This window comes from Xiphias gladius, chromosome 22, assembly GCF_016859285.1.
Source record: "Xiphias gladius isolate SHS-SW01 ecotype Sanya breed wild chromosome 22, ASM1685928v1, whole genome shotgun sequence".
NCBI lineage: Eukaryota > Metazoa > Chordata > Actinopteri > Istiophoriformes > Xiphiidae > Xiphias > Xiphias gladius.
The window spans coordinates 27140185-27428542 of NC_053421.1; the positions used below are offsets into that span (position 1 = coordinate 27140185).

General features: G+C 43.3%; 7 protein-coding genes and 1 long non-coding RNA gene across 11 annotated transcripts; 5 read left to right on the forward strand and 3 right to left on the reverse strand.

The window, feature by feature from the left end:
* Positions 1 to 21274: 21274 nt before the first annotated feature.
* On the forward strand, positions 21275 to 29318 carry onecutl (one cut domain, family member, like). The gene is made up of 2 exons (XM_040118622.1): positions 21275 to 22316; positions 29008 to 29318. Exons 1-2 carry the CDS (start codon positions 21275 to 21277, stop codon positions 29316 to 29318), a joined length of 1353 nt encoding a protein of 450 aa, XP_039974556.1.
* Positions 29319 to 35495: 6177 nt separating this feature from the next.
* ctss2.1 (cathepsin S, ortholog2, tandem duplicate 1) lies at positions 35496 to 48429 on the reverse strand. 2 transcript variants are annotated; one of them, XM_040118535.1, is made up of 8 exons: positions 48396 to 48429; positions 46267 to 46391; positions 45952 to 46074; positions 42820 to 42972; positions 40935 to 41159; positions 38723 to 38888; positions 38395 to 38497; positions 35496 to 36107 (listed from the first exon to the last, which is right to left on the reverse strand). In XM_040118535.1, exons 1-8 carry the CDS (start codon positions 48412 to 48414, stop codon positions 36008 to 36010), a joined length of 1014 nt encoding a protein of 337 aa, XP_039974469.1. In that variant the 5' UTR covers positions 48415 to 48429; the 3' UTR covers positions 35496 to 36007. The 2 variants fall into 2 exon arrangements, with proteins under 2 accessions (XP_039974469.1, XP_039974468.1); XM_040118534.1 differs by lacking the exon at positions 48396 to 48429 and adding an exon at positions 48089 to 48376.
* A 2139-nt stretch (positions 48430 to 50568) lies between these two features.
* ctsk (cathepsin K) lies at positions 50569 to 66109 on the reverse strand. The gene is made up of 8 exons (XM_040118533.1): positions 65984 to 66109; positions 64376 to 64499; positions 60666 to 60788; positions 58250 to 58402; positions 53970 to 54188; positions 52107 to 52272; positions 51630 to 51738; positions 50569 to 51449 (listed from the first exon to the last, which is right to left on the reverse strand). The coding sequence occupies exons 1-8, from the start codon at positions 65998 to 66000 to the stop codon at positions 51350 to 51352; spliced, it is 1011 nt and encodes a 336-aa protein (XP_039974467.1). The 5' UTR covers positions 66001 to 66109; the 3' UTR covers positions 50569 to 51349.
* Positions 66110 to 88859: 22750 nt separating this feature from the next.
* Positions 88860 to 107550, forward strand: lingo4b (leucine rich repeat and Ig domain containing 4b). Of its 2 annotated transcripts, none has more exons than XM_040117764.1 (3): positions 88860 to 89199; positions 104453 to 104568; positions 104760 to 107550. In XM_040117764.1, the coding sequence occupies exon 3, from the start codon at positions 104772 to 104774 to the stop codon at positions 106584 to 106586; it is 1815 nt and encodes a 604-aa protein (XP_039973698.1). In that variant the 5' UTR covers positions 88860 to 89199; positions 104453 to 104568; positions 104760 to 104771; the 3' UTR covers positions 106587 to 107550. The 2 variants fall into 2 exon arrangements, with proteins under 2 accessions (XP_039973698.1, XP_039973697.1); XM_040117763.1 differs by lacking the exon at positions 88860 to 89199 and adding an exon at positions 102497 to 102597.
* Positions 107551 to 113814: 6264 nt separating this feature from the next.
* Positions 113815 to 148135, forward strand: si:ch211-113g11.6 (uncharacterized protein LOC559008 homolog). The gene is made up of 14 exons (XM_040117765.1): positions 113815 to 113899; positions 120444 to 120583; positions 123348 to 123410; positions 126770 to 126865; positions 127202 to 127307; positions 130366 to 130473; positions 130878 to 131017; positions 132807 to 132985; positions 134124 to 134232; positions 134486 to 134693; positions 144222 to 144337; positions 145289 to 145461; positions 145969 to 146024; positions 147789 to 148135. Exons 1-14 carry the CDS (start codon positions 113821 to 113823, stop codon positions 148133 to 148135), a joined length of 1920 nt encoding a protein of 639 aa, XP_039973699.1. The 5' UTR covers positions 113815 to 113820.
* Positions 148136 to 156239: 8104 nt separating this feature from the next.
* tlr18 (toll-like receptor 18) lies at positions 156240 to 174855 on the forward strand. Of its 2 annotated transcripts, XM_040117762.1 has the most exons (5): positions 156240 to 156341; positions 168185 to 169180; positions 170160 to 170924; positions 171192 to 171342; positions 172309 to 174855. In XM_040117762.1, exons 2-5 carry the CDS (start codon positions 168195 to 168197, stop codon positions 172774 to 172776), a joined length of 2370 nt encoding a protein of 789 aa, XP_039973696.1. In that variant the 5' UTR covers positions 156240 to 156341; positions 168185 to 168194; the 3' UTR covers positions 172777 to 174855. The 2 variants fall into 2 exon arrangements, with proteins under 2 accessions (XP_039973696.1, XP_039973695.1); XM_040117761.1 differs by having other exon boundaries at positions 170160 to 171342.
* A 2802-nt stretch (positions 174856 to 177657) lies between these two features.
* LOC120784201 (protein S100-A1-like) lies at positions 177658 to 179010 on the forward strand. The gene is made up of 3 exons (XM_040117766.1): positions 177658 to 177703; positions 177909 to 178064; positions 178694 to 179010. The coding sequence occupies exons 2-3, from the start codon at positions 177924 to 177926 to the stop codon at positions 178871 to 178873; spliced, it is 321 nt and encodes a 106-aa protein (XP_039973700.1). The 5' UTR covers positions 177658 to 177703; positions 177909 to 177923; the 3' UTR covers positions 178874 to 179010.
* Positions 179011 to 220388: 41378 nt separating this feature from the next.
* Positions 220389 to 226135, reverse strand: LOC120783594. The gene is made up of 3 exons (XR_005706358.1): positions 226005 to 226135; positions 222013 to 222113; positions 220389 to 220484 (listed from the first exon to the last, which is right to left on the reverse strand). It is a non-coding gene; the product is annotated as an uncharacterized LOC120783594 (long non-coding RNA).
* Between the last annotated feature and the right edge of the window lie 62223 nt (positions 226136 to 288358).

The following is a 288358-nucleotide window of genomic DNA, read 5'->3' on the forward strand; positions in this document are numbered from 1 at the left end:
AAGGGGTGTGACAAATAATCAATAATGCGATATGTCATGATGCGCTCTCCTGTGATATGGTATCGATATTCTGGCATGGGCAGGGCTAAATGTTCTCTTGTGATACTAAAGCGGAAGTCTTTCCTTCTTGTTTTAAACTATTGAACCTAAAACTTTTCCGCTTTAGGAACTTTGTGGTTGAGACTGAAAATACCTAAAAAAATTGACTTTAAATCTTAAGCACTTCCATGTAACATTAATAATGTATTTGTGACTAATTAAGCAACAAAAGATGAGTTAGAAAACAACTTTTAAATTGATAATAGTTTAACGCTCAAAAATCTGCTTCAGTAGCACTGTGTAATGTAGTTTGATCAGATTTGACCCCTGTTTGGCGACATAAGCAAACAACCAAATAAATATCCGACCAGCCTGACTCTGACTTTAGTATTGCTAAAATCCGATTGGTGTGTGTAAATACCTAACCTCACCTTTTCCTAACATAGCCCCCCATTCACTTCAAACCAGTGAGAAAAACACAGAGAAAACACAGACATCTCCTACGTGAAATAACCAGTATGGGTCTTACTTTGAAAGGTTATGTTGTGTTCATAAAGAACTCCAGCTTTTATAGTAGGGAGCAGATTTAGAAAATACATTTTATGGGCCTTGAATTAAGCCCCCGTCTTATATACACTTTATTAAAAAAATCTCAGTCTTCTATTACAACTGTGAAATTGAAAGCTTTTTATCAGATGGTAATAAATATGATATATGATAGATTAATGTGTTTTTTAGGGGTAAACTGTCTTCTTCCACTATACAGAGACTTGATGTGATGTTGATAGTCTTGCGATATATTATATTTCATGTGGCAGACGGAAAAAAAAAATTATTATAATGGGCAAAATCCTGTGTGAGTAAATGTGATTTCCAGCTCTATTAATTACAGCACATTTACACCCACTTAAAATACATTACACGGCAATTCATAATAAACTTAACCAAAATTAAATAAAAGAAGTACTACATATTGCAATACCTTAGGGAAATAAATAAAGTTCAAAATAAATTGCTGAAAAACAACAAAGCATCTGTCAGGCTCGACATATAGTGAACCACTTAACACAAAACCAGGTCACTGCTGTCTCTCAGCCTATCGCAAGTTGCCCAGAAGTTTGCAACAGCGCTGAATGTACATTTCATATACAGTAACTCAAAGTTTCCACACCAGGTCTGCAGTTTGACCACATACACAATCTGCCGCAGGGGAGAAGAAAAAGTTTGGTAGATCTTCCTCTCTCTTTCTGATGGCCTCAGGAGTTTGACTTCTGCCCTGCCAGTGTTTTTCTTCCTCTCCAGGCTTTGAGGGCTTTTCATCTCGCCTAGGTGCAAGGGCAGCCACTTCTCTCCTCTCCCAGCCCCTTCCTCCCATCCAGCATGCGGATTTCCATTTCAGCTATAGCGTGAGATTAGCTGCTCCACCACCCTAAGGCTGGCTTAAGACAGGAGGGCAAACATCCAGCAGTGTTGGTGGGATGCATGCGGGGGAGAGGATCCCCCAAGACTTGTTTGAGGCCGCTGCAGATTCTTGGATGAATCCTCAAAACATGCGGTTGTTTAGGATGAGCTGTGTTGTGAAGTGTCAATTTGCTGTCAGCTTGATGGCCTCACATATAGCTAGCCCTGCACAGCACGAGAAAAAGACCAAATTAAGTGTCCACTGTATTTACAGATTCAGTCATTTAATCTGAGGGATTTTCTTTGTTTTCTTCCCTACATGAAGTAATACAGTTGTGTACACGATTTAATTGTCAGAACGGTCAGATCAGTAAAATGTATTTGGCGCTGTGACATCTTTCTGCTTGGATTTTCTGGTTGTTGAGGTTCAGCCCTTTGAATCACATGCTGTCTTTTGCTGTTTTTTTGTTTTTTTTCGAAGCTCGTGGCATAGTACCCACTATACTGTACATTGTTATTTTAAGGAAAGATAAGATGGCTCATAAATGCCATTATTCAGCCTCTGACAAGTGCTATAGGCGTTAAAATTTTTTGACAAACTATGACTCCAGAGGGGTCGCACACATCAATTCATCCACATTAGTAAATCAAACCTTCATAAAACGAAACATAAGAGATTGGATGAACTGTCTTGGTGGTATCTAGTTTTGAATTTATTTGCCCAGGTTTTAAGTTATCAATTTCTGCCTACACTCTGATACGGATGAGGTGAACCTAATTTGATTTTCGGTGCTCAAAGCACCTAAAAAACTACATTTAAAAAATTCATCAGCAGCTTTCCAGTCCCCGTTTCACTGGAGAACCAACAGAACATGCTGTCAACAGTTTTAATATGGACTATTATGTCACCAGATGGTAATTTCAAGGAAAACCAGTACATTGTTTTCAGAAAGACACACTGTATTTTAGGTTTTTTAAATCTAAATTTTCAATGTTATGAATAAAACAAACAACATTTTTTCAATTCTGCACAGCTTCCTTGGGATAATTTGGGTGAAGTGACCCTTTTACAGCAGAGCACAAAAACAGGCATATATTTATTTGAAAATTTTAAGATGTTCTACTATAATGTGCAACTATATATTTATTCTGAAAAGCTGTTCACAGAGCTCCAAGAGCTTACGTGCAAGCCTACATTAGTCAAACCACAATAATAGGACCACAAACCTCCACCAAGCCCATTGGACAGAACAGGCATCCAGTTGCAATAGTGCCCGTTACAACTGACCCGTAACATGTGGCCCGACTACAACTAAATTGTGGCTGAATTATTGATACAGTGGCGTTAGCCGCTTTGCAAGTGGGGGCATGAAAGGGAGCCAACATGGGAATGGTCTGCTAATTTTATATGGGAGCCTCAGGGCACATTCCTCCTAGTGAAGACCAAACATATTGACATATGTGTGTAGGGGGAGAGACTCTATATAATATCAGCCTGGTGCTGGAGCAGGAAAATGGACAATGTGACTCTCCATATAGACTCGACCTCAATCCGCACATGTGGTGTCTCCCATATTTCTGTAAATATGGCTATAAAATCTGAGAATTTGAGCGCTTAGATGATGCATGTATTTAGAACTTGGCAGGTTTGAGTAAAAATGTATGCAATATCCTTTTCTCCTTCGCTCTCCTGCTTTTAAGATTGCTCCCCTAGAATCATTACAGCTAAACGGTTTGTTTCACATTCATTTGTCAGTGTAATATCAATATTATACAGAGAAATAGCAAGATGAATTGTCATGTATGGGATCAAGTCGTTTAGAAGAGGGTAGACCAGGGGGGTAGGGGGCTGTTTGTAGCTAAGCCAAGGTTGTTGACCATCAGTGAGCTGGCTGGCTAATTTCTCCAGAAGTGTCCAAAAGCCTTTGTGTCCTCAGTGCACTTTTATTTCCACTTCTCTTGGAATTGTGATGACCGTGCCTCGGGGCGACAGAGACACCTTGAGGAGCGCCCACCTTTAAATCTGCTGCTCCATGACTTCAACCATGACCCCTCGCTGGAGGGATCCCTCAGGCGAGATTTAAACGAGCTCCCCCAGGTCTGCAGCGGCTCCTCTATTCACCGTCACATTTTTAAAGACATGAATTGGCCCTCTCCGATAGCTGATTGTAAACTTAATTTGAATAAAAAAGAGAAGATTTGGATAAAATTGCTATAAAAACTTACATATGTGGATAAATGGGCCGTGACATGTATGTGTAAACAGTGTGCCAGAGAGAAAAAAGGGCTGATTTTGGAGTGACTGTGACAGACAGACAGAAGGAATGCTGAGGGCCCCTGCAACCCCTTTTTCTCTTTTCTTTCCTTCTTTCTTTCTCTCTCTCCATTGTTATCCATGAAGTAGAAGGGAATCCCTACAGTGCTCGAAAGACAAAAACACCTTTACTGTATTAACGTGTCATCGGGCTCCAGTCCTTTTCCTTTTATTTTATCATTTCACTTTTTTCAAATCTTCTTTTTTCACATGCAATACTGTCACTTACATTTTTACAGTTCTTTTCTCCCTCTCTCTTTTTTGCTATTATGGAGGACGAATGGCGAGAAAAGCATACAATATACAGGCTATTGATCCACGCCCATCACTGCAGAAAAAAAGTCGGTTCAGGGGGTGGGGGAAAGGAGGGGGACTGGACACGGCGATCGATAACCTACTCTATCAGCCGTTTCCATGGCAACCGGCCGAGCAAGGACAGAGGGCTGCCATGCATTTTGCACCTGTCTATTTCATATACCTATTGTGATAATGAAAGTGTCAGGGAAACGAATGCAAAGGTGACTTGGTGCTCCAGCCCAGCGTCAACTTCCACATTTAAAGAAATTACATAAAGGTTAATAGCTTGTTGGAAAAGAGAGGTGAAAAATGGTATCAGGAGTGGGGTTCTGGAGGGATTTTGGTGACCTCCGCCTCTCCCTGATGCGGGTTGAAGGACGCTCGAAGGCAAAGTAGGTTGCAGCAAGTCGGGCGCAAATCCGGGTGCCCTGTTTCTGTGTTATGTTCAGAAAAACATGCACAGATGACAGTTTTAAATCGGCAGTTGTTTCCTGACATTGGAGAAGGGGGCCTCTTTTTAGGTTGACCCCAATTTGGAGGTCGAGCAAGCATGATCAGTGTGCTAGCCATTAGCTCCCCATGAGCAACTGTAGGCACAAGAGCAGAGAAATATAGCAGGGTAGATACAGAAAAGCAGTGAGGAACGAAGGCAGGCAGGAGGGAGGGAGCGGCGCTGTTGGTCGAGGTTAGCAAAAGCTTTCTTCAGATCACAACCCAGCAGGCTGAGCCAGACAGACTGTCAGGAGAACTTGACACCCAGACGATCACGGAACCTCTGTCTGTCTGACCGTGGTGGGCATTGAACTTCCAACCCCCTTTGAACTGGAGGCTCATTGGCTCCAGAGCTGTGGTGCTGAGCTGGGTCGGCCCTAAGTGAAGTGGATGGATATCATGATCTGGGGCCTGTGTTGATCATGTGCCATATTGATCTCCAATCGAAACTACTGCTGAAAACGCAGGATTGAGAGGGAGAGAGTGAGAGAGTGGGAGGAAGGCAATCAGCAGGGGTTTCTGGCCACGGTCAGTGGCCCTGAATCAGGCTGCTGGTGTTGCCGACGTCACTGCAGAGGATGAAATGGCGGTTTGGAAGAGTATTGCATACCATAAGTGCAACGCATACATTACGTGCATGTCCTTTAGGGTTCCCCCTCTGTACTGGTGTATTCTGGCGTTTTTTCATTGATGCAGCAGCCACGAATGGCAAATCACAGACCACAGTGGATTTTTTTGAGTGCCAGCAAAGTGAAATTCGAGCATGAACGCAGCATGTCGGCGGGTGGGAAGCTGCACCACTGTGGAAGACAGTGTTCGTCCTCTAGCACCAGAGGCACTCTGTGTTTTGTGAGCTGTGACAGCGAGCTATTGACAGGCACGTGGCACTCCAATGTTGTTCAGGGGCCACTGGCTGCTGCACTGACCTTTGACACCCCATCCATGCCACTGCTTCATTGTAGGGGAAGAGGAGCAGAAGGAAGGGGAGAGGAGGGGGGATAGATGACCCTTGAGATCCTTGCGTTTGTAATCCCCCTCCCCCATAGCCTCACCCCTTCCCATCCCCACACCTACATCCATCCCTCCCCCCTTCTCTTACCCCCTCTCCCTCCACACACACTCCACCTTATGCCGATCAATGACAGTTTCATGTGGCTTCTCTGGGCCTGCAGTGACGTGTGTCCTATTGATTTATCGACATTACTCCAGGCAAGCGAACCCAGAAGCCCCCTCTCTCAGTAGGCAGCCAGGCTCCAGCCCAGCAGAGGTTTACCTCCCCCTGCGCCGAGTGGGCCCATGCCAAGTCATCCAACTGTACTGGGCTCTCCAGAAACAGTGGCACATTATCTGCACACAACCAGACAGTATTTTTGTGTGGATGTATGTGTGTGTCTGTCACTGAGAATGCTTTTAAGCATTACCCCCTCCCTCTGCCCATCTAGTTTCAGCCTGTCCCCCCTCTTCTGTCCTGCACTCCATGGGACCTGTAATGGGGACAATGAGTGAGACACCCTGGCACTCACAAACACATTTACTGTCGCCTCTGATTTCCAGAGGCGACTACTCCACTTTTGTGGTTAAAAGGTTCTTTTCTTTCGTCTGTGTCAATGTCATGCCTCTGTGGCCATGGCTCATCCTTGTGGCTATAGCTCTCATCTGCCCCTCTTCCTCTCTTTTACACTCTGCCCCCACCCCCTCAGGCTCTCCTGTGTCCAGTGAAAGGCCAGTGGATTCAGGGAGGGAGGAGAAGAGGGCAGCTGGACACTCCCCATGGCCTGGCTAGCCACAGATTTGGGGGTTGTGCAGGGGGGCGATCCAGCACCATTAGGATAGGGCTGCTGCAATGGCAGCTGGCCCTCAAAAAAGGAGAAGTGGGGGGGGTCAGGCGAGGCTCAGAGATCAGTGACCTGGCCACAGTGTCCAGCTGGGGCGTCATTTCACGGCCCACCTCCGGCCACGTGCTGGATGACCATCTGGGGATCTGGCAAACCCCACAAGAGCGTCGTCTTCTTAGTTGTAGGCATGGACAACAACAAAAGTCAAGAAATCTGTCGGCCTAATCTGGAGAGAGGTGGGAGGGGGCACTGCAGCTGCCTGTTGTTGTTTGGCATCAAGTGTGGTGCGCATCTGCTGTTTAATGCAATGCAGTCCAGTGTTTGCACCTCAAAAGTGCACTGATCTTTTTGATTAATTTCTGATATACGCAATCTCTCCCTTACTGTGTATTTATCATAGGCTGTTGCTGATCATTATTTTTAATATCATTTTTCAATTAATGTAGTCTAAAAAATGTAAGAAAATAGTGAAAAAATGCTGAGCATAGTTTCCTGGAGCCCAGTGTGACATCTTCAAATTGCTGTATTTGTCCAACCAATAATCCATCACTCAAAGATATTCATTTTGCAAAGAAGCAGCAAAACCTCACTTTTGAGAATATACAACCAGAGTATGTTAGGCATTGCTGCTTGATTCATGACTTTACTGATTCATTGATTATGAAAATTGTTGTTTTTCTCTCAATCTCGCATATATCTGATTGATTTCTTAATTGATTAATTGTTTCTGTACTACATCTGATGCTACAGACTGTACATACTCTACATGCTTAAAATAAGTAAATAAGATGAGTATAGTTATAAATATCTGTCAGACTGTACTGGTGAAGTGGTATCCATGAAAGGTTAAAGGTGATTTTAAATAGAATTTCTCCTCTACAGAAGAGCACAGGGGGGTCACGCAGCAGCCCAGATGGACCACCAGATTCTCTTTTAGCTGAGCCGTTCAGTTTGATGGCTCTGATCGGAGAACAGATTAGCACTGGTTTGTTGTCAATTCTAACCTCACCCCTCCTCCTCCCCTTCTTTCTTCCTCCTCCACCCTCTGTCCTCCCCCATCCTTTCATCATCCTCTCCTTCTCCCCAAGCCTTCTGTCTTAAACTGTTTAAGGTGATCGAATTTTGCCCATCCTCCCAATGTGGTCGGAGGGGATCAAAGGTTGCTGACCCTAGCCTGATTGTAAAGGTTGTGGAGGGGAGCCTCTATAATAAATAGAGGTCCTGCTAAACAGATCTGACCTTTTAGATGTTTCTATGAGCTTATAAAAATCTCTGTCTTTATTTTTGGGAATCCTGTAATCCCCTTAACATTTATCATTGTTCTGCTAATGAAAGTGATCTTTGTGTTCATGTCTGATAGGTTTCTAATTAGATTCACATAGACCCATGTGGAAATGATCCAAAGGATGAGCCAAGGGAGGAATGGAGTGGTGGAGTTATTGCTCTTAGAATCACTGGAGTGCTCCAATGTGCTGAAAGAAATTCATAAATGTGGTGGAAGGGTGGGGTGGGCAGCAATTGTGCACGAGTGTAATCTTTGGTCAGCACTTCTTCATGGCCGATACTGTGATAGGAAAGAAATCCTCTTCTGAAATTTGATTAATCGCGGTCTCTCCGCCTCTCAATCCAAACATTGGTGGAAATGGAGGCCAGTTGACAGGACAGATACATCAGCCCCGAGGGCTGCAAGCCCCTGGCAAGCAGAGGCATTTCTTATCCTGTAACAGGATATCCACATAGAGCGAGGTGTGGAAAAGTGAGAACTGCATCGTCTTCATTTGGCCATAACAAGGGAGAGGGGGAGGAGGAGTGTAAAGAGGGGAGGGACGGGGACGGGAGGGGGAAGTCAGCCAGCCAGCCAGCCAGGCAGGCAGCTCGCTAGGTTGGGCCGAGGCGTATCGATTGATTTCCCAATAGCCTCTGGTCCATGAGCGGCGAACCCTGGCCCTGGTTGCTAGGTGACCACACCATCCACGATGGAGAGCAGGGTGATGAAGGGTGACAGCAGCTCTGAGGGTCAGTGGGGCCACTGGTCATTCTGTGGCCCCTCTGGGACGCTCCGGACATGCAGATAATGCAATGAAGCTGGACCTCGGCTCGCAGGGAGAAACGAGCAAAGCAGGACTATAGAAAGACTATCAGAGAGCATTGTCCACAATCCTTGTACTACTTGGCTGTGACCAGTGCAAGTCTGTGAATTGCGCTGTAGCTGTATGTATGTTTATGACACACATTATGGATACATAAAATTGGAGAGCAGCTGGTAGACCAGTTTTATGGCGATCATGTGAGGTTTCAGGTTTCATGTTGTAGACTTTTCTGCCAAAAATAGATGCCCCGAAAAATATTTATGACACCCGTGTGATTTCAAAGGAGCCGTTGACCATATATGAAAATATTGATTGGACAAACAACGGGCTATTCAAATAGTCATTGTCCCAAACATATTGCCTAAATTTGAAGATGAAGGATATTGTCCTTTCACAATCATAGTAAAAACACACTGTGGTTCTCATTACAGGACCAGAGCAATTTACTGAAATGTGCAATTTACTAAATAGCAGAAGACGTCGAGAAATTTATCGTCATAGTTCTGTCGAAATAAATATGCAGCCCTCAGTCGTTAGGGTCCATAGCAGGGAATGAAATTGTTCATTTATGCGTTCACACTGTAAAATTAAATGCAGTGTATGAAATAAAGTGTTTTATTCCTATTAATGAGATATCTACACAGTTATAAAATGACACCCTGGGTTCCAAACTGATTACAGGCATGCAAGTAGGATATTTTACAACGTTTTATTGAAGTATGACTCATGACAAGACCTCTCCTCATAAAAAAAATTTATTTTTACTTATACAGTCTTCTTTTCTAAGTGATCATTTGGTGAAACCCTTCAATCTTAAATCAGAATAAATGCTCAGTGAATTCAGGCTTCTCACCATCCTTCCACGATCTGAACGGTACAAAAGAAAAATACTGTAAACATGAACTGGCCATAATCTATATCACATATTCCACAATGATACATGATACCGCAGCGCTTTTCTACATATCGATTGTTCCACTGTGCGAGTGAAAAATGATACGGAGGGCAAAAGAGAAGAAGAAACAGCAGGAGGAGGAGGAGGAGGTAAAGAAGAAGAAGAGGGGGGGGGGTGGATATAAACTGGGAGACAAATGTAAAAGGATCTACATCACACTGTAAGCTCTGCACTGAGAGAGAAGTTACCAGAAGGCAAAAAAGCAGCACAGAAGGGGTTGTGAGGTTTTTCTGTGTGTTGGTGTGTGTGTGTGTGTGTGTGTGTGTGTGTGTGTGCGCGTGTGTGTGTGTGTGTCGGGTGGAGGGTCATGGGGAGAAACCCATCCAGTCGGCCCTGAAAGGCCACCTTGCATTCTGGCTGTTGCTTGTGTTCTTCCTGTATGAAGGATTTCCCTTCATCCTGTGCCATGCCTCTCATGTCCTCCTCAGAAGGAGCCTGAGTGTTTTAATGTCTGTTGGAGTTCCATATCCTGAGGAGGGAGGACTTATGTGTCTCAGTGTGCGCTTGTGTATTTTCCTCCCTCCTATCTATTAATAATATTGGGGAGAGAGAGAGATAGGGAGATAGAAGTGGATGTTTGCTTTGGTACAAGGCGAGATGTTTCTCTGTTTGCAGCCCTAAGCTGTGCGAGTATTCAGCTCTTAAATATTCCCTTCCCTTGTGACTGCAAACTATCTCTTGCCCTAAAGGGCCGCATGGACCTCCCTGGCCAAATATCCACATACCTTTAACAGCAACTGGCAACCGAGATTTTCAGATGGGAGGCTTTAGGGCCTGGATGGCTGGAGAAAGAGTGAAAAAAGGGGGAAAAGGGAAAGGGAAAAGAGTAAAAGGATAAACCCAATCATGTCCCGGACATTTGGGAAATGGTCATTTATTACAAGAGATTGTTATCCTTAATGGTCAAGACTTAACCATCACAATAACTAAAAACTTGAGTATGTTTGAATCTTTTGCCAAAAATCTTGGTGTCATTTTTGATTCTGATCTCAGCTTTGAGAAGCAAATCATTTTGACAGTTTCCAGGCTGTGGACAATTTCCAAAATCAAGTCTCTCCTCTCGCCCCATGATCTGGAGAAAGTTATCCACGTTTTCATGTCTCGTCACATAGACCTTTTCCATTCCTTCCTTTTCCATTCCTGACTATTGGTATTAGTCAGTCGTCCTTGCCCCAGCTGCCACGAAAAAGACTGATTCACTCTGTGCTGGCCTGTCTTCATTGACTTCCAGCAAGGTGAAGAACTGATTTTAAAATCTTACTCTTTGTTTATAAGGCTAAATGGCCTCCTCTTCCATCTCTGACCTTTCAAACCGTCAAATCGTCTCTAGGTCTCTGAAGTCTTTAGTGACCTAAAGCTGTTTGCTGCTTCACATTCTAGGCGGAAAACCAACGAGTCTTCCGATGAAAATGACAACTACAGTTGTTTGTCACACATAGTGGCAAGACAAAATTAATTGTCATGCTCAGACTGTGGTCATGGTTTAAAGAACTGACTGTTGGTAATAAATGGAATGTGAACGGCCGTCTTCATTGTCAAAATTTTTCAACCCATCCATCCATCCATCCATCCCGATTTCCTCGATACAAGGTTTTTGCGGCAATATAACAACATCATGCTACTTCCACATTTGCTTCTGGGAGAAAATAGCCATATTTTGGCATGGCCACAAGAGGTCCTTGTCTAGTCAACGAGGCCTTTGGTTGCGTTTGAACAACCAATGCTGGTGTTTTGTTTTTGGTTTTTTTTTAAGGTCAGTCTCACTGCAAAGGGAACCGAGCCTTTGTTGTCGTGGCACCTAGACAGCGGAACGGCCTCCCTCTTAATGGTAGAAGGTATCCCCACAGTTGAAAATTAAAAGTCCTTCCTCAAAGGCAATTTTTATTCCTTGGCATTTGGACCTGCATCACAGTCTGCTCCAACGTCTATACTACCTGCGTCGCTTGTTCTTAAACGGCAGATTTTTATCCTTGCCTTGAAATTGTCGAAAACAGCGTTACGCTCTGGTCAACTTGCTGTTTTTAAATGAGCTTTCTAAATAAAGTGACTCGACTAAATTACAGCTAAGGGCCCCTGCACCCAAGACAGTCCTCCAGCTGTGTATTTATATGTGTGTGTGTCACTGTGTGTGTGTGTGTGTGTGTGTGTGTGTGTGTGTTTGTGTGTGTGTGTGTGTGTGTGTTTGTGTGTGCGTTTAGCAGTGGAGAGCGAGGGGGAGGTGGATGGAGATGGTATCAATCGCCAAGCCAGGCCATTGAATGTATTGATTAGTTACCTTTCTTATTAACATGCTGATTAAAGAGAGAAGGGAGAGAGAGAGGGGGAGAGGGAGTGAAAGAGAGGCGGACGAGGCTGCACACACGCACACACTCCTCACCTTGCCTCGGACAGACGGAGAGGAAGCAGCAGCCGCGACCGAGAAAGAGAAAAGGATGCAGAGTGGATTTAACAGCCGAGTGGGGAAGGAAAATCAGGGAATAATTGGGAAGAGGAGGAGAGAGGGAAGCGAGGAGCGGATGCAAGAGAAGAGGAGGAGGAGGATGAGGAAGAGGAGGAGGATGAGGAGGAGGAGGAGGGGGTGGGGGGTGGATGCAAAAGGGGGGCCGACCTGACTGGAAAACCAAGGAAGGAAAAAGAGAGAAACCCTGCTGCCTCTGATCCCCCACCGAGTTACACTGGCTAACTGGCTGGAGAGACATGACACACACTTTTGAGCTGTGAGACACACACATTTACACCCACACAAGCTCTCACACACACCTGCACCCACACATAAGGCTGGCAGGCCGAGGCAAAAGCATGCATTATCGTAGCAGAAAATAGCTCCGCGTGTATGCGTTTGTGATTGTGCGATCAATATGTAGATGCTTTTTAAATGGTATTTTTATCAGTGGCCGACCACGTTAAGCAGCGTACGGCGAGGGATTACTTAAGATGCATGCCAAGGATTTCCGAGAAAGGCGTTTTTTTTTCTTTTCTTATTTTTATTCCGAAGGGGGAGCGGAAGGAGTGGAGGGCAAGATGGAGGGAGGGGTGAGGCAGGCAGAGGATGCAGGAAGACGCAGACTTGATTATTTGTATGTTTGTGCATGTATGAAGTGTTTGAGTGGGTGTGTCTGCGTGTTTTTTTTTTCCCCGGATGTGTGCATGGAACGGCGTGGGGGTGCTGGAGTATTTCGCCAGGCGGCGGGATCAGAATAGAAACTGACATATGTACGGCGTCTAATTGGAGAAAACTAGTTACACACGGCTTGTACAGTTTCCTGTGTAATGTGGCAGCAGCTACAGCGACTCCCGCTGTGTTGACTGTGGTTGTGAAGGAGTGTGCAGCCAGCAGGGATGACACTACCGTCCCTGGCATGTACGTAGGGCTTGTCTTGTATACGTTTCTATTCCTTTTCTTTCTTTCTTTTTTTTAATCATGCCTGATGTGTGTGTTTCATGTGAACTCTCTTTCTTTATAATTGGCTAGGAGATGTCTCGCTCTGCTGATAGTTTTACAGTATTAAATTAGAAAAACATGAAGAAAACCAAAAAAAACACAAACACATTTCTATTTGAGACTGCAAGTCCTTGATTTATATATACAGGAATCTGCTTTCTTTCTTACCTTCCTATTTATTTGCTTGCTCACTTTTGCTTTCTTTTTTTTAATGATGAATCAAAAGGAGAAAGTGTTAATGAAGCAAGTTGTACTCATGGACCTCATGTGGCACCTTGTTGGTCTTCACCTTACACCCAACTCCCAGAAAAATGATATAGATTGATTGTAATAAATCGTTCTACTCTCAGTCACTGGGGTTAATAAATCGACGGCAGTGTTAAAAAAAATAACGTTCAAGATTAGAAAAACAAATGCAAAATAAAACTAAACTTAAACAAAACAATGTAAATATGAGCTGAGGAAAATAAAAGGATAATTCCTGCTGGTTCAACAGACTGTAAACCTGCAGAAAATGTTGCACTGAGGAGGTGACAGCTGGATTTTCACATTTAAATCCGCTTTAAAAAAAACCAAACAAAAAAATAAATAAATGAAAAAAACAGAAAAACTTCACCTGCAGCAAAGCCTGTAGGTTCAGGACCTCCGCTCCCCCCTGCTGCTCTGTGACTAATGATGGAGACCACTAATTGTTAAACTTTTAAAAACTTCTAATGAGCACTAACTCGGAGCTGGAAACAACAACAGCAAAAAAAAAAGAAAAAGAAGAGAAAGACAGAGAAAAGAAAAGAAATAAAGTCAGACAAGTTGCTGCTTATCGACCTTTGCGCCCCCTTGAGCTCCATTTTGCATAAATTAAACACTTTTCCTTCCTCCCCGCGCGGCTCGGGCCACCAGATAATTTCATTTGCATAAAGAATGCGGAGCCAATTACAGAGGGAGATATTTACATTTTATATGAAAAATAGTTGTAGGGCAAGTATGGGGGCTGTTTAAGATGCATGGATCGATACTGACGCGCGCGCGCGCACACACACACACACACACACACACACACACACACACACACACACACACACAGACACCCACACACACTACCCCTTCAATTCTAACTGAAAAAAGACTTTTATTTTTATGAAAAGAAAATATCCCTGCAGCAATATTTTAGACAATTTGATTGAATTTATTCCAAAGAAAACTTTTATACCAAAGTAATGAAGCAAAAAATCTCTAAAACAGTCATCAGCTGAACCTTTAAAAATGTTTCCCCCCACATGTTTGCAGGTGAAACTGTTTTTTTTTGGGGGGGGGGTGTATTTTTTTTTCCCCATCACAACTCGCCGCTGTAGCGCGTTATTGGCTCATCTGCACAGGAGGCGAATCCGGTGAATTAAACGAGGGAGTTTGCATTAAACCAGATATGATCGATAATAACATTATTCACGCTGCGAAGTCAAGATCCGCATCGGGGCGTGCGCGATCATTACTGCGCCCAAACCTGCAAATAATGGAGGAAAATAATGTGATTATCATTCATCCACTTGCGCAAAGTTTCCAGCAGCAGCAGCAGCAGCAGCAGCAGCTGCAGTGTTTCACATTTACGACCTGATGGAGGCAGATGGACTCTCTTGAGTGTGAAACAGGTAGATTCTGAGTTGCCTTTTATTTTATTCCTTCTATTTCTTTGACTTTTTTTTTTTCCATGAGGAAAGGATATTTGAACTGTAGTCTAATGTGACCACTCACGAATACGTACAGTGAAATACAGAATCCACTGCCAGCGATTTGTGGAATTCTCCAGATATTATAATATAAAATGAGGCTTTTCTTTATTTATTCTGCTATAATATAAAATGTGGAGTAACATATATATATATATATATATGTATGTATATACACACACACACATACATGATACCCCCAAGCAGCTGTGATTAATCAGCCGTGTGCTCACACTCAGGTAGAAACGCGTGTGTGTGTGTGTGTGTTTGTGCAGCAGGCCACATGCTGCTAATGCAGATAAAGTGTAGGCCTGCGTCGACACACGTTTGCCTGCGGGTTCTGTGTGTTTATATCCAAACAAAAAAAAAGAGGGGGGGTGGTTCATGAAAAAGAGCCAAGGAAAGATCAGTGGGAATAATGGTAATCATTCTAATTTTTATGTTGCCTAACAGATCAGATGAGACTGATGAGAGCCCCTTTTCTAACCTCCTGATAATCAATATTCACGCCGCACGGTCCTGCAGGTTGATATCTGATACGAAATGTTTTTTTTTTTCATCGGGGCTAATTTCGGCCATTATTATTGTCTGTTCTCTCTCTCTCTCCTTTTTTTCTTCTGCAGATCTAACGCGATCAAATTAATTCAGCCATCGATTATTCACATTCTGATCTGTGCAACGCCAGGTCTCGTTGTAATAATCGATCTTATCGATTTGCTTAGGGATGGGAGAGAAATAATAATAATAAAAAAAAATAAAAAAAAGAAAGAAAAAAAGGGGGAGTTGACAACAGGAAAAGGGAAGAGAAAAACAGAGCCGTGTCGCGGTAACGGGGTCAGTTTGTGATAGTGGGAAAGTTTTCATTTCAATGGTAACAAGCCGCTTCAGACTCAAACTAAAACACGCGTTTAAGTTTCTTTTATGTTTAAAAAACAAATCGAAATATGTATTTTTTGAATCTGACATTTTTCTATTTATCGCCTTTTTAGTGTCTCTGGCCATTACAGACATACACTTAACGTGTCTTGAGAAATATCATTTGTAAATACGTGCTGCTGTAAACAGCGTTGCCGGAAATAACCGATGGGTTTATTTAAATGTTCGGAGCTGGATCTCAGCGCCGAGCCCCTTTAAACGCTTTGTTTTTCCAGTGAAGTCATAAAGAGGGAAAATTGTGATGCGATGTCGAGTGTCCTGTTGTTGTTTGTTTAAAGTTCAGCTTATACTTGCTGAGTTGAACTTCCCGGTGTTTTAAACTCCACCTGCGAGATGCACAGACTCGGTACTTAGCCCCCCCCAGCAGTAAAAGCCTCACTCTAACAAACGAACTTCCGCAGACGCGCTGCTCCAGCTGCCAGGTCAACTTTATTAAATGCATGTACAAAAAAAAAAAAAGGAAAGGAAAGGAGGAACCTTTCTGGAGACGCTGCGAGCAACAGGATTCCGTCCTGGCCTGCACCGGTGAATGAGGCCGAGGGTGGTGGTGGTGATGATGGTGATGATGATGATGGTGATGATGATGATAGGACAGTCAGTGGCACGTTGGGGGGGAATAACTATCTCAGCTCCAGTATGTCGGAATCAGCACACGTGAGAACCGATGGCTTCAGGAAATTGAAGGAGGAAGTTCGTCACACTTCACCATTTATTTTATTTATTTTTTATTTTTTCTGAAAATGAATTTGCCCTGGATGAAATTCCAAAACCAAAAACAAAAAAACCCCAACAAACGGCAGCGGCTCTGCGACCTCCCGCGTACGGCCACATGCCCGTGCCCTTCCAACGCAGCGCGCCGGGGCTACAGGCTGCGGCAGCGTCGGTCCAGGGTGGCGGCATTAATAAGAAGTTCAACTGCAGTAGCAGCGGGTATTGATTATTATGATGAAGAAAACAACCAGCAGCACTGATGAAAACTATTCATTGATCTTTTCCTTTATAACCTCAGTTTGGAGCCATAATGGAGGATCCGCAGCCAATATTTCTTTTCAATAATCCATTTTTAATATTTCTAAGCCACATCCCTGCTGGACTCTGTTCTCGGCGTGTGTTGTGTTTTAACTCAATTTTTGTCATTAAAAATGTTGAAAAAGATGAAATTTTTATAATATGATCTTTTCCACAGCGTCAACTTTCGTTTGCTTTTCAAAATAAGACATGAGAACACCGACTGCCCAAAGTGTGCTGAGAACGTGCTCTTCATCTACCCATGTATTACACAGACTGTCTGACAATAAATAACTTGGGAAATTAACTCGTGTTTTGTATGTGTTATGTACTGTGCTCTGCTGTGTGCGTGTGTGTGTGTGTGTGTGTGTGTGTGTGTGGTTAAATAATGCATGGGATATCCAGATTAGATGAAAACAAAGCGACCAGTTTAGACTCAGAATCAAAAGCATCATCATCATCATCATCATTTTCATCTTCATCATCATCATCAGTCTCTTTTATCAAAACAGGAGGATTATTATCACATTGCGGACAGTAAAAAAAGAATAAATGTCGTGATGTCTGGAAGAGTCTTCAGACCTGGAATTTTCCTCTCTAGGCGAAAACTCATTAATCAAGTCATCAGAAATAGAGGGAAGCTGCTTTTTCTCCGTTAATCCTTCAGTTTAGATTCTTCTTCCGCTGATGGACGCTGCATTAAAACCGTCATTTAGACCCCCACCCACCTCCACCCACCCCCCCACCGCTGCTGCAAACATGGAGTCAATATCCCATTCAGAACTGCAGCCCCGCGCTTGGGCTCCATCCATTATAATTTATCAACAAGTGATCACGTTTACTCGGTGATTAAACTGCAGATTTGGGGGGCGAGTGTAAATGCGGGATGAATAATGCTCCGCTGTATTTCGCTCCTCGGTGCCTTCGCTGCAGCTGCAGCGGCAGCAGCAGCGGGGGGAGGCTTGCGGGCCTTCGGGCCAGCGAGCGCGGCGCGTCCGAGGCTGCGGAAAACACCGCGCTTCTGCTTATTTGATTTGTTTTTTCCTTATTTTCTTCGGATGAAATACGAATTTAGGAATCTCGACAAGCCACTCTTCCTCCATTTCATTCCAGCACCAGAAGATACACCTTCTCCCGCCCCTGCTTTGCCCGATTGCGTTCATTTCCCAGCACATGCGTGGTCATTTTAAGGTCACTGCGACGTCCCCTGACCTTTGACCTCCTCGCTGTTGGCTCCGTGTAATATCGGCGCTGCGGGGTCTGATGCCGCAGTACATGTCCCGCAGGACGGAGGCACCAGCCCAATGCTTAAAAATCCAAACAGGCTCAACACTGGCTTTAGGTCTGAAGCGCATTCTACACCCACCGACTCTAAAGCTGCAGCTAAATGGCTCAGATGTGAGTTTTGCTCAGTGCATTTACCGCCTGTGTTGGCGACGGAGGGTTCGGGGCTTGTGCTGCAAGTCCCTCCGAGAGCGTCGGATAAATGGCTGAAACGTAAATGTTTTGGCTGCGAGGCTGCGGATCCGGCTGCTGCTCTCACTCGCTCAGGGTGAGAGAGCACCAGCTGAATCCTTCAAATGGAAGCGGCCTGGCCACTGGTCATCTAAGATCCGAAGCTGGAAGTCGTCAGTTCAGCTGATGGAGTGTGGGGATATTTCTCGTCGCGACTGCCCATTACGCAGGGCTGGACGTTTATTACGATTTTGGGTTACATGTGGCTGAATGCAAAGCCCCGGGTGGACCAGCCCTCACCCTGAACGCTCCGGGCCCGCAGTGCCAGAAAGTCGGGGGGCCTCGGAGCTCGGGTGTCAGCCTGCCTTCTCGGGTTTTCCAGCCACAGAAGGTGAACTTTCACCCCGGCCTCCGAAAGGGGCCTTTTATTTTCGCCCCGTAGCCGTTGACCATTTTTACCTCCAGCTACTCGCCATCCATACACGCATCCCCTGCGTGCTGGCTGCGCGCAGGGCGGATCGATAGGGCAGCATCTGCTCCGGGAAGCCGGCGGTCCCACACCGCGCACCGCTCCGCTGTTTCCAAACGCCAGAACTGCTCATCTCTGAAAATTAAACTGACAGACAGATACGATTAGTATGCACTCTGCCTCCCTGCCTCTGTCTGTCTCCGTGTTTTCTCTCGGAGGCCGGCGCGCGCACGAGACACGCACGCACGGGCCTGATCGTGCAGACTAGATGTACATGTGGGCTTCTTATGTACACGTGCAGGCGCCGGCGCGCGATAACTGGCCGACCGTCTCGCGCACGCACTCGAGCGGCAGTACACACAAGCACGGGCCTGCATGTACGCACACTCGCGCGCTCTCTCACACGATTATAATCATGATGAAATCACACAAACGCAAAACACTCACGAGTTAGACACACATTCAAGCCTACGTGCTACGTGCCACGTTAATTTCACGTCGAAAAGGTAAGCTCAGTTGTCACTGTTGCACAAGAGCACGCACGCACAAGCACACACGTAGGCGCGCGCTCCCAGCAGGCCGGGCCTGCGGTGTGTCTGTTCGGTGCTGCGGCAGCAGTTCGAGGGTCTTCTGGAGAGAAAAAAAAAAAAAAAGGGGGTCGCATTGATCCTGTTGAGGGACTTTTCCAGACTGAAGTGTTGGCGGTGTGAGTGAATGGAGCCGCGCGCTGAGTGCTGATTAAGAGCCGGGCTGAACACGAGCATCACTTGACAGCGTTTATTCCTGAAAAGTGGCTTTTAAAATGGGTCTTAAACCAACGGGAGGAGTCAGAGAATAGAAACAAAAGGAGAAACGCAAACTCCCTCTGGATTATTTGGTCCCGAACAGGAAAAATACAGGATGTGGCCTGGTGTGAAGATGGCGCACAGCAGAGTGTAAATGGATAGATTTTTTTTTTTTTTTTCCTGTGGTCAATAAGTCAGTGAGGCGATTCACATAATAGCATATTCACCCTTTAATTCAGTTTTTTAATCATCTCGGGGCCTCCTCAACTACTCCTGCACCGATAGCGTGAATTAGTAATAATGGTAAAAGTCATTATAAAATCATGTCAATGATAAAAAACACGACAACAGAAGAAGAAAAAAAAATAATGCAATGCGTGTGTATTACCGGGCTCCAGCCCGTTACATCTCCACGTTACGGACGATTTTTCCCAGTGACAATAGCAGCAGAGGCGTCACTTGTTACATAAAAAAAAAAAAGAACAAAGCGACGTCGGCTGCAGCCTGTGAAAACCCATTGATCAGCTACGATAAACAACCGAGCGCAGCAGGATGACCAGGATGTGTGCACATAATTCATAAATTGTGCATGCAATCAGCTGAAGAAGGCTTAACCTGTGGGGTTATGAGAAAGGGAGCATCTCCACCTCCACACCTCCCCCGCCCCGTCAACAACACCCCCCCCCCCCAAACGCCCACCACCCCCGGAGAGAAAGGGTTAATTGGAGTAGGAATTTCATCGCACATCTGTCAGATTTTTAAGGCCGTGACGCACTGAAAGCAGGGAGTCAATGTGAGCAAGGGGGGAGGAGGAGGAGGAGGAGGAAGAGAAGGAGAAAGAGTTGGTGGTGAGATCGATGAAGTGGCAGGCAGAGGGAAGAGGAGGAGGAGGAGGAAAATCTCACGAGATAATGAAAGAAGAAGAGGAGAGCTGCTAGTGTAGAGCAGAAAAAAAAAAAGAAAAAAAAACGAGGCTAGACCCGGAGATTTTTTAAGAGTGTAAAACAAAGACTGAAAAAAAGGGGAACGGAGGGAGCGAGAGAGGTTCGTTGGTACCCGCAGATGGTTTTTGCTCTCTGGTTTCGGTGAATGTAGCACCCCGGGGCGCAGCGGACCAATTGTGTGAATCTGCAGGGCTGCTCGGCGACACAATCGGAGAGATGCACAGGACGGACAACAGCCGCGGACGCGCTCTGAGAAGTGGACATTGAAACAAGGTAGGGGTTTTTTTCGGAGCTCTGCGAGCCCCCACGCACGGCGGCGATTTGGCCCCGAGAGTCCGCGTCGTGTTTGGTGTTTGGTGTTTGGTCGGGGCACCGTTCAGGTCCATTTCATGTGGTGTAAATATGCAAACGCGCCGGTAATGTGCAGCGCTTCGCATGCGCACTACTTCTGTATTTAACCTGTAACTTTGCATTAGAGCGGAGAAAGGAAAAAAAAAAAAAAAATCCCCCGTTCCAAGGTGAGATTTGGTCGAAGTGATTAAGACCCCGACATCGTTGTTTTCTCGCGTGTTCCGCGGGATGTGTGAGGTAAAATTACTCAGATGCCTCCATTACCACCATTATTTTGGATGCACGGGTGCAAACGAGTGTTTTCTGACCGACGCGACCGACGCTGTTCGTCTGTTTTCCTGCTCTGTGTCGGTGAAAGTTTAAATGCGGCGGAGTAACGGCGCCTGTCTTGTCTCACGCAGGCACAAAAGCGAGGCTTCCGCCGAGGAACACGGCCGAGCGACCGAAGAGACGCGAGAGCAGAGGGTGAGACTAAAATCTCCGTCAAGGCTCCCGATGCTGTGGCAAACTCGTTTTCTGGGACTTTGAGGGAGTTTGAAGACAGTACTTAACGTTATCAGATAATTAATTAGACATCCCCATAAGCCCGGAAATCAATTAATTCACAAATCAATAAATCCATAGTCTGGTGTAACAAGAGACCTTCCAGACTGTTAGCCCGGCTGTTGAACAACAGTAACAGGAGGAGAGCAACAACACACGGGGGCAAGAAATACCAAATTTATTTGCTGAAATTGAAGATGGATGGGAGTCTAGGGGAGATGTCCCTCCACAGTCACTCGGATCTGGCTCACAGCCAGGACGGCAGGGCCATGCTGCACTCGCGGGACCTTTCAGCTGCTTTCCCCAGGCCTTCCCTCGGGGGCCACTCCATGTCGCTGGAGCCCGAGCCCCGTCCGCCGGGCTTCGACCACTCCATGTCGGCGCTGGGGTACAGCGGCGACTCCCCGTCCAGCTCGGGCAGCACGTACACCACCCTGACCCCCCTGCAGCCTTTTGACGACAAGTTCCACCACCACCATCACCACCCCTGCCTGCCCGTCAGCAACGTCATCGGCAGCTTCACCCTCATGCGTGAGGATCGAGGCCTGGGCACCAACTTCTACAACCCCTATGGCAAGGACCTCGCCATGTCCCAAAGCCTGTCGCCCCCCTCCACTGGTTCGGGCCTGGGCTCCTCCATGCACGGCTATAGCAGTCTGGGTAACAGCCCCAATGGCAATGGTGGCCAGATGCTCCACGGCGGCTACGACGTCCATGGGGGGAGCCTCTTCTGCAGGACGTCGGATTTCGGCCGCGAGATGTCACCGCCGGGCCTGGGAGGAGGCGATGTGTCAGTGGGGCATCAGTTGAATAAAATGGAGTCCCACCAGCATGCCCCGGGCCACCACCCTCACATCTACAGCCAGCACTACCTGCCCCACCATCACCCGAGCCAGCAGGCCTCCAAGATGGGCGAGCACCTGCACTCCTCGTCGTCCGCCTCGTCCTCGCCCGGCGAGGGCATGCTGCCGGGCTTGCAGGGCAGCGGAGGCGGCACCGGGGAGGAGATCAATACCAGGGATGTGGCCCAGAGGATCATCACTGAGCTGAAGAGGTACAGCATCCCCCAGGCCATCTTTGCCGAGAGGGTTCTGTGTAGGTCACAGGGCACGCTGTCTGACCTCCTGAGGAACCCCAAGCCCTGGGGCAAGCTCAAGTCCGGCCGCGAGACCTTTAAGAGGATGTCCCGCTGGCTCCAGGAGCCCGAGTTTCAAAGAATGGCCTCGCTCCGGCTGGAGGGTAAGATCTGGCTTTGCTCTCTATCTGCCTCACACACACACACACACACACGTATGTACACACACGCTCACACAGAAACCACAACCTTCGCTCCCCTTGTTTTCCCCAAACAGTCTCCTTCTCCATGTCTTCCAAAAAAAAATTCTTCTCTCCAGCAATCAGTATGCAGCTCAGGTTGAGACCCGAGGAAAAGCAAAAGCATCACGCTGATGTTTCCCTTCTTCACACCACTGCGATCGTACCACTGGTTTCTCTATTGTCTCAACAGCCTGGATAATAAGAACTTATCAGCACATTGAGGACAGCTTGAGCAAGGAAGGGCCATACGTGCCATTCCTTTGTTTACTTTGCTAACAAACAGCTCCTATTGATTTGTACAGTAGCTACAATAAAAAAGCCACAGACATTTGCCCTCCTCTTAAATGAACCATGAAGATCAGCTTGAGCAGCGGCTGGCGATTTAATCGCTTTTGAGCCCACAAAATAATTTGTGCAGACGTGCCATTCCGGAGCGATTGATTAATTTCGAGCGGTGATTTATATCTGCCCAGCGCATGGCTGAAGTTGAGTTGGCAAGGTGGCTGATGCAAATGAGACTTGAGCGTATGCCAGACGTCTTTTATCAATGTCGTCACTGAGGCAATTACTGCGAGGCTAAATACAAATGTTGTTCTGCTTGGAGGCAGATTCTTCATATCTGGTAAAGAACAGGGTCTTTGCTAAATCCATTAGTTGACCGACAGAAAATGAACCGACAACAATTTCGGATAATCAATTAATAAAATTCACGTATCGAGCAAAAATGGCAGACATTAGCAGGTCCAAGCCTCTCAGAGTGTGACAATTTGTTTTACGTCGCTGTAAATTCAGTGTATTTCTGGGATTTGTGCTGTCGGCTCAGAGAGCTTCTGATTTTTTTTTCGATTTTCTGACAATTTTCCTATTTTCTAAACCTAACTTGTACGATAGTTTGGGAAAATAATGAAGAAATTAATCGATGGTCAGAACATCATTAGTTGCAGGCCCGGTAGTACGTACACAGATTTCCTGGGGTAAAGATTTTTTTGAAAGGCACATTGTAATCTGCTGCTTGACATTTAATATTCTTTGGGGATGCGGGTGGAAGACGCGACAGCCCGCTGTACAGTGCCCCGTTACAGTGTTGTACCTCCATAGGGACCGAGGGCCCATCTGATACACGGCGCACAGAAAGAGATCCAAGTGAACACAGTAATATGAGATGAGCATAGACGAGTGTGTGTGTGTGTGTGTATCTGCAAGTGGTCTGCTCACTGCGGGGGTCTGTGAGCAGAACGTGTGTGTGAGCCTGCCCAGTTCATCACTGCTTTTTGCTCTCTGTCAGCAGCTCGACTGATTAAGCCCAACAACACAATAGGGTTCATAGGTAATGATTGTGCACTCTTGCAATCCCTTCACAATTATTGATCTTTGATTGTTTGGCTCTGAGAGCACATGTGTACATCCTCCATTTAGCAAAACGTTACACCAATCACACGCAAACCTCTTATCTGAAGATGGGTTATCTCTGGGTTTGTTCTGTAATTCCACAGATATGTCGTTTGATGAATCTAATCCCGCGATTTTGAGACTCTGTATGCAAAACGCCTCTTCCTGTCCCACGAAAACCTAATTTTCCTCATGACAAAACGGGCCTTTGTTCCTGTAAGCAGATTTCTAACCATCAATCATTCTCTCCTTATATGCAGCATCCTAGTTTCTTCATCTTTACAAATACAAACGTTATTTTTAACAAGTCAGTGCTCCAAGTCCGAGCAGCCGATCAATCAGACTCATAAAAAATTAAAGTCCCTACACAGAGAAGTGTGCTAATGTTTGACAGTGCTCCTCTCTCTCTGCTCCCGCACGCTCTGAAATTGCATATTTACTTCTTGGCAAAGCCACAATTTGGACAGCTCGGCACTTTTCTACATAACCTACTTTCCAAAGGGGGTTGTTGTTTTTTTTTTTTTTTTTTTCCCCCCCGGCCAACCCCTTTTGTTTAATTACAAGCCTCTATTGATTTCCATGGGAAAGAGCAGCACGCCTTGCCCACACACACCTCGGCCGCATCGGCGAATCGAGACTGGAATTAGAATGCGCGGTGCCCTGTGCTCCCCAGTCTGAAGATAGCTCAAGTGCTCTCTGCTTCATGCCTCAAGTTTTAAGATGATCCTCCTTACTGCAACACTCGCTTAAATGCATAGGAGGCCCTTCAGTGTCAACCAGCAGCACTGTGTTATTTCCATAACTATGTCTCTTATGTATGGAGGGCTGCAGAGCTCTCCGCCGGGCTGGACACACAGTAATTACGGAATGTAGTTGCTGCCATTTTGTCTTTTCAAATAATTGTCTCTCTGCAGAGACGTTTTGCAAAACATGGAGGGGGCGATCTCTTGGATTTATCCGCAGTATCTTGTGTTTTTGGTGTGTGTGTGTGTGTGCGTGCGCGCGCGCGCTCTATGGATTACTGCGCTGTATATGAGATGCATCTCCAGCCCAACCTCAGGCAGTGGAGGAGGCAATCAGGATTTAGTTGGAGAAGAGGGCAGGATAAAGACCATACAGCCATGCTCCGACACTTAAAGTCGAGGAGAGGGGGATCAGAGACTATAACTTTATAGATGATGGCCGAAGCCCTTGACTAAAGGTCTAAATGAATAAGAAAGGTCAATGCGGTTTACGCGTCGGCTCCAGTGCCTGCACCACCCCCACAGTAATGAAAGCCACAAAGCCTTGTCCACCTCTCGCTGCATACAGTTCACATTCTGTTAGCGAGGCTCAAAGGTCAAAGCCGATTCCATTTACATATCAGGAATTGTAAACAGGCCGACGTGGCCTTAGCCGCGCAACACCGAACAAACAGGGTTGTTGTTTTTGTTTTGTTTTTTTTCGTTTTTTGTTGTTGTTTTTTTTGTTTGTTTTTTTTATCTGGCTCTTGCAGCTCCCCCCACTCCGGCGCTGAAGGGGTTAACCAGCCTCTGTGGGTCGAGGAGTCTGAGCTGCACAGATTTAATCAATAATTTCTATCAGCCCCTGGCCCAAGAAATCAGCAGGGGGTGGGCTGGGGCTGGAGGGGGGTTGTGTGTGTGGGGGGGTGTAGGTTGGGGAGGGGGGGGTCTGGCTGGGGGGGTGTAGGTTGAGACGCCGGGGGGTAGGGAAAGGGCTTTCGATCACGTTTCAGCAACACGAGACAGGGGCATACATCATGATTAGGGGCTGTTCCCACGATCATAAGAAGCCTATAGGGGAATATTTATGTCTCCAGGAGTAGCCCCAGCACCGGGGATTTATAGCATGGTAATTGTGAGCCTTTTACACATGATTACAGCATAAGGAAGCATTTACTTAATGGTCGGCGTTATGATTGTCAGTAAGGGAGAGAGCCGAGGATGGGATGGCGGGACAGGAGGAGGAGGAGGAGGAGGAGGAGATCTGCAGGACACCCAGACTCCTCCAACGAGCCATAAATCCACGCTACAAGCAAGCTAGCCAGCACTATCATGTCATACCCTTCATTACTACATGAGCCGAGAGTGCACCACTGTATACACCTTCTATAGCTGCAGCCAACTTCCCAACCCCCAACCCAGAAATATTGATGGTTGGGATGGTGTAAAGCCGGTGAAAAATGTAGCATTTGGGGGGAAAAAAATTATTTCACTTGTAGTGATATTGACATGGCGCTGACATCTCGGCCTGTTCAGATTTTAATGAGACGTGGTTCAATAACTCTCAGAAATGCAAACGAGCTCTGGATGCCTAAAAGCTAACAGGCCCCTGTAATCTCAAGTTGACAAGAATGCATCCCCGAGTCAAAACATTTCCTTCAGATAATGATTTCAGAGGAGAACATATGCGGGGAATTCACGGCCAGATTTATTCATGTCCAGTTGATGCTTAAGTTTCAGAAACTCAGCTGGACGTCAGAGCAATCACAGCCCGGCGGAGCCTCGTACCCGCGTTGCTCCGGACCCGGCTCTGATGCTGCTGTTGTGATCGCACTCGCGAGGGAAAGACGGCAGTAAGGTCACAATTCTTTCTCAAGCGCTCCGCTAATGAGAGAAAATTTGCCACTGCGAGTTGGAGGAGTGAGGAGCTGGTCATACAGTAAACATCAGCAGCATACCTCGCTGTGTGAGATGTTTCTCAATAGGAAGATGTAAGCCAATCAATTGAACGTGTCGGGGCTGTTTCGAGAGCAAACGGCAACATCTGTGGTTAGTATAATGAATGTCTGTGGCATGTGTGAGTTGGATTGTGTGTCTGTGTGGGTTTGAAATATGGGGTTTCGAGGCTATTGCCAGCCGATATTTCCATCCGATCAAGCCATTTTCTTCAATAACAGAGTTCAATAAACCTTGTTTTCTTAAAACAAGTGAAGAAGTCTGGCAGTGCAGCAACATCATATCAGCCAGTTTGCACTAGAAAGCAGTTTGTTCCAAGAATGTTTCATAATAGATTTTTCTGGATTCTAGCACCGTGATCTGCATTGTCCAGATGTGTTTCCCAGTAGTTGGTACTTCTTTTTTATAAAATCCTTGGATTAAGTTGTTATGAAATAGAAGCAGTTACTGTTTCGGCAGATTTCTGAATTTACTGTGAGAAAATAAGACGTAAAAAGGGCTTGTTCAGATGATCTTTTTACAGTGAAGGCTGTTGCGGCTGCTTTTTTATGCTAAAAGTGTCCAATGATTCAGTGTTACCCCCACATTTTTGTTCTTCTGAAGGTGGAGGAGCTTCTGAAGCAGCATGATAAATACCATGGACATTACAAGTCTGAATTTAGCGCCGTACTTAGTAAAATAATTATTACACATTCAAATGAACACACCGAAAAAAGAAAAAGAAAAACTACTTTTGATGTCCGGTTCGCAGGCCAATGTTTAATCAAAGTCCACTTTCCGCACCAGACCATTGGTCCTTCCCTACAGTGTGTGTGTATTTATTTGTGAGTTAGCGTGCGTGTGCTTGCTCAGTGCTTAGACTTTGAAACGCATTTGATACCATCAGCAAAACAGTCGCTCAACCGCACAGTGCTGATTGAAACCTCTTAAAAGTGTGCATTTAGGTAATTGCATGACTCTCCCAAATATGTTTTAGTCCACTTAAGGCTTCTAAACACCCTCAGCAATGCCGACTCTGCTCGTTTCACTCACCCCTGACGTAACCCGCCTTTAATAGAAAATAAATTAGTTCCCCCTAAAGTGATTATTACTCACTCAGTGCCGCCACATGTAAATGACTTTTATGAGGAACTAATGATGTTGAAGTGTCCACTAAGGGAAAGGGAAGAGAGGAAGTGGAAAGAGATGGACAGAGAAGGGGGGGGGGGGGGGGGGAGTTGGCTCGGTACACAAAGGCAGAGGTTGGTGTTGTGTTTCCTGTAAATACAGAATTACAGCGTGTTCGAGGTGAAAGGTTCAGCGATGGAGATGCAGAGGAACATGCAGCCTGAATTCAAAACGCTTGTCTGATTCTCAAAATGGATCTGAGCTCAACCCACACACATCAGGCTATTTTTCTACCTCACTGAGCAAAACTGACTTTTTTATTATTTTATTTATTTTGCAGGGCAATTTTTTTTTTTAATTTCAGACTTTTCGTGAAAAAATATTGATTATATAATTAGGCCGGCTGCCACAGTCATAGCGGTGTTTAACCCAGACCCTGAATTTTTATTTTGTGGTTGCTGTAAGCAAGATTGACATTAGAATACAAATCACCAGAAGACTTCATTACCTCTACGAGCACTTCAGAAAGTTTGAGTAGGACCAACTTTTGACACAGAGCAAATACAGCATTAAATAATGACACATGAAATAAATAATGTTTTTAAACTCGGTGGACCACGATATAAAAAACAAATGCAGAAATATATTAAGGCAGACAGACAACAGACTGTGGCGATCATTTTATTTTAAATGCATTTCCAGGGTGTTCAAAAAAAATCTAATTTCTACTTTTGATTAGTTATTATGTCTCACGAATCACTAAGTTAATATTGCAGCTTAAAACGTTAAACATTTACGGAGGAGTAAAAACCAGTATCCATAAGTGCTGTGATAGTCTTAACTGTCACCTCTTATGACTAACGAATTGCAGTAATTACATTGCAGCAGAAAAAAAAAAAAGAGGGTACAAGATTTGGGCTGAAAATGATTACTGTTTGGTTCATTGGTCCTTTCATTGGCAAAATGAAAAGTTTACTGCACATCTGTTTGTGTCTTTGAATGCAGTTGTTTTTTTGAAGACATAGCCATTGTCAGTGGATGACAACGCCAGATTTTGCACTTTGTCTTTAAGCCAGATCCATGTAAGACTTTAGGCTGTTTTTCAAAAGGCGAATAAAGAGCATAATGAAAACCATGAAGGAAAACTTCAGAGCTTTGGCATGGATGTAGTTCTCTGTTTAATCCGAGGAGCCTTACAGCAGCTCACTGGCAATAAGATGTGATAGGTTGAACATCTTGATTCCTTTACTGCACAATGAAGCAAGTTGCTGATTCATCTCTTTTAACTAATCAAAGTTGCTTAGCTAATCTGTTTTCTTTCAACAAATCCACTTTCCCTCAGCTTAATCCATTTGTCCTAGTTAGCCAGTCGGTCTGTTAGCTAACCTGTTTCCCCTTCCCTTTTTTTTTAAATTTATCTTTCATCCATCTGCCTGCAGCCTGCAAGCGGAAGGAGCAGGAGCAGAGCAAGCTGGAGCGCAATCAGGGCCCAAAGCGCACCAGGCTGGTGTTCACGGATCTGCAGCGGCGCACACTCATGGCCATCTTCAGGGAGAACCATCGCCCCACCAAAGAGCTGCAGGTCACCATCTCCCAGCAGTTGGGCCTGGAGCTCTCCACTGTCAGCAACTTCTTCATGAATGCCCGCCGACGCAACCTCAACAAATGGGCGGATGAGGGCCGTCCCTCCTCCACGGGTTCCTCGGGCTCCAGCGTTTCCTCCTCCGCAGTGTCCTGCAGCACGGCATGATGACGGACCGCCGAGGAGGTGCGGTGGGGAGGGCGCTGAGGGAGCAAGGGGGCACATAGACTGGTCTAAGCAGAGATCAGCCGTAATAAATGTCCTCCTCGTTATCAGAAGGAGCGACGGAGCCAGCTATTATAGATGATATTATGAAGATGAAGCATTTTCCCAAACCAAAGTTGATCGCTCCCTTGAAATGGAAGGGGGCGATACCCAGAGTGATATGATCGCAGGATGCGAGGTCCTGCTTGTATAGTCAAGGGTGCCAAGATGATTTGACTCGTAGAAGAGTCACACCCTTACATAGACACCATCTCATTGCATTATTTTGATTATGTAGATTAGAGATAATGAGGGTATTACAAATCAGGAGGAAGCATATTTTGGCGTACCTTCAATTCTATAGTCATCTCTCCAAACGTGAAGAATCAAGAGGTGCCGTTGGCTCACATCTGGAGTGCTCCATTGTGTAACTTCTTAATCAAAACTGTTCACCGTCATCAAGACATTAATCCTATCCCAGTGTTCTTATGGTCCTGTTTTTCCTCAAAAATCAAGGTGAAAGAGGAAGAAACGGCATATTTTTAACTTAACCATTATTTTCTGAAGAAACCTAATTTCCCTCTCTTAGCATGTGTTTCCATGGTGATGGTTCCCAGGTCTGTGTGGCGTTGTTCCAAGTTTGGAGCCTGGAGTTATCAGGAGGGTTCTGTAGCGTCCGTGACTCCCAGCTGTCAATCATTTACCGTCAACAGGAGCCTTTCCTGTCCTTTCTGGAGTTGGTCCCGCCTTGAATGAATCAGAGTTTTCAAGGGGGAACCGCAGTGCATCTCGCCGTACACCAGGACAGAATCAATAAACACAAGTAGGGCGCAGAAACAGACTTGTTGGTGAAAACGTCTAGCTTTAAGACTCTCACTGAGCTTCCAAATGAAAGCTCCACAGCCATTTTTTGACTCAAAATCAAACCAAAAAGAAAAAAAAAAATGAAAAAAAAAAATGAAAAACAGCCTTTGAACACAAAGGCTCCATGGGGAAGAGGTACACCTGACACAATGTATAGTGACATTGTAGTATTTTTTCCACTCATTTCCAAACAAATGTACACACCTCTGCTCCATTATGAAATCTTTTTTTTACAGATGTCTAGAAAATGGAGGAATGTGATTCTTTCAGCCCTTTTTGTACAGATTTCAAGCACATCGCTCTATTTGTAGAAACACGTTGGAAGTGCGGGGCAGTTTGTTTCAGCCCTGCTGACGTACAAGGTCATTTTTTGGTCCACAAAGGAAAGGCTTTAACATGCCTCCTTATAGCCAATAGTTAAATCAAACCAAGAACGTTTCAAATGCAATTGCTGATCTGATCAACCTATTTATTACTGCATTTGTGTATTTACTGTTTACCCTTTTTCTTTCCTCTTTCTATTTATTTGGTTATTTATTTATGCTATCTATATACTGTAAGTATTTATTTAACAATGCTCTGTATGTCTGTGTGAAACTCAAGACTTTTTCTGATGGGCACTTTTAGCTGTAGAATCCCATCGTAATACCAAAGATTAACATTGCCTCCCTGAATGTACGGCCTGAATCCCTAAACCCTGTACCTGATCCCATCCCCGATCAAGCCCGACCCACCCAGTGATGTTACGTATCTCTCTCTATCTTTAAGGCCTGGCCTTTGTTTTTGTTTTTTTTGTAGAATAATGGGGATTTCTTTACTCTTGCAAATGTCTCTGCGGTCAGCTCTTAACGCCAAGGCCAAAGCTTGTTTGAATGTTGTGATAATATTTATAATTAATAACACTATGAATAATAACAACAATAATAATAACAATGATGATGTGGCATCCCATAGGTTCACAGGTTGCTTGTAAAGTTGTGTTCAGACCAATGCCATCTGGCGGACTGTGTAACGTGTCTGGGGAGCCACTTAAAGTGCCATCAGAAGGCCCCATTGAGTGCGAGTCCTTCAGGGTCACATGCAAACATGCGTACTGTGTGTCTGCCTGGGGAAATGCATGGTTGTGACCCCCTCCCATCTCCCTCACCTGGCCCCCTCCCCAGTGCAGTGCAGACGGTCTTGTCTATGTCCAGCTCAGTGTGATCTCACCGTCCTCCACCTACCAAGCCCTTCTGCCAGTTGTCTCAGTTCCAAGAGGGTTCATTCCTGGATTTTGGGTGGTTTTGGGGGGTTCCCAAGGTATGTTCCTTGTCTTACTTGGATTTTGGGTTTTATTTCTGTTCCTGGGGTTCTAAAAGGTGTTAGGATTTATTCCTGGATTTCTTGATGTATGCTCCTCAACATCTGGGGATCTTGGGTTAATGTTGCTGGGGTTCTGAATGTCTGAAGGGTTTCCAGGCTTCTGAAGTTCTTCTGGTTTGTTCATCATCTTCTGGAAAACTGTAATTTAGTAGGGTTGTAGGGTTTGTCCCTAGACTTGTAAGGGTCTTAGGGTTTGTTCCTCATCTTGCAGGAATCCCTGATTTTGTTGCAAGACTTTTGAGGTTCATAGGGTTTGTCCATGGCCGTCTTGGGTTCATTCCTGATCATATGGGGTTCTTTGAGTTTGTTCCAGGTCCTCTGAGGTTCTTAGGGTCCCCCCCCTGCAACTTGCATAGGCATAAGGGATTTTCCAGCATTTTGCCTGGTGAATGCCTACGTAAGGAGAAATCACCCAAAACCTGATTCTCTGACCCCTGTGTAAATGCTGCCAAAGAGTGGCGAGGCTAGCTTGGTCGTTTTCCAAACCCCTCTCTCTCTCTCTCTCTCTCTCTCTGTCTCTCCCCCTCTCTCTTTCTCTGTCTGTCTTTAACGTTGGAAGGGGTGGATTGCCAGGGCCCCCTTCACAGCGTGCACTTGAAAGACGGGCGGTCATGAAAGAGGCCATCGACTTTTTTGCGGACTTCAAAGGGAAGGCTTTTTTCATCCCGTCTCCTCTCTGGGTATCTGGTCTGGGGTCCGCTCTTGGCCAGACCTGTGGGCTTTAGGGGGCATTCAAAGGGGGCGGGGGGAGATCAGAGAGGAGGCTGAATCATCCAGAATGAGGATAGTGGTAGTAGTGTGTGCGGAGAGGTGGTGGTGGGGGGGCGTTGTTTGAGGAACAGGAGGTGTTGGAGTAGTGGGGCATGGAGCGGAATTAAACTTTAATGAGCAACAATTGTAAGCATGCTGAGAGCGAAGGGGGGCAGTGGTGGGGGTGTGCAGTTGAGTCTGTACAGAGGCGAAAAATGAAAAATAGAAGAGCTTGGAGGCTCCTCTGCCGACCCCTGCTCACTACTGTCATTGTATCAAAGCTGAGGTGACACCTTTCAGGTTTCTCTTTGTCTCTCTTACTGGGAGCTTAAAATGGGGCGAGAGCTTTTTCTATTGAGCCACCTTCTACTCTGTGTCACGCAGGGAAGCTCTCCCCTCTCTGTACAGAGGGGATGCGGGAGGGAGGGAGGGAGGAGTGAATCAATTTGGCTGCTGCAGGTGATCCGCGTTGCCATTTTAGCCTGTGGCACCCCCTAGTGGCTGTTTCTAGAAACTTGAACCTGAAACAAGGCTGGCAGGCGAAGCTGTTGCAGAGCAATTCTGAGGGGAGCGTAAATATTGAACTAGCAGAACTGAAAGCTAATATATACTTTCAGAATAAAAAAAAAACATTTTAAAAATCAAATTTTTTGATAATGATTAAACCAAAAAAAACAACAACCAAAGATTGATGGGTAACTGCTGAATCATTATGTATCATGGGTAGTTTTAGCAGTTCCCTATCAGAGCTACTGTAGCACTCAGAGGATTCAAAAAAGCCCCAGTGGGGTTCCGCGTGCTGATTATTTATGTTGCATAAAAACAGTATTATGTCGAGCTGGAACTGAGAAACTGACATGAGGCAGCGTCTTCAGATGGAAGTCTTTTGACTCTGTAAACCCCAGTGTCCCGTCTGTCCTTGCCCTCTCCCCTGTGTGTACATGAAGACTTTACCCATCTACCTCAACTGTGTGAGATGTTGTGTGGCAAAGATATTCCTTAACCAAAGAATCCATCCTGTCAGGGTGTCTGTCTGTCTATCTATCTTGTCTGTCCATCCGTCTCTTCTTCATGCCTTTTACTCCAAACCAAATGTGCTGGAATCAATCCGTAACAGGAGCCGCACGAGGCCCTAGTCCAGCCAAAGCTTAAGTCCAGTATGCTAGACTGTCCCATTGATCCATGCTCTGTATATAAATAAAAATCATTCTCAAGACCAAAAAAGAAGGAGGTGACAATCCAAGCAAGGAGGATCTTGCTGTAATCAACGTTGCCTATTCCTTGTTTTCCGAAAACTAGAATCATGTGACTTGCTGTAACTGAAAAAGCCCAAGAATCAAGCGCTCATCCCAAGATAAAAAAAAAGGTCAAAGGAGACAGAAGCTATTTTTCCACATTTGTAAGCCACCCCTCCCACCCGTTTTTTTCCAAAATGTTTAGTGTAGTTGAAATACTGTCCGATCCCACTGTTGTAAGTAGGAATTAATGAAATCCATACAAAAAGCTTTAAACGGGGAAGAGCTGAGGGAAATATTATATTTGAGTCTAAGTTTCCTCAGCTCGGACTCGACCCACCATGCTTTATCGTGCCATTCTTGTCCATGTGTTAGACTTACTAATGAATGTGGCTAACCAACCAAAGGCTTTAAAAAAAAGATACACAACACTTTAAACGTCAATCATGGTGGGACATTTTGTATCAACAACTAAAGAAAATCCCTTTGAATACCTCATGTGAAAATTGTTTGTTGTGATGTTGCACTAAAAAAAATAAAAATGACTCATTTGTAACCCAACACCGCACTCTGCTGACTTTATTCTGGCCTTGTTGGAGATGTTAGCGAGGAAAGCTCTCTGGGTTTTTAAAGGCCAGTATTTTTGGAAAATGCAGTAATCCAGTACTTTGCAGTCTTAAACTGCTCTTAAATTGGATTTAAAATTCATCCAAGAAAAGTACAAGAAATCACCCTTATGAACCCTGGTGTTCCCCTTAAAGTTGGCCTTAAGTAGCTTACTTACTTTTTTTGCATGTCAAATATGCAGTATATATATATATATATATATATATATATATATATTTATATTCAGTATCTGCTTCTTTCAGCAATATGACTCTGGTTTTATTTTCTAAACATCAAACACAAGCATTGTAGATGTGTTTGTAATTTTACACTAATTTCCCCCAAACTCACCCTCAAACATTTGGTGTCTTTGGAAGGTTTTGCATGTCCACTACAATATATATTTAAGTTTTGTGGGTTTAATCAGTACTTGTCCACACAACATGGGTTTCTGAAGACGAACCAGTGGTAGAAGTGGCAGCTTTAAAGAGATTAAAATAGTAGTTTCACCACTTTTATTCTTTCCACACTAAAGAGGCCTTTAAAATTTTAGACGGTAAATCTTTGGATCAAAACCCATATCACTGACTTTCTTTGGTTAGCGGGTTTTACAGCAGTAGTTCAACATTTTGGAAAACATGCTAGTTCACTTTCTTGCCGAGGAAGTCTGTATGCTAAATATGAAGATACAGCCAGCAGCCGGTTAGCTTAGCTTAGCATGACGACTCGAAACAACTAACCTGGCTCTGTGCGAAAGGTAAAAAAAAAAAAAAAAAGTTCATTCCGCCTGGCTGAGAAATAGTCCGGTCCATAATCAGTTTGAAAACCACCGCTTGTCATTTTCATATTTCAGTTTTTGTGTTGGTTAAAGAAATGAGATATGACACGTCAACGGAGGAGTAGGTGGATTTTGTTACCTTCGGACAGAGCATTCAGTTTGCCACTGTCTTTATGCTAAGCTAACTAGCTGCTAGCTGTAGTAATAATAATATTTAATGAACAGATGTGAGAGTGTTATCTATCTCCTTCTCTCTCTGCAAAAAAGTGAATACGCACATTTTCCATAATGTTTGACAGTCCCTTTAAAGGACCCTATCGACTTTTTGGTAAAGTAGGTCAGTGTTTTGACGGGCTGGTGAGCAGAAAAAAAAAAAAAAAACATACCAAAAGGCTCCTCTTCTTATGCAGATAGTGTTACTTGCCTGTAGGCAGCTAGTATATGCTATGCTATCACATCAACATGTGCACAGCACAAGACGAGACATTTACCAGAGACACAGGTATTGATTTTGGCGTTCCCTCTGTTGTAACATGTAAAAGCTAAAATTGGCCAACAAACCAATTTCCCAAAGAGGCAATGGAGTCCTCTCAGGCACTTTTCGTGGCAGGTGTAACATACAAACCTGAAGCTGGTGGTGTAAAATTCAGGTCTTCATGGTATCCTGTAGATCTGATATTTGCTGAAAGGCCGACTTTGGCCTGATCGGTATGCTATCGATCCAAACCTGGCACGTGTCACTGGGACCGAGCCTCAGTAAGGGGTAATTCTGTTTATTTATTACATATTCAAACGCACACACACACACACACACACGTACAGTAGGACACAAACAACAAAATGGTCTTACAAGACAAAGAAGTTCAGTGGTAGAGAAAAACTTAATGCCTCCTCAGTTTACAAAAAAAACACCAAAAAGTGCTGGTGTTAAACATTAGTATTAAAGACTTGACATTTGTGGTCCTCATCATAAAATATTAATATGTAATTATTCTGTAAAAATAAAAGAAAGAACTGCGTTTAATTTTGCTGCAGACTCAGTTCAATTCTCCGTGCAGCTAGATGGTGGGGTAGCAGCCGAACAGAGCGATGCCACACTGGTTGTTCTTGTTGCGGGTCATCCGGATGTAGCCGTTTTCCCCGAAAGCGGTTCCCCAGCTGGACACAGACAGCAGAAAAGAACGGCGCGATTAAAAAAAAAAAAAAAAAAAAAAAAAGGCACGTAACAAGGTTCCCCGGGGAATTCAATGATCAGTAAATGTCCCTGTTGTGTGATGAAAATATAGACAGAAAAAGTCATCCACACGCTTGGTGCTGATGTAGGATTGGCATACGCTGTTTGCAGTGACAATAAACAACTTGAAGGTGATTAAACTGGAGTAACTACATTAATTAAAATGACAGACAATTCATAAAATAACGGGAACTAGCAGAGACGCTTTGCCTTTCCCTGTTTCCATTTGAAGGGACGGGTGTGGGCGATGGAAGCCTGTGCAGCGAAAAATCACTGTGCGGTGGATGAGTGTGTGCTTGACCAAAAACTAAACCTGGTCTCCATTAGCTCGTCTTCATTTTTCGTCGTTATTGAATGTATAGATAAACACTGGCACAAATTTGGCCCACTTCTTACTCTAGTCAGTTGCCGTCACACGTGTTAATACGGACAGGGCTGAATACTGTTAGAAAAATGAGAGATCTGAGTTCGTCTCGAATATTATGCATTTTTTTAATTAAGAATTGGTCTCAAAAGAAGGGAAAGAAAAAAAAAAAATGGTAGACTAGCAAACTAATCCAAAACGCTTTGGACATTTTTGGATTAGCTCAGTGGGACTAAAAAGGCCCAGATGTCAAGGCCTCAGGTCTTCTCCACCTGCCTGTATTTATATGGCTGACCACACCCACCACCTCACAGCTGCGTGTCGTCGGTCGTTAGGCGGATTAAAGGGGCTGAGGAAGATTCCCTCACGGTAATTTAGAAAGGGACCTTGATAAATAGTGGCACCTGGCAAATATTAAAAGAGAAACTTTTTTTTTTTTTTAATGTGTGTGAACTTAAACCTCTAACCCAGTGCTGTTTAAAAAAAAAAAAAGAAGATGGGCCTTACATATGAAGCACGGAGCAACAGCGTCAGTGATATACGGGGAAGACGTGGAGGATTCAGGCATGTTCTGCTGCCGTCTATTCAACTTGCAAGTCAAAGGACCCGTCCTCCATCTTAACCAGTGGTGGAGGAAGAACTCGAATCTTTTTACTCAAGTAAAAGCACCGATACGACAATGTAAAAATTCTCCCAAGTCACACATTTAAAATCCCACCTGAATAAAAGTGTAAAGGTTCTATCAACAGAATGTGCTGAAAGTTTCCAAAGTAAAGTGCTTGTCTGCAGAAAAACGGCCCCGTGACTGACACTCCTATCCCCGTTTATTATTTTATCATGTGACATCATTAACTTGCTAACGCCGATGTGTGCGAGCAGCATTTTAATGTTGACGCCGGTCGCGGTGGAGCTCGTTTGAACCACTTTCTACACCTGGGTGTCGGGTTGTGAGATGGCTAATGGGGGGAGGAAAGATGGAGAAACTAAGTTCTACTACACAAATCTGTTTTTTCAAATCCTTGATTTTTTTTTTTTTTTTTTAAGTGAACTAATGCATCATTTTTCCTGCTCAGACAGTTATTTAAATGAAACCATATGAGAAGTTTAGAGGGAAAAAGACTCTCAGACACCTGAAATATGACAAGGGACCCCAACCAGACACTTGTTGGGTTTTTTTGTTGTTTTTTAAATGGTCAGCCAAAAAAAGGTTCAATTCTTTAACAGTATGTTGTATCTTATAAAGTTATCAAAGGTGTTTTGGGGCACAGTCTTAATCTGAAAGGTAACCACTAACCACAGCGGCAAAATAAATGTCGTGGAGTAAAGAGTAAGTACTTAAAATCCTGTACGTGAGTTGACGTCATTAGTTACTGTCCACCACTGGCATCAGCACATCTGCACCAAACACCAAGGAGAAAACGGACCAACCGATGGATGGACGAGTGAAACAAGCTAAAACGGCCCCGATCAGTTCACCAGTAGAAGGTTGGGAAATTGTGTTTCCTGCAATAAATGAGAAATGAAACTACCTCTTCTCTGCTACACACACGCACCCACAATTTTGCGACAACGCTCGAGGTCTGAGTTGATCTTTGCTGGGAGGCAGGCGTTTTGTGAAATTTCACTTTAACCTCTGTAGTCATGTCAGCGGAATAACCCCGGAATGTACCACGTGGACGCCGCTTTCCTGCAGAGCCCCGACTTCCCCGTTTCACTTCCCGTCCGTCCTCCGGTGCAGAGCCAACAGAGCGGGAACAAGACGGGGGAGGAACACGTGGCAGCTGTAGATGTATGGACCGCATGGGGATTTTAGGGGGAGACCGGGGGGGGCAGTGAAAAGGTCTCACCTGTTCTTTACCAGCCAGTAGTCTTGCCCGTTCAGTGTGCCGTAGCCCACAGCGAGCACCGCGTGGTTCACATTCTGGGTGCAGGTCGGGTCATCGTACACTCCTGGAAAGACGGGGGCAAATTTTAGACGCATTTAAACGAGGTATTTTGTGCGTATTTTTAACAATTTTATACAAACTCGTTCGCCTGATTTCTGCTTTTGATTCACGCTTTGAAACAGGTCACGCATGTAGCTGTATGATTATATTTATTGGGCTGTAGATTCAGCCAGGAAATCGCTCGGAAATCGCTTGTTCCAAGCCGACGAGCGGACGATGCGTCACTCACCGCTCCTGTAGAAGGTAAACCTGGGCCGCGTGGCGTCAATCGCCACCGCGATGGGTCCGACGTCGGCCAGCGCCTGTTTCAGGGCCCCCTCGTCGCCTTCAGGCAGGAAGGTGTACCGGGAGCAGTTGGCGGCACGGTACGCGGGGTTGTAGCGGCACTGCTGCTCCTGTGGCCGGAGGACAGAGGTGGGGTTAACGCTGATGGTTTAAACACAGGATCCGAGTCACCAATGTTACCCGGTGCCGTTGCAGAAAGCAGCTGGTGAGAATGCCTATTCAGGAAGCTCTGCAGTTTTTCCCGCGCTGTGTTGTGTGTGTGTGAGAGTTAACACCGCTCCCAGAGGGGAGGACGCAGCAGGTGTGAGAATATGACTGAGGGAGTGCATTTTAAAATGAAACAGCATCTTTTATTCCAAAACTCCTCTCTAGACCTCTGGTTACGGCGACTCCATGCATGAAAAAAACGTATTCTTTTGGTCTTTTTTTTTTCTCAGAATCCGATTTTGAGATTTTTTCCGGTCCTTTGGCAGGTGAGCGAGGGAGTGAATTTCCGGACGCGGGCCGCGGTCGCCGTGCTCATTAAGTGAATGCCTCACATCACAGAGAGAGATTTTCCATTTACTTTCCGGTTGAATTGGAGCCACGGCACCTCCGCGAGGCTGGTGGAGCGCTCCGTCGGATCCGCTCAGAGCTGCCCTCCACCTCCGCACGAACACGAACCACCGCGAACCAGATGAAGCCTGGAGGACAAACACGTCGTCCGCTCCGATTAATTTGCCGCTGCTCCAAAGAGACATTAACGGCCGAGCACAGACGAGTGAGAAGAGCGTTGTTGTCTACAGCCTGAAGGGGTCGGCCCTAACGTCTTGTTGCTGCTCGCACACCCACATTGTTGCCTCATACAGGAATTTGTTGACTGTAAACCTGAGTTTCTGCACTGGATTCCTACATGTTCACACTTAAAGAGAACATCACGTCTTCATTTCTTGTAAACTGGGATAAGGGCTCTGCAAAAGCGCCAAAAAAAATCAGTACTCTGTGTTCGATTAACGCCTCGTCTGTAGGGAAAGCACTGACTCATCCATTACAATCACGGAACATACAACTTATGGGTCATGAACCCTATTTGCCGGCGTATAAGTCGATACCAGTCTCTGATAAGCTAAACTCGGCCACATGGTCGGACTAGAGTCCAAATACAGACGATATGCAGACCTGAAAACACCGGAGAACCAAACAAAAAAACAAACAAAAGAAAAACTGATTTAATCTAAAATGGAACGTGCAAACAGAAATAAAAATAAAACAAACTCTTAATAGCTCGCTCAGAGGGAAAAAAAATGGAATTTGACCCAACGAATGCTGGACTGTAACAACTGCGCAAACTCCACCTGCCGATGAAGATATTTTGATACGATCCAAAAGCTCCAGAACGGCCACTGAATAACCCCAGTGTGCTTCCACAGACGGCCGTGGCTCTAACACATTACAAGCTTAAACTCAAGTTGTGAACATTCCACGCACGCCTTCAAAGACAGTGTGTACAGTGGAACACTCAACACTTCAGTCGCCACCTAAATAAAAAGCTTTTACAGCCGTTTTTAAAAAGTAGATTCTGAGTATCTGACCTCGTCCGGTCAGTTGGGGTTTTCCCTTTGTTTCATACGACCAAACATTTTGATCTAATTTTGGCTCTTCCTGGCATCGCGGCCACGCCGCTCCGTCAGTGCGCTCAAACACCTGGGAACACCCGCAGGTCACTGCAGGTCAGCGGCACACCTGGGGATGATGGCTCGCTGTCATCCCCAGTCCGCTTAAATGTTGTTGTTTTTTTTCTTTTTTGTCAAAGAAACGACCTGAACTGTTGCGATGACTGCGCGTTTGTAATTTCTGGCTTGGCGGGACGACGTTGGGATTTGAAAGCCAAACCGCCGGAGGGGTCGTAAACATCGTGGCTGAGAGAAACGTCCGGTGACACGACACGAAATACGTGGGTTTGCACTTTGCAGAAGCACGAATATACGTGTCTTAGGACTGACCTGCTGTTATTTGTTTTTGATTACGTCCACATTTTTTGCCCAGCTACAGGCACTAAGTGATCAAATCGGTTCCCCAAACGGTCTCCCACTTGTCCTGCACAGACCCTTTAGAGCCCAGGCTTAATGGGTTTCTCCAGTTGCTCTGATGCACCTCCAACTGAACCCTGCACTCACGTGTCCCGTGTAGGGGTAGGAAGCATCAGAGTCGATGCCCTGGTTGTCGATGACGTACTGGAAGGCTTTGTGTATGTAGCCTCCGTTGCAGCCCATGTTGCCGTACTTGCTGGAACAGTCCACCAGGTTCTGGGGGCTGAGGTCCACCAGCTTCCCCGTCGTCTTGGCGAGCTGGCCCTCCAGGGCCCCTGCGGCGCTGAAGGCCCAGCAGGAGCCGCAGGCACCCTGGAATCAAACGAGTGGTGTTAAAAGTCAAATGCGCAACACATTCCCAGTTTTCCCCTCTAAATGTCCACTTTACTAGCTTTACAGTTAGATTATGCACCTTTCTACACTATTAGACAACAAATTTCATGTAACAATACAACACAACAGTTTAGCGCGCTGATTGTTCATGGGAGCTACGTTAAACCAACAGCGTTCCTGCAGCTGCAGCGTTAGATCACCAGGAAATGTCTGAATGTTTATGTGCACCCTTTCACACACATTTCCTCGTTTGGCAGCACAATATGAGCTTGTAAATATGGAGCCGTCGGGTGGCCCGGCAGAGTTTGAGGGGCCGGAGAACCCCACAGACTCTATGGGAAATTATATTTAACGCGTTGCACGGAGCAGAAGGAATGCCAGAAAAATACTATTATTACTATTATACTCATCTGCCCAACACGAGCTGGTAACAGCTTAGGTCTTAAAACCAGACTCTCATTACTTCGCTTTGTAAATCAACTTGTTTGAATATTTTGAAACAAGAAAATGTTTTAAAGTACGACACTTTTCTTATTTTTGACTTTTCGCGACGAGATAATAAAGTGATAAACTTGTTTTGCTCAACTTTTTGAAGACATTTTACAGAACACACGAGGTCCTGTTGGTCAGTTTCAACTACTAACTCAAGAAAACGGTCGTCTATTAATGATCTTATCTTCAGCTCATTCCCATCTCTTCGACTTTAGGAGTGAAGTTTTGTAAAAAAAAGTAATTAAGGTAAAAAAAGACAGTTTTATGCTGCAATTTTATATATATAATATATATTTGTAGAAGTTTTGTTACAAAAAACAGTTTGTTAAAGGATAAAACAATATAAAACAAATACTGTTAAAATTCAATATAATTTCTTCAGGACCAGGCCGTGAAAACTGACTAAATCAATCAATCAATCAATCAAACAATCAATCAAACATCTAAAAGTGGGTGCATCAAAGCCTGAGTGCATCACAAGTGTTAAGCTAAAGGACATACGATATGTGCAGCAGGGTAAAAAGATAAAAATGGACATTTAATGTACCTATTAAAAATACATAACAACGTGTGCATGTGTAGTAATAAGAAATGATAATAACTATGTTGTATAAATGTATTTATAGGTTTTAAGACTAATACATCTCAGTGGGGATTTGGGGCCAAAAATTGCACAAAAACTAAACGTGCACATTCGCAACTCCCGTTTCCATGAGTGACTTTTCAAATCCAGGAACGATATATAGATGTTTTTGATGAAGTGGGCGTGGAAAAAGTGATGAGCTCATCTTCAAAGCTCTGGTATCCAATTGATAGCGACTGAAACTAGCAGCTGTTTGGCGACGGGCTGAACTTTCTGGCGTTAAAATGTGTGTCGGGCCCCGAAAATGAAGTGGATGTGTTGGAAGAACAGGCGGAGAACTGGTGGCTGCGGTGACGGCCTCCTGTGTGAACGGCAAGCAATGCGACGAATAAGGAACAGGAAGGATGTGGCAAGTTCGACCGGCGTGCTGTTGGCAGTTTGGTTTACGTCACAGTGAAATGGCTCCGCTTGCGCCATCAGAGGCCACGGATTCCTGCTGCAGCCGTGCTGAGTGAAACGAGTCATCGCGACGGCTAAAGAACCTCACAGTGCGGTTTTTTTTACCTGCATTTTGACGCTGGTGACGCAGCCCTTGTCCCTCCAGTCCACGGTGTCCGGTACGGGAGCGCCTGCTGCCCCCGCCAAGGGGGACGACGCCCTCTGGATGTCAGTGGGAGGACTGAGTGTGGCGAAGGACCGCCGGATCTCCTCCGCCGTCTATGGGGACGTAGACAACAAACAATGAAATAGGTGGCACTGGTTCACCTAGCAGGGTGAACGTCCTAGCAGGACGGAAGTCTTGTAAACACTGAAGACTGAAATCCATCATCCAGTGTCATGGATGTGTGAGGAGCATTTTGCTGCTTGTGTCTTGACATGTCTCTTTTGTTGCTCCTGTGTTAAATGCTTTTATTGTGAAGAACTTGTGTTCTGAAAAGCACTAAAGTAGACTAATAAATCTTTACTCGCTCCCTTTACTGTTTCTTTTTTCTTTCAGTAATTCAACAGCCTTAAAGTTCGATCTTTTGCCTTCAACAAACGCTAACCGACTGTATCTATCGCCTGCTTTGAATTGCATGCGCTCATCCTACACGTGGCGGTGTCACATTTTTCCGGGTAAGTCTGCACTACTTAATATTTCTGCGTCAATGACGGGTCGGCGGACCGCGTGGAATGCGAAAGGCGCTGCTCGCAGTGAGGGACCGACAGGGAATCGTCACCCAACTCAACCAAGAGCCCTATGAGGTGCCTCCAAGTGGCCAAAAACAACAACAACAACAACAACAACGTCACATAATGCAGCTTGTATGAAAAACCCCACTGACGCGGGACAACAGGAACTTTTTTAATGTAGAAGGAACAACTGGCAAAAAATGTTCATTGAAATCTGAGGAGAAAGAGCAACTGAAAAACAGAGAACGGTGACGGCCGCTTCCTTATTGTTGCTGTTGCATGGGATCATGTGTGAATTAATAACTGCAATATCGAACTTTTATGAGGACACATTTTATGCCCCAGATAAAATCCCTCTCCGTGCACAGAGCGAAGCCAACGAGGTCGACCTGGTAAACATGTTGGACTTCTGTGCCTCGCTTCACATTATCGGCTCTCCTCCCCCCGCGCCGGGTCCGCCGGGGTGTGAGAGCTCGGTTCACTCCCCCTCTGGTGTTCAGGAATCAAAACTCTGACCGCGCGTGTGGAGAAGGCATCCCGGCGAGCTTCATCTGTGGTCGAGCTGGGAGCAGAAATCATCTCGTCACCCCGGCGAAGTCTCAAAAGGCCGGAGCCGAGAAAAACAGTTTCTCAGGCCGAGCGAAGTTGAGCCAGCAGAGGAGTCAGAGGGTAGAAAGATAACGCCCAGCGCTCAGCGGCACATTTGACTCATTTACATTCTGCGTGAGCTCGAAGCCAACTCACTGTAATTTATCGTGTCATTATATCTCAAGCGTTGTATGTGACTAGGGCTGACACAATGTGGCACATAGTTATCTAGTTAACTACGTGCCCAACATTTCAGATTCCCAGCTTCTCAAATGGAATCAATTACTGCATTTTGGAACTGGATATCAAATGGATATCACACACTGAGCCCCTCCTCTCTCTCCTTCCACTTCTCTCTCTCTCTCTCTCTCTCTCTCTCCTCATGCATTTATATCACACTACTGCATGTCATTAACCTTGTGTCTTCTCTCTCCAGCAGTTTGTGACCCCGGAGCTGCAGGATCCCGATCTGCCACTACTACTCAACCCTCATCATCGTCATTATTATTTTTATTATTGTTATTACTATTATAACAACCCGTCAGGAACAGTATATACAGCTGTTCCTGGTCTCTCTCGCTTCTCTCAACCCAACCGGTCTGGGCAGACGGGCACCCACCCCGAGTCCGGCTCTGGTGGAGGTTTTGCCCTGTTAAAAGGGAGTTTTTCCTCTCCGCTGTCTCCAAGTACTTGCCCATGGTGGCAACTGTTGGGTTTCTCTCTATAATATTGTGAGGTCTCGACCTCACTCTGTAAAGTGCCTCGAGATAATGTATATTATGAGCTGGTGTTATATAAATAAAATGGAATTGAATTGTAAATAAGTGAATAAATGAATGTGTTTTTGTTTTTGTTTTTTGCTATTGAAAAATTATTTTTTTATTTACACTATACTAGCAGAAGGAAGTTGAGATTGCAACATTGTCATTTCGTCTCCCTTTCAGTTGATATTGAAAACTTGCGGTTGCAAAGAGTTGCTTCTTTACACATCTAGCAGTTACAAAGCAACATAAATCACTGGGAGTCGTGTCTCTGGCCACCTGCTGAAGTTCCATATTTTCTCCCTTTTAGCTCCGTTTTTGGTCTCCACCAGCTCCTGAGGGAAATATCTGGCTCTTTAGCCGCTAAATGCTCCGCTATGTTCACAAGCTATTTTTATATATATATATTTTTTAGGGGCTTTTTTTCTCTGAGAGATGAACAGCTTGAACAGATGCATGCTGCACCACGAGAGCGGCGAGAGCGGAGATAAAAAAGAGAAGCTGCAGGCTGGACAGCTGACCAATGAGGTCAAACTCAGTAGAGGGCCCTGAAAAGCTGACAGGAGCTACAGATTCAGGGGGTAATCCTCTGTGGGTTCGTCACTACAAGCGAGGCCTCTCACATTACACACTGTCATTCGATACATTGTGATTGTAAAAATATCGAATTAGAGTGGTTTAAACCTAATTTTGTCGATAAAAAAGGCTCAGTAATTTCCTAAAACAGCTGGGAACTAGCCAGGGACTATTTTAAGATGCGGATTAAAACACATTTGGTGCTCTAATTAATACTTACATGGTCCTGTGCTTTAAGGGCCACATCCTTTAAGCTGATTTTGTACTGTGACGTAACATATCATCAGACAAGTTTGCATCTTACTTGGTTATCACGAGCCTACCGAGGTTGTCGCCTAGCTAACACGGAGCCTTTTCGAGGGCGGGGGGGGGTCCAGCTGCCTGCACGTTTGTCAGAAATCCAGCAAATGTAAAAATATACCTAAAAAGATTAGCCGTTGAGCTTCAAAGCTCAGACTAATCATACTGTATCTAGTCTGTACCCTGCTGACCTTCAGGGCAGTCATTAATGAATAATGGTGATCATCATAAAGGAATAAAAATCACAAAGCTTAATTATTTATTATGTACAAAACAGCAGAGCGAGCGAGTGCCTCACCAGGTCTCCCATGTAGTTCATGCTCAGTTCGTAGGTGTGAAGCCCAATCGAGGCCTCCAGGTTGTGAATGGTAATGAGCATCAGGTTCTTCTCCCACAATTCCCTGCGGCGCACGTCCTCCACCTCAATGCGGAAAGAGCGGATGGGGTCAAACAGTGTGCGAGCCGATGCTAAATCGTGGATTTTGCGCCTGCAAACACACTGATCTGCACACCGATTCATTTAGTTTTTTTGTTACCTGTCACCTGTTTCAACAGGGAGAAGTCTCTCGTGGCGCACTTTGAGCGACAAACAAATAAAAACCGAAAGAGATACCTCATTTTGGTAATTCTTCCCGTGTGTCTTCTTCCACAGCTCCCAGTGGACGTCCAGCCTGCTGTCAAACATGGCTGCCGCCCCGACACACAGGGAGGCGAGCAGCAGGCTCCCCAACATCACGCCTGCGAACACAAAGGGAGACGTGAACCACATGAGAAGACAGGACGTCCTGCTCAAATTCTTGAGCTACGGCTTCGTGCAACAAACTGAATGTGGGATTTTATTCATTTGATATTCTTTGAAGGGGGGAAAATGTGACACATTTCTGCAGATACAGCTTAATGGCTTACTCTGGCACATGTGCAGCAATGTTAAATTAACAATCACTTTTATTTTGTACATTTTGTGCTTTGTCTTCAAACCTTCCCCTTTTTTCGAATAAAGGGGGAACTTTTTTTAAAATCAGAAAACATTTAAACAGGTTACGGACAGCAGAAAATATCGGCGTCACGCCGTCAGCGGGCGAAAAAACTAAAACACAAAACTCAATAGCAGAGGGGGGACGGATTTTTGTCCGGAAAGGGGAACGTTTCCTGCCCCCTAACTTTTTCTGGGCCAAGGTGAGAGCAGACGTTGCAGGTAAAACGTACGAGGTCATGTCCGAGAGGTAAAGGTATCACGAGCAGGTTACTGAAAAGTGACAGGTCGGGATGATGAAAACAAACAAAAAAAGACCCATTCACTGCAACCCTGACTACTAAAAAAAAAAAAAAGCTTTCTAAGCAACTGCAGAAGTAAATTTTTTGGCCTCGATAAACAACAGGAAGTTACATTTAACACGTTTGTAAAATCTTTACTGCCGACAACACCTGCACCCTTGCAACTACAGCACTATTACAGCTTCTGTGGTTTGTGTTTGGGCAACTCAAAGCAATCGGTTACACATACAGAAAGACTGAGATTAGAGCCTGGTTAGAAAAAAAAAAAAAACATGCTTAAAACTCATGGCCCCAAATTCCTCGAGCCGGCCAAGGCCCGACGACGTCTGTCAAAACCACTCAAACGCAAGACCAAGAAAAACCAGAACATCCTCATATTTTGGAGCCTTTAACCGTCAAAATCCCGGCTTTCATCCGGCTTGAAAAACGACTTCAATGATGAACTGATCATCAAAACGGTCGCAGACTAGTTTTCTGTGGTCGGGTCAGACTCCACTTCGCTCGCACGTTGTGAACTTTCCAGTCGTCAGCCGCCGCGATCGGTCGCCTGCGCGCGTCTGAGGCGAGCTGAGCCGAGCGTCACGAGACCGGAACCGAAACTGACGAGCGCGCGCCGGCAACAGCGGCGGGTTCGGTGCTTCGTCGACTCGCCGCGTGGGACGCGGTCACAGCAGCCCCAGGTTCAGGGGCCAGGCCGGGGGGCGACCCGAGCCGGCGTGAACGGGGCAGGCCTGCGGGATCTCAACGCAGCCGTAGCGAGCGCCCGGGGGGGGGTCGGATACGCGCGCGGATGCAGGTCCGCCAGTTTCGACTGGCCCAACCACGTCGGGAGAAAAGCACAGGTAGTTCACAGTGGTGTCCCCCCAAGTACCCAAACCTAGACCTGCATTTACTACACACACACATATATATATATGTATATATATACACACATATATTTGGCTTTTCACCAGAATCTGAAAATCGAAACTGAAAACTTTTTCGGTGGTTCACTAAAAACTAATCTGAGTATTTAACCCAAGAAAACGGGTCACTTGACCGGTAACTTTCTTGTTACTCAAACCGAAAACAAACAAACCAAAACTAAGAGGGAAAAAGAAACCCGGCAGGCCCCAACAGAGGAGGTTTCCAACGGCAGGCTCGAATCCCCAGAGCGTTACCCGAGGGGGGGCACAGACATGCCCCAAAAGTTCTCGTCCTGAAGCCGAAGTCGGATCCAGCACACGAGCGCTCCGCCTCAGCGCGACGAGGTTACAGCCGCACTACGGTGATCTGACACCTGCCGCGTCAAAAATCACAAGACGCCCGTTGAAAAACTTCAAACCGAAAGTAAGAGCCGCTTCACACGGACGCGTTTCTATCGCCGGTTTTCCCATTTATCCCATGCCACGGCCCCGCGTTCAAAGACACGGCAGAGGACGTGGATGAAAGCGCCTCGTTTTGTCAAAGAAGAGGGTTTTCACTTGCCTCGTCTGGTCGGACTCATCGCTGCGTCTCCGCTGAAGCCACTGAGACTGCGTTTTCCTGGTTGACGCTCAGGGAGGGGGCGTCACATGGTCCGCGGAAACCGCAGCCTGCATCACGATCACCTGAAAGCCGAGCGTCCCCGGAGAACCTGGAGAGAGATAAAAAAAAAGAACAGAAGAAGAAATAAGTGAGGAAAAGTTCTTCATCCCTTTACCTATGAAACCTGGGAGACTCAGAGCTGAGACCCAGAGGATGAACTCGTTGTTGGAGAATCTGGGAGACAGGGCTTGATATTATATTCACTCAAGTAAACCCATTAAAACAGATCACACTTGTCATCAAAAAAAAAAAAGAAAAGAAACCTAAAAACTAAAGCCTCAACAGCGGTCCCTAGAGGCCGTGACGGGTACGACACCTCACGCACATTTCACATTGGAGAAGAAATGAAATCGACTGACATCAAAACGCCCCACGTTTTGGGAGCCGAGGAGGTCCAGTGCGTGTCGGGAGATGCTCAGACTTCCTGCGTGGGAGCGCCGCGGCGCCAGGGAGAGCGAGCGCGTTCGGTGGATTAGATTAGATTTTGGGCGGGAGTTTTCGCTGCGACGGTGCCGCGGCGGGAAAAGGTCGGGGGAAAAACGCTGGGATTCGTTCGTCCGTCCGTCCCCGAGTGTCTTGGGAGTCGGGTCCAGCAGGTGACCGGGATGTGTGTGAGACTCGGGACCAAAAGCGCGGCTGAAGATGGAGCTCTGACCTGTCGGGAGGCCGGACGAAAGGTCAGGAGGTCATCACACTTTGTGGCGGCGGGCCAGCTGCCGTGGGGGGTCTCTGCTCGGTCGTATCGATATACGCCGTGTCTGATCACTCCCTGTTATGTGGTCACGGCCCCCGACGTACTGACTGTGCGCGCGGTTGCATTTACGCCACACGCTTCATACCGCTTGCTCACGCCAGACGTCGTTTGGTACGACCGCACGGCACCCTGTTGCCGGGGCATCTGGATGGTACCAAGGTATGAACCGTAGGAAGCATAAGCCCGTACGTCGGCTTAGCTTCTGCAGTCGTTTGAGGCAAAATACAGAGAACTGTTCATGTACGAAGCTTTGAAACCGGAGGTAACGTCATTTATTATCCTTGATCCCACTCGACCTCGTGAACTGGCAATTATTTTGTTCAGCCGATGTGTTGTTCCACCGTTGACTGCCATTAACTTTTCATGATGTTAGCGCCAAAACGCACCTTCCTGAATGTAACAAAGGGGCCGAGGTCTTGACAGGGGCTGCGGAAACCCATTCCTCTGTGTCATCAGTACGCTCTCGGCATTTGTTTAACCGTTGAAGTATCTCAGGGCGGATGCCGTCATTTTTTTGCTAGTAAGTCAGGACTGACACGATTACACCAGTTTCTATCGTAAAGGATAAAAAATGCGCTCATCGATGTGAACATGTGCGTCGCACCGTGAGACTAGGGATGGGACTCATTTAGACTTTCATTTCAGCTGCCTGTCTTTGTGTGGGAGCAGTTTCAGGTGTGACCGGGTCATTTACTCGGATTTCACACAAACCTTTTATTTACCCTGGAATCTACGGTAAGTTTGTGGTGAAAAAAAACAAAAACAAGCAACAGTTTTAATGTAAATGTGACCGTGTTGCCCGCCACCCGCAGTAAAGCATCTGTCCACAGAGAGACACTGATGCTTCTAAATGAAAATCTGTCCTTGTCGGAGACAATCAGACGCCTCCGCCACCACTGGACTCCGCGGTGAGCTTCTCAAGATGAATAAACTGAGAGAAATCCCTACGCGCCTCAAAGCTGTGTTTGGGGCGGATGTTGTCGTCCAGGCATCGCATTTTCACTGAAGCTAATGCGGCTCACGGGCAAAGTCACGTGCTACGGCGTCACTCGCGCCTCGTGCCACCTGTCGGCCGGGGTGGCGCAAAAGGTCCCTGACTGCGTCATCACGTGTAATCGAATGATTCGGGTGTGAAACATCGGTCTGACAGACTTGCTACTGTTTATGCACTGAAGTTTACGTACAGATCAATTTTCTGGTGCTGGCTACTTGCTGACCTTCACGGCAGTGGCTTTCGATTTGTTTTTTTTCTCCCCCCACGTTTCCTTCCTTTGGCATCAAAAACTCCAAATCATGCTTGCAAGTTCAAAATGAAACCTTTATTCAATTTCATAGAAAACATCAGTTTACAGTTTAATCATCAGAAAAGTGCTTATAGCAGAACAGTAACAGCAACGGAAGCTGACACGATCACCAGAGAAGCTGGCTGGGATTTTTAGAGGAACTGACTGTGCAGCAACAGGAAAGGAGGAACTCCCATTGCCCAGCAATGTTTCCTGTCACACTGAAGTTAAATTTGGTTAGTTTTCACAAACACACACACACACACACACACACACACACACACACACACACACACACACACACACAGACACACACAGACACTGTAAATTGAAACAAGAGACCAAAAGTATCGTCGACTACCATCCAAACACTGTAAAATGTTGGTTGTGCCTGGTAGGTCTGTAGTTGGTTAGTGTTACTAACACCATGGCCCTGGAGGTACTGACATTGGATGTGTTTCTTTACGGCGCCAACCACAGTGAGGGGGCTGCTGCTTTGGAGAGGGGGGGGGGTTCAAAGTGCTTCAAATAACTCCAGATATCCAAACGCCATCAGATGGTTTTAAGGAGGCTTGAATCCAAGAGCCCGTGACATTTAACCCCTTCTTTCATACCAGGAGAGAATCATTCCAAAAGACAGTGAGTCCGATTTGAATTTAAAAAATATGTCTGCTGCTTGTCAAAATAAACAAAGTAGAATCTTTCTTTGTCTTTGCGTTGGTTACTGAGATCTGGGAGGAGCTCTTTTCATGCGTGGCAGTCAGAGCGAAGCCCCTCTGTCCCCCTCCCGTCCTCCTCCGAGCTCCGCGCGCATCCCCTCACATGACGGGGTAGCTGGCGAGGTTGGCGATGCCGCAGAGGTTGCCGCGGTTGCGAGCCATCAGGATGTAGCCCTTGTTGCCCCACCCCTCGCCCCAGCTGTCGGGGAAAGACAGAAAAGACGGAGATGGAAAGGAAGAGAGGTGAGAGGCGTCGAGCATCGATCAGCATTTCATGTCATCAGTTTGTCACCAACACGGCCGACAGAAGCCGTCACATTCAACGCCGCACCGGAAAACAACACCCTGCCCTATCATTTTGGCGAGTGACGCGTCCCACCTGTTCTTGACGATCCAGTACTTCTTCCCCTTGGTGTTCACTCCGTAGCCCACCGCCAGCACAGCGTGATTGATGTCGTCCTTGTTGCAGTTGGGGTCGTAGTAAACACCTGCGCACATGACGGAGGGGGAGGGGGTGAGGTGAGGGAGGCGAGACACGGAGCTCAAAGTGCGTCACCGAGCGCCGAGATTGTTTGATTTTGGAAATGTACGTGACACTTTAAGAGGTCACGAGCACGCTTTAAGATCAGTGGTGATCAGGAAAAGGGGCCGGGACTGAAATCCTAAGGATCAGGTGCAACTTTTTTGTATTTTGCATCTGAAAATACTGAAGTCAGCATTTGAAATACAAAAATTTTTGTTTTTTAAAAAAATGCTTGAGTCTACTTTAACCAATATTTGCATGAAATGAAACGAATCGTAATAGGATAAGTCATTGTCTGTTAACGGAGAACAGACGTCTGAGCGGTTCACTGACCCTTCTGGTAGAACTGGAAGCGGGGCTGCGCGGCGTCGATGCCCACAGACACCGGACCCACTTTAAACAGCGCAACGGCCAGTGCGTGCTCGTCGCCCTCCGGGACCTCCTTGTACCCTTTGCAGTGGGCTGCCACGCCTGATGAATTGAAGCGGCACGGCTGGTCCTGGAGACGAGACGAAGGGGGACAGAGGACAGGCAGAAATGGAAACAAGTTGACGGTGGAAAAGGCCATTTCACATGCATGTTTTGCAACCAAACAGCAGTGGTACCCGGACCTCAACACCCAGAAATCCTCTAATATTACATCAGCAGAGTCGAGGTTACAAACCGGAAAGTTTTATGACGATACATAGGAAAGGAAAGTAAGAATTTCTAAATGACAAAAAAATAAAAAATGAAAATACAGTGAGGTAGCGCTGCAACAGGTAGTCGACAGAAACTTAATCATTCAGATTATTTGGATCCGGGGTCTCAAATGTGATTTTTCTTCCCTTACATTATAATAAAGTGAATCTTATTGGGTTATGGAGTATTGTTCAGACAATACAAGTCTTTTGCTAACGTCACCTTGTACTAATCTGAATTTTCCTCTGCAATCTGATGTTTTATAAACCAAATAAATAATTGATCAGCAAAAAAACATCTGTGGATAAATCGATGATGAAAACAATGGTTAGTCGCAGCCCTGTGCATCGAAACGTGCGGTTTTACTGTCACAGGCAGATTTCGCAGGTCACGCGTTTGGTCACGGTCTCAGCATATTTCTGGTTCTTAACAAGCCTTTGATTCTGAAGGAGCAGTTCTACTTCCCTTCTCGCACCAGCAGGTCGTCAGAAAACAACCTCATCGTTTCTGCTGAAAATGCTTTCTGCTGCTTCACAGTCGAAACGGAACAACGGGCGTGACGTTTTCTTCTTCGTGCAGGGAAACGTTTGGCCCACGCGTGACATCCTGACACAGCCAAGTGAGGAACCGCCGATCACCACTGGTTTCAGTCTGTGTCTACAGCTCTGTTTCGGTAAACAGGCGATTTCTGGAAGTTGTGTGTGTGAGACTGCGGGTATCATTTAAAACCACCATGTTAAAGGAATTTTGAGAGTTAGATGAGAAGATAGATACCACTCCAACAATGCAGTGAGCAGGCGATTAGCTCAGCTTAGCACAAAGACTGGAAACAGGGGGAACAGCTAGCCTGGCTCTGTCTAAAGCGAACAAAAACTGCCTATTTGTCCTTTTTTACACTTCGGTTTTTGTATGGATTTAAACAAACGAGGTCCAGCAGGATTATTAGTAATCTTTAAAGGTGTTGGTAGGCTGATTTCATGACCTTTGGGCGGGCTGGGGTTCTTGGGATTGTGACTCTTGGGGGTAAGGGGTCAGGATACCTCGGCGTCTGCTGCTTCGGTTTAAATAACCCTATAAATATGTTTTCACCTGGCTCGTTCCAAAAGCATTATTATTTGTATAAACTGGTAAAAAAAAAACAACACTAATTCGTCTTGCCCCCTTTTTTGCACCGTCTTGCACTCTGCTTACGTTGAGCACCCAGGTGACCTTACGAGCCTGTAAGGGCTTCGGTTGGGCACTGAGTCTGATTCTACTTCTGATTTATGGCCTGTAGTACAACAGGATGTCACACCAGCACCAGAGAGGGAACAAGTGTTAACACGTGACAGGAAAGAAAAACTAAATGTTCAAAAATGTGCTGAACCTTAGTTCCTGTGGAGGTTTCACCACATCACAAGACACCTGGTCGTTTATTGAGATAACTGAAAGTTTGTTTGGGACAAGAAGTTTAACCACTGACGGGAAAGTTATTTCTTAGTTGATTCAAAACGAGTCGCGTTGTGACTTTCTTACCTCTCCGACGTAAGGGTAGGCCTCCTCGGAATCGATGCCTCCGTTTTCCTGGACGTACTTGAAGGCGATGGTCATGTATCCGCCTCCGCAGCCGTCGTTCTCCGTGACGCAGTCCACCAGGTTCTGAGGACTGAGGTTCATCAGCTGGCCGGTCTTCTTGGCCAGCTGGCCCTCGAGGGCCCCGGCTGAGCTGAAGGCCCAGCAGGAGCCGCAGGAGCCCTGTCGGGAGCCGAGCACAAGGGGGAAGAGTTACGGGCTTAGTGTAGTTTGGCTTAGTTTGATGATACAAAGGAAACAGTGGGAGATAAAAGAAATTAACAGAAACGCATAAAACTACAAACATGTATCTTCAGGCTCTGACTGTTCCGGACTAATTCTGATGGGAGTTGGACGGTGCATAACAAATGCAGATACATGCAGTGAGTATGTTGGCATCCATTCGGGTATTCGTCCAAATCACCGAACGGCAGAAACCAAGAAGAAAATCAAGTCAGCAGAGGAGGAGCTGGGTCGCATATCAAATACTAAATGATTAACAGATCTCTAAAAAAAAAAAAAAAAAGCAAAAGGGAAAACTGCACGACAGCAATCCAACCCCCTGAGAAACGCCTCATCAGCCTGAAGGAAAACAAAGAGACTCATGGGAAACGAAAAGCAGAAAGAAGCTGTGTGTGTGTGTCTTCTCCTCTCCGTCCACTGGGAGACAGACTTTGACAACTCTGCTGCTGTGCTGGACCGGAGGCGCGTGTCGCACGGGCTCGTCCACGTCTCGCGGTCCATAACAGTGCGGGGGGGACCCTGACGTTGCGTTTTCAGTGACCCTAGTGATTTACAACTCCTGCCATGGTCGTCTAATAAAAAACCACCACATGTTGGATGGATTCCAGCCTGTTAGCAGTCATGTTGTAAAGGCTGATAATAATACTGTTAGCTGGGAGACGGTTAGTGTCTTTAAATTACTCGTCCATTAGCAGCTCTCCACGTCACGGTTTTCTACCACAAATATACATTGTGTACTTTCATGTACTTTTCATCTGGGCCTGTTTTTCCTGGTAGGGGCTTCGCTTCGCTTTTCCCCAGACTTTCCTATTATCTTTGCCCTTTTTTTCTCGTGAAATGTTGGATAATTTTAGCTCCCTCGGGCTTCTGTAACTAAGATAAAGAAATAGAAACCACGCTTTGGTTGGACTGGTCACATTCAATAGACGCATGCGACCGGCAACAAGGGGTAACGAGGGGACAGTCCTTCGTTTAAAGGGGTCGCGGACAGAAAAGGTTGGGAACCACTGTTTTTTTTGTGTTCGACCCTTCCCTGTTTCAACGGGACCATAGCCCCCACATCCACAGCCAGGGCCCAGTTTGGTCGTGGAAGAACCCCTTCGGCATGAACTGGAATGCCGACCGCGAGCCTTCGGATGCCTGCGGCCGGGTTCCAACATCTGGTGGAAAGCCTTTCCGGAAGAGCGGAGGCCTTTTACGGGAGCCCTTGACCGCCCGTGCCGGAGTACAGGGCTGGCGTGTTCGTGCTCTCTCAGTCTGAGGCAGAAAAACTCCATCGGAGTCACTGTTTGACCATAATCTCGCGCCCGGCTTCGAGTCAAAACACTTCTGCTGCCCCTCCTCAAGGGGGAAGCTTCTGCCCGGCCACTGCTCGGACTTTCTCCAATTAAAAAACTCTGTAAGCGTGTACTCGCTCCAGGTCACCGGCGGCGTTTCTGCCTGCTGCTCTGGGCTCTGGTGGAACGGATATTTGCCTCAGAACGGCAAAACATCGAGAAACAATTCCGCCATCATAAAGGGAGCTGCGGAGGAGGCAGCAGAGCTGTTGGTATGCGCGGAGTGCAGTCAGTCTGCTGAATAATTCATGAACCGCAGGGAGCTGAGAGACAGCTCAGTAAATCCTGTTTATAGCTGCAGGTCGGTTTGCAACCATCAGAGGGAGACAACGTCCTCCACATGAACTCTAAAATCACATTTACAGGACAAACCATCTACTACTGCTATTGTTATCATTGTTCTTATTACTGTTATTAGTAGTAGTAGTACATACTGTTAACAGTAGTACTATTGTATTTATTTACACCACAATAATGAAACAAAGTGCTTAAGAAGTATAATATAACGGAAATAAAAATCACGGTTAAAAATAATCTTTTCTGCCAAATATTTTAATATTTGCATCACATGAAACAAAATATGTTTTAGTTCGTTTAAAACAAAAAAACACTACACATCAAAGTCACCCTGCTATTATAATTATAATTATTTTTGTTGTTCCTCTTGCTATTATTAACTATTTACACTCAAATACTACAACAAACAATTTAAAAGAATAATTTAAATGAAATAAAACTTTAAAGAATCCTGCATAACTTTGTCCTGCCCACTTTTCTATTTTTCTAAAAAGTTGGGGTTTTCATCTTTTAGGTTTTTTTGTGCAGGGTTAAAAAATAATCATAAGTTTTGGGCTGATTTGGCCTAATTTTGGACTAAAAATGTACAATATCTTGTATGTTTTCGCATCATTAGAAAACTCAAACTCATAAAAATGAAAATGACGTTGAAAAGTAAAACTTAGACTAAACAAAAAATGACACACTGTATTAAAAACCATGATCTTAACCCCGGCTGGCCCTGAGGGCTTCAGTAGCAGCTCCGGTGTTTATTAGATAACGTAACACGGCTCTGCCGCTAATCTGCCTGTGAGCGGAAAGCACAGATGTACGCCATATTCTAATCTATGCGCTTCCTTTCCTGCTCGATCCCTGTTTACATAAACATGGCCCAGCTGTCCGATCCGCTCATAATGACCAATTACATCTGATTATCGAAGCCCCTTCCTCTGTCTTCAACGTGCACTGGGAGCGGGAACAGGCTGTTTCCTCCGGCAGGTTACGCCGTCGCGGGGCGGGAAAAAGAAAATGGAGGACGTTTCCACGTATCTCTCTGAAGGCTTTCATCCTTTCTGTCAAGGCCACAAAAGAAATGTATTCACCGCATACTGAGATGCTCATTCAGCCATTGTTTTTCTTTTTTTTTTGAGGTCACACGCTGCTGCGAGGCCGCCGCCTCGCTCACGCACGTCGGAGGATGTTTCTGAATACTTTCAGCGAAGGGTATCAATGAATGCGAAGGCTTTTTTCACCGCTGGGCGAAAACCTTGTATCTCCAGGACTTATACCTGAACTCAGCCACTGACATTTATGAGGTTTTCATGAGACCAATAGGATAAAAACAAAAACTGAAGTAAAAGGCTGAAAAAGGAGGAGTTACAAGGAATCTATGGGTAAATATCAACGTATTAATAAAGCCTTCACCATTTTGCATAATTATATTCATAAATAGTACATATAAAAATACAAATCTCTTATTTAATCATAGCAAAGTGTGATATTTCCACAGCTTTTACTGAATGTGTTACTTTTAAAATACTCGCCAGTCGTTATCATAATTTTTTCCTCTGCCTGCCGCAGCCACATTTCCCCACAGAAATCAGCGAGGTGTTTGCGTTTTCCTTTTTAACATTTTGCCTGGAAGCAGCCTCAGGGACTTTTTCCTCAGTCTCCCCCCAAAGCCTCAGACTAGCAATACCACGCCAACAGGAACTGCTATCTGTAAGTTACTGTCTTGCATTTCAGTTTGCAGGAATACGACAGCCGCAAAAATGCAGCACCTTCCGCCAACGTGAGACAACGGCTGTTCCTCATGTTTGTTCCTACCAGCTGTGATGCAGTGGTTTCAGTCCGCCCCTCTCGTGTTCCCCGTCTGTTTTGGTTGCTGAGCTCACCGAGGTGTGAAAAGGTTCTATGAAACGATCTGGATTCTTGATCACCTTGAAAGTTTCTGAAGAACTGTTTTGTTCATCGTCAGGTTTTCTCTAAATGCTGTGGTATTTGTTTTCCCGGCTACACTGCCGGTGCCGGGGGTGTGAAGGTGCAGTGGGTTTTTAGAGCCTTTTTTTTTTTTTTTAACTGAAAAAAGCTTCCTGCTGCGGCCCGAAAACGAAGCTGCGAGAGCGTTGAGAGTAAAGTTGTGACCGGACAGACGAACGCTGAGCTGAGACTCACTGTAAAGCTCCACAAAGCCGAGGGGAGCCGCAGACTCAGCTGATCATTCTCTGTGGAGTCGGCACCACGAGCTTCCCATTTCACATTGTCACATTTTTTCCACATTGTCAGTTTATACATCGTTGTTATGAAACTGTTAATTGATTAGACATTTAACACTACATCAAGTTTTCAAACAGTGGATACACAATAAGATTGTCATGGTTGTCTGACCTGGTTCTTGACGGGAGTCACCAAGCCCTTCTTGCGGTAGTCGACAGATTTGGGAATCTTGGTGACCTTGTCGTCCAGATCCATGGTGAAGCTGCGCTCTCGGTTCAGCGGGACCTGCAGGCCGGTCATCCTCTCGGCCACTTCCTCTGACGTCTGCGTGAACAGACACAGTTAATGTTACCGTGTTTTCGTCATGTTTCACGTCTTAGGGATGCTGCTGAGGCTCCCGTTCAGATACTTCAAAAAAAAAAAAGAAAAAAAGTGCAACGCCAGGTTGAGTGTCTAGATTAAAAACATTACGAGCGACCGAGAGTGCGGAGGCCAAGGGTTAAAAGTTCGTATTGTGCCGACAATAGATGGTAGGAAACTCTCCTTGGTTCCTGGTATAATCTTGTAATGTAGATAAAACGTTTCGGGGCAAGAACGTGAGAGGGAAGGCAGAGAGGATTTATTTTTAGACTTGAGACAGGGACAAGTAGAAGGAGATATGGGAGAGGGAGGATGTGATTCAGCAGGGGGATGGAGGATGAATAGTATTTCATGAGGGGATGGGTTTAACACAGTTTGCTCCAAGGGGCAGGGTCATCGTTCTTTACCGTACCAAGGTTGAGAAATGACCCCGGAAAAAGGAGCAATAGTGCAAACAAACAGCCACGAGATTCACAAAACAGGGACCTAAAATGAGATGAAAGAGGGGGATGGAGAGCAAGGGAGGGACAACGATGTTTCTCACAGTGACACCACAGTGAAACTGCTGGTTAGAAACTGATATTTAGAAATTACCTTAAAAAAAAAATCCTGCCATTCGGTATTATCAGAATCCCCCAGCGCTTTCATTATAGCTCAGTCTGTAAGCGGAGAGATGATTCATGGAAGAAAAATACACACCATCTGTTAATTTCTTTCATTTCACCTAAGTGCTTCCAGTCAAAACGAAAAACGGAGACATATCTTTCATTTTCCCGCCACCTGTCCCTACATAAACATGAAATTGGCCGTTAATCCAGGATTTCAGATGTGTATATATTTTCCTGTCACCACTGAATAACCCAAAGCCGGCGTCCTCATGAAAAAATCTGCACTGATCTACAGCACATATCACTGACTGCAGCCGACTGAGGAAGACCAAACCCGTTTTGTTTTACCGGGCCGCAACATTCGTGAGCGACGCAAAAAAATAAAGCGGGGCCGAGCTGCGGAGGCGAAAGGGACCGCTCGGCGCCTAGGGGCTGACTTTCCGTGATTTTTACTGCACACTTCTCTGACTTCCCTGAAGATGAAACACGTTTGGCTTCACGTATGTGACGTGAGACACGGTGGCGGGAAAACGAAGATGAAGATTTTTGCTAATGAATCCTGTTAGCATACAGGTCAACTATCAGATCGAGACCTTGCTCAGACTGCAGCTGAGAGGGGCCCGATACTGATACAGGTTTTTAACGCCTGCAGCAATTAGTCTATTCATCGACAGGTCGATCGACAGAAAATTCATCGGCAGCTGTTTTCAACTATTTGCTCCAGCTGCTCAGAAGTGAGGATGTGAAGCCTTTCCGTGTCGTCCATGGCAGTAAACTGAATCTCTCTGGCTGTTGGAGACAAAACAAGACTTTCGAGGACGTCACCTTGGGTTAGGGAGATATGATAGCGGGCATTCGTCACTACTTTCTGATGGTGAATCGAGAAAGTCATAATGTTGATCAGTGATTAAAACAACTAGTTCGTTGCAGCGCTGTTGGTTTCCCATTTCTTTTTTTTGGTTTCTGTATTTGGAGAACTTGAACGTGTGGTCCACCATCAGATGCTGAGGCATGTGAATGGCACGCAAGCTATACGTTTACTTGTCGTGGCAGTTGGTAATTTTTTACTTCATTAACCTGACTGTCTGAGCGCTGGCACCACAGGCAGCTGGGCTGAGCCGGTGATAAATTGGATGAAAATCGGGAGGAATGGAAACAGTGACTTGATGAGATGCCTCCGTTCGGTCAAAGCTGTGCTCCTCTACAGCATATTGTAACTGGAAGATGTTAAAAACAAGGGGGGAAAGTGCAAAAACTCCTCACAGTCAGTGTTATTCTGCATCTTTTCTGTCAGTTGATACTGGTGGTGCCGCTGATAATGGCTTTAAAGTAAAACCAAAAGCTTGAAAAACGCCGGTGTGCTATATGGGTAATGCCAGGATCAGACCACATGACATTTGCGTTCTCCAAGATGGTCACCATGTCGGACTAGATGATTATGACCAATCAGCGCATCCGGTATTTCACACGTTGTAAGGGACGCATAGGTGATTGGGCAGGAGAGGCCGGTAACAGACGCCTGTCAACGACGTTGGTATCAAGGCATCACAGAGCATGCAGGATGTCAAAGCGAGCCTTCGGCCACGATGCCCACCTTCCCCCTCTGTGTCTACACTTACCATGTCCCCCAGGTGGTTCATCCCCAGCTCGTAGGAGTGGATGCCCAGCGCTGCCTCCTGGTTGTGGGCTTCGATCATAAGCATGTTCTTCTCCCAGATGGCCCTGCGGATCCCCTCCTCATCCTGACACACAGGAAAAAAAAAGGCAGGCGTCACTTTGTGTCAAATCAAAAACAAAAACCGGATGTGGTCTTTACACCTTGAGAGATAATGTTCATTCTTTTGGAGGCTTTGAAATTGTCCTTTTAGATTTACTCTTTTTTACGACGTGCTCAGGCCGCTGACAGGAACAAACACTGGAGTTTATGCCTGGTCACCATGAACATCTGAAAGAAAGTTACAAGTTAACAGGATCACCCGAGGGTATCATTAAAAAAATTTAAGGGGGCTTTGATGTGGATTATGGGATCATGAGGACTGGTTGTGTCTTCCATTTTCAGACAACTGAAGTTTGCGTTTCTTGTCAACATTCGGAGGAGAAAACCTAAAACATTTACGGCGTATTCGGTCTAGAAATGGGACCTTTACAGACCGAGGATCCAGCCCCGAGTTGCATGTGGGTCCTTTCCACCTGACACTGACGGGCCTCATAAGGAAGTCATAACATACGCAAACATTCTTTCAGCACCTATGTCTCAATGTTAAGCTTTGCTTCCCTCCCCCCTCCCGCAGCTAACACCTGACAGCTGACAGAAAATGAATCTGGGCAAATAGGGCAAATTTACATTTTAATTAGCAAATTAGAAAGAAAAGCTGTGTTACAGCCCCGGTTCATTAATTAGGCCAGTTAAACCAGTGAACACTCACACAACATTCCTCCGCAGCTTGTGTACGGCAACATAACCGTCCAGCGCCGTTCAAATTCACGTTAAAATGCCGCTTTATATTATGTCAGTGCTGCTTATAGACACAATATGGGAGTAAGATACACTCAAATGCTCGGTTGGTTGCCTAAAAAACCTCCTCGCTCTGCTTAGTATTCATGGTCTTAACAACCATTAGCATAACTATGATCATTAGTTATCTTGATATCCTTTCCATTAATGAAAAATGCAAATTATGCGAGCAGACTGATTCTATTACTGTGATGTCGGTTCAAGGAAGGTCAAATTAGAGGAACTGTTGGAGGAATACTGATTAAAAACACCAGGAGAGAGAGAGAGAGACAGAGAGAGAGAGAGAGAGAGATGTACTCTCTTTTCTGCTGACTACACATGGATATAAACATACACCACATGATGATCATATGAATGCACACACACATCCAAATAAATAAATGCATATCCGCACTGGAGCAGATAAAAACAACATTAAACACGTACTGTGTGTTCCCATGATCCCAGGCACATGCCGCACTCTACACACACACACACACACACACACACACACACACACACACACAGTACAAAGCTGTGGAGCGGTGACCTCTGGCTGGAGGTAAAGAGTGAGGGGATAACAGCGCTCAGGAGGAGACAGCTATGTGTTTGCCAGGTTTAGCTCTAATAGGACCTCCTGAATCAAAGTAAATAAATACAGAAAGTCACTTTGGCAAAAGTGGGTCTGTAGCCCTCTGGAAACGAACTTTTCTGAGTTACTGGCCAAGGATGAGAAAGACGAAGCACTGTAAATTCTCATTGTGCATGTCCTGCTTTACTTTCGCCTCTCTGTTCTGTAACTCCATCTGTCTTTTTCCGCTCCGGGCCAAAACGCGGAAGTAGAGCAACCAGTGCCGGTCTCGCTTTTCCAGGTGGAAATTGTCAACAGCGAATGATGGGTCGGGTGAATGTTAGAGGGTGAGGCTGGAAAAATCGTTTCTTCCTCCCCCAAACTCTTAAAAGAGAGGCACAGCCATCATTGCCAGAAAGAGTAATATTTTCTGAATAGAGAGCTGCTTTGTGATCGGACAGGATTTGATCGGTTTATTAATTTTCTGACACTATACGTGATAGGTACTTTAACACCTTAAAAGACCTCAACCAGGAAGATCATATACGAAATAGGGAACCGGACTATCGGCACATTTACAGAAGCAGAACTAATTATATTTAACACCTGCTATATTAATAATCTGTAATGAATTAGTTTACCCCTCGTGTATTAAGTGTTGTCACACAGACTACTCTCTGTCCAGCAGTTACACCTATAGTAAAAGAAAAGGTTAAAAACCGTGTTGCCATATCTGACCTGCAGCTGTTTGCGACTACCCTTCAAATAAACCCTGTTTCCTACACATTACGTTTATATACTACAAATTTGCCACCGCAAATACATTTTTGATGCCGCCCACAAAATGTTGATAGCGAACACATAAATGTTCACTGGAAACATTTTGGATTCGTTTTCCTAACGATTATTAAACTTTTTATGGTTTTGTTTTAGGCACCCACAGAACCTTGATAAGGTTTGAGAAAGACCATGGCCTTTTTCTTATACTGAAAAAGTCTAAAGGGAAGTCTAAGGGTGGGTCAGATGCGACACGCTTTTATGGACTCAGGATGCAGATCCCGGGTCTCTGGGGTCAACGTCCTGCACTTTGTTTGTCGCTCAATGTCTCCATCTGCATCCTCCCAGATAAACCGTCCACCAGACTGCTGACAGCAGGGACAGTCCAGCTGAGAGGGAGGGGAGGCTAACACTGAGCCGACTGGTCGCCAAATTGAGGCAGATGTAGGCAGACAGTGAGTCAGACACAAAGATGTCCACATTGAGCAACTCAACGAATGGAGACTGGAGCTGTGATGAAACTTTGCGGTCCTTTCTCGTCAGTGTCACTCTGATCCTTCCTCCTCTGTTCCTCTCCCTGTCTTTTACCTGACCGTTGAGTAAACCTGGCGTAATTCTCTGGGAATCTGTGTAATATGCACAATAAGTCAGAATTATGTCACAACTTCCTTAGCGGTTTTTTAAGGAGCATTTCTTCTGTACAAACCCCATCTTGGACTCAGAGCTGGATGATGGTAATGAAATATGAGGCCTCACCACAGAAGTACGCAGATTCACTGAGGTATGCAGCTTATAAATGAGTAAAGCATGTAGTTCTGCCACCGTGTTTTTTCCAGCGGAGGAAAAAAAAATTCAAAACAAAGTCATACGAGACTGTCTTCAGCAAAAACCAAACAAAACAGAACTGTCGATACAGGAAGGCAGGTTTTTCGGAGGCGGAAGCTTTGTGGTTTCAGATACTAACTTCATGATGAGCCCCACGTGGATTTTCCTTCAAATATTGTTTTAAATATTAAGAAAATACCACTGGGGAAAACCACAATTTCCCAGAATCAATAGTGCAAAAAGTATTATTTGATTGGTTAAGTTCAAGATGAACTCATTTTGATACGATGACATGATGTCTTCTCCAATAGCTCGAGCTTGTGCTCAACACCTGGGCACAAGTCCTCCAACAAAGCCCATCCCGCTAGTCATGACAGGTGGTGTTAGATGTTGCTTTAAGATATGCTATTCTCTACCGGGCCTTTGTTGCTCGTGGAAGTCTCTACCTCTCACGTCAGGCCTGAGAAATCTATTTTTGAATCTAAACAATGTCTTGAGGCCGACGACTACACTCTCCCCAATGACATTTTCTTTTGTGCCTTTTCTACCTTTGCCTCCCTATTTCTCTCTGTCTTTCGATCTTTGCCGTATTCTCGTTTTGCATTTCAAAGCCCTCCGCCACTCTCTGTGGAAAGGCGGCCTGGGACAAAGTGGACACTGACCAGGCCATTGTATTCTCTCCTGTGTGTCATCTTCCATTGGTCCCACTGGGCGTCCAGAGAGACTTCATCCAGGTGGCCCAGAGCTGAGGCTGCCAGCAGCACCACGCACACACACGACAGCATCCTGGAAGAACAACGACAACACACAAAACCTCAGGTTTAATGTACACCAAACCAGTCCTTAGGCACGTGCTGGACCTGCATTAACCTTATACTAAGGGTTGGCTGCTGGCTGCATTTCTTCATCAATGATTCGTACGAGTCAAACCTACTTCACCAAATAAAACAGATGAATTAAACCTCACCCGTAACGCTTTACTTTAAGGGTTTCTGTCCTGTGCCAGCGAGGACCACGCGTGTGCTTCCACGGAAGCCCCCAAACAGCTGATTTCGGTGGGAAAACCTGCGTAGCAGCCCAGGGGTTAACGGCTCAAGAACAAACAACTGCTGGTCTGAGAGCTGCTTCCTCACAGCCAGGAGTAAAAGGCCGGGTAAAACACTGAGCCCACCGCAGTGGATTTTTTTGCTTTCTTTTGCCATGAGCACGGTCAGATTTGGAGAAAATGAATATTGTCTTTCAGCAGCTTCACAGCGAACATATGAGCACCGGCCCCAACGTGCAGAATTAAACTAGATCATTTTTTGTCGTCGCGTTGAAAAAGTTGCCTCGCCTGACACGCTCTCTGTGCATTTTTAACTCCAGACTTTTTCGCCACCTTTGCCTCTCTCTGCTTTCCTGCCATCTGTCGTTCGTCAGATTCTCCCTGTTGTTTTACTGCATCCTGCTTCTAATCTGCATTTGCACCCGTTGTTTCCCGTAAAGGCCATGGACCTGTTACGTTCGACTAAACTAAAAGCAGAAAACAAAATGTTTCCTTTCACTTTGAGGCTGTGTAAAGTGAGCTGCTTTACATTGTCTGCTTCCTACACACAATGATTAAATCTACCACGGCTTCACCCTTGGGTGATTTGAACTAAATGCCTTGATTTCAACAGCAGAGTCTCGATATCTGTATGCAAATAATTACAGTTTATCGACACGGTATGTGCACAGTGCTGTGTTGTGGTGTGAGTCATAAGAATTCTCTACTGGTGGTGAAATGAATTTTACATTAAGCATCAATATCTGCGATCATATTTTTTCAATTGTCTCTTGTAATTTTCCATGTCTATATCACGTTAACTCTGCAGAGCAAGAAACAGCTCTGCAGCTCTGACTTCCAAAAAACCTTCTATTAAGGTTAGACTGCGTCAAAACCATTCTCTAATCCTGGTCCCTTTAAAACTAATTACTTTTTTAGCTGGAAAAAATACTTAAGAATTTATCAGAGTCTGAATTCAAAGGGAAGAAATCTTAAGAGCCAAACTAAAAAGTCCTTACTTGGAAACAAGTGGCTATGATGAAGTCGGTTCTGTGTCATTGTAGTTTAGTTCAGTCCCGTGACACATGAGTTGTTTCACCTTATGTGCAAAACATCAGTAATAGTCCTTTCTTATCCTATAAAACTGATTCTTTACTAACTCCAGAACTAATCCTGTCGGAGAGAAGGAATTCACGAAACCGAATGCAACTCTTTGCCAGGGAGCAAGCAAACAATAAGACTTTACCTTAAGTCCGAAGTCATAGAGTTTGTTGAAGTCCTCTTGAGTTTGACGCCTTCTTCCTCTGCTGCTGAAGTAGGTCAGTGTGCGAGTTTATATGGGTTGGAATTTGAGGAAGCAGAATTTTTTTTTTTTTTTGTGTGTGCAGAGGAATCACATCTGGTTTCACTCAAATGGCAAAGATCCCCCAACCCACATGATGTCAGGTGTCGGATTACTCGTCTGAAAACAGAGGCTGGTTGTGAACGCTGCGCTCTGCAGCAGTCTGGGTCGCCGTTTACAATAAAAATGACTTTTTTTTCCCACCCAATTCTATCCTCAAACATCCCTTGTATTATTTAGTAGACCATTGTAAAACATCAATATGTGCTTTGTTCTTGGCCATCATCTAAGCTTTAACTTACACTATAGTTTGGCTTCCCAGTTTCCAGGGTCTTTGTGTTGTGCACTGGCACGGCTCACTGCCGCACTGGAGGGAATGAAGGCAGCGTCACGGGTCAAACCGTCTGCCAAGCCAGAAGTAATCTTCACACTGAATTTCTATGGTACATTTTCAAAGGAATTTCTGTTATTTCTGTATCACTTCTTTACTGTTATGGATAATAAAATAAGCTCTGGAGCAAGACTCATGTTACTGACAATTTTTGAGTTAAAAAAAGATTTATTTATTTTTATTCCACATTCAAATCACATGCACAATAAGTAGAAAACTAAAATCGAACACCTTCAAAATGGATGAGATATGAATGGCTGTATTTTTCATACTACAGTGTGAGACACGATGTGAAACACAGATGTCTTTATATACTGCGGAACCACGTGAGCGAAAACAAAGGAGGAAATTTTGTGGTACAGGGAATAGAAAGCATCACAAACCCCAGGTTATTGTGTATTATGATACTTCACCACACACTCAGTTGACAGTTGGAGTGGAAAGGATGATGTACATCCAAAAAGGAAGAATGTAGCACGTCATTCCATTACAGACATTGTTGTTAAAAATTTGTAAAATTTGAAAAAAAAAAAAAGAAGTGTATACTCACTTCTTCAGGCATAGAGGACACGCAGAACAACAGTTAACTGATTAGATGAACATTCAGTGATTTTTGAGAATTGGTAAGATTACGAAGCCTTTATTTAAGTAGTCTGGGCTGACACCTGCACATTTATTCCAATTGTAGACTTGGCCTTAAACCATATTGTAAAAACACTGTGAATAATTGATGGTTGACGGTCAAACACGTTGCTTATGTCATATGGAGACCTGAGAAGCACTTTTAGCATTAAAAGTACATGAGCATATCGAACTTCATCACAGGCATCAAATTATTCAACTAAATTTCCCTGGCCAGAGCCAAAAATATCTTCTCATTATTAGTTTTTTTTGACATATCGTCTGGTTTTTGGTGGATACGTACTTCCTCGTGCACTTAGTCAACAGCCCAACGTGTCAGGCCTGTGTGTATATATATATGTACATGTCGTGTGACACCCACAGCAGTCTAGCATATGCAGTCACCCGTCTAAATATAAGTGCGTCCCGTGTACCTCATATGTCCAGTGATACATGGCTGCGTTGCAGCAGGTTACTCATTTGTGTGCTGAGATCTGAACGGAACTGCTGTAGCCCACTACAACTCCGCTCATAAGACAATGGTAATCAATGTTTTCTCCGTGTAGAAAAAACGGTAACAATTCAACACAGAAGACCACTTATCTGGTTATTATTCTTAGAGATGCTGAAAAATAAAATTTCATGTCATTATTACCGCTACCGTTCCTCTTGATTGAAGAACATGCACATCGGTGATGTTTGTTTTTTGCTATGCACATAGATTTGATGTCATTTCCATGATTGCCATTACTGTTTTATGTGTTAGATGATATCAATAGTGTTTTCTGTTTTCTTGTATCATAGTTTCGAGACGTGGACAAAGACAAAACCTTCGACAGCCGAAGCCTAGGGATGACAATGTCCGTTAGTCAGTTTCGCTTCGGAGCACATAAAGTGACTGGCCAGACGTCCATATCGTTTGGTATCATTTCATGGTCGGCCCGGGACAACTCCAACAGTATTTGTGACACTTCTTTCTTTTAGCATCAGGTTGGAATTAGTCTTTGAGCAATGCAGTATCTCAAAGACTCTTGGCAAGATTTCCATAAAACTTGGTGAGGATATTCGTGATCCTTGGAGGATAAATCCTGATGACTTTTCCTGTAGCACCAACATCAGGCTAAGTCCTCCATTTTTACACAACAAGTGTCCAAATCTAATGGGAAGACTGGCAATGAAATTTTACAGAACACAGTCATACTCCCCCACAAAGGACCTTAACATTTCATTAGGGGAAACTCAAACATGAGTTTTTTTCTAGTGCCACCCTCACATCAAAATGTCAAATATGCTCACCGAGCACTTTATTAGGAACATCTGTACACCTGCTCGTTCATGAAATTATCCAATCAGCCAATCATGTGTCGGCAGTGCGTTGCATAAAATCCTGCAGATACAGGTCAGGAGCTTCAGCTAATGTTCACATCAATCATCAGAATGGGGAAAAAATATGACCTCAGTGACTTTGACCTTGGCAGGATAGTTGGTGCCAGACGGGCTGGTTCGAGTGTGTCTGAAACTGCTGATCTCCTGGGATTCTCACACACAACAGTCTGTAGAGTTTTTACTCAGAATGGTGCCAGGACAAAAAACATCCAGTGAGCAGCAGTTCTGTTGAGGAGGGAGGTCAGAGGTGAACGGGCAGTCTGGTTGGAGCTGACAGAAAGGCTACGGTAACTCAGGTAATCACTCTTTACAACTGCGGTGAGCAGAGAAGCTTCTCAGGATGAACAACACGTCCAACCTTTAGGCGGATGGGCTACAACAGCAGGAGACCACGTCGGGTTCCACTCCTGTCAGCCAAGAACAGAAATCTGAGGCTGCAGTGGTCACAGGCTGCCCCAGAACTGGACAGCTGAAGAGTGGAAAAACGTAGCCTGGTATGATTAATCTGGATTTCTGCTTAGGCAGCAGATGGTAAGGTCAGAATCTGGCATCAGCAGCATGAATTCATGAACCCAACCTGCCTTGTGTCAACAGTCCAGGCTGGTGGTGGTGGTGTGATGGTGTGGGGAATCATGGTTTTAATGCCACAGCCTGTCTGAGTGTTGTCGTTGACCATTTGCTTCCCTTTACGGCCACAGTTTACCATCTTTTAATAGCTACTTCCAGCAGGATAATGCTCCATGTTACAAAGCAAAAGTCGCCTCAAACTGGTTTAATGACCATGATAGTGATTTCAGTGGACTTCAGTGGCCTCCCCAGTCACCAGATCTGAATCCAGATCTGTTGCTAATTACAGCCTAATAAGGCTGTTCCTAATAAAGTATAGGAACACCCTACTTATATACACTCTGAGTGTATATTAGATAGATTGCCATGAAATACATTACTGTGCAAAAATTTTAGGCACTAAAAGTGAAGCAAGGATACTCTAAAAATAATGCCAGGAATAGTTTTTATTTATCAACTAACTTCATACAAAGTACAGTAAAGAGGAAAAAAAAGCTTCATCAAATCAATATTTGCTAGGACCCGTCTTTGCCTTTAAAACACCACCAGTTTTCCTCGGTACATTTACACATAGTTTTTAAGGTACTTGGCAGGAAGGTTGTCCAAAGCATCTTGGAGAACTTGCAATGGTTCTTCTGTGGATTTAGTCCGTCACAGTGTCTTCTTACTCTTCATGTGATCCCAGAGGGGAGGCTCTCTTGAGATCAGGGCTATGTGGGAGCCAGACCATCTATTGCAGGACTCAACTTCCTCTTTATGTCTCTGGCTGTGCGTCTGGGGTTGTTGCAATGCTGAAGAATGATTATGGGACCGATCAGACTCCTCCCTGAGTTTACTGTGTGATAGATAAGAATCTAAACTTCTTAAGTGCCTAAAACCTTTTTCACAGTTCTGTACATTGAGCCACTGCTGAACTTTTGCTGAATAACAGCCACTCTGGTACTTTTAAGGTACTTGGCAGGAAGGTTGTCCAAAGCATCTTGGAGAACTTGCAATGGTTCTTCTGTGGATTTAGTCTGTCACAGTGTCTTCTCACTCTTCATGTGATCCCAGAGGGGAGGCTCTCTTGAGATCAGGGCTATGTGGGAGTCAGACCATCTGTTGCAGGACTCAACTTCCTCTTTATGTCTCTGGCTGTGCGTCTGGGGTTGTTGCAATGCTGAAGAATGATTATGGGATCGATCAGACTCCTCCCTGAGTTTACTGTGTGATAGATAAGAATCTAAACTTCTTAAGTGCCTAAAACCTTTTTCACAGTTCTGTACATTGAGCCACTGCTGAACTTTTGCTGAATAACAGCCACTCTGGCCTCAAGTGGCAATGGGGATAAAGGTAGAGCACATTGTACCAGCGGTACAGGTAGAGAAGAGTCATGAAGTCATCAGAATTACTCAGTAATGTCAGTTGCACAGCTCTGTCTCTTGGTGACACTGGCTAACATTAGCCACCATAACCTACTGGTCACACCAGACCAAGTAAGGCTGCGGTAAAACCCTTCAGTGCATTAAAGTGAGCAAGGATGCCCTTTAATGCTTATAACTTTAAATTTGTAACAACAAAAATGTGTTGTATCATCTTTCAAAAGTCTCTGCTCCCAAAAGGATAAACTCTCAAAGTTTCATTATGCTCTGATTTTGTAAGTCTTTTGTAAGAATAACAAAACATGCTGACTGCATGTTTTTTGTTCCAGCAATTTCATCATGTGGGGAATAAGGGTTTAAACATCCGCCCCACGGGTGTAACGAACATTTTTGCCTCTATGTGGCATTGTTTTAACCTTTTAGTCTCCTTCCCCAATCTACCCCCCCTCCTGATGTGTAGTATAACACTTTGCCTAAGGTGTAGGTCTAATTCTACAGCTCCAAAGAGGTAAAACGTGGTCAGCATGTCCAACGACATGAACTGATGAGAATTTCAAATGCAGCTATTTACCTCTTAAGTTAGCAGCTTCGTCTCTCGTCAAGGTCAAAAACAATGTGTGGTTGTGCCAAGAACTCCAGTGAGTTAGGACCCCTGGCGTGTTAAGTGCAGCCCAGTCGCTCATCACCGCTCACCATCTATCTGATCGATGGGTGTTTTTTGTTTTTTGTTTTTTCCTGAAGCATCTGCTGGCTGGATTTCACCCGGAGGGAGAGTGCATCTTAAGCTCCTTTGAGGCTCTTCCTTCTGGTTCCTTTACGGTCACTTTAGATAATGAGACTCACGGACGATAGGCCCTCGACTGATCTATCATCCAGCACCCAACCCCCCTTTGGGCACGAGTGAACATACCATCAGGCAGCCGGTCATGACCCGTGTGTAAATGTGTGTGTGTGTGTGTGTGTGTGGGTGGGGGGGTGGCTTGATGAAAGATGAACGGCTACAGGGGGTGATAGATTTATAATCCGATATTCCTTACTAAGGTGGTCTCCAAGCTGTCGATGCCTCTATTTTTACCTGGAGTGTTAGAAAATCTATCAATATCTCTCTATAGGCTGATGTTGGGAATGCATTTCTATAATCCTAACGCTCTGATGTGAGCAGTGGCAGCCGTCATCTTATTGTTGTGATCGATTTTTCTGCTCTGATCAGACTTCACTGTGTACACTTTAAAGTAATCCGAGGCCCACTTTGACAGTAAATTGCTGTTTTCTTCCCACTTTTTTCCCTCCTTTAGATCACATCTGTTTCCCGTTTCGGCACAAACTGTCAGAACCCACCACAAAATTGGAAACAGCTCATCTCCCAGCATCCTCTGCTTCTGTCCTATGATCAACCCGCTGACTCAGACCATCACGGGATGTCTGCGTTTTGCCATTTCAGAGGTGACTAGGCTGTGTAAGAGCACGGAGTAATCTTACATCACAGCAGAGGAGGCACTGCAGAGAAAACTGAGTGACAACCCATTTTCTATATGCATCCCCGATCCATATGACTCCCTCGGGGACAGATTACGTAACTCTAATGCAATTCCCTGTTTAAATGAATTGTGTTTAAGCACCTGAAAACATCAGGCCTAATTCAGCTTCTTCTCCCCTGCCAATCTACTGAGAGACCCCGAGAGGTTTTAATCCCGATCTAAACTGTGTGCACTTTTCACTGACCAGTTCAGAGATTAGCGCAGCAGACACCAAAGAGGTTTTAAAGGCTTGTTTTGTTTCCAGCGGATTAGACTGTGTTGTCTTTTTTCATTCCAAACTGAGATTGTTTTGTCAGGGGATAAAACAGGAAGTGTGTTCACAGTGATCAAAAAGTTGTTGTCGTTGTTTGAGCCACATTTGTCCTGATTTCTCCTTTTTCTGAAAGTGTGAATATATTTTACCTCAAAAGGTGAACAGAAACAGTTCCTGTCATGCACTGACGTTGTCCTGAACTGTTGCTGTTTATTCCAGAAATAAAGAGAGACACAGTTAAAATAACAGAGAGATGAGATAAGGCCCTATAATAAATTTAATACATTTTTATTGAACTGCACTGACCTGACTGAAGGAATCCCAGTAATCAATTACAGTGATCACCCATCATTGTAATCTCCATGCTAGAAAAATGGTCTTCAATTAAACGAGTCTAATGTGTGTATTTTCTGCTAATGTCGCAGATACAAAGAAGAAAAAATAACAATTTTTGAAGACTGAGATATAAAGTCAGTCCTTAAGGAATAGTTCATCATTTTAGGAAATGCCAACACTTGTTTTCTTGCTGAGAGTTAGATGAATTGATCAACACCACTCACATTTGTCTGTTAAACATAGAGCTACAGCATCTTGTGTGATGACAAAACTCCAGGGGCTCACTGCTCCGAGCCAAGAAATTGCGCAGCAACCCCCCCCCAAGACCACAAACCTTTCATTTCATAAAGTTTCACAAAACATTTCACCGTCTTTTTGGTGCATCGGGTTTCGTAAGGATTAGACAAACAAGATATAATGTGTTAATCTGTAAATTTAACAGATGCAAGTGGGTGGATTTTTCTTACCTTGGGGCAGAGCCGGGCTACCTGTTGCCCCCTGCATCCGATCCTCATGCTAAGCTAAGCTAACCGACTGCTGGCGCTTTGCATTGAACAGACGGATATGAGAGTTGTATTGATCTTGTCATCTAAGTCTTACTAAGAAGGAGAATGAGTTTATTTCCCAAAAATATCGAATCATCCCTTTAATATTTCAAGAAAAAATATGATTATTTTGGGCTTAAACAACTATCATATCTCAGTGGTAGAACAGTCAGTCCCACATTGTTTGAAAAATGTTCGATCCTCTCATTGCCACTTGTCAAAATACCCTCTGTAAAGTTACACAAAAAAGATCATCTCTATTTCTGTTTGTTGGCTTTGATGCAGACTTAATTATTGCTTTCGCATTTACGTGGCGTTCGACGACAACAAGATCCTTAAATATGACTAGATAGAGGAGAATTACCCAGCTCCTTACCCATGCTCTTTCTACATCTCCTCTGAAGAGATCGTTGAATGATGTTTGAGGGCGAGGATCAGGCCAAGATCCACACTTTTAGAATGAACACCAGGCTCTTCATTTCAGTCCGATGAGGATTATGACAAGTATGATGACAGTGACAATGACTTTTTGCATCCATTGGCCAACCTAGATTCCAGAGGCCTCTATTCCCTAGTGATGATGGCTATTTCTAGGTGGTGTTTACACTGCACTCGCAGGTGCCTCACAGATACCACCTGGTGGTTGTTGGTGCACCGGGAAGTCAACTGATCTCAGGAGCCTCCTGGTTGGAAGCCTGGGTCCTGATATTGCACCCTCCCACTGCGTCTCTTGAAGTGGCCAAATAAAATGAGAAACCAATAAATGTTAATGTCAAAAAGAAAAGGGGAAAAAAAAAAAAGAATTTGAAATGTCAATTTCTAATTTTGGACCATTTTCATGTGTAGTCCTACTTGATTTGTCCAGTCGTATATGCAGCACAACAATTCATTTAATTTTTTACTTTTACGCTAACATAGTCAGTGAATATCTGAAAGCAAAAGACGTGTCTGAAGATGGCGAACGTTGCTTCAATATTAATGCTAAGTCAAGACGATAAACTTTAATAAAGGGCTTGATAAGACTCTGGGTAGACTGCGAGCTTTTTACAATGACTGGGACAATATTTGATGCAATAAGGCAGCTTGTGATGACACCTAATATTGTATTATGTTATTGGCTAGATTCATGAACACAGCATGAATAGTCTATCAAACCCCCCCCCAGCTCTGAGCAGTGAATATAAATGACCATCGATCCAGAGAAAGTGGACCCTGGCTTTCAAAACAGCACTTACTCCTTGGCCCCAGCTGGTATGATGCTCCGGTGATGGATGGTTAGTGAATAGGCAACAGACGGAGGATGGAGGCTCCTCTGTGGAGTCCGGTCCCTCAACCAGGACATTCAGCAGGTCCAGAGGAAGCCGAGGATGGTCTAGAGGTAGAGGATCAGATTAACAAAAAACCCCACTTTGAACATCTCTCTGACATCAGATACTCGTTAACAGCCGCACCTGACCACCTTAGGTACGTTTTCAATACGTACATCTCATTATTTCCGAGCAGACCGGTCTGTTCTCTAACCAGTTCATATGAGAGCACCAAACACAGAAAGCCTTTTAAATTCTTATATTCATCCAAAAAGATTAGGTCCAAATTGAACCTTTTGATTCCAAGCTGAGACTGTGCACTGAAAAGATCTTTTAATATCTATTCTGGTATAAAACAAGTTACTTTTTAATATTGTATTGCTTTGATGTTGTTTGTGAATGCAATGCATTAGGAGACTCATCCCAAAATGCTATATTTGGAAAACTGTGACCTGTTTTTTTGTAGCTCTGTAATAACATTCAGAAAGACTGAGGTCACCAGATGAATCAAGGTGCAACCAAATTAAAGTTGAAATTGAAGAACCACCACCGTTGTTCACAATAAAAAAGTATATTAATTCATATAATCAGGGGTTAAGAAGGTTGAGAGAACTTTGTTAGAATCTAAAACAAGGTTCACCTGCCTGTTCTGTGGGTTAATTAGAGGCAGATGAATTAGCCTACAGGAGATCCAGGGGTCCTCCTGGATCTCCTCAGAATACAACAGCAGACAACAACAAGAACAAGGACACACAACAGACAGTGCACTAGCGCAAACAATGAATCACAGTTGCATCCACGAGGGCATGTTTTTTTAACAGTTTTTTGGATTAAGGTCAGGAGGTTAGGTTAAATTATTCATATTAACCGTTGGGAAAGTTACTTTGGTTGAGGTAAATCGTTTGAAGCACTGGCTTCACTGAAGCTACTCTGTGTAATTAAAAGAGGTCACTCATACTGCCAAAGTTTTGGAGAATTACCACCCAACTCTGCAGCTCTACCGAGCTTTTTAGTTTTTCTTCAGAGCTCTTTTAGTTTAGTTTTTTTTTTTTTTTTTTTGCCACATTTACTTTTCAGTTTCACTGGTCTTACTGACCCTATTTCCAGGAGCAGCACGAAGCAAAAAAAGCTCTCAAAACCCAATGTGAACTACCTGTCCAGCAAAGGGTGACCGGACGTCCTTGTTTTCCAGGGACAGTCTCCGTTTTTTGGTGGCCTGTCGCCGGCTGGAGCTGTCCCAGGAAATGTCCTCATTTTTAACTGTGAATAAAAAACAGACCGGAAAGAAAGACCGGGCAGCAGAGCGGACTGACACATGTCTCGCGTTGTGCTTGTTTCTGCCGACAGAGTGGGCCTCCTGCTATCTATAGCAGCTTCATATCACTGTTTTTCTACTACTAACCACTTGCTCGCCTAGTTTTAAATAAAACTGCTGTGTGAAACTCGACCGGACGCTAGCAAGTGTCAAGTGAATCAACAACATCACCACAAAAGTCTTCAAGCCAGGAGGTAAACCCAGCGGTAGAATCAGGGGTCGGGTTACGGGACTTAGGAATCTGATTTGTAGGCATAACATCAATCTAGTTGGATGTAGGCCACCATGCAATCTACGAATATAGTGCATCGTTTTTGATTTAACATATTTAACATATTTGTTTAGCAGGAGTTGAGGGCTAACGTGGGCCGCCTCTGTAACCTTTTTTACAAATTGTAGATCAGGTATATGACTTGGTCTGAAAAAAAAAAAAATTTAGTCAGAAGAATGGATAGGAAGAGGAGTGAAGGAGATGGAGGAGGAAAGGTAAAGAAATAATCGGAGCGCCTGCCAATTTATCATTCTGCTACTGTATGGTTTTCTGACACGGTTTATAAAAGTTACCAAATTTAGAAGTTCGTACTGAATTTTATCTGTTGGCCTTCACCGAAGTTTATTACAGTACAACAGTTACCATGGTCAAAATACGTGTCCCACTTTTTTATTTCATAGATTGGATATGACCACCGAACTGTAAATGTCCCCGGTTTTTGTATTTCAGAAATCTGGTCCCCTTAGTCCGGCAACAAACGATGAAGTTAGCGATTAGCTGGTGAAGAAAGTGGAAGACCTAGAGCCACATATTTTCCTCAGGCGTTGGTGGAACCTGAGCTGAAATGAAAAGCGAATACTAGATCTACATTTGTCGGGTCGAGACAAGCATGTTTCAAAAATGAATGATTATGCTGCCTCATCCTTGCTGGGTTTGTGCCATTCTCCCTTAAATGTTTGACATTTTTCATGCTTTGTTTTATTTTGAAGTTATCATTTTATTAACTAAGTAGTGCAAGGGCAAGAAGCTGTATTTAGACATATTACTGGCCATACTGTCATGAAATTTGGTGCGACTCTCCCCAGAGGATGAATTCCATTTGGATATTCCACGAGCTTTCCACTAGCATTACATGCAAAAATCAACATGATAGCATGTCTTCAGTTAGCATGTTAACACACATGGTACTTATCAAGGTTGTACCCTGCTTCTATTTTTTCCACAGTCTGGAACTACGTGATGAACAAGTGGTCAAATATTTCCACGGCAGAATGAAAAACATAGTGTCCGTGGCATGTATCCTACTTTATGCAGTCTGACAAATTTAATACTTCACATTTTGTACATGTGAAAAATACAGTTGTTTGGCTTCACTGTCAGTGATGCTGCAAAATGACAATGATTGAAAAGTGTCAAAAATGTCCACCTATTGCTCACAAACTGTGGAGCAGTGGAAATTAAGACCTATTTATGGTGCTACATGAAAAAAACAGGGAATCACCAAAATCACTGAATTTATTCTCCAGTTATCGATACATTTTTGCTGTTGACAAACGATGTTAAAAAAGGTTAATTTACAGACCATCTGACCAGCATTGCCATAGGACTGTGGCACAGTGCGGCTGAAAAAAGGAAAAAACGGCTCCATAAAAATACAGACAGAAGACCAAGAAACAGGTGCACAGTGGACTGCATGTGGGTGGTGTTCAGGGTAAGCACATTGATTAGAATATTGTTAACTGCCTTAGCCTTCACACCTCGGGGGGGTCAGGTTCTACAGCCAGTGTGCTTCCCTTAATCTACACCGTTAATCAGCGTCTCCTTCCTGCTGGGTGGAGTTGTGGCCCTATTTACAACCGTCACACGCGTAAAAACAAATTGCACATGAACCGGATCGTTGTTGAGGCACAGTTGTGATTGATGGTGCTTTTCATGTCAATAGCCCCGACTGATGGACCATGACAAAGTGTTTGAAGCAAATAGAATAATGACATTTAGTTAAGTTTCTAGATAAAATGTGAGAAATTTTCATTGTATTCCTGCTGGAATTTTAAACATTTTACCTCTGTTACTGTTTACCTCCGGTCTATCTGTGTGGGTGGCGTTCTACGATAGAGCTTGCTGGTGGATCTGTGCCTGCAAGATGCCAATTCTTTTTTGAGTAATGCCTCTGGACTTTGGCAAGGGTAGGCAGTTTTTCAGCTGAACTGATTCTATTTCGCTTGTTATTACACTAATATTCTAACCATTTTCACATTCCTCTCCTTCCTTTATTGGTTGATTTTTTTCCCCCATTATTTCATTATTTTATGAATTACTTTCTGCATTGACACCGGATTTTTCTGTTTAAGTAGAGTGATGAAAATGAAATGCATGAGGAAATCAGTTTGTATTTGAGGTCTGTGAGGGACATTCAGACGTCTCTCAGCCAATATCCACTTCCATGATGCCAATCATCTATTTCATTGTTGGCTTCATACTTTACTTTTTTGAGTGGGGAATGTTTCACTTTGAAATGAAATTTCAAAAAATAAAACAGAAGTTCTGTTATTCTTTTTTTTTTTTAAATTCAGTTCAGTTCGGATTACTTTTTCTGGACCATATGTCCATTCAAAAACCAAAGGGAAAAAAAAACAAATATGTTTGGATATGCTGCATTTTTATGTAATTTACTATTGATAAGCAGAGTCCATCTGTTGGTAAGTAAGGGAGCATGTGAATAAATGAATGCATTTTTAATTATAAAACTAATTGTTCTCCCTATTTTGTCACTATTTGAAATGCCCAATTCCGGTGCTGAGATGGAGTACGCTCACTGAGAAATTGACTGTGCATGTGTCTTTTTCAATCATATGTTTGTTGTGAAAGGGAACCATGTGATATTAGCATTCAAACTGCAGTCACCAACCAAAAAATGGGGAAATTGTCACATCTCACGTAACCCGCAGGCAACCAATCACTGTTGGTCCCCTCACTGATGTTTTATTCAACAACAGTAAATTACAGTAAACAATAATATAACCATGTGGGCTCAGAAATAAAGCTTGACTACGAGCACTGAATCAAATTCTAATATCTGCGCAATAATCGCGTGTGTGTGTGTGTTAGCATGTATGGGCCTTGGACTATCAGCTCAATCTGGACCTTCACTTCTTGTCATGTGCCGAAGAGAAAATTATCAACGAATCCGGTCAGAAACTGGCAGAAAAACAAAGTCATTCATGATTCCCGACATCTAATCTCTTTATATGGCCCGGTCGCTGTGCATCTGTGCCTTCCGTTGATGCACACATGTGCTGTGATGTTTAAGGGATTAGTATTTATTCTAAGCAGAGAGAGGAAACCCCACATATCACGCACACTGAAATGAAAGTCCGTTTCACAAACACAAGCTGCCGGCGCACATTCATAATTTTTCCACCGGTTGATCTGTCACGTGCTAATCCATCTCCAAGTTTGCTCTTTAGGGATTAGTAGTTGACACGAGGTTTTAAAGTGCTGCGGTGCCTTACGCTTCTGTCCTTTAATTCGTATTTTTAGATGAGGGTTACGCAGAAATTGCTGACGCGAAAATTAAATGAGTTCAAGGCCCGTAGCTTAAGTGACACTCTATAGTCGTGCCGATATTTTAACCCTAAAGAATATTTGAGCAGTCAGCATTAGCTGGACTCTCATTAGAGGAGGCAACAGCTGAGGCCTCCACATGGATTTAAAAGCTAAAAGGTCTATTTGTGATTGTATGCTGTGTTCTGTGGAGTAGCATTAGTGCGACCTTTGAAACCAGTTGATCGTCCATCACAGCTTCCATTCACAAAGACAGAGATTTACATCAGCGGGTTTATGGAGGTTTAATTGTCGGAAGCTTCAAGGTTTCAGAGAGGGGGGCCTGTAGGAGAATGTTAAATAGAAAAACAATAAAAGGGGATCAAAATATTTACTGCCGACCTTTGCAACAGAACCTTTGCATGAACCTTTGCATTCCTGCGCATGATTGCCGTTGCTTCTTGCAGGATTTGAATGCATATCATTATGATAATGTAGTGTTAAATACCAAGAATCGTTCGGTATTTTCCCCAGGTTTAATTTCCAAAATCAGCCCTATTTGTCACAATTATGAAATCACCGCAGCTTACATTCCTACCTCTTCACCATCTTGGTTTGAGAGAAGAAACTGGCCCATTGTTTTTCTCTCCGTCTCATTACAAAAAACATTACAGGATGGACTTGATCTGGTGACAAGAAATAAATCCCATGTAATGTTCATGGTAATAAGAATAAACCAGGCCTGTGGATGGCAGCGGGATGGCCAGATGTCACTGGCAGCCATTACAAAGAGGATGAGCACTTGAGAAGCCCCCCTACTCCCTTTCTCCCCCCTCAAACACTTCCAGTTGGCTCACTGTGCTGAGGTGCATCCTGGGCAGAAGCCAGTGTTGTTTTGCTGATACAGACATTAAATTTGATATTACATCAGCCAGTCAGCATTGTGGCGTGAGTTTTCCTACACTTTTAATGAACACGGTGGGTCAATCTATACCTTAAAGAAGCTCAATGATATTGGTTTCCGAGGATTGTTGTAGTGTCCCATGATGTTCTAAATTATGTTTTTTGGAGCTTTTCTGTCCTGGCATTAAGGAAACTCAGGAGAAAACCCAGTGTCCCGTTTAAAGCACCAATACTTAATTCAGATTTACAGAATCGATAACATTTCTGATTGGGTTTTCAAATATATTACTATGTTTTTGGCTACTTTGGGCAGCAGAACAAGCTGAAAAAGGAAGCATAGTGTTGGCTCAGGCAGAGCACAGAAGTCCTGCTCCTTTTGGCATCAGCTGTTTGCAATATGCTTCGCAATCATTGGCTCATCCACAGCTGTGTGGCTAGTAAAATCCAGTCATATTCATGCAGTCGTACCGACTGGACATTATAACCTGACACTTACCAGTGTTACTCTGTTGATTACGCTCGTGCCGACACCATTTGCTGCTGCTGCTCCCTCCGCTTTATGGTAGCCAATTGTCCATTTTACTAAGATTTATGTTCATTTATGTTTATTAAGGGATTAGCTCTCCCAGCTGCTTGTATTCTCTTAGAGCTCCCTCATACAGCACACGGTCAATTAATTGACATAATTGACTTTCACCTTATAGACTTACAAGTTAGTAAACAGTTTCCTATTTACAGCACACAAGGAGCAACATTAGTATTCATTTGGAGTTGTGTTTCTGGCCCTCTGAGGAATTTCAAACCAATGTTCACTCTCTTTTTAGCTCTGTTTTGGTGTCCACCAAAAACAATACACAAAAATCTGTCTTTTTAAGGATTTTCTTCCACAGTTACTTGTTAATTTTGTCTGTCTGCTGTTTGGTTTTAGATAAACACAGTGGATGGTCTGTAAAACCTAAAAAACCTCAACTCAAAATACTGATTAGCGCAGTTTTAAAGATCAACATCTAAGGAGAAATCACAGGCTAAAGATTGTATTATATGCAGACTAAACATCCAACGTACTATAGCTTTATCTGGAACATAATGTTATTTCAGTGTCGTGGGTTTGAATCCCACTCCCCTTCGTTGCGCTCTCTTCTAAATTATTCATCATTCCCTACTTGGCATCGTCAATTAAAGCACAAATGACATTGAAAGTTACACAAGTCTTTTGTTTTCCCACACACATATGCATATTAACTCGCAAACAGGCAGGACGACAGAGGAGGGCAATGAGAGGAAACAAACCCTGCAAATTATTCTCCTCACATGCATATGGACACGATGGACGTCAGCTGTTTATTTTTGTCTAGCAAAGCAGCCACATGCTGTTGAGAATCTGGTCACGATTCTGCCGAATCATGCAGAAACTTCTCTCTACAAATTACACTAATATAAAGGACTGGGGATGGAAACAAATTAGATTCCCAGGTACATTTTAATGTCAAGGAACTGATATACAGTTTTACAGTCGATATTTATAATACGGTTTTCCTAATCATAGGGCAGTGGTGCGAATACATACAGTGAACAGCTGCTGGTGTTAGTTTAACGATTTCGACTGGAGCGACTCTTTTGGGCCAAAGGTCAAGCTTCAAGATTCCAGCCTATTAATTGACTTTGGTTTCCGCTTGTTCATTTCAGGTAGTGCTGAACCTTCCTTAAGTACCAAATCTAATTAAACTTCTCCAGAATTTGCAGCGAATACCACTGTCCTCCCAAAACACTGAGGGTTGTGTCTTCATATGTAGAGATTTCCAGTTTACCTTCAGTCTACTATGTCCTTTTCATATACAGCTATTGATGAGCTGTCTACACACTTTCTTGTACCTCACTGCATCTAGAAAAGATACTTCACATTTCTTAAATCCCGGAATGACACTTTCATTGTTTCATTCTTTACATCTTTTCTGTGCAGTTGCTCGGGTGCAGGCTACCTCAAATGTATTCCAGCAAGATCTAATTTAACATTTCTCTCTGCCGACTTACTTAATAACCCTTTGCAACTGCCTCAGTATCAACTGCAGTCTCCCCTCATCAAAAGCAGCCTCCTGCCTAGCAGATGCTCCACGTTCTGCTTCAGGGAAAAGAGGAAGTGGAAGGCTGCCCCGCTCTAATCAGAGAACCACAGGCAAACGGATGAGGATTAATTAAAATGGAACGTGAGGTTGAACCCCAATCCAGCATCGTCTACTGGGAGCCAAAATGCGGAAGATAAAGCATCCTGAAAATCTGCTTACGGTCTGAGAAAACGATCTCATTGCGCGAGGAAAATCGATGATTTCATATACTTTTTTTAAGACCCACAGCCTGGACACTTTGGTCAAATCTTTGCTACAGTTGTTGTCAAGGTAAGAATCTGTTGCAAGGGTGACATAAACATCCCAGATTTTATTCTGGCAGGTGCTTGGTACCATCCTGAACATCAACACGGCTGGATCAATTTTCACACCCTAAACAAACAACTGGACCAAGACCACCTGGAAAGCTGGTTCCTTGTCCAATTATAAGTAGACTCTGACTTAGTTCATTTGTGGTGTGAAAGCAAAACAGACCAACCACAAGACTGACATATGTTATTTTAGCAGGAATTCAACTAGGGATTCAGCTAAACTTCTATTAAATCTATTTGCTGATCATGAACTTTTCAGACAGCCATCTCCCGATCTATTTTCCCTAATACATCAGAAAATGGAAAGGTGTTAAACAGAAGTGTGTTGAGCTTGCGTCCTATTCAGTGAATTTTAAAAGTGTCCCGATATAAAGTGAGTAAAAAGAATGAAACATAGCGCCCACACAGAAACTATCCTCCTGTAATATTATAGTACAAAATGCCTCTTTTTGTCAGTTTGTCACTATATATGATAAACTGTACAAGGTTCAGCTGCAGTCCCAATGAACACTGTTCATATTTTAGGTCCGTTTGACTCGATGCTTACAGCTTTTGGTACCAGAGTTAAAGAGCTAAAAGGAAACAATGTGTCTTTTTATTCTTCATCTGGACCAAACTGACCAAACTACGGATGTGAAAGTGCCCTGAACGCCCAGACCCTTGCTAGAGGTTTCCATCCAGCAGTTGTGAAAAAAAAGTGCTTTGAACCAGAATGTTGGAAGGACAGACGTACCAGCTGACCAGCTTGGTCACCCCACCTCTTCAGGTGAGACTCATAGCTTCTGTGTCTGCAGTTATATGACAACCATGTGCTTTTTTACGCGACTGGATGAGCTGGGGTCTCTCGTGTCACCACCAGGACCTCCTTCCTTGACGATTCACCATGATCTTCATAGGAAGCGCACACTGTTTGCAACAATTGTTGTGTACGTGCTCGCACTAGTCGAGCTCTCGTCCATGCAGGAGTTTGCAGTAGTGGGTGCTGCTTTTGAAGTCCACGATCGCATGAAAAACTGCAAGTGACGACTCACTTAAAACTTGCACAATGTCTGCATGCTGCCACATTACAGTCTAGGTCTTTTGTTCTTTCTTCTACTAGCTTCCTCGTTCTTCTTATCATCGGCTATTTTGTTGCCTGTGTGTTTTTTGCAGGAATTGGAATATGAAGTGATTGGCTTAGATTGGGCACCACAGAACAAGGATTCAATCAGCAACAAGGGGCCAGTTGACAAGGCCTCAGACCGCGATTTTTCAAACTTTGATAGGCATTCCCCACATCCATGCACCAGCCTCGGTTACATAACTTGGGAGGCTCGCAGGTGTGCTGTGGGCAATGGTGTGTCAGGAAACATACAGTAAACATATAGTAAGTCATTTTAAGTGTGTGAGCACCTGACTGACGTTTTTCTCACGAGGACCAATGAAGGCCAATGAAGGTCTCCTGTAGTTTGAAAAATAACTGATAAAAACAATTCTTATAACAATCAGAACAGGCCCAAATTAACATGAATGCAGAAACTTTATTTAATGAAGACTCTGACCCTGACATTGACCCTGCTGATTAAAGAGATGTACAGGAAGAGAGCCCTAGAGGGAGTCTTGGACGGGCCTTGACACTGGTGGCGGTGGGGTGGTTGAGGGGCAAAGTTGTGAGCGTCATAGTTGCAACGACGGCCGAGAGAGACAACATAGGGGAGGTGGTTTAAACATTCTTCTGCTAAGACCAGCATCGGATGATAGGAAAGCCTGTGCACAGAACCTGGTGAAATCATTGGATAACAGAAGAGAGGTGGAGCCTTGGTGTGATGATGAGATAAGGCTGGCTGACATTTTGTCTTCCTGCTTGAACTTTTGAATCCAACTTATATATTTTATGAAGTGAATTTAATTCAAATTCTGTACGTTTCAGCAGACAGCCTTGGTTTTGGATGTCTGCTCTCACCTCGATCTCCGTTTGCCTTTTCTTGGTGTACTCGTCTGTTCCTGCCGATCATGAGTGGAGCTCTGTCAGGCGCACATGCTAAAATCCAGAGGGAAGGTCTCTTTGGATGTGACTTTAGATTTTAGGCCGGGATGCATTCCTTGTGAAAATGCTTCTGAATCCGTTTACAACAGCTGAATGCCTGAATAGCAAGGCGTATTTCAGCGATGGCCACTTGAGGTACTAGGTTTGATCCCATTTGGCGGATGCGTCGAAACTGAAAACCAATGCAACTATGGCAAAAAAAACGATGGAAAAGGAAGGCATAAAAAATCCACAGTGCACTAAATGGCCTTTAATGCACCTTGTAACATGTTTAAATATTTTTAAAACCTTCATTTTCAGTGTTCCCTGTGATGGACACACCAGTGAATGGAGACCAGAGAGCACCAGCGCTTTGCAGCCGCAGGTTCAGTCCACCAAATTTATTTTACCTGCTTTGGAATCACACACGCAGCGATTGCAATAGATGTTTTCTTCAAGGGCTCTGGTGGAGGTTTCGTCCTGTTAAAAGGGGATTTATTTCCTCGCTCTGGGAAGTGCCTTGAGATAATGTATGTTATGATGCCGTGCTTTATAAATAAAATCAAACCGAATTATGCAACCCATAGTTACATTTTATTGTTAGGCGACCTTTAGTAATTATGATGAGAGAAAAGGAGGAAATCAGCTGACGTAGAATAAAGAGCAACAAAGTCTGCGTAAGGAGGAGGTTGGGGCGGACGGATGGGTCAACAAAAACACAGGACTTTGACATGGGAGACCACTGTTTGTTTCCTGTGATGACGAAGGTCCAGTCTGCCTGCGACCGTAGAGGGGTCCTGTGTGAGGGGGATGCTGCCATGGGCCCTACATGGTTTTTTACTTTGGAGGAATTGTTGTTATAATAAGATTCAGAGTAAGGGTGTCAGTATGCTCCACACAAAGTGCTTGTTGCCTCATTAAAACAGTTTTCGAAATCCCATTTGCCCAGACTGCTTCTACACTACAATTTTTGTAATTTCCATCACCCCTCTCCATCACAGTTAGTTTTTAAGTGAAGTAATTTTAAAACAAGACTGAGTTTGTCTGTGTAAAACAATATAACTAAATAGAAAAGGGCAGTGATTGACAAAATGTGATTCGACTTGGGGTCTCCTCGTCTGATGATTCGAATCATTTACGTTTAGGTGGTTGCCCTATTTCACGCAACTTCTGTCATTTCTTGTGCGTAAGGTCGAGGGCAACACAGCGAATACCTTTAAGGAGAGACCTTCGGAAATTGTGCAAACTTTTTCCGTCAGGCTTGGTTGGAGAACACGGCGTGCTGACAAGTCCCCGCAAAAACAATGCCTGTGTGTGTTTGTTTATGTGTGCAACGTGAGGGCCATGTTAATCAGCTGGGTTTTCAGCCTGCAGTAATGAGCGTCCATTTTGTTCTGACCAGAGAGGAAAGGACATTCCACCAGGGGGAAGCTAAACAAAACGCTGATGAGAAGGAGTCGCTTTGTACCGGACAACTTTTGTGTTTCAGCATCGTGATGCAGATCTGCGCTGACAAACAACAGCTGTACACTTTTTTTTTTTCCTTCCACTTTTCGGTCTGAGCAAGTGAAGTCTGTCTGCATAACCATGATGATCCTGGTTTAACAGGATGATTCCCGCACAGGACGACTGACCTGAACCCAGCTGAACTGAACTCAGAAGTATGATGGACTGTCACTAGGGCCATTAATGTTTTAAAACCAAAAATTTGAAGGTTTTTATTTTTTTCCCCCCCTCAGATTACATTCGGCGGCCTCATTAACAGGCCGTATGTGTATGGGTGTGTTTGCATATATATTATATATATATTATATAATATTATATTATATATATATGTGTGTGTGTGTATGAGAAAGAGGGAGGGGGTATTCCTCGCCACTACTACAGGGTTGGAGCCCACTCATCTTCATCATACTCAGCTGTTGTTCAATCCAGAGATTTGGCTGACCCATGCATATCTGCCCATCTCTCCCTCCAAGCTGTGATAGTAATGTACTGTCCTGGAAACATGCCAGCACTCACTCAGTGTAGCGGATAAAAAATAAAAAAAAATCACAAATCCCCTCAGAGCTGACAGATTGGGGATTTTGCCACCCATATTATTATTATTTGCACATCTCCAGCACCCTGGGTGTGTTGTAACGGTTATTCCGTCGACAAAAAAGCTGCTTTATGTGCATCAACCTGTTGGGATTGCAGCTGGGTTCTGGGAAAAAAATCACTATATTATTTTTCTGTGGCCACTAAAAGTGATGAAAGAAGGTCCTTCGTCTTACTGATATATATATATATATATATATATATATATATACATACACACATATATTTCACATCTGTTACTTAAGTAAAAGCACCATATAAAGGAAAATTCCCGCCCATAGTCTCTATTGGTCATGGTAACACTGTACTCAGCAAAGTAATCGATAAGCTCTGGGAACACGACGACAGCTCCAAAAAGACTTGAGACGGGAGAAGAAGAATGAGCCGTCAGACGATCAAACAGGCTGATCTTAGCAATTAACTTTGAGAGTACAATACTTTTACCGTAGGAATGGTGGCCAGAACTACAAAAATAAGACCAAAGTTGTACCTTCAAATTCTGCTTAATGAAAAGTATCAAATTATTAGCTATGAAATGTAGTTAAAGGTTAAGTCCCTGAAGTGCCAAATAGTGCCCCAAATCCTAAAATTGCTCCCCAGCTCACTGACATGTGGGAATTTGGGGCACTATTTGGCATATTTTAGAAGTAGTTCGTACATCCATACGGTTAGAGTAACGTTTCTCCTGCAGCCCCTCAGGGGTGTTTCTTACTGTGCCTGCAGTGTTCCCGTGAGGTTAAAGATGTAGTCCCTGCGTTGTGCTTCAAACAGTGCGTAGCTTGAACCGTCAGACAACGTTCCCCACGACATTTTAAAAGTAAGTCACTCAGAGACCATTAGCGTTTGTTCCTCACGAGAGCTTTTGCTTTAACCGTGAAGTTAAAAAAAAAAAAAAGTCAGCCGCCACACACTGTCAACAATTCTGGTCAAGAGACCTTCGTCAGGCCTTTCAACTGGTTCACCATAAGTGTTGACAGCGGTCGTGTTTGTTTTGTTTTTTTTCGTTTTTGTTTTGTGCTCTTGCTTTTTCTCCCCGCGCACCTGTCGGTTCGCAAGTGTACGACGACTGCCTCCTTTGCACAGCCGCGTAGGAATTGAGGTCAAGCTGCGATAAAAGTCTGGTAGATGTTGCGAGTACACAAAAGCAGGGTGCAGATGTGGACCGTACGAGGACACAAACAGTTCACTTTGTGTAGACACAGCGCGAGACAGGGAATGCTACGGGGCAGGACAAACAGTCTGGTGAAGGGTTACATAATGCGTATAGGGAGGGACGGATCAGGGGGGAGTGCGGGCAGGAGGGTACTGTTGAGGTGACCGAGGAAGGACAGGTAGAGCTGAGGACAACTCCTGGACGGGGTCGGTACTGCAGGGCCTGGAAACGACAAAGAAGGACCCGGCACCGCTACACGTGGGTGACGTTAGGTGGACCGAACAGTCCTGCAACCGATAGACTAATCTGTGACGGGGTGTTCTTCGAAGGGCCGCCAGAAACAAGAGAAAAACGGGTGGGTTTCAGGAATGTCCCCGTCACCATCAGCAATGCAGAGGTCAGAGTCAGAGGTCGCACACACTGCTGGATCACGCCTAAACGTTTATGAACCACACAGCCTATTTTCTAGGCGAAACCTTTATACTCATACACACAAATTAAAGTAACTTCACCAGTGGAATTAAATAAAATAAAATAAAATAAATGTACGCATTTTGGATGAAGCGCAGTAAATTCAAAGGGATCTTGTAAAAGATATTGGAACAACTACAGCATCTGAGTCAATGACTTCCGACTTCATCTATTACTCGCTGTAAATTTTCATTCCTTACATGCTTTTTGATCTATTTCACTTTCACCCAGCCCCCTGCCTGGAAAAGCACACTTCCTCTTGCTGGAATGCACTTTCTCCATGCGGGAACATACAGGAGGAAATGTGTTGATGGCAGTTACGAAAGACGCGAACAGACTGATGGGAATGGTCATTTTTTAATCTCTGCGGTGGGAAGAGAGCGACCTCGTTACACTACTCGTTACACGGGGATCAGGGGCATTACAGGGTCCCGACACATGGCGCGGATCTGTGGGACTTTGGTTCCCAGCCGAGCGGAGGGATCGAGATGCGGAGGGCGCGGCATCAGCGGCACCGCGGTCAGTGCGCGGCAGCGTCTCCGCGGCATCGCCACGCACAGCGAGACCGGCACAGGCACCGTCGACCTCAATTAATTCAGTAGCGCAATTATCCCCAAAACTCCCCTGGGTGTTCGGCAGCCGGGGAAAAAAAGAGAGAGAGAGAAAAAAGAAGGGAAATTAACGAAGAAGGAGGGCGAAGTAGATTGCGTGGTGACAGATGTTGGAAAAGTCTGCTCGCATGTAGACAGGAGAGGAGGAAGAGGAGGAAGAAGAGGAAGAGCGAAGACTGTCCTCGGCGGACGTGGACGTGTTTTCTCTGTTGGAGACGCACGATGCGACGGGGTGTTAAAGATGTGGGAGCTTCGTCGCGACGTCTCCTCCACTGACAGCTTCAGCCGGTGAGTTTAACCCCGTGGACCATCCTATGTGATACTTTAAAAAATAAACCGACTTTTTGAGATGTCCAGCTGTTTTACTTGTGGCTGAGCCCGAAAGCTGCTTCCTTGTCCCTGCACCATCTCTACGACGGGCTACACCACATCTGCTCGTAGCGGGAAAATTGAGTCTTAACCTCGAAACTCCGATTTCTGTAACAATCCCATGGACGTTCGTGGTGTGTCACTCTACTCTACAACGAGTCACCGTTAACTTTGTGCTGTGGTGTACTTATCATCATCATCATCATCATCTAGTGACTGTAATAATCCTCAGATGTTCCTACCGGTGCTGCGTTAACTGAGCCCGGTGCGCTCCCTGGGTCGCATTAGCGCAGTTTGCGTTAAAACAAACAAACAAACAAACAAACAAACTTTGCTTTCATTTGGTTGTACGTTATCACCCTGGATGGGTCGTAGGATTTTCCTCTCCCCCCACGGCGCACTCCAACCAGATTTCAACGACGGGGGGAGAGTCGAGCTCAGGCTGAGGTGACTGATCCGGTGTCGCATCTGAGGCAAAGTTCCCTGGTTTATTTGTTGCCGTTGGCCAGATGCGTTGGTGGGGGCTGGGGGGGCTCGTCGTCATTTGGAAAAGAAGGGTCCAGCCCGACGTGTAGATACTGGGACTTGTGTCCGTTTTCAGACGTGGTTACAGGACCAAGCCGAGTCTCTATTCCACAACACTGTTACAACAAAAGGGACTTGGTACAGGGGGGAGTTCAAGCACCGTGTTTTCATTGAATCTTTTCTAGAGAACTAGAAAACGGTGCCATTGCCACAAAGCTTAGCTGCTTTGTTATTTGTGTTAACCTTCGGGTTTTGTTGATGTTGTTGTTGTGGTTTTTGGACTCGCAGTCTGTCCAATTGAACAGTAATCCTCAGAATAGTTTGTTCCATAAACCTAAAAAAAAAAAAGGGCCAGAGCAGATTGTGTTTTAACTGCCTTTCAGCAGGATTACACACAGCACTAACTGCAGTCTCATTTTCCCCCTGGGACAGCGTCAGGCTGTGTGTGTGTGTGTGTGTTTTCAAATGGAGACGCTTCCCTCTGAAAGTGGCTCTGATCAAACCTCCATTTTTTTTTGCCACCCGGAGACTGTTCTGTCTCCCAACTTGGCTGCGCCTCGCGTTGAGATTTGATGATCTTCTCGACCGCGGGCTGAAAATTAAGCCAGGATCAGCACTTCGGTGAGGGCACAGAGGTGAACTCAGACCAACGGCAAACTCTTCGTCCCCCCCCCCCGTCACAATGAGGACACACTTCCCGCCGGTTACAGTGTGGCTCCGGAGGAGCAGATAACCATCAAGGGAGAACCAAGGATTTGACGCTTGGGATTCTGCCAAATGGGCAATTTAATCAGAGGGCGTTTTATGCACCGGAAGTATGTCAGTCTCCTTGTTAGGGAATGATTTATCTGGACTGTTATATTGGGCAGCCGCTGCAGACCTCAATTGATTTCAGCCACAGGCAAAGAACTACATGACCAGTCTTCAAGTGTTCTCTCTGCTTTGCCCGCGTGGCCTCAGTGGTAAACACAAGCAGCCAGGCCTTTAAGTGTATTTTGAGTTGTCTGCACAGTGCATTTTGTTTTATTCCAATGTGTGGGTTTTTCAGTACATTGAGGAGCAGTGTTCCGGCAGTCGTTTGTATGAAATCCTACAAGAGGCAACACTTTCTATACCTTCTGAAACGTTGGATCTCGAAATTTCCTCCCAGCCTTGCTTGTCAGTTGTTAACCGTCAAGGAGGGTGAGGAAACCCTGGGGGTGCTATTAGGGCACTGTAACAAACTCAAGATGTAGCTGTAGTGTTGGGTTCAGTTTGGTAAAAATGACTTGGAGTATAACAGGAAGAGCTTTGGCCGTGGTTTCACACAGTTTGATTCACAGAACAGCTTCCCTGGTTGAGTCCAGAAGATCCGAAAGGTTTCGTAAAATGTCCTACGACTAGAGATCGATATATCTCAGTTTCATGGGGTTTATGAGTTTATTTATTCATTTATTTTTTGGAAGCTTTCAGTCTCATCCCATGGTCTTCCTCAGTGGACAGAGCTGCTAAGTTGTCAGGAAACCGCAGCGGCTGAGCGAGGCCTCGAGATGTGGATGGAAGCTTCTGAAACGCCAAGTGAGGGGAATTTGTGTTGAGATTTTTTTTTTTTGCTGATTATACTGCTATTTCCAAGGTCATGCTTAATATTTATTTTCCATTTTGGGAGCTCATTTGATTCCCTACATCTCTCTTCACTTTCAACCAGTCGGAACAGGTTCAGTGCTATCCACCAGCAGGGGAAACAGTAAGTAAACCGTGCTGAACTCTGTCCTCGAGAAGCAGAAAACAGAAAAGAAAAATGGGGAGTGGGAACATGAAATCTCTTTACCTCTTTTGAAAATGTGGTTTCAAGACATCTTTACAAGCCAACTCACCAACAACTATCAAATATTAATTATCATACGAAGCACTACACATTTAAAAAGGTAAATCAGACTTTGAGATGATCTTAGCCTCTTATTAGGTATCCAAAGTTTTCCAATAGAGGTATCAATGTAGTATTGGAGTATCTCTGACACCACTGATACATCAGCCTAGTCTGGGAAACCTGACATGAAATCTGAATTTTTATTTTTTCCCCGTGTATTTGATCAGGTGAACTTTTGTAAATATGTTTAAAAAGGCAATAACGTGTCCTCGAGTTTTCCCACCATTGTATGAGCTGTGATGGACGACTGGATAACAAAGAATATCCACCAACGACTTCCGCTTTAAAAAAATCAAAGAATGTGCTACTTGCAGTCATTGTCCCTTTAGAGGAAGTGAGAAAAATTGTATTTCACTGCAGCTTTGAATTCTTTCCAGCTGCAGCTCCTTAATACCAGGATTAGCCAAAGAAGTTTGCAGCTGTCTGGGAGAAGGTGCATCTGAGCCCGGGAACAATTCATCCGCACATCCCTCCACCACGTTTTCAGTCTTAACGGCCATGAGATTAACGTCACGCTTAAGCTCAGTGCTTCTCTTATTTTTCACATGAGCCGCCGTTTGTCTTTTCATCAGAGTCTCATCCAGACCTGCTTTTGGAGGGGTTGCACATGAAAACATGCATCCACCGCAGAATCTGTGGTGAGCACCACTTTTGAACCCACTGTGCACACAAGCACTATTTGGGCCGCCGGCCATTTGAAGTCCTTTTGTGGATGAATAGAAAGATCAGATGTTCACTGCCACTGGAGAAATGTAGTCAGGGCATGAATGAAGAGCTGAATGCCACTGGCCCGAGGCTTGTGTCAGCAGCAGCCTTGTGTTGTTTGGCCATTAAAAAAAAAGAAAAAAAAGTCAACTCTATATTAGAGGGTTTCTTTCATGCGGCAGGTTTTCTCTGGTGTTTCTTTTCCAAGATGCGTGTGTCCTTTCAGGTTTGCTTATATTGACGTGTGTGTTCTGATTGTGTCGGGCTTCCTGTCTGACAGGCATTTTATTTTCCATTACCTACACAACCAGTTTTGAAGGAATTAAGTAGAGTTAAACCACGTTCCAGCTTGTCTCTTTTTACAGTAGCTTCAATTATCAAAAGATATATGTATCTGACAAACTATTCACTTAAAATCTAGCACAGCAGCACAAACAAGCAAAAAAAACACAACAGAGCTGACCATCAAGATTGAATCTGTTATATCTGTTTTTAATGTTAATATCTTTACGTGTTCATAAAATCATATAGGCTCAGTGTCAAGGTTCGGGGATAAAGGCAACAAGGAAGAGGACCCAAATACAGACAGAACTGGTAGAATCACCTTACTATAGGTTTTAGGTAAGTTTGGCACATTGTCGGCAGTTCAAGAAGGCAAACATATCAAATGGTCCTAAGGTAGGAGGCAGATCAGAGCCTGGCAAGAGTTAAGACGAAAAACAAAAAACAAAGTCAGGTTAGCAGGCAAGAGGCAGGCAGAAATGGCTGGAAAGCCATAGCAAGAATGCAACACAGAGGACCTGACAAATATGGGAACGTTTCCGGTATATATAGCGGGGCTAAATGAGGGAACGATGGACAGGTGTGGCAGGGAAGAGCAGGGCCAGGTGACAGTCAATCGGGCAACTACGCCCACCTCGGGGAGTGAAGGTATGTGGAGATGTGAGAGTAGGCAGGGTTTGAACTCATCTATCGTGCTCTTTTTTCGTCGTTCTTCACAAAGCTACTTCCATCACCCCTTGTGTGTAGAACCATGCCGCACCACGAATGCCTGTGAGGACAGACTGTACTAAAGTGTGTCTTTTTTTCCCCATTTGTGCAATTCATCGCATCGAGGCTACAAAGCCACACGAAAGACACAGAGATTTTGAAAAGATAAAAAGATCAGGCAGGTAGCGTGATGCAGCAGGGACGAGGCTATGACGGCCCCACCTTCGAGCGTAGCCATTCGGAACCGGTATTAACACTCAAGCCTTTAGATGCGGTTGGAAAAATGAAAGTACAAACTACTTCTCCTCAAGCATACTAAACTACTCAGCAAACGAAGCACTTCTTTCCCTATTCATCCCACGCAAACTGCTCTTACTGCTGTTAAAAAAAACATCAATTCTTGTCCCAAAGAGGAGTTGACAAAGCAAAGGGCAAATGGTTAGAACATCAAATGTACAGGCTACCATTAACCGCCTGTATGTTCAATCATAATTCCATTTCCTTGTGTCCGTTTTCTATACCCACTTAGCCAAGGTCGTGGGGGCCGGAGCATTTTCAGCGTGCAGTGAGCAAGGCGCAGGGTACTCCCAGGAGAGAGCCGGCCAGTCCATCACAGGGCTCCAGTCACAGATCATCAAGAGAATAATTGAAAGTAGGCGATACGATGATGTCACAGTTGTGAAACCAGGTGGCGTAGAGAGAATAAGGAGAAGCAGTCGCAGGATCAGGTTCTTCTTGCCCCACCAACAGCCCCTGCTGGCCGGCCGAGGTACTTGTACTGAAGCATTTCCCTCCACACGAGTCGCAGTCTCATTTTGTGAAAACAAAACAAAAAATAAATAAAAACTCCAAAACTGTTCTCACAGCCTTGGTAATTTCTCCAACTGCCTAAAACAACCACTAATTAATCTTTCTTAACAAGTAACCTCTCGCAAGTGTGCAACTGTCTTCTCTCTTTAGAAGAGGCAGAAGTAGCGTGACGTTGTTATACCACCACAAAAACTCTTAAGCGTTTTCTTGGCGAGTTTTTCCTCATCCAAACTTTGAGTGTATGACAGTAGAGGGTGCCGTGTCCTGTACAGATCGTGAAGCCGATTTGAAGAATACTGCACCGATTTAGCATCGCACCTCTGTAATGTGGCCAGAATCGTGTTGGACAGTTAAAAGAAAGTATCCAAACCGATGCAGCAGTACATTACCCACGATGGAACCCGGCCGCCAGGAGTTCAGTTGGAGGGCCAGGTGTGCCAGCTAGTGGTGGCAAATGTAGCCCCCAGATTTTTTTAAACTTTCAGACTGGAAGACTTGTAGTCTTCAGTCCCGACCGACGCTGGCTCAAGTTGCATCTCTTGAAGCAGTTTTATTGGACTTCGTGCAGCTCGCTCTGGAGCCGAAAAATCTTTGACAATTGAGCCCACAATTTGTCAAGACTGCTTCCTTTTAACCATGATGGTAAATGTTTCCCAATATTAAGCAATTACTTCAAATCCTGGGTTTTTTTTTTTTTTAGGACTACAATGGACATTTTTTTTTTAAATTTAATTCTAAGTACTTGTTTGCCATTTAGGGGGGGCACATGGCATCTACATCAGCAGAACAGATTCCGCCTCGGTTAGAGAGAAAAGTGGCAAAATGGAAACGCAGTTAGAAAAAGTACCCTCACCGCTGAGAGTTAGCTGGTAATATGGCACCAAGCAGAAATACCATTGCTGTGGTTAACTGCAGTTCAGTATGCAGTACCTGCACAGTAACGTTTGGTCGAAGAGTCTTGGACAGCACCGGAGACGTCGGAGGCTGTGGGGAATCAAGTCTGTGACCTGCCAGTTACAGAAAGCCTCCATCCAAACCCCTCCCGGAGATATGTAGAGCACAGGGCTGAGTGTATAGAAACGTCATTTCAAGGAGACAGTGTTGACAGCATTGGCCCTCCAAACGATTTGTCGTCTGCCCCCCTGTGTTTTTTGCCTTTGCGCCACTCTGGCTGGCTCAGGCTCAGTTGGAAACCAGGTAGGATAGTGGAGCGGCCCAGTCAGATTGGTATCCTTTATCCTTTAAGTGGGCCAAAGAAGAAAAGCTCCACCTCCACACTAGTGACAGGAGATTACGGAGTTGGACGCTTTTCTGTGACAATAGTAAAAAAATGACAATAGTCATTTTTTTTTCTTTTTTTGTCCTCAAGAGGTCAGTTTACCTCATTTCCTTTTAACCTGCAGATTGGAAAAGTGATGAATTTCTTTGACATACATTTTTGTCACAGAGGTTTTTGGACAACAGTGCAAAGTAACTGAGGGTGCTCCATTTTACATTAATCCATTTTTTCTTGAGTTTTTCCATTTTTTGATACTTCATGCTCTTCTTCCATCTTTGATCTCCTTATTTCTTTCTTTCACTCCCTTTCTCCTTGTTTTCGCCTACTTTGTCTCCTTGCTGCTTTACCCCTTGCATTGCTCAGAATTGCTTCCTTTCCCTCCTTTTTGCACCTTATTTCTTATTCCCATTTTCCTCCTCCATTTACTCCTTTCCCTCCCTTTTCTCTTGCCTAACCCCCCTTTACTTTCCCCCATTTCTTTCTTATTTCTCTCCTTCTGTTGCCCTCCTTTTTTGCCCGATTGCGTTCTCTTTTGTATCTTTCAGTGATCTGAAAAATGAACTCTACCCTTCTGCTTCAAGTATCCGTCCTTTTGATGCTTTTATCGCTAATACTCCCTTACTTTTGCTTTGGTGAAAATTTAGAACATCTGTAATTCTCTACTGGGGTACTAGTTTTATACTTGTAAATGATCAGAGAATTTCTTCTGAGAGTACGTCTTAGTTCTTCTGTTTCTTCAATAGACTTTCTAGACAAAGACATAGACTTTTTAGGGGGACTTTCTGCAACAGAAGCATGACGCCATGTGTTTTTGTATCTGTCAACAACCAGTGAAACACTGACAGTCTGCTGTCCCAGATTTTATAAGGAGTTGATTGCAGACGAAGGCCACAGTCAGTGTGTATGTTGCCCTGACTTAGTTTGATCAGTGTTTGACATGTGGCCGGTTCCAGGTGAAGAACCCTCTTTCTCCCATCAGTCAGCTGGCCTTTAATGCGTGACCTCCCATCATCCCTCTGATGTACGTTGATGGATCCAGCGCATCATTTCTGTTAGCTGAGACGACCTAATTTGTCACATCACATAGGCGCTGCACTGAGACTAATTCCCTTCCCTCATTTATTTGTGCTATTATTAATATTGCAGACGGAGCACTTTGCCTGACGTTGCACAGTCTTAACTCTCTCCTCATCAGAATGAGAAATTACAGCAGAGTGCTTTACCCAGTGCGCAGTCTGGAACAAGACCGATGTGAGTGGATCTGTCTCTGTGACCCACTTCCGCCACACATTACATGGGTGTAAATACTCATCGTGTTTGCCCTCTTTTTGGTTTTCTCCATGTTTTATGTTGCATTTCATGCAAATATGTCTGAGTTGCTAAATTGCATGACAGGGGGAAAAACATACAATTAAAGAAAACAGAGAAAGAGAAACACGGCTCAATAACAAAGCAAGACAATTTTATTCATATGGCACATTTCATTACAGGTAAACTCAATGCAGGTGACATTAAAATGTATACAGCAACAGGTAATGGCAACTAAAGAAAAGAGAAAAAAAACCCCACACTCCAAAATAAACATACACTGGGACTAATCATCAACCAGAGAAAAACCAAACGTTTTCAGGTCACCTCTAGATGTGGACTCCGTCGTGACAGATCTCATTTCAGCAGGTTCGTTCACCAGTAAAAATTTTACCATTTCAAAATAAGCGACGTAAAAACCAGCACAATCTATAACATTCAGATAAAATAAATCTGTTTCAATGTGTAGGCACAGAGGCAAACAATTAATATAATCCCCTTTGTCACAGCCATGAGCTTGCAGCCACACTGATTTACAGTACACTCTCCTTTATCTCCCCTCCACATGCCAGTTTCAAATATCCAACCGGGCAAGCGCACGCTTCCTTGGTCACATTAGTATTCGTGGGTCGGTGTTTTTCTCAAGGCCTTGTTAAAAAAATGATCAATTTAGAAATGGCGTGTGAAAATTTAAAATGTAACTGTATCAATATCTTGGCCGATATTGTCTCGGTATATTAGTAAGTTATGGAAGTGTTTAAAAAAATATTTTTGAAATGCTGAAACAACAATGAACCATCTGTTTTTGAGACGAAACTGCGGGTTTCTACCTTTTGTGATGTTGCTTGCTGATCCAGCTTGTTGTTAGTCCATATGAGTTTGGTTTAGAAGCTCCCCCTTGTGTTCATTATTTATTACTGTAATATTAATAGTAATCAAATCTGAAAATAACAAACTATGTACATCACACAAATTACACTAAAGAAATAACATAGCCTGTTTTAAAAATGAGCAAATGTTGAATTGATCATCTGTAGTTGAGGTGTTAAAGACAAACTGAAAAGAACTGCAGAGAAATATAAACTACGATACATTCTGCAGCAATTGTACATGTTTTTCCATTTTTCAAAAGAGGGTAAAACCGTTTGTGGACATATTTGTGGAAAATGTATCTAAACCTTAAGACCTTAAGATTCCCATGGCAACAGTTGACTGGCAACCGACGGCAGTTATTGCTAGGAGACGCACTGTCAAACTCCAAAAAGATGCGAGGTGTTTATTTACGCTTTTTAAACAAGTCCAAACAGAGTTAGTTATCAACCCAACCTTGTTGCCTAGAAGTTATGTCCATATACAACTCATTTGCAACCCCGAATACGTTTTGAAGGAAATATAATGCCATCCGTATTTTGTTTCTTGTTAACATAATGAGGTAATGTTGTTGCTTAACTTATTTGTCAAGGCACAAAAATGTTGATACTGAACATATCAGTAAAATGTTCAGAAACAACGTGGTCATTTTCCACCGAAATATCTGATCTTGCAGCAAAATATCCACTTGCAGTGACTCCAGCAGTATTGAACTTTTTAATGGTTATGTTTAGACTCCCACAGCGCTGGGTTAAGGTTAGAGAAAGACCGTGATGTGGTTTAAAACAGGAAGTTAAGACACAACGTGTTTATTTACAATTAACCAAAACCATTCCCATTCCCTAACCTCAACCGAAGTGCTTTTGTTGCCTAAGTCTAACCAGCACCACCTCAGTCGTGCCCTCGTACGTCCTTCAGCCACCTCAACCACCTCCCAGCGGCTCCGATGCAGTTCGTAAATGTAGCTCTTCATTCATTCCAAAAAAAAAAAAAAAAACCCAAAACAAAACCATTGCCTCTGAATATAATCTAGCCCGCACATGTCACCACAACGCCGTTGGGAAGACATGTAAAATGTAGAGGTCATTTCTAGGAGACGTGGCTGACCACCAACCACTAGCGAAGCCGTAAGCCTCTTTTCACCTTTCAACGTTTCGGGAGGACCCATCGCTGCCTTTTAGCCCAGCTAGCTAGCGTTGGCACTGAAACCCACTACTCATTACTGTATGTCCATGTTGTTTCAACACCTGCGGAGTCAATGGCAGCTTTCTACACAACGAGCACTGTGTTTGTCCTTCATTACAGAAAGGAGGATGTCTAGCTATAGTGTTGCGTTTCTTTCATGGGTCCAGACGTGAGTTTGGACTTGAGCGTGCGGCGTTATTGTCCACCATGATGTTTTCAACACTCTATTCTACTGTTTCTACTTTTGCTTCTGTCACAGAGTCAGAAAAGTTTTACATTTTGTTTATTTAACATGGATGCGGCTCCAGACATGAACTTGTTTACAAGTCTTCTCCCCCGACAAACCCGAAGGGGAAAGACTCGGGGACTTTTGTTTTTCAGCTATGCAGCCGACAGCTGTTCTGTCAGCAAACCTTTTAATATGTGCTGCTTGCATGCAGGAGGTCTCAGAGGCCGTCACACGAAAGCAGGTGCCAGAGGACCATAAAAGAAAAAAAGGAAAAAAAGAAACAGACACACCAACTCCACCAACACCAAACATTCAAACACACTTTCAACAATCGTAAAACCCACACAGAGAAAACACACAGAGGTGCAAAGACACAAGCTCATGTTCTGTCATCCCCGCACGGTTGTTCTGTTCCAGCTGCCTTAATTGGGGATTTGAGCCAGGCTCTTGTCTTTCTCACTCTGACGAGCTAAAAATAGCTCTTTGACAAGTGTCAGAAAACCCATCCGGGCTCAGGCTGTGCATTCTCTGTCAGATGGGCTGCTTCACACAGGGATTCGTGTTCAGGGCATGCAGACTCAGAAGGAAGCAAAAACTGTCATCCGGTGGCCCATGAGAGGTCACGTTCCCTTTTCATACACCTGTTGCAAAGGAAGTTTTCGCCTGAAGTCTTCATCTCAGTAATTGCACCCTGTCGCAGTTTTACACATTTCGCTGCCGGTCCCTAAGTAACAGGCAGAGACTGAGGGTTGAGGAATGGCAGATAAGGTAAAACTTAAAAGAGCCGAGCTCAGAGAGAATTCCCTCTCAAAGCTAATGAAGCCATAATGCAGGTGAGAAGAAGAGTTGAAGTTAATCGGGAATCGTTGCCTTTTCTGCGCTTCTGGCTGTGTTACAGCAAGATACTGATATGAGTCAGTGTTCACTGTGTTGAATATGATCCTGAGGGGAAATGGCCACGTTGGCAGTTTGGTGAATGAGATGAACGCTAAAAATGCTTCATAATCTCAAACACCACACATGTTGATAATAACACTTCGGTGACCTAGATGATGGGATGCCCAATAAAAAAATACATAAATGAATTCTTCGATTGTTTTTTAATTTATTTTCACTTGTAGTCCGATGAACACGATCCTTTCAGAATCGTAACCGTCAGGAAAACATAGAACGACTGTGCAGAACCGAGCAAAGACTAAGTCCGCAGCTGTGTTCAGTCACTGAAGAAAGTCCTAATTTTAACACGGGTTGGAAACTGTCCACAGATTGATGTAAGGCGATGAGGGCCCAAGCTGAGAGACTTGACGAGCTTTGCCTGATGACAGAGCGGAGAGGGAAAACTTGTTGAATTATTTCGAAGAATTAAGTGGCAGTGGGAGTTCGCCCAAAAGATAGTTGCAACTCTGCCAAAGGATTGTCTGAAAAGAGCTTACATCCAATTGATTTTGATATTGTTTGCATTTTGGCATCATGAGGGTTTATTAGGTAAGAGCTGGCACCTACTTGGCTTTAGGGGAGTGGATGTTTTTGAGTTATGCAAAAAGATTTTTGCAGGGATATCAAACGGCAACTTCACATTGGTCAATCAGGCTCTACAGTATCCGGCCAGACTTTGATTTAGTCGGCAAATCCAAGAACCAACCAGATGGTGAGACTTCCCCTCAGTAAGCAAACAACATTATTATTAAACCGAATTAAACAGAAAAGATCATTGGACTTCTCAGAAATGAAAATGTTGAAAAAGCAGGAAGTAGAGTTTGATTTCAGCTTAAAGCTAAGATGCTACAGTAATTGTGTAATTTCATAATACATGGCTGAAAACCAAAAAAGCATTTCCTGAAACCAATATAACCGCAGACCGTGTGACGACTGCCACTACATTTACAGAGGGCCATTAAAACAGCATCATTATTAAACTGAATTACACAGAAATAATCAAAGCATGTCTAAGAAACGACAGTGGGATCGGGCGTGGTTACTACTAATAGCTAAAAACTGATCTGACTGTCATTGCAGTGTTGCGTCTTATAGAGAAAATCTAGAATCTAAATCTTGAATTTTAGGAAATTTTAGGAAATTTGGACCAGTTTGGAATTTCCGGCCCGTAATTTACACTATTATGAAATATTTAGTAACACGAGCAATGTCTCAAAGTGGAAACTGCACCGTAATATTCATAGGAACACAGGGAATTTCCTGTGCGGAAGCTAATTCCTGAAAACATTTCGGTCGTTAAAAATGGATACCTCCTCATTCGACATGAAGCAGTTCTGGATTATAAGCCCGAAGATATGGCAAGTCTGAGGTGTTTTCACTTCTCCATGTTTCAGAGTCTTAGACGCAGCGGTATCAGCTCTTTAAGTGACTGTTGTCCGCTCTAATTTGAAACCGCATCATTAATAGAAACGACAAGCGGCTGCGGGTAATAGAAAATAGTTAGCGCAATTAACACTGCAACACGACACTCATGTGACTACGCTCCGCGCAAGGTGAGAAATACGTGTCGAAATTACAAATGCATCTATCCCCTCACTTTCTCACTTGACAGAAAGGGGTCAGTCCCGGCCGTGACTCGGGGGTCGCGACCTCTGGCTGGACTGTAGCCTTTCGGTGTGTGCAGCGTGGCAGAGGACGGGCGATCGTGATCCCTGATTGGCTGGAAGGGCTCGGCAACTGACAGCCCACCCGCCTGAGATATCACACACCTGCCAGTCTCCGTCTCTCACAAGTTGGCCTGGGGGGGGGTCAACACAGTTAAATAATGAATCCCTACCATGTATTACACACAGATAGGAAAACAAGAGAGACTGATATGGGTTCTTTAATCCTTAAAGGCCAATATTTGTTGCAGATAACTAACTTTTCATCCAAGGTGGAGAGGGGTTGAAAAAGTGTCTGAAGGAGCAGTAAGACTATCATGGCACTGTAAAGCTGATACCAGATCCCAGACGAATACATTGTCTGTTTGTTTTTTAATAAATCACGTACTTCTTAAAGCATCCACCACCTTGTCATGTCAGAAAAACTCAATATTTAAAGGGCAGATATCCTACATCAGCCCTTAAACCCAAGAATTAACTTGCAAAAACGACTAAAGAGAAGATGAAGAAATGAAAGTCAAATTTGAATATAGGGTTTTTATAGATTGTTTTGCTACAGCTGTGATCAAGAAAACCTCTCCCTGATCACTTGTAACTGGCTGAAATCCAACATTTAATAAAAGGTCAGTATTGGTCTCTGCACGGTGTGTCTGCACTCTGATGCCGCATATCGGTCTAATGCGAGTCCTGGGAGTCCAAGAGCACAAGTGTTGGGTTGTGAGTCAGCGCTTCCAGCCAGCGAGCCAATATAACAGCTGTTTGCATGAGGAGCAGGGATGAGACAAAGACCGTGCAGCCCTGGGACTGTCGACAACTCTACCACTCAGAGGCGAAGCTGCAGCAAAGGGCGAGTCCACACTCGGGAAACTGTTTGATGGTAGAGAGTGAGAAGCTGCAGCTGCTGCAGGTTGGTCTCAGTCTGGCATTTGGTATTTTTAAGTATTTGGATTTTCTTTGGTGTATTTTTGGAGTAAAAATAACATACCTGCTCGTTATGAAAGAGAACTTTGCTGTCAAGTGCCGTTTACGTTTCGGGCTTTTAGTTTTCTGTGCAGCTGTGGCATGTTGTCGGTGTAATGTCTAGAATTAGAGTTGATCTTTTTAGGTTAGTTACCTTTGTTGTACGTACTGTAGCAGCCTTGGTTGTTGGAGAGGTAATACATAATTTACATCACATACCTTCCCAGCACCTTTTTATTTAACTGGCGAGGCCAGACACTGTCAAGATAATGTAATTATGTAACATTTCACTTTGCAGTGTTTTATATCAGTGGACCCTTATTTTTTTGGACTCCTTGGCCTTTTTTTAGGACTTAAAAAAGTCTGTTTTGATCCCTCTATTGGTTTGGTTTTGAGATCGTTTTTTCTACTTTAGCTATATAAACTATATTGACTCAACTCTATGTTTTCATGTTTTTTATCTCTATCACTCAAAGCCATTGTATTATTTCAGTATTTCACTGTAAAACACTATATATCTGGAGGATTGCTACTGTCGATGAAATTCAGCCAGTATCTTAAGAGCTGGCCAGTCCTAGCTTCATATGAGTCATTTTCTCACTCTAGCATTAATTCAGAATATGCTCCTCATTCATGTCAGTAATTAGAGCAGAGCAGTCATCATTTTGTAAAATGTTGGACATTAGTTTCCCACTTTGGAACAAAGTTCTTGAGTTAAAAAAATTATGTCATTAACTAAAAACTGATTTCCTTTTGGAATTTTTGAAAACAATCTGATATGAATTTCACTGATCTTGTTGTTTCTGAATTGTTTCTGTAGAGTCAGTATTCATAAATATTCTGATATAATGGACAGCATAGAAATATAAATACTGATTTAAAAATAACAACTGTGATTCTGTGATTTACAGTCAGTAGCCTAAAAACACACATTTCTCTTAGAGGACAGCATAAGACACCCCGTCCCCATCCGTACTTTAAACGTTTTCCTTCATTGCTCGTTTGGTATATAAACTCATTTTATTCAGAGAATCTATACCACTCTAACCCTGTTGCTGGCTGGGACTCCAGTTGGCATGCCTAAATCCAGATGCCTCATCCTACTGACGCCTCATCTGCACTGTCGGACGCGCTAATACTTTTTTTTTTTTTTTTTTTTTTGTAGGGCAGATCATATGTAGAACACTTCCACGGGTGTTAAGTGCTGTTAATGGTACCTCTTCCAGTCTTTAGGGGGATCAAATGTCCTGAGTAAAAAGTGAGATGTATTCTTTGATAATCAGTTAAGTAGGGATTTTGTTGTCTGTGGTACAGAGATGTAGGCCAGTCTTATCTGGTACGACAGATGCTTCACACCGGACATACCCTACTACCCAAAATGTGCACTTTTTGTTTGTGTTCTCCTTCACTGTCATAAAATGAGAAGAGTAGAAAAAAGAAACCAAACAAACCAAGGGAGCACCGAAACGAATATGGGTCGTGTCATCGAAAGGAGTCGAAATTGTGTCACCGTGTTGACAATCAGAGACAAATGTCAAACTCGAAAGGCTAGAAAAACGAAAAACTTTGTCTTGGCTTCATTTAAGAGCGACATTGGTGCTCTGGTCCCTGCTCTCCCTGACACCTGCTGCTACAAAATCAGAGCAGGACAGCCTGTTCAGAAAGCTGTGTTTGTGTTGATCATCTAGTTTGCCCTGGTTTTCCGTTAGCAGGACCACCTGAAAGTATGATCACCAAACTGATGAGATGGACAAGGTTCATAGTCTTCAAGTCTTGTTTTTCTCTCTCTCTGTTCTGTCCAGGCCACTCTAAAGGGCATGTTACTGACAGAACCACATCTGTACGGAGGACTTAACTCAAGTCTGATTCCAACTTGACCGTCACTGGTTATGAAAATCTGCACACCGAGACTGAAACGGTATGTCTTGACACAAGTTTAAACTAAATGAAGAAAATAATTCAATGCAAACATGTATGGGTTTTCATTTAATAGTGTATTTCTTTAAAAAAAACAAACAAACATGAGATTAATCTATTTTATGTACTGTACATTGACATATCTGCATTATTGTCAAAAACATCAGAACTTGTGTCTTTGTTTCTTTTCAGGCAGGGGGTAAGATGTTTGTGGAGTCAGTCGTCCGATGGGGGGCGTGGAGCATCTTGCTCCAGTTTGGACTTGGCGTATCTGCAGGAGGCTGTCCTCCACGCTGTGTGTGTCGACCCGAGGCTAAAGAAGTGATCTGCTCAGGCAAACATTTGAACTCAGTGCCAGAGGGCTTCTCCGGCGATGCCAGGCGTTTGGATTTATCCCACAATAAGATTAAGACTGTGGGGCGCCGCCAGTTCTCTGGCCTCCTGCAACTTCAAGAGTTGGACCTGAGTGATAATATAATCTCCATGATTGAGGTGGAGGCTTTCCAGGGCCTACAGAATCTCAGGACTCTTCGGATTAAGAATAACCGACTCAAGATCATCCCAGTTGGGGTTTTTTCTGGCCTGTCTAGCCTGCGCTTTCTGGATTTGAGCCAGAATGAGATTCTGGTCTTCCTGGACTTTACCTTCAAAGAAATGGTGAACTTGCAAACGCTGGAAGCCGGGGAGAATGACTTAGTGTTCATCTCGCAGCGGGCCTTCTCTGGTCTGCAGAATCTGCAGGAGCTCAACTTAGATCGCAGTAATCTGACTTCCATTCCCACTGAGGCATTGTCTCAGCTCCAGAGCCTGACCCGTCTTCGAATGCTGCGCCTTACCATTTCGACACTTCCCAACAATGCTTTCCGACGACTCCACCGTCTGCGCAGCCTCCTGATTGCAAACTGGCCAGCATTAGACACTATGGCTAGCAACAGCCTGATCGGTCTCAATTTGTCCTCGCTTGTCATCAGCAGCTGCAACTTAAGTGCTGTTCCTTACTCAGCACTTCGTCACCTGGTCTATCTGCGCTCCCTGGACCTGTCCTACAACCCAATCACTGTTATCCAAGGTAATCTGCTAGGGGACCTCCTGAGACTCCAGGAGTTACACCTAGCAGGTGGGAGCCTGCTACGAATAGAGCCGGGGGCCTTTAGGGGACTGGCCTATTTTCGCATGCTTAATGTGACATCCAATCAGCTCGCTACTTTGGAAGAGAGCGTCTTCCACTCTGTTGGGAACCTTCAAGTGTTGCGGTTGGATGGGAATCCCCTAGCATGTGACTGCCGGCTTCTCTGGGTGGTCCGCCGCAGATTGCGCTTGAATTTTGATGGACATCAGCCCACTTGTTCCTCTCCTGATGTGGTGAGTCAGCGTGAATTCAGAGACTTCTCAGAGAAGGAGCTCCCGAGGCTGTTTACCTGCCGCCCTGCTCGTATCATGGATCGCAGGCCGCAGGAGGCAAGAGTAGAGGAGGGCACCACAGTTCTCTTCTCCTGTAAGGCCGATGGGGATCCATTCCCATCTATCACCTGGATCTCATCCCACAAGAATGTGGTTTCTCCAACAGGAAGAATCAGAGTTTTGCCCAATGGTACTCTAGAAGTGCGTTTTGCCCAAGTTCAAGACAGTGGCACATATCAATGCCTGGCGGGCAATGCGGCCGGCAATGACAGCCTGACTGTCGGTCTCTACGTGAAGGGCCTCCCTCGTAACCGAACCATCCCCTTCTTCTCAGAGGAGGGCTGGGTAGAACCTTCAAATCCCCAAGCTGCCAACACCTCGACTCAAATGGCCAAGCCATACCCGTTTGATGCAAAGACCCTGATCATCGCCACCACCATGGGCTTCTTGTCTTTCCTTAGCTCAGTGGCCATCTGTTTTGTCTTCATGTTTTTCTGGAGCCAGAGCAAAGGGCAGATCAAGCACACAGCAACTATTGACTTTGTTCCTCGGTCTTCCATGGGTGGAGGGGGAGGGGACGGAGGTGATGGTGGCAGGTTCACCATGAAACTTATTTAAAGCCAGGCAAGAGGTCATTTTGACCGTGAGTTCTTCTGCAATATGGACCCCCAATTGGGACACTCAAGGACAGAGACTTCTATTCAAAGGCGCCTTTAGAAGGCAAATCATGGTCAGTTTGTTGGGCTTTTGCTAGTCCTCTTCTGAATTAAGAGCTGAAAGTTGCATGTCAGCATCCACTTGGCTGTGTTATCTAACTAATGAATATCTCATGATCCTGGAATAGAAAGATGTTAACAGATTGTAGGCAGAGCTGTTTCATGGTAGCTGTGCGTTTGCTTTCAACGACTTTAAATACTTTGAATAAGCAAATGACCACTTACCAAGGACAGGTCTAATTTTTTATGCATGTAATTATGAAATAGTTTTAATTTTCCCAGATTCTGGGATTAAACAGAGGATATTTTGAGTTTGACACATTTATCAAATGTTTCTGCATTGTCAAAACATATTAGGTGCTTGTTTAATCATCCACGATGTGCAAATGTGCTCAGCTTTATGTCTTCACTTGCCAATACAAGCCAGGTGAACATTTTCCCTTTTGACCCTTGGGTTGCTATTTCTGCTCACCAACTGAGGATCATGTCAAACACTGTCAATTCAGAACTGGTTGTTAGACCTTAACATGTGAATATGTAACTGTAAAGCTTTTGATACCTGCAATAAATATATGGAATACACGAGCCAAATAATTTCTGATTCTCAATTTAATGGTTAAATTTTGGACATATCAGAGCTTTCTGTAAAGGGGTACAGCTTACTTTAAATGATCATGTAACAGGGTAAAAGGACTGATATCATACCATAATGTACATACGAATGTATTCTTTCCCATTTCATACTTAAAACAAGTTTGTCAGGTCCAAATTGGATCACTGTCTTTCTTTTGTACTTTATCCTGTAATTAGCATACATTAGATGACAATTTGTTCCATCAAAAGATGCTATGATTTCTCCTTTTTTATATTAAAGAAACCCCTTTTTTTTTTGTTCTTTTTTTTTTTTTTACCCACACAAAACAATGAAAAATATGTGCCTCAGTAACATTCTCACCATCGACAGAGAGAATGCTCACCTGATCACCGTTATCTTGTAAATATTTAGGTCAAGGGCGTTTGTGTGTGCTGGGTTTAGTCTATCATTTTATCTAGTTCTGGGGATTATTGTCACTCAAATACGCCACTCTTGTTCTGTATAAACTTAACTGTGTAGATGCACAATGCACAAAGCAATGCTTTATTATGTCGGGGAAGAGAGGATGTAAATGATGAACACATACAGCTTTGACAGGTTTGTTTGTTATTTGCTAGCTTGTTCATAAATTACTGTTTTTTTTTTTCACTTAATGTTATTAAATGCGTATATTTAAACCTGCCTTGCGTCTAAGCGTTGCCTTGAATTGTTTCATGTAAAATATTTTGGATTGTTATCAAATGGGGAAAAAAAATCCAAATCCAATCATCTTTAAACCAATCTCTCAGTGGATCTTTATCTGAAACTGCGCTGTTGTTGGGAAATTGGCAGGAGAGGGATACATTTTCTTGCATAACCAAGCACTTAATCTCTGGGCCGCGAGTCCATTGTGAGGACGCTGCGTTTCAGTTTAAGACAAAAAAGTGGCCTTGTTGCCCCTTTGTAAGACAAGAAAGCAACAGCTGGCAGTTGGCCACACAAATGTATATATGTCTTCTTTTTCTGAGTGAAGACAAAGGATTATGTGTGTACGTGTATGTGTGTGTGTGTGTGCAGAGGAATGCTGTTGCGGCTGTTTTCACTAAGACCCACGTTTATCCCTGCTGTAATACAAAGGAATCTCTTTAGACATTTACTGGCATTTCCTGTGTCCTCTGCTGCATATCCTTCACTGCTGAGTCTCTGTTTAAAACAGAACATCCAGAGTGATAAGCCAAACGTTAACCAATGAATTACCCTCACTTCACCTCAGTGTCAGTTTCGAGACTTGCAGTTCTCAGAGTTGATTCACTGGGCAGAAAATAATTTTGTCGCTCTCATGCAGTGGCCCAGAATAACCCAGAAAAAAGGGGGAAAAAAACCTGATAATCACGTGTATGAGCAGAGATTTAAACCCTTTTGGATTACCTCTGCATGTCTCAATCTGTTATATAGGTCTGTCTGGCGGGCACTATCCTCCGGCCCAGCTTGGCCCGTCATATTATCTATTTTAATACAACAATTTGCTCCCATTGGACAGAAAAGCCAAAGGGGCAGATTAAAGGGCTGTTTATAAGCCACTCCCCCACCCCATGACTGGCATTCACACACCACCGAGGACTAAATGGTCTCTTCGCATCTGCTGTTAGGTTAGTTTCAGGCTCCTCTGCTGGTTCGCCGCCGCCGCCGACGACGAAGTGAACATTTCTTCATTGTATGAGACACATTTTACATTTATTTCGCAGTCTTTTGCCTGGCACTGTTTTCCAGAGTGACGGGGGACTACAGCACCTAAATCACAAGCAGCTAACAGTAAGGGTGGCAAAGCTGTATATTCATGTGGCCACAGATTATGAGAGATAAGTGCTTGAAATATTACAAGTAAGGAGCAGGACTACATCCTCTTTTAGCTTTTGATCCCGGTCTTGGTTTATGGTTTTGAACGACACTTGTTTTTGTTGCTGACTGAGTGTTTTTCCTTAAAAATACACAAACAAGTCAGTTAAAATACAGACCTATTGTGCATGTAACAGTCATTAAATGACCGTTACACGCACATTTATACTGGATCTTTTTCTTATCTTTCTTTATTTTCCATTAATTTATTTATAAAGACGACACACATTAATCAGCATTTCTGTCAGTGTGCCAGTGTTAGCCGGCTGGCCAATTTTCAACTGCAGTGCTATGGCACGTTGTTTCGAGAACCATCAACGGGATAAAAAGTTTAGAAAGACGCCGCAGAAGGCAGCAACAGCAACAAACAAGAATTATGAAGGCACATGCAGAGTATCTGGAAGCAGTGAAACATTAGTACGGTAATGCAACAGCAGCAAACGCCGCTTGGGTGCATATAGCCACGCAAGTAGCACGAAGCAACAAAACACAGACCCCAACCGTCTTTTGTTCGGTGCTGACATGCACAACAGCAATAAACCGGAGCTATAAATAAGATCTGCTAATATGTTGATCTTGGTAAAATGTTAAAAGATGCAGCTATAAGTTAGTAAAATGGTAGCAAATCCCTGACATATACACCGTGCAACACAGAGCTGTAAGACGCATGTGAAAGAACACATCAGATCATTAAGAAAATGTTGGTAGGCAGTTCCGTGCAAACCCAAGCCAAGCAAGGCTGACCCTCCTGGCAACAGGATCGGAGTCTCTAGCTCTAGCCATCCTTTAGAAAACACCTGTATAATTATTATTTCATTGAGGTTGAATTTTACAAGGCTTTGGTCTGTCCTATTTTGAGTCTTAAAATTTCTCATGTAACTACGGCTGCAGCCGAAACTGCCTCAACCACAGTTTTACTTGGCTCCGACTCAGCTTGAGGTGACCTGGACTGGACAAAGTTGGTCTCTACAGCCCTCCGGCGAGGAGATGAGCAGTGAGGAGAGGAGAAGAGAGAAGACTTTTCTTGTTGGATTACTGTGACGAAATCCGGCATGACTCTAAATGTTCACGCAAAACTCTCCATAGAGCTTCTATGGGGGCTTTAGATAGACAACAGAAATTCCTCTTGGTACAAGAAATATGAATTCCTCATGTGATCAGGCCCTTTGACGTTGTAATGTCGATTACACTCTGGGAAAGTAAAACGTTGAATGACGAGGAGACAACTCTGCTTAGAAATTTACCACTCGGGACGCAAAGGGTCAATTTAAGCCTCAACATGGCGGCAGAAGAAAGGCTGTGTAGTTACCGTCAAAAAAAACACATCGTTCATTCCCTCGAGAATGACACATGGAAGTGCTTTCTGCTCTGATGCCCCAGGACGACGTCATTTGCATGTGCCCTCCCAAGCTGTTTCACATCATCGCTGAAAATTAAATCAGTTTTAGGATGTGACAACGCTATGGTCAAGGTTTATGTACAAACACAACGTGGTCAAGTATAGGGGAAGACCATGGTTTGGGTTGAAATAAGTTCTTAGGTTATGTTGGGAAAACATCTTGGTTTGGGTAAAAATTACTACTGTAGGGTTAAGGGACCCTCATCCTTATGGTTATAATAATAACCACGTGGTTAAGGTTAGAGAAGCGCCGTGGTCATGGCTTAAAGAAACTAATGCTACTTCAATGGAAATACATGATGTTTTTGGGACTTTACTGGACCGACTGATGCTGCCGTCGACAATCTAGAACAGTCCCGCCAGTGGTACGTTGAGGCCGTAACATTCATTACATACATTCCAGAAAACAAAAATGTTGGATTGATAAAAGAGACAATTTTCTCTTTCTTTTCTTGTTATTCTTGGTTCACTCCCTTTTCCTGCTCCTAGGGGCCGGTAAAAATGATTCTTTTTGTGTCATGTCCTGGTTTCCCCTAAGCCGGTTGCAACGTTATAGGAAGTTTTGACATTTCGGCGGCACTAGAGAAAAAGAGTGAGGGAATCGCCAAAGATATTAGGTTTAATCCTCTTGGGAGTATCGAGGTCTGCACCAAATTTCATGGCAATCCATCCAAAGGCTTTCAAGATATTTCACTCAGAAGCAAAGTGCTGGACTGACTGACAACACTCTGTCGAGCCAAACTGCTAGTGTGACTGAAATAAGGTTTCGTTTATCTACAAGTTAACTGACGTCTGTGTTTCTATTATTGAATCTCACGCCACCTCGGTTCATCAGTGTGATACCGACATAACTAAAGTAAGAACAAGTTAGCAAGTATAGCATTCCTAACCTCGCATCTGTGTTGAGCTTAAAATCATTACACATTTTCCAGCTCTATCTTGCAGCCCGCTCTTTTCTATTGATTACACACCAGCAAGTGTTGCCGAAAGCACGAAGTGAAGGGATTCATTACATTTCCCGAGCACACGCCCATTCGCATACATTCATTATCCCGACGTCTTTCTGTAACCACATCAAAGTCAGTCAAGATCATCATGTGGTGCCTTTAGCCTGATTGGGCGTTAATGAAAGTGGAAAGACTGGAGTTCATTTAGAGAAGACTGCGCCTTTCTTTAGCTGCACACACACACACACACACACACACACACACACACACACACACACTAATACCTACTTAGTGATTTTATTTTCAACCTTTTTCAATCATGTTGTGCTTTGTTTCCATTTAAAGTCTGGCATCCAATCAAGTGTTACCTTTGTGTTTTTGTCATTTGTAGTTATAATTAATTTATGTTGCTAATTTTTTGATGAGATCTGTTCCCGGCCTCAGTTTTTTTAAATCTAGTCTTTACAAAACATCTAATTCCATGCTTAATGACCATTTTATCCCTTCTGCACATACTTTGCTTCATTATTTTTACCAAATGTTTTCATCTGTTACAATCTGTTTAAAATCTGTTAAAACATTAAAACCGTTTTAACAGATGAAGTTGCTGATCTTGTCTAGTGGTACTTAGCTGTAGTAAAAGACCTGTCAGTCAACTTGGGAGTGACACGGCGCTTTAGTGGTGGGGCGAATGTTTAAATTTGGATCATAAACCTTTGCCTTCAGCGTTTACAAGCAAATACATGACAAAAAAGAAGGCATTTTCTGCCTTGTTCTGTATTTGGCTCCTTCTTTCATTAAGGGATTTAGGCATTTTACGGCTGTCCATCCTGTTTTGCTGACGGTGGTGTTTGCAGAATTCATGTGTCATCCACGCAGTCTGCTTTTGCTCAGACTTGTTCTGAAGTGACGGTGACTGACTGCTGCACTGGATGCAGACCGGTTTATTCAGCCGCCTTCCCCTCTTCTTCCCAGAAACCCCCTTCTGTAGTGGTTCAGGGAGCCAAAAACCTCGACCCCCGAGTGGTGAAACACAGGCTGAAAATCCTACTTTTGCTGCCATCTAGCGGTCGGAGCCTCACCCTCAACCCTCAAAGTGACACCACTGTTGAGTGAGGTCACACCGTGCGTGAAACACACCTGAAACTTTCGGTCACGTTGACACTAGATTGGTGGACTGTTGAAACCCCAGTGGGGCAAGTAGACCGACGGGGACCCCCGCGAGTCCCCCAGGCGTACGAAGCCAGAGGTCTTGATGTAAGGGGCGGATGGGTTTTTACGCGTTTGTCTCTGCCGCGGACCCACCTGTCTCTCTCCTCCGTGTTTCAGTAAAGGTTCGTGCTGCTTCCTCCCCCCGCGAGGGGCTCGCCGCTGCCCAACGTCTCACAGACTCCCCGGGGGGATCCTTCAAACGGGGCCTAACACGGAGAGCAATCGGAAGCAGCTGTTTGTCCGTTCGTTCCTTTTAGTTATTTGTTAGTTTTCTCTCGGTGGCCCTCACCGTTCAGACATGCAAGCCCAGCAGAGCCAGACCGCTGATTCACTCCTGTCCGGGCACTCAGGCGCCGTTGACACATATTGATTAGGCAGCAGAGGCGGTTGCTGAGGCAATATCTGTTATTGGCTGGTGGCGTGAGGGGTTTGAGTGCGAGCACAAAATGGCCCCGAGAATGGCCCCCGGGCTCGCGTGTGGCCACGCACCGTCACGACGGGCCTGAGAGCAAAACCCGGACCTGGAGTTGGTCTGCATGCAACTGCTCGTCTTGACGTGTATTGGGCCCGAGTTCAGTAGCACTGGAACATGTTAGATGTATTTTCGAGAAGCTGGGCGAGACGAAGTTGCTCATAAAAAGGGTGCGACCCTCGTCGTATAAACGGGTGTAGGATGAAAACGAGATGAGTAAAAGAGAGACCGCGATTTTCAAGGCGCGGTGAAAAAGCCATCCTTCTCCATCAGCAACAGGTATGACGCACACGCCCGTAACTGTAGCCCGACAGCGGTGTGTTGGTTGGCGGCTTTTGCAGCCCCGCTCCTCATTCGCGCGCCCCTGCTGAACGGCTGCACTCCCCCCTTTCCCGTTTTGTTTCCGAGGTGGAGCCTGACACCCCGACTTCTCCGAACTGAGCCGCCGGCAGAGGCAGACGGACAGGACAGGACGGGGCACCAGCAGTCAGCGGCACGGACCTGGGAGGCTGCGGATCGGGAGGGGGACCATACAGGCGGCCGCGAGGGAGCAGAAGGATTTTGGGGGAGCGCTTCGTTCGGTTGAATCGTTTTTTTCTTTTCTACGACCCGGCTCCACACGACAGAGCCGAGAAGATGAATTCTTTCATCCTGCTGTCGCTTTTCGCCGCGGTTATCGCCGGGAAGTCACCTCGGCTGAAATTTGTGGTGCACGGTAGGCAGCTGCTGTATTCTCGCAATTCTCTCTGGTTTCGACGCAAGTCGTTCGGCCAGTTCTTGACGTGGCCAAGCATGTTTTATTAATCTGTATTTATTGTTTTATTTATTAATCTCCGGTAGGTACTGAATGAATGAATGGGTGAATGAATGGGTGAATGGATGGATGGATGGATGGACGGACGGACGAGTGAATGAATGAGCAGAGTGAGAGTTTAGTCATGAGGTGATGTAGCCCGTTCTTTTTTAATTTAATTGTATTGTTATTATTATTTATTTTCTTTATTTTGTTTTTGTTTCTTCTCGTTAACCGATGCTGCTGTCTTGCCCTTCGCTGCACAAGCTGCACAAATAGAACCAGTGGAGCCGTGTTGACGGGGCTACCTCCGGGATTAATCTCTTAAAACACCCCCCCACCCCCACCCCACCGACCGAGGAGTAAATTACGCGCTCCGCCGTTCAGGCCCCGCACACATGTTCGCGGGATCTACCGGGACGAGCATCTGGAGGAGGGACTCATTCGGGTGGATTTTCTCAGTGTTAATAACACACCATGGGTAGAATATGAAGTGAATGTTTCCCCGGGCGGCTCGTTCATTTGTCTCCATTAAATTCCCTGGTTGTTTTGCGCGGACGTTCGCAAAGGCGCGTTTGATTAATTTGGATATGATTTGTGCAACTTGATGCTTTTCCTTTTGGTCTTTTCCGACAACTCGTTTGTTCGGGGTTTTTTTCTCAGCACAAGTTCGCTGCGTGCTCGCCTCCGGTTGTGTATCAGTCGGGGCGCCCAGGCTCCGACTGGTGACGGTCTCCTCCATATTCTCACCTCCTGGCGCACCGAACTGGAATAGAACCAGAGGCGTCTCCTCTCTGGCTTCTGGAGGTGCATCGCGCCTGTTCGCCCCTAGACACGGCGGGGGCGGGCGGGTGGTTAAAGGCCACCCGCCCGCACCCGCCGAAAAGCGTCATGGCAGAGCAGAAATACGACTCTCTGGAGGTTGACACGGTCACCGCGGCTCTCCCGTCCTGGCGGAGCTGCAATGCGGGACGCGGCAGCTGCTTTACACTGCAGCAGGGGAGAAGAGAGGGTTTCTTTAGGGGAGCAGCCTCCAGAAATACATAGAGCCCGATCATGTACAAATGTACAGAAAGGGAGAGAGGGAGAAAGGGGGGGGGGGGCGCAATGAATGGAAAATTCCAAGCCGACTCCTAGTTATCTATTCCACTCACGCCTTTTTACACCTCACAACGTCCTCTAATGTATTCAGCAATCAATAATGGTGGGGGCTGTGTGTCAAGCTATCTGGATCTGTATACCCCCCCCCCCTCCCTGCGCGGATGAGCACAGTACAAAAAGCACAAGATGAGGGGCCCGGACGTGCATGTCCTATCAATCAAACTAGTTGTGATGCAATTCCAGGGTTGGCTATAAACGCCTGTCGTTAGGACACAGGCGTGCGCACGGTGTCCGGGCAGAGAAAATTGTCAGAGGAAATCCATCAAAACAAACCCCAAAAAACCAAAAAACCCGGAAAACAAAGCCCCCTACCAGGAGCAGGCACGGTTTCAGCACCACTGACAGCGCCCAGGTCCTCAGACGGTTACGTGACCTCACTTTGCACACTTTTACCAAACGAGGACATCTGGCGGGTTCTCACACCTTCAGGGAAACTGCCTGAAGGCTACAAGCTGGTTTTAGGATTTATGGTTGAAAGTGGGTTTATTTTAAGGGTTTAAGGGGTTGAGGTTAGATGTCTGTGACGGCTGACGTTACTGAAGGGGCCAGGGCATGCATTACATTGCATTAATTTAGCAGACGGTCATGCCCAAAGCTATTACATTAAGTGCATTCAACCTCAGTGGGAACAAGATGTCGCCAAAAGTTTAAAATTCACCCCCCCAAACAAACAACCTAGAGGGTACAAGTAAATTCAGTTGTAAGTTTATGAAGGTTACGATTTATAGTTTTGCTGAAAACAGTTTCGGAGAGTGTGGTCCACTCTTGTTGGTGTAAGTGGGGTAAACAAAGTATTCTCTCCCAGCATAACACACTGTAATTCAACAGCACGATAAGCTACAGCCTCAGGTGAATCAACACCTCCCTAAAACAGCCCCGACAATTCAGCCTTCACAGAAGTTTTTTGCAGGTCTGTTGTATTAGACCGCATTCGTTTCAGCCAGTCGCAATTAAACCGGTAAGTGAGTGTAATTTTATGCAAATAAAATTGATGTCACATTGATTTATTATTCCCCTATAAAGTTGATATGGTTACCGTGTTAGAAAACAGTTGTGTATTTACACACCCAGCAGACATAGAGCAACATTAGAACTTTCCCATTAACTTGAATATACAAAAAATATAAAGCAACATAGTGTCTCAGTGAGGTGTTGGGTCACCAGGCGCAGCCAGAAAAGCTCCAATGTGCCTCGGCATTGATTCTACAGGTCTCTGGATCTCTACTGGAGGGACGGACACCATTTTATCAGAGATAATCCTTCATTTGGTGTTTTGATGACGACGGTGGAGAGCGCTGTCTAGTGCGTCGGTCCAAAATCTGCCATAGGCGTTCAGCTGGGTTGAACACCAACCCCGGGATGACGAAGGCCTTAGCATATGATTCACATCTTTTTCATACTCATCAAACCATTCAGTGACCGTTCGTGGTCTATGGACGGGGGCAGTGTCTTTTTAACATTAAAACCGCTCACTGGTTTTAATGTGGTGGCTGATTGATATATACATACGTGAGTATTAGTGAAATATGACTGTGTGCTCGTTCATGAATAAAAAGAGCGAAATGTCTGCTCGAGAGCGACAGGGAGATCAAAAGGCAGAGACAGGCAAAGTAAGACAAACAGAGCGAGAATCAGAGACATACTGAGAGAGAAAGAGGAGACAAATGCAAAAAATGAGACAAAAAGAGTGGGAGAATGACCAAAACGGAGACAACAACAAACCTTAAGGCTAATTTGACATCTGCGGCTGCATCCTAAACATCAGAACGATTTGTCAAAGTTCAGCCATCGTTTGAGTCGACTTTCTCTCTCAGTTGGAGGCCGGAGCACATCAGCACAAAAACTCTAACCATAAGCCTGATAGATTTTTCCTGTCATGTTCATAATGGAGGGCCTGAGGTCCATCTAAATAACAACTTTGCAGTGGATGATTCTACGTAAATAAAATAGCGGCTGTCAGATTCTTTGCTGGTGCCAAACAGGAAAAGCTTTGAAAGCTTCTCTATCAAAAACAGTTTTGCTTTCCTTTGGCTGTTTTTTTTTCACTATCCGGAATGCTTTGTTCATGTACAAATGGAAACTGTTCCCACTATGACATCTGTGTTTCACTCTTCTGTGCATTTAGGAATTTGTTTCTTTAAAATATATTAACTTCTCTCAAGGATTATGTGAACCCTTTGAGTTTAGGAGGACTCTCTAACCCTTGAGTTTATTGAAGTCTTTTTTTTCTTTTCTTTTGAAAAACAAACTAAAAAACAAGGCTGTTTTTCTATGTTCCAGAGAAGCTGACCTTTTGAAAATTCAAGGTCTTCACCCAACTGCAATTATTAAATGTCTAAGGAAAAAAGAACACGCTCACACATAGAGAGAGCAAGGGAGAAGTCAGGAGTTCCAACAACATCCAGAAGATGACATTTCAGTTGTATAATTCTGACACTCTGAGATGTTGTAGCCTTGTATTAAGACTCTTCATTCTGTTCACCTGTGCACTTGGCTGCTTAAAGAGTTGGGACGGCATCTCTGGCAGTAAAACATGATGTCCAATCAGGGGCAAGTGGGGAAGGAGCTTAACTTAGGTGGTACTTTAAAGTTGCCATGTGGAGTTTTCTTGTCCACAAGCAAAGTTTCTGTGTCACATTCACCGCTACTCACCAGAACGCATTGTGTGCTGTTAACGTCCATGTCAACTAGCTAGCAGTCTTCTGCGTCTGCCCTTCGGTGGCACATTACTGCCACTGGTAGCTCGGTGGAATACTGTGAAAGCACTGGCTGGGATGTTCGTTGTGTCACGTCCGTGAACAAACAAAATGGGGACCCACTCATAGAAACATTGCTTCATAGCGCTACTAGTGGTCAAAAACTCCACAGGCTAACATGGAGCCAAACGGTAAAAAATATCGTGCTCTGTAACGGTATACACCGATCAACCACACCATTAAAGCCAGTTACTGGATTTAATGGTGTGGCTGATTCGTGTATGTATATACTATGCTGTATCATACCCTCAGCAATGCAAAGGTTTTAAAACCAGAAGCATAAACTGAATGTAAACTGGAAATTTGAGACAAATGTTTGCTGAAAATATTGGCCGATAACTCCATAATAACGTTTACAGTAGCTTGCTGTCATGGCGAGCGCAGTAGTCTGTAAAGTCTTGTCAGAAATATCAAATTAATTAGAAGTTTGGAAAAGGGATTGCAGTGTATTTTGAAACCCGTAGCCAGCCATTTGATTGGCTGTCATTGTAGAGTTAGGGTTTGTGGTCAAAACAGCAAATATCTGACCACGAATATAGATGATTTAGACTCACTTTTGACTCGAGTCCATGAAGCCTTTGCAGCTTTGCAGCCACGCTTTTGATCTTTATTTTTTATTTATTTATTTATTTTGTTTATCATAGTCAAGTTATCCAATCCAAAAAAGAAATCTTTATTGTGGATTTAAGCTTCATACCATTAGCATAACACCAGCCACTATTCTCTCTTCAGCTTTTGTGTTTGACTTTCTTTGAGCTTAATATAGGTCTGTCTAACAGAAGCTTAACCTTATCTCTTGGTGTTGCTGTGAGGACCTGCGTGTTAACTTCCGAAGCAAATATTAATAGCAGTCTCTCAGTGTGCTTTGCCAGCTGCAGAATGTTATTCTCAAAACTGTCCTATGGTGAAATAAACATACAGCATAAATGTTCTTACCTGAGCCATCGGCCTTCTTTGTAAACTCCTAACTTCCTTGTGAAACATGAGCTTCATCAATTAGATTCCTGCCAATAAGAGAGGCCCTTGTTTCCATAGAAACTTAGTTGGTTGGCTAGCAACCCGTGTCAGTGATCACCACTCCATCCTGGCTTTGCTGTCAGGCTGGATGTCTTTTTTATTTCAGGGATGAGGAGAAAATCATTACTAATACCATGTAGCCATGACCGTATAATCACCTCTTGTCATTATAAGTGTATCTGTTGACGTTCAAACGTCGAGAGCAAGACGTATTATTATTTTGGAGATAAATTTTAATTTTCTACTCTGAAGTATCTGTTAAAAATGAAATGGAAAATGGAAGCTGTATAGAATAAGCAAGTAACTTTGATGGCCCCTTTTTGAAATGACGTTTTCTGCTAATCAGACTTTACACATTGTTATTATTTTTACTTTAATCTGTTGTCAGAAAAACAGCTAGCTGGTTGGTTTGATGCCAAACTTTTAAACTCCTCAGACTGGAATTTTCTGAAATGAAACTTAAATGAGAAATGTGCTTTCTGGAGCAGAGACCAAATGAAAGAAAGAGGCTGGCAGCTTTGATGTTTCATAAACTGCTCTTATAATTACGTAACATTCATTTTTATCCACGGCGGTTTTTGTAGAACTCTTCAGCATCTTTAAGTACACGGGATGCATCTGACCACATTTTTTAAACAGTAGCAGGGATTTTACTTTCATTTGTAAATGCAGGCACGGTTGCAGCGTAGGTAACTGCGAGTCGGACTGAGAGATGCCCAAACGTGTTTTTCGACCTTATGCAGGTGTCCAGAGCATAATTCAACCAAACATTTGTGATGGGATTTGCCCACATGATTATTTCAGTGATATTTGTGCTTCCACCAAATGCCCTTTTCCTCGAACACCCAAGCCGGGTTCCCGTAACGACTCCCCGTTTAATCTAAAACCACAAAGGGCAGTGTGGTCTCGGTAAATGAAGCCAGGTCACAGCCAGGACTCCGCGAGCTAGCCTCTATGTTGGCAGCAGATTAAATGTAGATTAAAAACCAGAGGTTTGGCTCTTTGCCATCGGGGCTTCTAGGCTTTGATTCGACCTGCCTGAGGAGCTTAGGTTGGCGAGATCTCAGTCATCGTTTTAAATAACCCACTGAAACTCAGTTTTACTTTCATTCATTGACCTTTCATTATTGTGTCTGACCTTAACTTTATCATAGTAGTGCCTAGATTTCCTTTCTTTTTGCTTTACCTGTTGTTTTTAATGATTCCCTATCATTTGGAAACTGCTTTTTAACTGTGATTTGACAATTGCTGTATTCTTCCCCCTTCCTCTTCCTTCTCATCCTCCTCATTCTAAATGACTTAATAGTAGCAATAAGCAGTATGTTTTGTTATTATGCTGTTTTTGTTTTTAGTCTTGGTTGTAGAATGAATTTAGGGAGTTTGGTTAATTCATTTGTCTTTATTACCACAAGGCATGTGCTCATTGCACAAATACAAACATACATTTTAGCATTTTAACACACATTTTAATAATAAAAACAACACGATGTTCTCCAGCTCACCCCTCTAAACCATTTCATTCTGACCCACAGAGCCCTCCAGGTTCCACTTCAACAAACCTGAGAACTACATCAGCATGTACCATCAGGAAGGGAGTGACACACTGTACGTGGGTGGCCAGGCGATCGTCTATGTGTTGACGTTCACTGACAGAGGGGTCCGCGACCAGCAGGTACGATTTACTTTTGCCAGATTTCGCGGACTTGTATACAGTCGCTTTAGTTGGATGTTTTTGGGGGACTGAATCTCTCGGCTCCAGGCAGTCCTTTTTTTGTTTTTAAATCTGCCACTCTGCTGCCTTGTATAGAAACGTTATAATAGATCAATCATCAACCCCAGGCTAAATACTGCCAGGTCTTTAAGTCAGTCCACCTCAAAAGCCAGCAAGGTTGGGCAGCTAACCAATGCACATAAAAAATTATGCTGGTTTGGTAAAATAGGCAGCAGAGACCTAAGGGTTGAAGAGGCAGGTCTGTAACCAGAATTAAAGGCCGACCACAGGTACACCCACGCACGTCTTTTAGCTTATGTTGCCTGATTAAACCTCCTCTCAGGATGTTTTGGCTTTGTGTGTGCTTGATTGACAGCTCTCTTTCTCTCCCAGTGTAGATGTTAAAGTGGGACAGCTTCCTCCTTTATCAGTCTATTTGTTACATTGGCTGATGTGATTCAAAGCATAGCCCTGGGAGTCAGGCAGACTAAATCAGAACACCTGTGTGGGCGTGCAGGGCCTTCAAGTCAAATCCAGTGAATCTTATTTAGACAGCCCAAAAAAAAAAGAAAAAAAAATGTTTTGCCTCCGGAGCTTTGATTCTCAGGTGACAACTGTAGAGCTGGTTGGGGAAGCGAATGAAAAGTGAGCCTTTGCCCCTTCCTCATTGTCTCTGTTGAGGTACCCTTGAGCAAGGCATTGGGCTGCGGTTGTACTGGGCAGCTTCCAAGTGCGGATGTGTTGGACTTTTAAGTGTTAAGTGTGAAGCTGGAGCCAGCAGGCAACTGTGAATGGACCGCACTTATTTAGCGCTTTCCTAGTCTTATCGACCACTCCAAGCGCTTTACACTGCAACCATTCACACACACACTCATACAGCGCTCTTCTATACAAACAGTGCTTTTCTATGCACACGCATTCACACACCGATGATACATCGGAGGCAATCTGGGGCTCAGTGCCTTGCCCGAGGACGGTCCGACACGCGGACCCGGACCAACCAGAAGGTCGGTGGTGCTCTACCTCCTGAGCCACGGCCGCCCGAGCCTAGCTTAGCATAAAGGTTGGAAGTAGGTGGGGACAGTTCGCCTAGCTCTCACCAACAGTTTCTCAACAACCGTTTATTGGTTAGACCCCGGTAAGTCACTGCACCTGTTGGTCACCAAAAAATTGGTTGCAAGCAAGTAACACCCCATAAAACCCAAACTTGTTGTTTTTACATTTCTGTTAGAGAGACAACGTGTCAATCAGTGAGCTTTAGAGGTGTTTTTGAACTTTGGAGCGAACCAGGCTGGCTTTTTCCCCCCGCTTCCAGTTTTTACGTTAGGCTAGACAAACTGCCTCCTACTTTCAGCTCTACACCTAATGCACAGACATGAGAATGGTATTGAGTTTCTCAACTGAATATTTGCAGAGAAGATTTTCCCAAAGCATTTCACACTAATTCTGTAAAAAAACGTAGTAAATGTGGCTGATGAACTTTTTTTGTGGCACATTGTTCAAATCGGTCTGTTTTTTATCTCAACTTGATGACTTTGAAACACAAAAATTTTATAATCCTACTTCAAGCTGAACAACCCGTGTGGGTCTGCTACAAAACGAGAAGTAATTTGCTGTGTTTTAAATCAAAGAATGAATTACTAAATGAATTACTTTCAAAAATACATCTTCGCCCCGTTGCTGTTTGCCAGATGGTGTGGGAAAAAAAAAAAAATGCTGTTTCCCCTCCTGCTGTGAGGGCCACACAGCGAGCCAGCGAGGGCAGAGAGAGATGAGGCAGCTGGCCTGCCGCTGACCCAGTTCGGCAGCTGAGGTCCGGTGAAGGCCAAAGAAGCTGGGTCACACATACATTAACGTAGCTACACTTATTTCTCTCTCTGTGCAGAGAGAAAACATAATTCATTGACCTAATAACGTCAACGCAGACTCAAGATTCAAGATGTGTCTTCGAAATATGACTATATGCCCTACTTTTCGGAATGACTGCAGGCTTAGTGTGGGCTTTTCCTCGGGGGAGTCATAACGACAGGTAGAGAAACGGCAATTGCCGGTGTGATTGGTGTTGAGGGACTATTTTGATGTTTGATGGTGTGTTTTTTTTGACAGGTTGAGTTATTTCCGGTGCATTGTAGTTTGGACAAGAGTAACAGTCAAAAAAAACAAATATTTTCAATTATAAAAAACAGCATCAGTAAACATCAAGTCTTGGTGTCAGCCACACAGAATGAGCGTGAGAATGAAAATGAGATTCAACATTTGTAGAGGAATTTATTGTTAAAGGGTCAGTAACCTCAATTATCTACTTTGCAATAGGGAAAACAAGACTTGTTTGAGTGAAGGGCACAATGCTCAGCAGTTTACTTGAAAGGATAAATCCATTCCAATCCATACCTCTTCCTATTTCACTTTCTATTGCTCTCTCAACCTACTGACGGCAACAAGTTCATGGCCATTGTTTTGAGGTTGGTTGAAAGAAATCCTGGGAAATGTGAAGTACAGGAGGCAGGTTGAGGGAAATAAAGGGTACAACAAAACATAACCTACCCGTTTATTGCCAAAATAACCATTTGAATTCAGTGAAAATCACAGAACAGTGTCAGCTAACAAGGTGGATGTTTTCTGTGAGGACTTTGTTTTAGAATCAGTAGCAGGGTCACTGTTTTCATGTCGACATAGAGCAGTGTGAAAGAACTTGGCACAAACCTAACAGTCCTTCCTCCCACAGATCCCAGCGGCATCTGATCAGACTGCGATTGATACCTGCAAGGCAAAGGCTGCGCCACTCGAGGTAGAAACGCACCCACACTGTCAGCACCTCCATCAGCAGTGCAAAGCATTTCCCTCCTCCATTTGTGTATCATCATCGATAGCATCCCGCTTCTCATTACCATCATCGTCATCTTCATCACCATCACCATCATCATCATCACCTGCAGTTTCACTACACTGAGGTTAGTGCCACAAAATTCAGTTTCAATGCAGCTGTTTACACTAGGTCCCTTTTTTGTTGGGATTTCAGAGATTAACACATTCAGATGAACACAGTAAAAAAAATATAATAGATAATAAAGACATAAAAATGTTGATTTATGCAGATGAGATAAAATTACACAGGAGACAACTTCACCTCGAAACAAACAAGCCAATTAATGTACAGATGACTGAGCTGTTAATGACTGAGCAGATCATTTCAGTGAATAATTCCACGAGATTCCATAGAGAGACTGAGAGGATGGTGGGATTTTATTACAATATTCAGCCTAAAATGATTCTAATGCTGTGGGAAAGCTTCAACCGCGTGTTTAAATGCTTCGAGGATGAGGAATAATCTTAAGAAGGTAAGGTGCTGCTTAATGCACTGCTTGTCACAGAAAATAAAGAAACCCGAATGATGAAAAAAGGTCAGGCCTGGCAAGAGAATCCGACGTCTATTTATTTAAAAGCTGTACTTTAAATACCAAAACTATTTTTTTTTACCTTTTTAACATCAGTGAATAATTTCCATATTAACTTTGATGCAATTGTATAATTACAGGAAATTAACTAGATGGCTGAAACTAATTTTCCATTTATACTCAGGGTCAAACTTTGCTGAACAGCAAAATCTGGGAATTAATTTTCATTTATCTATTTGGCCAAATGTAACACTTAACTTGAAATATAACTCGCTGAATTAAGACTTCTTCTGCATAAGCCTTATGTTTAAAACGTTGGTGCACGATTTCACTTCGCTCTCTGAATTCTTTTTCTGAACTGCAAATTCTCCAAAGTCTACAGAATTGGCTTAAGGGGCCGGCTTGTTTTAAGTGACAAAACAAAGGGGGCAGTGTCTTCCCCCGACAAACAAAGCTGAAGATTCCAGAGAGTCCTGCAGTGGCAGATGGTGGAAAATAAAAACGTTCTGAGTGATGTAGTAAACTCCTCCCCAATAAAACAAATGCAGTTTGGAAGGGAAATGAAGCACAGGAGGCAGCGTCCCCCAGTGACAGGCAGCCACCGGGTTTGTGGAAAACATTTCCACTGGAGTGAGGCAGGAGGTTAACAGTAGGTTGCAGATCTAATTTGATAACAGACTGTATTTCCAACAATCTCCACGGCCCCAGTCTCCAAGGTGTGACTGACTGTTTATGCATCTTCAGCTTGTCTAGACCACAAAAAGGTTTCGAAAAGCCGAGCCCAACAGGCGAGTACACCCCGGAGAAAAATGGTACCTAAATCTTACTTTAAACCTACAAGTCATCATCCAAAATGACCCTCAGCTCTCACCAGGGGGACTTCAGATTGCGATTAACTACGGAGACGTTTGCTAAAAAGGCCACTCCACAGATTTTACAGAACAGCTGTAGTCATGAGTACCACTCAACCTATGAAAACAGTTGTATAATTTCCTCTGTAGCTCTAGAGGAGCCTTGTCAGGTCTACAAAAAGAACTCCAGTTATTTTTGGACTTGGGGAATGCATTACAAACTGGGGAATTAAGAGTTAATTAACTGTCCTGCTTTGATTTTGACCAAATGTTTTTCCCACACATGTCTCCCTTTTTTATTGAAGTGAAAAATTAAATCAAATGGAGCTCGATTTTAAAACAGAAGATGTTCACACGTGTATTCTGAACCCTGTTGGCAGAAGCATTCTGAAAAGCCCCAGATTACCGCCAATCACAGGATATTAACGTCCATGCTAACGCATTAAAAATATTATATAAAAATCTCACTTCCTACAATATCTGTACTTGGCAACTACGGTACGGTCATGGTTGGGCTATGGTTGGGGTCAGGCACCTAAAACAATGGCGAAAGTAAGGGAAAGATTGTGTTTACGGTCAATAAAAAGGAGAAGGTCACTGCAGGTCTGTGAGTGGGACAGAAAGGCCGGTCTCCTGCATGGAAGTCAGATCTTCTGTATTTAGGGGACACCACATTGGCAAAGAACCAATGGAAATAAATCGTGAGGTTTGGAATCATTAATTATGGATGTAACTCCAACGGATACTGGGTTGGTAATCTAATGAGCATTGTCCTTTAGCTGCGCCTAGAGCTTCTTGAATGGCAGTGCAGCAAAACAACACAACATGATGCATCAGGAGAAAAAAAAGAAAAAAAAACTGAGACCCGCTCCTCCCCAGTCAGAAATGAAACCACTGAAAGAGACCGGGCTGCGGCTGACATGACCTACTGGCCCCAGCAAGACATGTCCGCAACGACGCAAACTCATCTGTTATTCTGTCAGATAACACGCGTTAAGCCTCAAACCAATCCTTAACCCTAACCCTGCTCTACAAAGCTCCCGGAGAAGTGTGGACAGCCTTTGCAAAATGCCAAAAATCAAACTGTTTCTCAAAAGAACAGAGGTGTACAAAGTAAGAACATACAGACTTGCATACACAAAATAAAAAATAAATACTCAGCCTGCCCACCCGCCTACCCATCCACCTACACATCCACCTTCACACACTTACACAAGCTCTGGCCCTGCTTCTCGGATTTAGTGACGTACTTCTTCTATCTTCAGTCTTCGCTTCCATCAAGATTTGTGATTTGATGGTTTCCTAAAAGGCACTTAGCCCGTGTTTGTTGAAGATGCCCTTTCAACACAAGCGCTGCTACAACCTAAAACCAGAATTTACCCCTCGAGGCTGTACTCAGTATTCATTTTCATGATCCATTCAGCCATGTCTTTGGGAAAGCAGACTATTTTCTGTACTTAATGAATAAGTGATGCATATGGAGTATTGCAGTGCTGAACTGCAGGGCTAAGCCTCCTGTGTGCTGTCTGCCAACAATGTTCGGGGCATGGATGGCCTCTAATTTCTCTTAAATCTCTCTCTCTGAGCAATCCACTTTTTCACTGGTAATCTGTTTTGTGTTGTACTCTTGCTTTGTTTCTCTGTCCCTCTGTTCCAACTTTCTCTCTTCCTCTGTTTGTTTTTCTCAGTCCCTTGGTCGTTCTCTTGTCTTGTCTCTCCCTTTGTGCCGCCCCTTTCTCTCTGATCACTTCTCCATGTACCCTCCAATTTTTCCTCTTTTGCCCCTGTGTCTCTCTGCGTCTTTAATCCCTGTATTACTCTGCCTCAACCGCCCCGGCCCTGCCTCATTATCCGCCTTTGTCCCTCTCTTTTTGTCTCACTCATACCTCTTTTTCCCACAGCTGGAGTGTGATAATTTCATCACAGTCATTCAGAAAGTAAACGACACATTCATTGTATGCGGGACAAATGCTGGAAGCCCCAGGTGTTGGATGCTGGTAAGACTTTCTTGAGAAAAATTCTAAGGAATGATGCTACATAGGTCTCTGCAGCACTGCAGACATCCCACTTTTATTGTTTGCTTCACCTCGAGCCTGAACAATCTCAGAATCGATTGCAATTATTATTTACTTTTTTGCAAAATTATTTCTTCTAATGGCTGGATGAAGGCAGGGAGATATTTATTGCCGTGGAGGATGTTTTTCACTCAACAATGAATATGGTCTTGTAATAGAAAACTCTAAGATGAATAATGTATAAAGACATAGGCCTGTAATAAACTGGGTTAAAAATGCTAGACTCCCTCCAGGCTCAAATGTCTCCTCCCTCTGCAGGTAAATGACACTGTGTTGACTGATGTCCAGGGCAGCGGGCAGATAGCGTCGGCCTCTGACATCTCACCGCCCTACCCTTCGCAGAGGTCCATAAGCTTGCCCGCAGGTAAAAAAAAAAAAAAAAACGCAAGAGGAAAATCCCACGTCTGCTTGCGGGAGTACTATCCGGAGCATTTTCCTGGGAGGAAAAAGAAACAGAGTCTTCCAACAATGGAATCACACATTCTTCATGATTTGATATCAGCAAAGGAAGGCACTGTTCTGAAACCTTCTTGACGAGAAAGACTTTTGCTGTTGTCAGTAAACCTGATGATAAAAGGCCCGAAGGTTGTCTAAAGTAAATGTAGTTATATTAACACAAACTAACCCTGACCTGGACCTTTTTGCGCCCAAACCTAACGAAACCTTAACCATAACTGTCATTTTAGAAACAGACATGTAAATCGTTTTGGTAACAATGACAAACAAACAGCTCAGATCACTCTTACTACATAACATTTACAGATAACTTATAACTTCATTTTATGTTCGAGTATCTATAATGGAATTAGACACGAAACAGGTTTTTGTTTTTGTTTTTTTGTTTTTTTTGTTTTTTTGTTTTAGAGGGAGAATGAATGGAACTTGGTACAACATCTTGCAATCATAAAATGCTGGTATGACAATGCCCAAATAGAAGCGCACTGGCCAACCGTGAAGCACAGTGTAATCATTCCATAAAGCTGTGACAATGAGGCAACAGAATCAAAGACTGAAGTAGTTTTGACTGATTGAAGTCTGAAGATTATAAGAGTAAGTCTCACCATTTCAAAATGCTCACCTTTATTACAAATATCTTGTTTTGGAACAAAGCCACCTTCAACTCCTCGTATTAACTTTGCCCATTTGTGTCGGGGCTTGTGAGTCCTGGGCTCCCAGGAGCGATCTGTCTCTTATTATCACCCTCTGGTCATAACATGCAAATGAGTAGATGCTTTTATCTAAAGTACCTCTCAGTGCTTTAAAGAGCCAGTCCTCCACAAGATAGATGTGTTAGCAGATTTTAATAAATCACGTAGTGCTTGTAGCTATAAGACAGTGTACCCACTCTACCTTGAACAAGACCTGAAACGTAACCCTTTTTCAACTAGGTTTCTTTTTCTTGTTTTTGAGTGAATGTTGAGTTTGTGGGCAAAACTCGTATTAGTGCTTTAAATTTGGACATCACACAATCCTTCAAAGAAGTGAACTGAGGACCATATTTTCTGAGTTACAAACCAAATTTTATCTGTGAGAGTTGAGTAGCTTTTGAATCAATTTTACAATGAAAGGGGCCCCTCTTAGGCGAAGGCTACTGAGTGAGCAAGTCCTTATCTATCAGTGTTAGAGCAATGCTCCTCTTCTTGACAACCAAGTTTAAAGCGTTACTGTAAATTCTAAGGACTTTACAATGTGTAGAGTGGATGGCACCCTCTGTCCTTAGACCTTTGATTTGGGAAAAGGAAAAGCTTCCCCCTCTTGTTATCACTGATACCCCCCAACCGCCCCAGAAAACCTTAACAGGGTGGAAAAAAGAAGAAACGCGAGAAGGCGTAACAACACAGGGCCCATAAAACGCTGAATACGCTCAGCTAGTTGCAATGATGTTATTCCCGTGCCTTAGCAGATCATACGAGTAATTTCTCAAGTGTAAGATCACCGGGGGATCACACCACCCCGAGCGCCAAACACGCAAGAGTCAGCCATCTGCCATTGCGCATTCACATGGGAAAAAAAAAAAAAAAACATTGCTAAAATGGAGCTGTTATACAACTGACTGCACAAACAGAAGGAATTCAGGCACTTTTTTCAAGTTTTTTTTTTACAGATGCTAAAGGATGCTAAAGAGAAAAGGAAGGACGGTGGGGCTGTGCAGCACCAGTAACCAGGCAAACTCTTTGTGGAGTGAAACGTAACACAAGTCAAAACATTTTTTTTTTCGTACCTGTCCCTAGAACCCTCAGTGGTTGTGTTCAGGCTGACAAATTCTTTAAAATAGGATCATGCATCTGCTGCATGTATATGGCCCGCAGGTTTTGTTTACTTCCATTACTCCCCCGGTGCCAAGGTACATACATATAGTATATAAAAACTCAGGAAAACTCAATATCTGGCCACATTTCAACATCCACAGACCACTGACTGTCTGGTATGCCATACAAATCATTGTTTGTGCATACATATTTATTGTTTTCCTCCCAGTATCAGGATTGGTATTATTTAAAGCAGCCATGTTTTGCGGCTCAGTGAAAGCAAGAGAGGTTGTATCACAAAATAGAAGTGGTAGTCCGTGCCTTCTACGCTGGCAAATATTTACCCCTGTATATTTGTCAAAATAAAGACCCACTAATAAAGCTTTATGTTTTGCAAATCAAGCTCCACTGGTCTGAATAAAAGGCAAATGTTGGAGGGTGTAATTCATCAATTTCACAAGGTCACAACACGGGGCTTTGGTGCCTTGCTCCTCTCCACGGGGAACCGAGCTCCTAATTGTGTGATTATCCAGCAGTGCAGAGTCACATTTATAGAGATGTTTCAAATTAAACTGACCTTTCAGTAGTCATGGTGCATGATGAGGGACAGACAAACTGTTTGTTAAACCGTCCAACGCAGATGGATTGTTTGTAGAGACACCCAGAAATTAGCGGGAGGTCAGTTTGTGCTGCAGGATGCTCTTTCAGAAGGGGATAGATCTCTGAGGCAACGAGCCAACCTTTTTGTTTTAGTTGAGCAGAACTGTAATAACGATCACTCCTAATTAAAATGTTACTGCCAGGATTTCAAATGCTTCCCTGCTGCATTGCTACGCAGAAAGAGCTCTAAGTGGAGTTATAAGAATATAGTTATTGGTGGCTGCTCATTGGTGCAGTCGGCTATTCTGCCTTGTTGTCTTCTTCTCTGTTGCACTCCTTTTCCTCCCTTGTTTTTCTGTTCTATCTTTGGCCTCCAGGGCCTCCTTTTTTCTGTCTTTGCTCTCCCTCTCTGTTTGGTGTTCTCTCTCTCTCTCTCTCTCTCTCTCTCTCTCAGTCTCTTCCTCTCCCTCTGAACCTTGTATCCATCCATCACATTCCCTGTCTGCCTTCTCTTATTTTGCCCCCTGTTCACCTATCTCTTCTCCTCTCCATCTTTTTTCCTCGCTGTCTCAGACGGGAGTCTGTATTCCGCTATGTCGTCGGTGGGAGGTCACGCCGGCTCAATACGCCGTACATTTGGCCCCCAGAAGCTCCTGAAGACGGAGAACATTTGGCTGCTGAGTGAGTAGGAGGAGGCAGAGATGCAGAAACCATATAGGTTTAGACTAATGAACATGGAGATGGTGGGTGGTACCCTCTGTAAACCATCTACTATCGTTCCCAAGGGGAAAAATAACATTTTGGTACATTCACTGCCACCGTTTTTATGGTTTGGGTCATATTATTTACATCAGTAAAATACAAATCAGAAACATATGTCATCAGCCATCTCCTCCTTTGTTGATTCTCACAATATTCTTTTTATATACAGGTAATATTAGCAGTATTAATTTAAATAAGGTGATGGACTGTAATCATAAGAGTACACTAAAAGATGATACTGCTTAACCTAAGAGATGTCTTAAAGGTAAATTGGAAACAAAGTGATAATATCGCAACGGACATGTTCAAATCTCATCACACAGATCCGCAGTTTGCTGGTGCAGCCATAATCCCGTCTTTGCAGAAGTTCAAGGAGGAGATCTACTTCTTCTTCAGTGAGCTCAACAAGACAGCCAGGGTGGACGAGGAACCGTACAGGGCTCGCATTGGTCGAATCTGCACAGTAAAAAAAAAAAAAATCACACTCATATGCCTGTGTTTGTGGAAATGTGCTAAATCCAGGTCCTCGCATGCGTTTAAAGTGGTAGTTCCGAACCTTTTTCTACTCTTGCAACCTCTCCTCACATTGCATATATCTGAGTAATGAGCAGTGAGATCACAGGGTGCTTTTTGAGACGGTTCCATCCGAATCATTTTTAGAGGCCTGGAGATTTTGTACGAGTGCGATGTTTCAAAAGGAATTGCTTATGAAATGAACTAAAGGATCGAATGCTTCAAAGTTTGAACAAATCCCAAATGTTCTGAGTGATGGAGCAAAATCCAAAAAAGTGTTATAGTTAAAGTTAGTTTATTTTCTACTTTACATTTTCTCAACATGTTTCCTGTTTTATATACTGTACAGTAAATCCCCACTAATGATGAAGGATTTAGATTTCTGAATGATTTGGAATGGCTGTCTACACTGGGTAGAAAACTTGTAAGCATGTTGGGTTTCTTAACACTCTCCAATCAGTGACGTCAAAGCAGGTGTTTCCTAATCAGCTGTCAAAGGCTAAACGCCAGCTGCTCTGTGACGGATGATTCAGCTCCTGAATTAATCTTGAAAATTAATCACAGATACAGACACCAAAATCAAAAGAGAAATGGTATATAGCAGAAAGGCAAGGTTTCAATGTTTAGTGTGAAGATTAGGTATTTTTTGGAGTTTCTTAATGAACTAATTTAAGGACATTGTGTTATACACTGCCCAACATACACTTCTCTGCTCTCTTGCCAGGAGTTAAATGGGAAGACCAATCTGTTCATCTCTGTGCATTGATGTGTTCATTAGTTAGCTTTAGAAGTGACAACCAGCTGCTGGTTTTAGCTACCATATAGACACGAAAGATGTATCAATCTTCTCATATAAGTCTGTGAATATTTAGAAAATATTTCCCCAAAACCATTTCTTTAAGTAGAGAGATAGGTCCAAGGCGTGTTTAACATAGAGATTGTTGGCCTGAGAGAAACTGTTAGCCTCTGTCAGAAAGTGAAGAAACACAGCTGGTTGTGTGCAGTTGTAGTAAGTTAGTCGTCAGTACATCCAAGAATAACCAGGGTTTTGGTCAGAGTTAGGAAAATGTGCAAAGTTGACACTTTAGGCGAGGACTTCGAAGAGGTTTCAACAGGTCCTAAACCAGTCTCTCCGGACCTAATTGTTGTTAGTCAGTAAAGCTACGAAGCGACTGCTAACTACTTTTTAATCCACAATTTTAAATCCTTATTTCCACACACGTAATATACATAAGATAATGTGTAAATAAGACAGCCTTGGAGTACCTCGGAAGAGACCAAGTAGAGCTAGGCTAGCAACCTCTATCTGCTACCAGGTTTTGTTCTAATTAAGTTACATTAAACACAGCAGTTGCTGTTCATTATATAGCTACATTAATGTGTATGCTAACTGCTCGTTAAACCACTATGTCTTGTGTCCTACTTTGCTAACTGCACAGTGCTTCGGCATTGCTGGAGAGCACCTATAACAAAGCTAGACTAGCTGTGTCCACTGCCTACATTCTTTCGCTAAGCTAGGCTACAGACATCTTGGGAAAATTTCTGTAATGAAACCTCAGAGACAGAACTCTTTTTTTCCCCAAACTGTCAGGGTATTCCTATAAGGGAGGGAAAGGGAGTCCCATTATTCTGGGATATGGGGTCAGTGTGTTTTCAGGGGACAGAGAGTAAAATTCAAAATTTGCAACCGGGCTGCCGAGTAGGATTTTGTTGTCATAGTGCTTGTATGTTATTTCCAGGTGGATGAAGGGGGCATTAAAGCCCTGCTGGCAGACTCATGGACCACCTTCATGAAGGCCCGGGTGATGTGCGGCGCCGGCAACACTCAGCAGCAGTACAACAACATGAAGCAGGCTGTGGTGCTGACGGCGCAGGACAAGAGGGCCGGGGTCATGTACGGCCTGTTTTCCAACGCATGGTGAGCTGGAACATCCGTCTAACTCCACGGTGAAATCAGCTAAAAGCTGAAGAAAAAAGCAGTCACTGGCACTCATCCACCCACACAGCGGCACCTACTGACACACAAAAGCCACGCAATACACACACCCCCACACAGAAGTTTCTCCCTACATCAGATTTTAAGAGAAAGTGTCAGTGTTAGTTTATATTTCATTTAACTGTAACATCAGTTTTCTGTTGGAACACGAACCTGTCAAATAATTGTTTGCAAAGTTTGCAAGGTATCAGCTCCCATACAAATAACAATAATAAATAATAAATAACAATAATACTAATTACAGATTGTGGCGCCATTTTCTGCAGGAGGACATTGCCAAAATGACTGAATTTGTTTCTAATAGTTTACCTCCAGACTGATTACAGCTTGTCCTGTAAATGTATTACTCTCCCTCCGCAAGGGGTCTCAAAGATTAACAGGAAAGCAGAGAAAACTGCACAATTTGTACTGTGCAACGTTGAGTATTTTTCTCTCTCTGCTTTTTTTTTCTTGGGAATTATGATCATTTTTAATTGACGTAAAGATAATTGATCATTTTCAGAGGAGACAAGGGAAACCTCTGTGGATTAACTACTCAAAAATGTAAGACCTACGCAACATTGCGTTGCTTCATTCCAATAGTGTGTGCAGCCAGAAAGCAAAGGGAATTTTGGCCTTGCTTCATTCCCACGACTTTGACTGCTTGACTGTTAGTGTCGATGTATCCCAAAGAGCCAATGCGCTGACCGGCTAGCAACAGCTGCTCTGACTGCTTATGTGTTTCAGCTCATCCTCTGACTGAACTTCAGTTCTTTGTGTTATTTCGCTCCTGTCTCTCTCCTTTTTCTCTTGTATCTGCACAAAATTATCAGATTCACAAAGCCCTGGGATACCTGCAGATGTTTTGCTCAGGTTGAATCGAGCCATCTCCAACATTCGCTTCGCTTTCTGTTTGAACACCACAGTCAACCAAAAAGGAGAGGAACTAGAACATGCTAGGAGTTAGAGATATGTATTGTTTTAGGGCTCTGAGTCAGCCGAGACTTTCTAGCTGTATTTCCCTCAAAACCACTTTCCCTGTATTGCGGATGTAATTACTCCTCTTTCTGCCTCTGTTCAGGGGCAGAACAGTGATCTGTGCCTACTCCATCGAAGATATTGACCAGGCCTTCTCCACGTCTAAACTGAAGGGCTACAGCAGTCCATTCATTGGCAATCGGCCTGGAATGGTAAGAAAAACCAACAAGATTATTTTTTTTCTTTTTTTTTTGTCACACCCATCTGACAAAAACGGCACTGAGAAAAAAAAAACTGCAATTGCGTGAGTCACCCTTTATTTCAGAAGTGAAAGGATTGAAGTGCTATTTTTTCAAAGGCATCAGTTAATAAAAGAGAAGCAATTTTCAGCTCTTTGTCCAAAGGCGTTTTGTTTATTCAAGTCCCCAGCCTGCTCTGAATCGATTACTTCACTTCTCCTCTCAGTGTGTCCGCAAAAACTCGACAGCAGGAGGTCACAATGACATCAAAAACCTGGGGGTGATCAGATACCACCCGGAAATCGAGGATGTGATCCGGCCTGTCGGTGTGGCTCCACTTGACCTCCCCACAGATGATCAGATCACACACACTGTGGCGGACATCGTCCTGGCTGTCAATGACGAGCACTACAGCGTCCTGTACCTCGGAACAGGTGTGTGTGCATGTTTTATGCTCGGATGTAAGTCTATTTTTTGCTGTAAATCAAATGAGCAGATTTCCTTTTTTGGCCATCTTGTTTCAGTACTGAATATGAGACTATTCCGTGCAGTCGCCCTGTTGATAGGAGCGAGGATTGCGGCGAGCAGAAGGTCGACAGTGGAGATAGCATTGCTAGATGTGTGTTCCCAAAAAGAGAAGGAACTTGCCTTGTGCTTTCTTGACTCTCAACTATCTCGACTGGTATCAGAAACCTGTGAGAGGAAACACAAGCAGCTGACCAACCGCAGCTCTTCTGGTCCTCATGGGGCACCTGAGTGGCCTCTGTAGGCCCTACATGTGGTAGCCTACAGCGTAGACTCAATATCTACACTATGACGCCTCGATGCACAGCCTTAAATCTGCCTTCACTTCCTCCAGTCTTTACCTTAACCCCAACACTGACTTTATCCTACACCAAGTTGTGGGTTGGGGCTTGTTACTCAGGGTCAGTTGTCGGAAGGGTCCATGTTAAAGCTGCAGTAATCATTTCTTTTGGCCACAAAAGGGCAGATAAGCTCTAAAATAAAGTGGACAGACAAATATCAACGACAAATATCAATCAAAAAAGTTGCCCCACCTTAAGTTTAAACAAGCAGTTGCCTATTTACATATCCAGGAGACACTGAGCAACATAATCTTCCCACTTGAATTGTGTTTGTTTCTTGTCTTCTTTTCATTCTGGTTTGGTTTCCACCAAAACAAACTGGCCCTAGAACAATAGTCCCCAAGGTCTGGGTCAAAAAAAAAAATCTGGCTCTCTAGCCCCTGGATGTTTCGTTTTCATCCACAGCTAGTGGCAAACTTTGTCTTTCTGCTGTTTGCTGCTTAGCAGATAGCATACAGCTGTTTTATCAAAGCTTTCTCCGCTGAAAACAGCTGCCTGCAGCTGCTGGAAACGGGGTTGATGAAAGGGGTGAGAATGAACCAGGCATGTGGTGTAAAACCAAACCTACGATCTCAAGAGAGGCTAAAAAGCTCTGTGGAACAGAAAGGGCAATGTTCTCTCTGTGTGTTTGAGCAGCCGCTTTCACAGTATACACACAGTCAACTGTTTCATTGTTATCGTGAAAAAAAAATCTGAACGGCTGAAAGATACACTTAAATTCTTGATTTAAGCACTGAATAGTAGAAAGTGGTCACAAATCCATTCTGCTCAAATCCTTGCCCAATGATTCCTGGCCTTCACAAGACTGATTCTATTTGACCAAGACAGAGATGCTGAGGCGCTGCTGTTGCCCATAGCAGTTACTCCAAAAATTGCTTTGTGCCTCAGGGAAATTACCATGGCAACCATCATAAGTCACATGCTCATGTGTGTATGAGTGTCTCAGCACTCTGAAGTTCACCAAAAGTGTCATCTTTCCAAGCACAACTCCTCGCCGCCGCCGCCGTGTTTATGTGCTTGTCAGTCATCGGGATTTTCTGGGTCGGTGCCATTTTTAGCACATGAAAAACAATGTCGTGTTAAGAAAGACGGGGTGATGGCCGCGCACCGTGGGCTTTACTAACCGTGTCAGTAACGGGAGAAAAAGGCTGGAGAGCTATGAACAGCCACGGGTCTCTGTGGTGGCCTAAAAAGAAACTGGAGCAGTTCAAGTCGCAGCTATCTGAGGTCGGAGGAACAGGTAGCACTGGAGATCTGCCTGTTCCACACTGACCGAATGTCAAAAGACAGGCAAAACCACGTGTTGGCTGTCACTCCTTAACATTTCCGCTCTCGTAATTTGTGAAAAGAAACACACTGTACAAGTCTTGCACTCCTCTGATCTCTTTTCATTTCTGGTTTGATCGCACTCCTTTTTCCTCCTGTTCAATATTGCATCACCTTCGCTTCAGGACCCCAGCTATGAATATTCACAGGCTTGTAACAAGTCAAGCTCATCAATCTGCATAGCGAATTTCAAACATGCTCACGTATCTCTGGAAATGATGGAGAGAAGCCCCCCTCTTGAAATAATCCAATCTTTAGTGAGTGAAGCAGACAGACCGCTCATCTTGATGTATAGTTGCATTAGAGCAGTCTAACCCAATCAGAGGGGTAGAAGTGGCAAGAGGGTCCACCTCCAGACCAGGGATGGTGAAATCGAAGCAGATGCATTTTGGGTAGCCGTGGGACATTTCTCTTCCCTGGCGGTGGAAACTCTAATAAATATCCTCCACAAAGACGAGCTCGGAGACACAAACCGCACGGTTAATCTTTGTGCAAGAAAAGGCAACTGGCCGATATTAGTGTGGTAGCCCTGGAGAGTATATATCACTATGAGTGCTCAAATAATAAATAACTATGAAGGGGATGAGCACACCCTCGATGGGGCTCACTCACTTGAAGATTAGTTAAGGCTTGCATTCGTGCCTTATCCATTAAGTGCACTTTGAATGAACTCTGGTGCATTTGTCCTGTTTGCTCTAGTTCATTTAGTCTTCATGAGAAGGTAGTGATTCAACATTTGAGCAGACCAGCCACAAGACGTGAATTCAAAAGCTAAATATATTGTACTTTTCTTGGCTTGATTTGTCTGCTGATCGTAGCAGCCACGTCCCCCCCGTCATGCCTCCTTCATCTGATTGTATTTGCCAAGCTGTTACGTGTTGGTGGGAACAGCGTATTGGATCGGAGCTCAACAGCTGTCCACTCGGAGATCCTGTTGCTCCTCTAAAGGTTGGACCTCATTTAAATTTCGGGTGGCCTACTGCTTAAACGTCTTTAAGTTAAAAAGGCGGTAAATGTTAAAGCAAGAGACAAATAAATTATGAGATGGAATATAATAGGTCAGACACATAGTTAAAAGTAAACCACCAGTTTAGCATTGCACTCCGGACTCATCACCGGACAGTTTAAAAACCAGAGATAGTCTCTTTTTTTTTTAGTGTTCTTTCTTGTCAAAACCTAGTGACCAAATTACCCACAGTGCAACTTGACCTCGGACAGATTGGTTGGAGATTCGGGTGTGTTATGCTGGTAGCGTGTAGTATAGCCTTAAGCTGCTAGCCTCAAGCACAGATGAGGAGTGGGGTACAGAGGTCTGGTAAGATCACTTCTTCCTAACTTAACACCCCCAGATTTATGTCATTGTCAAAGTGACATCACTTGAGGAAATTTTTCATATTTCGCATAGATGCCTTTGGAGCCACAAAAGGTTTTACGCAGCCGTCTTTGTTTGTTTGTTTGTTTTTTGTGTGTTTTTTTGTGTTTTTTTTTTTTTTTTTTTACAAATGCAGTAGTACTCCAAGACCTGTAAATGGTATTTGAGGTGTAAAATTAGTGGAGTTGCCCTTTAATCCCTTTAGCCCCATGTAAACAATGTGGTCTAATTGAGATCAAGATCTCTATTTGAAGAGACATGCGCACAACAGTAAACGCACAAACACACACAGTATAAGCATAGACAAACAGAAATGTCCAACAACAAGTTATTTAGACAATAAAAATTAGTTCCACATAATGAAAACAATTAAAAGTAGCTTGAGTATAATGTTTCAAAATGTTTTAAATTAAAAATGTTTTAATTTCAGTTTTTTTGGAACTTCTTCCATTTGTAAATTCCTTTTGTAAAATCAATTAAATACCAAAAACTCAGATTTAAGAGTCAATATTTCAACACAGGGTAATTAAATAAAATGATTCTATTGGCCAAATTTGACGTGTTTTTGAGTTATTACATGATATGATTGATTACATATCATATATGTTTACTTATAATAACCAAATTATCAGTTGGTTTTAATTAAACGCTGATGAAAGGGTAACTCCCTAGTGTTCATACTAAGTCACTAAAAGAGTTTTTAGTAGTTTTTAGGACAGAATGAACTGAACTATAGACATGAACGCAGCCATTGTTTTTAAGTCTTGGTTTAAAGACTCAGGCTGTAATTTACAGATAAAAAGCACCTCCCACCATCATGAGTAGCTTTGTTTCCCTGCAACAGATTCGGCTGATCAAAGCAAAAAGTCTTTGGCCCCTCATCACTTATAAGCTCAAGTAGAGTGACTGGACTGTGGGTGCCAAGTGCCGTGGCACCTTGATGGTGGCTGTTATGAAAGTAGAGAATATTACTCATCTAATTTCCTCTCATCTAATTTCCCCACCCACAGAGGCACACATCTTTTTCATTCTGGTCCCAGTTGTCTGACAAAGTGGTGCATTTGGAGGCTTAAGGATCTCACTTTACATCGTTGACCTTGAACAAACTGGCAGGGCAGTGTCATGCAGTTTACAGAGTCCTAATTAGCTACATAGCTTACCGTGTACTTAATGGTGTTAAACCTGTCTAACTAATCTTGGTGGGACGTCCACTGCAGACAGAATACTGCTGAATTTGACAAAGTAAATTTCTCTGTCTTTTGATCACCAGCCAGTGAATAATTTAGCAGAATTAATGGATATAATAATAACCAGTTACTTCAATATCTGTCATCTTGAAGAGGTGGCAGACAGGGATGTTCAGTCATGTTCAGTGACTCAAGGTAGTGCAGTGGTTCTGCCAGAGTGTTTCATAGAGTCAGTGTTTCCTCAAAAAACACATTTAGCTCATTTGTTAAATAAAAAAGTTGTCGTTCCTTGATTATATAACTGACTGGCTGGCATTTTTACAGACATTTAAAGCTCTGCATTAAGAAAGGGACTGTTTCTGGTACTGGCTGAAATGATGAAATACGATCCGGGAAGGCTGGTTTGATTAAGATATTAAAGAGTGTCAAGGCTAATCGGACTTCAAAACCCCACGCCGCAGTTTGTAATACTATGAAATGGGATTTTAAAACTCTGAAGGTCTTGCAGATTGACAGATAAACACCTGCCAAAGTACTCAAAACCACCTTTGTGGTAGTTCCCACTTATCTAAGTGTCTCCAGGACAACATTTTGCCATGATGATAAACACCCACACACACACACACACACACACACACACACACACACACATACACAGACTCACACAGTGAAAACAATACGTCACGGCTGGTATCAAAGGCAGTTTAGACCAAGCCCAGATTTTTCCAAGAAGAAGAAATGATTCCTGCCAGAGATTATGGTATTATCTAGAAATAATACTGCGCAAGAGTCCTGTGAATCTAGCACCTCTGTGAGAATGTACTGAGGCACAGTGTTGTTTTGAGCTCTATGCTAACGTTAGCATGCTACAATGCGACCAAAGCAACATGCAGACGTGTAGCGGGTAAACGTTTACCATGTTTATGCACCATGTGTGTACCATGTCGATCTGAGATTTGTTGATTCAAATGCAAACATTTGCTAATTAGCCAAGATACAAAGTGTAGCTCCAGCTTATGGGAAGGCCATTAGTCTTCCAGGTATTTGATCGTAAATCAAGGTACTGGACAAATTAAAGTTTTGACCTGATGATGGCTCTGAGGAAATTTCATAGGATCACCAAGTTACAGCAATCCATACTGAGGCAGCATGAATATCTGAACCAAATTCCAGAGCAATCCATCCAATAGTTGTCAAGAAATGTAATTTAAAAAAGGCAAATGTGAACTGCTGGCTGCATTTTTGTGGTGCTGGAGGAAAAAACGGGATCACCAAAATCAGGAAAGATACGTGTTCTGGGTATCATGAATATGTGTACTAAATGTAGTGCCAATCCAGCTAGTAAATGTTGAGATATTTCAGGGGATTAGTAAAGACTTAGACCTGCTGGTGGCACTAGATGACCGTCAGACCAAGATGGCCATTCAATCCAGCTGCTAGTGTGGCTGAAAAGAAATTAAAGACTAACATTCATTATGCAGTCACTCTTCACTTTTGTCAGCTTATGTTGCCTTACATCATCTGTTAAAAAATGATCTTGAACACACCGCAAAGATGTTCTCAATGTGCTTGAGCAGAAGTAACTAGTCAGTTGTCTGTATTCCTTTAGAAAAACTTAATGGATGACAAACAAGACAACAAGCCATCGTTGTTGTTATACGTTTGGAATATAATTTAAGAATATGTCCCATTTGTTTGACTTCTCAGCCTGTAGTGTTTGGCTTGTGCTACGGTGAACTGCCCGACAGTACCTTTTAAACATGCCCCGTTGGCCAAATGTCAGCTAAAAAGTGTCAGCTAGATCAACAGCGCTGGCCACATTGTGAAATGTAAGGTTAGCTGCTGAAGTTCAACAGCCCAAAGACATCTGACTGTGAACATGTGTCAGGGGCCTAAACAGTCACTTAGAAAAAAAGAACCAAAGGAGGTATGAAAGATTGTAGACCTTTGAGAGCCAGAGGAGAAACTGGGGAAGTTAATCTCTGATGCTGGGAACTGTCGGAGACGGAACAAGAGAACGGGCAGTAGGGAAAGATTTCTTATCCTTCAGTAACTGACAGCTGACCACCAGAAGAAATAAAGCTGCTTGGACTATTTCAGTCATGGAGGCGATACAGCAGAAAGCTTCCCTCGGGGATGGAAGAAATGTCAGAGCAATACACTAGTTTCAAATTGACTTTATGTTTGAGATTAGTAGCTATTTTCTTTTCACAGATTGTGGCACTGGAGGTAGCGGTAGTTTAAGGGTTAGAGTCGTAGGCCAATGTGGCACCCGACTGGGAAAAATATGAATTGGGGAAGTGAATGACTGTAACTCAGTGTTAATGTGTAGAGGTTGCATTTTAGAGAAAAGGGAAACATAGCTTGTTAGTAAAGAAAGAAAGTTAAAATATTAAGCCCAGCTGGAAAAATGTGTATATTGGCTGTTGGCCCTCTGTCCAACAGTCAAAGCTTTTAGACAATGAGTAAGTGTAACTGTTTGGGTGTAAAGCGTAGTAAAAAAGGTGTTTACTGCAAAAGAATATGTGTGTTCAGCAGATACCACAGGAGTTCAGCACTGTAACCCTTTTTCCGCTCAGAATGTCTTGCTGCTATCTTTGTGCTGATGAACTGTTTTGATAAAAGAGCTGAAAATAGCTGTAGACAAGATTAAAGAATCATATGCGGGTAAACCGAACAAAATGGGGACTGTTATCTTTGGCTACAGAGAAAAAAGATGTGAAGTTTATGAAAAAGAGACAAGGCAGTTTCAAGACAAAAGAAGACTAAGTGACAGCAAGAACCTGCCAGCCTAATTACAAACGATAAAGTTCCTTTTGGAGGGAGCATTCAGGAAATGAAGATGTGAGATAAAAAGATATCACATTTTCACTGTGGAGGAGGAAAAATAATCTTAGATGTGACAAAAGTCAAAACAAGTTAGAACATCTTTCTGCAGGGAACCGTTAAATCTCTCAAGTCATTATTTGGGAAGGAAGGAGTTATTGTCTGGATGCAGATCATTGTAAGGGAGTGCAAATAGTAATGGTAGAAGGACATTTTCATTGACTTTCAGTCCAATGAAATTAACGCACATTCAGCAGCAAAAAAGGTAGTAGTAATTAATTAATAAACTGTGCAGAGTAAAAGACTGTAAATAGTCAATGAGAGTGATGCTACACTCAGCTGGCTGGTAGTGTAATAGCCTATTGCACAAAGCAGAGTGATTGCTCACAGCTACAATAATGACTCCTCCCTCCATTCAAAATCAAGCTGCTTTCCAGACAGCACTACTGACCACCGGTGCAAAGCTGACCACAGGCGTTAGCAAATCCAAGCGAACCTGCGGGCCTGCTGGAGCTGTTTCTTTGGAAAACGTGAAACCCAATTCATGAGGCAGACTTCGTTTGGACTGAAACAAAGTTAGAGCAAATATTCACGCAGACGTGGTGCTGCGACCCCGTCTTATGTTCATTCGTGCAGCACTGAAAATTATTTTTCCATGTTGAAAACACAAACAAACAAGTCCCAAAAGCAGAATAATTAGCCAACATATAGCTAACAGAAGCTACGCTAGTGTTTCAGCTAGTAGTAATGAAACACTTGATGAAATTAAGAACTTTCATTTTTTTCCCTTCACTTAGCGTCTGTATTAGGAGCAGAAACAGAAGTTTTTGAACTTTGATTGTCGCTAACTGGACTGTTTCCCTACAGCCGCTGGTCAGGCACATTCCAATGCGGCTAACTAGGCTATGAGGGCCCACCAGTTCGGTAACTATAACTGGTCCTACTAATAGAGCTGTCAGAGATTCGCTTCCAGAAGTATTTTTCTCACCATAAATTCAGTTTTAAAAATTTACTTAAAACTAGAACCTCAATGTTGCTGAACCTATGAGAACCTCTTGTTTAAGTGTTTTAATTATGGCGGGGTTAGACAGGGCTTATGCTATGTTCACGTCACGTAGGAGGCATGGTAAGGATGGGAGAGATTCCCATGTTCGCAACTCGAGACCATTCACATCGTCAGACAGCTCAAGATGGCAGCTGGGCTTTGCTCCCAAGCATCAACATTTTGGGTCTTGAAAAACTGTCATGGCTAATGGGTTTCTTCCACCCTGTCTACCTTCAGTCTATCAGGAGCGAAGACCTTACCGCCCTTCCTGAACACACACCTGTAAAGGATTCCCCTTTTATTTCAGCCAGAAAAACAATTTCGGAATACAATTGATGTAGGAAAATTGCTCCCACAGCGACTTTTTAACACAATGACCAATTATTTAGAAGTAATGTAGAAACAGAAGAAAACAGAAAGAAACAAGTCCCAGATTTACAACTAAGTGTCTCCTGTTGCTATTCAGTTTTTTATGTGCTGGAATATCACCTGTCTGCTGGTTTGCTGGGTGGTCATTTGATTAAGCACAAATTCATTTAGAAAGTAGCAACATGGAAGCACAAGTAAAGTAGCGCAAACCAGTTGACATGCAAAGGAACCTTTGAGGGCCCTGATGTTAATGGCTTGTATTGCACAGTTAGTAATCCAGATTTCATACTACAGGGTTATGGCCAGTGTTTACAAGTGATTTAACTTGTTTCCATTAGCTTGGTATGTAAGAGAGAACTCATCTGCTGTTATAATGGAAAAGATCTCAGCCAGAGGCCAGAATAGAAGCTCTAGTATATTGAATGCTCCATCATTTCTGTCAGGAACAAAACTTGGCAGTGAAGTTCTGCAACCGGTCCAAAATTGAGCCAGAATCCAAAAGTTACTTGATTTCTGCTGCTGGATATATTGAAAGAGTTCTGCAGAACTCAACATATCTACTTCACCCCAGCCTTAGCAGCTGGAGTAACAAGTTTACTCTGTTGTAATAGCCAGTACTGTGGTTTTGGATCCATACACTGAGGTTAAACAAATACAGTTATAGTATTTCTCTTTACAGAGCAAATCTCCAAAACTCTAGTCTGCCGTTTTGCCTTTGGCCATCTTTCCTGCATTAAAAGTGGAAGCCGTCCCGAGTCAAAACCATGAATGTATAAAACACTTTGGACTCCACAACAAGGGCTGCAACACAGCAAAACCAGAAGCCATACATTTTGACATATGACACCAAGAATGTGTGTTTGGTTTTTTTTGTATACGTGTGCACTCTCACACGGGGTGTAGAAGACTGCAGACCTGTGATCTATCCCTCCACTCCATTTACAGTGTCTTCTCCTTCTTCATTTCTACAGAACAAGGCAAAGTTCTCAAAGTTCTTCACACCAGTGAGGGGGTCTTCATCATATCTCAGTACTCCCTGTTTCACAATGAGGGTCCCGTTCTAAACATGGCCATTGACTCCCAAAAGGTATGAGGAATAGTGTGTGGTAGAGGGTGGAGGGCAATGTTAGTTGCATCCTGCTTTCAACAATAAATATTACATCAGGGCTTATACAATGCTGGGGAAGGCTGCATGCCCCCCTTCCAATGTGGAAGGAAGATTAATTAAACTGTGGCTGTTTATCGTAGCCATATTGTGACAAGCTCCAGTCTCAATCAAGGGAGGAAAAGGGGAAGGAGGAAATGTAATTTGTATTTTTTAGCATTTTTTCAGAAGTTCAGAGCTGAATCTAAAACAATTCATCTTTTCATTAAGGGTTTTTCAAAAATGAAGACGACCGTAGGGAATATTGTTTCCGCGGTTTCCACTCTGCATTATTTTAGATGAACTTAATTTGGTGGCTTTTCATTCAAGGCTTTTTCCGAAAGAAATGCACATAGAAAAACATAAAAACCTTTCATATACAAAAAATGTATTTGTATTCAATTTGGCATTTCTTGAATAAAAAAATGTGTCATGCATTATGAATTCCCCATTTATTTCTATTATATCATCTCGACTAATTTCCAAATTTTGCCAGAATTTCAATTTATAAGATGAATGGCTTGGGTCCTTTAGGCCTGGTCATCTAATGAATGAATAAGGGAATGAATAAATCTGCGTATATGGAAGAATAAGGCTCTTTAAAGCCTCATTTGCGATTACTGACACCAGTCTTCACAAAATATTAAATATTTGCCAGTCATGTCATTCTCCATATTATAGAAATTCCTTATTTTGGATTTTAATTGAGGGTTTTACTGTTCCATGTTGGTTTGAAAGCTGTTTCAGAGGCTCTGCTATAATAAAGAGAAGACAAATCTGTGAAGAAACTGACTCTAAGTCCACACTTTTGAATAATTGCACGGCACTGGCTGATTTATTCCGGTAATACTAAGTCCAAAAGACACATTCTCTATTTCATCTGTTCTCCCTTAGGGACACCTGTATGTTGGTACAGCGATGGAGGTCCAGCGACTGCCATTGGCCGACTGCGGTCGCTATGGCGACACATGCAGGGAGTGCATCCTTTCCCGAGATCCGTACTGCGGCTGGGACAGGGCCAGGAGGAAGTGCATCGCCATCCCGCCTGGATACAACGTCACGTCTGGGTATGATTAGATATGATGTCAGCGCTGCAGAACTACTGGCTGTTTTTACATGGGGTGATAAGAGAGGAGAGCACTCGAGAGCAGTTTCTACTCAGTATCAGTGCAGTCGGATCTAAAGCATAAATCTGCAATTACAGAAATAATGCTTTATGTTCTGGCTGAAAATCATTGGCCCGAGGTGATGAAACTTGCTTTAACTATAAAGAAACTGCAGTTCAAAGAAAAACTTGATGATCACCAAAATCACCAAAGATGCATGCGGAGCTGAAAATAAGAGTTTTGACTTCATGTCTCTCAGTAAAGGGCTCTGGCTCTAACGAATATTGTGCATTTTCCAATTTTAAGAAAGAATATGAAAATCAATCACGTGCTGTAATGAGCATCTAGCTGAGCTTTCTCCTTTTCCCGACCTGACACTGCTGAATGAGTTGTGGATGTGGAGACTCATAAACCATTTGGGAAACTATTCAATGCTGCTAATTTGTCCTCTCTATTATTTTCCAACAGGGTACTCATTCAGAATCTGGACCATTCGAACTCCTCAGTTTGTGGGGAAGCAGCTGGTGAGCCCTTATCTACTCTCTCCCACTCTCTCTGTAGCTTAATTAAAGCAAAAAAGGAACCTTTCTGAGCAGCTAGAGTAAAAAGATGATTATCATATAATTGAGCAGAGTCCAACAACCCACAGAGAGTGATTTTTTTTTTTTTTATGTAATGGCTTGCCCTGTTTCAAAGCTCAAAACCCAGTTATAACCTCAACTAATAATGACAGTTGCTCCCCCCTGAAGCGAAGGCTGTCTCCTAAAGTGATCAGATTTTAACATTGCATTTATTTCCAGTTGTGTCAGTGGTTACAATAACAACTTTCGGTCTATTTCCCCAGAAAATAATATTTAGAGGCAATGAGAAGCAATCTGTTTTAGTCTTTTAATAGTATCTTGGAGGAATACTAGAGCAGCAATTACAGAAATCACTGCGCAGTTTCATTCAAGGCTTTACCATATTTATTCTACATTATTCTTTATTCTAAAGTTATTAAAAAACACAAACATATTGATTCTGAAACAAAGTTTCATAGTTTACTTTTCACTACACTTGGCAGGTAGGTTGTTCCAAGCATCTTGGAGAACTTGCCACAGTTCTTCCATGGATTTAGGCCTCAGTGTCTTCTGTCTCCTCACGTAATCCCAGACTGACTCCATGATGTCCGGGTCAGGGCTTTATGGGGTCCAGACCATCTGTTGCAGGACTCCTTGTTCTTTGTTGTCTCTGAAGATAGAGTTCTTTATGACTCTGGCTGTGTGTTTGGGCTGGTTGTCCTGCTGCAGAATGAATTTAGGACCGATGGGACGCCTCCCCGATGGATAAGAAGATAAAGATCTAAAGTGCCTAAAACACTTGCACAGTGCTGTACATGGGATGGCTTCATTATATACATACATTCTTGTTGCAATTTGTCACTGTGTAACGGTTGTAATAAAGGGTGAGGCTAAAGCTACAGGCCCAGTCTACTATTGCAGTGTAGCTTGTTAGCCTTTGAAGTATTATAGTGCAGTCTTATAAAAAGTGCAAGATAGGACCGTTTCTTTCTAAAATAACATTGTTCAGATGTTTACTACATATACACACAATATGTTATTTGTTACACAGGCTCCCGTGCATTGTATGTGTCAAACCGGGCTTTTACTGACGTAACCTGTAAATCCACATACAACTGTAGATGGCTAACGATATGCCTTTTTTTTACTATGTAAACTAGTAACTAAGGTGCAGTCAATCACTTAAACCTGTGCACACATGTTGAAAAATTCACAGGTCTGCCGTGGTTAGTTAAGGTTGGAAAGCTCTGAATACACGAGCTCTGATCGGCAGAGGGGTTTTTTCTTTTCATTTTTGGTAAGTACAGAGGCTGGAAGACGACATGCGGAAACGTTTTCTCGATGTTTTGTTTTATTAAAATGAATTATTTTTATGTTGTGATGTCAGGGGGTAATAATGTGGGACCTGCCAGAAGGCTGTTATCATTTCAGTTCATAATGTGATTTAGTGCCGTGTGGTCCCAGACAGATTTGCAATTAATCAAATAACTGTAAACCCACTGAGCATAATAAATACTGGGCCCTTTAGGGACCCACAGTCCCTAAGGTAGTCTGGGAACCTGAGGTAGTTGCCTGCCCTTCCCAGCTGGTAATCCAGCCTTGGAAAAGATCCAGTGTTCTGAGCAGAAAATATAAAAATGATCTGGAAATGAGCTAAATCACTATTATTATTCAAATTGTCAACACCACATATTTGATATGAAAGTCTTTATTTCTTTTTCCCTACAGCTCTGAAGCAGCGTCAAAATTCACCCAGAGAAGTGGTGGTGCAGTCCAACACCTCCGTCTTTCTCCCCTGTCCTGTGCGCTCCTTCCACGCCACCTATCGCTGGGAGAAGGATAACTGTGTCAAGAACTACCCCTGCCTCTTCTCCGGGGACTTCTGCGTCCTGGGGCCGATCATCGACACGCCCCTCAAAGAAGGCCTATTCCGCTGCATGGCCACCGAGGACGGATTCAAGGTGGAGGTTATTTCCTTCAGGCTGGTCAACGATGGCAGGCTCGTGGCCGCCTCCCTGGCCTCCACCTTGGGGCCGTCGCTCCTGCTCGCTGTGGCTACTCTGTGGCTCCATTAACTGCAGCTAACGCTAATGCTAACCCCTCATCCTTACTGGCTCCCAATGACAGGAAAGACAAGGAGCCGCTGTTAGGAGGTTAGGTTCGCAGAGCATTGAAGTACACGGTTGGGTTGTACAGTGCCAATTCACCTTTTTCCATATCAAGTTTTAGAGGGAGTCCGGAAAATTTCAGTGTATGATGAATTCGGTTCTATATTTTTAGCATAAAGCAACATATCTGCGGCTGTGGTGGTCTTAACAGGATCAGAACTGGAACATACATACGTTATTTTACTCAAATTAAAGTGACTAGGAGTTACTGTCCATGAATTGACATGTCTTGCGAGTTCAAACTTAATTCTACCATAATTAGGTGCTTTGCGAACCTTTCCTCTCTAACTCAAAAAGATAAACATATCCTATGAGTTGGGCAAAAAAAACCCACCAATACCAGGCCAATTCTTTTTACCATTTCTCTACTTATTTTGAAATTGACTTGATTGTGCTTATTCGTGAATACGTAAACCTTTAATACTGCTCTTACATCTTATCATTCATCTTGTTAGACTTCATCGGTATAGCTCATTCGTACTTAAAAAAATGTCTGGTATTGAGATTTAAAAAGCCTTAACACTTCTGGGACATAAACTCCTAAGCACAATTTTGCAGTTGAAGCAGAATACTGCAGACTCAGTTGGACTTGGCGCTATAATTAGTGCAGCTGAGTCTAACAACATCACTGGGAGGAAGTGTCAGCTTTTTGACAGGAAGTAGGCGGATGGGCAAGAGCTCATTCTCGAACATCACTGTGTCTCAGCACCTCCTCCTCAGACGAGGCAGTTTCTTGCACCTTTTTATCAGATGGTGTCAGACATTGTTATTACGCCTTGTTCACAGCTTTGTCCGCTCTCTTTCTTTTTACATGCCGTCGTCTTTTTTCCTCCCCAGATCATCAGAGCAAAGCACTCGCCCTAACAGGATGTTGAAAACACAACATCGCCCACAAGTCCTTAGGAAAAAAGTCACCTACTGTTGGCAGTAAAGAGCATACTGCCCTCAGAATCTTTGAACAGGAACATCTTAAGCATAAAACCATTGAATAATTCAATTAATCGCTATCAATCTATGTGAAAGTGTAAATTCTGGATATTTTCTTTGAGGTCATTTATTGTGGAGAGACGGTGGTTACAAGTTATGTCAAACAGCGGTGATTATTTTGCTAATTCTGGGTACGTCGTTCACGGACAAAGATCAGGTTTTTTGGGAAATAGAGTGGACAGCAACAAAGAGGAGCTAATTTGCCTCAAATGACATCCGATTTCTGCCAACCCAGCAATGCATAAAGATGTGAACAAGGTGTTACGCTATAGCAATTAAAAAAAAAAAAAAAACCATACCTACATTATCATAAGGGCAGATGAAGCTAAATGGAATTGTATAGTGGAGTTGCATTTCATAGTTTGCCAGGAGAAAAAAAAAAAGGCTTGTAATTAGATCTGTGACGTATGTTCTGTATTTTATTGCTCTGCAGATGCTGATTTCTACCATTGCTGCCTACGTACGTGACAATTTGTCTTGATAGTTCGGGTTTTTATGCCATAGTTAGAACGTGATATGTAACCATTGACTGCTTTGCCTCTTTCCCCAGGGACATCAGTGCAAATACACACAAAAGTGGTTATTTTTTCATACGTGTATCTTTATGCTGTGAGACAAATGGCTTGACAGATTCCAGCAAGATGCTTCACTGATGTACAGCAGCAACCACAACCGGCGGCGAGAACAGTGGCTTTAGGTGTAAACTTCATGCAACAGACGCGCCTGCAGCATCATCTTTTAACCTCTCCTCTGATCACAAAAAATATTTTGAGAAGCTAGATTAAAGCTGAAAGTAAAAAGAAAGAGTTGTGACTGTAGCTGCAGTTCAACAGCATTGAAATGCCAAAAACTATGCCAAGCCTTATGAATACCGATCAGCTGACTGGAGAAGTAGGCTTGGGTGGTGATGAATTATGCAGTGGATTAGCATGTTCTCCAGAGCTTTGAGAATTATCATTCAGTAATGTTACATAAATCTGTCCATGCTGAGCCTTCCACAGTGGCAGAAATGTCATTAATAGCTAATTAGACAATGCAGCCGGCTCTCATGCACCGTACTTAAGAATTTATTTTACACCTTCAGGGATACGAGCAGCGAGCATGTTCTCAGATGTGATCATCTCAAGACAGTGTCATGTTTCTCACTCAGCTCGGTTATGTGTTGCTGCTCAGGGATCTGCTTGCTTTCCGCATTGCACTGATGCGGGCCACTGACTGTGCCAAAAGAAAAAGAAAAAAACTGGAAAAAACAAAGCTATGTTGAGCCGCCTCATTCACCCATTGCTCAATGCTTCCTCTTTCGTGTACTTGCAAAATCCCTTGTTCCTTACCTTGCATAATGTTTTGTGCCACACAAACCCTGAGCATGTGTACAACGTTGGTCTTCCCCACAACCAAATTCACAAACACAAACCTACTGCAGGTCTAACTCTAATGCATATTAATCGTCTTTGTGTCTCCGTTTCACCACCAGGGTGGGAAATTAACACCAGCCAACAGCCAAGTGCTGCTAAACATAGAGGCAGTTAATGAACTCCATTCGGCCATTCAGACTTTTGGCTGGAAACTAACTCGACATACACAGACGTGCCCCGAGGCATTTTTCTGTATAACATCGTCTATACTGTAACTGTAACTGCTGCGTGTATGTCACGATTTGACTCCGAAAGCTGCCATCACAAGCTACTACTAGAAAAGAAGCCTATGCTTTTCAAGCAGGCAAAGAAACCTGGTATCATAAGTCTCTACACTGTCCCAAGTCCATACTATATACTTGTTGAGTCTCCTCAAAAGAAAAAACAACAGATTGGTCATTTGTTCTACAGCCTGCTGTATTTACGTTTTCCCTAACAGGCTACGTTTTGCAGTCATGCGGATAATGAGTGTCCTCTGGAAGTAGGATGACAAAGTTACTGTTGCAAAAAACCTACGAGATAGCAGTGGGTGGTTGGTGGATGACATACAAAGCATGTGACTCTGAGAAGGTAGACCATGTTTCATGTCCCATTTCCTCCTATTGACGCCAGTTTATTTTAACCATGACCGTGATCTTGCAGATCGGAAACAGATCAGAAAAAATTCGGGAGGTGTTTTTGTATCAGTCATATGGGTCAGAAGGCACTGATGAACACAATTTAGGACTTAGGACTGGTACTAATAAAGTAAAATATTGACCAGCACAATCGTGGTGGAGGAAAACACTCAAATCCTTGGCTCGGCAAAAGTAATTCTAAAATCAAGTAAAAGTCCTGTGTTCAAAATCTTTTTTCAATTCTTTATTTATAGAAACATAAGCAAGTATGATCAGAATATCCAGATATGTTAAATATGGCAAATTACATATTCTTAATATGTTACATATATAAAGCAGGGAGCAATATTTCCGCTAAATTAAAACGAGTGTGTGTGTGTGTTTTCTGAAACTTTGGCTTCTTAGAGTACAAAATTTTTATCCAAATCATATTCCGCTAACTTAGCAGTAACTACAGCCATCAGATAAATATAGTGGTGTGAAAATGTCATTAAATGTATTCACAGTACTTCTCTGTAACAGTCTAGCATTTTTGGCAGTTAGGTACGCAAGAAGCTAACGTACTTGACCATATGTGCAAACAATACAATGTGCCAGTGGATGTCAAAACTACCTCTAATGTCAAATTTGAAAACATTTTTTTTTAAATACATTTATTTTTTTTACATTTACATGTACTGTGTTCATTTGGCAAACGTCCAAAGCTTTGTACAAGCAGATCAGAAATATTTTGGAGGATTTACTGCTGTCACTGGAGCCATCGCACAACCGTCCACAATCGTTTTACTATTTTATCTTTACATACTATAATCAAATATGATTTAAAAAAAAAACTTATTTCAGCTTTAATGCCTTGTGGGACGACAGTCTCCATCAACACCACACTCAAAAATCAAGCATTTTCCCAGAAAATCCTAAAACACAGAACAGGTATAGGCTATAGTGTGGATTTGGGACACAGGTCTTGTTTTCTCACCAGAAGAGATGGCCTTGTGTCACTGAGTATTAAACCTGGTCAATGAGGTGTTGCTGTGCACAGCTGATTGCATTTTCCCCTCGTCACGAGGAGCTCCGCTCCTCAGGCAGGTGGAATTAGGCCTCCATCACCATCTTTAACTGAACAGGGCTTTGCATTAATATCCACACTTTTCCAGCTAATGCGTGGAATTAAAACTTATTGCATTTACCAACAATTGCTGTCTTCAAACCACATCTTCACTCTGTTCAAGTCCTTGCTTTGATATGGATGCTCACACGGCTGCTATATCGAAATTCAGTTATCACTCTCTCACATCCGTCATCGTCAGCCAGTCTGATAAATGCTAATCTCCTTCAAAGCAAGCTCTTGATTTGCCTTCAGGAAATCATTTTGGTGGATCACGTTATCTGCTATAAGTGAATCAACGCTGAGGGAAGCGGGTCGCTGTTTTGTTTGCTCTGGGGTTGAGTGTCAAGTAATGTACATGATGTGTGCCCACAATTCTGTGTCTTGATATATCTAATTTTAAAAGTAACTTGCCAAACTCTATTATTAAAAAAAGAGATTTATATTGGTGCCATGCCAGTCTAATGCCATCTCATAACATGTATTTTTAAATAACAGATATCTATAGTGCAATAGATATTCATGTAACAAATCCATAGTGACATATGTTTCCCTGAACATGTGCGGTGAAAATTAATAAAATATAAGTATAAAGAAAGAATGTATTGTCTTTATTTAAAAGCACTATCAAACCGATTTGTCTCAATTTACCGTTGAATCTCAATCATTTACGCATTAATAATGATGTATGTTAGGGTAGTTTTAATGGGTATTGAAGTAGATAATTAAAGGATAAAATGATGTAATGTATCAAGGTATTTTAAAGGGATATAATCATGCAGAAAATCCTTTAAAACCATTAATATATTATAATCCATAATTTTATCCATCGATTTATCCCATTTTCTGGGGTAGCATATTAAATACCTGGCTACTGAGTTAACATATTATCAATATACACCTGAAAGTATTTCAGACCCTGAATGTAAACCAAAATCCTAACCCTAACCCTAAAATGTTTCAAGTAATTTAGATTAATGTGGAAATTGAGGGGAAATACCCCTATTTAATTCAAGACTTTTTATTAACAATGGCAGAGTTTTTGAATTTTTAAGTAACAGACATATTACAGGATCTCTTGCTACCACAAACATGATTCTGGTGAATTTCCTTATTGTTTCAGGGGTCATTTAAGGATTAATCAAGGGAGCGTGTTAATGGAATAATGTTTCATAGTTAAGAGACAGAGTCCTGTGTAAGATCTGTAGATAAAAAAATGTCCTTTCACATCTTTCTGTATCTTAATTTAACTTCTTTTAATCAGACACTTATACCTTAATAATTCTTAAGTAAAACTGACAGAAAGATTGAGGCACTTTTAAAGTTGTTTAAATAAAAACAAGGTGCATGTAGATCTTTACACAAGCAGATATTGTGGAAATCAGTTCACATTAGATCATAAGATGGTTGACACTCAATTGGAGGTGCCAAGACGAGCACGTTACATCACCATCTGCTGGCCAATATTTGGTGTATTGTCAGGAACATTGCAAAGGATATGAAGCCTATTCGGTGTGTAAAAATCTAGTCTCTACTGGTTATTCCTTAATTAGGCCCGAATGAGAGATTGAATTTTAAGGTTGCAGCCGTTCTGCTGTAGCCTCTTCTGTTCCCAATCAATTGCATTTTATGAGTTTAGAGCCGGCAATCAACTCCAGCAATCAGCCCTGCCGTAACACTGGTCTCAAACCTGTCTGCTCAAATAATCAGAAGTCATGTAACACTAGCCAGCAGGCTATATAATAGAACTTGAAAAGGAAAACCAGCACTCTCAGATTGATGGATGTTTTATAGACAAAAAACCCATTTATGTCTGTTTGAAAAGTATTCAGCAAGACTGCTGCTGTTCCTCCAAATTTTATGAATAAATGAACTATATGCACCAAGTGAAGTTCGAAGTCTACTTGGGGAGCAAATGCATGCACGCTTATTAAGTCTGTCAGGGAAGATGAATTTTCCTACTTGTGTAAGTTCTTCTTAAATTCCTCCAAAAACTTGTCAGTACCACCTTTTAATGCCTTCCCTAATGGCTACATAGAACAAAGTATATGACCCACTCAGTTTTAGCTCTTTACTCGCTATTTTTGTGGATTTCACCTTTGGTTTCACAGTGTAAGCAGACATACTGTAAATGGACAAAATATTCAGAAAAGGGGAACATTTGTGCAAGTCTGAGCTTGATATGCAACGAAATGTCCCAGACACTGCGTGCAGGGTAGAACAGGCTAAAAGTAAATATTCTACAAAGTCCTCTGAAATGTTGTAATAATTAAAGAAAATAGCATCCATAACTTCTACTGTTACAAAGCCCTGAAATACAGGGCTTCAGGAAAACCTGAAAAAAATAAGCGGAAAACCCGTGTCACAGACTTGTAACAGGGAAGTACAACTGGCAATATTCACTCGGGAGGTTGAAAAGATGTATGAATCAGAATCAGAAAATATTCACTTATCCTGAGAAATGGGTTCTACTGGGTGGATTGGCACCTAATTTTGTACAGACATTCCTGGTTCCCAGAGGATGGAACCTAAACACATTGGTGACTTTTTCCCTTTAGGGCTTCCGTGATGGTAACATTTGCGGTTCTGAGTGGATTGTCTCAACAACTATTGGATGGACGGCCATGAAATCTGATATGGACATTGGTCATGTTCCCCCCTGGATGATTTGTAATAACTTCGAGGATTCCTTAGCTTTTCCCTATCACAATCAACAGGTCAAAGTTTTTACTTATCCAATAATTTGGTTTATGACTTAATATGTGCAAAACTAACTATGATAGCTTTCTAACTAAAGCTAAATTATCGATGTGAACATGCAAAGATTATACATGGTAAAAACATCAGGATATTAGCATTGCCATTGTGAAAATGTTGCCATGGCTGGAGAATTTTTGTGGCATTTGCCCATAAGTTATTTGCTTGCTTTGGCACCAAAATGTAGGACGCGAAGACGCAGAAAACATGCCATGGCCGGATTTCCAATAAAGTTGCCGGGATATTGATGGCTTTAAAAAGACTCCCCACTTGTACAAATGAGATATCCACAGTGAATGGGCACATTGAATTGAAAAGCTACAAGCCAGTAGCTAGCGATCTTGATAACTTCTCCTTCCTAGAGCATAAGGCAGAGGTGCACATTCAGACTTCTGCACTCAGACTCTTTTGCAACACAGGATTTAAACAGCAACTGACCTTCTACGGACTTGAGAGCTATCCCAAAAGATTCCAAGAGTCTCCAGGAAGAACATGTGGAGAAAAGCAGCCAACCTTTCAATGATCAGCACTTTTTCAAAGCCTGTTTAGACATGTAAAAGTATTGATAAAAATTATGGGGGTAAAAATGAACATAAAAAAGCAGCAACACGAGATATTATTATCAGTTCTTTTTACTGTTTTTTCCTTTTCCTGTTTTTTCACCTACAGCTATTTTCCACCATCTATGATTCATTTTACCCGTACCTGTCAGGGAAGTTGCTGTTGATTTTTTTAAATGCCAGGTGTTTATATTTTTTGAAACACAGATTAAATTCCAATGTATTCATTCCATTTTATTGGGTTGGAGGCTGAGATCCATAGCTGAAAACCTGGACAAATAAATTCAAATCTATCTGCTTGGCTCGAAAAATTGCCCCATTACTGTTAGAAAAGACATTTAGGAATGTGATGAGTTTTTTTTCTTATGTTTGCCTAGAAGTTGTTTTTCAGGTAAGGCAGCAAATACTTGTAAAATGTACACGTAAAACCAAACGGGAAGCTTGGGAGACAGGAAAAAAATTCCCCCAATACTTTCCACATTCCTGTGCAAGAGAGAGTGAGAGGGTGACAGAGGAAGACAGAGCAGCAGGAAGAGAGAGCGAGAATAACAAGGTTGCCTCAGTGCTGAGTCACTTCTACTGCTACTGAGCGTCTAATGTACAGCACAGGTTAAAATGTGTTGTGAAAATTCAATTTAGGGAGGGGAACCGAGTTGGATCAACCATCTCCAGGTGAGTTGAAAGATTTTTTTTCTCTTATGTCTGTTTCAAACTTGTTTTGTCTCTTAATATACAAATGAATCCAGTCAAGTTTTTTGCAGTTAAATCTGTTGTATTTATAACCTTTAGGACAGGCTTTATTGGATTATCACACATTACTTTTGTCCATTAGTGCGCGATTAAAGTTAATCATTGAGTTATAAAGATTTTGGATATGGCTACCATACAGCACTGGCACTGTGTAAACAGATATATGAGACTCTGATTAACGGCTGATTCATCTATCATCATTAGCCATCACATCCCAAAAATTGGTTTTATAGTGAGAACTGCTGAGCAATTTTCCTTACACAGGTCCAAGATACAATAACAGCACTAAGTAATCAGCAGAGAGAAATTTTTTTCATTTTAAAGTATGTTTAGTGTGTTTGGTGTTTGTGGGGTTCATTTTTACTTATATTTTTCAAAAGAAGAGAATCTCTAGAGGCAGATAAAAATTCACTGATTTATTTAATGAGTGGAGACAAAAAAAAAAAAAAAAAAAAAATCAAGTGGAAATGACTATAACTGCCAAACATGAGAAGCAAAGAGCAATAATCTTACCCACTGCCTTTTAGGGTTTAAACGTGTCACCATCATGGGTTTCGACACTTTGCTGACGACACTGGTATTTACAAATGATACAATGTTCCGGCCAAACTAACACAAGGATGGTTGTTAGCTTAAAGTTGATCTTTATACTACAAGTGTTGTTCGAGTTTTTACCTCTTCAGACTCTTTCCCCTTCCATGCACCTTGGAAGCAGGTGAAGTTATGCCAGAATGCCCTTCACTTATTTGACAATTGTTGGCTTCCCAGACACGTCTCTTGATAGTAGTCGCCCAAAGCAGACTCTGCATCTCAGTGTTTTGTTTCTTTGTTGGTTTCTGTTTTTTATTGGTAGTCAAAGGATTTGAAGAATGAGAACGACAAATACTGAATACATTTAAGCCCAGTTTTAACAATGATATATCCAATGAAAAGAAATACATAAAAACATTTTAGAAAGAGAAAAAGAAAAAGAAAAATAACAAAAGAAAACAAAGAAAAACATCGAAACGCACAGCATTTCACCATCAATAAAACCATCGCTGTTGCCAGGTAGAGTCCAGACCCACTTTGATCAATTACATAGATACATAATATAAAGAAAATAATAATAAAAAATAATGAAAATACAATCATAAAAACTTGACACTTAATTGTTGACTTTAAAAAAAAGTCTCACGTTTCTTACTTTTGAAATGTAAATAGTTATAAGAAACTTTATTTATTAAGCACTTTTCAAAAACAGTTACAAACTGCTTTACATAGAAGAATCTTGTTAAAAAAAATTAAATACAATAACAATTAAACAGAATCTGGCCAGTGTAAGTAAAGAAAACAATTAAAACCCAACAATAAAATGGACAAGGCCAATATAATTAAATGGAAAAGATAAACCATATTGGAAACTAAAGTAAAACAAACAATGACCTTAGTAAAAGCATTTTTTAAAAAGTTTTAAGAAGTGATGTTTCTGATACTGCAAGTCTCAGATTGTCTGGCAGGGAGTTTCAGAGCTGATGGGATAAAAATGAGGAAAGGGGACAAAATAAAAAAGAATAAAAAGAAAAGAACAAAAAAAAAACAAACAAGAAAAGGAATCAAGTTTCCTCCCAGTTGATCATATTTCCTAAGCATCATTGTTTTGACCAAACAGAACTACATACAAACAGCTGTAAAGAATGGTAATATGCATGAGTTAATTGTGTTTTATGTAAAGTCTTGTCTTCAGGGGCCAATGAACTCAATCCACCCTGACCAGATATTTGTAAATTTGTAAATTTGTCCTGGTGTACTCTGAAGGAGTCCGTTTCGCCGTTACATACTTATCTCTATCCAGTCACAAGAAGGGAACCTCAGGTTTTAGCCATTTATGAGTTACGTTGTTTTTTCCATGCAACCAGCAGAAATGCCATTCGGGTTCTGTCTTCACAGTTTATCACTGCTGAGATATTGCATAGGTACTGAACATCAAATCCAATAAGAGATCAAAACAGGACAGGACCAGAATTTATATGATAATGATTTGAATGACTTGCATTGGTCGCCTTGCATCGCCTCCAGCAATCAGAATTAGTAGTTCTGTGTTACTTCTGCAGAGGCGGAACGAAGAATCGGAAAAAACTCTTCCAACAAAATTCTCTCCAAATAAGAGAACTTGTAGAGGCCAAAACCAAAAATGAACCTCCCATTATCTAGGATCATCTGTGTAGCCAAAGCCTACTATAGATCTGTCAGAGCAATTTGTCTTTGTGTCATAGAACTTCTGTGTTCCTTATTGTGCAATAACTAGGGTATTTAAATCACAAAACCTTTGCAACATTGTCTGGTAGATTTCTTCTTTATAATTAGTAGGGCCCAGAGTTTTTGGTAACAACATAGCTCTGGGCCTGAGGTATATTTCAGGCTTTTGATACACAGGCAATACTTGTTAGTAGGATCAATTCAGTTTTGTTTTTTATCATTTAATGGGATTTGTTGATAATAATAAAAAAAAAGAGAAGCTAACAACAGGCTTATCCTGTAAGACACTCATCTCCTCGGGCAATCAGCCAGCTTAACTGCTGGCACCTGTGAAGCTCCAGTGGTAAATCAGCTAATTTCAGGCAGTTCCGAGCAGCTGCTTGATGTCAGTGCTGCCTGGCTGATAATGTCTGTAAAGTTTCATCTGAAACAGGAGTTGTAACCAAGGCTCCTGTGGTTTCTTAGGGATTTCTGTGTATACTGTCAGCAGATCCCTACTGCTGTTACACCCTCTTAGATCTTTTTCAAAGTTTTACTTTGCACAGTGCTATTTATCTCGGTCATTTATTGCTTCTATTTATGTTGGAATTAGAGTTATTTTAAAGGGTCCTGTTGAACTCTCTAAAGGCAAAACAGCTTTTCAAACTTCTGCTTTTATTTTGCAGTTCCCGGAGAAGTGTGTGGCTGACAATTCGGCAGCACTGCAAAACCTGGTCACCTACTATGCATGAACTGGATTTATTTTTATCATTGAGTGTTTGCTGTGTCATTGGCACAGGTGGGCGGTTAGGTAAGCCCGCCCCCTATCAGTGTAGCCTTTCCCGCCACCTGTCCAGGACTGGTTTCATTAATAGTCTAGTAGTCTAGTTAATGTTTATTGTATAACAAGTGAAACAGTTGCAACATGTTTCACCAGGCAGGTTGTGCATGAAGCAGTTCTCCTTGGTTTTATGAAACTTAATTATCATTTTGAACTTAAAGCCATGTCTCTTACTCCTCTTTTACATAAATACCTTTATTGGATACCACTATAAACTGATTTTGTTGCAATTCCAATGCTGTTCTTAGTGAACATTTGTAGACTGTGACTGCTTTAGTTCACACATGGCAGTAGGTTTTAAAATGTTATTTTAATGGTCTTACTTTGGAACACAACTCACACATTTCCCATTGAAAAATGTTTACCACAATACAGCCTTGACCAGACATGCTTGTGTGCAGTGGTCACATTCAGTTTATATATGTTTTTGACTCCAGAAAGCCATACTGCAGCTTGGTGTAAGGTAACTGCAGACTCCCATTTTGAGTTGGACCAGTGAACGGTTTTCTGGGCCACCTGAGTTTGAAACTTTAGGGAAAAACAGCCTTTTGTCCATAAAAAAAAAAAAATTAAAGAAAAAAAAGGACAAAAAAAACCTCTCTAATCTGCTCAAGAGTGAAAACGTTCAAGCTCACCTCATCATTTCTTGAGCTTGGTTAGTCTGACGTTAGTATTAGTAATTCATTTGACAGGAAAAACAAGTCCTCCAAATTAAATGATCATATAGGTTGTATGTCCCTACCCTCAGACACGAACTATAGGAGCATACCAGACTTTACTCGTCATATTATCAATAATAGATACGAGAACAGTCATGGACAAACTAAACAAGGCAGGAAACATAACATGGTCTCCTGTGTGACAGTCCGCTGTTTTGTCGAGCCATCCATCCACTCCAACCTCCTCCTCCTAACGTGGACTTTGTCACTCTTTATACAAGGTCATCTGACTTCCTCCCTTGCTCCCATCATAATAACTACGGCCGCTAAAGGTAGCCTAACAATAAACATAACTATGGGTCGTATTAAGCCGCTTGCACAGACGACTTATGTGGTTGTTTTTTACAGGAGGACAGTCTCCGAAAAAATGTAGACGCTTGGACCCACTTGTCCTGGTTTTACTAATTCATTGATTATTCATTCGTTAGCCATGTCACACAGTACAAAACAGAGCACTGGAAAACGACGAATACTGTAGGTGGAGTCGAATCACAAAAACAGCACACATTGTTTTGTGCTGAGCATTGTTCCCCTTCTAAGGTCACAATGGGCAATATTTTGATTTTTTTGGACTAGACTAATTTTTTGCACTGTAACAGAACACCTCAACCTTGTTTTTATTTTGAAGCCTTGGATCAACGGTTATTGAGTGGCTCCTTGAGACACCCTTTTTCTCTTGTTTTTTTTTTTAAATCACTGAAACTGCTTTCATAAGTACAATTTTTATAGACAAATGAAACAAAAACATTTAGCTGTAAACAATATTCTCATGCTTCCGATATAATATATTTTTCTCACAGTGGGTTTTTGACTTTTCACAGCACGAAAAGCCCAGCCCTAATGATGGCTCTGTAAGAAGCCAGCATGTACATACATAACGCATACATAACGAATGCACAATACAAAAGCCGTTGGGCTGGCACACCTAAACAGCATTTTAAGTCAATCATGTTATTATAGTTACAACTGTTTCAAATATTCTTAAAGAGAAAGATCTTTTGCTGAATTGCCATAATAACATATTAGACATTTTTTCTGCCTGTCAACTCCATGAAGCAGTGGGTCGTAAACCCTTCTGAAGAAAAGCATTTTGTCTCACCAAACACAGGTGACTAATAAGACTTTCTGACTGTAGTCAAATCAAAGATAACCACAGCAAAGAACTTTGATATTGTCTGAATGAATGTTATTCCTACTAAAGTACTATTTAACTTGGTTACTGGGAGGATGCAGATGAGAAAAATGTTTTGTGAGAGAACTTCCTTTTTGAAACGTGATTTCCTGCCCTGTTCTTTCCACTACCAACAGTCAGAGTCAGCAGTTAACTCTCTGCTCTCCACCTTTGTAACCACAATTTGTGCTTTACATTGTTGGCACATTTGTAATTAAATAATTACATAGTAGAGCCTTAATCTTGCTTTAAGTCATCCCTAGTATTATCCACCCATGTGGATAGCTTTGGTTTTATTTGTCCTAACCTGGAAAAACAAAACTACCTGCATGATTAAATGCCACCAAAGGTGAGTGGGAGGATGTGTCTGGCTGTGATCTGGGTGACCAGCTCATCTAATTTGATTTCATTACACACACCGCTGCTCTTCGCCTCTATAAGGCATCAGTACTGTAAAAGAAAAACAAAATGCATGAAATTAACAACACCAGAACGTAAACACAAGCAGCGTCAGTTGCTGCGGAGGATGAACGTGTTCACAGCTCGTGCACAAGGTCAGCTGTGTCAGCATCAATAAACCAGAGCGAAGAATGCTCGTCAGTGAAACACACCCGCTGCCAGATTAATGTGTCGTACAGGGGCAATGGGCACAGTGCTTCCAACACATTTCAATGAAGGGGCTGTTTGCCACTGACTATTGACTGCTGGGTAAATATCAGGCACAGTAATAGAGCTTTGAGCTCACTGGATGACGCCATGCATGGCATCCCAGGGAGATATCATAGTTTAATCAATGACAGAGCCAGTTATTCTTTCTGTGATAGCCTGGTTGATAATTTAGTGCATGACTACCACCTCACACTATGAAGCCTGAAGTACAATATTTATGTTGCACTGGGTTGCTATGGAGCACACAGTACCAGCAGCAGAGTAAGACTTCCCCTCCATATTTTAGTCAGATATCACCATAAGTTCTGGGCAGATTTGGCTCAAATTATGTGGACATATCACCCTCTGGATGAGTTTTACATCCAGACCTATCAGACAATTTTTTGTGCTTTTTAGTTGTAAAAAAATGAATTAGAGGGACAAATGGCTCATTTAGCTCAACTGTAATCATAAGATGTTGTACTTAAAGCGGAACTCTGCCAATTTTACATATTAAAGTCTGTCTCCAGGTGTTGGGAAGTACTACTGCACATGTGGAAAGGGTTGTAAAAAGCCTTTTGTGTCTCCAGAGGGATCTGTGTGATAAATTGCCTCGGGTGATGTCACCTGAGTGTGGGTCCGAAGACTACAAATGAAAAAAATCTGGGGGGTCACCTCTGCCTGAGGCTACTTTAGCCACTACTAGCATAAAACACCCAAACCTCCAACTGAATTGTTGCCTGTCGTTTTGCAAAGTGGGTAACGTAGGTGCCTGGTTTTGACAAGGAAGAGGAGTGTGTGCAATAAAAACAGTTACATCTTTGGTTCTGCTTCTTCGATTTTGATCCTTTTTTAAACTGTCCATCGTGAGTCCGACGATGTTATAGGAGTGGAATGCCAAATCGGTGGAGTACTCTTTTAATATCACTTAGCTCACCAATCATCAACTGTGTCCTTTTTCGGCTTCAGCTGCACTGCAGCACCATCAGCTTTACTCTATCTTCAGCTGTACTTGAAGCTTAATGTATTTGATGAATTATTGTAAACAAAGAGTTATACTTCTCCAGGCTGCACAGGATTCGCTCAAACACGTTATCGTGGCCATTTCTTTTTTACGTGTACGATTGTTTTCATCTCTCCTTTGGAACCCGCCTCCTGACAGGAGTTTAATCAAGCAGTCAGTTAATTTGATGCGCCGGTCTGCACAACACATTGTTGAGATTTGGGAGGTGTGCACATCGGCTCCTCTGCGTCACATGGTTACCCATAAAACATTTCTGCATAGGTCTGTGGAGATGCTTCTGTGTGTCTTTGGAGAAGCGCGATTCCACCGTAACGGAGTTGCAAAGCATTGCCGAAATTCTATGCTGCTAGTCCCAGTCTAAAGGAGATCAGGTTTATGACTTTCATGCAGTTTTTGCATTCACATCGGAGTAACCCCTTTAGTGATTATGGTGTACATTTTATCTTTAACTCCACACTTTCGGTGAACAAACTTTAGCGGAAGCTGACAACAGACAACTAAAGCTTGAGATGTATCAGCTGAAGCTGATGGATTATTATGGGTGCCTTACAGACTTTGGAGTTTTGCAAGTGAGAGAACTTTGAGGTGTGGTTGTTTTTACCGAAGACATTTTTACTGTGCAATGTATTGTCTCAGCTTGTCAGACAAGGTTTTACAGTACTACATGTATATGCTGCAGCTAAACTCGATTTTTCCTATGTCCAAATCATGCAAAAGTGAGAGTCCCGCTTTTAACAAGACCAAATACTCTGGCTTGCTAATGATTTTGGTTGAGAGATTTAAGAATGTTCTTTCCCACCACCTTTTGATTAATGGAAAAAAAAAGAGCTTCTGAGCTCCCTGCCAGAAAAACAAAGTGTTTCTTTTTGATGTTTGTGTGTTACTGATATCACTACAGAGTTGTTCACACACTGAAACATTTATAGCCATGTTGTTTAGTCTTTCTTACCACATGACTGACTCAGGATTAAGTGTCAATTTGACCTCTGACAGTTAATCACAGTTTTACTCCTCAGCTGGTTCCTAAAATGAACAATGTCATTATTGTTAGGGAGTCTAAATCTGTCTACAGATTTTAAACATGGCAGCATTAGTGAAAGCTATCTCTCGGGTGCAGAGAAAATAAATATTTTTCTTCTTCACATGCTCTTGGGGGGGGGGGGTTCCCAGTTGTCTTTCCTGCTTGTACTGTATGAACCTGGCAGTGAGCCAATCGGCATGTGACAAATATTGAACAGGAAAAAAGCCCTATGTTTTGTATGCATGCACAGTGAGCTGCATGTGTAGGTGTTTTAGATTGCAAGAGCTGTTAATACCTTTTGACTCATGTGTTAACACCAAAGTGATTGCAACACCATACGTCTGAAGCCAGGGAGGATAATACTCAAGGATAATATAGAGAGCGACCTGCAGCATTGCCAACTTATGTTCACATTCCTTTCACAGATAAGGCTGCACAGCGAAGAACGGGGAGGTTTTCACAAGTGTAAATAGAAAATGACTCAACTAAATTCTCTAGAATAGTTCCTGACACAGAAACTCTTTTCAGGCAAGTTAATGTCAAACCAGAGTTTTAACTCATGAAATCAAAACTCTAGATCTTCGTAGATTAGAAACACACAGGTTTGGTTGACCTCATATGCCCTGTGAAACTGTGAAGCTTTTATTTTTTTACACTTGAGTCATGACAAGGTGCTTTGTAAAGAGAGAAAAGACAACAAATGGATGGTTTTATCTGACTTCATTTTTTTTGAGAATTTGTTGCAGCCACCTGTGGTTGAAGGTTCGTTTTTGGGGCAGGATTATGATTTAACGGCTACGCTTGTGACAAAAAGATCACTTTTTTTAGGTTTATTCCTAAATAAAGCCAGAATGTCAGACCTGTAAAGACATAAACCTTGAGTCAAATTTAAAGGTTTCCTTAAAGGTAACTTGTGGTGTTTTCTTGCAAACAAACAAAGCTTCTTTTTCGACGCGTCCACCAAAGTGCGATCTTGAGCTTTGGCGACCAAAGGCAGCTCATGTCAAAATTCTAACAGTGGAAGAACTTCGGGACCAATTTCTCACAATGCAACTGCTACTTCAACCTATGTCTACAAACTAACCAATCCAATTACAGCATGAAACACTGGCCGATGTCAACATCGTGAGCACCCATAGACTTATATGCGTAAATACCAGAACTGAATGGGCTGCCAAAGGCTTGCTTTTGCTATATTTTCAAAAACATGAGAGCAGCACAGATGAATATCATATTAGCATTTGTTTTACATCATAGTTCTACCATTCACCAACCATTCACCAGGCATCCATCGCACAATCTGCCAGGCCTAAAAACCAACAGGTCCTCCAAATCAAACAAAATACATTTACATTGTACATTTTGTAATTTGTAATTGCCTTCCTAGACAACAAATGCAAATTTCTGGTAAAGGTTTGGTCAGGTTAAAATAACTACATGGTTAGGTTAAGGTAAGGTAAGGTTAGGTTAAAGTACCCTAAGCTGACTGTCAGTATGAAACAGGAAGCAAAAAGTGGTCTCTAACTATTTGCCTCCCCCTACCTTCTCCCTCTGTGGACCTGGTAGCTCTATGACAACATCACACTATTTATTCCTTCACTCAGGAGAGACAGGAGTGAAAACTTCTACAGCTACAAGAGGGCTTCGTCAGTTGGATATAAACATTCAGTTTTGGGCATTTACTGAAAAGACTGAGGCTGTTGTTTTTTTGTTTTTTTCAGGATGACATTCGCCTCAAAACTGATATTAGAGATTCTGGCACAGATTGTGTCCATTTTGTTAGACCCATATCACAGAATTTGACATGGAGCGAACCTGCGAGATAACTGTTATAGCACAGTGTATAGGGCTCTATATCTGAGACTTGACTTGCTCCACGGCATGAAAATTTCATTATCACGCCTGTGCATTGAAAGTGGTCTCAGCCATGTAACTCTGTTAATCCAGGTTTGGAATGAAAATGTTCGCGCACAGTGTCAATATTATTTATTTTTTTAAGTACGGGTATGGCCAGCATTCAGAGATTCAAGAGACTTGGATTTGCTCTTGTGGATTTGAGACTTGTTTTTTCAAGACTTGACACCAGACTTGGACTTTAACCCAAAAACTTAAAAACTGCCATCAACCCCCAGATTCCCTGCAGGGTCTATTTTATGCGCAAAAGACGATGAACTCTGGTTGAGAACATCAGCTGGATGTCTCAAATGTGAATGCATTTTAGAAAAGTCTCTGGCAAAATTTTATCGGTTCCCAAAGCTTTGTTGTTTTCACTTTATAATACATCATTTTATAGCAGCGCCTTTTAATTTGAGGAGTTTCACTTAGTCAATATTATTGATAGCCATCTAATCTTGTGTCAGCTTCCAGGAACAGCTGTCCACTGTTGACCAGATAGCCAAGAGTTTGTCTTGTTTCCTCAATGGAAGCAGCATCTCGACTGCTGTTTTGTCACACAAACACTGTTATACGACAAGGAAGGAAGATGGTGGCCACACAGTAAATGCCGGTTGACATTAATTCATCCGACGAATACAGTTTGTCATTTACTATCTTGCATTGATCTAGAAAAAAAACAGCTAACAACGACACACTCTGTCCAGTTATGAAATGAACACCTTCCTCGAGGAGGAGTCGATGTGGCACTTAACATCACGATCCATCTCAGCCCTTAGTGGTAAACATGACTGGAAGAAATAAAAACAATATTCACCATCTCCCCATCAATCTATGTTTTTACAGATGCTGCAAAGGGATTTTAATTGAGTTGCCATTCTGAAGCAAACCAAACCTATATGAAATATATTGTTGCTCCACTTTACAGAGGGACACTTTCTGGTGGTTGTCCCAGCCGTCACAGATTAATAGGCCATACATTGATCCTGCATAATGACCGATAATAACCTAAAATAAACATGTATTTCTAGTACCCATATCCACACAGACATAAATGTTTATTCAAGTCACGTCACCTCTGGACCAGATAAAACTAACACTGTTTGTTTAATGGGGGTTATAAAGCTTGACTGCTCCTCTATGTGAGTGCGTCGCCGTGGACCAGCAATATAAATAAAGGTTGAGGAGAGGGGATTTGAAAGAGTCTGCCTTAGCAAAAGGTCTCAAGAAACTAGTCTTAAGAGGGTAAGTGTAGTGTAGTGTGCAGTGAATAATCATGTAAGTGTTATTGTATAGCGGTGGACCAATGAATATGTCTGTTTTATATGGATAAGTCTGATGTTTTCTTCACAGCAGATTTGATGCCTGAGTACACATAATGACTGTAGAGTGACGTATGTAGCCTGATGTCTGTCGTGTGTCTTGCAAGGTCCACTTAAGCCTGCAGATTACACTGTCAGTTTATTCTGCAAAGGCACTTTTATAGTTTAATGGGAAATGATGGGAAATTGGCTGAAAGTTCTTGTAGAGGTGGAGTTTAGGATCTCCTTCTTTCATCTGTCACATCATGACTCGGACATCGGGATTTCTCTGTTGGCTCTCAGTGACATACAGTATTTAACTTTTTGAGTGACCGAAGAAGTAAGCATTTCCTCCTTTTTAGAGGAAAAAAAGGTCAAGCATCTTACAGGAATTAGATGCCACTTCCTTTCAAGTGCTATGTTGTGTGTCACAATTTACTTTTACCCCACACAAATGATGCAACGTAAGGAACTAGTCATCCTACTCTGTTCTGCAAACCTTAACTTTCATTTGATGCAGTGACAGCATAGATAAATATTATATTGCAACTCAACAGGAATATGCTTAGGGGGGTTCACAAAGATGAAAAGAGAGTGACTGTGTGTGTGTGTGTGTGTGTGTGTGTGTGTGTGTGTGTGTGTGTGTGTGTGTGTGTGTGTGTGTGTGTGTGTGTGTGTGTGTGTGCGTGTATCACAGAGAGATTATACTTACTTTATACTTACTTATATTTCACTTATAATGAAGTGCATAGTCTCTTTATGAAAAGGAACAGTAAGAGAAAAGTATAGTTTCTTAAAGTTAAAATTATAGTATGTGGAAAATGCAAAATAACCCCTGCACCAAAAAACAGATTAGGTCAATGTCCTGTTGATTTTTCTCTACAAAGAAAATGCTTAAAGTTGAACTTCCCCATTCTTGTTCCTTTGCAGATCTGTCACAATGATTTGGAAATGGATTCTTTTCAGTTCTCTCCTTCTTGGAGCACTCACATCCCCAACTCCGTCTTCTCCCCCCACCCCTGACACTGAGGAAGGACCCTGTCGGATCTACAACTCTGGCCGCTCTGCAGACTGTGTGGGAAGACAGCTCGACAGTGTCCCCTGGAGACAATTTCCATCCACACTTGAAGACATAGATCTCTCCCACAATAAACTGCAAGCCATCCATGCTTATGACTTTCTCCTTTTCCCTCAGCTTCGCACCCTACAGCTGCAGTACAATAATATTTCACACTTTGACAATGATGCCTTTAAAAAAAACACGCTACTGGAGCATCTTAACATCTTCAATAACTCCCTGCAGGAAATTCCTGCCAGAGCTCTGACACCTCTCTTGAATCTAAAAGAGCTCTACATGTCCAATAACCTTTATAAACATGCCACTTTGGCTGACAGCTTCTCCAAATTTTTCAAACTCCAGGTTCTGTCCATGGGTGGCCCTCTGGTGATGGGTCTAAAGAGAGCAGATTTTCAGCCCCTGAAGAACATCAGGTTACAAGGTTTTGCAATCAAATGCTCCTCCAATCTAAGCTACTATGAGCCTGGAAGTTTAGAAGTCATTCAGACAAAGCAGATAGGCTTTGATATGGCCATAGATCAACAGCCAAATGCTCTCCTTCACATGCTTCGTGACATCGCCAACAAGACATTCAGCGTCATCCAGTTCCGCAATCTCTTTGAGTTCACGTACTACATGGGGAAGGAAGACATTTTCCAGGGATTAAAAGACATTACAGCCTATCAGCTTATCTTTCACAGAGGTAAATTCAACGAGAATCTCCTGAGGATGGCTTTAATGAACTTACAAGTTGCCCCTATCAAAAGGGTGAGACTTCAGTACATTGACTTTGCCCGTTCACCCACATTTGTTGATAGTGGAGCAGGTTCCAGCATCAGAGACCTGGCATTAGATAAGCTGGATCTTTGGTGAGTATCTTCCCATTTGAGGGCATCATGTGCCAGTGTAAAATACATTATTGTGGTGGAAAACCTGGCACTTGTTTGTCATAATGTCATGATAAAATGTTGCTAGACTTATGGTAGGTTGACACTGCCCCATGATGTCTCACAGTGCAGTTTATATGCAGCTTTACTATCAATTGTAGTGTTGTTTGTAGAGTATAAGCTTCTATATTATAAGTTTAAGTTTATACTAAGTATTCAGTCTCTCTAGGAATTCACAATCTTGCAATCACGAGCAGCGTCACCACATTGGACTGACAAAAAATAGCTCAATCAGAGCTCCGAACTTACCCAATCATCAAAAAAGCAAGCGAAAATTAAGAAAAATAATCGTTCCTGTCATCTCCAGTCTTCTGTCTTATCAGCATATGAAAACCATGTTCACAATAATGAAAAAAAAATTATAGTAAAGTGATAAAATAAAGTCTTTAATATAATATTACATAAAGTCTAATGTAATCATATGAACAGATGGAAGGTTTAACAAGGCTTTTATCACAGACCTATGACAGAATAATAATTAGAATAGGAAAATGACAAAGCGACATTTGGTTTTGAAGGGCATCAGTTATCAGTCATTGTGTGTGAGAGGAGGGGTCAATTTATTGGAATGTAGCCTCAGTTTTCATTGGTGGAAACCGCCCAAATGGTCCAAAAAAGTAGAACTAATTATCACAACCCACCCAAAACTAATTTTTATCCACTCAATTAAATCATTAAATCAACTAAAATTCAACCAAAATCCACAATATGACAATTGACTGTGAAATAACACAGAAATTGATGCAAATTATACTGCAATTTTCTGAAGATATGTGATACACAAAGGCAATTATTGTTGTGATTTGGAATAATCACAAAAAGCTCAAAAAGATCGTTGAGGAACTAAGTATTTGCTTTTCAAGTGCACAAACAGAGCACTAACAATCACTATTTCTTGTAGGTATATCAGCAATCCTGATGTGCTGCGATTTGACTGGCGTTTCACCTGGTTCAACAAAGTTAAGGCACTGTCTATTCAGTTTGTGTATTTCAACTCCGTGCCTTGCGATTCCTGGGTTGAGATGGAACATGTGAAGTTTCTGGATGTCTCCAATAATCGACTACAGAATGAGTTCATCTTCAACCAGCGGTGCACTTACAAGGGCGCCATGCCGAATCTTCACACCTTCAACGCAAGCACCAATGAACTGACAAGCTTAAAAGACTTGTCATCACTAACGAGGGAGTTCCAGCAGCTGCAGGTGTTAGATTTTAGCGATAACAATCTCGGATCTGCTGAAAAGAGTCGAGACTGTGTTTGGCATCAAAATATCACTCGTTTTATTGCTCACCACAATCAGTTTGAGAGTGAAGCCCTCCGTTGTCTGCCCACCACAGTGCACTACTTGGATCTGTCCTACTGTAACCTGGACCAGCTGGACATGACGTACTTTAAGGAAGCAACCAACCTGAAAGAGCTCCTGCTGAGTGGGAATAAAATCAAGTTTATCCCATCTAAGTGGGAAAGTCCGTCACTGCAGTCACTGTCTTTGGATGGGAATTCGTTTGGCCTCATTAGCAAGGCGTCCTTCCAGGATATGCCTCAGTTATCTCGCTTGAGGGCAGGGAATAATCCTTACCATTGCACTTGTGAGCTTCATGCTTTCGTCCAGGACACAGTTTCACAAGGAAAGGTCAACCTCACCGACTGGCCTTGGAACTACAGGTGCTACCACCCAGAGGCCTTCCTCAACACATTCATATCCAAATACTTCCCAGGTCAAGTGGCATGTGATATCAGACTAGTTATCATTATCAGTGTTGCGACCACAGCAGCGGTCATCTTGATATTGATGCTGATCTGCTATATTTTTGACCTGCCGTGGTACACTAAAGCCACATATCAGATCATCAGGGCCAAATACAGAGCTCACAAGGAAAAAGCAGCAGGGGAAATAGGGACTTTTACCTATCATGCCTTCATTTCCTACAGCCACTCTGATGCAGACTGGGTGAGGGACCAGCTACTGCCCTGTTTGGAGAACAACAGAAACCCCTATCGTCTGTGTATTCATGAGAGGGACTTTATGCCAGGAAGGTGGATCATCGATAACATCATTGAGAACATTGAAAGCAGTCGAAAGGTGCCACCATGCAGCTTTGTAATAGTCTTGTACATGCCAGAAGCATACAGCATTATTGATACAAAAAAGTTACAGTATATGAAGAATTGCATAACAATGTTTTTTGTTTTTTGTTTTTTTTTTTGCAAAAAAGTTCAAGATAAGATTGAAGGGAGATAGATATATTGTAACCTATCAGCTAGTTTGGGCAGACAGCTTTTGAGGAGCTATGTTTTTGACAAGCTGATGTCACAACTCAGCCAGGCTGGTGATGACAACATCATGTACTCTAAGTTACGAATGTTTAAGGATTGGGCCATGATTGTGTTTAGCTTGTGGTTAAGTAGTGTTTCAATAAGCCCTGATTGACTTGCCTTTGATACTTCCCCTAAGGGAAATTTCCACGGCCATCTTATGTGCTGATTAAGTCATCTGAAAACTGTCCTGAAAACTTGATGACTTTTGTGATATTGATTCTCAAAGGGCTGAAGAGGCAAGTGATCAATAATACACACTCAAGGGGGCAAATGTGAGGATTGTGATTCACCAAGATGATAGTTGGCTGTTGGGTGCCATTGGGTTGTTGTTGAGCTTTTGATGATGACCTTTACCCATAGTTTTGAGGTTTGTCCAACACCATTGGCAATAGACATCTTTTGTGGTGGTCATTTGTGCGAGGCAGTATGTTGAATCGGTGTCGAGCTCGTTCACTGGCTGATCAGCTTGCCAAATTAGTAATTTCATTTATTTAGTGCAGTGGAGTACAGTGGGTTTAGATTGTTTCTAGAATTTACAAAAAGGGCTGCAATGCAGAACATAATCGTTTTCATCAGCACCGGTACCATACCATTTACCTAACATCTAAGGCTTGCTTTTAGATAGAGCATCACCCTTCCCAGCACAACTCATTGCTACATCATAAAGATCCATCTGATCCATGTTTTTAGTTTCCTTTGTTTCTAATTTGATTTTTTTTTCCATCCTCAGGTAATATTTGTCCTCTCCCAGAACTTTGTTAATAGTGAGTGGTGCAACTATGAGCTGTACTTCGCTCAGCAGAGAGCAATGGGAAAGAGCTTCAGTGATGTCATCCTAGTGGTGAAGGAGCCCATTGATCCCAGCTCCCTGCCCAGCAAGTACTGCAAGCTTAAGAAGATGCTGAGTACTAAGACGTACCTGGAGTGGCCCCAGCAGGTCAACCAGCAGGCTTTTTTCTGGGAACAGCTGAGAAGTGTTCTGGGCAGGCCGACAATGACCCGAGAAAGGGCGCACAGTGTCAAGAGCGTAGCTTCATCTGAGGGCGGCGTTTCTGTGGTTGGGCTCCCCGAGGAGAATCAGGTGCCAGAAGTAGCGGAACGTTATGTGGACCAAGAAGCAAAACTCAAAAAAAAGATTATTAATAGGAATAATGATGAGCTGTTAAATCAGGAGCAAACACCTATGGTGGTAATTTGACCAAAAGTTTAAAAACTAAAGAATGTACAATAGCTTACATTTCTTCAGTATTGTCTCAGTAAAGGCCTGAACTCCAGTAACCTTTTGTGAGCAGGGCACAGCACGCTGGGAGCAAAAGCCAGCCCCTCATTAAGATGACAGACAATAACACAATACGCACCTGCCCGTGGCATTAAGTCATGTTAGATATGGTGACAGGTGCGACATTGTGAAGGGGCCGTGCTCTGTTACATTCCCTGGCCCTCAGAGCTATGAGATTGAAAATGTTCCAACTCTGATGTCTCACAGCCAAGTCAAAGCCCATGCATAATAATAATACCAGTACTCCATAGAAATACACAATGTGTTTTGGGGAGACTGGCCCAATTGCTAACCCACCTGGGAATGTAAAAGATCCATTGATCTTGGTAGATCAATGGATCAGCAATCCATGCCGGCTCTTGAGCACATGCAATTCTTAGTGATGGAAACGTAAAGCCCAAAAGTTATAGTGCAAAGAAAGAAAGTGGGGATTTGTTATACTCTGAGTGTGTACTGATTAACTTATAATCTTGACGTGGCTCTCTGTAGGCTTCCGAGTCTTCCCAGTGGACTGCTCCTGTACTAAACTTGTAATTACATGCAAGGTGAGGTAATCACTGATGTGAGTCCCGCCAAATGTCTGTCTTAACTTGATCTGATTGCATTGTTTGTCTTAGTCCCTGTTAAATCCCCGCTTGCACTAAGCTAACATTTTTTTATCGTGTGAAATGTAGAAACAAGTGGACAAATCGCATCAAATGGGCCACTTAGAAATGTCATTTGAAACTTAAACGATGTTTGGCCACTAGGGGGCAAAAGACCACTCAGCTCCGACACATCACAAAATAAAGCTGTTCTGCTAATGTGTTCGCAAACAACTGTCTACTTCCACATCTAGCAGACACAGAGTATGTTTGAAACGTACGTCCAATATTCAATCTCCTCTTAGCCCTTGTGTAGCCTCCCCCAACTGCTGAGAAAAATATCCGACCCTTTTCATCAGAACTATGAACTAAAAGACACGTAAAAACAGAGCTGGGCGGTAATTCTCATTGGGTTTTTTTTACTATTAGTAACAACAAGTAGAAACCGAGCTGGAACCTAACTGTAGAAAGTCTAGAATGAAAACTTTCAATGCTTTCACTAGGCGTGTCTGCAAAACCAACCAAAATGATGAAGCAGAATTAGAGCTACATTTGCCCCGGACACTTCAGTTCCAATCTCGATCACTAGCGGACAAAACACCTTGTGAAAGAGTTTACAAATGCTTTAATCACCTCGTGATCTATACACACACTTGTTATATAAAGTCAGGCTCCCTAAAATCTCTGAAGTTAATGCCTCTAATTTCCCCTTGAAATGTGAGATGAGGAGCAGGCTGTGTTAACAAGCGTTGCAGTAAATCACAATGTTTAATCATGTTCTGAGCCTTTAGGTGTCTTTACACACTTTACAAAAAATAACAATAGAAACTATATTAGAAGAAGTGCGAAAACACTGTACGATAAAACAGTGATGAGAGTGTCTGCCAGATGTGAAGAATGTGAATGGGAATTTGTGGCCATCTTATAGGTTCACTGGTTGCTTGCTGTTTTTATGAATAACAAACCATCCTATATTGAAGTTAGTGACTGAAGCATACTACCTACACCTGGCAAATGTAAAAACTGTATTTTTTAAGCATTTATTTTGTACGACAACTTGATCAACAGAGGCTTCGTGATGTTCTTAATCAATTAATTTTATTAATGAATTTGCCCTGATGGTTACTCTATTTTTTTGAAAGCATTTTGATTTTTTTTTTTATTTCAAAGTTATTTTGACTGAGACTAACTGAGACTTAGTGAATGATCACTGCATATGTGAAATGGACTATAGAATATCTGAATATAAAGGACATAAAATGGCAGATTTCTTTAATTTGTTAAAACTATTTTGTATAGAATCATAAATGCAATTGACAGATGTGTCTATTTTTGATATAGACACCTAGTATGTGTATACTCTCTGTATTTCTAATTATGATATGAAGTGCTGTAAGTGCCTTATTTTAATGATTTGAAAAATATTCATAATTCTTACAATGAAGTTTTGCTGTTTTGAATAAAATCTTGATTGTTTTAGTCCTGACTGTTAAAGTGTGATCATGTTGGATGACTCTCACCCATCCACTACGTGTGGATCTCTGCAGTTGGTCTCGGAACCACTCTGACCAGTAAAAGAGAGACGGGGAGCTCTTTTTCCAGGTTTCCGCATGCAGTTGTCTGAGTTAGTCAAGTCAAAGGCAGCGTTTCATCTTCACTTTTCGTCAAACCAAGAACAGAATAGGCGTGTCTGATCTGAGGACGTTTCAGGTTTTCGTCAGTAACGCAGTAAGATGTTGAATTCACAAACATTTACTCAGTCCATGACCGACATTTTTTAAATTCAGGTTGCACTCACACCAAGGAAATTACTTCACTGTATAAGAGTTTCAGATATTGCATATATAATACCGTGCAGGGTACATACAGGTACATACAGGTATTTGTTTGTGTGTGGAGAAAAAATTGAGCCTTGGCAAATGATCTCATTACTGCTGTGACCTTGTTGTTTTTCCTCTGCAGCTCTGTTAGATATTAAATGTGCTTTGGTTTTGTTCCCCAGGTTAAACTGTTACCTGGCCCCATGGAGATACCGATGTAAATCAACCCTGACCATTTGCATTCACTGAACAGAGGAATTCAGTTGACTGGCCGGCACGTCATTTGTGTTGCTTCTCGAGCATAATCATTCCCTTAATTGCAAATGATGTTGCGGCAAAGCACCAAATAAGCATAAGTGGGGATTACAAGCAGCGCACATGGAAAAGCTGTGGCCGGAAAAGGGAAGGAATTGCTTCAGCTCATTTCTTGCTTTACTTGTCGGTGTAGTTAACGGTTCTGGAGGCAAATGTCACTCACAGTAATCAAGAAAACTTAAGGAGTATTGGCATTTCGCACACAGGGTGTGCAAAGCCCCCCCGAATATAAAGCTATTTGTACATACAGCAGAGTAAAACAGGGTTCAGAGCTCAGATCGGAAACAACTTTGTGTTGAATGCTATGGACTTTTTCCCTGACGAAGGTCTTGGAATTGTGACAAATCCATTCAGATTTTGACCCATAGTGGCCAAATCACAAAAGGCATTATGTGTAGTTGTTTCCTAACATAGAACGTTGCAGAGTTTGTTTTCTACATTTTTTGGGAAGTATATGTATGAAGGCTATTTATTGGTCACAAAAGCATATTTTGACGAATATCGTAAAATATTAAGCTTGACAGTTCATTTAACCTTTGAGACAGTAATTGACATAGAAATGTCACCACGCGGTCCATTTAGTAACAGCTCTGAAGCTTGCGTAGCTGGTTCAGGTCAAGAATGAACTTTAAGTCTCAACTTTTAAGCCAACCTAGAAATAGAGACCTTCCAGTGCTCAGAAAAAAAATGGCAGTTTCAACAACTGGCCGATCTCCATCTGCTGAGGAAGATCATGTGATACAATCAAAAGCCCCAGAACAGCGAGGCCACTAAATGGGCCTTGTAGGGAGACTGTTTTATCAACTATTATCCATGATGTTGAAAAGACGTGAACAAACAAGACAAAAAAAGAACAAACAAACAAACACTTGATTGTTGCTCAATTCGTTGAGTTGCACACGTGAACAGCGCAACATATAAGAACCTAAACACTCATCAGTTTAAAACGAGCGACACGCTGCCACATATCAATGTATCATAACACCTACGAAAAGTCCGCAAATACCGAGCAATAAAAAAGCACATATGCAGCTAGAATATTTTAGTCCTTAATATCTCTGGTCACTGACAGTCAGCCTGGACCTAAAATAATCCCAGTGAGACGCTTTTTGATGCTAATGTCTCGCCCTCCCTGTTGATTTAAACAGGCCGCTGTTCGCCAACATGGCGGCCATAACTTCATCAGGTGAGGCTAGTTTTTCATCGGCTTACTGACGGAAGTGAAGGGTTATTTTTTTATATGTTTTCATATATTATCTTACTATGAGACTAAAAGAAAGCAGCTTATGGTGCTTATTAAACTCAGGTGCTGGTACTGAACAGAGGTGTTATTCTGTAAAGAATGCACCCAAAGACATATGGTTGTCTGTATGTGAAAAACAACCCCTTATATGGAAACGGCAGGACAATCTGGAAAACCGTCCTTGGGTCCTGTGTAGTGTCTCGTCCTTTTCTACAGATAAGTCGTTAAATAGGGAGAGTCAATCATGTCCAGGGTGAAACGTCCGTACGAGGAGTGACGGAGGTCTCGGCAAATTAGAAGATGACCGCGCCGACAATGTTATTTCCTATGTTTAAACTTACTATCTGCTGGACCGGGGAGAGAACAGTCACTCAGACTTGGTGAACTGATGTGAATGCTGTATGCTTGTCAGGGATGCGTAGTCTGGTCCAGAGCTCTGTAAGCAACCTCTTTAAGACTCTGCTGTATTTTAATAAATAGATGTGAATTTAACTTTTTGCGTCCTGCATACTTCACCAAACGAATGCGCGAAACCTGATGTTTTGAAGGATGGACTCAACAGTAGCTACAATAGAGGCTTCAGTCGGTGTGGGCGCAGGGGCTCCATGAAACCGGTTTACCGCCGGTGTCACACCTAAATGTTCGTGATCGGTGTCGTGAGCTCCGGCTGTACTTTCCCTGTTATGACATGGTAACAAAACCACAAAAGAAAAAAGCCCGCCTGTTTTTTGCCTTAGAGGGCGGCTCACCTGGCGGTGCTGCCGTCCGGAGGGAGGCGCTTATCTGATCCTGACTTATCTGCACACAGGTGAGCGGGGCCTATTTAAGTGATGAGGTGAGAGCTGAAGCCACTTCCTCCAGCACCTGTCAGCGTCACTGTTCGGGTGAGTTCCTGCTTTTTGTGTCCTCTTTTTAAAATTTCATTTATTTACTTGTTTATTTTTTTTGCTGTTTAATTACGGAACGTTTAGAGGCGAGTGGTTAGAGTTCAAATGGAAAAAAAGCCACCAGCTTTGGATTTGACACCCAAAGGCTTTTTTTAAATTAATTTATTTTTTTTAAATAGTGACTCCTGATTTGTCCTTCTAGTTTTAGGACTGAAAAATGGCTCACAACCTGCAAGGCACTATGAAGAAACTCATTGATTTGTTCCACTCCTACTCGGGAAAAGTAGGTGACAAGTACCATTTGAACAAAACAGAGCTGAAGTCGCTGTTACAGGAAGAACTCTCAGGTCTCCTGTGTGTAAGTACCTGACTGTTTTTCCAAAGCAAATGGACATTTTGTACAGTGGTGTCACTTCATAATACTTACACCACAAAATAAATACCGGTAGGGTACAGCTATTGCCTGTGGACTGACTTTATTGAGCTTCTCTGGGGCGAAAAGGTTTTCTTTTCAACAACTGACAACAACTGACGCACAACCGCTGCAGCACCGGGCTCTGAGAAATGCATGAAATGCATTCACATGCGGTTACAGGTGTTTTAAAAACGGTTTTCATCAACAGCACGTGAGTAATGTGCGAGGCGGTCATGTGACAATCGGAGAGATATTACACAAATAGAACAGTATTTGTTAGTAGCTGACGTCACGCTGAGAAAAGGGCCGCGTGATTGAACTGAATGCCGTAGATTCTCTTAATTCACTCGTGTGTGTGCCACTTAAGAACAAGTCTTTTTGTACGAGTGGTTCTCGAATGCTTTCCATTGTTCGGTTCAGACGAGCAGGGAACACTGTGAATGGCTATAATGACTCCATACTGAATACCCCTGCACTTCCGATTTTTTGAGGCAGGGAAGTGCGTGGACTTGGCCATAGGGTTTGATCTTGTGAAACACATTTTCATTTTCAGCATGGTGCTTCTGTTTTAGGACAGCCGGGACCGAATGGCGGTGGAGAAGATTTTCAGTGAGCTGGATACTAACAAGGACGGTGAGGTGAACTTCCCGGAGTTTGTCGCTCTGGTCACTGAACTGATTATCGCCTGCGACAAATTCTTCATTGGCTTCAAGAAAGACGAGATGGAGAACTCCAATCCGAAGAAAGACTGAAATTCTTCTCATTAAATCCATTTATATAAAAAGTGTTGCTCACCTTAAAGATGTAAAGGTTTGAGTCGTTCCATAAACACAGAACCCAACAGTTGCATCGCTGTTTTGTCTTTTTCTCCTTCAAGTCTCCATCTTAATAAAAATGTCATCCTGCCGGACGGCTTCGTGTCTTTAAAACATTTTACATTTGACTCCTATTTCAAAAGTCTGTCCCCACTCAGGCCATTTTGCAGCATTTGAAGTGAAAAGACTCGGCGAGTCTTCACATCAGCTTTGCTGGTCGTCCTCCTGAGTCCAACAGTGTGCTGCTCATCCAGCACCTCTGCTCCCCTGGCTTTGCAAAAGGAAAGGGAAGCGAAACGCTGCCTGTGCACTGGGCCGGGCACATGACTTCATGTCAGTCCTGGAGGCTCTGAGACTTCTTTCGTCTTTCGTTCATCAGACACATTATGGCCGTGAATATCAAATGAACACTGTTTAGTCACTTTTGCATGGCAGATAAAACACTTTTATGGAAGCAGCAGAGGCTTTTACGCATTTATTACTCTTTGTATAGATAGGGTTGCATTACCAGTACATCATGTCGTTAATGACTCCTGGCTTGACTTTTTTTTCTTTCTTTTTTCTCTCCTTCATCGAGTGATTCAGAAATGCAGTTCTTCTGAAATGAGACACTTACCACTCAGGAAAAACGAAAAACATCCAAGTACTTCTGAATTATCTTGATCAATTATAATCTTGGAGGAAAAACACATACACTCCTCTCTCGGTCCACGGTTTACGGACTCAGTTAAAGACGAATGCACAGAGATTATCAAAGTACAAGACTTCATAGGAAAAATATGATCTTTATTCCAATTTCTCTGCAGCGTCAAGAGGATAGAGATGATACGAAAACAATTTCACAGATCGAAATTGAAATGACAGCATAAGTCTGAGCAGCATGGAATTACCGGTATTAATAGAAGAGTTTTATTAACAGATTACAAAAGTCAGGGTTCATGACAAGTATGTATCACAAGTCGCTCATTTAGTAGCTAAACAAAAAAAAAATTAAGCGTTCAAAGCAAACAACCCAGTTTTCCAGAATTCCTACCATACAGAAAAGACTGTCGACCAATTCTTAATGAAATGTTTTTTATCATAAATTTAAAGAGAGATGCCAAAGTTTGACTCCGAAAGCATCTAAAAAGTGATTCCAGTACAGCCACTTAGCCTCGGAAATGCTTAGCATGACTCGAACTCCAGCACAGGCGTGTGACAGGGTGTCAGGCGGGCGCCAGAGGCTGCCAGAGGCGGCCTTGCGTCCTCCGTCTTCATTAACACAAGCAGGGCGGAGAAGCATTAAAGGTCAAAAGCGCCCTTTGACCGGACTCTGTACGGGACCTCACATAGTCGTGGAGCCTCCTCAATTATGCAACAGCAGCTTGTCTGACAGCCATTTGCGCAGACTCTCCTCAGAAACACAAGCTCTGGCGTCACGACACGGCAGCCAGCCCGCAGCACGGGCTTGTCTGCCACGCCAACAAGCCTGCCCCGACACCGCCAGGCGGAGGGCAGATGGACACCACAAGCAGCCGCACTCGGAAGAAGTCTCTCAGCTCACACCGACGTTCGGATGCACTCTTAAAAATAATCGGACCGACTTTGAGAAGTTTGTCAATAGAATCAACATTAGAATTAATGTTCTCAGAAAAAGTGAAAACCTCACATTTTATATTTAATCAAGAAACTTTTCTTGACCCCATTTACATAGTAACAGTGTTCGTCGTGTCAGAGATGTAAAGATTTAGTTGTTAGTTAATCACAGCACCTTGTAACGTTGCTAAAAGAGGCACAGCTGATGAGCAAATTGTCCAGAAGACATCCTCTCAATAAAGACGGTATCCTGTTTTCTCACGTCTCTTATTTTCAGGCTCCAAGCTGGACTGATCGGTAGTGTCTTAAAACATAATAAGGAAATGTGCCCCTTCAGGGCGGTTCGTAGCATTTAAAGAGAAAAGACGCAGAGTAAGTAAGTAAACACGAAGAGCTTTATTAAACCTGATTGATACAAGACCGGTTCACACGTTGATGGGACTCAACAGTCCTACTACATGAAGGCTCATCCGGCAGCTCTGCTCGGAGACGCCGTCTCTCATTCATAAGACACATCGTGGCTGTGCATTTCAAAGAAAGTACTTTGACTAGCAGATAAGACAGACATTCACTGAAGCAGCACACTGCCGGCAGCAGAGGCTTCCATGCAACAATGACAGCATTTGCAAACCATTTGAATTTGTCTTGTCTTTGCACAGATACGGTTACATAACCGGCGCATCAGGTGCTTATTGATACCCGGTTTGACTTTTTTTCCGAAGCGATTCAGTAATGCAGGTCCTCTGAAAAACAGAAGGGCTGAGCTGGCACAGCCACAGTTCACTCACACTGCAGCTCCCAATCCTAATTTTCTGGTTCATTTTAAATGATGGATTTCAAATTATTGTTATAGATTATCAAAGCACACAACTTTCTGGAAATACAATCCATCTTTTTTCTTCAACAGCTGGGCAAAACCAATTCACAGATCCAAAATGTTGCTTTAACTGCAAGATCAAGCAGGAGGACATTATCATTTCAATTCATTGTCACCCCAGGGCTCCACTTCCCAGTTTTCCTCCAATGATTTCCCTAGAAGTCTTTCTTGCTAAGAGTGAGATGAGAGGATCGGTGCCACTCTCATACAATAAATATGAAGCCACTCTGCCTTGGCCTTTGAGGTTGCCAGGCAACTGCACCCGGCTGAGACATAGTCCCGTACGTAACCACTTTGGTGTTTGTATGAATTTCAAAAGCAGGGTATAAAATGTTAGTTAGTGGGCTTTCCAGGTGCTTCCGGGTGGCGGATTTCATCACCTTTGGACCGAGCCAGGCTCCCGTTTCCCGCCGTAGCTTCATATGGATCGGCTCAGATTGGCCAGTATTTATAGGGTCCTTTCTCCTTACATCTCCTTACACAAAGTCGTTTTTGTATCAAAACAAAGCTTCTGCAGTCTCCTTCCCTTGTGCTGTCTTCTCTGCTGAATCCCTCTACACCACCCATCGCACGATCCCCCTCACTTCTGTATCTCTGAACCATGAGCTCTTTGGGATCACAGGAATAATGCATCCGGACTGTCACCTTGTCATTATGTTTCGTCGTTTGTGTTACTACTGTAGAAATTAGGGCAGCAGGTAATTATCGTTTGTTAGTATTGATTTATATTTTAATTAATGATTTACTCAGGTCGGAAACGATGAAAGTTGTTCATCATAATCATTAATGACAGCGATTTCTCCAGATTTCTCACTTAGTCTGACCAGTAGCCAAAAAATGCGAGCAAGCGAACTTGTTTGAAGAAAATGGGGGGGGAGGGACAGAATTTAGGAAGAATTAAATGTACAACCGACATCACAAAAGGTATAAAATCAAGAGCAAGCCAGATGAAACAAATTGGTTTCAAGGTCCGTTTAAAAGCCTTCCTCGGCAACAGCAGATGAATAATGATCACTTTTACTTTTCAGCTTTGATCCGAGTCGACAACAACTCTTTTAAGACCAGAGCAGCCTGACAATGTGTGTCAAGGCTAAAACTTTAAAATCCTCTAAGTGACATAGAGCCATTGATGAGAAGCTAAAACATTCCATCCATTCCATATCGAGCAGGGCGGTCCAGTGAGAGTAGTTCACTCTCTAGGGACAGGATAATTGAAGAAAAGGCAAAAATCCAACATCTAGATAAAAACAAGGAAGGAAGCTGCTTTTACCGAGTTCTGTTCTGAATCTCGGGACTTCCAGATAGAGACGCTACTGAAATCTGGTAAAGCATCAAGTTTGCAGTATAGGCAAACTCCCTGCTGTACTGCTAGTTGAACAAAACAGAGCTGAAGTCGCTGCTACAGGAAGAACTCTCAGGTCTCCTGGATGTAAGTACCTGACTGTTTTTCCAAAGCAAATGGACATTTTGTACAGTGGCGTCACTTCATAATACTTACAACACAAAATAAATACCGGTAGGGTACAGCTATTGCCTGTGGACTGACTCTATTGAGCTTCTCTGGGGCGAAAAGGTTTTCTACAAGATTTCTAAGCTGTTTTTCCCAGCAGGGCCTCGTAGATAAATACTATTGATAGCAGGTCTCTTAACCGACGCTGACACTGACACTGACGAGGTCTAAAGCCATCCCTTGACGTGAATCTGTAAGCGCTATGTTACAAAACATCTAAAGAGGGAGGTGTAGCTGATGGTCGATGTTGCAAGCAATAGAATAACTACTGGACCCAGTTTTCAGTTAAAGGCCTGGGTCTTAATCCCTATAAAACCCACAAAGAGAAATGTCAGAATGTGAACGCTCTCCTCAGAGACACTGAGGATATTAATATTTCACTCTAAAGATATCCCATGATAATATTAATGATTCCCAGCGGGCAGAGAGGGTGAAACTGATTACGGCGCAGCCAGTCGGCTCGATGCGCCGCTTGACTCAGGGTCACAGAGCTGGACAGAGGTGGTGTTACAGCCCCGGTCTCCGTTAACACAGGTAGGGCGAAGAAACATCTGAGGTCAAAAGCAGCCCTCAAAATGCTGTCGCTAAAATTCCTGTAAAATGCAAAGCAGCGATATGGATTATTGGTCCAATAGAGAAAGAAGAGTCCGCGCAGAGTGGACAGTCAAGGGGTCATAAGACCCAAGCAGCAGCTTTATAAACGCACAGCTATAGTGCCATCAAGTGTCTGCAAGTGGCACCTGCAGGCAGATGATACCAACACTGGTAGTGTTCATATTTTAATGTGGGTAGGATTCGAGGTGCAGGTTACTCTGTTGACTGCACTTAAAGCAAAGCTTGTTCTTACAAATCCTGCTGAGATGGATCTATGGGCCCTTAAACAGTTGGTGACTGGTTTTGTAAAGTGACAGTAAAAACACTGCGACGCCGGACACTTTAATAAAGTCATTGAAATTATAACTACACAAAAACACAGCAAATAGATAAATTCATTGAAAAATAACATGCAAAGTTAGGGCCCGAACCAAGTTGAGGAGGACAAAAACCTGCACTTGTACAGACGGTATTTGAAGTACGATCATCTCCTACTTCTCTCCCCTTGAGTGTGTACACTGGGGCCTTTAAGTAGCCGTCATGTACAGCACGCACAAGCTAGACGCGCCTGCCGCTCTACGTTCTGGCCCAAGACACCAACCGGTGCTCTTTGCGCGGGCATTCGCAAATTTGTTTCGGACTATGCACCATGTGGGCATGGTATAAAAATAAACAAATAAAGGTATTAACGCTACATTTTAACACAGCGTTTCATGTTTAAGTAGCGATGCAGGAACTCCTTTCATTGTGCGTTTTTATCAATAGCATAACAAAATTCCAAATAGGATTTCCACAAAGTATATATATATATAATAATATATGATATTTAAACATTAGTGAATAATGAATAGAATAATGTGTCTTCCCAACGCTGCTAAACGGCCCTGTTGTACATGCACTCACCTCTGTAGCTATGGCGACTAAAAGCCATTTTGATGTCCAATCATCAGAGGAGTTCGGCCGAGTCGAGAGGTGTCTTTTGATACCTGTCGAATGAGGATGATGTGCATGTATCTGCTCGCTGTCAGAGCTGGTGGCCTATAACTGTGTCTCCACTGTGGAATTGGTGGGTGATAACTAACCGTGGAAAGTGGTAACTTACCTACGCTGTTCAATCTGGTGGCGTGCTAAGAGGCTCGGCTTAAGAACAAGGCGCTTCTGCCGTGTGAAGGTGGTAGTGAATTTATTTTCACATGCGTGAGATGGAAGTTAACGGTTCAGACAAGGGTCCTATCTGAACAGGACCATTCTGAAACATGTGCAACATAAAACAAAATATTGAAAACGTCTACCTCCACAACATGTGTCTCCGAAATGTCACCTTGTCAGGAACTAAGAACAAAAGCCGTTTTCAGCTTCGTGACTACGCATTTTTACAAGTAATCTAACAGGTTCCTAATTTAGTTTGAGAAGATCATTTTCTCAACTCAAAAAGGAAAACTGAGTCCTTCAGTTTATCTGAAAAAAAAAAGAAAAATCCCATTTGGAGATACATGGCTTTCACTGGATAGCAAGGATATGAAAGTTCACGGAGTCAAGAAACCTTGTAACTCCAGACTTTTTTTTTTTGCTTTCACAGTTCACGGTTCATTTCACACTGAGGTCGCTACGGGGAGGCATTTCAGCCAACTAGTGAGTTGGGGGACTGTCTCGGCTACGACTTCATGGGTAAAATTGAAGCATAAACAGACATCGTGAAAAAGACATCTATAAAACCTTTGACAAGACACTTTGAACAGCGCACAGAGTCAACTATTACTCTTTGTATTATGACCCGCGAGCAGCGTGGCTCTAAGAATGGCAGTGTTGGTCAGTGGGCTCACCACTGTGGTCCTGAGGGAAATATTCGACTACTGGATAGGTTGTCGTGAGATTTTCCAGAGACATTTTTGGTGCACTGAGGATCAGTGTTACTGACTTTGGTTGCCTGACTTGACCTGCTAGCGTCACTAGCAGGTCAAAGTCTCAATTATCCAGTGAAAGATCCCAACAGCTGTAAGACTGGACTGGCATAAGATTTGGTACTAACATTCATGTTCCCCCTGATAATGAATCATAATCACGTGGGAGATCTTTTCACCTAGCGCCAACATGAGGTCAAAATTTTAATTTTTGTCCAATAATTTCTGTAATGACTGCAAAACTAATGACGTTCCCATCTGTGATTTTCTAACATGCTAAACTAAGATGGTCAACGTGGTAGAAATGATACCCGCTTAACATCAGCATGTGCGCTTTGCTATTGTGAGCACGGTTGCATGCAGAGGTTAGCGTTTCGCTCAGAACATTGCTGTGCCTAAGTACAGCCCGAGCCGCTAGCATGGCTGTAGACTGACCTGCAACATAAAGACGAAGATCTGTAAAACTTTTCTCAGAGCCCGGAAAAGCTCAGCCTGGAGTGACATTTCAGTGTGAAGTGTATGGGACAAGTGGCGCCGTTCAGGGAAAGAGACACTAAGCTGCATGTACAGACAGCCAGCAAGAGAGAGGAAAATATATACAGTATACATGGCTATAATATATATATATATATATATATATATATATATATATATACAATGTAATTTGTATATATATTTGCTGAACTAGCATATTTCATTGGCATAACTTGGAACCATCTTGGTATCCAATTCCCTCTACTCACCGAGCACTTTATTAGGAACACCTGTACACCTGTTCGTTCATGAAATTATCCAATCAGCCAATCATGTGTTGGCAGTGCGTTGCATAATATCCTGCAGATACAGGTCAGGAGCTTCAGTTAATGTTCACATCAATCATCAGAATGGGGAAAAAATATGACCTCAGTGACTTTGACCTTGGCAGGATAGTTGGTGCCAGACGGGCTGGTTCGATTGTGTCTGAAGCTGCTGATCTCCTGGGATTCTCACACACAACAGTCTGTAGAGTTTTTACTCAGAATGGTGCCAGAAACAAAAAACATCCAGTTAGCAGCAGTTCTGTTGAGGAGGGAGGTCAGAGGAGAACGGTCAGTCTGGTTGGAGCTGACAGAAAAGCTACGGTAACTCAGGTAACCACTCTTTACAACTGCGGTGAGCAGAGAAGCTTCTCAGGATGAACAACCCGTCCATCCTTTAGGCGGATGGGCTACAACAGCAGGAGACCACGTTGGGAGACCAGAAATCTGAGGCTGCAGTGGTCACCGGCTGCACCAGAACTGGACAGCTGAAGAGTGGAAAAACGTAGCCTGGTCTGATGAATCGGGTTTTCTGCTGAGGCAGCAGATGGTAAGGTCAGAATCTGGCATCGGCAGCATGAATCCATGAACCCAATCTGCCTTGTGTCAACAGTCCAGGCTGGTGGTGGTGGTGTGATGGTGTGGGGAATCATGGTTTTAATGCCAGAGCCTGTCTGAGTGTTGTTACTGACCATGTTCATCCCTTTATGGCCACAGTTGACCATCTTCTAATGGCTACTTCCAGCAGGATAACGCGCGTCACAAAGCAAAAATAACCTCAAACTGGTTTTACGGACATCACACTGAGGTCAGTGGACTTCGGTGGCCTCCCCAGTCACCAGATCTAAAGAAGAATCTCAAAGGAACGTTTCCAACATCTTGGGCAGTCAAGGCCACGAAGAACTGAGGCTGTTTTGAGAGCAAAGGGAGGAACTACCCAGTGTTAGTGTGGTGTTCCTAATGACGTTTTAAGTCATAGTTCATAATGAGTTACATTTGCTTTTTTTCACCTCAAAAATCAACTAAATACAGAATTTGCCCGGCGTTGCCCAAAGTTTTGCTCACAACTGTCTGGCTTTAATTTGACATAGCATGCGGTACAGCAACTGACCAGCAGATGGCGGCCCAGACTTCACGATGACCAGCTGTCTTCACAAGGACACCACCAACCTCAACCCCCTTGTTGTTCGCTGTCACTGTTTCAAATGACTGTGGTTCATAAAGTGAACTTTATCGTCCTGTTTTTGTTTTGTTTTTTTTTCCTTTTTGATGGATGCAGGTTCACGTGGATGGTCCTATAATCCTCATGTAATCACTTAAAAACCAAAATGAAAAGTCGACATCTTGGCAGAGAAGATTTTTTACACGTTACCGGCTTTTGTCATGTAACATATCGATGGTTTTGACAACTTGACTTTAATCCATTTTAACATTGAATTTAACTTATTTGATATATTTTGTGATTTCTCTCTCAAAAGTTATTTGATATTGTGTCAGTGCCTTTTTACTAAGTCAGCAGTCAGCACAATCAGCAGAGCCCGTCTGATACTGGATATTTGAGAGTGATACTGATTGATATTTGACATTTTGAAAAACAAAAATAGGAGTCTTTTTTTTAAAAATTTTATCAGAGAAACAGGACTACAACATGTGGTCGCCGGGACATTTTTCAGTCGAAGAACAAGGGAACCAGTCCCCTCTGGTGGACAAACTAGGTAATGGTGGCACTGTTTTGTTTTTTTTTTAACAAATGTTTTATTTATGGCCAAAGGTTGGAACTTGCAGATGAATAGAAAATTTTCCATCTCGCAAATTGTATTTACAAATTGGAAAATGGTAACTGGTAACAGCGATGGCAACCTTCATGTAACATAAACACTGGGTTTTTACAGAAAAGAAAGAAAAACACAAGTTTTTTCTCAGGGCATTTGAAGTAATAAAAAAAAAAAAATCCATGCCCTTCACAGAAACAAATGTAATTTTCATCAACAATTAACAAATTTGGGGAAACTAGAGAAAAAGAGCCAAGTTTAATTTCATTACAGTAACATAAACTGGATCATGAACTGCATCTTTCTTTTCCGTGCATGTTTCTCATGCATGCGTTTGTTTGATTAAAATAATCTGTTTTTTGTTTTTTTTTTCCCTGTAAAAATTCAATCCACGTTGTACTTTACATGTCATTTTACTTTCTGGATAAATGTTGCTCATGTGAATCTGATAGCTTTGCCAGCATCAGGGCTCCTTTTTTTCATTTCTGCACCTGTGTTTACGCTCCCCTCCCCTAACTGGCTTTAAGACCCCCATGATTCTTGGCTACAGCATGTGTGTTTCTGGATGTGTAAAGATCTCTTTGCAGAGTACATTGAAATGAATAGTGTTTTGAAGCACCTCTCCCCCCCCTGTTTGTTTGACGTGTCATTTAATCAGACATAGCTGGCATCATTTACAGTCCTAGTCAAACATTAAGGTGCCACATGTTAGCAGGTGTGTTTACGACTAGGATGGACAGGAAATGTGCTGTATGGATCTTATTAACGGCGAGAGTCACCAAGAAATTCAATATCCTGACTTCATGTTTGGTGCCACAGTTAGTGGGAAGTGTTTACACATGCATACACGAGTGTGTGGTCTCTGACATCACTGTGTAATCAAGTCATATTTGAAGAGTCGTATATGTCGAACCAACCTAGAGGCTTGTGCTGAGTTTGTAAACTTTTCCTACACAAATACTTAAACACCAGCTCTGCCCATTCTGAGCCAGGTGATGCTGTTTGTGCAAAGATTCAAATTTCATGTCAAATGTGAGGAAAGAGCTATACTCTGCTAGCTTTAAACAAGACTAGGTCAAAACCTAGTATGTGGCTGGACCGCCCTTTATCTGTCTGCTTCTCTCCTGCTCTCTGCGCTCACATATACGGTAATTTAATACAGCTGAATTCCCAAAAGGGCTGTTCTCATTTACATTTTTTCTGTTTCTATTGTCAGAAAACAAGAACAAGAATGAACTAGTGACGGAAACACGGCCCATTAAGAGGACATGGTAACCAGCAGTCACTTGCGAGCCAGTTCCCAGCTGCTGCTCTGCATTGATAAAATCCTGATTTTATAACTGCAACGTCGTCTGACAAAAGGCAACAGCTGTGCTGCGATTTCGGCTGTATTTACCTGCAAAATGATCACTCAGAGAGGAGGTTAGAAGCTCATTAACGTCTGTCTCAGTTGCTCTGTGGTGAGTTGAATGAGATGCATAGAGAAGTGTGTCTGCCGACCTCATGCTTGCAGATCAATACTGACGACTATCTTCTACGGAAAGTTTCTAGGGGTTTGTCCAAAAAGTCGCTAGATTTGTCACTAGGTGCTTTTGTGAAGAGGAACTCCCTAAAAGTCAGTAAATCTAGTGTCGAAGGTGCGTAGCTGGCAACACAGCCTGTAAACGCCTCCCTGATGACACAGTAGAAACTATCTCCACCGATTCATTTTGAAAGAGCAACGGCCAATCGGGAAACTCCGACACTCGGCTGGCCGACCAATGATTCAACTTTGTCACACGCTCGCTCGCTCACTCACTCATTCACTCACTCACTCACTCGGTCACTGACTTTCACGTTTATAGGGCCTGCTCGCTGTCGCGGTCCAGCCCAAAAAGTTTAATGTTGAAAGAGAAACAACATTTATGGATTGAATACGACTCTCTGTGATGCTGTGGTTGGTAAATTAGAAAGTTCAGAGGAAGACTCACTTCGTGTTGACGTTTGAGGGTTGTTAAACCTATCTAGGTGGAAGATTATAATGTGGGGAGGCCATTTCACCCTTCTAGTAACTTATTTGTGTACAAATGCCTTTTTATGTGCACATCCATATGTTTGCTTACAGGTTTGCATGAAGCTCACGTCGGAGGGCAGAGTGTGTGTTTCCATGTGCACTGATCCAGTTAGCCATTAACAGACGGATCGGGTCATCTTGTATTACCTTCCTTCTTTTGTTTGAAATGAAGTAAAACCTAATTCTGTAGTTTTACGGCTTCAACCTCTCTTCTTCGTTTCCCTGCTCCCTCTCTTTGCTTTGCCAAGTAAGTAATTTTCCCAGCGGAGGAAAAAGAGAGTGGTGAGTGGTAGAGTGGTGGACTTGAAAAGAACAAAAAAGATAAAAGATCAGCAACATTTTGGCAATACAGCAGGTCCCAACCAAGACCAGGTTACACTGAATTCGATTTGGATCTGGCTCGACTTACTGTAGGTTCTGGGTTGGGCCTTGGTTACTAGGAATCATTAGGACCTGTGAAAAACTCTTTCTGCGGTCCTGTTCATTTGTCTGTTTGTGCAACAAGTTAGTCATAACTAAAGAACAAAGTAATTTGTCTTGACTTGCAAAAAAAAACAAAACTCCATCTCACTGTTAAAAATGAATTTTCGTATGAGTGTTTTCTGATCAACTGCCACAAGTCCTCAGGAGTATATATCCATGCCGATGGCTCTGTGAGGCTGTAATGATGATTGTGGGAAAAATCATTTTGACCTTTGATTTTGACCCGGGTGTGAATGTCAGATCACTGGTTTCAGAAAGTTACAAAAAACGGTCGACGCAGACATTACTCAATGTCGCAAGAGTGTGGCGGGAGGGGTTTCTGATGCTATCTGATCATCCAAAATGCAGGTGGGAAGGAGTGTAAATCCTGCTTAACGGCTGTCGAGACATTTCGATATGAATAGAAAACGCAAAACTGCTGGTTTTGCAGGAGGAAAAGTCAGGCCAACACTAAAGTCATTAGGATTCATCCTCTGTACTACATTTCATGGTGGTCCATCAAATACTTGTTAAGATATTTCACTAGAAAGCAAAATTGTCAACCTCATGGTTGCACAAGAGGAAAACCCGGGTGATGTAGAGATATTTCACCACACATGTTGAGGTTTCAACCAGCTTTTGGCACCAGATGAATAAAAACCAATCATAACCAAACTCAGAGGGGTTCATCCTCTGGGGACACTTAATGGGTTCACAGAATTTCATAGGCAATCCATTAAATAATTGTTGCGATATCGCACTCTGAACAAAATTGCAATATAACGTTGCCATTTGGCGAGCTACGCTGGTAGCAAGGCTAAAAACTGCCTGGTAAAGGCAGGTCACTTTCATGGCTGAAATGCTTTGAAGACCCAAACATCAATTTCAACCTCTTTCGCAAGACTGCTATAACACATTTTGCTACTCCTGCGTTTACTGCTGAAAAGATCATTGAACATGTCCTTGTACTGTTCACAATACAAGGACATACAGCAGCTGAAACATTCATTTGAGAAGCTAGAAAAAGAATATAACCCTTAACATTGACGATTGTAACATTAGTATCAGCAGTTACACAGCACCAGATCAGGGGATCTTCTGAAACTAAATGCTTGATTACAAAAGGTAAAAGACTCAGAATCTTTTCACACAGAAAATGGATTATCTGGATCATTTTTTCCCCCAACAACCACGGTAGAAACTGTGGCGCCTGGGCTCTGGTCCTTGTTATCAGACGATACTTAAAGTTTACTGCTCCGAGTGAAAGAGAGTTATCAGTGCATCCCTGCTGTTTGCATAGTTTCTACAGTGAAAGATGGACCTGGACAAGCGGCGATAGGACTCAGGTCAGTGTTTACCTCTCACCTTTCTTATCGAGCTGGGAGTTTGCCCTCCACCCAGACAGAAAGCCCCTTGCCTCTCCCCTCAGTGTTTCCTCTCTTCTCTTCGCAGCGCCTTCAGCTGTTGAGCAACAGGCCGGTTACTACGCCAACAAAGTGAGGGCTGTGAGACCCGAAACCACAAAACCCCAAGACGCCAATGACGTTACGTTTAACTCCACAGCAGGTGGAGAGCAGACTAAAGGGCAGTACCTGTGGAAGAATGCGTATCATGAACTTGAAAGATTGAGCATTATGTTGTCGACCATTAACCTTTTTTCAGAGAGGTTAACCTTAATCCTTAATGTAACTAACGCTGACTAAATGCTTCTTATCTTTCTTTTTGGTCTCCGAGTTCACCCTCCGTCCAAGTCCGCCTGTGTCCCTCTTCTTTTTCCTTTCAAAGGTGTACTTTTTCAAAGGGAGAAATCCACCTTAAAACACTGTCAACACGACATATGTTATGTCCTTTTAGTGGGCCGAAAGAAGACATGACACACAGATGTTTTCCAAAAGCTAACAGTAAACACGTTGTTGAGTAATTTAGGACCAACAGGAGGTGAAGACAGACTTAAAGGATAATTACGGTTTATTACCATTTAGCTCTTGGACATGATTCCTATCAGTGATAATAAAATAACACAGAATCCTGTGGTCCTTTTCCACTCGAAATCAATCAAGACACAGACTTTACAAAGTTGAAAACGTTTCCAGACAGCCACCACATTTTTGAGAGCATACAACCTTAGTCAACCTGTCGTCGCCATGACCCCTGCCTGATATCCCCCTACAGGTCAGAGGTCGGAGGGCACAATCAGCTCCCCCACCCCTCCTCAACGCTATCAGTCCTTCGTCACGACTCTCTTTCTGTATTGTGGATGAACTCAACTCAAACTCAAACTGAATGTTGCCAAGTGTCCTGCGGATGTGTAAATAGGCATTCGTTTGCGAACATATTCACAATATCAGCTTCGTAAGATGATAATATGTTAATGCTCAGTTGACAGCTTGTTGCGCTGCCCTCAAGTGACCAAAAAAATCAGTTGATGCAGGTTTGAATATACTGTAATTCTTTCCTCGGAGTTTTGTTTATTATTTTTTTTATTTGAATAGTCAATTTGGGTGTGAGAATATTATGAAATACAAATGAGCATGTTTTAAAAAGTGATAATGGTTTATTAGTTTTCATTCATTTATTTGTTGGTATTGTCATGCTGCTGTGGTCAAATGTATGTAATTTACTTTCTGTTCTTTTTGTTCAACTTTTATCTAACCTAGTTGTTTTCTTTTTTTTGAGCCCTGGACAAATTGGCAGCCTTATTTTGTCAGACCGAAACGGCACGTAGCCAAAAGAGAGAGAGAACACAGGAAAGAGGAAAAAACATGAGGCCATGCGATCAAAAACACACCGTCTCAATAAGGAAGCAACTAATGCACCAAAAGTTAATTTCGTGTCTCTATTTCAGTCTTTGAAATGTGCAAGACTATACATGATGCATGTTCGGCTGACCTGACTCCTCAACATGTTACAAAATCTCTGAACTTTCAATACTTTGCAACTTGATGCCATGTCATTCTTAGTAAACACAACAACATATCTTTTACGTCAGCGGTGTATGACTCCGTGTGTATGTATGTATTTGTGCTTCCGTGTGTGTGTGCATGTGTGCATGACAAACCCCTGTCCTGCGCTGTGCAGCAGTCAGGACAAAGGCATGCCGTTCCACAGCAGACAGTGAGTCTGCAGGCAGAGCGAACACACAGATAAATTATGGCGACTAATGGCTCATCAAACTGTCACACTGAGCCCAGGCAATGCACGCTGCACTGTGCAATCTCAGAAAGAAGAAGGAGACACAGAGACCCAGAGAAAGGCTATACTTAAAGTGTCCGGTGTGGGACGTCATCCGGGATTGCTTAACAAGACGCACGACCTGTACAGACTGTCTTTCTGTCCTGTGATTAACATGTGCGTGTGTGTGCATGTGCCTGATGTGCCTGATAAAAAACTGATGGAAAATTTTTAGAAGTTCAGCAGTGTGTGAAGAGAAATCCTTTCATTTTCTTATGTCTTAGCCACAACGGCTGCGGCTGGCTGCTAGGAATGTACAGCAGTGCGGGAGCTGTGGGAGGCTGGGTGCCTTGCTCAATGGCAACGTGGACGCAGGGGTCAGTGATGCCACCATGTGTCACTGAAAGGACACTTTGAAGCCTATAATTTAATTTCACAGCTCACTTCCATCTTTCACAGTTGCCCGGCGCTACAAAATCCTAATCTGCGCTGTAAGGGGAGGGGACAACGACAGGCTGAGAGACCTGTCGATCAAAGCAAAAGGCCCGTCTTTACACCACGTGACCTTGTTCGTAGACCAATAATTAAAAAGAAGAAATATGACAATGCATTATTCACTGAAGAAGTCTGGACTTCTTCAGTGGAAAGCTTCAGAGCCCAGTAGTTGTCTTGAGTATCTTTATTTTTTTATGTTTAGTTTTTGTTCATTAATGAGTAATTTGTTCTTTCCAGTGCTCTACTGTAAAGCCACTGTAGCGCCAGGATTTTTCCAGTGGCCATTTGAGGAACTGCAACTTGAGCCGCTCCTAAACTGGCATCAAGTTTCAGGTTCATCGTCTTTGTTCATATTTTGTTCTTCAAATGCCTTTGGCTTCAAATCCTCTATCTTTAAGTTGTTAAAACTGACAAAATTCAAATCGGCCCATCACTGATCAGTCTGTTTGTCACGCACTTTGGTCCAGAAAATAATAAATCTATACAACCACTTATCAGATCAGCATGGAATTTCATTTTGGTATTCATGCTCACCAGAGAAGAAGATTCATAGCGTGGGCGGATTTTCACTGGAACTTAAATCAGTCACTGTTCTGATGAATTTCCTGACTGCCAGGGGATTTGCGTGTGTTTGTATTTTCTGCATGAAGGAGTGAAAGAAAGAGAAAGTCTCGCCCTTAGATCTAAACAACACGCACTGTTTGCTTGTGTGTGTGTGTGTGTGTGTGTGTGTATGTGGGTGTGTGTGGGCTCTTTTATATGTTTACTTGGAGTAGGCCAGGCAAACATAAATATTTTTCATCTCTCTTCATGTGCGTAATGACTAACTAGTCATGATGAGCAGAACTTACTTTGAATCTCAAAGCCCAAAGCGTTTGTAGAGAAACGCATTCAGTTTCTCAGCAATCGACTCAGTCTGGCTTCGCCAAAAAAACCTTCCGGATCTAATGGCAAGACTGAGGATTTTCCCGAATATACGGAAAAAACTATCCTAAACCATCCTGGATCCTGGATCATTCGAGGTTCAGTCAGACTGCAATCCATGGTGATTTACAGTAATATGGGACCGAAGAGTCATTACTTTCTGGAAGTGGACAGCAAGCAAGGCGGGAAGCCATGTCGATGGGAGGCTTATGAATGACGGTAAAGAAGTAAGCCCAATTCAGTTCAGGAAAATTTTAGTGATATAGAGTGTGGTCTAGTGAAGGTTTTAGGATTATATTAATGTTACAGTGATTATTAATGGTGTTGACCGAGAGTCTATGGTGTGATCCGGGGTTTGATCAGAAAAATCGTCCCTGGATGAGACCAAAGCTCGATGAGAAGATTTAACCCACTCTTATGTCTGTTCAATATGAAGCTGGAGCCAAGCTTCATATTGAGCTCAGCGTAAAGACTGAGAGCAGGGGGAAACGGCTAGCCTGACACCTTTCTAACTAACAAGTTACATCGCGTTCGTTTTGCCTCGGTTGTTCGTCTGAGCGAAAGGTGAAGCGCAACAACGTCGACTTGTAGTTTATGTGGGCTTGTGTGCTGGACCGTTTCTTGGTCGGAGGCAGCGACTTCATGGAGTCATGTAATCACCATGAGGTTCATCTCAACACTTTGGTTTGAAGTCTTGCAAATATGAGATTGAAATGAGACCGATACTGATCCGCTCATCTAAATCTTGGCAAGAAAGTGAATAAGCATATTTCACAAAATGCAACTTTGGAGTTCAGTGGATAAACAGGGATCTATGTAATGATGTCGAACATTAAAAAAAAAAAAAAAAAAAGAGATAAAAAAGGTCTATGTGTGTTTAAGATTGTCCTCACAGTGAGACAAAGCTCTTCAGCGTTGGAGGAATCTTTTCAGGAGGGGTCACAGATTTTTTCATTTAAAGGCAGAAAAAATAAAGTGCTTGGTGAGAAACTGAAAATAAATTTGCCTTTAATCAGCCCAGTAAAATAAAGCCGATGATTTGGTGACCTACTCTGCATCCTCTCCTCCTCCTATGAGCAGACGCTGACTAACAAAAATAATAAATTCCTTTTTTGATCAAACCTGATTTGACTCCTGTTTGAACCAGAGTACAAGGGGAGCAGACAGTTTAGAAGAAACAGAACCAACAGTATGTCTGGGGCGTGGGGGGTTTGCTGACTGAACAGTAATAGCAACATATTTTCAAACATACTGAAACCTGCTCTTATCTCAGGAAGAAAAAAATCCAGTTTCCGTCTGTAGTTGAACACATTTTTACCTTTGTTCACCTGGTAAAGACTCACTGAGGACAAACAGTGAGCTTGTTTCCAGCAGCACCGCCCTAATACTCACATGTCAGTGCATTCCTACTGGGAGCCACCCAGTGCTACCAGTCTCTCTGACCATCAACTGTGGCCCCTGTGAGTCCGAGCTGACTGCAGCCTCCTTGCTCCGAAAAGACAAAACTCCAACCTCTTTACGGTCACCCTTCGAGCCTCCTGTTCAATACTTGGAAGGCAGATTTTTACTGATTGGTGAGTATCACTGTGAGAGGTCAACATTAGCCAACAGCTGATCAGTGTAAAAGATGGAGGCAGTCAGCGCTGAGCCGACGGAGCGTCACATTTTCTGTCAGCACTGTGACCGGTCAGTGCAACTCTCTTTGGGGGCAAAATGAGGACACTAATGCCCCTGGGGCTGACATGTGTGTGTGTGTGTGTGTGTGTGTGTGTGCGTGTGTGTGACAGAGATGGTTTTGGGGGGTTGTATAAAGACTGATGGTAGCTGTCAGCCCTCTCCGGCCCTCTCAACCCCTTGGCAGAGTCCTCTGTGGGTTATAACCCTCACACACACACACACACACACACACACACACACACACACACACACACACACACACACACACACACACACACACACACTATGTATATGAGTGAGTATGTGTGTATTATCAGGAATGGAGGGGCATCCTAATGAATGACCTTTGACCCCCAGAAAGGCAATCTGGGCAGAGGAAGTTGAGAGGAGAGGTGAAGAGGGGAGATGGAGGGTAAGGGGACGCCTGGCGCCACATTATGCCTCCTGTCAGTCCGACACCCACAGCTGCCCCACCCATGGGTGAAACATCGGATCATCCACCGAAAGTGTGTGCCACTCAACGTCAACAGTTCCACCATCACGAGACAAAAAACCGCACCTCCCCGACGCGCGACCTCTACAAGGAGCCCGGGGGGTGAAGGGTCAGGGTCCAGAGCAGGTTAGTCTCAGCTGCCCTACAATTTAGCTTATGGTAAAACTATGAAATGCCGTGTTTTCACAGAGGCGTAGGTTTGATTTTAAAGTCGAATGGGACTCAAGGGCGGGGTGGATTATGTCAAGGAGGCAGGTAATTTACGAGCTGCAAATAAATTGCCATCAAGACTGTGTGTGAAAGAAGAGGTCTACTGAACAGTGTGTTTACAAAAATCACTTCGCTGAAACACAGAGCAATATCTCAGAAGGCATCCTCAACTTGGACAATACCATTATAGCTTATATTATATTATATTTGATATCATATTTATATTTTAAATACAGAACATCAGTGTGTCACAAACACACAGCCATGTTGCGCTCACTCTTACCTGTGACTTCTCCGGTCTTTGTTTTTTTCTTTATTTCCTCTCTGGACTTCTGTCTTTTCCCCTGCAGCTCTTACCCATTTTACCATCCCCTGTCTCCTAAAACTTCTGTTTCTTTCCAACTGAACTGCACCAGCAAGTGCGTTTTGTACGGAACATAATCGCGAACAGATTGCATTTTTCTGTCGACATAATGAGGATATATTGTTAATTTATTTCAAGTATGTTGATACTGAACAAATCAGTAAAATAAGTATATTGGTTTTTCAACAAGATATCTGATATTGCAGCACAATATCCAGCATTATTAAGCAGTTTTATGATTATGTTTGGACTCTCACAGCACTTGGTTAAGGTTCAGGAAAGATTGCGGTCGGCTTTAATACAGAAAAAGTTCACAGTGATTTCAGACACGTTGTTTTTATTTACATATAATCAAAACCATGCTCTTTCCCAAACCTTCACCAAAGTGCTTTAGTTGCCCAGACCTAACCACAGACGAGACTCTGGATGTGCACCCCGGACTCTGGTGTGACAGCGCGGTTGCTCCGCTGCCATTAATAAATGTGGCGCTTAATTCAGGTTTCCAACCAAATGTATTTGCTGTAGCAGTTTAGTTGTATAGAGAAAACAATTCCCAGTAAACAGGGTTGTGGTTGATGTGTTGGTCAGTTCACCGCTTTGGTCAAGAGAGAAATATCATAACATTTACTGGATGCATTGCCTTTAAATGTTCTATAGACTTTCATGGTCCCCAGAGGATGAAGTCTAAAGACTCCCCTGACTTTTCATCAAGTGCCACCATGAGGTTGACATTTGTGCTTTTGAGAGAAAAGGTCTCAACAACCATGGCACGCAATACCATGAAATATGGTACGTTTTTGAATTCACATTTGTGAATCGTTCGGTGGCCCCCTGTCGTTTCATCTAGTGCCATCATCGGGTTAAATTTTCAGGTTGTCAGATCATTTGGCTTTTGACCAAATACACGCACAACTAGTGACTTTTCCATCAGCCTCAGCTTTACTTTGTGTTCAGTGCTAAGTAGCAAATGTTAGCATGCTAACTCGCCACGATAAGCTGATGAACTTGGCAACTTTCCTGCCCGGTAAACATGAGTATGTTAGCATTCTCACTCTGAGCATGTTAGCATGCTTACATAAGCATTTAGCGCAAAGCACTGCTGTGTCAAAATGCAGCCCAACGGTGCCACTTACACGGCTGTAGAGCCACTGTGTAAATCAGAATTACAGCTGATACGTTTCTTTCTTAGAGAACTGTTCAGCTCAAGATATCAAGTTAAGCACCAAAGGGTTACACAGAGTGTAGGAGGACTGATATCTCATTGAGATCACATTGACCTTGTTTGTGAGGACTCGGCTGCAATCATTTGCTTTGAGCGGTTCCCAGAAGATTTCCTAACCAAAGCTGAAAGGAAAAAATGAGGCACCTCCTTCAGTCCTGCATGCGGAGAGGGAATTTTATCGTGTGGTTAGAGCAGAACCGTGCGCAGAGAAAGTGAAAGAGTAAGTACGACTTGAGAATGTTGAGAATTCAGAATGTTGTGACTGGCAGTTTTTTGGTGGCAGAGCTTTGTGTAGAGAGAAAACTGCAAATAGTTCGGATTTTATAACAAAGCATCAGCGCTCACCTGCAAAACAGAAGAACAGACAGACACACACACACACACACGCACAGACAAACACACATGCATACATACATACACAAAACCTTGGAACCTGTCCCAAGGTGCTAGCTGCTTGCCCAGGTCATCTGTGATTGGCTGAAGCGTAGGTTGAGCCCCACCTCCCTGACCTGACCCCTGGGTCCAGGTTTTTAATGCAGCTTTGGCAGGGTCAAGGCTGGGTCGCCGCAGAAACCTAATGACTTCCTCCTAATAAAGACGTGATGTATGAGTGCTGTGATCGGCCCCCGAGATGACCAGCAGGTAACCTCGACACCAGGGGAGAGAGAGAGAAGGAGAGAGAGAGGGAGAGAAAACCTTTTTGTTCTCACAGCCACTCAACCTAAATTTGTCAGTGGACAATAAATTAAATAAAAGAAAAATAAATATTAGGAAAAACTATTTAAAAACTGGTATAAATGAGGATGATGTGCAGACGAAGAATGCGAGCGAAAAAATACTTTACATTCCCTCAGCTGTGGGAAAACCTAGACCCCAAGATCTCATTAAGACTTGGATTTGGAGTCCTGCATCCAGAAAGGTTCTGCATCTGCAGCAATTGTTTTGTGTCGGGTGACGTACATGGGAACATGACTAAGTTCAGCATGAAGTCCCAGTCCCAAGCCTCTGTTATAATCCTTAAGGAAAACCAGTTGCTCGCTCCACTTTTAAGAGATTTGGCTCAACCTCAAACCATATACTTATTGCAATGTTTGCACTCCTTCGTCTGAGTTACTTTTTTGGCAGAGAGACCAGCAGAACATGACAGCACAGCTTAATTTCAGGTTTCTGACCTTGTAGGCGCACGCAACAAGAGAAACAAGAAAATTCGAGAGGGAAACTTTCACCGATCATTGATATGAACGTTGACCAGAGAGAGACAAACCGAAGGGATTCTTGGATTAATTAGGTTCTGTACAGTGTAATCACACGCTTTACTGTAAGACAAATGCATTTACATACATGCCCGAAAATAAGCGTTTACACAATTCTTTGACCTGCAGGATGATGCCAGTCCTAATGTAGCCCTAGAGTTAACACTCTCTGTGTTTCGCTCAGAGTAAAACATTGCAATCAACTGGCTTTCATTTTCAAGAAGGAGACAACATGCTGAACGTATTATAAGATGACAGGGTTATAGTTAGCGTGAAATGTTTTCGACATTTTCTCATGTTTTGATGTGTCTGCAGCGACATTCAGGGGCAACCGAGGCTCGCTCGGTGCATGCAGCATTTGAACACCGTGACGTGGAAAATGAGGCAAGGTGAAGGCGGCAGGAGGGACAACAAGAGGAGAAGAAGAAGAAGAAGAAGAAGAAGAGAGAGAAAAAAGGGGAAAATATTAATTAAAAGTAGAGGAAAGATCAGGAAGACAGAAGCAGATCAGCCTTCCAGCAGAGAGCAGCCACGCTGGATGATAATTCACTGCAGCCGTGAGCTCCAGGCCGCTTCCTCTGAAGGCTGTGATGGCTTCAAGAGACATGACTCTCTCTCTGTGTGTGTGTGTGTGTGTGTGTGTGTGTGTGTGTGTGTGTGTGTGTGTGTGTGTGTGTGTGTGTGTGTGTGTGTGTGTGTGTGTGTGTGTTTGTGTGTTTGTGTGAAGGAGAGAGAGCAGAGGAGGGGGGTCATTTGAGCAGGAAGCTTGGAAACTCTGATTCATTCAGATTGAGTTGAGTTGTAGTAGTTACACTGGACTGGTTTTACTGGAAGGATTACACGGCATCATAAAACCAGAAAACACCCCCCACACAGTACTGAACTCTGTGTTCCTTGTTCACTTTAGGCAACGCACAGCTGTAAACAAACAGATATTATCTGGCCTCAGTTTACCTTGTAAAGGGAGAAAGGCTGACTGGGCTGCTCATCACTACAGAACTAGATCTGGAGAAAGTTCTCTGTACGTACGTACGGTCAGAAGGCAGACGGGAGTGGGCTCCGGTTGGGGTGGACGAGCATCTGTCTTGGTCGGAGATGTTGCAACCTGCCTTTGTGAGTGCAACTCATAAACGTACAGAGACAACAAAAAAAGCAGAGGAGTCTGGAGAAAAACAACAGTAACAACTGGAGCTCCTCGTCATGGGACTTAACTGGTCATATTGCTGGTCATGGTGCAGGTCTACAGTATATATTTGTGTAATATTATACACTTTTGTCACTTTTTGGGGGGTTTGAGGTGCTGTTTCAGAACCTCTGCTTTACCAGGCCACGACATCGCTCAGCTGCCCAGCCAGGATCCTACTTGAGGGAAACAGGCTAGAGCTGCACAGGAAGCCTGGAGGCCCCGGGCCATCACACGTGGTTTGTGCATGTGTTGCTAGCTAGCTTAAACTAACACACACAAGCTGCAAACACAGTCTAGTTGCCAAATTTATGAAAATGTGCTTCAAGGAAACAGCTGATCCACTTCAAGGAGATCTAACACCTGAGTTGATAATGGGCACGAATATCCACATCATCATATGGATCAAGTGGGTTTTGTCCATTTACACTTGTCTGCTTTGGCAGCAAAAATATAAGTGACCTGGGGGCTTCTAAATTTCTTTCAGCAGTGAGGAGTTTGTCCACAGCCTTTTAGTAGCTGCTCAATGTCAAATCCGTGGAGTTAACCAGCTATGAAGACAACCACATGCTACATTCGTACACATGGTCCCAGCACCACCAATTAGAATTTCAAATTCAGCCGACCTCCATGCACAGACGTGGCGAGATGGACGATGACACGGTAAACACAGCAGCGGAGAGAAAAACGGTTCCAATCCAGGAGGAACAGGAAATACCTGAAAGTTCAGATCTCTGTGTTTCGTAAGCGCTATTGCCATTTTCGTCATTATCACATTCTTTTTAAACATATTGCGGCCTGACACAGAATTGAAAACAGGCGCTACTCGTATTCTACCAACTATGCTCATTCATAATATGGTGACTTTTTGCTAAAACGTGTGTAAATATACTGATCCATCAGGTGACGTTTGGATTAAAAAAGAGGCTTCTACCGCTCTCTGAACCTTTTCTCAGTTTTTTTCTTTCTTTCACGCAGTTAACTTAAAAAATTCAGTATCTATGAAACTGGTTCATTATCATTTGAATTTCCGCCTAGTTTGACACATTCTTTTCACTTTTTCTTGTCCAGAGTCAAAGAGAAATTTATGTAACTTTTTTCCCCAGTATTTTTCCCTCGTGTTCACTCACACACTCGGAGCTTTGTGTGTGTGTAATACTTTCCGCAGGCTGTAAAGTCATGTCACGATGAGTAGAAAACAAATTGGTCAATGCACCTCGCTACTGTCAGCGCGTTAGGAGAGAACGGGTCATGTGTCTGTAACCACTGCCAGATAGATCTCTGGTTTCCTCTGCACATGTATGAAAATTCAAATGGCGACATTTTCTGCAGAACCTGTCAACCTACATCAAACTGTGTTGAATGCAGTATGAAATTATACATTGTAAGCATGTAAACAAGATAATAGACCACACAATTATCTTTGAAATGCATGGTTTCCTTTCTCATCCAGGAACACTGGCATTTTTTTTTTCTCTTTTCCCCTTATTTATTATTTTGTAGTTGTTATATCCCTTTACAAAAAAGTAATTACATGTGACAATAGAGCCTTTTCTCAGCAGACAGTTTGGCAAGTCATTGCAGGAAAAGCACAGGTTTAAATGATAACAGTCATCACGACGGCATCCCATTTAAGTATCCAGCTCCAGGGTCCTAATCTTGTGCATGCGTGTCCACTGGCACGGCTTATTGGGCCATTATGACTGCTGTTTATTACACCTGCGCTTTTCCTGCGACGAGAAAAAGGTCTGTAAAGCGAGGTGAAATTGAAACCCGGAGAGCGCACACCAGAGCAAACTAAGCCCGGACACTAGGTGGAGACACGATGCCAGAAACACTGTCTCTCACGGAGACGTACAGACACATACAGACACATACACACACATACAGACTGGTTGTTTTAGCTCAACTCATTCTCGTCCACGTTCTCTCTCTTTCTCAGAATCAATTAGCTGCATTTTTGCTGGAACAGACTGTATATTCTGATTTGAGATGCTGACACTGTAGACCAAAAAAAAACATTGCATAAGATACTCCTACACTTTTTAATGTAGCAGTATCATAATAAACTGTACAATGTACTATAATATACAAAGGTGACTGAGGACTTTCCATTGTTGCCCCCAGACTGGATTAGTTTAGCCCCTCAGTATCAGGTCCCCAACCACTGCCACTTGCAAATGTCTCGAGACCTTAACCTTTACAAATGTTTTGGCCAACATTTGTTGTTGTTATTCAATGTCAACGCAACTGACTGGACTATATTCAGTTTTATCATATCACTACAGAGTATAACCCAAAAGACTGAAGAAAAAATATTTAAAAAGTAATTGCACAAAAAAAAGGAAATTTGAGATGATGTGACAATTAAATCTCACCCTGTATCTGCCAAATGACTCATTTACAGTTTTCATCACTTATATTGCTGTAAATAAACAATATTAACTCATTATTATATGTACGGTATCTGCTGTATCACCACCATATATGCTTCATTCTCTGTTGTCTTTATATATTTGTAAAGCGTATCGAGACGCTTGAGACAAGCTGCATGTGAAGGAAGAGCGTAACACAGATCGACTGAAGAAAAAGGGCAGATAAATTAAATAAAAACACAACCCAAGCAGACTGGAGAGGAAGAAGCGGGGAATATAAAAGAGAGAGACAGACAGAGAGGGATGGAGGGAGGAAGAGCATGAGACAAGATTAAATACAGAGAGTAAAGCGATGTGGAGATGGAGAGGAGTTGAAGTGAAAGAGAAGAGAGAGAGAGAGAGATGGCAGTAGAGATGGAGGGTGGGAGAGAAAGGGAGGAAGAGAGATGAAAAAGGACAGGAGAAAGAGAAAAGGGAGAAGGAGGGAAGAGGGGGGAGAGAGAGCATCTGTTTCCTGTCTGGAGTCCAGCTGGAGGAGGAACAAATGACAAAAGAAGAAGAAGAGGAGGAGGAAGAGGAGGAAGTACCGGCTGGCCTGAGAACCTGTCTCACTCACATACACTCACACACACACACACACACACACACACACATGCAGACTTCCTCAGTGAAAAACCCAATCCTACTTCCTCCTCTGTGTGTGTGTGTGTGTGGGGGGGGGCTATTAGTTAAGCTCAGTTAAGGATAATGATTTTCAGCCTTTCACACATATCATCATAACACGTTACATCCATGATCCAGAGTTCACACTGTGCATCAGGTAACATGTTCAGAATCATCCGACTCATGTCGTGTCCATGGACCTGACCACGTTCCCGTGTTTTTCTTTTCCGTTTCGAACCTGCCTCCTGACTCGAGTTGGGTCGCCCCGGTAAGTCCGCCCCGCCGGACGCACGGTCGACCATACCAATAGTTTTGCAAATCACGTACTGTATAATTTGCCATTTTGTTTTTGTAGACATCCTTCGGTTCCCATTAGGACGTGATTATATCGGCAGACTCTTAAAACTTGCCTGGGTCGTGTGGACCCGTCACGTCGAATCCGCCTTAGTTGGGTCTTCGGGTTTGAAAAGACTGCGCGTATTTCAGCACAGGTGGTGCCACTGTGACAAAAAAATAACGCCGACATGATGTTGGCTGTTCCAAGAGTCTGCCGTTTGGTTTCGGTGCCACAGGGAAACGAATGGAGCACAAAAGCTGCCTGGAACAGTCGAGTCGATCTGGCTCAAAGACAGCACATGTCACCCTCTATCTTTGGAGTGTGTGCTCGGACAGAAAGTAAAGTGAATTTTCAAACAAATTTGACTGCTGAACTGCGTTTCGGGCCAAAAGCCAATGTAGCAGCTGTACAGATGTTTGCTGTGAGAAACAAATACTCCCACCATGGGTACGGGAGTGTGAGTTTGTGTGTTTTTTGACAGCTCATGCTCTGACTGATCCCAGAACTCACCGTGTCCTCCTAACCCCAGAGTAACATGACTGAGGTCAATGTTTCACTCAAACTGAAACTTTTCCAACCCACAGATGTGGCCAAGTCTGTGTCTAATTGCATCTTTCCATTGATTTTATATGCAGCGGTGCTGCCTCTAAAATGCACCTTTGCTTCTGTCTGACGACACCTTTGCACATGATAAAGAAACTCCCCTCAGAAATCCCCTGGCTAAACATATGCAGGACGGTGGGAAAAATCAATCTGAAAATCTGAAGCTGTAACACCGTTCACCTGCCTTGGCCTTTCTCAGGTTCTCTTTGACATTGAAATTGGACATTTTATTGCGACATCGAGTCTGAGTGGATGTGCTAAGGATTTTGTGACCTAAAAACAAAGTCTGTGTCGTCCGACAGCGCCGCAGCTCTCACACAGAGGCCCAGAAAAGGCTTTTGCTTCTGTGTTTTTGTCGGTGAGTTATTGCTGCATCTGGAGAAAACTAAACAATAGATTGAAAACCTGTAAATATGACATAGATTGGATACAGATTAAGTGTCAGCAGGCGTACAGTCTGCAAATGAAGAGAGGGTAAAAGTGAGTGGAGATGGATTTACCCTTCACTGCATCCGTGAAACGGTGTGTGTGTGTGTGTGTGTGTGTGTGTGTGTGTGTGTGTGTGTGTGTGATGTGGAGGGGTAGGATTTCCTGATTTGTTTGTTCCTCTCACACACTTTTCTTCCTGGTCCAGGCTGAATTTAGACTTCCTGTTCAAAGCTATTCAGAGCGCAGACACACACACACACACACACACACACACACACACACACACACGTACATTCATAGGCCCATGCTTATAAATTCATACTCGTAAATGTAGCCTTTTCAGTATATTTTGTACAGTGCTGCGCACATGTTTCTGTGTCATCAATCTAGTGAAAATAATGAGAACTACACTTTGAAAAACTCAGCAGTGTGTAAGAAATCATCTGTGTCCCTTTCCCCAGTTTCATGTTGTGAGATACACACAGTAAACAAACAAGATTCAACACGTAAATCCAACGGCTTTGGAGTTGATGAAAGGTGCATTTCTCTCTCCTGGGCTCTTAGTTTGCCCCTGATTCCAGTCTTTATGGGAATGACTGGACATTAGAGAGACACCGTAGAAAAACTCCAGCTCCTTTTGGGACGACTGCTGTGGCACAGTGTGTGTGTACGTGTGGACATCCACATGTTTGTGTTTGTGTATCTCCCAAGTCAAAGAGTCTTTGTGGGAGGGCGTTAAAAGAATGGCAGCAGGTGCCTCATGGCAACAATACTAACACACACACACAGCAGCAGCTTCAAGGCCAGTTTTTCTCACAGCCTTGCATGTGTGTTTCCTGTTTACCTTCATAAGCAAAGAACTCAGGTCACTGTATCCCATTCTCACTCTCTCCTCCATCAAGTTCACGTCAACCTCGTTCGCGCCGGGACAGTGATGCGTCGGTCTGCTATCAGCCAGACCTCCTTCTTCCTTGATCCTCCCCCTGTCGTGAGTTGCTTGCAGGTCTGAAGCAGGTTTGAGACCCGATGTGGAGACCCGAGGCCATACCACACCTTGTCTGATTCGTTCAGTTTCTTCAGCTACGCCCTCAAACTGTTCGCTGTAAATCATTTCCTGGTGTCAGCATGGATTTGCAGGCAATGTTGTGTTTTCTTGTTTGGCCTCATTTTGGGTCGCTAGCAGTGTATGAATTAACACCGACAAGAGGAGGAAGAGGTTTGTTTATTGTCACGTTGATACGATATGATGATACCACAGAGCACCTTCTGATGTCAATAACTCTGTCGATGAAGATGCGTCTGAAGCAATGACGAGGAGGATTATCGTTTTGTGCCAAGTCAGGGGCTCTTGGAAAAACACTTCTGCGTTTAATTGTTCATTTAGACGAGAGATTAAGAGAAATCTGGTTACCACAGCAGATTTCGCAAAGAGGATTTTCATTTCCTGGCTGCGCACAGACTGTTCAGGATGTAGATCCACATCGGGCAGGAAGAGTCAGAAAGTCCCTGTCCCCTCCTCAGCCTGCGATTGGCCGAGAGGAGGCTCATCAGTCGTCAGTGTCCGCGGAGACTGTAATTACTGTTGGGGATGTTTGTGTGTCTGCAGGATCCTCCAGCGACAAAACATCAAACCACAACAAAAATGTTGTGTGTATCCTCCTCTCTTGTTATTTATAGGCCTGTTTATTACACACACACACACACACACACACACACACAGAGTTTCTGTTGTGTGCCTGCGCACTCTTTCTACTGCATGATGGATGAGTTTTGTGCACATGTGGGTGTGCACGCGTGAGTGTGCGTACGTGTACACGTCTTTTTGATCGGCCTGATTAATGAGTATGTTCACAACATCTGTGTGCGTGCGTTTGTGTGTCTTGTTGCAGCAGAGAAGTGGGATAATTTTACTGAAACTTCAAAGCAGAGAAGTAGAAAGGAAAAAAATCAGACAACCTACCACATACACACGGAAACACGTTTCTGATTCCGTAGTCGTGGGGACCCCTTCTGACAAAATGCGTTCCCTAGCCCCTTAACCTTAATCCAGTCCAAGCCTTTAACCCTATAACTGAGTCTTAATGCTCTAACAAGCTCTTTGAAGAAGTGAGGACCGGACAAAATGTCCACACTTTCCAAAAATGTCATCTCTGTAAAGATCTAAAACTAAAACTGGTACTACAAAGACAGTCAACACACACACACACACACACGAACGCAGTCGATCTGAGCCAAGGCTGTGGATGAAGGAGGATGGCGGGACAGAGCAGATCCTGCTAACCAACTGCTCTGTCATTACCACAGATCTGCCGTCACCATCCCTCCATGCATCCGTATGTGTTCTCGTCTGATTTATTTCATGTTAAGTCAAATGGCTTACATGTTGGTGTGTGATGTGTGTTTGTATGAATATGGTGGCGACATCACGTTCACCCAAAATCTACTTTTTGTTGTATGTTTATTTTCTGATCGTGTCCCCTATAAGGAGCAATAGTCCAGCCCCACGTTAAGCTGAGCCCTGGCCTTCTCTCCTGAGCTTTCAACCACACATACAAGGCCTTCATCAGCAAATCGGTCGGGCGTCATTGACCTCGTGATTAAATTTTATAAACACCAGACCAAAACCCTTCACAGCATTGACCTGGATGACCATTGCTGATGAAAGCTGTAAGATATGATTAAAAGTTCGTAAGTGGGCCTTTGAGTTAAGATTATTTTACCGCACTGTCTCTAACGGAGTTTCTATCAGTTCTTTTTTTCTAAGAGGCTGAAAAATAATATAATTTCCTGTTTGTTTTTTTTAAATGTAATTAAATTAAAGTGCAATATTTCATAGTGACATTCAGCAGAGTAAACGTTCAGGTTTTACAAAAGGGAAATCATAAAAAGAAGTATAAAAATCTGCTCAGAAAAATATAGACTAATGTATGTAGTTATAAATGTTGTACAATTGGAGAAATAAGTAAAAACACTATCAGTGACACGACTAGCTTCAAAAGGTGTCACCTGACATGTGATTCCAAAAGAACGGCTTCTTTAAATACCTGGTGAATAATTTTTTTTTTTTTCTGTTTGTGTGTGTGAGTGTTAGTCAGTGAGTGTATTTGTGTATGAGACAGCTCATCAGTCATGTAAAGAGAAATCACACCACTGCTAACAATCAAGTGACAACAATGCCCTGGTTAGCTAACTCCTAGTGTTGCTTTCCACGTGGTGTCCGCGCACGACTCACTCTGCACACCAGCAAGTTAAAAGCACTCAAAAACAATCCTCGCGGATCAAAAAGAAAGGGGGTTAAAACACTAGAAATACCCTAATACCTCTTCAAACCACAGTTTCATCACAGGGTAATCCTCAAGGCTATTCTAATTTCAGCACGACTTAAACTAGCATACCTGTGGCTGCGGGATTGGCAGTCCTGCAGCCCCGAGGCTGCCGAGCCGGGGGCTGGAGCTGCGGTCAGGCCAGGGCGAGGTGACTGAGGCTGGGGTTAAGGGGCGGGCGGTGTGGTCATGAGTGTCCCAGGGTGTGGAGAAAGGGAGACCGGAGGGATTAACAGGACGCACCTGAGCTACGGTTGGGACATCCATGAGGGATTTCATAAGAATCGAAGGACAAAGTAAATATGCTCGCAGGTGATGTTAGGTAACAGTTACACCGTGTGTTTGTTTGTGAGTCATTCAGAGCCTCTGTGTGGCTCAATGTGGAGTCATTACTGACATATTACAGCACTTAAATCCGTGGAACTGTTTACCCATCGGGCTCTCAGATGGCTATCTATTACGAACATGTCTTTCTCAAGAAGACTTGGGTGGTGAATGGACGCAGCAATGGCTGCTGAGACTTTCTCGTTATATAATGGTCTCCTTTACGCCTGTGTTTTTGGACAAAGTTTGACCAAAAAGGGTGAATTACTCCTCAGAAAACTGTCCGCTACAATGTACATCAGTGTTTTAAAGATTCACCATTTGTTATAGAAGCATATGTGTATAGATCGACTTAACTTTAGAGAGAGATATAAATCTTTTTTAAATTTGTACACCACGAGGGGGAAGAGGTGTTTTCGAGTCTCAGGCGAAATGAAACGCAAAAACAAGAACAACATCATAACAAGAGTAGAAGAAAAAAACAAGGTATACTAAAAGCTCTCACCTAGGAATATGAAGCTGGTATATTAAAAATGAAAAAAATTAAATCCATGACAGAGCTGCAAACAACAGGTCTATAAAATCTATAATAACGTGTTTGAATCTATGGTTGAGTGCTGAACAGAGGTCTGTTCCAAAGCGAAAGCTCGATCAACCTTGAATTCAAACCCGGGCTAAAAGGCCTTAACCCGATTTTTAAAGAGAGACTGGAAACCAGGGTGTAGAGGCTAAAGAGGGGAACCGGAGAAAGATTTCAATGCACATTTGACTGGTATGAAAAACAGAATTGAAAGATACAGTGCAGGTGACTATACTGACGAGATGGAGAACACCAACCCTCTGACCATCCGAGAAGATGCTCCTCTCTTCCGCGGCCATTTCCCCGCTCCGCAATTCATATCCTCTCATCTTTCGTACCACAAAATATCACACCACGATAAATCCCTGCATTATGTAAGACCAGATCCTGCGACCCGCTGGCTGGGACCGTGGATCAACAGCAACAACACTGCAACAACAATGATGGGGTAGTGAATGGGAGTGAAAACCGGCAGCTCCCTGTGCCACATGTTTCCAGCTGCCGACTGATGTCAAATGTGGGTCAGGATTTGTGTCTTTCCAAAACAGAGACGCTGCACACTGTGGAAATGAACTCAGCGATCGCTTCCCAACATTGTGAGCCCGAGCCTCAAGTCCACTTTAAAATGAAAAGTGTGAGAAATGCGCGGTGGATGTGCCGTTGTGACGACACAATGCATCCATTCTTTGCTGCGCTGAAGTGCAACATCCTTCCTTTTGTTTTTCCACCAGGGCCTGTTTTTATGAGCGAAGGGGGCCGAGCTGAATGAAGCACCTGCAGCAGCAGCAGGGACAGGAATGAGTGAATAAATGAATGAATGAGTGGGAACGCGTGCCCGCGCACACACACACACACACACACACACACACACACACACACTCACAGGTGTTTGGGCATGCACGCACAGGAACTCGGACACAATACTTAACCTGCCCTGTCACACACTCCCCCCCTCATGACAGCCACTGGCATTACTACTGTTCAGTAGCACCACTTTGCCCGTCAGCTGAAATCAAATGTGACTTTGTTTATATCAAGACTTACAGTATGGTAGCATTATGTAAGGGTTTCAGACCCGCAACAATGAAAGCTCAGTGACAAACACATCATATAACATGTATCTTTATCAGTGAGCGCGCTGATTTAAAAAAAAAAAAATGTATTTATGAATAATCATTTTAAATTCTTTCACTGCCAAAAATAATATTATATGCTATGTAATTTGCTTCACCTTTAGTGCCTATAATTTCCTTGATATAGACCTCATACTTAATGATAAATCCTGTTATATAAACAATTAACAAAACAATTAAAACTACCATGTCCAATGCCAATAATTAATCTTTAACCTTTAAACTCATTTAAAAAAAATTTGTATTTCCATTTTTATTCCAATAGCAATGTCTCTTCTGCATTTTCTTGGACTTGTGTTCAGTTCCAGAGTCCCCAGTATTTTCTATGGTAACTATCAGTAAATAAAGACAGATTAAATCATTTTTTAATCGAAATTGCCGAGGGAGGTATCGGGGTTGTTTTCAGTCCCGAGCAGCGTCTGCAGGTCTTCTTCTGAGGCTACATGCAGCAGTGCTCCAGTCCGTACGTTGGCTGAGAAGAACCACTGGATCATCATCAAAGGAGGCAGATAATACGAGTCACATACCTGGAACACAATAGATATTCTCTGTTACTGAAATGTTTCACTTGACAAGTGTTGACAGCGTGCAGGGCGTCTTTATTTTCTTTTGTGTGACGTCGTTTCCCGACACGCTTCTCGACCGCGCTTCTGTGTACCAGGCAACAGTTCATTTGAGGACTGTCTCCGAGCCCATTGGCTGTCTGTGCACGCTGTTTATTACAACCCATAGATAGCGAGTAATATAGTCACAGCAATCATGAGGAGCAAAGGGGGAAGTCAAGGGGCAGAAAGAGCGACAGAGTCGACGTCGGGGGGCGGTTGGGGTGGATGGAGGGGTCGACAAAACTTTCATACTGGAGACCGCTGTTCGTTTCCAGTGTCAAACCAATAGGCAACGTTGTGTCTTTTAACTATCACCGTTCCACAACCTTAACCGTGTGTTTATTAGTGTCAGGAAGGAAGGAAGTACTTGTTTCAACCCAAACGACGACCTCTTCCTAAACCTCACCGACTAGTCTTTGGGCCTAAACCCGACCAAACCCTGATGGTTCCACAACCTGAACCGCGTTTATTATTGTTACCGTGATGACGAAGGTCCCGTACGCCTAACGCAGGTATGCTCCTACGGCTCATATCCAAAGGGACTAATGCCCCGTATGACCGTTTAGGTTGGAGGACTTGTTGTTAATTTGATGACTGGTATTTGTTTTACCTATTCTAATCTTGTCCAATTTAAGGTTTTTTAATTATTTATACAGTTTTCTATTTTTTTGTACTAATTTTTTATTTAAACTGTACTTTGAGAAGCACTAAGTGCTTTACAAATAAATACAGTTTAACATTGTTAAGAGTGGATTATATTAAGATTATGTCCTCGATTGCATTGACAGTATTATAAAATATTATCCATTTACTGTCAAAAAAAGGCAATTTCTAGTATATTTTATGGGAAGGTTGGCAGCCTTGCCTTCTTCTTCCTTTGATTTCTCAAATCTTGAAATGAAAAAATACTTTCCATATCTTGGTTTCTCTCTTGTTATTAATCAGACCAAGTTTCCTGCTACCTGTCCTCTGGTTGAAACCACTGTTTCCATTGTTATATTTCTACATTTAAGACGAGTAAGTAACGCTGTTATTGAAAACAACTGAGAATGACTCAGCAGGTCAGGCTCATTGTACAAGGCCTGAAAATATTTCAGCTTCTAATTCAGTAGAGACACTGCAGCTTCTCCCATGCCATTCATTCTTGTGTAGTGAATCACAGGAGTAAATACTGTCTGTTAAATGATGTGTACGTTCACCTGTAAAGCAGAGGTTTAAAATTTTCCAGAATATACCAGGCTTTTAGATTTTCTTCTTATCCGGAGGCCATTGTTTTTCATTCTTTTACTGTAGAAAAAAAAAAAATGTGGCATCACGGGGGGAATAATGGGCCATCTTCATTTTTTTTTTTTTGTTACCCTGTGTTTGTGAGATAATACACTGTAGCCGTGAGTGGGGGCGGTTTTTGCAGGGTGTGTTCAGTGAAACTTGGTCATCTGAGTCTTGAGAACCATAACCCCTAATTTGAAATAGAACATTTTCTGGTCATTGAGATATAAGTAGTTCTTTCGACGGAACGCTTTTGGAAATCAGTGATTACTTTTAAAGCTCCCCAACTCTAGTTGAAGGCTGACCACATAACTTCGTCTTTCTAAAGAATACAAAATAAAGAATACAAATTAATGAGTGTAGGTACTTTGTCTGTGTACTGAAAGAGGGCATTGTCTCTATTTTCCAATTTATATACAGTGGAAATTACAGAGCCCATAAATTAAAGGGTATTCTCTGCAACAACACGACTATTTATTGTTTGACAGTCCGGTTTGAGTTCTGTCTTACAGTAGCAAACTCTGCAGTCTCAGAGACAGAAGAATGTGCAGCAGGGTGGTGTTAAAGTGTCTGACAATGAGCAAAAGCGTGCTTGGGAAAATAAAGCTTAAACAGCAAACGGCATGTGGAATCAGTGGTACGCCGTGTTCTCTCACATTCTGCAGGGATTGGAACCAGCAACCACCGCTGGTTTCTCAGTCTGTGTCTGTCGTTCGCAGACGCTGAGTCACCCACACATGGGAATGCCCTCGATCTCTGTATGTACGTGTGTGTGTGTGTGTGTGTGTGTGTGTTCTTCAGTGTACAGCACTTAGTAAATAATTTCTCCACTCATGGGTGCAGCTATGTGTTTACCTTGCATCCCTGCGCGTGTGCGTGCATGTGTGTGTGTGTGTGTGTGTGTGTGTGTGTGTGTGTGTGTGTTAGTCATTAATAGTCAGACATGCACATGGGTGAGTCAGTCTGTCTGACAGCTGATATCGAGAGCCACGGGCTACTGGCATCAACAGGGCTTTCCCTGGTAGCCACACCTGGAAACACAGAGCGTAAAGATGTAAACAAGCCACCAGCAGGAGGACTGGAAGTCAAGAAAACACACTGTTGATCAGGTGAAACAGAAGGTAAAGACCTCTTTGTCACCCTTTGCTTCTCTGGAGGTTAAACACAGTATCTCTGAGATCCAACTCTGAAATAAAATATTTGGCTCTTTAACTAATTACGTTCATTAACTCTGTCTGCGATTTAGTGCCGGGCAAGTACCACACAGTGTTTTTTTTTTTTTTTTTTTTTTACAGAGCTTACAGAGCTGCCTGCTGCGGCTGGAAACAAGTTTGTTGAGAGAACTGAGATGAAACCACACAGTCAATGTGCCATAAAACCAAAACAATGAGCTAAAGAGCCTAAAAAGCTCTGTGTAGCCGCAGATTTGGGGCAAATTCTCAGTGAGTTTGTCACCGTGAACTGTCGAATTCACTGGTGATATAAAAACATTGATTGGTGGGGCTTTAAAGGAGATGCTAGCACAGAGAATGCAGGACTGGAGAGAATGCAGAGAACACCACATATTTGATTTTAAATTCTGCATAGGATACCAGAGTTACGTAATTCTGTTTGGTGACCCCTGTGGACAAAAATATGCACTGGTTTCCTATTTTTGCCTCTAAATTCCAATCAAGAACAGTGCACACATCAAATTATACATGGCTGTATCATCATTTGTCGAGACAACAGTTTGTCTGAGTAAATTTCATTTAGCTGATCAAGTTTATTTAGCATCCAAAAAAGTAATTAAGGTTTTAAAAGCAGATTTTGACAAGACAGTGCAACAAGATGGTGAAAATACTGCAGGACCCATCTTAGATGATAGTGTACTTTGGAAAACGCTTTAACAAGGTCGCAATTAGTCAAATTGCAATATACACAATTAAATTATGTGGTTGTGTTTTTTTTCTACATTCAACATGTTTAGCCATGCTAGTTGTTCCAGGGATGCCAATGTCGTCCGTTGGTCGATTGTTGACGGTGCTAGCATTGTCACTGTAGCCGTGTTTTCACGCGGACGTTAGCATTTAGCTCAGTGCACCACGCTGCCTTAGTAGGATCTCACAAAACCGCTAGCATGGCTTTAGCATGGGTGTAGAGTCTTGTTTTAATGACCGTTTATTATGCAGCTTTTGAAAACAACAATTCATGTCCATGGAAGCCGTTGAATTAAAGGGGGAAGGGATGATGGGCATTGAATAAGACGTGAGTGAGCATGCGTGTGTGTGACCTCTTCTGTAATCAGTCGTCTTATAGTCTCTACACCTTCTCTTGCTCCTTCACTCTGTCCTTTTCCTTGTCATATTTTCACCATTTCTCTTTCCTATTCATTCCGTTCTCCCTTCCCTCCTCCATCCTCTCTCACCTTTCCCCTCCACCTTATCCCTCTCTTTACTCTTTGTCAGTTTACTTACTCCTTTCACTCTGCTCACTCCATCCTCCCTCCTATTTCTCTCTGTCTTCCCACTATTGGTAATTTCTTCATCCTTCTCTCTCACCGCTCATGTCATTTTGCCACCCCTCTCTCGCTCACGCACACCTCCGTGTCTACACTGATACCGATAAAGAGAGGCGGGTAGAGAGAGTGGGTTTTCATCTAATCTGTCAGTCCTGATTTTGCCGTGACCCCCAGGGCCAAAACTGCTGAGTGATTTACAGGTTGCCAGTCACGAGCAGGATTGGGCTGAAATCCCCCTTTTCGCGCAACTCATCTCCCACCAAGGACACACGCCGAAACACAACAGAGCAGAGAGGGACATAAGTCTCCGCTGTGACACACACACAGTCTTGCTGTAAACACATGCCGAGTTAAGTAATGTACAATCAGAGATGCACACAAAAGCTCCAGTCAAACTACAGGATATGATGCTTAACGTCAACTTGGGCGTTGATATCATCTTTTTAATTTGACCAATGTCTGAATAAACTCTCTGCATAGGTCCCAATTTTGAACTGACCCCTGCACGCAAAACAATAATACGACGCCAAATGATACAGTGATAAGGTCGATATTTACAGTTCTCTGATTTCGATTATGACTATTGATTCCAATTCTTATAGGAATATCATTTCAGGAAATATGCTCATTTCCCGAACTGACCTCATATTTTGATACAAGTTGGGAAGCGGTAGCGTGTCCTGTTTAGCATAAAGACTGGATACTTGCTAGCCTATTGTCTCACCTAAGAAAGGAGAGGAAGAAGAGAGGAGAGTGGCGCGCAAAGAACTCCTTCATTGGGACAGGGATGGACGATGTATGACAACGCTCGTCCCTTAAGTATATTGGTTAAGTTCCTCTCTGTGCTTATTTGTTAACTTAAAAGAACTGAAACCACTGCGGAAAGCGAGTTGTGCCCAGGTAAAGCCTGCGCCCCTTCTTGTTCGATGGGAAGACGATGGGACGATGTGAACTTTACAGAGCTTTGTAGCAAATTTCAGCTCATTGTTTTTTGTTTTTTTTCTTCAGACCACAACTTTAGTGTTTTGGTTCACTCTCACCGCTCTTGCTGTAAAGCAACACTGTACACTAGGTGCTCGGCACCAAGCAGCGGACCGACACGGTTAGAGACCAGCCGGTGAACACGATGGAGCGTTTAGCAGCTGAAGATCCAGATATTTCCCCTCAGGAGGTGGTAGAAGAGAAAACCCGAGCTAGTGGACATTATTGATAATGTCGCTCCGTAAATGCTGAATGCGCTGATAACCAGCTGCTTCTATGTCGACTTAAAAGGTGATTTGTCAGCATTGTTTTCACAAGTTCTTTTCACTGGCCCCTAGTGGCCAAAAAAAAAGGTTCAACAACAAATCCTTTACCTGCACTGTGACACTCTTTATTTATGATCAACAGCCCAGTGCAGCAACGTTAGAGGTTCCTCTTGCTGACCACCCACTGGTATTTAATCTAAGAGGGGAGGAGAAATCACTGAGGTACACATCACTTTCAAGGTTTCCGATGTGACCGCTGCCCAGATTTGCTGAGAGCAAGTCTAAGCTTTCGACAATGTTTTTTAAAAATATGACAAGAACCAGAACCGGGGTTCAGAAAGAACTAGAGATCGATAGGATCTGAGCAACTGAATCCGATAGGTTAGAATAGGTTGATGATCTTAGGAGCTAACAAAGTGAAACCACTTACATAACATTCTATATTAGGTAACATGACAAACTGATGCGCTGTTTGTTATGACAGAGACACACACTGCTCCCTGTAATTTCCAGGTACAGTAGGATGGTCCCTGGTTGTGGGTGGATGCACGCACACACACACACACACACACACGGGTGCGCACAGGTTCACAGGAGTTATGCAACGCTGGTTTTGATTATCATTGTGGTTGTGCGTCTTTTTTGCCCTTAATTGTGAGGTAAAATATATTTTTATAGACTGATCTGACACGAGAAGGATCAACAGCAGGATAACTTGAAACTGCCTTACCCACAGCGTTTCGTGGATTATTACACTGATCTAATCATCTCTGCGCATGAGAGATGATAAGTGAAACCCTTGTCACGATACCTTTGGGTGTGCTGAGTCTCCTTCTGGCCCCTAGCAACGACCGCCATTGCCGCTCTCCACCTCCTTTAGCCTCACCATGGCATAGCTGAACGGATCGGGTTGTAGCTTGAAGTATAGGAAGTGGATGGTTAATATGATTAATATAGCGAGCTTGGCTAACTAATAGGATAAATGTTTGTTGAATAGGTAAATATCCAACTTGAAAGCCAATGTTGCTTTAGATGATATGTTTTGTCACTGCCGCTCAGAGGTGGAAGTTCTCGATTCGCTGGCTCAAGTACTGTTAAAGTAGCAACGCTGCGATATACTAATATGCAATTACAAGTTAAGTATTATTTAAGTAAAAGCATATATATATATATATAAAATAAAGGACACAGCGACAGCTTTAGCTGTGACGTGTAATTCTTCTGTCAATAGTTAATATTTTTATATCAGTGTTTTTGTATTTGCTGTGTCCTTGTTGCCGTTTTTTCTTTCATGTTTTAGCAATTTTTCTTTCCTGTTTTTTTTTTTAAATCACAGTCTGGTCATACAGTTGTGAGGAATTTTTTATATAAAAGCATTTATATATTTCTTTATGTATTTCAGTGCAGTTTAGTCTAACAAGTTATCGTAGCTTTGAAGCAGATATGTTTTAAGTGTAACATCTGGATCTGTAAAGTAACCAGACAACAGACAACCAGCGACATTTTCCCTACGAAGCTGTTAATGGTATTTTCTTTTCATATAGCTGAGAACGGGCCCTTTCAACGTATAGACATTATAACTTTCATCAGGTCAAAACTTGAGACTCGATTGTTTTCGCCTTAAAGTCACAGGAGGGAGTGAATCAGAAAATATGGCTGAATTTGTGGAGCTTCTGTAAAACAGGTCAGTGCGGAGCTCAGTCTGGGTGCAGTGCCTCCACCGGCATAGCCGTATTCCACCGCTGGTGCGTGGTTTCACACACAAAAAAGGTGTGGCCGTTTTCTTGACGTGCAAGGCTGTGTTTTGCTATTTAAACTTTTTGGAAGAGACAAAAAAATAATTTGTGTTACTGTTTGTTATTTTGGACGTTTTCTGCCTGTCACCGTGTCTGAACTTTGACTTCTTTTTCTTTTCACCGAAACCAAATGAACATTACAGTGCTGATTAATGGGGGGGGGGGTAATTGGTGTAAAGGTGTAATTATACATGATGATTAGCAGCTTGAGAAAGTCATGTGAGGGCAAACTATAATGCAGATGCATTTAAAATAATTTATACTGTATCACCAAAACTAGTAGTTTGTCTGTTGTGCTTTTATAGCAGATGTGTGTTGTTTTGTCCTGAGGGCCTTGGTTTGATTTCAGGGAACAACCGGTGGCTAGTTGTACGAACGTGAGTGTCTTCGTATGAGAGAGAGAGAGATGGGTTTGTAAGTTTTAAATATCAGAATGACTTGAAGTCTCGGTCACCAACGTGTGTTTGTACCATTTGATCTGGCAATGTGCGTGCGTGTGTGTGCGCGTGCGTGACTACAGCAAGCAACGACCTGCCTGTGCGTCTGTGTGTTTTAGACCTGCACTCTGATTGGCCGGTGGAAACATCAACATGTTTACAAAATAAAAGGCAGTCAGCCAGCCATTTCCTACAGCGCTGTCTGGTCTGAGTTCCACCGGCTGTGTGTGTTTGTGTGTGTGTGAGCGCAAACAGCCGACATACAAACATAAGCACGTAAGGTCAGAGTGGTTTGTCTCATGACACGACTCGGAGTTCACACTCTGACATTTGACCCAAATCCTCAACCTGGGACTCACAAAATGTACAGGCACTGTATCCGTACTCCATTACTGGTCGCCCTGCGTGTGCGGTGACACGCCTTCTGGCAGCCATGTTGGAAGTCTTTGCCTGCTTTTGACAATGAACCGATCATTTCCTCACTATGTCACATCCAATCTGGAAGTTTTCCGTGTTTAGATCATGTCTAGTCATTACAGAGATAACTTAAAGTGCCTCATCGAACTAGACACATGTGGGAACGGGTCCTGACTGTATTTCCAACTCAGATCCTCTGACAGCTCCCCGATAGCCGTGTCCGGGTCGAGGCAGCAAACCAGAGGAGACCAGACATCTTGAACCTGGAACAACCTTTCTGCTGACGCTCCAAGCAGATAAATAGAAACTTGGCACCCAGTACAACAGTGTGGCTCACTGGTGTGTGCCGTATATCAGGGTGTTGACACACAGTCGACACGGTTAGGGTTAGGGTAATGGCTTTGGTACTTTCATGGAAGTTGTAAACAATAAGAAAAATATAGAATATCACAAATTATGTCTTAAATTGTTTTATATCCTGTGTCTTTCTGTACTTTTGTTGCATTCTTACCTTTAGTTTAATTTGTTAATAATTCATCTCATTTACATCTGATCTGTGTATTTTCAATGGTTTCATGTAAAGCATTAAATTTTTTTTTTTTTTGCCTCATAAAAGAAGTTAAGATTATTGTTATTACTGATACATGGTATTGAGTAGATGTTTGGCATTCGCAAAGCATTTATATGGTGCAGAGAGACATGCGGATGATCGGGTCATGGGTTAGATTTGAACTTGTGATATTGTGGTGAAACCCTGTGGGAGCCCACTGGCGACTGTTGGCCAGCTGATTCACTGAAAACCACTGGCTGCTCCAGTCGCTTCATTTTCTCACCGGGATCATTAACGTGACGTTATGCTACGGCCGTCTTCTCCGGGACACGTCGTTTTTACTTTTATCATTTGAATTGGAGTCGCCCTCTCTTTCTGCAGGTTCATCGGGTCCATGTCCATGTGACCACGCTGACACATTTCAGGACTGTGGACACAAAAGAGAACTGATACAGTAGATGCAGGATGAACCGTAACAGGATCTCTCCTGCACAGTGGAGCAGACAGGACTTTACTGTATGACAGCAGACATAAACACAAACAAAGTCAATATTCACAGACTGACTATTGTTCCTGAGAAGCAGCAGCAACAATAGCTGTGGTCATCACGTCTGCAAGCTAAACTTAGATTCACTTAGATGTTATTATTGTGTAACGGTAAAAATGGAGAACTTAAAATGCATATTTTAAATGAATCTCTAGATCATGTTATTAATCTGTCGATCAAAAGTGTGGAAATGAGTCAAGCCTTTTGTATCGGGACGACTGGAAAATTATGTTATAAACACTCTTCATTTTCCAGACAATGAATAGACAATACTCTGAATCAGTCCTAGAGAGAACAGTAAATAACCCTGACAATTCGGGATCAACAAAAAATGAATGGAAACATGCGAGACATTCAGCTCCGATATGACAATTGCATCACAGGAAAAACACACCAAGTCTGCTTTTGAATATTGTAAAAATTCTATAAAGCTTTTAAATATTTTAAAAATGTATTTCAAAGTTATTCATTATTTTGGTAAAATAATTTGTTAATCTGTTTAAAAACTCAAAATGCCATTAAGTTTGTTGAGGGGTGCAGAAGGGTCTGTTTAGGTCTCGCCCCACAAACTTTGGGCTTGAGTAGGACCTTGACTTTGGACTTTTTTAGTCAAGGACGCAAAACAATATGTGTGGCTAAAAACTATTTATATAAATAGCAGACTTGGTTCAGTCTGATATGATGAAACTATTATGCCCATTACATGTTATTTAAATTATTCAATTGAGTCTCATCTCACCATTTCTGCACACTTTTGCAGCTGTGTGTTATATAAATTAACCTTTATCATCCGCCGTGTTATTAAAAATTGGATTCATAATGTGGAGAAGTACTAATGATGTGATGGATATCCTCTTCAGTCAGAAATATGTACTTGTTTGAAGCATAATGCTGTTTTTTGTGTCTGTGAAGTGAAGGACCAGACGCCCTCAGATGTAAACACGGGTAAGCCGATCGCTCCCAGGGGACGCGTGGTGTCGCAGTACACAACACCTACGCGGTGACCTCTGACCATGACCAGAGGAACTGGACACCTTGCTGCGTGAGGTGACACAGAGACAGGTGCAAACGCACACACAGACGCACGCGCACTTTTCTCTCATAGCTGGAAGTGGGGCATTCAGTTGAAAAACACAAGTTTCATCCGTGTGCGCGTGTGTATGTATGTGTGTGTGTGTGTGTGTGTGTGTGTGTGTGTGTGTGTTTCCGGTGGTGTGTGACTGCAGAGGAAGCCGATCAGTCAGTAGCGTTGAAGGTAAACGGTATTTAGCCTTTCCGAGCCCTGTAGTCATGACGCTTTGATGTGAGGATGGAGATGTGCGTGTGTGTGTGTGTGAGTGTGAGAGAGTGTGAGAAAATGAGTAGGGGACTTTCTATATATGTGTGTGTGTGTGTGTGTTTGTGTCACCAGAGGACAACACCACCAATTTGGCCGCCAGGTGTGCCCACTGATTTTGGGCCAGACGCCAACTTCAAACGGGCCTTCGTCCTCTTCCTCCTCTTCGCTCTCTGACAGATGAAAGGACAAACCAGGAAGACACAACACAGACGGAGAGAGAAAGAGGGAAGGGGATCGGGGGGGGGGGGCAGGATTGAAAGAAACAAGAAAGGAAGAAAGAGGGAAGCCAGGCATTAGGTAAGTTAGAAAAAAATCAGGGAGTAGGAGGATAGACGAAGGGTCCGAAGCGAATGAAGACGTAAGTACAAATAAAAGACAAAAGACAAAAATGAAAGGTAAAGACAAAATAAAAAAGAGAGACGGATATCAATACCTCTGTCTCTGTTCACTGAGACAGAGGGTCTTAGTGTCGGATGTGAATTTCCTCCTCGATCTTTTTCCGGCCTCCGCGGTTCTGTTTTATACAGTAAATCTCAATCATTGTAAATCGCCTGCGTGCATATCACTCTTCACATCCGTAAATGAAAGTTAAAGCGAAGAAGTATCTGAAATTTCGTGTCACATCGTTGATGTTCGACAACAAAGCCAGAGCAGCACACCACGTACGTTACGGCTGTGGCTATTTCTAGCGCCTCTATCATTAATTCATCGTATGCACTGCACCTGTAAACATTAATTGGCAGTGATATCTCAGTCATCACTGTCAAATATCAGATAGATAGTTAATGATTTGATTTTAAAACGTTCATATCAACCTTTACAAGGTGGTGCATCACTAAAGAATGAAATGAAAAGATCATAAATCCAGGGAAATAAAATGCTTCATAAAAGACTTCTGAAACTGACCACAAAACAGTAACCAATCAAAATGAAGTTGAAGTGTGTATATACATACATACATACATACATACATATACACACATAAAAATACCACTTCATGTGTAAGATTTGGCATATGCATGGTTTTTGTTTCTTGACCCAGTGTTCCACACTTTGGGTACATGATGGAGGCTGAAGGCGGAAAGCCGTTGTCGTGAGGTCAAGGAAGACGTTCCATGCTCGGTGTTGCAAGTTTTTATAGTGAAGACCAAAAATCATACTAACAAAAACGAAACATTTCCTCTGCATTGGTTCAGTTGCACGATGGGTCTATAACTGACAACAAAGTAAAAGACCTGCACATTAGCTGATGTTCATATTGTTCTGTTTTTGCCGAGAGTTGATGGCTGTTTTTGAGGCCGTAGTTCTTCGTGTGGTCAAATAAAATATCCAGTTGAGTGTCTGTTAGTGTAGATTAAGGTCTATGTGCAATTTGTCACGTCCTGTCATATTAATGCAATTCTTCTCAATTTCAAATTTGTCCAAATCATTTAACAAAATATTCTCCTTTTCCACATCTGGCCTTGTGTCCCCTTCAAGCCTCAGTTATAAAGAACGGCAATTGTCAAATTTCACCTCGTTTGAAACTTTTATGTCCCAAACTATGTAGTGTTGTCGCAAAGTTTTGTTAAAATCTGCTCGGAGGTCTTTTGGTCCGCGATACAACACACAGATCAAAAATAATAGAAAGAAATGGATGTGTGAACTCAGACCAGACACCGAAACACACCCTCGCTCAATCCTGAGCGAGGTTGAGGTGAACCTTGCTCTGAGTGTGGGTGTGGAAGGCACTTTAAGGTTGAGTTAATCCTTTTCAGGTGAAAAACTATGCTGTGGGTTTTCCTCAGAAGTTTAGTTCAGGTAATTCCCCCTTCAACACCCATCTAAAGAAATCACTGCTGTTGCCATAAGATACTAAAAAGCATCCATCTGAGAAGACAAACAAACCTCTGAGCAACTCAAGCGTCACCGCTCATCTTCATCCATGAGTTCTATACCAATATCTGTAATCCATTTAGTTTCTCTGAAGGATCATGTGTTAAAATCCTGCCGATATCTCAGGGCAAAGTTTAGTTTTGAAGTCAATCAAAATAATGGGGGGAAATCCCACTGTTTTTCACCCCCAACAAAGTCACCATAAAGACTTGACATGCTTCTAAAACTTCACCGTGTGGATTCATGTCATACAAGAAAGGTTTATATTTCACCAGACAGACAAAACCCTAACTGAGAGGAGAAAAATAAGCACAAACAAGAGCTGGTCAAAGGGTCAACAGGCTTCTGCTTCCTCGTCTCTACCGAAGGTCTTCACACCTGAGGCCAGTTTACACTAATTGAAACCCATTTAGTACTCGTCACAGTTTTCTGCATTCACTGTGGCCCGGGTGAACCGCTGCCAGGGCAAGTCAACAAATCATCATTAGGTCAAGGTCCGGGTAGAATTTATCGTCAGTGACTCCGTGTACAGTACTTGGTATAAAAACGGCATGAAACTACGTGCCTTTACTGCTGCGGCATGCACAATAAACACACGGGTGAGCAAAAAGCAGGTACAGGGGACAGTAGAGTAAAATACTGATGGAAAGATTCTGATCGTAGACATATGGCCTTCCTACTGGATCAGTAACGTCATTTAAAGGACATGGCTGGTGAGATGACCAACAATGTGTTGGTCCGTCTCTCAAAAGTCTCTGATTTCCCCACCCTGCCTGTGGCTCTCAGCTCCAAGTCCATTTGTTCCCGCTGAAGATGTAAATGGCTCAGAAATACATGGTTTCAATTCTTTCAAAGACTCTGGCCACTGTAGTTTGTAGCAAACATCACTCACACAGGAGGAAACGACGCATTTAAGAGGGCAGATTTATCCACATTTGGTGTTCTAGTGACTATTTTTTGTGAATATTTTTTTGCTTGTGCAACGGTTTGACTCACCTGGGTCAACAATGTGGCTGTAAGCACAGATGGATATAATCAGGCTTTGTGTACACAGACAATACTTGTTAGTAGATAGCGTCCGTTGCTCGTTTCGGTCCTCTACTGGGATTTGTATGTCTTGTTTACTGTTTACTGGTTTTATGTCTTCTATTGAACTGTGGTGATGCAAGTAGCCAATCAGAACCCAACCTGACACAAAACAGCATTCTGATTATGAATTTAGGGTAAATGCAGAGTGAAGCCAGTGTTTTTCTGGCTGAGTATAGGTCATATCTTCTAATTGCTTTCTCTGCTTCATCTGAGATGGATTTTCCCCCAGATGAATGATGAACTCACTGGTTCCATGATCAAGAAATAACCATAGGAAGAAGAAGAATAAAATGAATTGGCCATGAAAACAATCAAAAGGAGCTCTAGCTGCTGCTAATCTAGCTAATGTCTCCTTTAGGTTTTTATTTTTCACCTGCTGTGGGCGTAGCGACAACACCCATTACCTGAGTTTCATTTTGGCAATGAAGTAAGTCTGCAGACCTGTTGGGAAATTTTAAGATGCTAGTCAGACGAGGTTAAAATTACATTTTTCTGTGACCTCAGCCCAGCAGCCAACTGTCTGGCTCACTGCCTCTCCTTTCCCTATCAAAACCACCATCTGTTACCCAACCAGAGCAACAATGAGGACTAATCACAGTTAATGCTGCAGCCACTAACCACGTACAGCACTGCAGGATGAGTCACACTCAGCTAGACACAATCGAAAGCAAAATGGGGTTCAGCAGTAATAACCTGATCTCGAGCCTGAGCGCACACTTAATGACAAACACACACATACTGTAGATGGATATGAAATGAGTAAGGACAGACAGAGTGGAACGCACACATCAACACACCTTTAGTAGGTGCGTGTTGCTGCTGAAAGCACGAGAGGGAAAAACAGATGCAGACAGAGTGTAAGACCGACAGGCAAAGACAGGCTGACACACACACACACACAAACACACACTTACACAAATATGCAACACACCGTGCAGGTAATAAAAAAAAATTATAATGTTGGTCAAATTCAATCTGAAGAATAGTCGCAACTTAAGTTAAAAAAGAAATTTAGTTTATAACTTTGGAAAAATGAGGTCTGAGAAGAACAATTAAGGACACCAACACATGTGTTAATGCCTCTGGGTTTTTCTTACTCTTAAAGTTGTCTTTCTGGCCTGTGTATGGCAACCAGAGTCTCCACCATTTCAAATCTCAGCCAACCGAAGTCTGATCTCTTGCTGAGTACTTCAAACTTACTTGATACAGGGAGCTTGCAGTGAGCGGGACACGGACTGGAAGGAAGCGAACCTAATGGGTTTAGTGAGAGAGTTGGGTACAGTGGCTTCAGAGAGTATTCTGACCCCTTCACTTTTTTGCAAACTTTAATGTGTTGTAGATTTAACTGCAAATGGACAAAACTGCCATATATACCAATCAATCTTCAGTCAGTAACCCATAATGATAAAGTCTAAACATGTTTTTAGAATTTCTTTGCAAATTTATTGAAAAATCAGAAACTGAAATCTCTCATTTACAAATGTATTCAGATCATTTGCTGTGGCGTTTCAGACGGTGGTCAGGTGCATCCTGTTAATGTAATTATCCTTGAAACGTGTCTCGACTGGAGTCCACCTGTGGCAAATTGGATTGATTGGACTTGGTTTGGAAAGGCACACACCTATGTATATAAGGTCCCACAACGCCTGCGGGCTGTAAGGACAAGAACCGAGCCATGAAGTCCGAGGAACTTTCTAGGGCCAGGTTCTAAAGAATCATTTCTGAAGCGCTGAGTGTTCCCAGGAGCGCGGTGCTCTCAGTACTTGTGAAATGGAGCAAGTTTGGAACAACAAATCCAAGTGTGCAAACCTTGTAGAGGCTTTTACCCACTACCACTTGAAGGTGTAATTGCTGCCCATGGGGCTTCAACAAAGTGCTGGATTAATGGTGCTTTTGAAAATGAGAGATTTCAGTTTTTGATTTTCAATAAATTTGGTTAAATAAAAAAATCTAAAAATATGTTTTCACTTTGTCTTTATGGGTTATTTAGTTTAAACTGATGGGCAAAAATGTCTATTTTTTTTTTTTTTAAATACATTTTAAAATAAAATCTAAAACACACATTGTGCAGGGGTTTGAATAGTTTCTGAAGCCGCTGTATTGACCCCTATTGGTTTCAATGAAAGTTTCTCACCAGGTAGATGGCTCCCTGCCCACAGGAGAGACATTAAAATTAGCAACAACTCCAATGGCTTAAACTGTGATAAGTCTTTTTTTTTTTTTACTAGGCTGTGTGGCTCTCAGTACATTTTCCGTATTGTTTCACAGCAGTTTCTTTCATTATTTTTGTGTGACAAAATGTCAGTCTAGGCTGAAAAAGTGTCACATGACCCCCAACCTCAGCTGCGTCTCTGGGAACATGGATAGCGCAAAGATTTTGCGCACCAGATTAGAAACTCCAACAATAAACTGTCTTCACCAAAACATCAAACATTTAAAGATCAGTATTTCTCTTAATGGAAGCAATTACAAATTCCGTTAAAACACAGTTTATGCTTAAAATGTTTTGATATTTCTTTAAACTAAGCAAAGTGAGTCCGTATTTATTTTGGGCCATAATACGCAGCCGAAGTCTACCCGATCCAAGTGTGACTGACATGAACGCCAACGCCACCGCCACCATCGCCACCCCCTCTTCTATGACACACGCCTGTGTTCTCTGTCTGTCAGGATCAGAGGCATCCTCTTCCCTTAGCCCTTCCCTTTCTCTATTAATTATGTCTGTTTGGGACCACAGCTGGTGAATGAGCGGTGCATCAATCTCAAAAACATCAAAAACACACCAAACCATCTGCCGGTACCCCGCCTTCCGGAACAAAATGAAGTATTGGTCATGGAAGATTTACATACCTAAACATTTTATAATCATGTACAAAGTAAATCTACAAGTACACTGTGCGTTTGATATCTGTGATTCTTAGTTTTGTCTTGGTGTCTTTATTTTTTATTTTTTTAAATTCCTCTTTTTAAACCCGGGGGGGGTGAAGACAGAACTGAACTCTTCATCTCAAATTATTGACCTGTAAAGTAAAAGCGTAACCAAAATTAAAGACAACTTGAAATAAATGCCGCCTTAACAAGAGAGGGAGGCAGAGTTGATGTCGCTGTCATAGTTCATGTACAACAATCACAGCAGAGTGAATCCCACACAGTCAGAAAAACCACAAACACATGTCTGTACACAGACACACACACACAGAGAGAAACACACCCATAACCTGATCGACACAATCTCTCTCTCTCTCTCCGAGCACGCACACACACACAGGCATGTCTGCACATGTAAAGAAGTGTGGGTGGAACTTTTAAAATTAGCCTTTTTTTGGGAGGATTAAGCTAATTTACAAGAAATCTGAACAAGCCAAAACCTCAACTGATCACTGCCACCAGATGTTTCAGTCAGAAAATGACTACGGTCACAGATAAGTCGAGTGTCAGGAAGATGTCCTGTTTCACTGAATACAGTATCACTTCTAGAGTTAATAGAAAATTGGGTTTCAACCCAGACATACTTTACTATCGAATTGGATATGTCCATTAGAGCCCATCCAGAAACATGCATTACAGTTGACCCAGGCTGTAGATGCTACGATGCCTGCGATAATCGTCTGTTTACTGAGTTTATACAGCAGGCCGGGAACTTCTCCCTAAAAGAAATATCAAAACAAATAAACGTTGTTTTCTTTTTAATTCCACAAGTGCTGCAACTTCTTAGAGAGCGGGTGTGTTTGCTGCCGGTGTGAGACACAACAGAAAATGATCTTTTCTACTTCACATAACTGGTGTCTGTCGGCCACTGATTCTGGACACATCTGTCGTATTTGTGTGGCCTGGAAAGTCAGTTGTATCTATCAAGCAATGCAGAGGGGCGTAGTGTATATCAACACCGAAGACTCAGTCGGAGGCAAAAGGGCCGGCTGACCACTTTTGGATTATCTTAGACCTTTTTATTCTATTTTTTTTTTTGCTATTTTCTTGCAAAGCTGCCGAGAACGACTAGCGACACTTTCGTATTCACGCACCCAAGCTGAGCCCTCGTTGACGCGGGAGTTGCCACCGATCTCCTCGCTGTAGTGGGCTGCTCTTGGACCGATCCACATGCAGGCGCACGAGAAGGCAGCAGGAGAGGCCCAAGGCGCGGCTCCATACGTTTTAGCTGGCCGCGTGTATCACCTGACTCGTGTCTCAGCTGTAAGTTAGGAGTGTGAGTCAGACAGGCAGACAGATGGGCATGTGGAAGTAACTGACCTGGAGCCACAAAGGGACTTTCCACCCCCCCCTCACTCCTTCCTCCTTCTCCCCAAAAAAGCATTTCTGCTTTTTTTTTTTTTTTTCTCAGACAGGGAAGAGTGAGACGAAAGTTGGGAAAAGGTGTTTAACAGAGAAAGAGTCACCCATGACTTGTTTATTTTTTTTGTTGTTGACTAAATATCATTTCTTTCCAGTTGATGATTTTTCCGTCTGGATACAATCTAACGAAATGACTGCACTAAAAAAGTTGATCAAATACATCCCACCTTGTTTCTGTTTTGTGACTCACTAGTAAAGTTCCCTAATTTTCCTTGAATTTGACATATTTTCAGACTTACAACGAAAACTTCATCATGATTTTCATTCTCCTTCTTCGCTCTTTTCCATCTTCATCTTTCCCTGAACTTCCTCTCCCCTCTCATTTTCCCTGTCTGGTGTCTCATACTGAGTGCTTTGTTCAAGGGTCATGGGAGGAGAAGGTTCCAGATTATCAAATGCAAAAAAAAAAAAAAAAAGGGCAACTAACACTAGACATGTAAAACATGACATGACGACCCCAACTATCAACTGACACAACCCAGCTTACCTGGTTGGATTCCGCCATTGGTTCCGCGCCTGCCATTGTCACCCTCTTTGTCGCTTTAACATGGCGTAACGCCGGTCAAAGGTGCACGCCATTGCCAATCAGTCGCCAGATCGTTCTGCTTTCACTTAAATAGTCCCACAAACTGGGGTCATGTGCGTTTTTATGTCGAGGCAGTTTAATCCCTCGCTTAACAAAACTCCTAAAACTTCCAATGATCGTCGGAAATCCTGGAAGGGACCTGCACGTTTCCTGCAGAGCTATCAGCATGATGCTGGATGACTCTGTGTGTGTGTGTGTGTGTGTGTGTGTGTGTGTGTGTGTGTGTGTGTGTGTGTGTGTGCGCGCCTAACGCTACTCACACACTGAAGTATTGAAACTTTTTATATTGCAAAAAGCCTTACTTTGTTTTCAAACGGTTACTTTGGTGCATGGAATGAAACGAAAGTTTACTTGTATAGAACCTTTCGACAACAAGGCAATTCAAAGGACTTTTATGTAAGACAAAAAAAGCATTAGGAAAAAATAGGCATATAAAAACACAAATGAGAGTTTAAAAAGAGCAAAACAAAAGCAAGTAAAATATAAAAAAAAGGAATTAATTTGAAATTAAATTAGAAAATGTTTGAGACGGAGCCTGGAACTGAAGTTTGTTTGTTTCTACATGGATTTTTGGTCATAATTAGGCGCGCGCACACACACTATTTTCATTTTTTGGGAATGGGTACAGGTTTTGCCTCTTCTTCAAACAGCAGATTTTTTTGTTTCTGTCTCGAAAAAGAAGTGTCAGGACAACACCTTGCTGGCGTAATAGCAATAAAACAGACAAGCTGTCACAATGTACATTATCTGACATGTCATCTGCAACGTAAGTTGTTGCAGATGGCACACACCGAAGGCATCATGCCAATAGAAATACCGGGATGTGCCAATCTGGGGTGCAAATGTAATAAAATGCCTGTTCTCCTGGAGCGGTGACACACGCTGACGCTGGACAAAAGACGTTGGCGTGTCCTGGTGCATCAACAGGCCGTCACTGTGGGGGCTTTCACAGGAGACAATGGATGAGGGTGTTTTTGCCGTGCTTCATATGCAATCATTTGAACAAGTGAAACAATATGTCCTCACTTTTCTAGATGACTTCAGGGTCATCAAGTAACTACATGCTACCTACAGCCGAGGCTTTGGCAGCTCCAACTCAACGACGACTAAACAATCTTCAGACTCTCGAGTGATCGGTTGACGTGACAAAATCCACCCCGCAAAATGGTAAAAAAAAATAAAAAAAAATAATAACGATGTCAGAGAGAAAAGGGGAGAGAGCTGAGAGGAGGAGGCGGCGGTGAAGTGGAGGAAACCACACACACACACAGCTAACACTGATGTGGTAAACACAAAACTCTGTCATCTACCCACACACATACACCGTATAGACATGAGTGCAAACAGAAAGTGTAGCCATGGATCTTCACTTCAGATAAAGTCTTGCACACACAACCAGGGGCTAGTTTACCCGCACGTGAAGACGCGCACACACGGACGCAGGTACGAACAGCTGAGGACTACGTGCACTACGCAACACGTCGCATGCACATGCAGTGTAAAAACTGCACAGCTACACTTCAGAAATCTCCATCTTACCGCAGATTTTTTTGTATTATTGAGCCCGAAAAACTGAATTTTCTGAAAACAGAAGTGAACCATCCTTCCGACGTCACGTCCTTGTGATTATTACTCGCACTGGCAGGAGGTGGCAGCGGAGCAGTATGGGTACGGGTAAAATGTGAAGTGGCCCTTTTTAAGGCCTGTTATTGAATAATGCCAAGGACACATGAGGATAAATGAGATCCTGCACTCGTCTCTTCCTCCTTCCTGAAGTTCTGTCCCTTCTCTGAATTGAAGCTATTGTCCAGAGCGAGCAGAGAACGAAAACAGGCCCCATGAACAGACAGTCCTCTATTGTCTCTGGACATGTTTGAAATAAAAGACAACAGCACAGATCCCTCTATTGAACCTGACAGCCCGTCTGTCTGCCCGTTGAATTTCTCTCTGGCGTCTCGCTACTTATTCAGTCCCTCACATCTTTTTGCTTTTCGTCATTTGTTAGTTTATTGTTTCTACACACCATCTTTGTTTTGTTCTTTCTCGTGCAAGCCTATTTGTTCTTACTGTATGTGTAGGAACCCACAAGCGATTTTAGGACAGCTCGTCACATTCACCAGTTTTCTTTTGGGTACGAGCAGAATTCACGAGCAGTCCAGCAGCCTTTCTCCACCGAGTATAAAGCACTGCTTCGACCTTAGAATATTAGTGAATTACAGCGAATCTGATGTGAATCATGGATTGCTAATTTACTGAGAGATGGGACGACTTAATTTATTTTTTAAACTCTTGTTTGCATTAATATGCTGTGCACAACAATTCAGTAGTTGCAAAAAAGTTCTCACCCTCCAACAACTTCCTATGCACCTGACAGTTTGACGACATCTGTAAAGGAATTCATTCACTTGTCTATCTCCATGACTGTGACGCTAGCTTGAACACGTCCCACCTAAGTCATGAGCTGCTTTCTTAAACCACTTCTCCTTTATTTCCGTCATGGTACGACACTGATGTAATGGCGGTATGCTTCATCAGCTTTTCAGATGATCGGACAGCTTCAGACACCCCCTCCCCCCCGGACATCACCACCACCACCACCACCACCGTGAAACATTTCTGACGCTGCGTCTGACAGTTTTTGTAACTAACACCCGCTTCACGCGGCTATTGGCCTTGTGTGTGTAGAGGTGAGCCTTTCTGTCATTCCTCTCACAACTATTTCTCTCACTTATCATGTGCAAAACTGAGCTTCCCAGGAAAGACTCTGCCTGTCTGAAACTGTGTGCTGAAATCCCCACATTTAAATGATTGTCGCAACTCGCCAACCTCTGTGAAAGCTGGCATTTCAACCCACCCCTTTGAGCTCTGCCGCTCAGAAATAGCTACAAACTCTCTTCCCTTCTGATGATGATTTTTAAATTCTCTTTTTACACCTGGGTAACTTTTCTATATATATATTTTTTTTTTTTTGCATCAAACTTGCCCACAAATCTAGTGAACATAAGTTCAAGCCTCGCCAAAAAAAGTAACAGATTGTTTAGGAGAAGAAAACCAAGGAGGCCTGTTGTCCATCAGTCTCGTCTCTTTCGATCTCACTGGCAGCAACAAGTTTTTTCTTTCGCGGGTACGTTGAGTCATTTGCAGATTCCCGGCAACCTGTGTCCACTGACTGTTTTTTGCTTCTCTTTAGTGCTTCCTTTGGATTTTTCCAACCTCTGATTACTGAATATTCAGCAGGTATCCTGTCAGTTACTTTCTTTTAAACTGTCTTATTTCTTTTAAACATCCTATTTCTCTCTCCCTTTGTTTCTAATCTTTCACCCATTAAATCTTTAAGTTAGGTCTCATGCTGCCTGCCTGTCTATCTTATGTCTTCATGTCTGTCTGTCTTTATGTCTGTTTCTCTGTCTGTCTCCATCTCTCTGGGTGGTCTGTGGTCTAGCAGCCTCCTCTTCTCCCTCCGGTGGTTGTGTGAGGGTGTTTTTGGGAGGGGCTTAGACGGTAGAGGGGTACATGTTGGGTATTGGGGGGGGGGGCAGTTACTTCCTCACCGGCTCTCCTCCAACCCCATTTACCCTTCACTTCCTCCCCTCCTGGTTGTTCCTGGCCCATAAAGAACATAACATGCCCACACAGCAGTGCTGATGTTCAAATGCCCCCCACAAATCTCCTACTCCTCCAAAAAATAAAAAGTTTAGGGGTTAACCACTGAAACCCAATGACTGCTAACACCCCTGCCTCCCCGCCATCATGCATGCGCGCACACACACACACACACACACACACACACACAGTGCCACCCCTGCTCAGTTTTGTGTATGTAAACAGCGGTTGCTCACGGGCAGAATGACAGACAACAAGGCGTGCAAACACACACATATACAATATGGCCACATTCACCCACACCGCTGCACACACATGCGCACAGAAACATATACACACACACAGACAGACATATACATGCCACACGCAGAGACTGTCCTCAACACCGCCATCAAAGAGCTGCAAGTCGCTTCCTCTCCTCCATGTCTTCCTTCTCCGGTCTGGTAGCCATTTTACCATCAATGGCCTGGTTGCGTTTAAGGGGGATTTTCCCCCTTCAGATCTGGCAACCACAACAGCCAAGGAGGCCTGCGGAGACCGAAAAAGGAGAAAGTAGTGAGTGATTGGCATGTGGTGTGCGCAATACTGTCTAGTTCCCTTTAGTGTGTCTTCAGAAACGAAGATTACAAAACAGACACAAACATGTGCGAGGTGGTGTGGAGTTAAATCACTCTCACATGGCCCATTGTTGGCTTGTTGTTTGCACTAATCCCACACTAAGAGCTGGCTGGAGCCAAATGAAGCTTGTTCAGATTCGTGGCAGCACAAGTTAGCCCAGATCTCTGCCTTACAGGCTGCAGAGTGAAGGACAAGGGCAACACTGAACTTCACCCGTGCGCACATATTGATACAGCCAGGTGCTGTGAACTGCACTGTTGCCAAGTTATGTCTTTTAAAAAATCTTTTTAAATGTGCGGTGCCTGTGGCTCGCTATATCGGTGCAGTCCATTCACTCTGTGACTCCATACCTTGCAGGAGGAAAATGGTTTATTCCTCCCTCTTTGTTAAAGTCGTTTTGGTGCATCTGCTCCCTCACATCTCAGCTAGTATGAAAAAAGACGCTTGTTAATGTTCTTACGTGGAGGCACCAGGACATTTGTGAATACTTTGAGAAAGGCAAGTGTGAAATGTTAATATGGAACAAGTGTTTTCAGGGTGAGTTAAACCAGTGATTTAAAAAAAAGAAAAAAAAGAAAAGAAAAGTGAATGCACATTCAGTTTTTTAGGACATGAATCACGTACAAGAATTATTAACTGCAGATTACAAATTACTCATTTATGATACATAATTCATGTAATTCCTGTGCACAGATGATCAAAAATAAGCAGGAATCTAAACTCTTAGCCAGCAGCTTTCCAGTTGAACTAGACCATAGAATCAGACTAACAAAACTGCACATTTTGTGTGCTCTGGCTCTGTTTGACTGGAAAAGGCCTGTTTTTGTTAACCACGCAAACGAGTTCTACTATTCTTTAGAAAGTGGCAGGACTGTTTAACAGCACTAGTGCAAGACAGAAAGAAATCGAGTGCGCTGGTGTGTGAGAACTGGCCCAGTGTAAGCGCCGGTCTGACCAGATCATATTCGTCTGTGAATTTCCTGAGCAGTCCAATTTGTTAGAGCAGGGATGATGATGTAGACTGGCTGGTTGGTGGATCTGTTCATCTGACAGCTGGGTCCAGAGCAAGCGATCTCAACAACCACTGTTACCCTCGGTCATCAGTCTGTCTTTTTTTATTACTGGACTGTATTCGAGCCAAACGAATCTTGTTGTAATGTGCATAAAACTCACAACACGAACCAGTGGGAAAATCAGAGACCAAGCCACTGTGTCTGTTTCATTACGTCAGTAGTCACAGTTGATGAGAATCTAATACTGGTCACCAACGAAAATGATTCATGCTGACCGATCATACGTCTGTAATCTGTGGTGATTATTTCCCAATTCTCTCACTCCCAGGCAGACACACACACACACACACACACACACTTTGAGACTCACAGAGCAGCTGCGCAGGGGTTTCCTAATTTGTTTGTCGCAGATAACCCAAACTGTTTCTGCGAAGCCTTTCGCAATGACTCATTAAACTCCCCAGTAAGGATTAGCATGAATTTAGCATTTTGCTCAATTAGCAGTTTGCAAGGCATATGCAGCCCTAATGACTCATCACCCAGGGATTAGCATGAATTTGGTACTTACCTTGATTAGCAGTTAGCGGAGCATCAGCGTTATCAGTGACTCATAAACCAGGGATGAGCATGAAATTAGCATTTAGCCCGGTTAGCAAAATTTGCAAAGCATTAACTGATGCACAGATGAGGCTGAATTTATCGGTTCACAATCTTAACAGCACTTTTTTCATCCTAATAATACTCAGACGCTAAATATGATACATTTTAAAGTCGAATATTATGTTGGTTATCCATGTGGAGTTGACCACTGATAGAGTTTAAACTACTGTTATTATTCTTGGAGACTCCCTGGTCTTCTGCAGTTGACATTTTTCCATAGAAACAGCCAAAATGTATGTATGAAAATAACTAATGTTCACTGACTAATTGTAGCAGAAATGCTAGACAGCTAACTATACAGACACTGAGTCAGTAACACCTTCTTAAAAGTACTTCTGCTTTTTTTTGCAGTATGGGAAGGATGGAGAGTGTGAGAGAGAAAAAGGCAAAAATACAACTCGACTTATTTCAGTTTATCTGCGTGAGAATAACGTCACCGAAAATAGTTCCCCCTTCTTCTCACGCGAAATCAGACAACTGGACCACTTCCTGCAATTCCTGCGCAGGAAGCGTTGAGGTCTGTAACGACGTTTGTGTAAGTGGGGTCTGTGCGTGTTAACGCTGTAACCCAGCTCGTGTTGTCTTTCACACGTCTCTGCTGTTTCATCGTTCACTTTCAACACACTGTTAGCCAACCTGCAGCCGCATGGTGCTGCAATCCAACACTTTTCACTTTTGCATAATGTTTACTTGCATAATGTTTGCTGATTATGAGCCATTTCATTAACAAATGTTGGTGCATCCATTGTTTTGTATTGAAATCCTGCACCTGAAATGCCTCCAAAATGAGAAACAAGTTTTATTAAATGCAAATGCCCCATCTGATTTCATTTAATGCTTCCCTGTACCTAGGATTTAAATTTCCAATCCTTTGTGCCAATACACTGATCTGAGAATGGACTGCAGTCCAGCTCATTAAACTGGGTAACCATTAGATGCAGTTCTGTTTTGTTTTTTTCAATTATCTTCACTTTCTTCACATTTTTTACTGTAAACTCTGGCGATCATGGTCTGTTTGCAGCAGAAAAAACAAAACTTGAGTCAGTGAGGACACAAACTGCCAAATAAGATTTAGAAGTAGGAGTTAGTGAAATTCAGTAGTAATAAAGTAACAGCTTTGATTATTTGGTCTAATGAAAGTTGCAGACTTAAGGGGTTGTTTGCCGTGTTTTAGGCTGCTGCTTTTGTTTGATTATTTTTGATAGGAGAAACGCAGAAATGTGAAAACACACACTCCTGTTCAAAAATGGCTGCACCGACATGAAACGCTGAACAAAACTTGTTTCAAAATTTGAGCTCACAGAATCGGAACAGTGAAGTCTTGACGATCAACTCCACCCTTGAAGATGTCGTATTAACTTCTTTTGTCTCGTCTTTGTGCTGATCGTAAGAGACGTGTCAGAGCGCTGTCTTATGGATGTCATTGTGATAACAACTCTGGTTGACTGTTCCAGTAACTGCTCCACTCTCATTGTTCCCCTGACTGTGTACCGACCGCACTGCCACCCAAAGTGACTCCTCTGAATGTATATTTGTAGTTGTAATGTATAGTCTGCTGTCGGTTTTATGCACTGAACTGTCATTTTGTTCTGAGTGTGGGGTCCCGTCGCCATGCTGCACGTGCCACTGGCACACTATTACACGGCTCCATCTTTGGATGATCACGCAGGGAAAGGAAAGACGGTGTGAGGGACCTAAAAAAAAAAAAAAGAGACAGACATACAACAAACATAGACAGACCAGAACCTGATAGCCTGAAGTAGTAGCTGCAGATCACGTCACTTGGGCCAAAACCCACTTTTCCAGCACGGGGACATGTTATGATATAAATCAGGAAAATGCTGCAAATTCTCCAAAGTGCAAAACTCAGGCTTCTGTGGCCCATCCTGGTACACAGTCCTGGCAATGGGTCAGACGACTGCGGTTCACGTGGGAAGCTCTACACAATGAATACAGCACCGAAAGTACAGTAGTGGTTAACCTGCCTGTTAGAGCTTTACTTGTTTTGATGAAGACATCGATGCTTTGATCAAAACGGGCTTGATCTGATCAGTTCGGACCGGCTAAAGAAAACAGGTTGACCTTACAGAAGTCTTCATATTTTAACGCAACTCTGTTCGGCAGGTACCGTTTTGCACCGAATGACAAAACGAAAACTGCCAAGCCCTCAATGTGGGTCAGCATCACTGATGTGCAGAGCTTGACACTACAAGGTTATTTTCCCATTCATCCGCTGAAGGGGGGAAAGTTCCTCTGTGCACACCTTTTTATATCTCAGTGGAAACTATGGACGGTGGCAGCGGGATTTGGTGAGATGAGACAACTAGCTGGAAAGCTGACTGTGATCCAATAAGCAGCTAACAGAAGTGTGAGGTGGAAACAGTGGCGGGGGGGGGGGGTACCTTGTGTCCTGCAGTTAAACTTGTTGAAACAAAAAAGGTTTGCATTTTCCGATATTCTGGATTTTTCAAAGAGGGAGAAGGACCAGATGTGATTGGAAACCTTTTTTTACGAAGTGATCGAACTTTATTGTGGAATAAACAAACGCGCATTATTAACCAGAGCAGCATAACGGAAAGATAAAGGTGCTCCAGGTGTCTCCCGGTAAGAGTTTTGGTGACTAAATTTCAAGACAAAAGCTTGTAAAGATTATAATTCACATGATTGTTTTGTATTTTGTTGTTTCACCATTGAAAAAATGTTTGAATTCATTTTAAAGAGTATGTTTAAAGTTTGAGCTTGAACTCCAGAGTAAGCCAAATGTGACTCTGTTATTGCTTCAGTGTAAATGAACCGTCTCTTCTCTTGATTCCTCTTTCCCATGCTCTCTCTGGCGTTCCCTCTGCCCCCTCGTACGCTCGTTCGGCACCCAAGAGCCTGCAGGAAGACGAAGTGAAAGTGTGTTGAAAGTGAATGTTTTCGCTTGTTCTGTCAGACACATAGGAAGCCGAGAGAGACAGTGGCCTGAACAGAGGAAGTCAGATCGCTGTGCGTGCGTGCGTGTGTGTGTGTGTGTGTGTGTGCGTGTGTGTGGTCTGAGCGCTGACTGAGCCCTTTCACTGTGAGCGAGCCCCTTTACAGGCTGCGGCTGCAGATCCTGATTAAAAACAGCTCAGTGCGGTGCCTTAAAAACGTGGGTGGAGAGTCTTTTAACAGAGCATCAATAGGCATAAATATTTCAACACTACAACATCATGTTACGTAATATGTTGTCAAAAATATGAATAAAACATGGCATGTTGCTTCACGTGGGCTTGGAAGATTAGCAGCAGTAGACTCCTCCGAGTGAAGTAACGTTACGGCGAATGTGCTTCGCCCATACGTTGGTGTATCTGCCGTTGAAGCTGTTTTATTAGTTGCATGGGGTGGGTTTTCCTACTGGCACAGCGCGAGGGGACTGAGACATACACACGGCTCCCGGGGAGGGAAAAAAGGGATTTCGCGACGATGGACATTCTGACCAAAAAAACAAGACAATGAGAGAAAATAAAGGAAGGTCGTGAAACATCCGAGAACAAAGCTTGATTTCCTTGTGCCTTGAAGATGAAGACACAGAAATACTGAGAAATGTGCAGGTGAATATTGGAATAAATGTAACCGCATCTGCATTCATAGGTCTGATTTGTTTAAGTGGCATCTTCATCATAGACGCAGATAAATATGCCGTTCCTGCCCCATTTGATGTTTTTATGCGCTGCCGTCTTTCTCTCGCGTACCTTCCCCACTGTACTCTTTCAGATTATTGTATTTCTGTAGCATTACTTTGAAGCTACACACAGAGTAGAGGCGCAGGTGTAGCTGATGACGCTACACTTGTGTGGGCCAACGATGTGGCCCACACCAGCGAGCCAGCTAATGAATCCTGCTAAAGACAACCCGTGTCTACGGAGCAGGTTAATCGGTCAGACTTCACATATATGTGGCATTTTGCACACTACAGTACAAAGCAATGTCCATCATCATACCACAGTTTGCACTTTTACACTATGCTTCCAGCTCTTTAACTTAATGCACTTGCATTATTTTTGACTGCATTATCTATGGGGCCGCTGTGGCTCAGATGTTTAGCAATCACGGGGTCGGCGGTTTGATCCCGCCTGACCGTACAGTGTGTTAGATAAATGCAGCCCATTTACATTTCATCTACAAAGTCCTTGGTGTTTTTGTAATTCTCTAACCTTTAAAATTTAAATTTAAATTTGGTGTCTTTATACTTCAGTTTTGCTGCTACTTCTACCCTTTTGGATATTTTTCTTTTCTGAGTCAGGGGTCAAGGGATAAAAGGGTGTAAGGTCCTCCGAGACAAATCTGTAAAAAGTAAATTTCACTTGTCTTGACAGTAAGATAGAACTCAACGATTACAGGTTGAGGTAACAGAAGTTACAGAAATGTAATGGATTAAAATACTACGAAACAGCAATGAAGAAAAACACCTCTTCCACAGTGTTGAACACACCAGTGTTTTTATCGTGACCGCAGGCTGTGCAGCCGAGCTTCGTTCAAACTTTTAGTTCAAATGTGTGTAAAATGGTGCACAAGAAGTTGACAGTGTTGGACATCGTGGGGAAACATGGTAATAACTTAGAAGCTACAGAAGGTGAGATGTAAGTGTAATATCAGACATATGGTTAGCAAAAAATCATAGTGCAAACATTACCTTTCAAAATCATTCAAATCTACAGACCCTTGCCCATTTTCTCTGCTGATAATTAGCTGTTCTTCTGTGTAAAAATATCAACTGAGATCGCTCATTCACTCTCATTTTATACTGAAACTCAGCGTTCGCCATCACCTCTCCAAGACATCTTAAACAACATGAAACCTGCACCTGCATTGTAATGAGCATCAGATTTTCAGGAATTCAAAGTCAAAGTCTGCTTCAAAGCTCTTTTTTTAAACAGGGCTGCAGCTATTTATACTAAGTTTAATAGGCCGACCGTCACATGTGCGTTTCAGTTTTTTGCTCCAATAATCCCACTTCCTCCTCTGTCCCCGTAGGTTTCTGCACCACAGAGGCATTAAGTACGTGTGAGGCGATGACTATATCGCTCATCAAAAATGTCACCGTTTTGCCTCGGCTGCGATTATTCAGTTGACAAGAACCAACACACACAAGATGCAGACACAGTAATAGAAAATGTAGGTGGTTGACAAATCACTTCTGTTCGTGTACTCTACCCGTGATTGGGAACAATAGCTCGTACACGCGCCCGTGCGTGCGCGTGCGTGCGTGTGTGTGTGTGTATACAGAGCTGATTAGTCCAGTCAGACGGACTAATTGACTGTGGCAATGAGGGTCTAAAGCCACTCTCACAAAGAGGTAACATGTGCTGGCATAGTTGGTGCATGTGTGTGTGTGTTGGGGGTCCCATCTGTTGTGGTCATTTTATCCAGTAAAGCGTGGAGGCGTAGATGTGAGAGGGCGGGTTGGTCGGAAGCTAAGGCTCCTTTTTCCTTCCTTTTCTTTTCTTTATAGTTTGCCCATGAATTTTGACTTCAAGATACCAACACAAACAATATATAGAGTACAGCTCTGAATGATCCAAATAGAAGCATTAGGTCCAAAGCACAACTCTGTACACAAAATGCTGCAACAGTTTATATTGAAAAAGAAGACATTTAAAATCCTGGTTGAACTGCCTGTGTGTAATTCTTTGTTTCTATCCGGCTGGAGCTCATACAATGGGCTCAGTGAACGTCTTGTGTGTTGGTCGGTTTTTTCCTGGTTTGGGCTGAGAGTCTTGGATCGAAGGAAGGGAAGCCGCGGTGCCGAAGCAGGCAGCGATGGCCCCAGCCAAGACCTTTTTTTTTTTTTTGTAACGAACTGGAACACCGACTGCGAGCCAGGACCTTGTCTCCAAACGTCAGTGCTGGGCCTGGCCAAGGCCGTTGTGGCAGAATGAGAGTAAATCCCCGCAGCCGGTTTTCCAAAAATCTTGAGTGGGGGCTGTTACGTCGTCACTGTCACAGCGTAAAGGCGGGAAAGATTTTCAACTGTGGTGCCCAGCCGTGACGTCTATTTCTAGACAGAATGCAGTTTCTTCTGGATGATCCTCAGACCTCATTGTCAACAGTCTCAAGAAACTTTGTTGTCGTACTTTGGTAGAGAACGGTTCCTGATGAAAGCTGTTCACAAGTCTGTCGACTGTCAGTCTGCAGCTGATCATTTAAAATAACCCACTTATTGTTGTACAGTTTTTTTTTTTCTTTTGGCTCTTTTGCCTTTGATGTCTCTTTCAAATGAATTCACTTGGTGATTTAAATGTTGCAGCTGATAGAAATTATGGCAAGAAGAAAAAAAAAAAAGATGCAGATTTTGTTTTTAAAAAACCGACACATGGTCTAAATCTATGAAGACAAAAAAAATCTTTTCAGATATTGATTGCTCAATATTTTAAAAATAGTTTCTATTCTTAACGTGTCTTAATATAGCAAATACTTCCTCAGCACTGCCTGTCAGTCAAACAGCAGCTCATGAGTAAAACCATTAAATCATAATGCTTAATCCAGTTTGCCGTTACTGTGTCTAATGCTTTGCCTTTGCTCCTGCAAATGCTGTTGATCTTCAAGTGTCCAAACATTCGGCTTACTGCAAACGGAGTGATCAGAGCGGCGGTAACAGGGAACGGGCGAACGAGAAGGTTGCTTTCTGACACAGCACTTGATTTTCACCTCGTCTGTGACTCATATCACAAAATATTGTATAACACTCTCGGTACTTTTCCCATCATTCACTCCGCCTGGTGATGACACAGGGGCTCTGATTAAATAAAGTGCACATGGCGACATTTGGAGTTTTTCATTCCTATGTTTTGCAGACGGGTCTTTGCCAAGAGCGGTCGGTCAGTTGGTGACTAATAATTACATACAAACACACACAAGGCCGATATACAAACATAGCTGCACTTCTGTCTTTCTCATCGGTCAGAATGACTAATACTGTATATAGGAGTGGAAAGAACCGAATATACTGCTGACGTCCTTAGGGTGCACTTATTCATTCTGCAGTCACCACGCACGCACACGCGCACGCAAACTCTACTTTTAGCCTCAATCACACACCGAAAAGTTGAAAAATAAAAATTTATACTGCTCTTCTTCACAGCAACTGCTTATAAAGAGTGGCTGTCATTAGACAGTATCATGTGGGTGCACATATACACCCACACACACAGGCTGTGTGTTTACATGTGCTAGTGTGAGATGTGTCCATTATTGAGAAACAGCTGAAAGTTCTGTTACCCAATGTATGTTTTTCAAACTTGTGTGGGCGTATGTGCACGTGTCTATCATCCTCAGCAGGGAACTGAAATCCACGCCGACAGCTTTATCCCAAATATAGACATCTAGCAGTCAACGCACAGACGCGACATCATTCGCGTCTTTCATTTTTCTAAAATCTTTCCTGGAGGTTGAGCTCTCGGTCCCCTGCGGGTTTCCCACCTGAATGCTGGATGATAAGGGATGTGGCATTAACGAAACCCTCGTGGGAAACCCGAATGGCTTACCTTCTAGGAATAAAGCAGAATTGTGCTTTCCAGCCTGTTTCAAGCAGGCATTACCACAGACGGTTGAGAGTCAAACTGGAAGGAAAATCAGAACTTTGGAAGCATTGAAGGGCTTGAAGATCTCATGACAACCAGCTTACTCGCTGATTTATTTACAATTACATAAACTGGTAAGGACGGTGATGCAAGGGTGCATCACCGCACACATTCACGGAAAGACCAGGCAAAATTATAGAAATAAGTCCGGGACGTTATCGTCTCTAAATCTGATGTGTTCAATTTTGTCCCACTTAGAAACCCAGATTAGAAACCTGGCTACACGGCTAAGAAATGGGCTTTCGCCAGGAGAAATCTAGGGGAGAACAGGTTCCATCCGCAAACGCGGTTATGGAAACCAGGTTCCCCGTATGGACGATGTCGGAGAAATCGGATTACTGCGAAAAGTCGACTGTACCCTGGTTACTGACTTAAACAAATTGTTCAAGAAAAAAATCCCTATTCCTTCATTTTTGCCTCTGGGTTACTGTACTCTCTCTGTGAAGCACACAAACAGACACACACACACACACACAATGTATTTATTAATTTTTATTTAAACGACTGAATGTCTCGTTTTACGCTCTCTCGCTTTTACACACACAGACACACACACACACACACAGTCCTCTGTCATCGTGTCATCTTTTATGTCTGTTACCAGGACGATACTCCCAATACTCTCTCTCTCTCTCTCTCTGGGTCACAGATAAAAGGCCTCAGTGTAACATGAGGAACTTAAGGTTCACACACAAACACACACACACACACACACACACCCACACACTCAAACTATTGCCATTGTCAGTGATCTGTGTGTGCATGTTTGGGAAAGACATACACATTCTGTATACATTATATTCATGTATACAAAATGTGCACACATGAACGTTTTTGATGCTTTTTAGTCTGTCAATGTGTATACATGTGCTACATACACTCATTCATCTTATGTGTTAGGTTTGTGTGTGTGTGTGTGTGCGTGTACTTGTGTGTGACTTCAAAGTATAGCATGCTTCAGTCTTCACTCAGCTCAATGTTGATTTCACATGAGATACAGGCCAGTGTCATTACAAAGATACTCTTTAACAGGGCCTGTGTGTGTGTGTGTGTGTGTGTGTGTGTGTGTGTGTGTGTGTGTGTGTGTGTGTGTGTGTGTGTGTGTTTAAGTGAGGAATACAGAGTTTTTTCTGTGAGTGTGTTTCTCACAGAGAGAATACAGTTGGCCTGAGGCACAAAGTGCGACAACAACAACCAAAAACAGCAACTGGACAGAAGCCTGCTACAAAAATAATTTCCAAAACTACGGAGGATTTTTTTCAGCTGCTTTTAAAAAACGTTTAAGGGCAATGTGGCGTAAGAGAGTGAGGGCGGAGCCGCCGATGGGAGAATGACGAGGCCCGGGAACCTCAACTCTCTAACAGATATTGCCTCGTCCTCCCGGCGTTGCCATCGAGCCTGGTTGTACAAGCAGTGAAGAAATGATGCGTTGTCTGTCACTTGCAAATGTTGTCAGTGAACACAGAGTGTATCAACACCGATCTTATTTTCAAACAGCCGTCGTCCTTTAAAAAACAACTTGTGTCCAGTGTTACCGGGTTGCTTTCATAGAGACCTGTGCCCACAGTGAAACACCTGAACTAAATCTCTTCCTCTGCTTATGTTTTATGACAGAAGCAACATAGGTCGTTTTTTAACAACAGTTTTGTGATTGGCTATGTTGCCGTACACCATATTTAAAGGAGCGACCACAGAAAAAGTTAGCAATGACAAAGTTCTTCATTTGCCACTTGTGTTGAGCACGTGATTTACATACTTTGTTCCACTTGGACACTTCTTCTCTGACGTGTCCGCCACCGCCAGACACACCAGCAACGTCTCCGGTTCGTTTCCACGCGTCGCTCTTCTATTTTCTGTGACAGGGATGCGTCAAAAGCCAGGGACCAGGATGATCAGCTTTTCCTCCATTTTGTTTAACGTTCCTTCGGGTAGTGGGGTGGAGTAGCAAACATCTCTGTGCTTCGGTTTCCACTGGAATCGAGGCCCTGTTCAGACCCGGCATTAACATGCGTTTCGGGTGATTTGATCACGAGCGGACAGCCCTAAGTCAAGGTGTGAGTGCACCGGGTGTGAACCGGGCCCGAGATGATCTCGGTTGGCTCTTGCCTGCCTGTCGTTCACAATGCATCAGAGGATGTTGTATGACGTTGAGACTTTCCCGACTTCCCCCTTGTAGCGTGGCTTGGCGCTTTTTCAATTGTTGAGCTCAACAGTCGGTGCGCGGCTGCAAAGCCGGGTCTCATTCACTGTGAGTAGCAGCCGGTCTTCTTTCTCTTGTATGGACAACTTTATTGGCTTTCTGGTCCTTACTTACATTTCACGTTTCAGAACTTCTTTAAGTTTTAACTTTAAGTTTGCATGCTTGAATCATAGGCTGATGTAGATCAGCTGTGCCAAACTGGCTATGAATTGTGCTTCTATTGGCGGATTCACATCCTCGTCCTCAAATCAAATCAAGAAATGCTGCACAGCAGAACCGTTACCCTCAAGATGACAAAACACTTGGTGCGGACGGGATTTTGGCACCTACATCCCATCACCATAACCATGCCGGCCGGGTTTTGACCAGGTACCCTATCATTGGTTCTATTAGCGTCAGTATGTGACAGTGAGCCATATGTAATGTCTGCGCAGTGTAAACGGATCCGGCAGGCAGAGTGAAATGAGAGCAGATGCTTAAATTAATGTGAAAGGAAACAAGAGAAAACTCTGACATTAAATATTCACAGATGACACCTTGAGCCGTGAAACTAAACGCCTTCGTCCTCCCTCACTAATCCTTCCTCTTCCCCCTTCTCCATCTTTAATCCCCCTCTCTCTTTCTTTAAGCCTCTCTCACTCTTTCCCTCCGTCTGAAACTCTCCCCCAGGCTGCCATCTCACCTTAAAATTGGTTGGTTTTCCATCTTTAGTCCAAATCAGACTAAAGAACTGGGTTGTCAGTAATAGTAATCCTTAGAGACCCAGGGCTTGTAAACCTGCTGATTTGGTGATTTCCCAAAAAAAAAATAAAAAAAAAAAATAAAAAAAATAAGCTAAAGTATCAGCATCAGCCCAGGCTTGTACAGGCAGGTCATTTCCTGTCGTCGGCTATGATTTCATTCTCTTTTCACATGGCTGAGGGTAGAAACACGGTGAACGTAGCAAAGGTTCCACGAACCGAAAATCGAGCTGTCATTTCAAACGCAGTTGACAGCTGCTTCCAGCTGCGGCTTGCTGCTTTCAGCTGGTCCTAAGTCTGACCTGGGGGCCTGGCAGGGCTGTGAGGTGACTCTGGCATGGTGGGCAAAACTCAGCATTGCACGATCACATGACTCACACTGGGACAAAAGCACAATCATTACAAATGGAACAGCTGTAACACGATGATTTTATTAGACTTAGAACCACTGGTCAAACAGAAAAAAAAGCCTGAGAGCTGTATCAACAGATTATTTAACGCCAACAACGTGTCAACTCATCATTCCCTCCAACACTTTCAAAGCCCCTGGAGGCCACGTGTTTTTGTTGGAGCACATCTGAAGATACTTGATTTTCATCATGTTATTTTAAGTTCAGTTGTGTCGATTGTTTCTTAAACAAAGTTTTCATGAGAGTGTCCTCCGTCTTCCCTTTCGGTCCATTTCCTAAATTGGTCTGGAACCGGCGAGCGTCTCCAGTTTCGTCTCTTCTTCTTCTGTTTTTCCTCCTTTCCTCGTCCCTCTCCCCTTTCTTTTCTCCTACTTTTCATGGCAGTTGTCAGCGTCTCATCACCGTTACAGGACCATGCCGGTTCAGGTTGCCGCGCGCGCGATGCCGCAAATGACATTCTGACATTCTCGGAGCCGCCGGCTGAATGTTCGGCCCTCCACGCTCTGCTTATTCAGGCCGCTGCTCCGCACCGTGTGGGGGATTAGAGGGAGTGTGTGTGCGAGTCGGGACGTCTTAGACACACGCCTTATCATAACACAGACAGCAGTGCCATGACAGGGACAAGATGGTGGCTATTTTAAAGTGAGGGTGTGTGTTTCTGCTCCTTAAGCCCTCAAGACTGCAGAGGACCCCAGGTGAAACAGCAAGACAGGGAGACGGCTGGGTGTGTGTGTGTGTGTATTTAGACAGTAGCCGCTATACCTTTTCCATCTCTACAATGTGAGGAATGTCGGCAGGCAGGCCGAGCGCTCCGCCAGACTGAGGCGCAGTTGTCGGCTGCAGGAGAGCAGAGAAGGGCCGACCGAAGATTTACGCTCCAGACCTTTTGAAGCCGACGACACGCCGCACAACTTTCAGGGCCGATTATCGCAGTGACATTTGGCCGTCGCCGAGGCTGCACTCCGGTTTGAGTCAGTTGAGACAAAAAGGAGTTTTTTTCTTCTTTTTTTTCTCCATTCAATCAACAAAGGGTGGCCGAAATAATGATATAAACGATTCTGCAGTGAAAATTAAAAAAAAGAAAATTTGGTATTTTAACTCATTAATATAGGACATTAAACAGAAGTGGGTGTTATCTTCTTTATACCACATCACCGGGTAGCTTAAAGGTTTTTTTGTTCCTGATTCTACTCTACGGCAATGAATCATTTTTTATAAGATCTATAGTTTTATTTAAAATCTCAATCTGCACATTAACTAGTAACTGAAGCTGTAAAATAAATATAGTGAAGTAAAACGTGCAATATTTCCCCCTGATCTGTAGGATACCAGAGCTATGAAGGGTACCCCACTCTTGTTTTTAATTCAGGACTTGAGGGAATGTACTTAGTTACTCATCGCTGCTGATTTGGGGATGGAGGCCCACCTGTCTCATAAAGCCATTTGTCGAACCGCCCAAAAGGTTTTTGTTCACAGGTTTTGCACTTCGCCTCTTTTCAAAATTATTCGAAAAAAAATGTTTAGCCACGACTGCAGCGGATCCTGTGATATAACTGTCACGACAGCGTTTGATTTTTTTTTTTACTGAAGTCTTCAGCAACAGTCTCTTTGAAGCGTAAATGGGGTTAGCAGCACACACAGACATGGAAGGCCACGGGCTGAAGATTTCTCCTCCCGCAGCTGGTCCATTTTAAAGAAAATTCTCTGAAAATACGAGACCGTCCTCCTGCAAAAAAACGAGCCCAGCGGTCGTCTGCGCGAGCTCATTGCGACCCATAGGTGGGGCTCGTTTTTTGGTGACCTCTAGTGGCCGTAGCGGTTGTGACAGGAGCAAAGGAGGAAGTCAGGTGACGTAGCATAAAGAGTGACAAAAACTGTTAGGAATGGGTTGGGCTTGATGGATGGCTTCACAAAACACAGGACTTTGTGACGGACAACTGCTGTTCACTTCCCATTTCAAACTAATAGACATCATCATCTAGTCATCGTATCCACTTCCTAGCTTCAACTCCGATTCTGTGTTCTTCTGAATCACTTTACTGGAGCAGTGATTAATGACCCAGAGATGTACAACATTGTCTGTGTTCATCATTTCTGTCTTGTTTTTACAGTAAATCTTGCACCCTGAGTCCTGGTCCAGGGGCTCCGTTGCCTTTAAAGAAGCATCCGTCGATAAAATAACAGCCCAGAAGAGGAGAGTGCTGTAGAAAGTGTTGAGGACAAATAAGCAAACTACTTTCACGTTCACTGGTCGTGTTTTTAAAAGTCCTTTAGCACTGGAAACTGTCTTGAAGATTTCCCCTACAAATGAACCATAAGACTCTCCCGGAAGATATCTTTTAACTGTCCTTTTGTCATGCCAAGGAAGTGCATCCTGGCTTAACAAGGATGTATAGACAGACGGGGTAGAAGAAGCTACAAACAAGTATGCAAAGCCTGAAGTTACAACAAAACATTGTAAAAATCGTACCCAGGGTGTTGCTTGTTGGGAATAAAATCATTGTAGCTCTTGGTCTCGTTATTGGATTTGTCGTCAATAATGAAGTATATCCTGTCCGGTTTCTTCAGTGGCGTGGCGTGTGTCTCCAGCCATAGATGGCGCTCTCCTCCACATCAACACGCACTCAGAGGGTTCAGTTTGACCACCTGCTGGGATCAGGCTGTCACCTCTGTTATGGGACCCTCAGTGTAACCGTCAGGCCACCCTGCCGGCGACAGCAGGCTCCTTTTGCAGCAACGCGTCGCTTTGGTGTTGTTGTCATCTCATTTGTGTTTGTGTGTGTGTGTGGCAGCTCTGATGGGACGTAACAGAGTTTCACATTTTCCTGCAGCAATTGCTTTGTTACTGTTTTGACAGTCAGGAATTCAGCGACGCAAACTGGTGGCAAACTGGCGACGGGTAGTTTTGTGGGGTTTTCGCGTCGTTGCAGCACTAAAGACTTTTACCTCCACTGCAGGACTTGCTCTGATCAGCCGCAGCTGCTGTGGGATTTATTAAGCTGGATATGAATGAATTTACTGAGCGAAAGTGTAGCAAATCGCCCGCACCAAGAAGGAAGACGAAAAGGTCAAAAGGTACCAAAAAAATGAAGTAAGTCTGGTGCAAGTAATTTGCAATAACTGTACGGAGTGTTAGAGAGTGCTGGACCACAGAGGAAGAGAAAAACACTGCGGGAGGGGGCTTGGGGTGGGGGGTAGGGGGTCAGTGTCAATCACAACACGTTTGGAGAGACTCTAACGATGCCACGGGACCACCCAACCGCTTAACACACACGTCGCAGTTTGGGAATAGGTTGTGTTTGTGTGCGTTTTAAGTGTCATTTAACCTTCATGTTTAAGAAAGTGAAAAAGCCTCTCACAAGTCTCCAAATGAGGCAGAATTTCAGGAGTATCTTCCTTAGCGTGGTCCCTCCATCATCCCATCGTTTTAAAAAACAGGATGTGGTACATAACATAGGAGGGGGTCCATCGGATGTCACTTAACATCGTTCCTGGCAAAATTTAGCAAAATGGTGGAACCGCCTTTAAAATTTGTTTGCTCCTGTTTGGTGTGTATGGGGCATTTATTCTGTATTCTGACACTGGTGTTCATTAAAGATGGACAAGATTTAAATCAATCGAAAAGTTCTTTAGTTTCAGCGCAGTTTTAAGAGAAAAATGCAGAGAGACAGAAAAGAGTGAGATGGGTCAAGAAGAGAGACAGAAATGAAACCCTTCACTCCTCTACAGCTTTGCCTTTGTTCAGACATGCTGCTGCCAGTGTGTGTGTGTGTGTGTGTGTGTGTGTTTTTCTACTGTGTGTGTGGCACGCTGTGCTATGTCAGGGCAGATTTACAGCAGGTTTGGCCTTGGAGAGTGTTACGCTGTGTGTGTGTGTGTGTGTGTGATGGTTCAGAGCAGGTGTGTGTGTCTGTGTGTGTGTGTGTGGGGGGGTCTTCCGTCACAGACAGGTGAAGGGTTCAGAGTTTGCCTCGCCTCAGAAGGGGAAAGTTGGCCGGCGGCTCCTCACTCTGCTGGCCTCCGATCAAAACGGAACGAGAGAGTGTCCGAGGACAAAAAAGAAAAACGGCCGCACTTACACTTCATGCACGCTTGTTAAAGGTTGACAGCAGCTGTCAGCTTCACCCAGGGCTGGGTGTCAAAGTTTTGAAGTAATTATTATATTTCGCATGTTAATCCTGCACATCATAATTCATACCTGCATAAAGTGATTTTCTTTCAGCACATCACGTTGTGACGATTGAAACGGTACGTGGGATTAGGCCTATAAAGCCTCTTCTCTGTAAAAACCGCCATATAAAGTCAGACGTAGAGGCATATTGTCATATTCCACTGTAAGTAGTGATTTGGCTTCTGATGACTCAGAGACCCACAACATTTCCTCTTGTTTTTTACATGAAATCTTGTCTCCTGTGTCCTAGTAGTTGGAGATTAGTTTGGTTAAGATAAGGTGGGGGTGCAAAAAACCTAATAATGGTCGAACACATGGCTAAAAGTCTAGGGTAACGGCTACAATGTGACAAGTTACAAGTAACGTGTAAACTCTACAAATCTAGGGTACAAATTTCATCAATCAAAAGGCACAGAAATGTTAAGTACGAATGGAAAATTGAAAATGAAAACGCTGTACGAACAGTGTCAAAGGGTGCGTCACACCACAGGTAGAAAACGGCATCAAAACAGTAAAATTCAAAATAATTCTATAAAAAATCCAATCTGTCTGGAACAATCGAGTTTCAGATAAAGCAGGATGTTGGTTTATTTGACTCAGGAGGTCAGATGTGGAGTCATGTCTCTGTGGTCGCAGCAGGAGGATCGTCATCTGACAGCCTTACACATGGGGTCACGTTTAACCTCCGAATCCCGTGCTGGGTTCATCTTTCCACAAAACCTCAGTCTGTGTCCTTTGCACGTTATCACTTGACTGTCGAGCTGTGAGACGAGGGAAACGGAGGTGAAGGGAGATTCTCGTGATCAGCTTATGATAACGGACCGTCCGGATGATCGGTCGCATCTGACCGCTTCCAAACGCCGCTCTGTCTGAAAAATGCAGCTGAAAGATTTGGGATGTATTTTTTTTTTTTCTATTTTAAAGTGCGCAGTGAATCAGGAAGTGGGGAGATTTCGCAACCTGACTGACCTGACTGTATGCAGCTCTATTGGCTGATCGATCGCATGCGGCAGGCCACGGTAGAAATGATCATTCACGTCTGAACAATTTCCGTCGCTGCTGCTGAAACACTGTGAGTAGGCTTAATCACCGGGTTCATCCCATACCGGAAAAATGGAGAAAACGTTTCCTTTTTCATGTGTTTATCCCCGCCTCCTTTCAACACCGACATCCCCCATGATATTTATCTTATTTCAACATTTTGAAATGATGTTATAGAGGCCGACCAGTAACTGCAGGGTTACTGGTTTGAGCTGTGAACGCAGAAATGGCAGGATCATTAGTGCGACATTTACATGTGGCTCATCAGTTTTAGGCTTCACTCCGTTTTCCAAAATCCACGCCACAGTTGTTTTAATGAGCAGACTACGGATCCGAAAGTTGTGTTTCTCTCTGCAAGAAGTCACTGATCACCACAGGATAGGAATATGTTTCACGTCATACAGAGAGAAAACGCCAAATCTGTCCAGATGTCCCAGATGTGTGTCTTTCTCTGCACGTGTGCACGAAACAGGAACTCAGTTATATAAGTGCATGTAAACGCACTGACTGATCATTTCGACTGTTTGACTTTAAGCCTCAATGAAAGAAAACGAGCAAATCTCTGATGTCAGCGTTTCCACATCACATTTTTCACATTTCTGTCTCTGCTGTTGGAAAATTCTTTTTTTGTTTTGGAAAACAAGTGAATGTGTGTGAAAGAGGAAGTTGGAGATACTGACGGCAGTGTGTTTTGTGTGTGTGTGTGTGTGTGTCAGTGACAGACCGTTACAACCGGAGAGCTTCATCCCTCCTCCTGGTGTCTGTCGGTTCGCACCAACGCCGCCTTAGTGCACGCTGATATCGTGCGCGCGCGCCGTGAAAACCCCTCGGGTCAAACCGAAGCTGCAGGTTGTTAAGAACGTGAACAAACTCATTTACCTACGTTTAAACTGTGTCATTAGGATGCAGCACAGTTAGCGTCATAGTCCTTATCACTTAGATACAGTTTTAAAGATTTTTTAGATTTTTCATTCACTCCGACTCTCTACTGTGACCCTCAGGCTCCATGAAGGCAACAGAGCTGCTCTCATCCACAGCACGCGCTGGATGTCTGACCTTTTTAACCTTTCAGCTATGGGACGGTTTTCGGACTGCTGGGACCGGAACGGGGGAACAGCTCAGAGGGTGCAGACTGACTGACAAGCTCGCATTTGTTAACCAGTGACTATCTCTGTTGCTGTTGCTTGACTGATGGAAGAACAAGCAAATGTCTGGATACTCTCCCCGTAGTTCATGTTGATTACATTAAAGACTGCAGGTGTTGTGTCACTACGAGCAGGTAATCTGTAATCTATAATAGATTCCACCCAGACTCTACTCCTACTCCTCTTTGGTCTCCCCTCTGATTTAGATGACTGTGTAAGAGCTCCACACAAAGACCCAACCTGCGCGCAGCCATAAATAAAGCCGCCCCCCCACCCCTGGGTGTGACAGGGCAGGCTGAGATGAAAGGTTCCTGTCCGCTCGCTTCTTATTAAAGAGCTTTTAACATGTAAACAAGACGGAGACACACACTCATAAAGCACTGAGACGGAGAGAGAGGGAGACAGAGAGAGGGAGAGAGTGTTTTGCCTTTCCTCCCTCTCCGTCCTGATATTTCTCTCATTCTGTTTCGTGCCCTCTCGGGCCTCACCTGCACTGAGCCGGACAAATCAGACAGTGTCAGCTCGTTTCAGTTCAGCACACGGAACGGCAAGTATGCCGGCTTGACTTGACTTGACAGCGCAGACCGGAACACTTAGGTCGCGTCGCTTGTATGGGCTGAATCCTAATGAGAGGGGTCTAAGTTTAGCACAGCACCTCCGTCAGCTGCTGCCGTCCGATCATCAGCTGGCAGACATTGGGCGTCATACCTGCCGCCCCCATCATGATCACGCATGCCGCCCCACTGCCACTAACACACAGCAATACCTTTATGGCCAAATGGAGGGCAGCCTGTGCCTACCCACTCCATCTTTTAACACCAACAAACCCCCAATTTAGTCTTTTCTTTTTTTAAAATCTATTTTTCTGCCTCTGCTGTCAGACAAGAAAATGAGTATGAAATAGTGATTTGGTCACAGGTCACAACCTGCTCACCAGGTGACCGGCGTTTCCTACGTAGCTGCTCTGAGACATCAGTCAAATCACCATTTCATGATCGTTGCCCCAAAGCTCTGTTACTTTCACTCTTTTTCTCGTCTCTGTTGGACACTTGAAGTCCTCTCCTGTCTTCCTGTTTTCATCTTCATCTCCTCATCCATAAATTAGAGCGCATACTGCCTCTCTTTTTCTCTCTCGTCGTCACTTTCGCTGTTTTTCTATCCGTCGTCTGGTACTTGATTTTCAACACCTTTAACTTAAACACTTTTTTTTATCTTTTTTTTATCTTTCATTCATCTTTTTTCCGGATCTTATTGTTTCATTTTTTCCATTTCGCGATTCATTTTTCCTCCGTTCATTTTCTCCCCCTGCAGTTCATCCCCTCTCTTTGCACGTCACTCATTCATTCCCGCCAGTTTAATAAACTTTCTTTCTGTAGACACACACTCTGTCCACCTCTGTGTCAACAACATCAGTGTCTTATGGGCCATCCTGCTGAGAACAGCCAGGTAACTCTCTCACACACACACACACACACACACACACACACACACACACACACACACACACGCACTCACAATCACTCAGTCACTCCCGCCGGGTGGTGTAGACACAACCCCACTGAGCAGATCGAGTTCTACAATGAACCATCAGCAGGGAGGACACAGCAGTAATCCATGTTAACATAAGAATGGAGGAATGAAACACCTCAGCCCTGAGCACACACACACACACACACACACACACACACTCACACACACTCACACACACACACACACACACTCACACACACACACACACACACACACACACACACACACACACACACACACAGACAACTCAGTTCTCATCAGGTGTCCAGACTGCTACGGCAGACAGATCACTCAGATCCCGTCCAAAATGTCTTAACTTTCCAAAAATGTCCTCGCTCTCAAGATCTGAAACTCCAACTGGTCCTCACAAAAATAGAGGTCAACGAGCACACACACAAACACACCGAACTTCCGCACATTAACGTCTCCCTCTCTACACTGTCTTGTTTAGACGACCCCACCCCCCCATCCATCCTTCAACCTGTTCTCCCGAAACACGACGTGTGTGTGTGTGTGTGTGTGTGTGTGCGCACACTTCCGTGGAGGTGATTCATAATCACAGGGGTTGATGGGAAGGATGGATCCATTTAGTATGGACAGGTGTGACCTCACGTGCCCCCATTTTAACTTTAATGGTGCCTTCCTGGAGGTTCAGGGCTCACTTTATCACAGATCAGACCTCGGAGGTTGGGTTCTAGGGGGGATTCATAAGGACACGCGTGCCAAACTACGCACACGCCGTCCAGGCGTAGACACTTTCGTTTGCAGTGAGTTTAATGTGGTGCAGACGACGACAGCCTGCGCTTCTGTTTCACGAGGGAATTTAAATTTACACGATTGACTGCTGCCAGGGGTTTCGCGTGACGCTTAGCCTTCCTCGGCTTTTCCTCGGCGCGCCGCTGCGCGACTTTCGCATCTTTGCATCTGTGTCCGGCGCCGGCGAAGGGGCTTCGGAGCACAATTCACAATGAATGACGCCCGGTCGCATCTCCAGCGTTCGTCCGCGTATGTGAATGGGGGCATTAGCGACGGAGTCATCTCACTGCGGCTGGAAGATCTGACACGTAAACAAAGTTTCTCTAATTTATCCGCATTAGAGTGGACACAGCCTGATGTAAACACACACACCTTTTAGCTGGCTTGACAAAAGCTGAGATAAGATCTCTGTAGCTGCCAGGGATGTTACCTCCACTCTGCACACACTAAGCTCACTAAGGGGCCTTTTGCATCCGTGTCGGATTGATTAACTGAGTACAATGGTCGGCCAACACCCTAGGCAAAATATTATAGTGGTTTAAATCATTAGTGGCTCACACACAGTCACACACAAAATAGATCTATTCATCACACAAACAAGCATTCATTGTGAAAAGGGCATGTTTTTGTCATTTTTCATCCGTCTCAGTTCATCAGTGTCTCTGTCTCTCTTGCTCCGCTTTCCTCTTCTATCAATGAACCTATCACACACACACACACACACACACACACACACACACACACACACACACACACACGCGCAGTGGTGCAGTTGTGAGTTCAAAGCAGCGCCCCGGGCCGCTGATGGAGGGAGGGAGGAGCGAGTGAATGAAAGAATGAATGAATGAAAGGAAGGTAACATACCTACAGGGGTCGGCACAGGTGAGCTTTAATGGAGCCTTTCCCTTTCAGAGTTCACGCACACACACACACACACACACGCACACACACATACCTCCATACTGTCGTCTTTCTCTCTGACCTTTGCCTCACAACATTTGTCTGGTGGGAGGACTAACTATTTTTAACATGCAGTATTATAAAATTGTGTGTTTTTTTTAATAACGCCACGCTGCGTTACTTTTCATACTGTCAGAATGTGTGACTTCCGCGTCCTACCATGGCACGTTGTCCCAGAACTTGAGAGGACTCACGGGACCTTGCGGCTGAGGGGTTGTCTATGAGAGCTTTAACCTCTCCGCTGTTCGCTTCTCGTGATGTCAGTGATCAACAGGAGGCGAAGCTTCCACTCATTCGAGGTAAACACATGGATTCAATTGGAATAAAGTTGCTTGTAGAGTTTCGGGGTTGTGTTTGAGGTTAGCACTTCGTGTGGGAGAAAAGCAGCCCTCTGTCCTCACCTTCCACTCTCTCGCCCTCTGATGTCCTCCAGCGGAGAGGAGGCGGGGGGGTGGTGGGGGAATGCAGGTGACTGTCTCCCACAGCCGTCGGAGCTCTTCCCCGGGGCGCTGACAGCTCTGAGCCTCCCCGGCTCACAGCAAAGCTGACCTCAGGCTGGACCGCAGGAGGAGTGCGAGTGTAATGGTTCTTTGAAAAAATGTGCTATCTCACCATATATCCGGGATTTGAGTTATTTCGCTGTCTTAAAACTCGACAAAGCCAGGAAGCTTCGCTTTCTACCCAATATACGGAACAAACCAAACTACTGTAAAAACTCCATAATTCTACCTGCAGCACTTGCAAGAAGCAAAAAAGCTTTGGAGACTTTGAGAATGATCTGTATCAGATTTCTTTGTTTTTTCAAATTTAATTCTTATATTTGACACATTTCTTTAATTTATTGTACCAAATGAAAAAGGAAAGGGAGAGGAAAAGCAGCTCAGTATACAAAAAAAAAGAAAAAAGATAAAACAGTGTAATCTCCTCTGAAGATGCGGGAATCCGGTTCTTCTCACTTTAAAAAATCCAAATCCTATCTTCATCCCCTCACTTTTACTTTGATTTCCTTACTAAAATCTCTGTTATTGTCTGTGTGGCACAATCCTGGTCAGAAAACCTCTAGGTGGGTAGAACTGTGCGTGGAAAGTGCTCTGTAAGTGACGGCTTTTCGCGTCTTAGGCCCAATTCACGCTGCCCTACCCTCTGACCGATAGGGAAGTTCGGCGTCGTACGCGGCCTGGGAGAGAGAGCTGCAGACACTATTCAGGGCTGAAAAAAGTGCCGCCATAACTGCGTGGTTTACAGGCGAAAACATCAGTGATTTAAATGTGTTGTGCATTTTATGCTTTCATTGGTTATTCAATAGTAAACAGCCGACAGGAAATGAGGGGAGAAAGAGATGGAGAATCACGTCCCCAGGTGGACTCCAACCGGGGACATTAAAGTTATTTTCACTGAATCGTTTTGGATTTTTTAATACACTGTACATCCGTCACCTAATGTTTATGGAGCTTCAGTGGCATAAAAAGGCCCCGTCTTAGCTTCTGTGGCTGACGACGGCCTATGGCCAAAAGCTTGTGTTTGAGGGAGAAGCTTTCTGTATCGTGTCGTTGCCGCTCTAGCACTTAGCGCTCATCTTCAGCCACATGGGCAAATTGCTTTTGCAACTTTTCTTAGACCCTTTTTCACATGTGAGAGATGACCTAGAATAGGGGGGGGGCGGGGGCTGGGTTCTGGCTCACACACACACACACACACACACACACAACCACACACACACACACACACAAACCCCTTCATTGTGCTTCTGACGATGCAACAAAGCAAAGAGGAGAAAAAGGCCCCTATTTACCTGAACCACCTCTCCGTAAAGAACGAGGGATCAACACCACCTTTCTTTTTTTTTTTTTTTCCTTTTACTGCCCCTTTACCCCGTTATACCCCCCTCACCTCTGATCGCCCCATTGTCGGAGAGGACAAAGGCCAGGAGAGAGAGGGAGAGGTGAAGGGGGAGGAGCTGGAGGGGGGAGGACTCACCTGATAAGAGAATGAATGATCCCATTCACTCTGGCATGAGGAGGAGAAAAAGAAGAGGGATGAGGAGTTTCTCCTCCTCTAAAAAATAACCTTTTCGTTACCTTCATACAACCACGACTTCACCACATTTACTGTTAAACTGTCACGTTAAAATGCATCTCAAGCTTCCGTGTTGGAATCAGATCCCTCTTCTTTGTTTTAAACACAACAATCATGATCCTCATGAGTTGGAGTTAGAGGCGAGGTGAAGTCAATGTTAAGCAAGCACCATAAGAGTCGGTTATATGTAACAAAAAATGTCAAACTAGAAGCAAATAAACTGAATAAAAATGTGTAAAATTACAACAAATCGTGAATTTCAGAATAAACTCCTAAAAGGAAAGCAGCCAAAATTGATGTTTTTTTTTTTTTTTTTAAACCCATCCACCTCATTAGTCGCTGTAATGCTGGTAAAGCTGGAACTAAAGCTCTCTCTGTCTGCTCTTGCTCTTACTGTAATTTCTAAAGTGCTAATATGAGAGCCACAAACGGTGCTGTGGGATTGTTGAGGCGGGTTGATCATCGGTCGGAGGAGGCTGTCACCGAGAAACGAAATGAACACAGGGGTAGGACTTGTCACCGCGCTGCCATGGTGTGTTCACAACGGGTCAATCAACACGTCAGCTGCGCCGCTTTAAATTTCGAACAGAACTGAGAAAACTGGGGGGAAAAGCCTGTTGAAAACTTGTTGCTATGAGTGAACTTTTTTCACTTTTCTCAGCAGCAAATGAGAATTGATACCTACCATTCAAACCGACCTCTGATGTTAGGCAGGTATTGTTTTACCACAAACACCATCTTAGATCGGCGTTTTTCATTTTGTAATTGGGACTGAACAAAAAATACAGCTCAGGCTAATGGGAACGTCGCTAGTTTTGAGAGTATTCGGTCATAAACAAAGGGACTGGACCAAGTGAAATGAGAAAAAGGCAGAGGATAACCAAAGTTTTGAAAATTCATCACGGGGGACCCACAAACATCTGCATCAAATTTCGTGGCAATCCATCCAATAGTTGTTGACACATTAGCCCATCTGCGAGTGATTAAAAAAAATATTACGTTATTGGAATATTCAAAACCGGTGCATAGGTGCATTCGCAGCCGTTCGCTTTGTGCACAAACACCCCAAAAGGTTCCAGTAACCACAGAAAACTGGCATCATTCAGAGGACCCATTACAATAACATGGTTCTGATGTTGCCTATTGGCAATTTTATTCACAGCATGTTGGCTAACCAAGCTACAAATCACCCAACTCTCCGCTAAACGTTCCAGTAAGAACATAAAATAATCCGGTTAGGGTTTAATTTCAACGACTGTTCCTGGGGAGCTCCCGACTCCTGTGCCAGTCCTGGAAAGTGTCCACCACCGTTCAGACAACCTCATAAAAATACCCTAAACCACAATGGTAAATTATGGGAGGTTAAGGTGTTATTTTAATATCTGAAACATGGTGTTCTCTGCTTGTAATGTTGGAGATCAGTGGATTTTTCCCTTAAAGTCATCCTAGCTAAACATCCACATTAGCTAATTTAGGAAAAGAGAGGGAAGGGAGAAAGGAAGGGGGTGAAGGATGGAGGGAAGGAAGGGAGGGACAGAGGTGAGGAATTTATATGGCCGGAGCTATAGGTTATGGTGAATTATCCTGAATTAACAGTTTGTTTACTTTAGCTGGGAGGCTGCTGAGTGAAGCGGGTGAAGTCGGGGCGTCAGGTGACCCGGCTCTTTGTTATGGAGAGAGGAGGGCTGGCAAACGCAGCCCCAAATGACTGGCAGGAATGTCACCTGGAACAATGCTGCGACTCTCCACAACAGCAGCGTCCGTCATCATTAGAAGTCGCCCGTCGTTGTGAAAAAAAACCGCCGTGAATGCCTTTGTTGAAGTCGTACTGTCAGGCTGCTGCAACTCTGACCCTCGACCTCTTCACTGTTCACTCCTGGTTAATAGTGATTGAGGAAGTGAGGATGAATAAATCCACTGTTAATCAAACTAAAAGTGACTATAAATGAATGAAATCGTAAAATTTGAAATAAAAATGATGATGCTCCCTCTTCAGTGTCTCACTAATTTGCTGCTCTATTTGCCGCCTCCTGCCTCACAATGTCATGAACATGAAAGTCTGTTTATTATTTAGTGTCTGTTCATATTCGAGTTCCAAAAACCTTATTTTGCCAGCGTAAAAAGACCACACCGCCCGGTTTCCAGTAGAAATCTACTTACTTCAAGAAAGTTGCAGCGATAAGTGTCTGCATCATGAACGGATGAAAATAGGGCAGGTTGTGCCAGAATCAAGAAAGATTCAACCTGATTTTAGAGACCACTTAAAACAAGTTAATTTGGCATTGGATACAGGTTATTCACTTATAGACAAAGATGACCTGATACGGAGATGTTTGCAGTGTTCTCAGATCAGGCTTCATGTTCAACTTAAAGCCAGACTCTCAATGCAAATTCATTGATTTGCATCACTTATAGCTAAATTTTCTAATAATTTTGGATAAAAAAACCAGAGTAGTTATTCTGATGCAAACTTCATCACCTGGGAAAAAACCTGTTTCATATAAACACACAAGAGAGCGGCAGTTACTGCTGGCATGGTAAATGTGAGAAGAAATGCCCGTGGGATCATTCCCATAACAGTCGTTTGAACTGCACTCGCATGGAGATAAATTCTTTTTTTCTTTAATTAAAATGTCCAGAAACAACAGGACCAAGCAAACTCTGTTCTTAAAAAGATCAAACTAATCTTAACATTCTTATGTGGAGTAATTAGATGGATTTTTTTTTTTGCATGTAATAGAAGAACAACAGCGCAAGCAACTAAATATATTAATGATTGCTCACATTATTTCCCCGTTGTTTAGTCAGACTGACGTTACACTGTGTTACAATGACTGGAAACAGCGTTGCTCGGTGCGTGCATACTTTTATGCATGCCCAGTGTGTGATATTCGTACCAATGACTCAAGGCACTGTAGCGCGCACACACACACACACACACGCACGCAGTGGAAGACACTATAAGTAAATGCAATCCACTCCATTTCATGGTTTGTTTACGTAGCTTCTGTCCCCAAACAGCTAGCATTACCATTAATGAGCTAAGGAACAAAGGCAATGAATGGGCCGGTGTTGGCATTCACTCAAAGTCAGCTGCGGTGCAGCCATTAGCACTTCATTTACAACTCTGTAACAGCGCAGCTTTACTTTTTGATATTTCACAAAGGCTTCATTTTATCCATTTTCTGTAAAATCTCTATAACGGCACATTCTGGGAGGCACAGCAGCTGGTGGTCGGCAGTCAGCCCCGAGGTGATGTTTTGTTTTCTTTTTTCTTTTTGGCTCAGAAGACAAACCGGGGACAGAAGATATCTGTCTCCAAAGTGGAGGAATGAACACAACTGTGACAATCTGTGGCTTTGTACTCACAAAAACAGTGATAAGAGGTTTTCCCGGCACTGACGTTATGAAGCTGTCCACAGAGAATCATGGAAACCCTCAAACAGAGAAAACGATTTGCATTAACGCGGAATAACTAGATGTGTGTGTGATCACACAAGTACAGTTCCAAAGTAAATGAATCATCTCTTTGAAACAAGTAAAAATCTGCTTCTTCAAGACAACAGGGAGCTTCCAAAGGGTGGAAAGTCAATTCAATTAAAGGATGACACAATGACAAACACTTTAATGGAGGGGGTCCTATGTGTGTTTGTTTTCTGATGAAACTGAGGAAATGATTTGTCAACTGAGTGACAGTGAACCAACGTTTGTCGAGTCAATTAGCACATGCTAATAGCTCCATTCACTTACAGTGGGGATCGTCGGGGGCATGTTGGGACCCTGACACAAGAACCAATACGGATTTCCTTTGCTTTGCCCTGGCATCGCCAGTCGGTGTTCTTTTGATAAGGGCATCATTTCGGCATCAGCTTACTGAGTAGGGCTGCAGACACACCACAAACGCTGCAGGCAAAAGTCGGCCGCAGACGCTAAATGATGACCCAGCCGCAGTCCGGCTGACTCTCCGCATGGTGTGTGACTGGTCTACTGATGATTCCCCTTCTTCTAATGATGGACCGGGGCAAGAATGGAGGGGGATGGGATCCGTGTTTTCCCAGGAGAAGGGCTGAGTGAGCTTGCTGGGACGAATGATCTCACCTGTAGCCAATCAGGATGTCGTCAGTGACTGTGGGAAAGGTGGTGAGAGGGGCACAAGGAAATGTCCAGTCCCTGCGTCATTTTCACGCACAGGAAGAGAATAGGTTTACACGTGCTGCACTGAAAATCGTGTGTTTACATGACAGTTGTCAGCGCCTGTTTTGCTCTGGAACGCGTGAATGCGTCTGAATTTTACTGTCCGCTGTGCTGTGGAATCTGTGGAAGCTGAGACGACGTCTACACTAAGCCATCTGATTTTTAAAACGCCATCCTCGGTGAAAATGACCTGCGTCAACACCAGCGTTTCCAGGTCTTTTTTTTACCAATTCAATTCCCTGTCTGAGAGAACAAATCTGATTCATTGTGATTCAGAATGCCGCCTACACAGGCAGCACAACGGCTCATACTCCACAAAGGGTTCAGCTACGACCCGAACCTTACTCTTGTGCTTCATGTTTATCGTCCTCTGACTTATACACATAACTATGCAAAAGCACTTCAAGTACACAGCAGCGTTGATGCTGACATCAACAAGGAGCCGAAACTGCTGCTGACGCGCTGCTTTTGCTACTGTAGACGAGCTGCTGTTTGGCCTCTCTGTGTCGGCGTGGCAGCGAGGGTCCTCGCGTCATGCATGATGCGCCCACACCCGCGAGGGTCATTCCAGACCCGTCCGTGTGCGACCCAAAAATCCAAACACCATGCAGGCTGTCTACACAGACTGTACATGCTAACAAAGGTGGACATGTCTGTGTATGCAGACATCCCATGTAGAGAGAGATGTCCGCTGTCCTCATCCCTTTCGAGTGTATCTGGCCCTTCCGTCAGACTTGAGTTGTCATTCAAGAACACGATGCAGCGCTATGAGTCACGCTGTTTTCACAGCAATACGTTCGTTGAAAGCCAGGTAAGCGTCTGCACTGCAAAGACGCTTCTTATGTGTTGACCGGGTTCCTCTAATCCGCTACCTAATTGTTAAAAATATACAGGTTTCTCATTTTTACTGGCAAAAAAAAAACCAAAACAGTTTAATTACAATATTTTCTAAAGCTGAAATTTAATTAGGCATGACTTTAAATTTGTTTTTTGTGGCTTCACGTGTGTGTGTGTGTGTGTGTGTGTGTGTGTGTGTGTGTGTGTCTCAGACAGCAAGAGCCTGTCTTCAGACTGTGAGCAGCTTACACGTTGGGGGAGTCTTAGGGGGGCGTTGTGTTTGCTGCTGCTCAGCCCTGAGAAAACTCATCAAGCTAATTCTTTACCAGTTTAATCCACTGGTCTAATTCCAACGTCTCAGACGGGGAACTGGCCTCAGCGGATTATAAGCGAGGAGAGCGGGACTCGCCAAAACAAAGACGACTCTCCCTGTTACCGTCGAAGGAGGCAGCGGCACAGAGCCTGGGCAGATAGACGGTACAGAGTCATACAGTTCCAGATTCAGACCCTAGAGCCTTCAAAGTCCAGTATAATACACCATATGAAAGTGCTGTTCAGAACTAAAAACTAACTGATGAATATGCTTTTCGTAAAGCCTTAGCTACAGTATAAGAAATCTCATTGAGTCCCTTCGATGCCAGACTTCACGAGACCATTAAAAACTCAAAGGTGCTAAAGCTGAACTCCGTGTTGATTCGGATCAGTTTTGACATATGAATAATTTGGATACACGTACAAACTTGGTTTTTTAATTTTGCAGTTTTAATTGATGAATAGTAGTTTCAAGTTGCAGAGGAATAGAAATGGTCCCCCCACCCCCCAGCCTCCCCCCCCACCTCTCTTATATCTTTCCGTTAATCTTGGTCAAACTCTTTAAAAGTTTTGATAGTGAACTCGCAGGGAAATCAGACCGCAGCCCAAATCCTGCGCCCAGCCCAAAAGCCTCCAGGTACAGACCCGTTCTGTCAATTCAGTCAAACAGCTGAGCGCGCAGAAGCCGCAAACTCCACCCAAAATCCTTTGCGCCGATTCTCTGATAGTGAAGAAAATGCCTTCCTTAAATCAACAAGAGGATGAAAACATGGACGGGAGTTTCCCTGCTTTATTTATTTTGTTAAATTCAGTTTATCTGACTTTAATCCACTGTAGCCCGAGGTCTTTAGAAATTGTTTTTATTTCACTTGATCTGTCTTTGTGCACTGTGCACCTAAAATACTTCTGACATGCATTATTTCCAGAAAAACAGTCAGCTGTACCGTACATTTTTCTGATTATTTTCTTTTGCTCACAGCTTCAGCTTCGGCTAAAACTATAGCAGGTTGTGTCTCTCTGGGAAACCCAAGAGTTTACATAACACTTCACCAAACTCCTACTCCTTTCTTGGTTGTTTTTTTTTTTAATGATACCAATGGCCTGCAACCTAAGATGCGACTGAAAACTCAAAGTTCACTTGCTAGAATTTTGTGAAGCTAAGATTGTTTTTATAAAGGAATATGTTCTGTGGCTTCGAGGAGGGTTTTTAGCCATAATTAAGCACTAAAAAGACATGGTTTAGGTTACAAAAACACATTGAACAAGAAGTTACTGTGTTTTACAGAAGTGTGGTGATGATTTATGTTACAAAAAGTAATAAAAATAATCTGGTGCATTACATGAATCAATACAGACTGAGTGAATATTTTAAAAGTCTGATTTTCACCTGCAAATCAGCGTTCTGTCATATTAACGTTTTGGGTTTTAAAATTTTTAAACCTGTAACCGGTGACAGACAAAGCGGGAGATTTTGTAAATAAGATCAGTCAAAGCGTGTGCGTGTGTGTGTGTGTGTGTGTGTGTGTATACGTACGAATGGCACACGTACACACACACACAGGAGGGAAGGATTACTGCATCTGTTTTGGCTGCAGAAGCATGTGGGATACGTCACCGAGCTCTGCAGGTCGTCCCCCCTTTCCCTGCTGATGAGTTCAGCTAATTAACGCACACACACACACACACACACACACACACAAAGTGGTTCACTACACTAGTTGTCCGGGGGAATGATACACTTCCTTCTAAACATCCTGAATTTTCCTATCCAGTTTGGTGGAACCGAAAGAAACTTTGGCTTTGATGAGCTCAAATTCGCAAGAAATTTGAACTCATTTATAAAACAAATACACAATCTTTTCATCAGTATAAACACAAACAGTACGTCACTCACGTGGGCATGGCCAGGGCTTTTCTGTGAAACAGTAAAATAACAGAATTTCCTTGGGAATATCCGTAGCACTGATCAAAGTAACCTACAAAAAACCTCCAGCTCTCTTCATCCTTTCTATCAGTCACGATAACATTTTACTCACAACGGTAATTGCTGAGATCTGAGGAAGCGGTGACGACATTGTTTCTCTCTTACTGTCATCGCCACTTGCTCCGATCTGAGAGGCAAAACTATGATAACGAAATCCAGTTAGAAATATTGAATTTTCCTTTAAAATAAAAAATAAAAGAAAAGGAGCTCTAAACCCGTCCTTGTAGTTCCAGCGGCCATTTGTGTGTAATTTGACAAAAACAGAAAAACATATTATTCTTACAAAAACAGGGCCTTCTTGTTTTTGTGGGACAAGACAGAAATGTAGGAGTCTTAATGAGTCTTAATCTAAAGGGTTTCCAAACCATCAAGTAAACACACACACACACACACACACACACACACACACACACACACTAGCCCCACTTCCAGTCACCCCGCCTTACCCCCTGTGTGGCTGCTGTGGGCCCAGATTTGAAAGGGATTTGTTTGACCCGAGGAGGTGTTGGCAGGGGGGACACTTTGTGTGTGTGTGTGTGTGTGTGTGTGTGTGTAGGGGAGTGCGTGTGTGTGTATGTGTTTGGGGACTTAGACAGACAGTAAAACATATGTCGCTCCCAGGGAGGGGCCATCTTGCTAATTTAGCCGTGGCGGCGCTGCAGTGTACCGGTCAATAGTTTGGATGGTCCACGCCCCGAAAACCCACACACTGGCCGGTTTACGGCTCTACAGCTCGCCAGAGGCACGGCGGCAATATGGAGAGGAGGAGGACCCCCGAGTGTGTGTGTGTGTGTGTGTGTGTGTGGGTGTGTAAATTCTCCCTCCAAGGCAGAGAAGACTGTAGGAGGTGTCGCCCCTCGGCTTCTCTGTCTGTCTGCATGTCTCACATTCCAGCTTCTCGTCTTTTAAAAAGATTCTTCCCTGTTTTAATATTTCATGACAGAGGGTGACAGGAAAGACGAGACTGAGGGAGACGGGATGGGAGGTGCGGGTCGGATTCCGACCCGTTACGTTACCATCAGGTAATCGGGCCACAAGAGGACGATAGATAGCGTTTTATTTGTATTTGTGTCTTATTTTCACCTCCTGACTATTATTCTGTTATGAAAACTTGTGTCAGAGTCGAGGACACGGCGACAACGTAGGTCATGAATGCAACGGGGGCTTTCAGACACCAAGACCATCCTCTACTTTCTGATCACAATCTCACAACTGGTCCCTGATACTTTTCAGCATTAGTGCGTGCTCTGAACTTTAACCTACTGCGGACATCTGTCACCAAACGATGAGCAGGGACGAAGGAGAAAATTCAAGTCAAATCTAAACCTCCGGTTGCAGGTTAGAAGTTAGTGCAAAACCCATATGAACCATGCTTTTTTTTTTTCCTTTTTAAGACCTGCAACCATGATGCATACATTTAGGATGCAAAGGTTCGTGGCAGTCTGCAAAGATCTTGAACGCCACCAAATCCCTGCGTACGTGGTAACACTGTAAAAATGAAGACTTTTTAACCCGATGGCTGATGAGACATTGAGGAAGAGTCGAAGCCAGAAGTCGAGGAAGTTTTGAAGTGTTTTCGCCTCTTTTCTCAACCTCCACCTGTTTATCTCTGCATGTGGGAACAATGTGCTTCACGTGTATTGAATGCGGTTTATTAATATGGTTTATAAATTTGACATGTCACAAAATCAGCCAAATACGTCGCACAGATTGAGTTCGATTTTCTCTGTATTGCAGGAATTTCTGACCTTATAGGTCTTTTTCAGCACTGACTGGACGAACTTCTCACTTTCCTCTTCTGTTCTTCGCCTCCTTTCTCCACCTATCACTCCTTGTCCTCCTCATCTCCTCTCCCTACTTTCCCTCCCCTTCTCCCTTGTCTTTTGTTTCCTCATCTCTTCCTCTCCTCTTTTTTCCTCTCACCTGTCTTTCTACTCTCCTCATCTCCTCTTCCTATTTTCTTCCTCTCCTTTCCTCTGACCTCCTCACCCCGTGGCCTTGGCCTCGTCTCTCCTCTCCATCTTTCCACCGTTTTCTGTCTCCCCCTGTCACGGCGCACAACTGTCCCCTCTCAGCTTTCAGCCCTCTCACCTTCCCCTGCCACCCCCTTCCTCCTTTCTTCTCCTTCTTTTTTGTCTTCTTACTTCCTTGCTCCTCTTACAGTTTGAAAGGCCGTTCCCTCTGTCTCTCCGTTCTTTCTCTCCTCATCTTGCACCGTCCACGTCTTCCTTTTTCATTTTTTTGTGCTCCATGTACAGTAGATCCCTCATTTTTTTCAAATTGTATTGTGTGGAACACAACTTTCTATTCTCTCTCTCTCTCAGTGATGGATGGATGAGGCGACAGCTTGGGCTTGACCCCTGGAGGCGAATGGGTGGTGCCAGGCCTTTACCTCACCCACGCACTCAAACACACACACACACACACACACACACACACTGTCCCTAAATACCTGACCTGGATGGTTACCGTCTTAAACTGGGTCGAAGGGGAAACTGCTGCTGCTGTCAGGTGAACACAAGTTTCTGCATGAGGTGCAGTTTAAACCGGTCACGTGACTTCGTCCTCTTCTTTAGTCACTCTCCGCTGTGCTGAGTCACTATGTGGAGTCTACACTATGCATCCCAGAAAGTGTGGGCAGGTCTGAACACCTTCATTTTTAGGAATTTCTGTTGGCGCGATTTGCTTTTCCTTTATGTTGTTCCTTTCGTTTGTCATCTTCCTCTCTGTCTGTTTCCTCATGTTAAAAAAAAAAAGCATGGAACAACTGCATGCCTCATAAGATCAGGGGAAAGGTGACGGTGTCAGGGACGGTCAGTTACGGAGAAGCACCCGGAGTGTTAGCAGCAGACCAGCAACTGTGTTTTAGTAAGGTGTGGTTTCAGTGCTACGTTGGACTCTTGGACTGTTTACTCTTTGCTGGCCAGCTTTGACAGAGAGGAATAGTTCAACATTTTAGGAACTAGGCTTATTGACTTTCTTGCCGGAATATGCCAACTATTTCAAGAAAGCCTTCGAACAAGAAATTGTGTGCATACTAATGATACCTTCAACAAGCTTATTGTACACAACAATTAGCTTGTTCGTTTTCTTTGGGCACAGCACTGCAGCATTTGTGTGCTCCAATGGTTTATTGGGGTTTGGGTATGGATGGCCGGTGTACAAAGCGCACAGCTGTCACACCACAGTCCGGGGTTCGTATCCAGAGTCCCACCTGTGGTGAGGTTCAGGCAACAAAAGCGCTTTGGTTAAGGTCAGTGAAAGACTGTGGTTTTGGTGTCTGAAGTCACTGCGAACTTTTTCTGTAGTAAACCAGACCGCGTTCTTTCCCGAACCTCAACCAACTCTAAACGTTTTCCTACAAAACTTATTTGCTGTTGCAGTTTGTAAAGAAACTTAATTCCTAGGAGACAGAGTAGCTTATTATATCCGCAGAATTTACATTTTTGATTGAAATATGGAATTTAATATTTAAGATTTCAAACCCCTTGTTGTTATCACTATGGCTAATTTTAGAAAAACCTCCTCTGCCCGTCGCTGTTTTCCTGTTTCTGTGAGCCTGAGTCACAGGTCATCTACCTTTACAGGTGACACACAGTTGGAAATGGGGGTTTTCCCGGTTGGCAAACACACCGTTAATTTAAAAGGTCCAGGACGTCACAGATCAAAGAGCGGGACGAAAGGGGGTGTGGTCCCCTGGCTCCATCAGGTTGTCGCAGGAGACAGTCCCTGAGGAAATGTCGCCGGCGGCAGCCCTGTCGTCAGGGCATAAATTATAGGCTTGGTGGCCAGGTAACTACCACTTGAACTGGCTCGCTCTTTCTGTCTTTCTTTTTGTTCTGGTTTTCTGTCTCTTGACTGTCTTCTCTTCCTCCTTGTTCTTCCTCTTCATCTCTTCCTCTTTCAAACAACACCAGTGTACTGGAAAGCCATGAAGGTTATTTTCTGTCCATTCTAAATATAAAGTGTGTTGTGGTTTAAAAAAAGGCATTTCCATGTTCTTATTTGTTTCTTTATTTCTTGGTATATGTAAAAAACAAAAATAAAACTAAGGGACATTTGGTCTCGAGCTGTTTTTCATGGTTTGAGCACCTTAGTTCCAATTAAGGCAAAACTTGACACAGTGATATTTTAGACCATAAGACACTTTCTTGTTCTTTCTTGTGTCATCATGACAATGGCCCCGTGCATAAAGCCATGGCCATAAAGAAAGTTTGATGTGGAAGATCTTGACTGGCCTGCACAGAGCCCCGACCTCAAACTAATCCAACACCATTGGGATGGACTGAAACACCTAGGTCAGGTCTTCAACATCGGTCCCGGACCTCGCTAGTGCTATTGTGTCTGAATGGGAGCAAATCCCTGCAGCCAGGCTCAAAAATCCGATGGAAAGCCTGGAAGAAGATGAGCGAAGGGTGTCACAATGTCCATGGAATAACATGTTCAACAACCACACACGGGTGTATTGTAGAGGAGATGCGCTCTCTCTCTCACCTGTCGACCCCTCCCTCCCTTACTGGGGGACTTTCGGAGGTGCTTTGGAGGCGTGACATGAACGTAAAACACCCAAACCCTGCGAGAAAGTAAGGGGGTTGAGGGCAAACGAGCCAGACAGTTAAGAGAGCAGGTCAAGGCCTCTTCCTCCCTCCCGTCCCATAGTCTCTCTCTTTCTCAGGCACACAGCGTGAGATCTGAGGATATTTTACCGCAGGTGTGGCGCGTCCGCTCGTCCTCTGGTTCTTTAATCAGAGAGCAGACGGTGAACTGAACTGCGAGACCGCCTCAGACTTAACAGCACAAGCAGTCGTATTCAGAAGTTACAGAAACGGTGCTTGAGTAGAATTACCAGCGTGTAATAATACCTTGATTAAAAAACTCACTCGTGACATCCGATGCAGAAAAAGAAAACGTTTTTCTCTCAGACGACATGTATTCTGTCTGTTCTTTACCTTTTGCTGTTCCATATTGGTCCTTTTATCTCTCAGTCTGGAGGAAAAACACCACAGGGAGTGGTTGGCTCAGGAGCCTCCAATGGAAAAACTCAATTACTCAAATTTTCCTGTCAACAAACACCAAGCAAACCTCCAGTTTTACTGTTGCTCAATGTTCTTTAAAATGTCGCTTATTAGTCACACTGGTATTTAAACAGGTTTGATGGATTAAACACCACTTGATTCCTAATCTTTCCATTATTCTCCTTGACTTTTCCCTCACGTAGCATTGCTTCATCGTGTACTTTAGTTCATGTCTCAAACATGTTGATGTATTTTGATTCAGTTTCCGCAGTGAAACACTGTGAGAAAAGTGGTGTTTATTTAAACCACAACAGTTTATAAGGAAGTCTGGTATTTACAGTGGACAAACTCTCCCTCTCTTTTATCTCGTCATCACATTCTGTTTTCCTCCTTATCTCTTTATCACTTCCTCTTTTTCTTTCAGTTTCCGTATCAGTCCTGTCTCATCTTTATTGCTCTCTTTCTCTCTTCTGTTCTGTTCTGTCTTCTGTCCTGTCTTTTCTTTTAACCCTCCCTAACTTTCTACCGTCTTCATTTCACCATCCTTTGGCTTTGACGCCACAGGGCGCGGTTGATGTTCTGTCTCATATAAACAGTCAATGATACAATACTTTGCATTGTTTCAGGTCTTAAGAGATCCCTTCTTACAGCAATTGCAATTTAAGTGAACGGAGATGAAATCCAGTCGTAGTATACAAAAATACATTCCGATGTTCAGCCAAGGCTTGCCTGAGTCACTGGAAGATATCCATTTGATTTCTCTAACCAAGTCAGTCTTTGTAGGGGGAAATTCTTACCCTCTCTTACCGACCCCTTCACCAAACAAACAGTCTGTAGAAGCAGGAGAAAATCAACATCACTGGCACAGACAAACACACTCGGTCAGGTCAGTCATGATGCCCAAATCCCATCGTTAATCATTTTTTTGGTCTTCCCTCTATCATGCAAACTCCTTCTCCGCTACTCTACAATTTCTTTTTTCTTTCTCTTTATTTCAGCATCCTTCCTGTTTCTGTCTGTTCTTCTCCTCCCGTGTCTTTCTCTCTCTCCGCCACCTGTCCTTTTTTCTCTCACTCTCTTTTTTCACTTTCTGTCTTTTTTTCCTCCACCTCCTCCCTCCCGAGCATTTTTTTTCTTTTCACTGTATTTCCCCCCACCATCCTTCATCCCCTCTCTTTCTCCACTTTTCTCTCTCTTTTTTTTTCTCTCTCTCCGAGTTGACAGCTTGTCTCGTGGGACAGGAGGGATTGTGTGGCGCTAATCGGAGCAACGTGGATTACAATCAACACACACTCACACTCACACACACATCTGTCACAGAGGCAGTTAATAAGTCAATATGTTGACACGGCTCAGGGCCACAGAACAGCTCCTGTGGGGAAGAGTGTTTGTGATTGAGTGTAATCAATCCCAGAAAGACGCCTTGCTTTACCTTTCTACTTATCTGTAACTGGCCATTGGAGGGGTCTTCCAAAAAGCCATTTGTGTGTACAGTCAAGTAAAACACCATGAATGCCCTGGAGGGAGGACTGTCCGAATGTGTCCTCCATTATCCCCATTTGCACGAATCATTGCATCAAGACTACAAAGACACACATAACACAAAACAGTCTGGGGGAGAGATCAGGGAGGTAGAACGATCCAGCCAGGAAGAGGCTATGAAGGCATGCTTTTCGCTCAGAACAGATATAAACACTTTGCCTTTAGACGCGATCAGATGACACGTGTGCAAAATGTTGAGTTTCAATCTTACTGGGCCCTTAAAGCTCAGAAGGTTCTTGTGTCTCTGAACCACTGAGCCTCTTTTCTATCCATTCATCTATAAATACAGCAGTGTTAAAACTGAGCAAGGGAGGCCAGGGTTCAAGCTTTTACAAACTAGAAAACGTCCAACATGGTGGTCTAAGGGAGGACTGAGTCTGTGGTTCCAAACCCGGAGGTCGAGACACCCAAAATGGATCTCAAGATAAATCTGAGGCTTAACTAGATAATAACACGAGAGGAAAAATATATTTCTGAAACACAAAGCGATGCTTTACTTTCAGAACGTCCCCTTTATTTTGCTTTTCTGTTTGTGACACTGGGTGTAAAGTAGACTCGGCTCTGTTTTAGCAAGACGGTTGAGAAGCACTAGCCTAAATGGCCTCAAGCACTCAGTTGGATGGTTTACTGCAGGACTGAGGCAGAACCAGAATGAGACATTCAGCAGATCTGTCTAAACTTTAAAAAGCAGCAGCAACCGGTCCGGGCCAAACTCAAGGCCAGACTCCAGTCCCTGTTTACAGAGTGACCTCTGACCCCCGAGGCCAATGAGGAAGTGCTTAGTAAATAGGCGAGGGGATGGGAGGACAGTAGATATTATCTGAGGCTGATTCAATCACAGTACCGTGGGAAACTCTCTCTCTAACACAGCCACACACACACCCAGACACACACACACGAATAGCCACTCCGCCTCCAAGGCAACAACACAGGAAGGAGCGTCTAAGTGTTTGTATCCATGGAAACGACAACCGCCGCCCCAGCCCTGGCTCTAGTGTGTGTGTACTTTTACCCCAGAGGACTTCTGTGCATGTGTGTGTGTGTGTGTACACTATTTGGTAAGCAAACACATGCTGGCGCAGATTTCGGCTGAACTCGCTGGCCCCCCTTCAGCTCGGCATGTGGTCCGACTTGAGAAAGTGGAGGGCACAAACACACTTCAAACGCACACACGCTTTCTTTCAACAGCGCTCTTCAAATGACAAAACATTTCCTCGCTGTCTCCACATGAAATTTTCCGACATCCTTCTGCGTTGATGGATGTGACCGTGGAGCCAGTCAGAGCGGTGCGTTGGGAGTGTTTTCGGGGGTTTTATGCGCTCTGTGTTTGGACTGTGGCCTCTTGTTAACGTTCCTCTGGCTACAAACACACTGACATCTGATTTATGGAAATGAGCCACGGAGGAAACGCAGCAGGATAAATCAAACGCACCCAACCTGTACAGTGTGTGTTTCCCTCTGGGTGCATGTGCGTGTGTGTGTTCGGAGAGAGTTGGTAAAAGGCAAGAAAACTAATAAAAAGAGACACAGAGAGAAAGTGTGTGAGACTGATGGGCCTTTTTCCTCTTTTGATGTTCTTTAATGCAACATCCAACAACAAAGTAGGGAAAAGGGGCCATAAATCCACATGCAGATAGGATCCAAAGCAAAGTGGTTTAGAAATATTACCCATGCCTCAACCCTGGTCAGTGTTTGACCAACAAGCTCTCCGAAGGTTTTGTGGATTGAGCCTGAAATCCGAAACACAGGTTCCTTTCTAATAACAAACTTCGTTTGAAGTTAGATGTAGATGGTCACGAAAACAAGTGCACTGCTCTGGTTTTCTCTTCTGGCTGCTCTTCCTAAAGTCATGCAGACAATCGTTATAGTGCAAATAGGAGGGACTGCATCAAAAACAGTTCCTCTAAGCTGCACTGAAATGAGATTCCATTTACCGTGTGTGTTTGTGCTGAATTAAGCCTATAAATAGCATGAAATTCATTAGTGTCAGATTCAAAAAACAAAGCGTTCTTCAGTGCTCTTATGTTTGATCAGGTCCATGTGTTCATTTGCCTGCAATTATTATTGTTTTTGTTTCTGTCTTGTTTCTCTTTGTTGTCATCTTTTTCTCAATTGCTGCTACAATCACCAAAATGTTAATCTGAGTTTGTCAGAAAAAAGCAAAAAAAAAAAAACTATAGAAACTGAGAAAACACTACTGATCTTAAAAAAGGAAGAAAAAAAAAACATTTTCCAAGTTTTTACCGAGTCCCTGCATTATTTCTTAATTATTCTCTTTTCCCATCTGTCAAATTTACGTCGAAGTGTAATTTTTGAGTGTCTCAAAATCCCTCTCTTTTCCCGCACAATATTTAGTTTTGATAACGTATCCTACACTGTAGGGAGTTTACATGAATCCATCCAATAAAATGTGAATTAGAGTGACTAGCGAAGACCTCTAATCATGTAAAAAAAAAACCACACTAAGCCGCATTAGCCTGTGGGTTGTTATAACTAGCAGAGCAGTATCAGGGGTCAGAGGCGTGTGTTTGGATATAATTAGGATAGCTCTTTTGAAAATTTCCCCTGTCCTTTGCCCCCTGATCTAACAACACTGGTACGGGAGGTGTGTGTGTGTGTGTGTGGGGGGGGCGTCTGCCTCCACAGCTCCGTATAAATCCATATATGTTCCAGGAACTAATGCTCACTAACACGCACTTTCATAACGTTTGAGGGACCCCAGAGACAGATCAAGGAGGGACAGACTGAAAGTGGTCAAAAATGATGCAGTAGAGTCCGGGATCTTCCTGCACCTTTCATTAGTAACTCCACCAATGGGTTAAAAAGTTTAGTCTAAATGCAAATCATTTTCTCAGGCTTGCAAACTGCAGTACTCCTCATGATTCATGAAGTGAATTTGTTGTGTAAAATCAGTGGAGTTCCCCTCTGGTGAAATCTCCAGACCGTATTTCTTTGCTGTTTCAGACACGATCCGCTCTACACGTGTTTGCTCCCCCAGAGGGTGAAATAGTTCCATCTTCCAGACAATCTGCACCTGACACTGTGATGAGTGATCAGCACAACGAAAGATGTGTCTTACATTCATTTGTTGTGTTTCATCAAAGGCTCCAGACACAACTCACTGTGTTCATTTAGACCAAAAGACTGGACCAACACAAACAACTTTCTGTATTTGGAAAGTAAAGTTCACTGCTCTCCAGCCTATAATAAGAGCTCAGCTCTTATTCATAAACAACATCTGAGACACGTGTTTCTCTTGAATCCTCAAACGTTTGCTGTACTCTCCTCTCTTGAAATTATAGTGATTATCTTTACATTGTTTTGGCCCGTATTTTGGCAAGCAATTTGGAAAGCTCCCTGCCGAACCGCACGTCACCACTGTCCTTAAACAGCAAGAAGAAATTATTAGGAGGTTAATTCTTCATCGACCGGGTCAAGCTGGGAGAAAGACCAGCGAGTTCCCCTCCATCTCAACCCAGAATGGATGAGACCGCCAACTGTTATCTGCTTAAGGTGGGAGATCTCGAGGAATTGAATGTTTAGGGGCCCTCGTAAGCCCCTGTGTTGTTGTGTGCGTGAAAAAATACATAGTTTGTCTATGTTTGTGTGCGCGTGTGTGCGTGTGCCTTCCCTGTAAAGATGATGATCGTCCTCCTGACCCTGCAGAGTTTAGTCCCTGGGTCAGGTATTAACTGGTTAATATCACCCTAAAGGTTGAGAAGAGTGTCCTCGGTCACCCTGCAAACTGTCCCAAGAACCCGCTGACCCCTCCTCAGTCAGATTACACTGGGTGGGTGGAGGAGTGTGTGTGTGTATGTGTGTGTGTGTGCGGGGGGTTTAAGACGACCATAGATGATGACTTTCGGCCTGTTTTATAACCTCCCTCCTTTGAAAATGTGCATTCTGCAACCTCACGGTGGTTTAAAGGTCGATAACTTGGAGATAGCGTGAGGAGTTTGAATGGAAGTTGTGAGGGTTTTTTTTGGCACATGTATGGAATTTTGCCATAAATCATATAACTAAAGAAAATATATGTATTAAAATAAATATTTATGATATTGCAGATGTAACTCTGGTACAATATGTTTAATTTAGTGCATGATCACGTAAGCACAAATAAAATAAAATCTTTCAGTTTGTATAAAACCTAATTTGCGTCACCACAGAAGGATGTCAACCAGTTGTAGGTGTTTGAAAACCATCTTGAAGCCACCTTGTTCCATACAAAGTGTAAAGGAAGCCAGCGAGGACACTTTTCAAAACAGTGTAGATCAAGTAAAAGCATATTTCAGCTCATGTTCATTTATAATTTGAACAAAAGATTTGAACCAACAGCTTCACAGAGCAGAGCATCCAGACCAGACGTTATGAAAATCCTCAGATGTTTGAGGATTGGACACGGTGACAGGAGGATGATCCCCTGTCATGGGCTTCTCCCAAGGGTCTCAAAGTGCAGGCGGGGGTACCTGGGATGAACTCAACGAACTCTCCTCAGCCTTGAATCGTCCTCCATGCACTGAGAGCAAACGCGAAGCAGCAACAGATCTCGATTGGTGCGTTTTCAGCGGTAGAGCCGGCATGATCGCCTTACACATCATGTCGGCTTTTAGGCTTTTGTGACACTGTCACTGTTGGTGAAGGTTACATCTCTCACTCTTAAGCCGTTTTCACATATGAACTCCGGACTATGTCCGGAGAACATTGTCCAGAGTTTTCCCTTTCACACATGCGGCACACAAATGGAGATTGTCCATGTGAGACGCGTTCACACCAACTGGAAATACCAACTGGTTTGTTTTAGGCGAGGGGTGGCGTCCTGGTAGAGTGTGTAGGAGGCAGGATACAAACATCAACACACCCACTCGCTTGCCGTGAATTCTCCGGAAAACATCCTGCTCTGCTCACACATGGGCTCAATCGGACATTACGTGGACTTTGTACATGTTTATTGTCTGCATCAGCTGATCACACATACAGCTCCTCCTCCGAGTAATGTCTAGAAAGGTTCGGGGTTGCAGTCCATGTGTGAAAGCAGCTTTATACTCACACAAACACACACACACACACACAACCAAACAAACACACACAAGCATACCCACACACGATGAAGTACACGTGTTATCTTAGGGGCCCATATGTGACGGATTGGGAGGGACTGAGGGTTTATAGTATTTAGATGACGAAGTCCCTGTAGATTACACCCTGTGACAGTGTGTGTGTGTGTGTGTGTGTGTGTGTGTGTGTGTGTGTGTGTGTGTGTGTGTGTGTGTGTGTGTGTGTGTGTGTGTGTCGGAGCACGTCCACACTGATGAAAATTGGTGGTTGCTTGTTCATTTTTGTCCTTGTGTAAATGTGTTTTACCTGTGTGTATTGGGGGGAGGGGTCCGACATTTGTGGGGTTAGCTTTTTGGGGGTTACAGCTTTTTTTTAGGGTTAGAAACAGTCATTTAGTTGTAATAGTTAATTTTAGGGTAAGGACCTAGGGAATGCATTATGTCAAAGATGGGTCCCCACGAATATAGTGAAACAAGGATGTGTGTGTGTGTGTGTGTGTGTGTGTGTGTGTCCAGCAGGTTTAATCAGAGAAGGCCTTGTCCAGGATAAATTTGTGGCCCCTGGCCTCTTAATTCATCCTCGGCCTGCCGGCCTTGGTCCACTAATGAAACCCACCAAGGTTAACCAGCTACAATCACATACACACCCCGACACACACACACACTTCCTCCTGCACATCTTTATCTCATCCTTCATTTTCCCTCTCTCCTAAGCTCTCGGTTTCTCTTTCCGTCACTCCTCTTTTGTTTCTCTTTTTAATTCTTTTAGCTTCCGAAGGTCATCATCTCTTCCTTAGGAGGGAAGTCGTGTCACATCCGCACCGAATCCACTTTTCTGAGTAAGGAAATTATATGTGCAACAGTTGGTTCTAACCCCAGTCTACAATTTGTTACCGCATTAATTGCCAAAGCCGTTGCTTTTTTCCAGAGAAAAATTGATTAACCCTCAGTGACGTCGTGCACCGCACTTCTCAGAAGTACAGGCCAACATCAAACTCTGTCTGATCTGGGCAGCGCCTCCCTATCAAAACATAGTCAAACATAGTAAAAGTCATTCACATCCCCTATCCTTCCATTCTCCACTGCCTCCGATGCATCTGCCAAAGCCTCGCTTAACTTAGCCCATGATTCACTCAAGTGTGGCTCTGGACCACTGTCTTGGCAATCAGTGAAATTGGGAGAGGCAAACCACCGAACACGCCTAAACTGACTGAAACTGAAGCATATCCGTTCCATGAGACGCTCCGGACAGATGCTTAAGTCTAGCTGAAAGCGACAGAGACAAATTAGGACTTTTCCCACCAGTACACACAGAAGGAGCACATACTTAACAACTGACTAAATACAGAGACAAAACATGTATGTCAGATTACTATGGACAACTTTGTTTTTACTATTTCTCCTCTTCACACATACTGTACGATTTCGTCGCCCAGCTTTAAACTAAAACTGACCCAGACTGGAACGAGACGTGGTCCGATACTGACAATTGGCTCAACGACTGTGACGTGTCTCCACACCTTGAGTGATTAAGGGAATGATAAAATGATGAGTGACAGATGACAGAGTAGTTACGTTAGTCCAGCCAAAGTTTTCCCTGAAGGTGGTGCAGGAAGAAATCCAACACACCGTGCACAGCAAAAGTCACATGAATCTGGACTTGAATTTAGGGATATTTTGGCCACAGGCAAACAGACAGAGGATTGTTACCGCCACTGTTTGGTAGAGGACATAATCAAGCGTCCTGTGCATTCGTTTACAAGCCCTCGTTTGCTTATAATCAGTCAGGTCGAGTCTATCGGACCAAATACGAGAATCGCGTAAATCTTCCACACTGTGTCGCATTTGGAGACGACATGTAAACTGAAATACAAGCAAAGAGAAGAAGAGGAGAGGGTAACAGAAAGTGAAAACATAAGGAGAGAAGGGTGAACAGGAGGATGAGGGATGTGCGCGAGGGCGAGAAAGAAAGAAAAGACGGAGAGAGTGTGAGAGAAAGTCCAGGATGGAAAGACAACACGAGGGTGAGAGCTGTGAGTGAGCAAGGAATAAAGGCAGAAGGAGAGAGCGAGAGAGAGAGAGAGAGGGAGGGAGAGAGGACAGATTTCCCAAGGGGGTGATGGCGGGGGGAGGGCAGCTAGCCACGACGAGCACACACACACACACACACACACACACACACTGTCCTCATTAATTAGACTTCATTAGCGACTGTCGGATGAGACTAATCAGGTTGTGCTGTTGTCGGTTGAGAGAAGAGGCACGTCTGTGTGTGTGTGTGTGTGTGTGTGTGTGTGTGTGTGTGTGATTTACTGGCAGGGCTCAGCTGAATCTGTGGAGTGATCAGAGCCCCAATCAGACCCCATAACACACACACACACACACACATACACACACTCATCTAGTCAACCAGTGTAATCTGTCATCCCTTTACATGCTACATGTCAGTTCAACAGGTTATATATATGTGTTTGTGTGTGTGTGTGTGTGTGTGTGTGTGTGTGTGTGTGTGTGTGTGTGTGTGTGTGTGTGTGTGTGTGTGTGTGTGTGTGTGTGTGTGTGTGTGTTTGTATTTGTGGCCTTGTGTAAATGACAGCTCCAATACATATGAAACACATATCATCCCTGCTGCTAAACACTATCCCTCATCAGGTTACATGTCTCAGTGTGGGGAAAAGAAAGGGGGGGGGGTAGCTTCATCATGAAAACACAACAAAGATGGATTTACACACACACACACACACACACACAATGGGTATATCGTGTACGTGCAGTTGTATGTCATGGTCCAACTCTGTACACAAAGGAATGTCAGTCGTTGGTGAGGAAAATGACTGACGGTGAAGAAATCAGGATAAAGCAGGAAACTGGAGAATGCTGCACTATACAGTAGAACTCCTGTTTACATGCAGTTGATCAGCACTAACCTTCCCCCATGACCATATTTTTGAACCAGTGTTGTTACATTTTAAGCTGTCAGGCCTGCGTTCAACACGGAGGCTGCTCCTCCATCTACAATTTGCACACGTCGAAATCCATCCGTCCATTAGCTATGTCGCTTATTCTGTGAGGGTCCCGGGGGTGCTGGAGCCAATCCCAGCCGAGGCTGGGCAAGAGGCGGGGTACACTCTGGGCAGGTGGCCCGGTCTATCACTGTACCAATACGCTGTTTGGTATTTATTTTGATCCTTTATTTATTTCCAACAGCAACCTCACACAGTACCCTGACAGTACCCTTGGTCCCCGGGCTTTTGCCTAAACTGTCCAGCAGTGAGCTCGGGGCCTGTTGGATTACGAGGGTTTCCCCCCTCCAGAAAAACAGCGCTGGAACGACGAGATCAGCGGCTGACACCGACGGAAATCCAAGTTGATTCCAAAAAAAACCTGGAACTTCCTTGGGAGGCCGGCATTAGATTCCCAGGCCCGGACGTCGCTTCTGCTCCCAGAAAACATCCAACAGCGGCTCAGCGATCCGTGTAGCTTTCCGTGTATGTCGTTCGAACAGGTTTTTTCAAAGTTTAAAGATTCCTTTCCCCCTCTCCTTGGAGTAACCGCCAGCATACATGCAGCATCAAGAAACACAGACACTCTCACACACTTACATATTATCAGTTTGGGAGAAAAGACACACACATGCACACACTCAGTTTTTTGCTGACACGGAAGTGCTTCTGTCAGTTGTCTTGTCGGCCGGCTCGGATCTTCAGGCTTCCAACAAAAGCAGAATGCCAGAGTGCACACACACACACACACACAAACGCCCACATAAATAGGCATACACACACGCACCGTTTCGCTTCTCACAAATTAACACGCATGAACGCAGACACACACACAATATCATACACACACTAAGACGTAACGGGCTCTTTTTACACACAAAGGCAGTTCATCCTCGCCACACTCCAGGAGTGGCAGATCGATTCCCAAGACAGCTGCCGCACGGACAGGTGTGTGTGTGTGTGTGTGTGTGTGTGTGTGTGTGTGTGTGTGTGTGTGTGTGTCTTCTTCCTTTCGCACTTAAAAAGAAAGACAAGAACTCAGAGAATTCTCTCTCCCTCTCTCAGCCTCTTTTCTTCTCTCCCTTTCAGCCTCGCTCTCTCCAGGATTTTCTCGCTCTGTTTCCAGAAACACATCAAGCCTGATCTTCATATTCAAAACTGCAGCCTACAACTTCCTACTCGACTTCACATAAAACCTTCAGCAATCGGCCATTTTTTCTCAAAGGTGATTGCTTTTCTTTTTTTTTTTTGCACGTGCACTTTTATTAGAAATAACAGTAAGTTCACAAATACATAATACTTCATAATACTCCATAATACTTAGGATCAGAATATTTTTGCATCTGCAACTCACTCTTGTGTCTGGAAAATGTTTGTCTTTTCATTTCGTCCTTTTCATTTTTTTCCACCCAGAGACCAAAACCCACCTGCCGTGAGCTGCATCATGGGCTTAAACTTTTGTCAAATAATAATCAGTCATGATCGAAACTTTATAATCAACATATTATTTATTACCTGACAAAGAAATCGCACATACATGAACGATGACTGATCAGTTTCTTTGGTCTTTGAACGGGAGCTTGAAGAAGAGAGAACCCCCCCCCCCAACTCCCCCCTTTTACCTTGACTTGTGTATTCAGTTGCAGTCTTTTACTGCCTGCAAAAGCACTATAAGGACCGCTGTCAACTTTGACCCCTGCCACAGGACAGGAATAGAGGCACAGACAGGGGTTGCGCACACACACCCTGTCCTTTGTCTGTGTGTGTGTGTGTGTGTGCTGCCAGAATATCAATTAAATTAAGTCCAAACACAGAAACAAAAATAAATAATTAAATTATTTGATTAATTAAGCCAAGCAAAAAGCAGAATTTAGAGATGTGATGTGTTTCTTAAATCTTTTCTGCTTTTCTTTTTTTTTTTTTTTTTTATTATAATATATATATAATATCAATATTTTTTATTTTTATGTTGAGTTTTACACACATGGACACGTCAACCATTTTGCTGAACTGTATTTTATAGTATTTTATTTTATATACACATACAAATAATATATTAAATCAACTACTGACTATTTAATAAACTTGTGATTTATCACACAGACAAAACCAACAACACACAAAACCCTGATGTCTGAACAGTCAAAAAAAATTTTTGAAAAAAATGTCAAAACATGAAAAAAAAATCTCTGATAAATCAACACGGTGGTGGGTAAAGTTAATTCTCATTCACTTATTTGTGTGTGTGTGTGTGTGTGTGTGTGTGTGTGTGTGTGTGTGTGTGTGTGTGTGTGTGTGTGTGTGTGTGTGTGTGTGTGTGTGTGTGTGTGTGAAGGGTGTCGGGTGTGTGTGTGAATGTGTATATTGTCTGTGCTAAGTGTGTGTATAGAGAGAAAAAGAGAGAGAGATGAGAGAGGCGAGAGAAAAAAGAGAGAGGAACATCAATCGTCACAAGTGTGTGTGTGTGTGTGTGCGTGTGTGTGTGTGTGTGTGTGTGTGTGTGCGTGTGTGTGTGTGTGTGGTAAAAGAGCAGCTATAAAAAGACTAGAGTTACTGAACACAAGGTGGGGTGAAAAAAAGAATAACAATAGCTGATACTCACACACACACACACACATATACACACACTCTAGGATGCACTTTGACCCGTCAGCTGCTGTCGTGCTTGCTTAGGGCTTCATGCCGCGGAACAGGTGAGCTAGCTAAAGGACGGCCGCCAGGGATAGCCGGGACTCCTCGCATTTCACACACACACTTACCCACAAACACACACGCACCGACAAAGAGGTTTAAAAGCATTCATACGTACATACATACACAGAGGCACAAGGTCAGGGCCGGGTCGGGGCTGAAACAAACACACACACCACTCCTTGCATTCCTACATATGCCAGTTGTGTAATTAAAAGGCTCGCACCTCTTTGTCACTCTCACTGTGACACACACACACTGATCCACCATGTTAGCCAGCTCAGAAAGGACAACATAAAACACACATGGAACCTATGAACACACATATATACATATACATATCCAAAAAGCCATTATGTTTGAGCATATTATGCTCTTTATGTTTTTACTTATGTTAAGCATTTGTGATATCTGAATGTTTATTGACACAAATGTCTGCCTAAGGGTGCCGACACACCAAGCTGACACTCAGCCAGCGCTGCGCCGGTGCTGCGCCGGCGCTGAGCCGGCACTGAGCCATCACTGAGGCAAGCCATCGTCTGTAGTGGGTTTTTTTGCGGTGTTTCCAGCAACAGCCATTCAGCCTATTGGAACACACTGCCTAATGCTTATCTCTTGTCGTGCATATGCAGAATATACAATACAACTGAGGGGTTTTTTTTGGTGTGCACAAGTGCAACCTTTAGCGCTTGCAGCGGCAGCTCTGTGCCACACACAACTATCATACAGCGACATGTTCAAAGAGTCCGGTTTTCAATGTCAGCACTTCAACATGAGACGGATGCTTTCAAATTCATGCACGTGAAAGATTCAGCTGGAAAGCCGATTTTATTGTTTGCGCATGTACCATTCTCAAAGCAGCACATCAAGACCAACTGTCAAAGTAGCAACAGAATTCTCATTGTCACAGCCAGCTACTTTTTTGAAACTCTTTGTAGGTTGCAGATCTACCGTTTTTCCCGAACTGCACTCAGGACTGTTTAAAAATAAACTCAAGTATAGCTTGGATTCAGTTTCTCTCTGCTTTAATTGCCTTGAAAGAATGACAGGACTGGTCATCCAGGTGGGAAGTTCGGGCTCAGTTATGCTCCCTATGCGTACATGGACTGCCTCCAGACAGTTGTTTTTTATCATACTCCGCTTTGAGGACACGTTCCGTACATTCGCAGTAGATCCCGCATCCAGTGCATGTGCAATCTGAATCGAATCAAAATGGCGACGTCCATTGCAAGAAGAAGAAAAGCCGATTTGTCCGCTGTACTATGCACAAAAACATTAACGAAAACACACAGCCTCTCTTCAAATTCAGCATCCATTTCCGTTTTCCAGTTGCTACGCAGCTGGAACCGCTGTAGCACCAACAAGTCGGTGGGTACACAGACGTCCGCGCAGAGCCTCGCGTACACACTCCGATGACAAAATTTACGTCACGCGGACCCAACGTGTACCGGCGGATGCATAAAGTATCACGCTTGCATTATTCTTCCTGCAAGTCTCACCTACCCACGTTCCTGTGGGTAGGTAAATACTTTGGTGAGCGGGCTGTCTGTTCAAGAAGTCACGTCAAAAAAACACAACAGTCGTGTCTGTTGTTGATGTTTACACAACTTGATGTCTGTACATGCTGCTTATGATTAAGTCAGAATATGTGACGGCATTTCATTCTTTCATTTTACAACACACACACACACACACACACACACATAGCAGGCTATTGGCAGTGCTCCAGTGAATACTACAGCCCAGTGTAATGAATAAATGACTGATAACATTACAGAGGAATAGCTGCTGGCACACTACCAAATGGATTGTGTGTGTGTGTGTGTGTGTGTGTGTGTGTGTGTGTGCCATTGAGTGTGTGGTGGTGATACAAAGGTCACTCGAGGTTTGCCCAGCTGTTTCTAAACTTGTTTTTTATGTAGAAAAAGGAGGGATTTAAGGTGAAAACAGGTAAATGAGATTTCACTGAAATTGATAAAACAAAGATTTTTATCAAAACTAGAAAAGAGGAAGGCAAAGAAACATTGCAAAGTCTTTGTCATTGAAATCCATCATCAAATCCAAGTTTTAGACAACATAAAATTCATCCAGTTTGCAAAATTTTTGGGGGTAAATCCAAGTCAGGCCTTGAGTCTTCATTGGCAAATTGCAGGTCGAGACACAAGCCGTTCAGGTCTCCGAATGCTGACTGATTTTACAGCCTTTGTGGCAATTTTTGTGGTTTGCGCCATCATTCTTGTCAGTTCTGGAGACATCGTAAGAGTCCAAGAGGGCAAGAAGAGAGTTGCCCTTCTTAAAATGTAAATGATTGTGAATTCCAATGCCTTCAAATGGAGGTTGTATTTTCGCCTTGGAGGTTGAGTACACTGTAGTCCATGGTGGCTTAAATCGTAAGAATGTTATTGCTAATTGCTTGACAGAGCTAATAATGGACATTGTCTTGTTCCTTTTTCAAATAGGGCGATTGATTTTTGCATTTCCTGCATTTCATTCTCATGCAAGGAGCAAGAGAAGCACGGAAAGGATTTAAAAAAAAAAAACTTCCATTGGCTCCTGACATCAGTACGTTACAACTCATGGCCTCGGACCTACGGAAAATTTACACTTAGCAAGTCACGAATACCACATCACTGAGTTGTTCACGTGGAGTCTTCCAGTGAACATGATAAACACAAGTCCGCCTGAAGGCACCATTAAGGCTGCTTACGTTAAGAGAAGTGCTGCGGCTGTAATGTCGTGAATCACAAGTTATGTTAGGTACCCAGTGGTAAAAACTTTCCTGGTTGAAACAACAGTACAAAAGATGAGTGACTGTGTTAAACCATATCCGCTTCTTTGATTAAAAATGAAATGTATACACATGTGTGGAGAGAGAAGTTTACTACGACTCCCAAAGAGCAGTTAAGAAAGAAACCTCCGGTCAACGATCTTAAAAGTTGTGTTTACGGCTGACGGTAAGCTTAAAGCTTCTGGGTCAGTTCAGGGTGAATTCAGCAGTTCTGATTCCCACCTCTGCTGGCATCAACAATGTGGGCTGAAGCTCCCCGGCAGAGTAGCATTTAGAGCCATTTGCCGTATCCAAGCGAGAGAAAAAAACGAGACCTCAAGGAAACAAGGTAAAAATAAACTACCGTTTGAGATCATTAAAAGATCAACATAGCTGATGGAAATATTTGAAATACGTATATTTGTATTTTCAGGTTGGTGTGTAAAAGCTGGGCGAGGCCACGAAGGTCTGAGCTCATTACGGCTGATAAATAACAGAGTAATAAAACAGAGATGGGGAGCGATAGAGAAACACAAACACACAGTGACAGAGCGGAGTTTAAATATGGAGTCAGACACTCTGTCTCCATACAGCTCTGTCATTTTTACTGTGTGTGTGTCACTCTGTTCATTACCTGTCTGTGTGAGTGTGTGTGTGTGGAAGTTGGGGTCCGGGTGTGTCTGTGTGAGTTCTCAGTCAATCTGTGTGTTCCTGTGTGTGTCTGTTTGTGTGTGTGTGTGTGTGTGTGTGTGTGTGTGTGTGTGTGTGTGTGTGTGTGTGTGTGTGTGTGTGTGCAAAAGTCAATTAGAATCAATTTGTACCCTCAGCTGTCTCAACCCCCCTCTGCCCTTCTTCCCCATGACTCCGTCTGTGTTTGTGTGTCTGCGTGTGTCACCTTGTTACCTTGTTATTGCAGTGCTGGTGGGTCCCTTTGGTGGTGGCACGTGGGTCAGCGTGGTCAGAGTGTGTGTGGTGAGTGTTTGTAGTGGTGGTAGAGGTGGGAGCGGGTTTTGGGGCTGAATAAGAAAGGCAGACAGGCCCTGAAATCATTGGTCGATTTGAGTTGTATGTGCTGATTTGTTGTGTCACTCTCATTTTATGTCTTTTTTTTTTGGTAACTCTGTCAATTGACTGAAGCGCTGATGGTTTTCACCAATGCATCCGCCTGGTCGATGTCTTCATGGGTCAACATGTTAATCAAGACCTGACTCGGATGTGAATTATATTCATCCTAAATGGGCGGTGTGGGTAGGGTCCCCTTCTATTAACCACAGAACTCAGATCTGTGGGTCAGCGTGTTAAGTTGTGTTTTGAACATAAAGTGAATTTTAAACTTTGCGGTTAAATGCCAGTTGAGTGGAAATAAGTGATAGGTGTGAACACACACTCATTCTCTTTGGGCAAACTGAGGCAAAGACCCACCGATGTGAGTTGAAAATGTTTCGACTTCAGTAAATGGTTCATGCTTTTCTCATGGATCTTTGATTCTACGAGAGGTAAAAGGAGAGAGACTGAAGGAAAATAACACAACCTTGCTAATCATCTACAGCTTACATCTGTATAGGTGATACATCAATCGTTTAGGGCAAATGAACAAAGCCAGACCTCCTGCGTTCAAATTCATGCAAATAAAGCCAGGCGAAAATTCACTGTGACGTCCGCAAAAGATTACGTGTAGTGGTGCTTGTTCTGATCGTGGCTGCTCATTTACTGGTGTGTTCATCGTTGCTGGTCTCTCTCTATTCGGGTCTGTTTGGGTCCACATTTTAGAGGAGGTCTAATTATCTGTTTGGGTTCTATTTTGGACTAATGTTCAAGGCATTTTATACCTTTGATATATTTTTAAAAGTCTCGGTAACCGGGCCACTACATGTTTTCTTATAAAAGGTTAAAGGTCATAGGTTGCCGGGTTTGCTCAACAGGCCTGTCAGGGGCTGGAAAGAAGAGTTTATGAGACTGAAACTGTGTTTCTGTAGTTTGCGCCGTTGTTAGCTGTGTGATTGTGTGTGTGGTTGCTCATGGTGACCTGGTGACATATTTTATCAGGGTGTTGCAGGGCCAGCCCTTGGCCTCCATACTTTCTATTTCACAAACACTGTGTGTGTGTGTTTGTGTGTTCGTGTGTGTGTGTGTGTGTGTGTGTGTGTGTGTGTGTGTAAACAGTGCTTACCTTGTTCCAAGACCATAAAGCTGGTGTGTTTTATCAGTGATTGATTGCTTGGGCCTCAACTGAGGCATTAGCATTTTCCATATCTCCAGGCCCTGGGTGCTGAGAGTGTGTGTATGTGTCTGTGTGCAGTGTGATGATTGGTTGTGGTGGTTTTGCTGGTGGCACGGCTCTATCTTGTTTTGTCAGAAGTGTGTGTTACCTGCACTGATAATTCGGTCACATTTGTATTTGTGTGGGTTTTTTTTTTTTGCATGCCACTGCCTGTGTTCAAGTACCTGTTTGTATGTTGGCATGTGCACGTGGGTTTCAATGTGTTGTTATTGTCATTGTGTGTGTGTGTGTGTGTGTGTGTGCGCGTGTGTGTGCGTGTCCACGTGTGTGTGTGTGTGTGTGTGTGATGCAGGTTAATGATTGCAGGGT

What these genes read in the sequence shown, in the direction of transcription:
- si:ch211-113g11.6 (XM_040117765.1), top strand. Translation starts at nt 113,821, where the DNA reads ATGAATTCTTTCATCCTGCTGTCGCTTTTCGCCGCGGTTATCGCCGGG. An exon ending in CGTCCTGTACCTCGGAACAG is followed by an intron (nt 134,694 to 144,221) that starts GTGTGTGTGCAT and finishes TCATTTCTACAG; the next exon opens with AACAAGGCAAAGTTCTCAAA. An exon ending in TGGCCATTGACTCCCAAAAG is followed by an intron (nt 144,338 to 145,288) that starts GTATGAGGAATA and finishes GTTCTCCCTTAG; the next exon opens with GGACACCTGTATGTTGGTAC.
- onecutl (XM_040118622.1), top strand. Translation starts at nt 21,275, where the DNA reads ATGGATGGGAGTCTAGGGGAGATGTCCCTCCACAGTCACTCGGATCTG. An exon ending in GGCCTCGCTCCGGCTGGAGG is followed by an intron (nt 22,317 to 29,007) that starts GTAAGATCTGGC and finishes ATCTGCCTGCAG; the next exon opens with CCTGCAAGCGGAAGGAGCAG.
- tlr18 (XM_040117761.1), top strand. Translation starts at nt 168,195, where the DNA reads ATGATTTGGAAATGGATTCTTTTCAGTTCTCTCCTTCTTGGAGCACTC. An exon ending in TTAGATAAGCTGGATCTTTG is followed by an intron (nt 169,181 to 170,159) that starts GTGAGTATCTTC and finishes TATTTCTTGTAG; the next exon opens with GTATATCAGCAATCCTGATG. An exon ending in ACATTGAAAGCAGTCGAAAG is followed by an intron (nt 171,343 to 172,308) that starts GTGCCACCATGC and finishes TTCCATCCTCAG; the next exon opens with GTAATATTTGTCCTCTCCCA.
- lingo4b (XM_040117764.1), top strand. Translation starts at nt 104,772, where the DNA reads ATGTTTGTGGAGTCAGTCGTCCGATGGGGGGCGTGGAGCATCTTGCTC.
- LOC120784201 (XM_040117766.1), top strand. Translation starts at nt 177,924, where the DNA reads ATGGCTCACAACCTGCAAGGCACTATGAAGAAACTCATTGATTTGTTC. An exon ending in AACTCTCAGGTCTCCTGTGT is followed by an intron (nt 178,065 to 178,693) that starts GTAAGTACCTGA and finishes CTTCTGTTTTAG; the next exon opens with GACAGCCGGGACCGAATGGC.
- ctss2.1 (XM_040118535.1), bottom strand. An exon ending in GGAAGAATTACCAAAATGAG is followed by an intron (nt 46,075 to 46,266) that starts GTATCTCTTTCG and finishes TTCCGCATTGAG; the next exon opens with GTGGAGGACGTGCGCCGCAG. An exon ending in TGAACTACATGGGAGACCTG is followed by an intron (nt 42,973 to 45,951) that starts GTGAGGCACTCG and finishes ACGTCCCCATAG; the next exon opens with ACGGCGGAGGAGATCCGGCG.
- ctsk (XM_040118533.1), bottom strand. An exon ending in TGAACCACCTGGGGGACATG is followed by an intron (nt 58,403 to 60,665) that starts GTAAGTGTAGAC and finishes CTGTTCACGCAG; the next exon opens with ACGTCAGAGGAAGTGGCCGA. An exon ending in TACTGGATCGTCAAGAACAG is followed by an intron (nt 51,450 to 51,629) that starts GTGGGACGCGTC and finishes TTTCCCCGACAG; the next exon opens with CTGGGGCGAGGGGTGGGGCA.